At 38.6% G+C, this 288358-nt stretch overlaps 1 protein-coding gene and 1 non-coding gene across 9 annotated transcripts; one reads left to right on the plus strand and one right to left on the minus strand.

The window, feature by feature from the left end:
* Positions 1–31775: 31775 nt before the first annotated feature.
* SPHKAP (SPHK1 interactor, AKAP domain containing) lies at positions 31776–226739 on the minus strand. Of its 8 annotated transcripts, none has more exons than XM_009183245.4 (13): positions 226111–226739; positions 194135–194201; positions 176611–176716; positions 154548–154655; positions 71693–71782; positions 69644–69778; positions 66043–66298; positions 60735–64485; positions 46129–46314; positions 43840–43926; positions 41273–41325; positions 40999–41183; positions 31776–33665 (listed from the first exon to the last, which is right to left on the minus strand). In XM_009183245.4, the coding sequence occupies exons 1-13, from the start codon at positions 226136–226138 to the stop codon at positions 33522–33524; spliced, it is 5196 nt and encodes a 1731-aa protein (XP_009181509.2). In that variant the 5' UTR covers positions 226139–226739; the 3' UTR covers positions 31776–33521. The 8 variants fall into 8 exon arrangements, with proteins under 8 accessions (XP_009181509.2, XP_009181510.2, XP_009181512.2 ...); XM_009183246.4 differs by having other exon boundaries at positions 71723–71782; positions 226111–226735; XM_009183248.4 differs by lacking the exon at positions 43840–43926 and having other exon boundaries at positions 226111–226737.
* LOC116269365 lies at positions 214061–214167 on the plus strand. Its single transcript, XR_004176827.1, has one exon. It is a non-coding gene; the product is annotated as a U6 spliceosomal RNA (small nuclear RNA).
* Positions 226740–288358: the final 61619 nt, after the last annotated feature.

The raw sequence follows: 288358 nt of genomic DNA on the forward strand, positions 1-288358 counted from the left end.
AACTAAATTCTTCCCATGGTTAGCTTGGCCTACACCCTATACACAGGAATGAGTGAGGACAGCCAGCTTGCAAGGGTAGAAGTAAGACAGAGTCAGCCATGCTAACTTTCTCTCATTACAGTCTTTGCAAAGGTGGGTCATACTGACTTTAATTGATTGATGGCCAGGTTAGCCTCCTTGCTAGTCCAGGGCCTTGGACATATCACCCAAGGTCTTTCTGTGAAAGACAATCAAATATTTGTTCAATGATTCCTAATTTTATCCATTACTTATTTGTAGCTTTAAAAATAACGTTTGAATCTTAACTTGTTTCGCCTTGAGTGAAGTTTGTTTCTACACCTCTTCAAAGAAAAGGAAGATTGAGGGCTCTTTAACTCCTCCATTACCTCCTGCAACATGAATTTGATATACTCTCTTTTGCTGTGATTCAGCTTTGTGATTTCTGAAATGGTATCATCTGAAAGCCAGTTAAGCCAAGACCAATGAAATGTTATAGGAAATATATGAACCTAGGACTGACTGTATTTTTTGGCTCTGCTCATGTCTCTTCCAACTCTAAAATTTTATAATTTAATAATTTTGGAAATGTGTCAAAGAGAGACTTAGTGTAATTCAAAATAAATTTCAAATCTGAGGTGTCTTATTTTCCTTTTAGACAATTAGCTTAACAAATATAAAGTTTTGAATATTAAATATAATTTTCATGTTTTGCTCTATCAAAAACACAATGGCAAAATAACCGGTGGAAATGCATTTCTCAAAGGAAACTGCCCTAAATTACTTCAGCAATTCCTTCTGATAAATCTTTAGACACCTGTGTATATTATTAAAAGATCAACCAGCAGGAAAGGTATAATTTTATCTGGGTGAAAGTCTTTAGTTTTAAGGTAATGAAGACAGATGAATAAGAGCATTTTCAGATACAGCCTATTCTGAACAATGAGCTTTGACAGAACCCTGCTAGAAATTTATTCTTTGTGCTTGAGTCTTCTGATGAAAGTTTCCAGCTTGAAGCAACGGATTCAGGTACTATATTATTTATGCTTCTGCCGTAATTCTAAATGGACCCTTTTAAATCAAGAGCTAGCACATCTTCATAGGAAACGTCAAACTTGTATACCCCCCGTACCATCTAATTATAAAATTGAACATGATCAAAGAGAAGAAAAGAAATTAAAAAGAGTTTATTTAGTACTTAACAGATGAGCCATTTGATTGGTCTCTGTGTATTATAGTTTTTGTACAAGAATGCTTTTCGATGGAGCAGGGACCTTGTTTATATTTGGTGTTCCCAGGATGCTTGAGTACAGTGAAACTTAGAAAGAGCTTGTTTAACAAAGTGGCATTCAAGTTAAACCTCAGTCAGGCAGCCAAATTCCCCTTCCAAGCATTAAGCTACACTTACAGTGTACTTAAAGGATATTTTATGTGGAATTATAAAAGTTAACACTTCTAGCCAGGTGCAGTGGTGCATACCTGTAATCCCAGCACTTTGGGAGGCTGAGGTGGCAAATCATTTGAGGTCAGGAGTTTGAGACCACCTGGGTCAACATGGTGAAACCCTGTCTCTACTAAAAATTTAAAAAAAAAAAAGTTAGCTGGGCGTGGTGGCAGGTGCCTGTAATCCCAGCTACTGGGAGGCTGAGGCAGGAGAATCACTTGAACTCAGGAGGTGGAGGTTGCAGTGAGCCGAGATCATGCCACTGTACTCTAGCCTGGGCAACCGAGTGAGGCTCTGTCTCAAAAAAAAAAAAAAAAAAAGTTAACACTTCTAAACTTCTTTTGTCTGGGTCTAACTACCTTTAGAGTTTCTCTCTTCATTCATACTGAGATCTGGATAAGAGGCACATACAAATCACACTTTCCCTTTTATTGCCGGAAAAGAATCTTCAAATGTCAGGCTTCAACTCTAACATGTTTTTCTCCTTCACTGAAACAACTGATGAGAGTTGAAATGACTACTGAGTAAGTACTCTCATAAGGGCCTGTTGTTTTCCATGAAAGAAAATATATTTGCAGACCTGTGAGCACCAAGGGATTGCAATCAGGGGAAGGTTAAAGTTTTCTTCCTTCAGCAATGGATTGCTTAAAGCCCCTTTAGATAAACATAAAAGACTCATAAAATCAGGATGTTTCATTTCAAGAACAGCTTTTTCCTACTAAGCTGCTCCTACTATATGGAAATTCTGGGGATGTCAATATTTGTATGTCCAACTGAGTATCTCTTATAAAATACCCTTTTCCCAAGCCCTCACATTAAAAATTTCTGACATATAAAAAATTAAGAGTTCAGATTTAATTAATTGAGGACATTTAGGAAGGCTAATTTGAAAGTGTGTAATATGGTTAAGCTTTGTGTCCCCAGCCAAATCTCATCTTGAATTGTAATCCTGATAACCCCCACAGTCCCCATGTGTCAAGGGAGAGACCAGGTGGAGGTTATTGAATCATGGGGGTGGTTTCTCCCACGCTGTTCTAATGATAGTGAGTGAGTTCTCACGAGATCTGATGGTTTTATAACAGGCTCTGCCCCCCCTTTGCTTGCCACTTCTCCTTCCTGACACCTTGTGAAGGAGGTGCCTTGCTTCTTCTTTGCCTTCTGTCATGATTGTAAGTTGCCTGAGGCCTCCCCAGCCATGCTTAACTGTAAGTCCATAAACCTTTTTCCTTTATAAATTATCCAGTCTTAGGCAGTTCTTTATATCAGTGTAAAATCAGACTAACACAGTAAATTGGTTCTGAGGTAGTGGGGTGCCACTGTAAGGATACTCCAAAATGTGGAAGCAACTTTGGAACTGGGTAACAGGCAGAGGTTGGAACAGCTTGGAGGGCTAGAAGAAGACAGGAAGATGTGGGAAAGTTTGAAACCTCCTAGAAACACGCTGAATGGCTTTGACCAAAATGCTGATAGTGATATGGACAATGAAATCTATGCCGAGGTGGTCTCAGATGGAGATGAGGGACTTGTTGGGAACTGAAGTAAAGGTCACTCTTGCTATGCTTCAGCAAAGAGACTGGTGGCATTTTGCCCCCACCCTAGAGATCTGTGGAACTTTGAACTTGAGAGAGATGATTTAAGGTATCTGGCAGAAGAAATTTCTGAGCAGCAAAACATTCAAGAAGTGATTTGGATGCTGTTAAGAGCATTCAGCTTTATTTATTCACAAAGATATGGTTTGGAGTTGGAACTCATGTTTAAAAGGGAAGCAGAGCATAAACGTTCAGAAAATTTGCAGCCTGACAATGAAGTACAAAAGAAAAACCCATTTTCTGAGGAGAAATTCAAGCCTGCTGTAGAAATTTGCATAAGTAAGAAGGAGCCAAATGTTAATTGCCAAGGCAATGGGAAAATGTCTCCAGGGTATGTCAGAAATCTTTGTAGTAGCCCCCCCCCCATCACAGGCCTGGAGGGCTAGAAGGAAAAAATGGTTTTATGGGTGGGGCCCAGGGCCCCCCTACTCTGTGCAGCCTGGTGACTTGTCACCCTGTATCCCAGCTACTTTAGTCATGGCTAAAAGGGTCCAAGGTACAGCTCAGGCTGTGGTTTCAGAGGTGTGCTGCAGGGGTGGAGCCCTCATGGAGAACCTCTGCTGGGGCAGTGTGGAAGGGAAATGTGGGGTGTGGGCCCACACACAGAATCCCCACTGGGACACTGCCCAGTGGAGCTGTGAGAAGAAGGCCACCATCCTTCAGACCACAGATGGTAGATCCACTGACAGCTTGCACTGTGCACTTGGAAAAGCCACAGACACTCAGTGCCAGCCTGTGAAAGCTATACCCTGCAAAGCCACAGGGGTGGAGCTGCCCAAGGCTATGGGAGCCCACCTCTTGCATCAGTGTGACCTCGAAGTGAGACGTGGAGTCAAAGGAGATCATTTCAGAGCTTTAACATTTGACTACCCCACTGGATTTCAGACTTGCCTGTAGCCCCTTTGTTTTGGTCAATTTGTCCCATTTGGAACAGCTGTATCTACCCAATGCCTGTAGCCCCATTGTATCTAGGAGGTAACTAACTTGCTTTTGAGTTTACAGACTCATAGGTGGAAGAGACTTGCCTTATCTTAGATGAGACTTTGGACTTGGACTTTTGTGTTAATGCTGGAATGAATTACGACTTTGAGGCCAGGTGTGGTGGGTCATGCCTGTAATCCTAGCACTTTGGGAGGCCAACGCAGGCAGATTACTTGAGGTCAGGAATTGAGACAAGCCTAGCCAAGTTGGTGAAACCCCATCCCTACAAAAATACAAAAAATTAGCTGGGCATGGTGGTGCATGCCTGTAATCCCAGCTGTTTGGGAGGCTGAGGCAGGAAAATCACTTGCAGCTAGGAGGCAGATGTTGCAGTGAGCCAAGATCATGCCACTGCACTCCAGCCTGGGCAACAGAGCAAGATTCCATCTCAAAAAAAAAAAAAAAAAAAAAACCAAAACAAAATAAAAAAACCTTTGGAGGACTCTTGGGAAGGCATGATTGGTTTTGAAATGTGAAAGGGACATGAGATTTGGGAGGGTCCAGGGGCAGGTGGAATTATATGGTTAGGCTTTGTGTCCCCACCCAAATCTCAGGGGAGTGGTTTCCCCCATGCTGTTCTCTGATAGTGAGTTCTTATGAAATCTGATGATTTTCTAATCAGCTCTCCCCCTCTTAGCTCAGCACACCTTCCTGCGGCCTTGTGAAGGTCCCTTGCTTTCTTTTTGCCTTTTGCCATGATTGTACGTTTCCTGGGACCTATCCAGCCATGCTGAACTGTGAGTCAGTTAAACCTCTTGCCTTTATAAATTACCCAGTCTTGGGCAGTTCTTTATTGCAGTATGAAAATGGACCTTTCATTACCTAAAGTGGATTCCAACTTGAAACTTACTATGTTGATGCTGAATACTCATTACCAGTGATGCTAGGTAAGCACCAGCATGTGGTTACTGCTGGGACAAATAAGTGCACTGTAGTTCTAGGAAGATATGCTTTGTGGAGCATATTTTCACAAGTAATTATTAGTAAATATGTCTGAACTTGTCAGGGTGAAAATATAGGAGAGCATTACATTTGCATTTTAGCATTTATGTCTTTTCTAAATAATAACAATTTATCATTTATGCTTAGCACATTTATATTAAAAAAGATTTAGCAGGAGGGAGGTGAGGGTTGAAAAATTACCTATTGGGTACAATGTTCACTACTGGGGTGACAGATACACTGAAAGTCCAGACTCCATCACTACACAATATATGCATGTAAGAAACCTGCACTTGTACCCCCTACATCTACTTTTAAAAAAAGAATCTGAGAATACTCTACTTTGAGAATAGGAGAGAATTATCTTTTTCCTTTTTTCTTAAATTAGAACAAAATTTATTAGTTAATTATCTAGATCTGTTTTGCTACAACTTTGGAATGGTGTGACCAAACAAATCAATGCTCCTGGCTTGTTGCATTGGTTTTCTAAAAATGGAGTGAAGAGAAGTAAGAGGACTTACATTTCTATTGCTTTAATTTCTTATGCAATAGTGATGTTGATTTTTCAGAGCATGTCTCCTCAAAATAGTCCAGATCTTCTGTCATCACAATCCTAACTGGAGAAAACTTAGAATTTAAACATCTTTTTAAGTTTTTGATTCTGAGTGATATGGTTTGTCTGTGTCCCCACCAAAATCTCATCTTGAATTCCCACCTGGTGGGAGGTAACTGAATCATGGGGGCAAGTCCTTCCCATGCTGTTCTCATGATAGTGAATAAGTCTCATGAGATCTGATGGTTTTAAAAAGAGAACTTCTCCTGCACAAGTTTTCTCTCTTTGCCTGCTGCCATCCATGTAAGATGTGACTTGCTCCTCCTTGCCTTCCACCATGATTGAGGCTTCCCCAACCACATGAAACTGTAAGTCCAATTAAACCTCTTTCTTTTGTAAATTGCCCAGTCTTGAGTATGTCTTTATCAGCAGCATGAAAACAGGCTAATACACTGAGGAAAGGGAGAAGTAAAGGTATTTACATTTGCCATTAAATGTCTAATATGTGGCAAGTGGTTTATAAAGGTTATCACTTTTAAACTTTGCAAACTCTCTGGAATTTAAGAACCTAGCTAACCAACACTAAATAACACAACTAGTGATGACAGAGCACAGATTTGAACCCTAAAATGTCGGCTTTAAAATCTTGTATACTTTCCAATATACTGTACTACCTCCACTAGTTAAGAATCACCCCTCATGTTGAAATGTAATATAGATGGCCTTGAGATGCCAAAAATGAGATATCTATATCTATAGCTATGTCTATATCTATAGTTTTTTAGTGTTCAATACCTTTTTTCTTCTTAATGTTACAACTTCTTGAGGATAGAGTCAATGTTTCATGCTCTTTATATCTGCTGCAAACATTGGTTAGACTTGTCAAGAGCACAGTGCCTTGATGGTGTCTGATAGACTAATTGCTTACAGTTCATTGTTAATCCCCAGGCTTCTTCATTTCCTGGGTTCAAATAAGGTCAATATTAATAATAATTGCTCAAATTTCACTGCCTTCTTCACTTGTATTCTGAAGGACCTCAATTTAAAATCTCTCCTAATGATTTCCAGGGACCCCTGGAGATGTTTCATGTCAGTGCAGAGTTTAGTTGTTTAGTTCTAGACTGCCTTGACTATGTCTTTGGACTGAATCTGAGAAATACCACTCACTCTGTGATATGGTTTGGCTCTGTGTCCCTACCCAAATCTCATCCTGAATTGTACTCCCATAATTCCCATGTGTTGTGGGAGGCGCCAAGTGGGAGGTAATTGAGTCATGGGGACTGGTCTTTTCCATGCTATTCTTGTAATAGTGAACAAGTCTCATGAGATCTGATGGTTTTAAAAAGGGGAGTTTCCCTGCACAAGATCTCTCTTCTCTTGTGTGCTGCCATGTGAGACGTGCCTTTCACCTTCTGCCATGATTGTGAAACCTCTCCAGCCACATGGAACTGTAAGTCCATTAACACCTCTTTATCTTCCCAGTCTCAGGTATGTCTTTATCAGCAGTGGGAAAACTGACTAATACACTCTGCAAATCATCCGTTCACCTGGTATTTTTACTTTTTTTTTCCTTTTTGATTCACCACTAAGAGTCATAGCAGCCAGTATTTGCTTGCATGTGTGTTTTTGCTTTTTCTTTTTTTTCCTTTTCTTTTTTTTTTGAGACACAGAGTCTCACTCTGTCACCCAGGCTGGAGTGCAGTGGCATGATCTTGGCTCACTGCAACCTCTGCCTCATGGGTTAAAGCAATTCTCCTGTCTCAGTATCTGGAGTAGCTGGGATTATAGACAAGCATCATCACACCCAGCTAATTTTTTGTATTTTTAGTAGAGATGGGGTTTCACCGTGTTAGCCAGGCTGGTCTCAAACTCCTAACCTCAGGTGATCCACCCGCCTCGGCCTCCCAAAGTGCTGGAATTACAGGCATGAGACACCATGCCCAGCTGCAGCCAGTATTTTTTAATGCTTCCTTAGTATGTGGTACCAGTTACTGGGAATAGGTAAAGGGTAGGTTTTCCAGAGTTTCCAAAGCTGCAAGGCCTGACGATAAGTGGCCTTTTCCTTATACTTCTGTGTCTCATGAAAGATGAACGTAGCTCCTTCAGGTTTTATCTACAACCTGCCCTCTTCAGGGCTTAACTACCTGTTTGTGAGAGTTAGAGTAAGGAGCAAGTATTTTACTATCCTCTATAAATTCCTCGCTCCTTGCAAATCATCTCCACTAAAACCTCACCATTGCATCAGGTGCCCTCAGACATGCTTCAATCTCTAGGTACCTTGGTATCTAGGTTTTAGATATCTAGTATATTAGAACTAGGTATCCAGGTACGTAGATATCTAATGTATTGCAAAGGAAAGGTTTCAACATATTTGATTTGGGGCACCATATTGTTTTACACAATTAAGTTGGCATATGTTTGAATTCCCACAACTCTCATTTAATATTCCTATCCAGCTTTACAATGTATCTGCCTTCTTCCTATTCAAAGTTTAGCATTTCCTTCATCTAGGAGCTTGTTAGAAATACAGAAATCTGGTTATTACTCCAGGCTTACTGAATTGGAATCTGAACTACTGTTGACAATTCCACTAGTTAACATCAAAGTAATTCGTATGCATGCTAAAGTTTAAGAGCTTATGATTCTTATTAGTCTACCATGCCCTGAACTTATTAGGTAATGATGAGCTAGGTAGTTTGAACAAAACCTCCAATGAAACAACTAAAATGAACTGGATAAAATACAAAATGATCTTAAGGAAGTCTCAGACTGAAAGACTTCTCATGTGCCTGGCAGAAGCAAACAAAAATTGCCACAAGGCAATGGTTTCATCATCACAGGACTAAAATTACTTATATAGATAGTTTTTAAAGTAGATATCTAACATGCTGTCAAATATACCAGATGCTCAGAGAACCTAGGGGACATGAATGAGGTCCAGCAAAACAACAGGCCACAGCAATAGACTTTAGATCAACAAATTATTAGATACGAACCAAAAGACAACTGACTATGCTTATTTGAAGAAATATTTAAAATATCTAAACTTGGGTTCAGCCTCCATGACTCACATCTGTAATCTCAGCACTTTGGGAGGCTGAGGCATGCAGATCACTTGAGGTCAGGAGTTCGAGACCAGCCTGCCCAACATGGTGAAACACTGTTTGTACTGAAAATACAAAAATTAGCTGAGTGTGGTGGTGCACACCTGTAGTGTCAGCTATTCAGAGGGTGCAGTGTGCTGAGATCGTGCCACTGCACTCTAGCTTGGGCAACAAAGGGAGACTGTCTCAAAAAACAATCTATACTTGGAAATGTATTTAGTGAATAGGGAGCTATAATAAAAAGTGACATAATAGACTTTTTAAAGAACCAAATAGAGCTTCTACAACTGAAAAACAGTAACTGAAATTTAGACACAATTGATGAGTTTAACAGCAGGCTAAGCTGAAGAGAGAACGTGTGAACTGGTAAATGGTCAGAAGAAATTATCTAGCATGGAGAGATACTAGAAGAGTGGATGAAACACCGTGGAAAAATCTGCCATGCTTAATTGGAGACATGGAAAGAAAGGAGAGAGTGAGAAGGTACAGAAATGGCTGAGAATTTTTCAGAACTATTTAAGAAACTACCCACAGATTCAAAACGTTTATTAAATGCTATGTACAATTTTAAAAAAGCATACCTACACACATAGTAGCTGAAACATATCCAAGAAAAATCTTGCAATCTATGCTTGAAGAGGAATAAAGGCAAATATTACTGTTACTATGTGGCATAAGACACCACTGAAAACATAACGGCACAAAACAACAATCTTATGCTAACAAATTCTGGGTGGGTTAGGAATTTAGATAAGACAGAGCAGGGGTAGTTTATCTCTGCTCAATGGCATGTGCGAGTGGGATGGATGACTTGAAAGCTAGGCTCGCTAGGATTGTCAACAGGAATGACTACTTGGTTTCTCCAACATGGTAGTTTCGGGCTGATCTGTTTTGTTTTTAAACATGGCAGATGGATTCCTTCATGGTGAACACCCAAGAGCAACAGGCAGAAGATGCACTGTGTTTGATGGCCTAGCCTTAGGAGACACATTGCCTCACTTCAACCAAACACTTTTGTGTGAAGAAGTCAGAACCCCACCTAAATTCGAGCTTAGCGGGCATAGACGCTAGTGAATTGGATAAGTGTCAAAAAATCAGCTGCATTAAAAAAAAATCACCTTGAGCTGGGCACAGTGGCTCACACCTGTAATGTCAGCACTTTGGGAGGCTGAGGCATGTGGATCATTTGAGCCCAGGAGTTCAAGATCAGCCTGAGCAACATGGTGAGACTCCCTCTCTAAATAAAATAAAATAAAAATAAAAAATCACCTCATGAAAACTGGAAAAAGCTATATGCACACTAAGGACAAATCTCCTGAGTAGCATGAATTACTGCAATAACTTAACCAAGTTGTCTGATATGATTTTCATGGTGTTTATTGAACACCTATTTTAATAGATTTATGGAGCTACCAGTTACTAGAGAAGAAATCCCTGGCTTATGCAAATTTCATTCTGCAGCAAAATACCAAGACTTCTTGGAGAGACTTTCAATCACTTTAACTGTTGAACTCCAATATTAGTTGAACTATATAAACAGATGGTCAGAATGATCTTCTCAATATTTAGAAAGAAATACATTTTAGTCCCAGGAAACCCTAATTCAATAGAATGATGTGAAATGCCACAAATACTTAGTGAACACGTTAGAAAAATGGAAAATAAAAATAAAGAAAAAAGCCCATTTATCCTGACCAATCAATTTAATTAGACCACAATAGTCAACAAAATCTAGCCCAACCCTCTAGATTTGGTCATATGTTCACCCTTAAATCAACCTCTTGGCCAAAGAAATAGAATGCAGTGACTGGTTTAACCTAGGTACATATCAACCCCTATAGGCTAAAAAGCCATTAGTTTCCCTCTTAAGCAAGCAGATACATAGATGAAAATTAGGAGTCATTGGGATGGGACAAACAGATGCGAGATGAGTCACCTTCAAGTGTCCATAATAGGAGAAGGTGTACGCCAGGCAGAGCAAACAGCTTATGTAAGGTTCTGCAAGACCATCAATCATCTGTGGGAAAATGGCAAGGAACTGTTATGACTGGAGTAAATAATATCTAATATCCTTGGCCACTGAAATCACAGGAACCAGACTATAATTATGTCACACTAAAAGGAGATTACCTAATTATTTCATTAACAACACTTTTTCAAAATAAACCAGAGACCTGTATTCTTATGAAACTGAGATAGGAGAAATCTCACAAATATTCTCTGGAAAAATACAGAGAATGAGAGGGTGCAATGCAAACGTATTATATAAAGGCTTAATTCTTAAAAATCTTATTTATGCTCTCTAAGATCTTAGTAACTCTGCTTCAAGCTAACGTTGACTACCCTCAATTAGAGACTCTATTCGTGGGTCCATGAGCTTGACACTTGAAAGCTTCCCCGGAAAATTACCTGTCAAAAATATGCTTTACCCAAGTGAAAACTAGGTTTATAAATACTTCAGCCTGTTTTTAACTCTGTCTCTGTAGACTAATACGTCATTTTTCTAAGCAGACATCATTTAGGGTGACCTTTTCAGAATAGAGTCAAGGGTTCAGGAATCACATTGGCTCTGCACCTCGCTGCTTACGAAGTGTGTTTGTGAATGTTGTTATATTGTTTACTTACAACAACCCTGTAATTGAGGTATACTGATACCCCCTTTACAGAAGGATAAACTGAGGCTCAGGAAGGTCAATAATTTTCTCAAAGATACACAGATGGTCAGTGACACATGAGAATAAAGGTCACACTTCCTTACCCCAAGTGCAGCCCTCCTTTGGCAGGTGCTCGCTCCTGTCATCAGTAAAGCAGATGTCAGCCAGGTGCGGTTGCTTACACTTGTAGTCCCTAGCACTTGTGGGAGGCTGAGGCAGGTGGACTGCTTGAGAACAGGGCTTTGAGACTAGCCTGGGCAACATGGCAAACCCCATCTCTACAAAAAATAGAAAAATTAGCTGGGTATGGTGGTGCAAGACTGTGGTCCCAGCTACTTGGGAGGCTGAGGCAGGAGGATCACTTGAGCCTAGGACGTAGATGTTGCAGTGAACTGAGATTGTGCCACTGTACTCCAGCCTGGGTGACAGAGTGAGACTCTGTCTCAAAAAATAAATAAAATAAAATAAAGCAGACATCACTAGAGCTTCTCATTTATCAAAGTACAATTTGAATCACAGAACCCACATCATATATTAAGCTACGCTATGTAGCTGGAATTATGGCAATAGTTTGTCTATACCCAGAATACTAGAATAATAAAAAAATACACATTACCTATTTTCATTGTATAACTGACCCTTGAATAATTCAGGGGTCACCAGTGCTGACCCCCAGGACAGTCAAAAATCCGTGTATAATTTATGATTCCCCAAAAACTTTACTAATAACCTACTGTTGACCAGAAGCCTAACAATAACATAGTCTATTAACACCTATTTTGCACAGTATATGTATTATATACTGTATTCTCATAATAAAGTAAGCTAGGGAAAAGAGAATGTTATAAGAAAATCATGAGACTTCCCAGCCTTTAGAACTGTAAGAAATAAATCTCTGTTCTTTAAAAATTAAATAAAAAGAAAATTATAAGGAAGATAAAATACATTTACAGTATTGTTTCATATTTTTTGATACAATACATTTATGCAGTCTGTTTATAAGATGAATTGTCTGTCTGAAATAGTGGGAAACCAGTTGTAAACCTCCATCTACGATACATATCAAGAACTTCAACTTTTTCCTGTAATGTCATGACTTTTCTCTAATTTTTACAGCCACTTCCAGCATCATTAGTGGCACTTTATATCGGTCCCATGCTGTTAGTGAAGGTTTACAGTACTGAATTAAACACAATGAAAAATCTAAGAGAGATCATTTTTTACTGTGATATGCAATTTGCTGGAGAGATGAACTGCTCACACAGAGATGATTGGCATCACATGGCTTTTTAAGAGGCTACATGCAACACTTGAGCTATCTCAATAACAACAGGAGGTGAACACAAAATTGCTATGGTAGCACAATAAATACTACAGTTATTTTTATGCAGTTATGATTCAATACTGCATCTTTATGTTTGTTTACATTTTTCTTGATGGTGAATGACATCATGTACAATCTGTGCATAAGTTTTGATAAATTTTTTAATAGGTTTGTGTATATTTTATGGTAACAAATGACATAACATACTAGTATTTATATATGCTTTACGTATTCATAACATACCTGACTTCTTAATTATGTCAATATTTCTAGGCTATGCAGTTTGTCTGCATGCTTTTTCAGATTGTCACAAAACTCCAAAATAAATATATTTTCCAATTTTTTTTGCATGGGTCCACATATAAGTGTTATTGTGTTATTTGAACCTGTGTTATTTGAGTCAACTGTAATTTTTAATTGAACACTAGTTTCAAAAACAAAAATTATCAAAACACATATACAAAGCAAAGCAAAACAAAAAACCACACAAGTGTGAATAAAACACTGCATTGTATGGATGGATCCTACATTCTTAGTTGTTTGTTCAAGGCCTTCTACATTTTGACTCCAAGCACTTCTGAATCATGAGTCCCTTCATTCTCCCACGCTCTGTGTCCTATATTGTCTCAGCTTTGAGTCCCCTTACTGTGGCCTACAGTCTTTCTTTTGCTAAGAATGATCTTCGCTATACCTCTTCCATTTCTGATTTCCTACATCTGACTTGGGCTTTCAGGCACAGCCTACATAGACTCTAACAGTCATTATTCCCCACTGACCCCTCAAACTATCTCACTGTAACTCTATTTATGTCTAATCTTTGTCTCAGAATGTGTATGTGATGAGAGCAAGGCAGATGGCAGCTTCATGTTTCTCTGGCCTAATTCATAAATTACCTTTTTATTTGTCTTCAAACTCAGGTTTTTGGCTTGGGTTGCGGAAGTAAGTCCGGCACTGCCAACCAGGCCAGATGGTTCTTAATTGGTTAAATGTAACTTTCTATAAGAGTTATAAAGTTATTTGTGTACATATCTTAATAATGCTGCCAAAAATGTCCCCCAAAGCTTTAGCATTTTGCATTTCCATCAGCATTGCATGAGAATACCTGTTTCCCTCCACCTTTGCCAGTACGGAATGTTATCAATGATTTAAATTGTTGCTAATCATGTCTTAGTTTTATTTTCATTTGCATTTTCCTGATGGCTGAGCAAGCACATAATTTTTCCATATGCTTTTTGGTTTTTTTCTTTCACTATTTATTAATTGTCATTATTATCTTCTGTCCACTTACTTTGGAGATTTTTTTAAAATTTATCAATTGTAGGAGCATTAAATAGCATGATTTATTTTTGTACAATATGATATATATTATAAATATAGTGTTTCATTATAGTTTATAACATTTTAACTAAATTTACCTAAATATATAATTTAACTGAATTTATGTATTTAACTGTTAAATTAACAGTTAATTTATATATTTAACTGAAAATATTTACATTTTATTAAATATTTTTCATTTCATTTATTAAATATTTTTCATTCTTTATGGATAACTGTGATTTGGTTATCAATGGCTAGGTAACAAACTGTATTACCCCCAAACTTAGTGACTTTAAATAACACCATTTATTTTTTTCTCGTGATTTGGTGGATCAGGAATTTGAGCAAGGCTCAGCTGATTAGTTCTTCTGCTCCATGTGGCATCAGCTGGGTCACTGTGTTGGCAGCATTCAGCTGACAACTGGGCTGGACTGGCATGGAAGACAGAAGAATGAGTCCCTTCCGTATTTGTCACCTCGATGCTCCTCCCCATGACCTCTTTTTTCACATGCCCAGCTTGGGCTTCCTCATAGTATGGTGGTCTCAGGATAGTGATACTGTTACAGCAGGTAGCCAGACATAAGCAGGGCAGGAGACAGCCCTCCTGCCCCCACCCAACAACTCCAAGGGAAGTCAGGCAACCATCCGGTGATGGTCAGGTGGTCGTTAAACTGCCTCTCTAAAATAATAATTGGGTCACAGCCGGTGCCAGGGAAAGGTAGTCTCCCGATAGATAGAAACACCACAAACTGATGATCAGCAGCTTCCAGATAAGATCTCAGGAGATGGGTGAGTAGGAGCAAGCATATGCACTAAGAGACAAAATGGCGGAGTTTAACTGGTAACTTGACTGGTAAGGGAAAAACGCCTCAAGCGATCTTGTGTGCACTTCAGCAAACACTGTGCACCAGGCCCCTCCCAAGTGCTAGGAGGCCACTGTGCGTGTGGACAGCCCATCCTAAGGGGAGAGCAGGGGAGAAGAGAGGCAACCCCCTAGACACAAGCCAATGTGTAAACTGCAAGTCAAAGTTCCAACCGTGCCCTTGATCTCTCAAGTTGCCTGCTTGGCCCAGTTCCAAGAGTACTTTACTCCCTTTGATTCCTGCTCTAAAGCTTTTTAATACACCTTCACTCCCGCTTTAAAACTTGCCTCGGTCTCTCAGTCTGCCTTATGCCCCTTGGTCAAATTCTTTCTTCTGTGATGGCAAGAATTAAGGTTGCTGCAGACCTGGGCAGATTCACCGCTGTTAACATACGTTGGTGCGGCATGACTCGGATACATTTCCCTAGAGCTAACAATGCTTACATTGCTGTTAGTTTTCCCCAAGAGACTGGCAGGCCTTTTGCAGGCCACAGCCAGCACTGTGTAACATCATTTCCATGAATTCGAAAAGTTACCTCACTGAACTGGTAAGCGAGGGATAAATCAACTTACATTGCTTTGAGGGTCATTTGTTAGAGTAGTTAATGATACTGATATATATATATGTGTGTGTGTGTGTGTGTGTATATATATATATTTCTACTTATAAAACAACAATGAAGACTTTTATGATTTTATATACGTAGACACAGGACAGCTCTGAGCAGGATAAGTTGAGAGGTTTAGACCTGATCCTCTGTAATTTTTCTCAGCGGCACCTTTCCCCAATTTTCAGTCTTGACCACTTCCACATACACAGTCATGCCCAGGGGCAATTGTTTAAAGGCATTTTGTTCTTTCTTGTCTTCCTTGTAGTTTGTAGATGAGCTGATAACTTATATAAAAATGTTATCACAAGTTGCATTTTCTAAATGTAGATATTGTCCTCAAATTGATTTCACTCATTTATAATTGGGTTTATTAAGCAATATGAACTCTGCAGGCTACAAACATAAAAGTATTTAATTGTTGTTCAGTTTCTTTCCAAATCAATTTTAAATACCTGTCTTATTGCCTCCTCTTATCACTCAGGCTTGATTATGGCCTGAAGGAACTATGAGGAGAAGAGGGCATAGTTTTATCTATTCCTTTACTGTTCCGCAGGCTTCATGGGTGAGCAGCCTGTGTAGCCACCTAGGCCCTACACTTTGTAAAATCATGCACTTGGTTTAATGCTCTGCTGTTGTCATCTTGAAATTCTTAATAATTTTAGAAAAAGGGGCCCTACATTTTCATTTTGCACTGGGGCTTGCTGATTATGTAGCTGTGCTGTTTTCTTGGTTTCAAATTTCTCCAATAGGTTAGAGTGAAAGGCAGGCAGGAAAAAAAAGAATAACGTTCTACTTATCTAGCCAATTTTGAAATACTCTGTGTCATGGTTGTCACTGTTTCTCTGACCATTGACAATCTTCTCTGAACATTGATCCTGTCGACCTAAGAAAGAAACTGAGGCAAAATTTATATAATTAGAGGGTTTATTTGGGCCAAATTTGAGGACCACAACACAGGAGAAACAGATTCAAATTGCCCTGAATATATTGTCCAATTAGCAGCAGTTACAAGTGGGTTTCTAAAGCAATAAATAGGGGACAGTTCTCACATTGATTCATTAAAATAACATAAACTATTGATTGGCTATACATTGTTCTTTGTATCACAAATTTCAGGAACATGAAGATAATGGGTGAGGGTCACTTTATGCAACTCTAAGACAATAAACAGCAAAATGCTTTTAAACAATTGACCCTAGGCATACATGTGTATGTGGAGGAGGTCGAGATTCAGATCTCATGCTGTTGCCACTCTGGGCCTGATACATTTTTCATACCTCATTGTAACTCAGACTGCTCTGAGCTAATTTTCTTTTCTTTTTTCTTTATTATACTTTAAGTTCTAGGGTACATGTGCACGACGTGCAGGTTTGTTACATAGATATATATGTGCCATGTTGGTTTGCTGCACCCATTAACTCATCATTTATATTAGGTATATCTCCTAATGCTATCCCTCCCCCTTTCCCCCACCCCATGACAGGCCCCAGTGTGTGATGCTCCCCTTCCGCTGTCCAAGTGTTCTCATTGTTCAATTCCCACCTATGAGTGAGAACATGCAGTGTTTGGTTTTCTGTCCCTGTGATAGTTTGCTGAGAATGATGGTTTCCAGCTGCATTCATGTCCTTGCAAAGAACATGAACTCATCCTTTTTTATGGCTGCATAGTATTCTATGGTGTATATGTGCCACATTTTCCTAATCCAGTCTATCACTGATGGACATTTTGATTGGTTCCAAGTCTTTGCTATTGTGAATAGTGCCACAACAATCATACATGTGCATGTGTCTTTATAATAGCATGATTTGTGATCCTTTGTGTATATACCCAGTAATGGGATCTCTGGGTCAAATGGTGTTCCTAGTTCTAGATCCTTGAGGAATCGCCACACTGTCTTTCACAATGGTTGAACTAGTTTACAGTCCTACCAACAGTGTAAAAGTGTTCCTTTCTCCACATCCTCTCCAGCATCTGTTATTTCCTGACTTTTTAATGATTGCCATTCTGACTGGCATGAGATGGTATTTCATTGTGGTTTTGATTTGCATTTCTCTGATGGCCAGTGATGATGAGCATTTTTTCATGTGTCTGTTGGCTGCATAAATGTCTTCTTTTGAGAAGTGTCTATTCATATCCTTTACTCACTTTTTGATGGGGTTGTTTGTTTCTTTCTTGTAAATTTGTTTGAGTTCTTTGTAGGTTCTGGATATTAGCCCTTTGTCAGATGAGTAGATTGCCAAAATTTTCTCCCATTCTGCAGGTTGCCTGTTCACTCTGATGTAGTTTCTTTTGTTGTGCAGAAGCTCTTTAGTTTAATTAAATCCCATTTGTCAGTTTTGGCTTTTGTCGCCATTGCTTTTGGTGTTTTAGTCATGAAGTCCTTGCCCATGCCTATGTCCCGAATGGTATTGCCTAGATTTTCTTCTAAGGTTTTTATGGTTTTAGGCCTAACATTTAAGTCTTTAATCCATCTTGAATTAATTTTTGTATAAGGTGTAAGTAAGGGATCCAGTTTCGGCTTTCTACATATGGCTAGCCAGTTTTCTCAGCACCATTTATTAAATAGGGGATCCTTTCCCCATTTCTTGTTTTTGTCAGGTTTGTCGAAGATCAGATGGCTGTAGATGGGTGGTGTTATTTCTGAGGCCTCTGTTCTGTTCCATTGGTCTATATCTCTGTTTTGGTACCAGTGTCATGCTGTTTTGGTTACTGTAGTGTGTAGTATAGTTTAAAGTTAGGTAGTGTGATGCCTCCAGCTTTGTTTTTTTGGCTTAGGAGTGTCTTGGCAATGTGGGTTCTTTTTTGGTTCCATATGAACTTTAAAGTAGTTTTTGCCAATTCTGTGAAGAAACTCATTGGTAGCTTGATGGGGATGGCATTGAATCTATAAATTACCTTGGGCAGTATGGCCATTTTCACGATATTAAATCTTCCTATCCATGAGCATGGAATGTTCTTCCATTTATTTGTGTCCTCTTTTATTTAATTGAGCAGTGGTTTGTAGTTCTCCTTAAAGAGGTCCTTCATATCCCTTGTAAGTTGGATTCCTAGGTATTTTATTCTCTTTGTAGCAATTGTGAATGGGAGTTTACTCATGATTTGGCTGTCTGTTTGCCTGTTATTGTTGTGTAGGAATGCTTGTGATTTTTGCACATTGATTTTGTATCCTGAGACTTTGCTGAAGTTGCTTATCAGCTTAAGGAGATTTTGGACTGAGACAATGGGGTTTTCTAAATATACAATCATGTCATCTGCAAACAGGGACAATTCGACTTCTTCTTTTCCTAATTGAATACACTTTATTTCTTTCTCTTGCCTGAATGCCTTGGCCAGAACTTCCAACACTATGTTGAATAGGAGTGGAGAGAGAGGGCATTCTTGTCTTGTGCTGGTTTTCAAAGGGAATACTTCCAGTTTTTTCCCATTCAGTATGATATTGGCTGTGGGTTTGTCATAAATAGTTCTTATTATTTTGACCTACGTTCCATGAATACCTAGTTTATTGAGAGTTTTTAGCATGAAAGGCTGCTGAATTTTGTCAAAGGCCTTTTCTGCATCTATTGAGATAATCATGTGGTTTTTGTCTTTGGTTCTGTTTATGTGGTGGGTTATGTTTACTGATTTGCATATGTTGAACCAGCCTTACATCCCAGAGATGAAGCTGACTTGATTGTGGTGGATAAGCTTTTTGATGTGCTGCTGGATTCGGTTTGCCAGTATTTTATTGAAGATTTTTGCATTGATGTTCGTCAGTGATATTGGTCTAAAATTCCGTTTTTTTTGTTGTGTCTCTGCCAGGCTTTGGTATCAGGGTGATGCTGGCCTCATAAAATGAGTTAGGGAGGATTCTCTCTTTTTCTATTGATTGGAATAGTTTCAGAAGGAATGGTACCAGCTCCTTTTTGTACTTCTGGTAGAATTTGACTGTGAATCCATCTGGTCCTGGACTTTTTTTGGTTGGTAGGCTATTAATTATTGCCTCAATTTCAGAGCCTGTTATTGGTCTATTTAGAGATTCAAATTCTTCCTGGTTTAGTCTTGGAAGGGTGTATGTGTCCAGGAATTTATCCATTTCTTCTAGATTTTCTAGTTTATTTGCGTAGAGCTGTTTATAGTATTCTCTGATGGTAGTTTGTATTTCTGTGGGATTGGTGGTGATATCCCCTTTATCATTTTTTGTTGTGTCTATTTGATTCTTCTCTTTTTCTTCTTTATTAGTCTTGCTAGTGGTCTATCAATTTTGTTGATCTTTAAAAAAAACTAGCACCTGGATTCATTGATTTTTTTGAAGGGTTTTTTGTGTCTCTAGCTCCTTCAGTTCTGCTCTGATCTTAGTTATTTCTTGTCTTCTGCTAGCTTTGAATTTGTTTGCTCTTGCTTCTCTAGTTCTTTTAATTGTGATGTTAGGTTGTTAATTTTAGATCTTTCCTGCTTTCTGTTGTGGGCATTTAGTGCTATAATTTCCCTTTACACACTGCTTTAAATATGTCCCAGAGATTCTGGTATGCTGTTTGTTCTCATTGGTTTCAAAGAACGTCTTTATTTCTGCCTTCATTTCGTTATGTACCCAGTAGTCATTCAGGAGCAGGTTGTTCAATTTCCATGTAGTTGTGTGGTTTTGAGTGAGTTTCTTAATCCTGAGTTCTAATTTGATTAAACTGTGGTCTGAGAGACAGTTTGTTAAGATTTCTGTTCTTTTACATTTGCTGAGGAGTGCTTTACTTCCAACTATGTGGCCAATTTTGGAATAAGTGTGATGTGGTGCTGATAAGAATGTATATTCTGTTGATTTGGGGTGGAGACTTCTGTAAATGTCTATTAGGTCCGCTTGATGCAGAGCTGAGTTCAAGTCCTGGATATCCTTGTTAACTTTTCTGTCTTGTTGATCTGTCTAATGTTGACAGTGGGGTGTTAAAGTCTTCCATCATTATTGTGTGGGAGTATAAGTCTCTTTGTAGGTCTCTAAGGACTTGCTTTATGAATCTGGGTGCTCCTGTATTGGGTGCATATATATTTAGGATAATTAGTTCTTCTTGTTGAATTGATCCCTTTACCATTATGTAATGGCCTTCTTTGTCTCTTTTGATCTTTGATGGTTTAAAGTCTGTTTTATCAGAGAGTAGCATTGTAGCCCCTACTTTTTCTGCTTTTTGTTTGCTTGGTAGATCTTCCTCCATCCCTTTATTTTGAGCCTATGTGGGTCTTTGCATGTGAGATGGGTCTCCTGAACACAGCACACTGATGGGTCTTGACTCTTTATCCAATTTGCCAGTCTCTGTCTTTTAATTGTCTTTTAATCTCTGTCTTTTAGCCCATTTACATTTAAGGTTAATATTGTTATTTGTGAATCTGATCCTGTCATTATGATGTTAGCTGGTTATTTTGCCCATTAGTTGGTGCAGTTTCGTCCTAGCGTCAATAGTCTTTACAATTTGGCATGTTTTTGCAGTGGCTGGTACTGGTTGTTCCTTTCCATGTTTAGTGCTTCCTTCACAAGCTTTTGTAAGGCAGGCCTAGTGGTGATGGAATCAGTCTAAAAAACATCTCAAAAAGCCAATCTTAGATTCTACAATAGTGATGTTATCTACAGGAGCAACTGGGGAAGTTACAAACCATGTGACCGGAGCCACATGACTCCTGGGACTATAGAAACTATGCCTAGAGTTTAGCAGAATTCATGCCCCTTCCATAAAGCTAATCTTATGGTCTTTCACAGTCTTACAAAAGCAATTCAGAACAGGCATGTTGGTTCACACCTGTATTCCCAGCACTTTGGGAGGCCAAGGCAAGAGGGACCACTTGAGCCTTGGAGTTCAAGACCAACCTGGGCAACAGAGTAGGACCCTGTCTCTCCACAAAGAAAAAAAAAGGCCGGCATGGTGGCACACATCTGTAGTCCCAGCTACTTAGGAGGCTAAGGTGGGAGAATTGCTTGAGCCCAGGAGATCAAGGCTGCAGTTCGGTGTGATAACGCCAGTGTACTCTGTCCTGGGTGAGAGATTAGGTCTCTGTCTCAAAAATAAATACATAAAAAATGAAAATAAAGGTGATTTCAGCCCTGGGAAAGGGAGGTAAATTTTTTTTTTTAGGGAGGGACTTTATTATTCCTGCTTCAAAGTTATACTATAAATTCCTCCCAAAGTCAGCTGGGCCTATGACCAGGTATGACCAAGGACAGCTTGGTGGTCAGAAGCAAGATATAGTCAGCTATGTCAGATTTGTGTGTCATAATTTTGCATAGGTGATTTCAAGAAGATGGATATCTTTCCCTTCCTTCACCTTTTTGTTCTGTTCAGGTCCTCAATGGATTGGGTGATGCCTGCCCACATTGGTGAGGTGGATCTTCATTATGCAGTCTGCTGATTACAATGTATATCTTTTCCAGAAACACTGTGGCAGACTCATGAGAAGTAATGTTTTTCCTATCTGTGTATCCCTTAACCCAGTCAAACTGACACATAAAATTAACCATCACACTGTGCTTGGGAAGTTTTGTGGGTATCCTGCCCATGAGGGCTGCCTATTGGGTATTGGGGGGAATGGGAAATGGGGTTGCAGGGTCATCAGCTACAGGGAGAAGGGGTAAAGCTCAAGTTGGAGTTGTGTCTCCCACATCAGAGAAATGGTAAAGAAGTGACCCCACAGGGCCCTCCACACAATTCACACACATATTCATGAGATGGGAGACATTGAGCTTTCTGTCCCAAGGAGAACATTGAGAGCAATTGTATTAACTAGGGAAGCAATCATGGCTATCAGAGAATTGCAGTTACACTTCCAGATAAAGAAAGAAAAATTTGCTCTATTTCCCTGCTGTCTCCCCAGTGCCCACTACTAGTGGAAATATAACTAGAGAAGGCGGAAGAACAAAATCACAGACACTGCCCCTCTTCCTATTTCGAGCTCCTCAGGCCAAAGCCAGCCAGGTGCTTAGGAAAGGCAGACAAGACTGATAAGCTGCGTGCAAAAGCCAGGTCTATAAACTGGATTACACTGGCTGGAGATTTTAGTAATGCAAGTGACTGGAAGATATGGGATCTACCATAGATTCATAATAGAATGGCAGAAAAGAGATTTAACAGAATATGGTTGGCCTCATAGTTCGCAAAATTTAAAAATGCATCATATTTTTGTCTGCCTCACATAATTTGAGTCGTTTAATAAACCATTTACATTTGCAAGCTGACTGCCGAGGAAATGATTCCTTGTTCAATATTCCCAGGGAGTTGGAGCAAGAGGGGAAAGAGAGAAAGAGAGAGAGAAACAAAGAGAAAGACAGAAAGAGTGAAAGAAACAGAGAGAGACAAAGAGAGAGAGAGGGAGAAAGAGCTAGAGCCTTCTGTGTGATTCCTTCCCTTCAGATTGGGACAATTTAGGTCCCATGTCTATTTCTGGGCTAAATGCTCTGGTAAGGGAAGACTCCTCTGGGCTCGGTCCAGCCTGTATCCACCCTGGGAGCTGGGATGTCATCAGCTTCTCTTGTATCACATAGGTTATGTTCAGGAAGGTGGATGCCTACCAAAAACAAAAAAAAAAAAAAAAAAAAGGAAAAAGGAGAGAGAGAAGACATGCTGCTGACTAGGGGACCAAAAGCCTCTACCACATGGTGTCACCGTATGTGATAATCACCTGCTTCCATTTTGGCAATGACCCATGTGGCCCTTGGCAGTGTAACCAATTTTCTTTGGATTGCTTCATGCCAAAGATCCCCTCCATTACTCACAGTCACTATCAATGTCCAGATTGGGACAGGATGGTTATCATTTTCAGTGTGTAATTAGTGACCAATAGTGACCAACAGGTCTGTGTACTGTGGTGATGTTGTTCATACCCTCTTTCCATTGGCCTATCTAAAGGGAAGATTCCTCTAACTCCTAGACGTGTAATGAATTCACGTTGGCATTTGTTACTTTGAAAAATAACCTCCTGTTACTTTTTCTCTTTTCTCGCTGCCTCCTGGAGTCAAGTTCTAAAAAGAGAATTTGAAATTCATCTCCCAGTGTGTTTAGGATTCGTTCATTCTTCCCGTGCTGAGTATTTGGCTCGTGCACGCTTCCTCTGCGATCCACTGAACAATTCTGCTTTTTGGTTTGCTGCTTAATTTTCCATTTTGAACAGATGAATGGCACAGCATTATTCATTGAGTGTTTAATATAATATAGCATTTTAAAGGTTAAATATAACATTTTAAAAATACTTCTAAAAGCATTATGAGGGAAGCTAAATAATTTTTTTTTTGATGCCTTAAGAAGAAACTTTTATTTTAAATTTTAGAAAGTTTTGGATAACATAACCTGGTGTTCTTCCAGATTGAGGGCATCTTCACATGTTGCAGTTAAATGCAGTGTTTGCCTGGAGGCAGCTTATATGAATGGTCTAGAAGTAGAGGCTCCTTCCCTAGGAGTGCTCTCAAACAGTCAACCCAACTGTATAAATAGCCATCAGCTCCACTTTCCCAATTGCTCAATGTCAAGTAAGTAACACAGTTTTATTCACTGTTCTCTCTTCTTATTTTAAAAGAGTCATGGTGGCTGAGAAAATACATAGTACAATCGAGAAAGAATGATGTGTGGGTTGTGACTCTGCTTCTTTTTCTCTCTGCATTGTCCGTCCTCTGACCTCCCTTGCTTCTCATGCCTCCAACTTGTGCCAATTAACAACCTTGCAGCAGAAGTTAAGAGTGCAGCCTCGGAGACTGATCTGCCTGGGATCAATCCTGCTCTGCCTGGTTCTGGCTCTGTGACCTTAAGCAAGCCACTTATTCTCTTTGTGCCCCAAGTTTTTTAATAACGAGGCGATAACCTACTTCAGTTAGCTATGGCGGAGAGTAAATCAGTCAATACATGTACGGCACTTCAAATCGTGTCTGGAACATGGAGCAAGTGCTCATGTACATAAATGCTACTTGTTGCTGTCTCTGCTTCCTTGCTCGAGTCTTCTCAAATCTCTGCATCTTGATTTGCTTACCTATAAAGTTACATTCAATTTCCCCCCCTACATTCAAATAAGTACATGGACCTGAACAAGGAGCGCAGAGGAAGAAATCATTAATAAAACACCGACTAATTAGCGTCGGGGAGCTTCTTGTCAAGGCTGTCCTGCTTTTCCAGAACTATTAGAAGTTGACCCTTCTCGGACTTCTGTGAGATACTCATTAGCAGATGTCGCTATCTTAACTGAAGGGCTGGCCAAAACCTCCAGGCTGAGTCAGGAAACTTCATTTTCTTCCATGAATAAATTTATTTATTTATTACTAGTTTTTTGAGATGCAGTTTTACTCTTGTTGCCCAGGCTGGAGTGCAATGGCATGGACTTGGCTCACTGCAACCTCTGCCTCCCAGGTTCAAGCAATTCTCCTGCCTCAGCCTCCCCAGTAGCTGGGATTATAGGCACCCACCACCATGCCCAGCTAATTTTTGTATTTTTAGTAGAGACAGGGTTTTACCATGTTGGCCAGGCTTGTCTTGAACTCCTGACCTCAGGTGATCCACCTGCCTTGGCCTCCCAAAGTGCTGGGACTACGGATGTGAGCCACTGTGCCTGGCCAAATTTGTTTATTTTAAAATGTTGTTTATTCATCAGTCAGGGGAGTTGCAGCGATGGTGGTGTTGCCCTTGACATTCTGAAGGATGAGACCCCATGACTCAGGCAACCTGCACTTCTGTGTCACCCACCCATGTGGCAGCGCAGGGCAAACAAATGCAGCAGGTGGGGACAGAAAGAGCTGGAGACAGTTAGAAAACGTCAGGAGAGAATGAAGGTGGGAAAAATATATCACCAAAGAGACATGGGGCTGAGAGGAAAAACTGTCCAAAGAATAGAGATGTGTTGTCTCCGTGTGCACTACTGTCCTTTGATATATAGTTTACTCTTTCATCCCTGCTCCCAGCATTGTTCTCACGGTTATAACAAGCAAGCACAGACGCTCTCAGTTGATGAAGTGCAGGCAGTAGCTGGCTTTCTCACCACCTCTTTACTTGGTACCAGCAATCACACGCTGAGATTGACTAGCGTGTCAGTCCTCAGGGGCCATCTCAAGTGACGCTCTTGGACTTCTTCAAGAACTTTCAAATTTACTAAAAGGCCCTTGGAACCACTGAGGGGAGGCATGTCCTAATGAACACTTTTCACTACCCTTTAACCCTTACTCTGCTTTTAAATTAAAGTTTTTTTCCCAGCATTTTTTATTGATGCTATATGCCCAACTAAGTTTTATATATTATTAATATATTTTTGTTACGGCTCATCATTTATATCCTTTACTAGAGTGAAAATTCTCAAATGTCAAAAACACTCTCTGTTCTCCATTGCATTTCTTTGCATCATCTAGAACAGTGCTTAGTGTGCTTGGTGTTGAATAAGTATTGGTGGAACGAGTGGCTAATGAATGGAATGAGTTTTTCTCCACAACTTTGCCAGCATCTATTATTTTCTGACCTCCTATTATTTTCTGTCCTCCTTTTTTTTTTTTTTTTTTTTTGAGATGGAGTCTCTGTCACCCAGTCTAGAGTGTAGTGGCATGATCTCGGCTTACTGCAACCTTTGTCTCCTGAGTTCAAGCAATTCTCTTGCCTCAGCCTCCCAAGTAGCTGGAATTTCAGGCACGCTCCACCACACCCAACTAATTTTTGTATTTTTAGTAGAAACAAGGTTTCACCTTTTTGCCCTGGTTGGTCTTGAATTCCTGACCTCAAGTGATATGCCTGCCCCAGCCTCCCAAAGTGCTGGGATTACAGGTATGAGCCATGATGCCCAGCCCTGACTTTTTAATAATAGCCATTCTGACTGGTGATGTCTCATTGTGGTTTTAATTTGCATTTCTGTAATGATCTTGATGAGAACATGTTCCACACACAAAAAAACCCAAAAACCTTTAAAATAACATTCCTTCTGGTCAGAATCTGACTTTTTTGATCTGTCCTCCTCATGAATGAGGGTGGGGTTTCTTCAAACAAACAAGAATTGAGGATAGGAACCAGAGGTAGGGTCTGGAAGGTGAAAGCAAATGAAGAAGACATGAGCCCTACTATTTAGAAGCTAGAACTGAGTTATGTAGAAGGCTTGAACAGCTCCCTGAAGTTCTACCAATAACCCCTAAATTTTGTATATTTGCAGCTTTTCTCAGGTTTTCAAAAGAGCCTCAATATGGTTTGGCTGTGTCCTCACCCAAATCATCTTGAATTATAGCTCCTATAATCCCCATGTGTTGTAGGAGGGACCTGGTGGGAGGTAATTGAATCATGGGGGCAGTGACTTCCGTGCTGTTCTCATGATAGTGAGTTCTCACGAGATCTGATGGTTTTATAAGGGGCTTGTCCCCACCCCAACTTCGCTCTGCGCTTCTCCTTGCTGCCGCCATATGAAGAAGGATGGTTTGCTTCCCTTTCCACCGTGATTGTAAGTTTCTTGAGGCCTCCCCACCCCTGTGGACCTGAGAGTCAAACTACTTTCCTTTATAAATTACCCAGTCTCAAGTATGTCCTTATAGCAGCATGAGAAAGGACTAATAAAAGCCTATGCCATAAAAATGTTAAGAATTGTAGCTACATTTTTTCTTTGTCTCACTCAACACTCTCAGAGTTTTCCTGACCTCCTTGGGAATAATTATTCAAAATTTGATTTCTCTGCCTCTTGCTCCAGGCATTTAGAAAACAAAGAAACAAACTGTTCCTGGATGTTTAGGAGCAAGCCTCTTCTAACCTTCACGTTGCTTACCACACCCTAGACAATTGTTTTGCTCCGTCCTTGCTATCATCTGTCTGGCAGACAGCAATGTACAAAATGTTCAGTTAGAAATGGTCTCATGTATCAGATTATTCACGCACTTGTTATATTAAAACACAGATTAAAAATGAAGTATCAAAAACATTTGGTATATAGATTGGAGAGCCTAGAACTCTCCAATACTATAACCCTGCAATGAAAATTTAAAATAAGATTCTGCTGTCAAAAATACAGAGGGTAATAACTGATCTAATTCAGTGAGGTGGTTTTTTTTTTTTTTTTGGCATTTCTGTGCATTTCATAAAAGGTCAACATGTGGTCTATTGCCCTGATTACTAAAAATATTGTTAGGTTTAAAATAATTGTGTCCTGTTGCTTGAAATAGTCGGCAAGAGTATCCTTCACAAATGTCACACATGGGCCTGGAGAAGGATCCACGGCACTTAAAGCTAGAGGCTGTCTTGGTTTCATCCACCTTTATGCTGTCTCAACAAAGAGCCTTAATTCTACCTTCCTCTGTAAGAACAGAAACCTTTGTTTCTGCTTTATCTGTCCCGCATGCTGTTGTTTGTGACAAGCCAAGGGAGAGACAGGTTGTGTGCATATAAATATTTGGGCCAGATACTCAGCCCGAGGACATCACAATTTGCCATAAAACAATCTTGGCACCTGGGTTTTGAGTGCTTAGAGCATCATTGTAAAATCAGGAGTCCCTGCCAGGTTCTGGACCAGAAACTGACAGAATGAAGGGTATAGTAATGGGATGGAGTTCAACAAAGTGGTGGGAATCTTCCAAAAAGAAATAAAAACATGTTGATAGTTGTTTAATGGAAGGCCATCTCCAAGGAACAGAAGGCCTTCCCTTCCCTTTTTGCAGAAAGGAGCTGTGAACACTGACAGGAAGAATGGGAAATTAGAGGACTTTCAAGAGGGCATTTTTGAAGGAATTATTCAGGAAAAATGTAGTTGGTGAAAGGATCTCTGCAACAATAAAGATGGATTAACGTTTTGTTTGTTTGTGCACAAACAAGTTTTGCTGGGAGCAAGGCAGGCTCAAAGGATGTTTTTCTTCCTCTGTTCATTTCATTTGAATCTGCCTGCACTCAATTGGCTCCACGTTCTGCTGGCAATGTCCTGAATATCACTGAAATTCATTCTAATACCTCTAAAATATTCTCAGTTTTGTGGTATTAAAATATTTTAGTCAAACATTCTTATACAATTCCAATAACATGCAAATGTTTGTAGAACGCTTCACTTGCCTGAATCCAAAAGTAATTTCATAAGAAATTCTGAGCAGATTTATATGCCAGGTAGCAGTCTCTAATAAGCTAAGAAGAGCATAAAAACAAAACTAGAGTTTTAGAATTAATGGCTGAACTTTATCAGATATAAACCAAGGCCTCAGTTCCCCAAGGCCTATTCGTTTTCCAGGTCTCCATAATATCTGCTATTGTGCTAGAGACTATGGCGGAATTCATAGATGAGTAAAATGTGGTTTCATCCTCCAGGAATTCACAATCAGCAACGGAGACCACCTGTACACAAAGTACCATGCTAGAAGGCAGATGGTGATAAGTGCTTGTGCAGGAAAGGGTTAACTCATGATGCCTGGGTTGTTCCAACCCTGCACATTCCCCAAAGAGGTCTATTTCCAGGACTGACTTTTGGCTGGTTCTTAAGAGCTAAGCACTGAGCCTTGGGAATGTTCTGCCTGGTAAGAGTGTTTTGTGTGCCTGAGGCCTTGGGCCATGCTATACCACTTTGACCACGTAATTTACTCTAATAATAGGATGTATCATAAACATCCATTTCTGGTGTGTAGTGGAGGCTGGAGCATGAGTAGCTGAGGTCAGTCCCGTGGGTGCTGCATGCCTACATGGCTGACCTCCAGCACCAGACCTGGACCCTAAGGCTTCCCCGGTTGGCGACACTTTGCCTGTATTGTCATGTATCATTATTGGAGAGTTAAGTGCGTCCTGCGCAACTCTACTAGGAAGGGACACCCGGAAGCTTGCGTTTATTTCTCCTGGACTTTGCTCTGTGTGCCCTTTCCCCTTGCTGAATTTAATGCATCCATTTTTGCTGTGATAAATCATAACTGTGGAAACATGGCTTCTGAATCCTGTGGATCCTTCCAGCATATCGCTGAGTCTGAGGTCGGTCTTGGAGACCCCTGGTGCAGAGTGCTGTATGAGAAGAACAAGTCATAGAACTGTGAGGGGACCCCTCTACCATGAATATGCCCATGAACAAAGCTGTCTTCCATGGCATTATCTCAAATGAAAGCTAAGACTCAGTGGCCCGCACATGTATTCATTCATATTGTATATAATTCAAAAATTATATACATCCATTCATATTAGATATAATTCAAACATTCATTAATTCATATAATTCACACACATTCATTCATATTATATATAATTTTTCTTACATGTACCTCTAATTTTCCATCGCCTTTGATTAAAAGGATTCATGCTCAAATAATACATTTTGGGACAAATAGAATGGCTTATGCTTGTAGTCTCAGCACTTTGGGAGGCTAAGGCAGGAGGATTGCTTGAGGCCAGGGGTTTAAGACCAGCTTGGGCAACATAGCAAGACCCTGTCTCTATGGTGGGGGGGAAAAAGAAAAATATATTTTGGACTCCTTCGCATAGATGGAAAGCCTCTTAAAATGTGGCTTCGATTTCTATTCCCAGCTTCACACCTGGTGCCTCCCTCAGCTCATAGCTGTGTTACGATTGCATCAAATTTCCAGCTGTGTCTCAGGCTGCATATCCAGACTGCTGCTCATGATCCTTCTGCTCTGAATGCTCCCTCTTCTGCAGTTTGGGGTCTCTTCTCCCTACTTATTAAATGACTCCCTCATACCCCAAAAACTGAGCTCAGATATTCTCTCCACCACGTAGCAATGAATATTCCCCAGGGTTCCCTGCCTTGCCAGTCCGTATAGAGATGCATTATAGCCATTATTATGTTGTTCTGTTAGACTTTGATGTGTACATTTCCCCTATAGTCTGTGAACTCCTAAGTGCCGTGCCGTGTAATTCAGCTCTTCATTCCAACTGTCTAGCATGGTACCCAACGCTCAGTAGTTCCAAGGAAAATATTTATTAAATGAAGGGACATGCACTTACACTGTGAAAGGAAGACATTGGGTCCCAAGAAGATGTCAAGGACAATGGTTTCCTAAGGACTATCTGCTGAGTCTTTGATACGGACAACTGAGATGCTAGTAAACAGCCATGGTTAGGGAAATTCCCCCAACCAGTATGTTCCAGAAATAGCTTAGTGCAAGGAATCATCCTTCTGCAGACGACTTAAGACTCGTGGATTACTCTCTGGTTTACTTCTAACAAGGCCAGACACACATCCTCCAAATTCTTGTTTATTATCTCATAAAGAATTAGCCAAACTCTACCCACTGACCAACTGGAACAAGCACTTGTAACTAAACTTTAGTTAAGCTTCTCTCCTTTCCTTGGTTCCTGAATGTTGGCCCCTTCTCAGTATGATCCAGCATACAGCCCTTCCCGAAGAGGCCCCTTCCTGAGACCAGGCTGATCTCAGGATAAAACATTCTCTAATCTACTGTGTGATCACGCCACCTCACTGGCTCACCCTGTCCATCCCATTCCCCACGCCTGGTTCATTCTAGCCTTATTTACTTCTCTTTCTAACAAAACAAAACAAAACAAACAAAAAACTCCTTTTTGCCTAACCCTTAACACATTTGCAGATCTTGTGGTTGGAGCATTCTTGTTATTGCAATAGTTCCATCCTCCATTGAAAGAGTCCCCCAACCCCACATGCCATAATCGGTTTCAATAAAGCCTCTTTTTGCTAATGTACAGTGTTTGTTTTTATTTAACAATATCCTCTGGCTGACTGCAGAATTCAAAGCATGTTCGTGCCTCCTTATTAGTGAATAAAACAAAGTGCCCATGATTCTCAATGTTCTATTTGCATATATTCTAATAGTTTATTTCCTGAATTCAAAGAGTGCCATTCACTTACCTCTAACCCTGATGAGTTTACTTTGAGTTGAGTTGAGTCTAGATTGGTTTATCCCCAGGTTTCTAGACTACTTGTCTGTCTTGTGCCTCTTTCTCCTATTCCCCAGATTTAAGGCAAAAGCCACACTCTATGGGTCTTGGGTAGGGAAATACCTGGTTTTCAGGCTTCTTATGGGGATGCCCTAGATGGCTGAAGGCACCTCCTCCTTTAAGACCTCATAGAGACTCAGGCCCTGGTCCTTCAATTCATTCTTGACAACAGTGGTCCTCAACCAGTGATGATTTTGGCCTCCAGGGGACATTTGGCAAGGCTGGGAATATTTTTGGTTATCATAACTGTGAGGGAGTGGTTACTAGCATCTAGTGGGTAGAGGCCAGGGATGTTGCTAAACACGTCACAATATTCAGGATAACCCTTTGCAACAAAGAATGATGTGGTCCCAAATGTCAATAGTGCCAAGTTTGAGAAACGGATTTCCATGAATATTACTGATTTTAACAAATGAAGCCAAGAACATTTACGTTTTCCAATAAATGAAAGCAGGACAACAAAACTTTTCTAAGGGATGTATAGGCCTTTATCCAATTGTACCGTGACTGTTTTTCCTATGAGGTGCTTAAAGCTCGTGCAGAAAAAATAATCGACAATCTGACAACAGAGATTTATTGATTAATTTGCAACATGAGGTACAACATAGATAACTTCATCACATGGTTACAATCCAGTATTTGTGCTTTGTAAGATAAGTAAACGTTTATTCAAGCACAACAAAAGTCTACACACAATATTCTGGGATTGTTTAAAAAATAAGTGTATTCTATTCCATTTGATAGCACAAAGAAGCACATTTCAGCATGAATTGATGGATATATTTTAAAACTGGGCATTTGGTTAATGTGTCAAATTAAGCATAATAACCTAAATTTGGACTATTTCAATAATAAATGCCTAATGAGCACTGGGCAACTATCCTAGGATGGGAGTGGGGAAGGAAGGATGGCTTACAAGGGAGCTTTCTTTGCATTTCAAAATGTGGCTGATAGAGCAGGTGAGGCCAGCATTCATGTATGAGAATTTGTTGACATTTAAAATTACTTCGTGATCTTGAAAAATAGAGTAAAAGTATAGTATATCCAGAAATCCTTAATAAACACCTCTTTGATCAAGAAAATAAAAGTCCGTGTAGGTCATTATTTGGAAGGAAAGAAGACTTATTAAGAGACATTAGATACTTTTATTTTTCAAAAGAGTAAATCTCTGTTATTAAAATAACTAAAATGTGACAAAATCTTCTTTTCCCCCAATTCAAGGCTAATATCCACGAGTCAGGGAAAGTCTATCATCCTAACTGATCATGTCAAATACATTACCCTGCTTCTGTCATTAAAAATGTCATTGGAGTGGTGTGTCTGCTGTACAGCTACCAGCACACACGTGATGAAACAAACCATGAGCTCAATGTCAATATGTGACTTTAGACAACAATCTCTTCATAAGTTAGGAAGCTCAAAGCTAACTCAATATATTATTTAAGACAATAATCTCTTTATAATTTACAATAAAGTAGAAGTTTGTATGTCATATTATTCAAGACACAAGCAGATTTTATCTGAAATTTTTTTTTTTTTTTTTTTTTAAATATGAGAGCTTTCTGTTAGGATAAGAATTACGTGATCATGTTACCCAAGTAATACAGGGGTGGAAACAAGACAATCTTTGATTTTCCTCTTCTTCAGTTGAATGCCAATTGACACTAGTTTTCTGCTTAGCTGGGAGCCCAGACACTATTTGGGAGAAGTGGGATATTTATCAGTGGGCTGCAGGGAATAAATGAAGTCATCTCAGTAGGGGATGCTGCTATCCTTTTATCAGTGTCCACTGACATTGGTTTGAAAGTGGAAATCTTTTGTATAAAAGCCTGGGGATTCCTCACTCATATCTTAAGTATTTCCCTGGGCTGGCAGCCCCTTAACATAATCAGAAAAAGTAAAATATAGGTTACAGAATACTTTTAAAAATTATTTTGACCACTGAGTTTGTTAATTAGAGATATTACAAATCATTTTATATGATTAAACATATGTGAGCGTTGTTTTCCTGGAGACTGGATCTCATTATAAGCCTTCTAATTTGGGCCCCATTGAAATTTCTCTTTGTCCAGCCCTTCTAATCCAAGCTCTTTGGAACTCACCCACAAGTTGTATGAATTTGGACAGACCTATATTTTGCTTTTCCTCCGATTTATTCTGTATGCAGTGGATTTGAGTAGCAGATTTTTTTTATAGCTCTATGCTAATGTGATGTGATGTTTTGAGAATGTTTAGAGCATTTAGAACAAACCACTGTAATCTAAGCTGAATAAAGGGAAGGAATGCTCTATAGGGCAGACTGCCTTATCCCAGTTCCAAGAGCCAGTCAAAGAGACTCAGTCTCCCATCCTTCTGCTCCTCATACATTTTGCAGTACTGGACAACTGCATGGAAGATATCGCCCACTTTCCAGGACTTCTGATGAACCAGCCGCACGACATCTAGAAACTAAAATAAAACAGAGAGTTAGGGCTCACAGAGCATAGAGGGTCCTGAAAGCCACCTCATTCAACCACCCTCGCAAAGCCAATGGCTCTCCAGTCCCTATTTAAATGTCTCTAGTGTCAGAGGACTGTTTTCCAGGATAATCTATTTTCTTTTTAAAGATTCCAGATTATTACCAAGCTTCATCAACTGCTTTTTTTTTTTTTTTTTTTCACAGCAGTTTGCCATTCCCTGATTGCAGAGGATTAGATGGAATGAGACTAATTCTTTTTTTTAAGAGCCAGTCTTTTAGATATTTAGTGTTTTCTCGGGTCTGCTTTTTTCTGGGTTAGACTTTCTGTAATAGGACTGTGTATTACAGCTCCCAGTTCCTTCTATTTCTGTCACAAATAAGATCTCATTGGGTGTGTACATTTAGGCCAAATAAATCAAGTGGTAAACTTTGAAGCAGGACCACCTGTTGGTTTCTCATTCCATCCTGAGAAGCAACTCCCTCACCCTCCAGGCTAAGACGAAGGATCAGGAAAGTCTGGCTTTCCACAGCCACAGGATCAGGAAAGATGGAGGAAACACCTTAGATTTGTCACCTGGTTATTGGTACCAGTTCTATCGGCCACAGCCTAGAGAGAAAGTCTGGACTGCAAGGGAAATTGAGGGCTTGAAGGGAGGAAAAATGGGGAAATAATTATAAGTGGTTCTCTTCATGGAACTGATGAAGTCCAGTGTGAAGGACTCTCTAATTTCTTAGGTACTTTCTTGAGGAAAGATGTCATGAAAGCCAGGAACTACAGGAAATATTTTAACACGTGGAATCTCATTCAGTTCCATCACAACTCTATGATGTGAGCATTTGCAATGAAAAAGATGTGGGCTTGGAAGATGAAAAGTTGTCAGTAGGATTATGGTCTTCTAATGCTTCCGTCCAATGCTCTTTCTACCACCGTAACTTTCTGCATTTTGGTGGCAGAAGAACTATGTGCCTGCACATAGTAGGTGCTCCATGCATATTTGCTGAGCAACAGAAGGGATGCAAGACCAAGTGTGAGTCAAATATATTCAAAGATCTCAAGAAGACTGTTTGGAATATGGATAAGTAAATTCTATGTTCTTGATATTTACTTGGAGCACTAGGAGAAAAAATAGGCTGGAAATTTAGCAGTTTTATGAGGAAGAGAGCCTTATTTGCTAAAAAGATGAGGATTGTGGTTCAGTTACTATTTCTTTGATTTTTTTTTTTCTAGGATTTTAAAAAATTAAATTTCTTTTCTTTTCTTTTTTTTTTTTTTTGGTATTTGTTTGCTCAGACTTCAGAGATCAGCCAGGAACTGGAATGCTAATTTCTTTCCAGTTTGAGTATGTTAATTCATTTCAATTACTGAGAAGTTGTCTCATAAAGATCCGCTGTTAAATGATGTTTCTTCTCCCAGCTGTGATGGTACCAACCATTTGCACAGTGACAGTAATCAGTGCTTTATTGTACTCATTTGGCTTGTATTGGCTGAATCAAAATAAAGCAATTTCCTAGGCTGGAAAATGACATCCTTAATTTTTAATACCTGGAAACATAAACATTGTCTTAAAGAGTTTTAGGATGTTGTGAAAAGGGAGACAGATGGAAGGCAGATGGTAACCACAGACAGAGATCTCCCAGCAGAAGGACAACATCTTAGCCATCTTTTCATATCTCATGCCTGCACATAGTAGGTGCTCCATGCATATTTGCTGAATGACAGAAGGGATGCAAGACCAAGCGTGAGTCAAATACATTCAAAGATCTCAAGAAGGCTGTTTGGAATATGGATAAACATTTAGCATCATTGAGGATGAACTTTCACTAAGTATTCAGTCTTGAGTTTTGGGTAATGTATTTTCACATATATAATTTAAATATGCATCTCTTGAGGCTGTTGCTCAATAATTTTCTACTGCAAGAGCGCTCCTCGAAAATGATTGGAGGTTATAGATCTAGGAAAAGGCTGAACAGAGCCTGGAGTGGGAGAGTGGTGGGCATGCGGCAAAATAAAAGCTGGTCATGGGGCATGTTTCTTATCACGTGGTGACTGAGTGGGCATATACGTTGTGGGGGTGAGATGTGGGGCTGCTTCATGCTCATGGTAGCAGCCATGGTGAGCCAGCTCATTCACTCCCATCAGTCTCAGTGTTAGAATTTCAGAGAGACTGGGTGCGGTGGCTCACGCCTGTAATCCCAGCACTTTGGGAGGCTGAGGTGGGTTGATCACGAGTTCAGGAGTTCGAGACTAACCTGACCAATGTGGTGAAAACCCCATCTCTATTAAACAAATACAAAAATTAACCAGGCGTGGTGGCATGCACCAGTAATCACAGCTGCTCAGGGGGCTGAAGTGGGAGAATCGCTTGAACCCGGGAGGCAGAAGTTGCAGTGAGCTGAGATCTCACCACTGCACTTCAGCCTGGGTGACAGAGTGAGACTCCATCCCCAAAAAAAAAAAAAAAAAAAAAAAAAAAAAGGAAAGAAAGAAAGAAAGAAAAAATTTAAAAGAAAGTATTCATTGCCTGGGACCTCTCACCATCCTTCTGAGCTTCTTGTCCATCTGATTCTTGACATTTTAGGAACAGAGTGCAAACCCTTTAGGTTAAGGCTTTGCTAATGATGAAAATACTTTTGGGAAGGGAAACATTTCAAGCAGCTATTAGTGATTTATGGAGATACATAAAAATAATTTTGTGAGCTGTTACTTATTATCTAAGAGTGTATGTAAGATCCAAGCCACGATTTTGATTCAACAAAGGGATGATGACATGTGGCTTTGGAATAGTGGTCTTGAAGGGAATAAAGGGGAGAAAGGCTAAAATGACAGCTTTTGTGTGATTCCACTAAGCAGGCTTTTCCTCACTCTCCAGCTCTTACTGGAAATCTAGAAAGTAGAGCTCCTAGTGCAGAAGGTGGGGACATTGAATTTCTGAGGTCTCACTGGGAGAGGCTCACAGGTTGTTGATTTGTTTCTCGAGATTTCACCAAAGCATCCCCAGTAGTCTTGGTGTCTCCTTTCACTTAGCAAGTCTGAAAAGATTCCATCGATGAAAACATGACATTTGCCTTGGCTCCTTTCTGTAAACCGTGGCTCACGGGACCACCACCTTATCCCCAGCTTTTATCTCTGAGTCACTGTCTGGGTGGGGGAAGAATCAAAGCTTTGGAGCAGATGCCAATATTTTCCCAGAATTCTCCCTGCCTCATACTTTTCCAGAAGCCCTAACAGCAGCTTCTTTCCATCTATTTGGGGCCTGTGAAGGACAATCTCTCCAAACTTGTCAAAATAACCCACCAGCTAGGCCACTCTGCGTATAGTTTGTGGTGTGGTCACAAGCTGGAATCTGTCATGATTTCTAAGTCCAGGCTGATATCCCAAAAAAGTGGCATTTAACAATGGTCTGGCCCCACTACACAGAGCATGCTCTGAGGCTATGATAACTTAATCTTGGATATTGAGACCTGGAAACATCTTTGGGGCTAATAAGCAAGAAGATCTCATGTTTTCTTTTCTTCCATTAAAAAAAGGTAAGAATGAAAAATGGTTGTGAAGAAGTCAGAAAAGGACATTCTAGTTCTTTACTGGGCTGAAATTTTAAAACCACGTCCTACTCAGCAGCAATTCCTAGAGCTCTCGTTGTGTCTGTTCATGCTATTGCCTGGGTATTTTCACAATCAGCTTTAGCATGTCAGGATCTGAGTTTTTCTTTCAATGGTATTGAAAAATAAAAATGAAAATATTTCATTTTCTGCCATTTCACAATCAGTAATAATGAGGTTCCCTTCCCTTAAATCATAGTTGGCATTTCGAATGTTTTGTCTTAGGAAACTAGAAGAATTTACATTCTATCATCTGTAGACTCGTTTGAAGAAAAGAATCACATAGGAGATAGTTTTTATATTCTCAGGTGCATTTAATAAATTAGATTAATTGTTTACAAAATTGTATCATGAAATCTATGGGAGTTGTTGCAAGTTGTATAATTTTTTGGAAACATTCAACTTAGGTTTCTGAAAGCAACTACATCCTTTTGCTCCAAGGCAGAATTAGATTGCATTAAGCATAAGAGAGTTGGTTCTTATATTGCTCCTGCAATTAAGGCCCGTAGAGCTACCAGCCTTAGCCTTGGCTGCACCCTGGAACCCCAGGCACCTTTACAAAACCCTGATGCCTGGGCAGCATTGCCGGAGAAGATTCTGATCTAATTGATTGGAGCACTGGAATTTGTAAAACCTCCCTGCGTTACTCTAACATGCACTAAATCTGACTAAAGAAATCAGTTCAAGGCACTTTATTATGATTACAGATGAAGCGCCTCAGTATTGAATTCTTCCTAATTTTCCCCTTCCTTTGCGATGAGTTTCTTTGAAACTAATAACCTTAACTGTAGTTTTTTTGTCTTCGTATTTGCAAAGTTAAGTCAAAAGTCAATACCATCAAATTGGAGACTATTATTCTAAGTGAAGTAACTCAGGAGTGGAAGACCTAACATTGTATGTTCTCACTCATAAGTGGTAGCTAAGTTATGAGGATGCAAAGGCATAAGAATGATATAATGGACTTTGGAGAGAATCTTAGATGACTCAAAAAAAATTAGAAGATTTTATTCCTAAAATTACATTATTTAGAATTAAAGTTCTTGGGCTGGTGCTAATTGAATGAGTGAAATATCATTTAATATCCTTCTTAATAACATTAGCGGAATGTCTATTTTCTCAGAAAAAGAGTTATATCCAAAAAGAAGTATTCTCTTTGAGAATTGAAAATCAGGTTGGGATAAACAAATACCAAGTCAGGGCATGATTTACGTAACCCAGGTGTTTGTGAGACACCTCTTACCCTTGCACCGACAGGGGGATTTCTGAGACATATATTCATATAACATTGTTTCTTCAAGAAGATACATTGTATAAACATCTATTCCATTAAGGTACCACCTAAAAATCTACCACGTCATACTCTTATTCAGTAAGTGGCAGGCGATAGAGCTGGAACCAGCTCATCTTTCATTTTCCCATGAGCCTGGGAATGTATTCCTGAGAATGCTTTTCTCTCCTCTATGTAGAAGAGGGTCTTTGGGACAGTGTATGGCATGGGCGTAGGCTCACATGTGATTGTGTTTTTTTATTGCACCCTTTGCAGCTGAGTGGTAAGGTTGGAGGAGAATTTATCAAGTAGTGAACCGCTCAACACCTTGTAAATGAAAGTATGACAAGTATAGCAAGGTGCCTAGAATAATTTTGGGTATAACAGCAGGCAGGCATAGGCATGAAAGGATGTATTAATTACCAGTTGGTAAAAGGTTGAAGTGAGAGAGGGTATGAACAGTGAATTAGATCTCCTTTTCAATTTTTCCTATAGTCGATCCCATGGACTCGTGATGCAGAAATAGAGAATCTGCTCTAACTACCGTAAGCAGGGGCAAGAAGGTAAAGAACATTCCATTTCAGACTGCTAGATTTTGGCACAGATAATTAAAATGCAATTACACAGTTAAAAAAAAATCCAGATTGTAAGCCTAAGGTCATTTAACTTGAGAAAGGTCCTTTTAAAATAAAGAACTACTGAGAAGTATTTTATGGAGAAAGCAGGGTGCAGGGACTTGGCCCGGGAAATCGTTCATGTACCTGATTTGCTCCTTAGTCAAAAAGGGACAATAATATCTGTTCTGTTTTTTCACAGGCTTGTTGAGAAGCAAGTAGGATGAGGCACATGGAGGCACCTTGTGACAACAAGACATGAAAATCCTACCCGGTGGCTTGATAGGCAGGATCCTAAAACAGTACTCAAGGTTTTTCACCCTAATCCCTGGGACTATGAATAAGATGAGATATCATACCCTTATTACGCTACCTTACATGGCAAAAAGGATTTATCAGTTACCTTTGAGTTAATCAGAAACCTATCTGGTGATTATAATCTAATAACACATATTCTTTTTTTTTTTTTTTTTTGAGACAAAGTCTCAAGTCTCAGTCTGCCACCAGGATGCCAGGATGGAGTGCAGTGGTGAAATCTTGGCTCACTGCAACCTCCACCTCCTGGGTTCAAGCAATTCTCCTGTCTCAGCCCCCTGAGTAGCTAGGATTACAGGTGCCTGCCATCACACCCGGCTATTTTTTTTTTTTTTTTAAGTAGAGATGTGGTTTCACCATGTTGCAGGCTGGTCTTGAACTCCTGACCTCAGGTGATCTGCCCACCTCAGCCTCCCAAACGGCTGGGATTATAGGCATGAGCCACTGCACCTGGCCTAATCACACAAACTCTTTAAAGACAGAGCTTTTTCTGGCTGGTGGCTGAGGTATCAGAGAGATTGATACCAAAAGGACATAAAGGAGCCACGTGACAGGGAATGTGGGTGGCTGTGGGAGCTGAGAGCGGCCCTCTGCTGACAGCCAGCAGGGAAACAGGACCTCAGTCCTACAACCACCTGAAACTGAGTTAGCACAACAACCTGAACGAGCTTGGACTCCTTCTGTTCCCTGGAACTTCTGGATAAGTGCCTAGTCAGGCTAATGCCTTCATTTCCGCCTTGTAAAACCTAAAGCAAAGATTACAATGGAACTCACCCTAACTTCAGACCTACGGAGCTGAGTGCTGTTTTAAGCTGGTAAATTTGTGGCAGTTTGTTACACAGCAATACAAAACTAATATGTTATTATTAATTTGAAATCTTTTAAAATGAGTCTACTTTTAAACTATGGAAAATGGAGCTTGAAGACATTGGCAGACAGATTCATGCCTTACTCTTAATAGCTAAGATTCTACCACAGTTACAGATATAGAATTAGAGTGATAGTTACTATTAATTTTGATGTTGGCCAAGGATCCCTTGCCTAGCTTTATATTTCTGGTAGGTGGAGAATAATAAATAAAAAGTCTTCCTAATGCAAATCTGTTTGGAAGGGAATTAAAAATGCCTTCTCTTGGCTTGTTTTAGATGTCAATGTGGCTTCACTTTGGTTTCTGTTATATATCAGGTTCTTCTTTCTTTCTTTTATTTAAAGAAGTGCTATGAAGAAGTTTGTCCCAGAGCAAGAAAAGACCAAAAACTAAGAGACTCTAAAAAAGTTCCCAAACCCCCAATTTGCTTTTCTCACAACCACCTACTAGCCAAGACAAAGTAAGGATCAAAGAAATGCTAATTATATTATATTTACACAGGTGGAAGATTTCAATGTTCTAGCTACAATTTTAAGGTCAAGAACAGTCAGCATCAAATAATTCAAATGGAAATAGGGCATTTACTGAGCATTTACTGAGTTTCCAGTGGTGATAAAAACACAAAGCTTCATTGATACCCAAACCTTGGAACATGATACCTTTTCAATTCTGTTTTCCTGAGACTTCTTAAAGTAGATGGTGGGAATCCCAAGTTCAGAGGCAGCTATCCACTGCAGGGTGGCTCGGAGCTCGGCATCCGGACACTCTGGCTCCAGGTCAAAGTTGATCACCAGCAGGCTCCTCTGGGGGCTGGCTGTTCCCATGGGCAGTCCAGATGCAGGCGCTGGGCACAGACACAACCACAGCCTTATCCCTCTTTCCAAAGGGAGAGCCCAGGCAATTGTGTGTCAAAAGTATGGAAAGGTGGCTTACCCTCTATGCTTTCTGACTGTCCTTTAAGAATCTCCTTTTCTTCTAGTAATTCACTTTGGGAGAAAACAACAGTATATGATTGGTAATGTTTAGAAGAATAAGCTGTAAATGAAAGATGAGGCGATGGGTCTTACTGATCTAAAGGCTTCTGAAGTTCATTCTGGATTTATTGTTTTTGTAGAGTGGAGTAATGCTGGGAAAATACCAATGTGGCTATTATGTAGGATCACTGGGTCTGCAATAAATGTCCTCCTCCAACAACAACAGGCCAGATAACTCAAGTTACTTTAGTTAGGATAGCTGGTGTGGGAGACTGAGAGATGCATCCTTCTCTTCTCTTCAACCTCCTTACCATAAACCTTCATAGGTTTAAACAATCAAAGAGAGATTTTGTGGGTAACTGTTCTGATTTGGAGATTTATTCTTCCGCATTTTACTTTCATGTTAATGAATCATATGTTCCCATCTTGTCACTATGTTTTTTTTTCTATACTACAATAGCAACCTAGCTTTTATTTTATTTAAAAAATAATTTTACAGGTATACGGTTCTTTGATCTGAAATAAGAAAAAAGACAACTGGCTGGGTGTGGTGGCTCACGCCTGTAATCCCAGCACTTTGGGAGGCCGAGGCGGGCGGATCACAAGGTCAGGAGATCGAGACCATCCTGACTAACATGGTGAAACCCCGTCTCTACCAAAAATACAAAAAATTAGCCGGGCGTGGTGGCAGGCACCTGTAGTCCCAGCTACTCGGGAGGCTGAGGCAGGAGAATGGCGTGAACTCAGGAGGCGGAGTTTGCAGTGAGCTGAGATCACGCCACTGCACTCCAGCCTGGGCGACAGAGCAAGACTCCATCTCAAAAAAAAAAAAAAGAAAAAAGAAAAAGAAAAAAGACAACCAACAAACTGCAGAACTTACATTTGACAGAAAAATATCTCAATTAAAAATTTTCTTTTTCTTTCTTTTTATTGGGGAAGTGTAGTAGGCTGGGTGGTTTAGAATGAGGGACTCATAACTGAAGTATTTCATTAGATATGGTAGAGTTCAATATCGGAGGTGTTTTCATATGGTGTGTACTTATTACAGAGCCTTGCACGTAGTGGGAGGACTTGGTAAATGTTTCTAAAGTAAGAACATATGGCCAGCAGCTGAAAGGAAGTGGCTATCCTGGGAAGCCTGTGGTTGTCCTATATTTTTGTCGTGTCTAGAAATTGGAGTACAGGAGCCCTTAAAAATGTGTTGTTTGATGTTAGACAATTCTCTCATTCTGTTACTGCTAAGATATGGCTGAAAAATTCCATTGCGTTCCTGATGTTAAGAGAAAGAGTATAGTAATTCTTTCATTCATACATATTTATTTGCAGAAATGTTAATTTTTCAAGGATCTAGATTTTCTTCTAGATCTCTATGCAAGTGACATTGAGGGTATGACAAATGGGAGGCACAGTTTCTGCTGTTTTGGATGCTGACCATGGAGGTGATTTCTTGGCTTTCTTAGAATACAAATTTTCCCTGGGGTCATAGGCTCATAGGCTCATACTGCAGAGAAAGTTGGGAAAAGTAGCTAAATAAATGTTTCCTGAAAGAGAAAAATAAATTTACCCCAAGGTAGTTTTTGTTTGTTTGTTTTGGTTTTTGGTTTCTCCTTAAAACAAAACAAAACAAAACAACAAGATAATGTGTATGTTTATCTCCACTGAATAATGGCTGTGTGGAGCAACAAAAGATGCACCGTCACCCTCAATCACTGAGGAACACACCTGGTTAAATGGTGAAATAAAAGTGCTGTAGTTATAGATAGTGATGGAGAGAATAGGTCAGGGAGCAACTTTAGCCTACACTTACTTATCATTGTTCTGAAATTTCAGAAATCTCCAAATCATAAGCTAAATCAGAATGGTCAAAAATAGATTTCGATCATTTTAATTTTCCAGAATAACCACATATTCTAGAAGTACTCCTGACCTCATGTTGCCCTCTCTTTCTGCGGCATATTTTAAGATGCATGTACTTCCTAGAAGTACTCGTCCTTCTCTAAGTCCTTTTTTCCTTTGGTCTTAAGGAAGTCCCCATATTGTGGAGAGCATAGTCACTGGGTGAGAATGACACATATCCATCATGACAACCATTTAATATTAGACACATTTAGTAGTGATAATCCCAGGTTTCTACATGTAAAGGAAAAGTCATTCACATTTGATTTTACTGAAGTGATGATGTTTCACAGTGAAGACTATTGAGTAGTCTTCTTTAGTTGGCATGGTATAATTTAAATGGATTTTTGCTTCTGTTTCTAGGTAGGCAAAATGACATACACTTCAGATTATATTGATAAGTTTTATCTGAAATAATTATTCCACAGGGGGCAGATCTGAAACCCAGAAAGCAGGTGGTGGCAGGGCAGGGCCTATTCTAGGCTTGAATTCTTGCTCCAGTGACATGGAACCACAGCAGTACAGACACGATGAGGTCAGTGGTTGGGCACACCCTGAATGATCAAAATGGATTGCCAGATGGAATTGGAGTAGTGGTCTCACAATCACTGCATCTCAGTGGCTACTTACTTAATCATGGGAGAAGATGGCATGCTTTCCTGATAAATGTCCAGGTCCATAATGCCAAGACTGCTAGTGGCACTACTGTTGCCATTGCTGACAAAGCAAAAGTTTACATATTAATGCCCATCTCCAGCCCCTAACATGCTGCTGACAGTGATGTTCCATTGTTGTACAAGCTCCTTCCTTTGGTCCCCAGAAGAATATCGCTTTGTGCCTAGGACACCTCAATTAATATTTATTTCTGACCAAATTAAGAGAAATCATAATGAGACATAAGCCTAACAAGCTCAGCAGATACTAATAATACTACTAATAATTTGTGAATAATACTAAGTTGTGATACCACTTTTTGAAGTGGTATCACAGCTGGTAGATCACACCCAGGGGATAACAATCAGTATGCCTCATTTCTTCATTCTAGTTACAGCGAAGGTATTTATCTATTGGCAAGAGATTTCTTGCTGCTGGGGACACCTGCAGAGATGAAGGAACTTCTGAAAACATGGGCTGGCAGAAACCAGTTTTGACAGAAACCAGTGGACTCATGTTCTCCCTTTGCCATTTGGGGGATTTTCTCAGGGACATTCCATAGGATTTCATAGGCTAAGCATCTGGCTTGTTATTTTCCTATGAGACTACAGAACCCCAAGCACAAAGCTGGGCAGTGTCAATGTTTTATTGGTCCTTTATCTTACAATCTTCAAGAAAGAGCAACACCTGGTACCTTTTTTTATTGTAGAGAAGGAGGACCCAGATTGCATCATTTTCATAGGCTGCACAATCAACATATGGTCTAGTTACTAGCCTGGAACTTACTGACTGAAACACAGCAAAGTTGAGCCAATTTTTAGGCTCTGTTTGTGCTTGTGAAATGATATATATCCAATTTTACCAAACCACTCAGTCTCCTCACACCTTCTCTGTTTCCAGTGACGTCTCTTTCAAGCAAGGCTTTCAAAGGGTGAGTGGTGGTGCATCGTGTAGTGGGACAGTTTGCTCCTGAATATACCAAGAGTAGATGGTACTCTAAGAGTAGAAAATATCAACTGGATGCCTTCAATTTTAAATTCTTGTCTTAGCTTTTGAGGGGGACATCAGATATATTCACATATTGAAACCTGATGACTCAAAATTGCACTGGAGGTAATCAACCCTGTAAACCTTACTGTTGAGTCCAAAGATTCGAGTTCTCTTTGCTTTTTGTTTCTATCTTGTAATACTTTCCACTAGTTTTAGAAGTTTTGACAAACCGTTTAACATTGTGAAATGTTAAGTCTAAACAGACTAAACTCCCAGAAATAAAACTTTCCAAGAGTCATACATACACCCAGATGCTGATCCCATTTTCCAGTCGGCCTCTGCAAAGCCTGCGGTCCAGTATCAAATGAGATTTTGGGCAGAAACACAGGGAGTCTTTTTTTTTTTTTTTTTTTTTTTTGAGACGGAGTCTCGCTCTGTCGCCCAGGCTGGAGTGCAGTGGCCGGATCTCGGCTCACTGCAAGCTCTGCCTCCCAGGTTCACGCCATTCTCCTGCCTCAGCCTCCCGGGTAGCTGGGACTACAGGCGCTCGCCACATCACCCAGCTAGTTTTTTGTATTTTTTAGTAGAGACGGGGTTTCACCGGGTTAGCCAGGATGGTCTCGATCTCCTGACCTCGTGATCCACCCGCCTCGGCCTCCCAAAGTGCTGGGATTACAGGCTTGAGCCACCGCGCCCGGCCAGGGAGTCTTTTAGAGGTTCCACCTCAACGGGGAATAGTTTTTAGTTAATGTCTCTGGATTGGCTTGAGCCCTTCCAGATCTGATGTCTCCTAATCTCCTCTCTGGCTTTGTGGGAGGAACCATACAGAGGCAGGGGAGATGGAGGGAGGAACAGTCAGGCCAAACAATAGAACACAGTGTGGAAACACTTGCCTCGTGTAAACCCAGCCTGTGTTGCATCTGAAATACAAACGAACCAGAGGCAGAGCATCAAACACACCAGGTGTAAAAGCAGCTCACCATGGAAAAAAATTTTCAGTTGTTATCACAGAATGTACTAGCTGGGGCTTGCAGGGAAGGGAACGCAGCTCATTCTTAATCACGGCCAATGAAATTTAAGCCATAACTGGATGTTAAGATACCTCTCAGCACACAAATCATGACACGCAGGCACCTTGACATAGTGGGAACTTTCCTTTTTTTGTTCTCTCCTCCTCTCTTTATTAGAGACCCTTTGCAGAGAACCATTAAAGTGCATTTTTTAGAATCTGTGTTGAGACCAATTTCCCTGGGAAGTCAAGGGAAGAGCAGGTACCTCATGGATCGCTCACTGAGCTGCAGAAAGCTACTTGTGTCATCTGGGTTGTCCTCCTCATTGGCAAGCTGGGTCCAGCTGCCTGTGCTCTCCTCACTGCTGCTTGGAGGGTTGGGGGACTCATCGGGGGCTCTGGCTTCTGTGGAGGCTTCAGTCTGTGGTACATCTCTGGCATCAAGGCTATCACTGTAGAGGGCAGGATATTATTACCAAGAGAGGCAGCACACACACACACACACACACACACAGAAACTTCACAGAGCCACTTTGTAGAGTCCCAATAAACAGGATGTCACTGGACACAGGCAGAGTCTCCCTGAGCTGATCCTTCTGCTGGTTCTCCAGGTACCATTTGCCTTTTCAGGATTACTCCCCATCAGCCAGCTTTTCCATCTCTTCTATTAATCTCTGTCTACTGACTCCCTCCAATCATTTGAAAAACAGGTTGAATGTATGTAGCCTGGCCTATACACAAAAGAATTATCGAGGGACAATGGTGTTTAAAAAGAAGATACACAAAGCATTCACCCCAGAGATTATGACTCAGCGTTTCTGGAAGGAGGCTCACAAATCTGCATTTGCATCCATCACTCCTGGTTGATTCTAACGCAAGAGGATCATTAGAAAAATACCTGCCCCGTTTCTGGTGATTTTTACCAAGTCATTTTGCACTGACTTGGTAAAAAGCAAGATGCTTCTATATTTTGATATACATATCCTCTGTATTTTGCACTTGCACTGTATTTTGTGCTGTGTTTTACCCCATCTCATCCCTTTGAAACCCCTGATTTATATCAGCACCACTCTTTTGAGCACTTGAATTTTTAGACCAAGGAGCTTGCCAGAGCATTTAACCCTTGATCTGACAGGCCTTTGTTCTAGAAACTTCTCCTCCCCGGCCTCCTGTGAATTTCTGTCTCTCTGATCCCTTCTTGCCTGGAACCCAGTTCTCTGTTTTCCCTTTAAGTGTAGTTATAGCTGACTTTGATTTCCTGTCCTCCTTTCCACAGTCGGTTCCTAAGCAATCTCATCTACTTGCCTGTCTGTGAAAATAGCTTCCAAGTCTGGATCCCAGTCAGGACCCTTCTAGATTCTGGGGCTCTTTTATCATTGGGTCTTCTGCATAGCTCATTAACATCTCGAAATCAATACATCTAAAATGAAGTCTAATTGCCTTCCCACCCTCTTCCCGGGCTTCTTATTTCCATTGACTTTTCTGAGTGCCTAGGCTTAAAATCTTGCAGGCTTCCAATTTCTTCTCTTTGCCCTTTACATTTAATGAATTTCTATGTTCATTCAGTTCCAACTCTAAAGTATCTTTTACTTACTCACTCATCCCTGTCTCCGTGTACATGAAATTATTAGGTTGGTGCAAAAGTAATTGCGGTTTTTGCAATTACTTTTAATGGCAAAACCCTCAATTACTATTGCACCAACATAATCCTTCAATTTGTCTTTCTAAATTGCTAGAATTCCAGATTCGGAAGGAAGACTTCCTGTAGATGAAGATCCAGAAGCCCAGTGAGATTGGAGGGCTTATCCTGAAACAGGAGTTGGTACTAGGCATTTAGACCTTGAGTTTTGCGATCGGTGGGCATCGCACTACTTGTGCTTGCCAGGACTATATTGCACCAGCCTTCCAACGGTTGTGCCTCAACTAGTCATCCACTTTCAAAACCTTCTTAACCCTGGTGCCAGATTAAAGTTCCTAAAGCATATTGTTGGTTGCTCTCGTGAGGAGCCTTCAGGAACTTCCTGAAGCCAAACTCTATATGTCATGGCCTTCCCCTGCTTACCAAGTTTCATGTGCCTCAACCCTAATCACTACTAAACAAACAAAACTATCTACTGTTTTTCAAAAATGCAGGGATTTCTTGCCTCCCAGCCTTCGCCTAGCTGAGTCCTCTGACCAAATGGTGGAGAAGTGTGTTTGAGCACACTTTCTGCCATCCAACTGCTGTAGATTCCTGTTCCACGACTCGTCACCTGTTCAACTTAGGTAAGTTAATAAATTTCTCCAAGAAAAGTAATAACATCTCATAAAGGTTTTTGGAAGATATAAATTAGAAAAAAATTCATTTAATGCATTTAGCTTAGTGCCTGTATATAAGTATCCAATAAGTATTCCTCCTTATTAATAAATTATATAATTCATTAAGTCTACTAACATGCTTTTTTAAAGAATCATAAGTCTAATAACACGCTTTTTTGATCTTTGCTTCTCACTACTCCTCAAGCCTCAGCCAAGACACTCCCACCTCCCCAAGGCATTTCTCAATCTCCTTAGCTGGAGCTCTCTCCCTTGAATGGTTGAAGTACTCTATTTGTTTTTCTTTCTTTTTGGTGAAATGGAAAGCTTCCTGACTCACATTCTGGTCCATACAGTTATTTGTGTATATATTCATTATTAAGAATTTTTGCACTTTTTTGTATTTTAAGAACAGAGCTGTGAACACATAAACTGTTCTTCGGATGAATATGTTATTGCTAAAAGTATCTAGTTTTATAAGTAGAGCCACACTCTCAGTCTACAGAGCTCCACTTGTTAAGTTGTAAACTGTGGAAGATCTGAGATGTTGCACTACTTGCAAGCTAATAGTTGTTTTTTGTTTGTTTGTTTGTTTGAGACAAAGTCTTGCTCTGTTGCCCAGGCTGAAGTGCAGTAGCGTGATCTCGGCTCGCTGCAACCTACGCCTCCCAGATACAAGCAATTCCCCTGCCTCAGCCTCCCAGGTAGCTGGGATTACAGGCATGTATCACCACGTCTGGCTAATTTTTTTACTTTTAGTAGAGATGGGTTTTGCCATGTTGGCCAGGCTGGTCTCGAACTCAAGTGATCTGCACTCCTGAGCCTCCCAAAATGCTGGGATTACAGGCATGAACCACCGCGCCTGGCCTTTAGGGTTAATATACAATCACCCTTTAATTCAGGTGTCAGTGCCCTTTGCTCAGAAAACTCCGAGTGTACAGAAATGTAAATAAGTTTATGGAAATTTCTCTGCAGACTATTTACAGGGTCATCAAAAACTAACAGTATTTATGTTTTTGGCATTAACAGACATAAATGACTACAAACAAAAAACAACAGCATATTTTGCTATTGACAATGAAAATAGAGTCACTTGATCTAGTAGATGCTGGAATGCTTTACTCCAGGCCATGGTACCCTGACTGTGGAGAACACAGGCTGCTGACTATACACACTGGGAATTACCCTCAGTGAAGGAATTGTCTTGCCAAGGTTAGACCCTTTCCCAGTGAGGATCCTAATGTCTGGCTAATACAGAGATACAAAAGCCCACTCCTTGCTTCCATTTGCATCAAAACTGACAGACCATCCCATCTTCAGGGTTTCCTGCAGGATGTGCCAAGGCCTCAGTTGCAAACACATTTGGGGAGGACCTCTCCTCTTGGCCAATCTTGCCTTTCTCACTTCCTTACATGTGTATGCACGTATTTCTGCAGAGAAGTCCCTGACAAATTATCTGCCTGCAATTCTCCCTCTCAGAGTCTGTGCCCAGGGAATACAACCTAAGACAGGTGGCCTCTTTCATTGAAAATAAAATATTGGCTACAGAAAGGTCTATATAATTTTCCTCAATCTTAGAATTAGTACTGTTATCCCTTCTCTGAGAATGGTTATATTTTAAAAATTTAAAAAAGTTCTCATATAGAGAGCAGAGTTTCAAATGCATAACTTTTTGAATGTGATTAAAAATCTTCTTTTTGGTGTATGAACTTGTCACCCCAGGAATTTTACAAAAGGTTTTGGATGTTTGCTCCTGACAGTCCTTCTCACAGCATTCTGGGTAGGTTTGGCATTAAGGTGTGGTTATTTCTAATATGCTATGCTGCTAACACTTTGTGAAAGAAGGTCCTTGCTTGGTTTTTTCCTTTTGAAATATTGAGATTTTTCCAAATCGTGCAAGGGGGAAGGAGGAGAATGGTGCAGCCAAAGAGGCAGCATGGACTTAAATTCAAATGAAAGAAAAGTTCATTGATGACAAATGGAAGTAATACACATATTCCCAACACAGTGCAAATGAGCCAAGGACCAGATACAAAGGAGAAGGTTCCCAAACCATTCATTTGCCTAGTTAAAAAGTCATTTCCTGGACCAATTTCTTACTAAGTTAGAATCTCCTGTTATTAGAAACATTTATTCCAGGCTATTTCTTACTAAAGAAGTTAAATCTCAGTGATTGACATCCAATACCCTTATTAAAAAATGAGTCTGTTAGTGTATTTTACTTTATCTCAATTTCATGCTCTATTTAAAGTAAATCTTACGTTCCACGTCACATAACTAGGAATTCAGAATGAATAATCGTTATCCACAACACTAGTTTTCATTTTCTTTTGAGAGAAATGTATAGTTCTGCTCATTAGTGAATAATGCACAGAGGTGTTGTGCAGATGCATGCAGATGGCTTCCTTCTTATCTTACATGTCATCCACAGAGATTCAGGAGACTACGTCATATCAAATTCCACCACAGAATCTAATCTCTGAGTTGGCAGAGATTTCAGAGACCATCGAGCCTGTAATTTCCATTAGGGTTCACTCTTTTTTCTTTTTTTGGTGAGATGGAGTCTTGCTCTGCTGCCCAGGCTGGAGTGCAGTGGCGCAATCTCGGCTCACTGCAAGCTCCACCTCCCGGGTTCACACCATTCTCCTGCCTCAGTCTCCTGAGTAGCTGGGACTACAGGTGCCCACCACCACGCCCGGCTAATTTTTTTTTTTTTTCTTAGTAGAGACGGGGTTTCACCCTAGTCTCGATCTCCTGACCTTGTGATCCGCCCACCTCGTTCTCCCAAAGTGCTGGGATTACAGGCATGAGCTACTGCGCCCGGCCAGGGTTCACTCTTGATGTTGCATGTTCTATAGGCTTTAACAAATGTATAACGACTAATATCACACAGCATAAGTTCAGTGCCCTAAAAATCCTCTGTGCTCTACCTATTCATCCTTCCTGCCCTCTAACCTCTGACAACCACTGATCTTTTTATTGTCTCCATAGTTTTGCCTTTTTCAGAATGTCATATAGTTGGAATTATATAGCATGTAGCATCTTACAATTGGCAACATTTGGCCAGGTGTGGTGGCTCACAGCTGTAATTCCAGCACTTTGGGAGGCCAAGGCGGGCAGATCACCTGAGGTCAGGAGTTCGAGACCAGCCTGGCCAACATGGCAAAATCCTGTCTCTACTAAAAGTACAAAAATTATTTGGCTGGGCGTGGTGGTTCACACCTGTAGTCCCAGCACTTTGGGAGGCTGAGGAGGGTGGATCACGAGGTCAGGAGATGGAGACCATCCTGGCTAACATGGTGAAAACCTGTCTTTACTAAATATACAAAAAATTAGCCAGGCATGGTGGTAGGCGCCTGTAGTCCCAGTTACCTGGGAGGCTGAGGTAGGAGAATCACTTGAACCCACAAGGTGGAGGTTGCAGTGAGTCAAGATGGCGCCACTGCACTGCACTCCAGCCTGGGAGACAGAGTGAGACTCCATCTCAAAAAAAAAAAAAAAAAAAAGATTGACAACATTTAATAACATGCATTTAAGCATTTAAGATGCCTCTGTATCTTTTCATGGCTTGATAGTTCTTTTTTGTTAGGGCTGAATAAAATTCTATTGTTTGGATGTACCACAGTTTATCCATTTACCTACTGAAGAATCCCTGGTTGCTTCTAAGTTTTGGCAATTCTAACTAAAGCTACAATAAACATCTGTGTGCAGGTTTTTATATGGGCATAAGTGTTCAACGTATTTGGGTAAATACCAAGGAGCAGGATTGCTGGGTTGTATGCTAAGAGTATCTAGTTTTGTAAAACACTCCCCAAATGTCTTCAAAAGTGGCTGCTTCATTTTGCATTCCAATCAGCAATGAATGAGTTTCTGTTGCTCCACATCTTTGCCAGCATCTGGTTTTGTCAGTATTTTGAATTTTGGGGTTCTAATACATATGTGGTGGTATCTGATTGTTTTGATTTGCAAGTCCCTAATGACAAAATGTTGAGCATCTTTCTATATGCTTATATGCTATCCGTACATGTTCTTTGGTGAAGTGTCTCTTCAGGTCTCTTGATCATTTTTCAAGTTTTGTATTATCTTTAATGGACAAATAATAATTGTATCTATGTATGGGATACAATACAATAATTTGATATATGTATACACTGTGGGATGATTAAATCAGGGTAATAAGAATATCCACCATGCCAAATGTTTATTATTTATTTTTGATGAGAACATTTAAAACCTTCTCTTTTAGCTATTTTGAGATATATATGTTATTATTAACTGTAGTCACCTTTCTGTGCAATAGAGCACCAGAACATGTTCTGTCTAACTGTAGCTTTTTGCCTATTGACAAGAATATTCCTTTCTCTGTCCACCTCCCCCAGTCCCCAGCCTCTGGAAATCATAATTTTACTCTCTCTTTCTATGAGTTTGACTTTTTAAGATTCCATACGTAAGTGAGATCAGACTGTATTTGTCTCTGTGTTTGGCGTGTTTCATTTAACATAAAATCCTCTAGGTTCATTCATGTTGTCACAAATGACAGAATTTCCTGATTTCAAAATATACTACAAAGCAATAATAATTAAAACAGGATGGTAATGGCATAAAAACAGACACACTGACCAATGATATAGGATAGAGAGTCCAGAAATAAGCCGACATATCTATGATCAACTGATTTTTGACAAAGGTGCCAAAAACACACAATGAAGAAAGGATAGTCTCTTCAATAAATGGTGTGGAAAAACTGGATATCCACATACAGAAGACTAAAAAGGGACCCTTTTCTTACCTCTTACATAAAAATCAACTAAAAATGTATTAAATACTTAAATGTAAGGACTAAAACTATAAAACTACTAGAAGAAAACATAGCTGAAAAACTCCATGACATTGCTCATTTTTAAATCAGTTTATGTTGTTGAGTTTTAAGAGTTCTTTGTATATTTTGGGTAATAGTCTTTTATTAGATATGTATTTAGAAATATTTTCTCCCAATCTGTGGCTTGTCTTCTCATTCTCTTGTCAGTGTCTTTCACAGAGCAAAAGTTTTTAATTTTAATAAAGTCTATCTTATCAAGCCTTTCTTTTATAGATTGTGCCTTTGGTGTATCTAAAATGTCATTGCCATACCCATGATCCATCTAGATTTGTCTCCTACATTATCTTCTAGGAGTTTTTTTTTTTTTTCCTGAGACAGAGTCTTGCTTTGTCACCCAGGCTGGAGTGCAGTGGTGTGATCTCGGCTCACTGCAACCTCTACCTCCCAGGTTCAAGAGATTCTCCTGTCTCAGCCTCCTAAGTAGCTGGGATTATAGGCGCATCACCACACCCAACTAATTTTTGTATTTTTAGTAGAGATAGCATTTCACCATGTTGGCTGGACTGTCTCAAACTCCTGACCTCAGGTGATTCACCCGCCTTGGCCTCCTAAAGTGCTGGAATTACAGGCTTGAGCCACTGTACCCGGCCATTCCAGGAGTTATATAGCTTTGTGTTTACATTTAGGTCTGTGATCCATTCGTGTTATTTTTTGCAAAGGGTGTAATGTCTGTGTCTAGATTCATTTTCTTTGGCATGTAAATGTCCAGTTGTTTCTGTACTGTTTGTTGAAAAGACTATCTTTTCTTCAATATATTGTGTTTGTTTCTTTGTCAAAGATCCATTGACTGTATTTGTGAGTGTCTATTATTTGGCTCTCTGTTCTGTTCCATTGATTGATTTATCAATTCTTTTGCCAATACGACACTATCTTGATTACTATAGCTGTAAAGTAAATCATTGTGTCAGGTAGTCTCAATCCTCTGACTTTGTTCTTCCTCTTCAATCTTGTGTTCAAAATTCTTGGTCTTTTGGTCTCCTTATAAACTTTGGAATTAGTTTGTTGATATCTGCAAAATAATTTGCTGGAATTTTGATTGGGATTGCAATGAATTATAGATTCAGTTGGGAAGAACTGACATCTTGACAATATCGAATCTTCCTATTAATGAATAGCCTTTACTGTTGAAGGAATTTTTGCTGGATAAAGTATACTAGGCTGACAGTTTTTTTCTCCTTCAGCGTAGTATAGTTGTCATGCTTTGTCTTTTATCTTACATTGTTTCTGATAAGAAATCTGCAGTTTTTATTTGTGCTCCTTAGTATGTAATTTTTTTTCTCTGGACTGCTTTTAAGATATTTCTTTACGATTTGTTTTTAATAATTTGATTATCATGTGCCTTGATGTGATTTTCTTCTGTTGATCATGCTTAGAGTTCATTATATTTCTTAATCTGTCAGTTTATAACTTCCATCAAATCTTATATTCATGGGTACCTTTAAATCTTTCAGCATATTTATAAGAGATATTTAAAGTCCTTGTCTGCTAATTTCATCTTCTCTGTAATTTCTGGATATGTTTCTTTTGATGATTATACTCCTTATTATGAGTGATATTTTACCTCTTCTTTGTGTAGCATTTTTTTGCTTGGATGTTACATTGCAAGTTTATGTTGTTGAGTACTAGATTTTGTCATCTTTTCTTTAAACAATGTTGAACTTTATTCTAGATTAAATTAGTTTCAGCTCAGCTTGATCTTTTTGATGTTTGCTTTTAAGTTTTGTTAGAATAAGTGTAGATTAGCCTTTATTTTTAGGGCTAGTTTAGCCTTAATTCTATGATGTGATCTTTTTAGGGTCTCTACTAAGTACTGTGTGTATGTAAGATGGATTCTTCACTCTGGCTAGTTGGGACTAAACATCTTCTAGTACTATGTGAGCTTGTGGCATTGTTCAGCTTACAACTCTCTAGCGTCATGGGGCTGTACCTATGCATGCATGCCTCACTGCTCAGCAACAGGTCGAGGGGCTTCCTCTGCAAGTTCCTCTTCTTTCTCTGCATATCTGCCTCTAGTCCATGTCTCCTCACCTCGCTGTGCCCACTGAACTCTGCTCAGGATTTCCCTGTTTGCACTATTGCCTGAAAAGGCAATCCAGATAGAAAGTGAGGGCAATTATAAGGCTAATTATGTTTGTTTTCCTTTGCTCAATGTGCTGTTTGTCATACAATGTATGAAAACAGTTGTTTAATTCTGCCCATTAAAAAAATTATTCATGGATGGGCCAGGCACAGTGGCTCATGCCTGTAATCCCAGCATTTTGGGAGGCAGAGACAGGTGGATCACTTGAGGTCAGGAGTTCAAGACCAGCCTGGCCAACATGGTGAAACCCCATCTCTACTAAAAATACAAAAGATAAATTAACCGGGTGTGGTAGCATGTGCCTGTAATCCCGGCTACATAGGAGGCTGATGCAGGAGAATGGCTTGCAACTGGGAGGCAGATATTGCAGTGAGTTGAGATCATACCACCGCACTCCTGCCTGGGTGCAGGGCGAGACTCCATCTCAAAAAAAAAAAAAAAAAAGAAAAAATTCACGGATGGAGGGCAAGTTGAGTTTCAATAACTTCATTGTGAATAGAAACAGAAGTTCTTTCACATTTATCTTTAAAGCTCTCTCTGCAGGTATGCCATTGTGGTTTTGATTTCAATAATTCATATGTTTTTCTATCTAATGGTTTTTAATTTCAATTATTATACTTTTCATCTTTGTAGTAGTATTTGATTGATTTTTATATCTACCCTATTCTATTCTGATGGTGGTTTGTTTCTTGCTTCTATTTTGTATGTCTCATTTTTTCCAAATATTAAACATAAGTACTTTGCATTCTGTATTTAATAATTCCAGTGTCTGAGAACTTCGATGGGGCTAATTCTGCCTCTTCATGTTTGTGATGAGTCTTTCTTACAGTGCCTTGATTCCTTGTGTGTCTCTCAGTTTAAGACTCTGAGCTCATATTTGATGGGGTTTTATTTGTTGAAATCCTTTAAGACTGGGCTTAACTCTCCAGAGATTTTACTTTTGTCTCTGCCAAGCTCTCACAGGGTTGTTAACCTAAGATTGCTTTAAGGTAACTCACCAGTTTGGGATTTCCTGGACCACAAGTATAATGCAAATTAGAATGGCAAAAACACATTAGGGTAAGCCGTGGTTATAAATTCTCCAGGGGATTGTTTTCTCCTGTACCCAGAGCTGGAAGCTTGAAAGGTACACCTTTTTTTTTTTTTTTAATCAGTTCACTGTTCTGGTGGGTGAACTTTTTCCATAGTTCACACTTTTATTAAGGTTGTAACCCTTGAGGATGCGGAAGTCTGTCTCAGTTCCAAGTCTTCACCACTCCTGGACCCTCATTTCCTGGTTTCCACTAGCCTTTAGAAAATGAATTTTTAGGCTACAGAGATTGGTAGATACCCTCAAGGGCAAGCAGAGTCAGCTTTAATTTACTACCTTTTCAAATTCTTTTTTTTAACCTCTGAAATTTTTATAATTACTACTGTTAAGATTAGCCTTGCAAATAAGGGTAAATAAAATAATTCCTGAGGATATAGAAACGAGGGTAAATCATAAATGGCAGAGAGCATTCTGCTTCCATCTCTCCAGATAAGGGCTCTTGGGGGCTGCTGTTTTAGACGGGGGTGCCAAACATCCAGATCCACGGGGAATATACCACACCTGCTTGTCAATTTTTAAATTGACAGTAATTGTATCAATTATATGCGGTATATACTGTGACGTTTTCATATAGTTTTACCTTGTGGAATGATTAAGTCACACTAATTAATAAATCTAGCACCTCACATACTTACATTTTGTTGTGGTGAAAGCATTTACTATCTAATCTTTTAACAGTTTTGAAATATACAAGCCAGGCACAGTGGCTCACACCTGTAATACCAGCACTTCGGGAGGCTGAGGTGGCAGGATCACTTGAGCCCAGGAGTCTGAGACCAGCCTGGGTAACAGAGTGAGATCTCCATCTCCACAAAAAATTAAAAAATTGGGCAGGCATGGTGGTGCACACCTACAGTCCCAGCTGCTTGAAAGGCTGAGGTGGGAGGATTGCTTGAGCCCGGGAGGTTGGGGCTGCGGTGAGCCATGGTTGTACCACAGCATTCCAGCCTGGGTGACAGAGTGAGACTATCTCAAAAAAAAAAAAAAAAGAAATATACAATGCATTGTTATTTATTACATTCACCATTCTGGGCAATAGATCACTAAAGCTTATTTGCTTGTCTTTCTTTAAAAAAAAAAAAAAAAAGATCAGCTTCACACTTAAAAAGATGTTTATTATACTTAATCCAGCATCTCTAGGTGGGAACATTTTTAGGCTGGCTAGATCACCACAATGCTTAAAATGCAAGTCTCTCACTCTCATTCTTCCCACGGCTGGCATCTTCTCTTCCTGTAGGTCTCATCTCAAATGCCAACATCCTATCTAAGTATCCACTTTCCCTACCAGTTATTTGCTACCACATTACTTTTTATTTTTTCTCTCATCACACTGTACAATTATATTTTTTCAAAAGATTTTCCTATGTTCTCTCCCTGTCTTTCCCACTCGTGTGTAAGAACTATGAGAGTAGATACCAAGTCTTTCTATTTTCTTCTGTGTTTTCAGACCCAAGGCCAATTTGCTGGTCAGAGTAAGCACTCAAATATTTGTTGGATGAATAATTTTTTTTTTCTTGAAGCAAATATAAATGGATACACAACCTAAAATATGTTTCTAAAACATAAGATGATGTTAGTAAGTACAGCATATGAATGTCTGGAATTCTCAGTTTGTTGTTTATACTTTGTGGTCTCAACTTATCAAAAAGTCCAATAAATTCTGAAGTTGTTATTCCTTTATCAGAAATGTAAGAAAGTGATTTTTATTTCAGCATATTGAGCGTAAATAACATTTTTTAAAGTAAGAATCATGAAAACATGCCTAAAGAAAGTAGCCTAAAATTATTTTCAGGACATGACGCCTCCCCATCTCCAAACAAAATTAAGAGTCCATACGCCACTTACCTTGTTTGTGTGTAAGGGAGAAGAACTGCTTCACGGAGAAGCGAGTTTTGTACTTAACTATTTTGAAATCCTATAACATCTCTGAGCTTAGAAAATGTAATAATCTAAATATGGTTAATTTTCCCTCTAGCAAAATCTGGAAATTCTCTTGTTTTAATAAAATCCTCGTAATGTTTATAAGATATTCCTTTTTCTTTTTTTTCCTTTTTTCTTTTTTTTTTTTTTTTGAGACAGAGTCTTGCCCTGTCACCCAGGCTGGAGTGCAGCGGCATGATCTCCGCTCACTGCAACCTCCCCTCCCAGGTTCAAGCAATTCTCTGCCTCAACCTCCCGAGTAGCTGGGATTACAGGTGCTTGCCGCCACACCTGGCTAATTTTTGTATTTTGAGTAGAGACAGGGTTTCATCATCTTGCCAGGCTGGTCTTGAACTCCTGACCTCATGATTCACCTGCCTTGGCCTCCCAAAGTGCTGGGATTACAGGCATGAGCCACTGCACTCGGCCTTGAAGATATTTCTTTTGGAAAAAAAAATTCCTGGAATAAGGGCAATCATGTACCCTAACCCCAAACAGCAATGACAACAACCAAAAAGCAAGCATTTATGACAACAGGCGAGGCCCTGAGTTGAGAGATTTATGTGCATTTCCTTAATAAAACCTTAAAGATCCTCTTAGAAGATAATTATTATTCCCACCTACAGGTGAGTAAACTTTGGTAAACAGAGAAGTTGCTCAAGGTTGCATAGTTACAAGGTTAGTGAAATCCATGTTCTTAATAATTCTTTATATTGTTCCACAAAGAAAAACATTTTCAATATTTAGTCCTTATGTTTTGGAAGCAGATGTAGGTCTTGAATTTCTAGGGTGGATGACTGCACATTCTTTCTTGTTTTATTAGTGGAAAACCAAACCAGAAATCATGATTTGAAAGGGTATATTCTTGGGCCATTCTATGTAATACAAACCTAAGCCATTTGGGGACTTTATTCATACATATTTCCAATATATCCTATTTTAAGGATAATATCAGTGACATTTAATTCACAATTGTATAATGAATTTTATTCAACTTCAGGGACAATTGCTATTTGATCTCAGCCTACAACCATAAATCTCGTAGAACTACTATTTCATGAATGTTCCCTAACTAGTCACTCTTTGGTTAAAAATCTCAGCTGGGTTTAAGATATCTGTGTTAAAGAAGACTCCAAGTCAGGCATCTGGATTCTATAAGAAGGGTTTTCCATTTTCTTGTATTTCAGGTTAAGGTAATTCTAAAGAATTACACATGAGCTAATTTGTTTCTTTAACTCTGATCGCTTTAAAAAATTTGTAATTCTCCGTATCACCTACATAAAATGCTTCGATACATATTGTCTATAGCTGGAGAACTACTGATGTATAAAAAAGCGTCTGGGTTAGCTCTGCCTACGTCATTTGATTTAGCTTTGTGTTCTTTTGCTTTTATGTTTTCATCCTTTCTCCTTATTCTTCCAGGGTTTCATCTGATTGGAAAGTTAAGGTCTTAGTACTGAGTGGCTAAAAAAGAAATATTTAAATCCACCTAGACACTATGTACCAAATACACTCAACCATAACCACACCAGTGATGATGCCCTCTAGTGGGCAGCACTGGTACCTGAGGATGATTCCCTTCTCCTTCCCTGGCGGAAGTGGAAAAGTATCAAAGACTTTCAGAGAGCTGCTGAAATTTGATGAAGGCTGTGTTCCACTTGATTGCCACTAAACATTTAAAAATCACAGGCTTTTTGGTAAATAATAAACAATATAGGCATATGTCTCTGAAAAGACTTCTCCAACTTAGATTTTCCAAGGCCACTAGCTTCCTTTTTTGTTGTCCTGTTTTGTTTAACTACAAACCAAAGCTAAAGAAATGATACAATGGTCTCATATTCAAGGAGCTTATAGATTTTCTACAGAAAATATGAGTTGTAAAAGGAATGGAGAGTTCTTTAAGCAGCCTCAGAGAAATTATTACCTTATGTCAAATTCAAAATGGATTGTCAACGACGTCATAATTTTCTGGAAAGGAGCTGTTTAAATAACAATACTTCAGTGTTGCTTTGCATTTATACTGCTAGAATTATACCAGGCATCTAAAGGGCCAGCCCTTGTGGAACACAGTGTCCTTGCCAAGATCTTTAGAAAAAGACAAAAAACAAAAACAGAAAGCAAAACTTGAAAGGAGAGACTCTATGGAGAAGAAAAAGGAGAGGAGAGAAAAATGATGCCAAAATATTTAATTTCAAATGCCAATACTGATATTTATTTAAATTTACCTGTTTTCAAATGAATAAGTTGCATCATTTATTATTAATATTATTGCATCATATATTATTAAGATTGTTATTTGCTTAAAAATTGCCATGAATGAATTTTAAAAGGTAGGAAACCACAGGAGATTAATTTTAATGGGGGGAATTATATCTTACTTCTTTGGTTATATAGATGAGTTTAATTTGCTTTGGAGATTTTAAGAAGAAATTTACTTTCAACTCTCTACCACAAATGCATATTAACCTAGGAGGTCATTATTTTTGGTTTTGAAAATTTAGTTATTGCACCAATCAAATCCCTTATGTCTAAAATTTAGACTAAACACTGATTAAGATGCAAACTCCATCACATGCACTCTATGTAGCCTAAGAGACGATTCACTCACCTATGGATTTGACAAGCGCTCACGGCTGTGTCTCCACCTCTCACCACATCTGGGATGTTTTTGTCATTGGAATGCTCTTCTGCTTCCTCTGGGGGGCTGCTTTTGGAAAGGAAGGGTTCAGGTTCCCCAGCACAGGCTTCTCTCTGATCTGTTTCAATCTGAATCAAAGGCACTTCCCTCGAGCAAAGTGATCGCCTTTTGTGGTTTATTGCTACAGTGTCGTGGCACGAGGAAGTTTCCTTTTTAGAATCTAAAGGGTTGTGGTTTGTAAGAGAAGCAGTTTTGCTCAAAGATGACACTGGGGGCTGTTTACATTCGGTAACAGAGTCTTTCCTCGGGCAATCGAGAGACTCCTGAACAAGCAGAGTTGGCCCACTGCACATCCTGCTGGCAGCTAATCTATTTGCACACGTCTCTGCTTGCGAGGGAGAGCCACCAGAAACAGGCTCAGCGTCGGCTTCCCCCGCATCATCCACAATGATTTTGTTCTTGCGCATGAGGGCTTCAATGGAGCTCGCCCACGTTTCATGAATTAACATGTTCGTGATGTGGTCAGTCCTACCTCTCCGATACAAGCAAGAGTCAGATTTGCAGAGACCGGATGAGGACGTGCTACTGACTGGCTGCACGCTTAGGAAATCCTGTGGGCAGTTCTGAGCAAAGCCATCTAAAGAGTTGGCTTTGATGGGCACATTCACTGTCAGCCTGGAGCATGGGGATCTGCTGTCTGGCATGGACGACTGTCTGTGGCACACCGGGGATCGCAGAGAAGGAGACAGCAGGCTGGCTGTCCAATCCTGGCTGCTCCGTCTGGAGGAGGTGCCTTCTCTGCTGTCTCTTTCGATGTCCCTCAGCATGTACCTGTAGAACTCCTCAGTGATGCTCTCTGTGCTAGACTGCTTAGAGGGACAGTTTGGCCTCACACTGAGGTGGTCACTTTTCCGGCACGCCTGTTGCATGGCTGAGCTCAGAATGCTGCTGGCGTTCTTGCCAGCATAGTAATCCAGCAGTAACTCAAATCCTCTCCCTTCATTTTCCATCTGGTTCACCATGAACCTGGAAAACTCATCGGTGATGCTCTCACAGCTCGACTGTTTGGAGACAGAGCTGGCCCTGCTGACCGGCTGGCTCAGCGTGCTCATTAAGCCCAGGCTGTTGACATAGGCCCTGGCCTCGGAGTCTTCCTCAGGAATGCTTTCACAGCTAGAGGCCTTCAGCCGGCTCCACCTGTCACCACTCAGTAACCGATTCCGGGGATAGCCCTGCGCCTGCCACATGCCGTCCACCATAGAGAACTCCGATAGGTTCATGATCTTGGCTGCCACTTCATTGGCAAAAAGGTTGACAGAATCTGGGACATCCTCAAGGTTCATGGACTCATCCACAACCCTGTTCATCAGCTTCTCTTTAAGCTCGGGATGCTCATCCGTCTTCCTCTTGATCTCACTGAGCCGGGGCGGCTTGTGTTTCCTCACAGCAGCCCCGCTCCCCTGGCTCTCTTTCTTCCTCTTCAAGGATCGGCAGGGTACATTGGGTGTCATCAGAAACTCACTCCCTCTTTTCCATGCACAAAACCAGGGTTGTTTTCCACTGGAGTTGTCAAGGCAAATCGCTGCAATTTCAGTTGCCATGGAGACGACAGTGTCTGCTAATTCTTCCGCAAAGTCTGTAATGCAGTAGATGTCTGGATGCTTTGTTTGAAGCATGGATTGAGCAGGAAGCAGCAAGTCATCCCCTAACACGGACAGGTTGACTTGAACTTCGTTGATGCAAGATGTGGCAGAGTTGTACTTTTCTTGGGTGTTTGGGTGGATACTGTCCTCAGCCTCCTGGGAACTGCTTCTGGACTGGCCAACCGTCGGGGACCTTTGTGCTTCGGAAGAGACCCTGCATTCATTCTCACTGTGATGAGGGCTTTTTGTATCCTCTCCCGCTGTTCCTTTCAGATATATTTCCTTGGGGGATGTTGTAGCAGTCGAAGAATCGGGCACCCTGTGACCATGTGATAATTCTGACTGCAGCGTGGGGTTCTTGAAGAGGCCTGGCCTCACTCCACCGTTGTTTTGTTTTGAATACATGCCATCCACAAGATTGTTGATGACAAGACTCGTGTTGTGTGAATTGCTAAGTGGAGAGCTGCTGGAGGATTCAGTGGCTTTTGTCCAAGCTAGACTAGCACCCGGATCAGATGGCTGGCAGCCAGGTTCTGTCTCCCTCCTTCCGATGGTCTCCTTAGAAAGGACAGCAGGACATTCACCAAGCCGTACAATATGACTCATCTTCTTGAACGTGAAGCATATCACATCGAAAAGCAGTTGATTTGTACTTTCCATTAAGGTGTCCAGAATTTCAGATGAATGCCTGTTGCCATTGGGGTCGATTATCATATTTTTGTGGTGAACTTCATCAATGGAATGCCTCAGGATAACATTGGACAGGGTATGTGCCAGTTCATTCCTGAGGACATTTTCTGAGCACAGGGTCTGAGACTTTGAAGCAGTTTCCATGATTCTCCTGTTCATGGAGTCCAGGAAGTCTCCAATACTACTGTAGGTATTAGGCCTTGTTAAAACCAGAGCAGCCTCCTTGAGCAATCCCTCAGCAATGGCTTCCTTGCCAAGCTCCATGCTTGCTAAACTACAAAGTGGGGGCATGGCTTCAGAAGCCTCAGCTGCAGGTGAGAGGCCACCGCTTGGAGCCACTGAGCACGTCACCTCTTCTCTTTCACCTAGACCACAGACAGCCACGGCACTGGCCACCTGAGTCATGCCACACAAAGCAGATGGAAAGGAGTACTCACTGATGGAAGGTTCCTTGAGCCCTTGGGGTGCTTGCGTTTGCAGTGCACCACTGCCCCCTAGTGGAAAGTTTGAGTCCACTTGCTCCATTTTGAGTCTTTCTGTGGCCTGTGGACTGGAAATGGTTCCAATCACAGTGGCTGCACAAGCTAACGCCACTTCTAGAGCACTCTGGGGTTGTCTGCTGGGGTTCTCTCCAGAGAGGAGACTTGAGGTTTCAACAGAGGCTTCCATCTCAGGCCATGAGGAGATGCCTGGCTCGGGGGCAGCATCGCTGCCATCTGGACTCTGAACAACGACGATTTTGGGGAGCTCATTCCATGACCGAGAAACCACTGTATCTTTTGTAGAATAGCAACTGGGAAGCAGAGAACTTCCTACAGAAACACTGACTGCAGATTCCTGGGATAATGTGGGCTGAGACTGAGATAATCTAATAAATGCATCCTGCAGCACGGATTCTGCTAAATTTGTAGCATACTTGCCAGTGGTGACTTCTCCATCTTGTACAGGAGGGAGAGCGTTTCTTGTGTCTTCATGATCTCCTGGGTTTCGGTTGCTTCTCTGCTCAGCCAGAGCACATGCAGAAGGTACATCTTTATCCATCATGGAGAAATAAGCATCTTTTGGAATATACAGTGCCTGTGATTTTTCCATTTGACCTTTAAAATCTTCTGAATAATAATAATGGGTGGCTTCTCTCTTATTCCCTACAGCTTCACTTTTCCACTGTGACGGCTTGGCTGAGGGATCTAGACTCTGTAAGGCTGTGTTCTTTGTTAGGTTTTCTGGAGATCGTTCTGGTTTAATCAATGGTGTGGGATATTTGTTGATGTATTTGTCTTCCAAAGCATAACGCCACTTTTCCTTGTTGTAATTCCATTCCTCCTGGGTGGCTCCCTTTAGCTGTTTACTTTCCAAAACATTGGCTGAGACATTTATATTTTCATAACCTAGTGAGGAGAATATGAGAGGCACTATTACTTTTTGGATAGCAGGTTACCATAAGTCTTAAGTAATAATTACTTTCTAAAAGTAAAGCATCAATAAGGACACATGCACACGTATGTTTATTGTGGCACTATTCACAATAGCAAAGACTTGGAACCAACCCAAATGTCCATCGATGACAGACTGGATTAAGAAAATGTGGCACATATATACCATGGAATGCTATGCAGCCATAAAAAGGATGAGTTCATGTCCTTTGTAGGGTCATGGATGAAGCTGGAAACCATCATTCTGAGCAAACTATCACAAGGACAGAAAACCAAACACCGCATGTTCTCACTCATAGGTGGGAATTGAACAATGAGAACACTTGGACGCAGGGTAGGGAATATCACACACCGGGGCCTGTCATGGGGTGGGGGGAAGGGGGAGGGACAGCATTAGGAGATATACCCTAATGTAAATGACGAGTTAATGGGTGCAGCGCACCAACATGGCACATGTATACATATATAACAAACCTGCACATTGTACACATGCACCCTAGAACTTAAAGTATAATAAAAAATAAATAAAAATAAATAAATAAAAATAAAGCATCAACTTTTTCCCCCTTCAAGAATAACATTTTGAAGGTTTTCTTCAAGAAAAATGAATCGGAAAAGGCTTTCAAGTTTCATGATAGAATGCCACCCAAAAAAATGGCTTTCCATGTGGGATATAAATGCAAGTAGGAAGTGTTTGAGGGTTGAGGGTTGAAACCATTCTTCAGGGGAAAGCAAACCAGACAGGTGCATCTTAGAGCTTCCCATTGGGTACAAAGAGAGAAGGGAGGATGCTCACAGCAAGCTCAGTAGTGGGACTTGTTGCAAAGATTTGTTCTAAAGTTTGCACGAGACTTGTCCCAGAGACAGTGGCAATAACATCTGGGGTACCCCTTCCTCTGTGGCTAAAAGTGGGGAGGAGGAACACATTGTTCATTGAGCTCTGTGAGTGGGTCAACAGAGAGAGCTTAAGAAATGAGTGCTAAACACTTTCCTGGATTATCTCTTTCTGTCTTCACAAAAATCATTAGCTACAGGCATGATTGTACTCCCAAATTAGACAAAGAAACTAGGCTCAGAAAGATTAGATAACTGGCGCCAGATCTCACAGCCTCAATGTGGCAGTGCTGGGATTCAAGCCCAGGCTGGTCCAACTTGGATCCAACTAATATACGGCTTTTATGGAAGTCTTAGGGAAGTTAACTTTCCTCCCAGTGATAGCCTCCATCTCTTGGCAGGCAGGAGGATTTACCTTTAAAGTACACAAATTCCCTTCAGCATCCCTAAGGCATCATTTGGGAGTCTGGATCCATCCAACCATTAAGTCTGCTAAGTGTGTTTGTCAGCATCTTCACTAGTGTTCTCATATCCTCCTTCCTTCCTTCCTTAAAATTCAGCAAGTAAAGATTGTGATGTGTCAGCCAAACTGATGCGGCCTGGAACTTTTCTCAAATCCCACCCAGACATTTTTATATGGGGACTAATTTCAGGAGGCACTAATTGGAAAGTTCTCACCGTTCCTAGATTCATCCACCTCGCTTTCCTCCTCCAAGTGCTCAGAAGCAGTGAGAAAGTCTTCCTCGATTGAGGATAAGGAACAGTTCGTGTCATCCTCCAGTTTTAAGATGTTTGTTTCCAGGTGGAGCTGTCGCTCCTGCACCAGTTCCAGACCAATCAGAAATTTGTTGATTTCAAAGATGATGCAATTGGTACTGTTTGGTCTGTTCCCTCTTGCACATTGGACCAAGCAGATATCTGGCAGCCAAGGGCACTAAAAGTGGAGAGAAAAGAAGGCATTTATTCAAAAGGGAAAATAAAAGACTATTGCCTCTGACCTTTCCTTTTCCACTAAGCTCCCCTGTTAATAGGAGTGGGGACCTTTAAAATATGTGAAATGTCTTCTGGGATTATATTAATAAACTGCTTGAAAAAAATTCAAGTGATGTTTGGGAACACAAGGTACCTAGCAGAAAGCCTGACTTGGGGGAAAATAGATCGGCTGTATCACATATTTCAGTTTCCCTTGGTCAAAGCAAAAATTGAACTGGGCAAAGTTAAACAGGCAAAGAAGATTTTTATTCAAGGCTATTAAAATAGGGAAGAGAGGCCAGAATTAAGCTGGACCACACTCCACTGAACAAAAGGCAATAGGGTTTTTAAGGGCTAGAGTGATGGGGCAGATCTTAGGTCATCTGTGTTTGATCATTGGCTTTACCCAAAGAAACAGTAAACTTTCTTGCATCTTTTTGACAGGAGGTAGTTTTACAATCTGGAACAAGACGCCCACTGAAGTTAGGTTCTTACGCTCCTGTAAAGACTGGGGACATTAAGGGAACTATCTTCCTTGATGATTACATTTCAACTAGACAGCTCCCAGGTCCTTGAGAAAGACATTTCTGGGTATAAAGCTGGCAAGAGGCTTTTACAAAAAGATTTACATCTCAAAAAGGCAGAGGAATTTACAGTTATAAATTTTCTAGATTAAATGCTCTAAGAAAAGGGAAGTCAGAGTCTAGAGTCAGGAAGGAGCCTGTCCACATTTTGGTCAAGCTGAAGGGAACGTCAACGCTGTCTTGGTTACCTCTCTTGATTAAATTGAGTCCCAGTTTGTCAGACCAGTATCTTTCTCTGCCTTGAAGATACTCAGTAAAACCTCTACTAGTACTTCAGATGTACAGTAAGTGTTCTATCAACTACAGTTAGATTCTATAATTTGTATTGCTTATCTGAAGAAGCAGTCAACATGAAATTAAATGAAATCCATAGGAAGTGAACTAATTATCTCTAAAAGACCAGCGTGTGGTAAGAACAGTGATAACGAGGCCCAAATTATAGAATCGTGTACTAGTTAGACCTGTTAATTCTTTTAGTTCTGGGGTTATGAACCATATCCTCATTCCCCACTACACATTTTCACTATTCATATTATTTATTGCCATTGGAATAGTAATAAAAGATTCCAATAATTCTAGGAGAGATGATTATAAAATGAAAAATTCAATCCTTCTCCAAGGGGTTCAGAAATCTCCTGGGGGCTCAAAAATTGAATTCCCCTGTATGCATATGTGATTAGGTCTATTTTTCAAAGAAGGTGGTCCATTGCCTGGTTTTTCTAAGTGTGGGTATGGAGCTGCAGCCATGGCATCACCTGGGAGCTTGTTGGATATATTTACTCTCAGGCCTCAACCCGGATCTACTCAATCAGAATCTGTGTTTCCAAGGAATCTGTTGGCGATGGGTACATGCATTAGCATTTGAGACCCACTGGTCTATAGCTTTTATTGAATTCACAAAGTATCTGTGATCCCCCAAATGGAGAGGAACTGCTGTTGTAGAGTAAGTAGAAGTTGGCTTAATTTTCTTTCCACTGAGTTTAGACACACTACACTAAACTGAAACTTACCCGGTATTTTCCGAGTACCTGTTGTATGCAAATTAAGCAAGGAGGTGCAAACATGAATCAGACAATTGCCCTGGGGAGAAGGGCACACTACACTATCAGTCAGTCAACCTCACCAGAGTCCAAGTGATTCACATGGAGTTGATTCACCTTCGGCTCCAGAGGTGATCATGTGACTCAAGCCTGGCCAATCTGAAGGATGCATTCCTTGGGTCATAGTGATTGGTTCAGAGATGGGCATGTGACATTTGAGAGCCAATAGGATGCAATGAGGCTTTTGCTGAAAACCACCTGGAAATGATGTTCCATTCACACTTTCCTGACTTGAACCCAAAGGGATATTGCTTCCTTGTGGGAGGAGCTTGTCTGATAATGGGGTCAATGGAGAGAAAACAGGAAAACAGGCCACAAGAGAAAAATTCATGTCTTGATGACATTGTTTTTAAGTCTCTAATCTACTCCTGGATTTTTCTGGTTACATGAAACCATATGTTCTCTTTTTGTTTAAGCTAATTTTCTGCCATGTTTAATTAAGAATCTAACTGGGATTAATCAGGGTCTAGTAAGTTAAGGTCAAGTCCAATTAATGTCAATACCAATTTTCATAGAGATATTGAAAGAAAGCTGGAATTTCTCAGTAATACTAAACTAGGAAAATTGTTCTATAATGCAGAGGCAGCTTTTAAAAAGTATGTGAATTCTAAAAAGAAAACGGGAATAAAGTTTTCACTCTCAATGACATAATGTACAATTTATTGACAAGCCACAAATTACCTAGGATTCATGTAAAATTTATAGGACACAAACCTTGTTAGTAGCTACAAAGTCAGGGAGATCTGATTACCTGGAAATAAAGCCTTCTCATTTATTAATTGATTTATCACACTGTATTATGTTTCTTGAAATTTGGAGACTTTGGGGCTTTTTGATATTTTGAAGAGTTGAAGGATAAAAGAAGACTTTAAAAATGGACAGCGAAATTAAAACCCAAGGAAGAACAATTTGTGGAAAACAAATGCTCATCATTTTAATCTGGAGCTGTTACATATCACTGTAACATACTTTATGTGCATTTTTCTTGTAAATTAATTAAACAATTTTACTTACATGTCTTTAAATAAATAATGTTATAGTGATTTATATAGTAGGAGTGCACATGAGTGCACTGAATGATAATAGTAGTGTTTTAGTTACTGCTTTATTTTTAATAACATTTGTTTTGGAGGAGGGATATTTTATTCGTTGGGCCCGAGACACTCTCTTTCCATCCTTGAAGCTGCCATTCTGGATTTACTAGCTTGGCTAGTTTGGTACCTCCTAAGGAATACATAACATCTGAAAGATGATACTGTGGGATTCTGAAATAGAATTTTGATACTGCTCCTAAAAGAGAAGACAGGTCTGTTTTCATTTTTCCAGTAGATTTGTGGAAAACCAAGCTAAGTAAACAATGCCTACTCTATCTGTTCTAGTTCAAATACAACTTAGGAATTTGAGAAGACAATAGAAATGAGGAGTTGATGTAATAAAAGCTCTGTCAAACTCTAAGTGGTGGTATTTAAGAGAAATATAAATGCAGACTTCTCTCAAATATAAAGACACTTTGATTCCTATGTTACAGAAGCTTATGTGTAGCGTTTATTTGGGGGTTACACTGATCTGTGCTGAGCTAACTATAGATTTAAGTGAATGGTTTATCAAGAACTTACGTCTTACCTGTGAAACTTCAAATTCTGCCTGGAGATTTCCAGAGGCTAATCCACTTAGGACGACAATTTCATTTTCTTTTGGTTGTTGGACATTCATGGAACTGATAAGTTTTGGAAGATCTGGTGAAACATTGACCAGTTTCTGTAAAGCAAGAATCTTTATTAGTTTAGCCGATTTCTTTTCACCATATACTACTCACAAACTATTTTACCTTCAGAAATAATACTCACAACTGCTCATACTATAGATTGGTCAATCAACTAAGATTCTTACTAGAAGAAATTTTATAAAATGGAAGCATGCAAGTTTAGATTGAAAGAGAAAATATAAACTTTAAAAATTCTTTAGTTCTAAATTTTACGAAACTAAACATTTTACAAAGTAAACATAAAGTAAACATTATGATAGTAATTACTATCCTACCACAGGTATAAACAGTAACTTGGAAAAATTTTCCCTTTAAAGACCTTGAATAAAAGATTTTTTTTTTTAAACGAATAATCTTCTGATATGGCTTGGCTTTGTTACCCCATCCAAAACTCGTCTTGTAAATGCTATAATTCCCACGTGTTGTGGGAGGGACCTGGTGGGAGATGATTGAATCATGGGGGCGAGTCTCTCCCACGCTGTTCTCGTGATAGTGAACAGGTCTCATGAGATCTGATGGTTTTAAAAAGCAGGATTGTTTTCTGCACAAGCTCTCTCTTTGCCTGCTGCCTTCCACATAAGATGTGACTTGCTCCTCCTTGCCTTCCACCGTGATTGTGAGGTCTCCCCAGCCATGTTGAACTGTAAGTTCAATAAACCTCTTTCTTATGAGTCCAATAAACCTCTTATGTAAATTGCCCAGTATCGGGTATGTGTTTATCAGCAGCGTGAAATAGACTAATACATCTCCTGTTCTAATTTTCAATAATAATAATTGTAATAAAATTATGACTAGCATTGATTTTACTCTATGTACTAAGCACTATGCTAGAGCCACTATATATGTTAAATCTGACTACATTTAATCTTCACAACAATCTTATATGGATTAGGTACCATTATTCCTTTCATGTTATACACAAGCAGCCTCAGGCCCAGAGATGAGTAACTAGCTCAGTTCATGTAGCTACATCAGTGCCAAGGTATGCTCTTAGCCATAACAGACGATTATTTCAAATCACACACATAAACTCTTCAAACACGCTACTCTTAGATGCCAACTTGCTTTGGCCCTCCCTGCTGTCTGATGGACTCTGCACCATAATTCTATCAAATAAAATTATGTGTGCAATTTCTTTTGAAAATCCCATAGTACTATACAGATGATGATATTTGGGGCTCGGTGAAAATGTGTAATAAATTAGCGGTGTGGGAAACTGGGTTTGAGAAGCTTGAAGTACAGCATTGTCAATATGGGAATAACTGTCAATAACCGAGTAATTGCAGGTCTACTGTTCAGTGAAAATCAAGTGGCAAATCGTGTGCTGTTACACATTAAACAGTATTATACCAAATGGTAAATTCAAACCATTGTCAGCTTTTGGCATGGAATGGCAACTTTATTATAGCACTAATTATTCCCATTGTATCAGCAGGCTCTAGTTCCAGAGGACTGAATAGATCCTCAAGTCTTTCCATACTGTCAAGCATTTACATCACGGCCCTCACGGCCTTGGATGTGCTTGGGGAATTTAGTTGCAACAGGATGCAAAACATTCAAGCCACGGGTACAGATAGAGCATTTGATGAAAGCAGCAGGAAGACGCAAATCTGAGAGACAGAGGGGAGGGTTGGCTGGTATCAGCAGGTTTTGGAAAAGTCTTGGAAAAGTCATCTACAAATAGCCATTTTAAGACACTGATGGGCAAGAGGTTGTGTGCCTGCTTGGACAGTTCTGCCTACATGGGAAAGCGAGTTTCACAAATGTAAAAAGGGCAAACTGTAGAGGGTACGTGCTAGGGAAAGGATCGGGGAAATGGACTGTAATGAAACTATCTAACCAAAGAGTCTCCTACAAAATGAGCATTATTTACAGATGAAATCAAGTTGAATAGTCCTTGTAATCACCTCCTGGACAGCTTGAGTTTCAAATGTTACCTGTTGCAGGTGCTCTGTGCTGCATTCATCCTTGTTCACATCAAGATTCACAAAGCAGACCTGGGAAAGAGGGCAAACATAGCACATTAAAGTCAAAAACCTGACTGTCTTTTTAGAAGAAAGAAAGCAGGAATCTGCTGGGGCAAATGCTTTGGGAATCTTCCACATCTTAGACAGTTTGGCATAGAAACAGTCATTTCAGGGTGGGTGCTGTGGCTTATGCCTGTAATCCCAGCACTTTAGAAGGTCAAGGCGGGCAGATCACAAGGTCAAGAGATCGAGACTATCCTAGCCAACATGGTGAAAAACTGTCTCTACTAAAAATACAAAAATTAGCCAGGCATGGTGGCACACGCCTGTAGTCCCAGCTATTTGGGAGGCTGAGGCAGGAGAATTGCTTGAACCCGGGAGGTGGAGGTTGCAGTGAACCGAGATCGTGCCCACTCTAGCCTGGTGACAGAGTGAGACTGCATCTCAAAAAAAGAAAAAAAAAAAAAAAAAAGAAAAGAAGAAAAAAGAAAGAAAAAAAGAAATAGTCATTTCACTTTGGAGCCTGTAAATAGCTCTCCAACACCCTACTCAGCTTCCCACTGGTTACAACAAATGCCCTCTTCCTTTTATGGCCCAACATACTGAAAAAGTCTGTTTGTATTAGAGCGAATAGAACAGTTACAACAAAATCTTCAAGTTTACAAGGTGTTATCAATTCTCATGAAATAGGAAAAATAACTTTTCATGCTCTAAGGCTGTTTGTAATTGCAATAAATACTTTTCTCTATTTTCTCCTTTCCACTTCTCATTTTTGCTCCTTTTCTCCACCCACTTTTAATATAGTGCATAATAAGCCAGCACTCCTCTTTGCCACATTGTTTTAGTTCATTTGACTTTATTTTACCTTGTTATACAATTTGCCACTTTGCTAGCCATCTTGGATAAATGTCTCAATGGGTTAGTCTAAAAACAATAGCCATGATATTAAACAATAAATCTGAACAACAATGAAACATTGTTATCAAGTCATATGCTGCATAATGAATAATATTTTGGTCAAGAACTGATCACGTATACAACAGTGGTCCTCTAAGATCATAATACCGTATTTTTTACTGTTTTTACCTTTTCTATGTTTACATATGTTTAGATATACAAATATTTAATGATTGTGTTTCATTTGCCTGTGGTTTTTTGGACAGAAACATGCTGTCCAGGTTTATAGCCTAGGAGTAATAGGTTATACCATATAACCTAGGGGTACAGTAGGCTATGCCATCTAGACTTGTGTAAGTACAGTCTATGATGTTCAAACAGTGAAAAAATCACCTAATGATGCATTTCTCATAACATGTCCCCAAGAGTAAGTGACTCATGCCTGTAATTTAAATCCCAAACATATCACATAGTTAGAGAACTACTATGAGCATTCAGATGGGGTTGGAGAAAAGAAAGTTAAAGTTTTCAAAGAGGTTAGCTATGTGTTTGAAAGATAAAAACACTTTTGTTGGATAGGGAATGGATGGGGACCATCACTGGTGGGTTGGACAGACAGCATGATTAATACTTTGAGGTGAGAAAGTGTAACATGCTGTAAAGCAACAGCGAATGAGAGAATCTGATTGCAGGCAGGCCTAGAGGAAGGGAAGTGTCGGTAATTAGGTCTAGTTAATTTTGTGCTAAATGAGAAGATGCAAATGAAGTTCTTTAATACTTTGCTAAAAATCATCCAAAGGTTTTTATTTCTAACAAGTTGATTTGATGATACAAAACTGAGAACATTAATTACCTGGAATTTAGTTAGACATTTGAACTTTCAGATGCCTGCAAATTTATGGAGATTTCTGATCTTAGTTACTTTTTGGGGTCATGGTTTCTTAGTCCATCTTTTTTCTTTTTGAGGTTAAAAAAATAATGGAAAGGTTTTGAGAAGGATCTTAAACACTGAAACAGAAGTATAAAGATCACGTCTGCTTTAGTCCCAAAGAATAAGAGACTGCTTCAAGTTTCATGGGCTCACGAGATCCTTGAAGTGTAACCCTAGGGTGCACCATCTGCCTGTTAAGAATAACTTGTGTTGCGGGAAGTCAGGGACCCCGAATGTTCCTGATAACTTGATGGGCATTAGGGAGAAGAAAGGGCATAAAAGGACCCACACTCTCATCAGAAGTTCTTTTTACTCTGGGTTAATAAGATGGAAAAACAGGAAGAAATCGGCATGAGTCCCTTTGCAGACAGAGCAAATGGAAGCATAAATAGAAGATGGAGCTCAGAAGCAGTTCATGATCTAGGGAAGTTTGAGAATATTCATATAATAATTCAAACTTTGCCCTTGGAAAACTAGTTCAATATCCATCAGTGCTCGGGGACTTTTAATAACATGCAACTAGGACTGGAGATATTGAATTGATGACAAGATTTTCCATTCACCTTAAAGAAAGGCCCGTTACCTTGCCCCTGGGCATGACAAAGCTTTTATTATCCTGCATCACAGTGGGAGAGGGCAAAGCAGAGACCAGAAAGCAAAGAAAGGCATTTATAGTAACAATTTGTCTGCCTTCCAATATTTTCTTTAGTTCTCTGAGGATGAACTCTCTTTTCACCCATTCTAGGCTACTAAATGAACCTCTGCCTACACCTGAAGGACACTCTCCACATTTGCTAGCTGAACCAAGATAAAAACAAAGCAAGACACAAACCGACTTCTTGCTTATACTTCTTATGCACATCTTTCAATATCTTGGTAGTACGGGATGATCCAGGCTTCTTAGGGCCTGATGTGCATGCAATGTGAGGCCTTCTTTAAGAAATGGAATAACGGTCGATTGTGGTGGCTCGTGCCTGTAATCCCAGCACTTTGGGAGGCCAAGGTGGGTGGATCATGAGGTCAAGAGATCGAGACTATCCTGGTCAACATGGTGAAACCCCATCTCTGCTAATAATATAAAAATTAGCCAGGCTTAGTGGCATGCGCCTGTAATCCCAGCTACTCCGGAGGCTGAGGCAATAGAATCACTTGAAGCTGGGAGGCAGAGGTTGCAGTGAGCCAAGATCATGCCACTGCACTCCAGCCTGGCAACAGAGCAAGACTCCATCTCAAAAAAAAAAAAAAAAAAAAAAAAAAAAAAAAAAGAAAAGGAATATTCTAAATTAGGTGTGAGAGTGAGTATTTACTTATTTAGAAGGAAAAAAGAAATCACAAGAAAGCTAGAACTTAAAAGGGCTGGCGAATACTAAAATATAAAAACTGCCAGAAATACGATATGTAATCAACTGCCCAATGCACCTCCATAATACCTTTTTTTTTTTTTTACATTTTTGACTAAATACTCTTTGGTCACTTCTTCATGTGAAAGCAATATTGAAATATTGTCTTCTCTAGAGAAACTAGAAAAATAAGCTAGGTTTCCTCTAATATGGTTGACTGATTTTTTTAACTTCCAAATTTTTATTGAAAATATGTTTTTCAGCTTATTGTCAAATTCAGTGGGAAACTACTATACAATTTCTTTCATATATGAGTTGTTATAGGCATACTCACTCTTTGTAGTACCTTTACACTTTTGTACTCTAAAGACATAATTTGGATTCTCTTTTGTGTGATTTCCATGAAAAAACAATGCATCATGCATTTCTGATTTTCAATGCTGTGCTATCAAATGAATGCCCACCAAGAGGAAATTGCTGCTTGACTAGGCCTCAACGAGGACCCAGTTTTGCACTTCAGTTTTCCATGTCTGATGACTGGAAGAATTTTACACAGAGTAGCTTCTGGCATGTAAACCTTGTTTTCTCTCACTGCCTACATAGTTTTGGTATTGGAAACTGTAGGACATGCTCACCCTATCCCTGACCTGGCACATTCGTGTTGCAGTGTCTGGCTGGGTTACCACTCTTGATGGTAGAAGCATTCCTGGAAGTCATTGCTATATGTGGATGGCTAGCAATCACTTAACTGTATATGAAAGTGATACCAAGCCACATAAATATATCTCATGTAAACACAACCCCCTCAATTTCCCTTAAGCCAGAGCCCAATAACACCTGTGGTCACTCCAGTGACTCTCAGTATGGGGGGAGGTAAGAGGTAGTAGGAGTCGAAATGGAAAGAGATAATCAAAATTAAAATATCTTACTTTGAATATTTTACAAAAACGCATAGCCATGTGAATACATTGACAGGCCCTGTTCCAAGGGCCTTGAAACTGGGGCCTATGCATATTAACAGCCCTGAAACCTAACTTTTGATAATTTTACAGTCAATCCACTTCTTGATGAGATGGACCATGTGACTGGATTGCTCTTAGCAAGTTTTCAATCTCTACAAACTGGGGCTATTAATTGAGATTTAAGCAACCACTAATGCTGAAGTCCAAGGAGAATATAGAACCAGGCTCTGTCTAGGAGAGCTGGGGAGTGGTGAGCCTGGATTAGGAAGCTTTGATGAGGAGACTGAATGTTTGATGAGGAGATCGAATGTCTCCAAAGTGCGTGGTGTCAATCCTGGGTGCTGAGAAGACAAACAATACAAGGCATTGTTCTTGCTCTTGGGAGTGTTGTTTTGTCTGAAGGCAGGACATGTCCTTAAAGTGACAGAAACATCATGGGCCATGTGTGCTGGAGAAGGGAGTTGGAAGAACTGGGTCAATCATGAACATGTTTACAGTGTTATTACAGGAGGAAACTTTTGGTAGTGGGAAACTGAAATAAAGTTTTTTATTTATGTTGTTTTTTGCAGGAGCAGTTAAGATGAATGTTATGTGTGACTACAATGATAAAGCCTGGAAGATTCTGCATTACAGTTCCATGAGCTGGAGAGAATCCTGTCGGTGCGGAGGCTAGGGTTGCATGCTGGAGCCACCAGCCGATGGAGAATAAGGCATAAGTACTGTGATGCTTTTGCATTATCTGTAAAATGCCTGCATGAGCAAATCCAAATATGCCACATGACCTAGGAAAGGATTTTTTTAAGTATGTATTTTTACATAATTATTCTTTTTTCTTGAACATAGAAGTGGTTGATTTTCCTGCAGCCTTCACAACCTGTTAGTTCATGAGGGCAGGCCCTGTCCATCACTGGATGCCCAGCATGGTGCCAAGCATCTGGCAGATGCTCAATAAATTCTTGTTGGTGAGTGCAGGTGACAGGTGTACAAGAAAGGGACATTTGTAATAATCATTTCCCTTATTTATAGAATGAATTCCAGTGTAGTCAATAAACAATTTTCTTTCCAGAAAGGTATAGGGAATACGTAGAGAAGCTACAGAAGAATTAAATGAGCTAATCACCCAGCTATTGGCTCCTATTTCCAGTACTTAGATTGGCTTCTTTTTCTCACAAAGAAGGATTTGCTAAAAAATAGAAAAAGACAAAATGTTGAGAATCATAAGTGTAATAAAGCCACATAAAAGGTGCTAACGTTTTTCTTGGAATCGCAGCTCCTTCCTCTTCACATAAAATACATTTCTTTTGTGTATTTGTGCACGTGTCCTTACTGAGACCATCTGCAGACATACTTAGCTGAAGCAGATGGAAACACGCATCATCCCAAAAGCATACAAGCAGTTCTTCTCTTGCTTCCTTAACAGAGCTAATCTTGTGGTTGTACTCCATGTTTTACACTCAAATGCTGCTCTTCTATCATTATTATGGTTTTTAAAGAAGACATTGCAGGAATAAATATCACTGAGAAGATGACACCACCTTATGATTTTGACTTTTATATAATCTAATAAAATATTCCTCAAAACTACTTATATGTAATAAAAATTTGAATGTCTATAGGAAATATACTTTATTTTTTAGTATCATGGGTTATTAGCCAAGTGATCTCAGTGATTACTCTTATTTATGACTCTCTTTTCATAAATGAAGCTCCATGTAGGCATTTATAACACTCAAATTTTATTGTGAAATTTTGTTAACTGGTGATATAAAATATATCTTTGTGAAAAACTGATGTGAGGAAGAGGCTGACATGAAAATTTGGTATTCAATACAAAACAAGTAATTTTTAAGTGGATTGTAATTCACAGAAACTTTTTTGAGGCAACTGTATTTCCTAAATAGTTTTATTTGACACAAATAAAGTCAGACGAAATCACTGCTTTTATATCAGATAAAAATGAATTTGACTTTTTGAATTGAAAACACATAGAAACAACTGATGATGACAATTGTCGGGATCAAAACCATATCATAAGTGCAGTTTTATGTTTTCATGTATTAATTTTAGTCAACATTTTAGACTATTCTGATAGTGAAATGCAATCATTAAGAGATGTCATTGTATTCTGCGTCCACTAGGGGCAAATCACTGTGCCAGAGGTCAGATGACACCAAGGTTTTAGGGTAGGAGGTGAGTCCTTTGATTTCCTCTGCTTGAATTTTTTTCATTTTTCCTAAAGTTAGCTAACATCTATTAAGAAAACCTTTTCAGAAAATATTAACCCACAGCATGATGTCGAATTGCCTTAAAATCTAGGTATTTGAATGTTGAATATGACCAAATATATACTTAGTTTTTCTTAGAAGAAAAGCAATTCTTTCTTTTAAGAAGCTTCTAACAATGCAGCCATCTGGCCATGTGGGATATGACAGCATCTCTTAATTTGATGGCATCAAAATGCTGATTCACAAAGCATCCAAAGAAAACATTACCTCCTTTCTTTTTCTAACCAAAAGGCTTCTGCTAGATTCAGGACCCTGGACCAAAATTACCTTCTAAAGAATATGACATTTTTTCTGCCTAGGACTGTAGGCAATTTTCTTCATCAATGGTATTATGCCACCATGCTGTGGCCATTCTGGAATACATTTGACTATTTGGGAAAATACTGCATTTATATCCAGTCATTGCTTTGAAGTGATTGCAACAATTACACGAAATGAAATATAAAGTTTTATTGACATTTAAGACTGTCCAGCTTCTCTCCTTTTTTTATTGTCAACATTAAAAATAATTTTGAATTGCAATTCTGGGGGAAGCTCCTCGAACAGTTTGTGATAAGAGATACAGTAAAAGGAGCACAAATACCTAAAATACTAGAGGTCTTTTAACGAAACATACCTGAAGTCAATCTTATTGATAGCTTAAAAAATAAAATTAAAAAATAAGTATACACTCAAGATAATTAGCTATTTTGCCATAAAAATGTAGTGTTTATTGTCTTAGACCTTTCATTTGAATCAAGAGGATACACTTACATGTAATGTCTGATGTACTTTTACTAGATATGTAACACATTATATTTATTTTAGATTTCCATTTTAAAGATCTGTTACTAGCAAGTGTTTCCTTCTTGAAAGTAGGCCCTGAGTAATTATTTGGACCAGACGAAAACTAAAGAATCAGTAGAAAAATGTGTTTCTACACTTCACCTGCTTGGAAAAATGTGCTCTGGGTTATATAAAAATAAAGTGGTAATAGAAAATTAGCATCTTAAAAATACACAGTACCGTAAGATGTTTTCCTATATGACTTTTTAGAAATAGCTTTCTTGTGTTTTATCAGTCACTGGCAGTTTCTCTAGTGTGGCTATTCTCTGTTTTCCATCAATCAGCAATTTTTTGTGGAATTCCACTACATGCCAACACTACACTCTAAGTTTAAGGCAGATATTCTAGGCACTAATTTCTTTTCTCGGGGATAATCATTTTTATTTCCAAGGGCCCTTAGGAAAGTTAAATCAGGATCCTCCAAGTATTTGTTTAGAAGACAGTTCTGGACTGGGCACAATGGCTCACACCTATAGTCCCAGCACTTTTGGAGGCCAAGGCAGGTGGATCACATGAGTTCGGGAGTTCGAGGCCAGCCTGGCCAACATGGCGAAACCCTGTCTCTACTAAAAATACAAAAATTAGCCGGGCATAGTGGCGCATGCCCGTAGTCCAGCCACTCAGCAGGCTGAGGCAGGAGAATCGCTTGAACCCAGGAGGCGGAGGAGGTTGCAGTGAGCAGAGATAGTGTCACTGCACTCCAGCCTGGGTGACAGAGTGAGACTCTGTCTCAAAAAAAAAGGAAGAAAACAGTTCTACATTCTCTGAAATCTTATGATCACTAGAGGGTATAACCTTGGCTTAGAGTAAGTGTATTACTCTATGTAATACAGTGCAGATTTGCTGAATGAATCTAGGTGGTAATGGGGAGCGGAAGACACTGGCCGTGGGAGGGGATGTGCAGATGCTGGCTCTGCTCTCAGCTCCCATGCTGTTGTGAGGAAGGGAGATGGGAGCCATGTCCTGTGGCTTGTGAATTGTCTGGTGAGTCTTAGAAACAGAGCAGCTAGTCATCTTCTACTAGTTGGCAGTCTTAAGGCTGAACCAGAACTGTGAGGACTACTCTTATTTCCCAGAAAAGGGAGAAGAAAGTGAACGTGGAAATTAAAAGGACCCAAGTAGGAGAGGGCAGAAGAAAAAGAAAAAAACAAACAAAAACAACAACAACAACAAACAAGCAATCGTGCAAACAAACAAACCGCCAGTGGAGCACCACAGGGACTGGCTTACTCCTGGAAGGAGCTGCATTTAGGTCTGAAGACCACCTGGCTCCGGGAGTAAGAACATTTAACCCGCCTGCATGGCCCATCGGAATCATCTGGAAAGAGTTCTTACACCTGCATGTTCCTGGGCTCTGAACCACAACTATTTCATCAAAATCTCTTGGGTTGGGGCCTGGGGATATTTACCCAATTCTTTACCAATTCTTACTATCATTATGTATTTATTTTTTAAAGACAATGGCTTTATTCAGATCTAATTTACATACCATATGACGTATCCATTTAAAGTGTGTGATTCAATAACTTTTAGTATATTCATCGTTTCTAAAAGAAGCTATATCCATTAGCAGTCATTCTCCATTTCCCCCAAATACCCTCTTCCCAGCCCTAGGCAACTATTAATCTACTTTACATTTCTATAGATGTGTTTGTTCTGGAAATTTAATATAAATAGAATAATATAATACGTAGTTTTTTGGTGACTGAGATAGAGTATTTATAAAGAAACAGCCATTTCTGAGAACATAAAACAATTAAAATTTAGCTCCTTGCCTGTAATTATTTTTTTCTGCCACCCAAATTCCATTTACTTGGCATAAGTATTTATTTCTGTTTAATTACATAAACATTATCTACTGACCTAAGACATTAAATTGCCTTTTCTAAACCTTTATTACTTATATATAAGAACAGAATGTTATTTTGTTTTTCAGGGCTATGGAACATTTAATTAAGAAATGACTTCCCTCTTGTTCCCAGAGGCGTTTATGACTTAATGGATATAAATGGATGCCAGCATTATGGGTACTGCCTGCCATCATGTGTTATAATACCACGGAATGATTGCAAGGAATATGCAATAGGTATCCAATGACATACATGAAATTACAAAAAGACTGCAATTTAAAACGGAAATATAGGCAGGTTAAAAATATCAAGCATTCCCTAGTCATTATTACTGATTCAATTTCAAATATGAATAATGCTGAGAGAACTTATAGACCTGCAGACAACAGATCCTTTATTATTAGAGAAAAAGATGTTGGATCAGAATGAGCAAACGCCAGCTTTTATGTGCAGATCAAACACTTGAATCCAAGGCACAATTTCAATTTCTCGACACAATGTATGAAAGGATATATAGGTTAGTTTTATTTTAAACATTTAGAAGAGTTAATTGAGGATGCACTTTTTTGTTTTGTTTTGTTTGAGATGGAGTCTCGCTTTGTCGCCCAGGCTGGAGTGCAGTGGCACGATCTCGGCTCACTGCAACTTCCACCTGCCAGGTTCAAGCAATTGTCGTGCCTCAGCCTCCTGAGTAGCTGGGACTCCAGGCATGTACCACCATGCCTGATTAATTTTTGCAGTTTTAGTAGAGACAAGGTTTCACCACGTTGGTCAGGTTAGTCCTGAACTCCTGACCTCAAGTGATCCACCCATCTTGGCCTCCCAAAGTGCTGGGATTACAGGTGTGAGCCACTGTGCCTGGCCGAGGATGTAGTTTTCATTAATGTTAAAAAGCTAATCAAATAATTGATGAAAGTCTTCCTCAGGTACAATGAGACAACCTAACTTTGACTATGGGGTAAGAAAAAATGCCATAGACATGATAAATTGAATATAAATATTGCATGCTTTACAATTTTGTAGAATTTTGTGTTTTAACTCTTCCACTAAACTTCCATTAAAGACTTTTTCACCTTTAAAGTAATAAAACATAATAACATCTAGTGGTTGCTTTCTCTCTCTTCTGAAAGTCATACACATTTGCGCAGAGAAAATACAAAAAAGAAAAGGTAGAAAGTCATCTTTGTAATCTGAAGGGCTCAATTATTTTAGAATAGATAAAAGACAATTTATATACTTAGAATCATGGAGAATAAGTGATAGTGAACTTAATTTTAAAATGCAAATAGTTTATCTAAACTAAACATCTAACTTTCCTCTCTCATATGTTTGACAACCAAACTACTAAATAACTCCAAACTTTACCTCTCCAAGAAGCCTCAGGTATAACTGAGCAAACACTTGGTGCATCTTTAATAATTAACTAATGCTGCAATCTCATTGGTATAGGTAAAATTTATTAAAAATCCCAACAACTCAAAAGCAATTATTAAAGGCACAACTTGAGTGACTCTACATAGGGAAGCAGAAAAATGTTCAGAGGACTTAGTCCTAAAATATAGCTGCAAATGCAGGAAAGGTACTTCTTTTTTTAACAGAATTATCCGGATTGAATATCTACATTAATAAAAGACATCAAGTGGTTCTTAGTTTCACGGGTACTCTAAGAACCACTCTATTTGGCCCGCTCTAGGTTTGCATACGAAAACTTTAGCCCAAGGCATGTATCTGAATTACTATCCCTATAGATTGGACGCTTTAGAGACTCATTAACTTAAATCTTCTCACAGGCTGCCAAGTGCTGAGAGGTAACTTACTTTTCAAAAAAAATGACCGTTAAATTCAAGCCTTTGAAAAATGGAATTCTGTGAACTATAGTTGACACATAATGAACAAATACATAGAAAAAACAATTAGAGAAAAACAAAGCAAAATACGAGAGGGAACGTCTATTAGAGTGAGTAGGATAACCACTAGTCTTTCATATTTGTTTCCTTTGACAATGATGCTAATTAGTTATTAAAATAGAATCTGGAGGACATTATGCTAGATGAAATAAGCCAGGCATGGAAAGATAAGTATTGTATTATCTCACTTATATGTGAAATCTAAAAAAGCCAAACTCACAGAAGCAAAGAGTAGAATGGTGATTGCATGGGGCTGGGGGATGAGAAAAATGGGGAGAAATTGGTCAAAGGGTATAAACTTTCAGTTTTAAGATGAATCAGTTCTGAAAATCTAATGTACAGTATGGCGACTATACTTAATAGTACTGTATTGTTTACTTGAATTTTGATAAGAGAGCAGATTTTAATTGCCCTCACCACGCACACACACACAGACACGTGCATACACAAACAGATGGTAATTAGGGGTGGTGATGGCTGTGAAAATTAGATTGCAGTAGTCAGTACACAATGTATACACATGTCAAATCAAAATGTTGTATACTCTGAATACATATAATTTTTGTTTATTCATTAAATATTTCAAAATAAACTAAAATAAAAACCCATGTTTCAAAAGACTTTCTGCATGCTGAATACTGCTGTTATTCTCTTTTGTGGTCTCTGTTGGTAAAAATGATGTATATCCTGATTTCTGTATTCTTTGTCTAATGTACTCCCTTGAACTTCACTTGTTTTAGGCAATGACTTTTAGAAAAATGGCCTTTATGATGTAAGCAGTAGCTTAAGTGAGCTCAGGCTGTTAAGTTGTGGCGAATAAATTTTGCACTTAAATTCCAGTTGTTAAACCAAGTATTAAAAATAAATAGGCGATTTGAAAAGCTTGCCAACCCTTCATATTCTTTAATGCTACCAAAAATCACTGACAGCTACAGGATAGGGAGCTGGGTTTTTTATTTGTTTCTTTCATATTTCAATGTTTCTGACTTTATTCCCCGAAGCACCCATTAATCTGGCTTTAGTATATACAGAAACAACAACAACAAAAAGAACAAAGAAGAATTCTTTGTAATATCATTATATTTTCCTGTCTGAGACTTAGAATTCCAGGAGGCAGTTGAAGGGTATTTGAACGATCTCTTCGTAGCCTTCAGAAAAGCCTCAAAAAGACCCCCTCCTTGGGCAAGGAGAGACAATACTATCTGGGCAAGGGCAGCTGAGCGTTGAAGTTTATCCTTTTGTCATTCCCCAACCTCATCATGATTCCGCATCTACATCTAGTTAACATTTTCCCACTTGAAAGCAGAATAAAAGCATAAAAAATATTCTTGAGCTTCAAATAGCTCTTGCCAAATACATTTTTAAATTTCGCTATCAGTACATGAATGAGACAGCAAACAAAAGCGGAATAACTCTCCAAAATATAAGTGAGTATATGTAGGAAAATGTGTTTCTTGTATTTCTATTTCAGTGTAAAATCACAGAATATGAGAGCAAGAAGTGACTTAAAAAATTATCTGGTTTAGGCTGGGCGCAGTGGCTCATGCCTGTAATTTCAGCAATTCGGGAGGCCAAGGTGGGCAGATCACTTGAGGTCAGGAGTTTGAGATCAGCCTGGCCAACATGGTGAAACTCTGTCTCTACTAAAAATACAAAAATTAGCTGGGAATGGTGGCGGGTGCCTGTAATCCCAGCTACTTGGGAGGCTGAGGCACGAGAATCACTTGAACCCGGGAGGCAGAGGTTGCAGGGAGCTGAGATTGTGCCATTGCACTCCAGCCTGGGCAACAAGAGCAAAACTCCGTCTCAAATAAATAAATAGATAAAATAAATAAATAAATAAATAAATAAATAAAATTATCTGGTTCAACTCTCTCATGTTATCTGTAAAGAAACTGAATTACAGATAAGTTAAGCAAAACATGCCAAGTCCCACAGCTACTTCATTCATTAATTTGTGTCCATTCATTCTTTCACTCACTCTACTTACTCACTTATCCCTTTAAAGAACACGTAAGGGCCGGGCGCGGTGGCTCACGCCTGTAATCCCAGCACTTTGGGAGGCCGAGGCGGGCGGATCACGAGGTCAGGAGATCGAGACCATCCTGGCTAACACGGTGAAACCCCGTCTCTACTAAAAATACAAAAAATTAGCCGGGCGCGGTGTCGGGCGCCTGTAGTCCCAGCTACTCGGGAGGCTGAGGCGGGAGAATGGCAGTGAGCCGAGATCGCGCCACTGCACTCCAGCCTGGGAGACAAAGTGAGACTCTGTCTCAAAAAAAAAAAAAAAAAAAAAAAGAACACGTAAGGACAGCCCCTCTACGCTCACAGAGCTAGGTGTGGCATGCAGTGATGAGATGAACGAGATGGTCATGGTTCCTTGCAGTTTGGTGGGCTAAACTAGTCTGATGATCTGAAACTTGAAATCAGACAGCTGTAAATGAAGACAGACTCTAGTGAGTGCTACAACAGAGGTACAAACTAAACTGATACTGAAATCTGGACAAATGAAAACGGGTGGGCTCTAAGATATGGAAATTCAGAAAGACCAGGGGGTTTTTGAATGAGTTAATCTAGGATTCAAAGTGGAAAGGAGAGTACACTGGGAGAGAAAGTTGGTATAGGTGAAGATTCCATTGTCTTGATAAGATTCTGTGCTTTCCGTTTTAAGTACTGGGGAGTGACAGAAGATTTATTTCTAAAGACAGTGAGGAGGACAAAAAAGTTGTATCTTATTTTTGCCTAATTGTCGTTGGGGCTGAAGGGGACTCCATGCTCCTTGAAATCCCTTTTGATTACCTTTAATTCTTCAGCTTGCTGCCACAAAATTGGAGCACCCTCAAAAGATTTCTACAAGGTTAGCTTGCTTGCAGGAAATCAACTCTGAGGTAAAACTCAGTCACTTCTTTGGTTTACACAGAAAAATAAATCGTTCATATCAAGCCTTTGAGTTTAGCAGGGTATCTGAACACCTTTTGGTGAAACAGTGGGGGTGCAGATGGGTGGGGAATATCGACCTATTTATCATCACCCTTTGCTCTTTATTTCTTCACCTCCACCTCATCTCTCACCGACACCCTCCTGGCTAGTCCTTGACCTCTAAATTCTCTTTATCATGTAGAACTGTTTCTTTGCTGAAGTACAGTCATGTACCTCATAATGACATTTCTGTCAACAACAGAACGCATATATGACTGTGTTCCCATAAAATTATACTGTACTTTTACTGTAATTTTTTTTTTTTTAATGTTCAGGTATCTTTAGACTCACAAATACTTACCACTGTGTTACATGCCGACAGTATTCAGAACAGTAACTTGCTGTACAGGTTTGTAGCCTAGGAACAATGGGCTACAGCGTATGGCCTAGGTGTGTAGTAGGCTATGAGGATTAGTAATGTTCATTTCTTCATATGTTTGTGGGCCAATTGTGTGTGTTTTTTGAGAAGTATCTGTTCATATCCTTTGCCCACTTTTTAATGGGGTTGTTTTTCTTGTTGAGGTGTTGCAGTTTCTTATAGATATGTGTAAGCACACTGTTTGCAGGATGACAAAATCACCTAATGACTCAATTCTCAGGATGCATTCCTGTCTTTAAGCGACATGCGATTGCACTGACACCAACCCAGGCCAGGAGAGGGAGTGTGGGACAGTGCTTGAGAACCCAGCTCCATTCCCAGCTCTGCTCCTATTAGTTTTGTAAATTATGCGACCACTAGGAGGCTCCATATCCTTGCCCATAAAATGGGGAAAACAACAGTACCTATCTCATAGGATTTTTGGAAGGGTTTAAACACAAAGTCTAAAACACAGGAAGTGCTCAATAAATATTTTTGTTGTGTTATTGTTACTTCTCCAAACAATTATCAATGTATGTTTAAACATAATTAACTTTAAAAAATCTGTGTTATTTAAAATCTTCTGCCCCACCCCTTCTAAAGTGTGATTCCCTTCCCAAACTAACTTCTCTTTCTTCCAGTATACTGCTGTTTATTGATCACAAATGTTAGACACTGCCGCATTATAAACAATGAGGTTTTCAGCACTTCAAATGATTTACGTATTTATTTATAATAATTTTGGCTTTTATTTCAGATTTAAGGAGTCTATGTGTGCCCGGGCTTCTTACATGGGCTTATTGCATGACGCTGAGGTTTGGGGTATGAATGATTCTATCGTAAGCATAAGACCTAATAGGTAGCTTTTTCAGCCCTTGGACTCCCCGCTCTCTCCCTGCCCTAGCAGTCCCCAGATCTTCCCATTTTTTATGTCCATATGTACCCGATGTTTAGCTCTCACCTGTAAGTGAGAACAAGCGGTATTTGGTTTTATGTTCCTGCCTTAATTCACATAGGATAATGACCTCCAGTTGCACCCATGTTCCTGCAAAAAATATAACTTCATTGTTTTTTATGGCTGCATAGCATTCCATGGTATATATGTACCACATTTTCTTTATCCAGGGTAAACAGACAACCTACAGAATGAGAGAAAATCTTCACAAACTCCAACATCCAACAAAGGTCTGATATTCAATATCTATAAGAAACTGCAACAATTCAACAAGAAAAAAATAACCCCATTAAAAAGTGGGCAAAGGATGTGAACAGACACTTCTCAAAAAAACCACGTACAAGCGGCCCACAAACATTTGAAGAAATGATCAACATTACTAATCTTCAGAGACACGCAAATCAAAACCACAATGAGATGCCACCTCACACCAGTCAGAATAGCTATTATTAAAAGGCCAAAAAAAAAAAAAAAACCCAAAAAAACTGGATGTTAGGGTTTGGAGAAAAGGAACACTTATAAACTGTTGGTGGGAAAATACATTAATTCAGCCACGGTGAAAAGCAGTTTGGAGGTTTCTCAAATAATTTAAAACTACCATTTGACCCAACAATCCCACTGCTGAGCATAAACCCAATGGAAAATAAGTCATTCTGCCACAAAGTCACATGCACTTGTATGTTCACAGCAGCACTATTCACAATATTTCCTTTACCTACAATTTGTTCTTACTGATTTAAGTTTTGCCATATACAGATGGAATCATCAATGGTGGATTTGTTAAAAATTTATTTTTACTGATACATATTAGATGTGCCTGTGTTTAGGGTACATGTGATAATTTGATACATTAATATAATTAAATCAAAGTAACTGAAATATCTATCATCTTCAATATTTATATTTTCTTTAGGCTAGAAACATTTTAATTCTCCTCTAGCTATTTTGAAATGTAGAATTGATTGTTAACTCTAGTCACCATACTGATCTATTGAACACCAGGTCTTATTTCTTCTAAGTGATCTAAGTGTATACTTTTACTTTTTAATCAGACTTTTACATTCCCCCACCCCACTTTTTTTTTTTTTTTTTTTTTTTTAGACAGGGTCTCACTCTGTTGCCCAGACTGGAGTACTGCAGTATAATCTTGGCTTACTGCAGCCTCAACTTCCTGGGCTCAGGTGATCCTCCCACCTTAGCCTCCCTAGTAGCTGGGACTACAGATGCCACCAACACACCAGGCTAACTTTTGTATATTTTGTAGAGACAGGGTTTTGCTATGTTGCCCAGGCTGGTTTTGAACTCCTGGGCCCAAGCAGTCCTCCACCTCGGCCTCCCAAAGTGCTGGGACTATAGGCATGAGCCACTGCACCTGGCCACCCACTCCACTTTCTCTGCCTCCCCTTGGAATTGTTATATCACAATTTTGGGCAAATCAGTATTTAGTGTTTGCCTTGTTGTGATCAGGTAATTATTGTTCACTAGGGACCACATTGTATATTGTAGTGTTTCCTTTACTTAAAACTTGTTTTTATTGATTTAATTTTTGTCTTATGCAGCAGATTGACTTATTGTTCATTCAATATTCATTCTTTTCTCTATCCATAGGAAAAAAAATCCACTTTTCTGCCCCTTAACTTTGAGTTTGGCTGCATGACTTGCTTTGGTGAAGGGGATGTCAGTCAGTGAAATGCAAGCAAGAATTTGAAATGTGCCTGTGTGGTGGACTTGTCCTCTTTGTGCCTATGCCTGCCATTGCCCTGATAAGAACATGGTCGGAGGCCAGACCACTGGATCAAGTGGGGTTGAAAGACACACAGAACACCCAGACCCAGAAATGCTTGCCCAGCCTAGGTAAGCTACTCCCCTGACCCCACTGTAAAACAACCTGAAGACCCAGGTGAAGTGCACTGCTGTCTACTGCTATTATTAAAATTCAATGGTTGATTCTTGTCTTAGTCTGTTGAGGCTGCTATAACACAATACCTTACACTGGGTAATATTTAAATAAAATAAATATATTTCTCAAAGTTCTGAAGGTTGGGAAGTCCAAAATCAGGACACTGGCAGATTTCCTGTCTGGCAAGGGCCTGGTCCTCATAAATGCCTTCTTGCTTTATCCTCACCTACTCACCTAGCAGCTCTCTTAGGCCTCTTTTGTACTGGCACAAATCCTATTCATGAGAGTTCAGCCTTCATGACCTAATCACCCCCCAAACGCCCCACCTTCTATCTCCACAGCCCCGGAGATTATTTTGACATGTGAATCTTGGAGTGACACAAACATTTAAACCATACCAATTCTCACCCAGCAAAAGCGAGCTCCAACAGGTATTTTTCTCTATTTTCTGTTTCAATATAATAAAAGGGGGTGTGGATTTGAAGATTATGAGGCCAAAAATGTAAAATTTAATTGAAGTATTGGAAGATAAAGTCAAGGGGGATTTTCCAGAAAGAACAAAAAAGAAAAAAAAAAAAACACAGATGAGGAAATAGTAAAAAAATCTAAAGACCAATTCAAAAAATCCAACATCTAATCTAATTTCTATTGGCAATGGTAGAGTTAGAACATTGGAAATGGAGGGGACAGAATGATTAAAACATAAGAAAATATTTCAGATCTGAAAAGTTTTGCTTAAAAGAGCTCACAAAATAGGCCAATGCTAATTCTTAGCGTCATGAAATTCTCGAATACCAGGGATAAAGAGATGATTATCATGGTTTCCAGTTTAAACAACAGCCACACAAGCAAACAAAAAGAATCAGAACAATATAACACTGTTCAAAAGCAGTGCTGGAAGCCAAAAGATATCAGAGAAGTATTACTGAATTTTGAGTAAAATAATTTTTGCAACCTGGAGGTCTATACTAGTCAACCTATCAAACCTTACTTTGAGTAACCCTCAAAGGTGAGGGTTAGACTAAGACTCTTTTCAAATAAGCAATACCTAAAGCTGTCTCCCATCCACACTTTTTAAGAATGATAAACATTCTAGATATTTCTTTATTTGTGGAGAGGTTACTTTCTTCCCTAAAACTTTTTCTCTTTCTTTCTTTGGGGTCTTGATATTTTGTTTTATTCCTTTTACGTTAGAGAGTTTAAAAACTCTGTCCTTTGTTATACACTTACATTAAGAATGATAAACAGATTGGAGGCCCCTGAGTGGTGCTTGTTAACTAATGGATTTCTCTCTAGGTTGATTGGGTGGAACCCAGTCATATCCTTAGAAGACTTCTTACTATTAGTTTGTATAGTAAGAGCTAATCTGTTTAGGCTGCCATACAATGCTCATTCTGGGCAACTTGAGCAACAGAAATTTATTTTCTCATTGTTGTGGAGGCTAGACATCCTAGATCAGGGTGCCTGCTGACTTGATTCCTGCTGAGGACTCTCTTTCTGACTCGTAGACAGCTATCTCCTTGCTGTGTTCTCACATGGTGGAAAGAGAGTTCTTATGTCTCTTCCCCCTGGTGTCTCTTCTTCTTTTCATAAGGGTACCCTCCCTACAAAATCAGGACCCCATACTCATAACCTCAATTAACCTTTATCACCTCTCAAAGCCCCTATCTCTGCACTTGGTCTTAGTCAAAAAGCTGAGAAGCAATAGTCCCTATTTCCAAATACAGTCATGTTGAGATTAGGGCTTTAGCATATTAATTTCATTGAAATGCAAGCATTCAGTCTACAATGTATAAGTTGTACTTCCTGCAACCAATCTATTTCTCCAGAGAGGAATTCTTTAATTTATTGCCTGGGCATGGGTGTTAAAATCTGGCTTACAGCATTCTTGGATCTTGGTGGTACACAGGGGCTGCGGGGAGTGTCTTAGTGGATAGATTTTCACTTAAACTCATTTTTCAGGCCTATAATTTCCCCTACCTTTCTCTTTGATGCTGACTAGTGTTACTGTGGAATAAACCTTTAGTTCCTCTGATTTATTGAAAAACTACTGGTTGAGTCCCTGTTATGTGCCTGCTACTTCACTAATTTTAAAACCTATTTTCAAATTATTAGTTATTTCTGGATTTTTAGATGTGAAATGACTTGGCATTTCCCTCTGAAGTCTTGCAATGTATTTAGCATTCTTATCTCTGCTACAATACGTTTGGTTTCCATTTTCTGAAAATTTCATATCTCTCATCTATTGTCCCATTTCCTTTGTCCTTTGTGGTTTTATACATCATTTGTTCTACTTTAAGTGTGGTTTCAGGAGGGAACAGAGATAAATTAATGTATTTAATCATCTATGTTTAATGCATCACCTCAAACATTTCTTTCCATCAAATACAAGATTTCTTCAGAATGGAATTCTGGTGTCAGCTCTTAAGCTAAAACATTTTTCCTCATTTATTGCATTGAAGTGATTGTCTTGGCAGTGATGGGAAAAAAAGAATACAAAGGAAATCACTGGATATAGGCAGTAGACGTGGCCAAGGTAATAGAACAGAAGGAAGTAAGCAGGCCTTTCAGAGACAACCTGGAAAGGATTTGATTATCACGTGGTGGGAGAAAGGGAAGAGTGGTCAAAAAGTTCTATGCATTTTTGAAAATCCTGAATTGTTTAGATAATAATATTTCCCTTTAGATAAAACACATATGAGGATGAGGGTAGGGTATTTTCTCTGGTGGGAGAATGCATATAGATGATAATGGAAAAGCAAAATTTAAGAAAATTGTAGGGTTTGGGCAAGAGACATTGCAATGGGTTGAGGAGTTGCCAGGAGAAAGTGTAGAATAGTATAGAATAGAAGTATAGAATAGCATTTTGAGAAGTTTGTCAATGAATCACTTAATTACAGACTTATAATCAGATAACTTTAGGGAGTAAATAATATAGTTGTCCTCAACTGAGGAAGGGAAGAGAGGAGATTCAGAATTCTCCAGGGAGAATGATAAAATACACACGTTTGGTTCACTAACCTCCACAATCAGAACTTCTAAAAGTGGGACTTGGGCATGAGAGCACCTTGGAAAAGGTCGCAGGTGACTCTGATGTGTATTCGGAGTTAAAAGCTTATCTGCTGATAGAAAAGCGAATGGAGGCCTTGAAATATTAAATGTCTTGCCCAAGATTCATTGAGTGTAGGGAGAGTTGGGACGGTCAATTAGTATACTGACATCTTACCAGTCTATTCTAGACGGAGTGAAAACTTATGATATAAAAAGCAGTTTGCCTGTATTCTCAGCACTTTGGGAGGCTGAGGTGGGCAGACGGCCTGAGGTCAGGAGTTCGAGACCAGTCTGGCTAACACGGTGAAACCCTGTTTCTACTAAAAATACAAAAAAATCAGCCAGGTTTGGTGGTGCATGCCTGTAATCCCAGCTACTCAGGAGGCGGAGGCTGGAGAATCACTTGAACCCAGGAGGCAGAGATTGCAGTGAGCCGAGATCATGCCATCGCACTCCAGCTCGAGCAAAAAGAGCGAAACTGTGCTCAAAAAAATAAACAAAACAAAATGAAAAACAAAACAAAACAAAACAAAAACCAGTGGTTTGTAAGATTGTAGGATCAAGGGACAGCTGGAAGAGGATTGAAGATAAAGCAAATTTAAGCCTATTTGTTTCCTAGAATGACCATGTCAATGAGGAGAGAGAAATGGAGAAGATAAGAGGGGATAAATACATGGTAGAATAATAAGAGTAACAGATAATGAGTATATTAAAACTAAATGGAAAACAAAGCAAAATGATAGTATGAGTATGAAATGCCAAGTAATTAACAGCATCATCACATTTCCCCCGCTCACTGGGGAAGGTTCATTCCCAGGTCCTTGGTTCATGCCATTACTTCTCTTATATCTGTAGAGGAAGCCCTAAGCCATGAAGTGTCTGGTAGGGGAGACTCCAAAAACTAACAGCTGCTTCTGATGGAACCTTGGAGATTCTTGCTCCTCCCTGCACTCACCATGACTATGGAAAGTATTAATAGTGGTGACAACAGACTCTCAAGTGAGAGTTCCAGCTCAGAGGTTAAGGGGAGCTGCGGACCTCTTTCTTAGAGAGTGCTATTGCATACTGATGACAGTTCATGGCATTGGGATTCCCAGTGATGGCAGCTGAGGCTGCCATCTAAAATCTACTACTGGCCGGGCGCGGTGGCTCAAGCCTGTAATTCCAGCACTTTGGGAGGCCGAGACGGGCGGATCATGAAGTCAGGAGATCGAGACCATCCTGGCTAAAACAGTGAAACCCCGTCTCTACTAAAAAATACAAAAAACTAGCCGGGCGCGGTGGCGGGCGCCTGTAGTCCCAGCTACTCGGGAGGCTGAGGCAGGAGAATGGTGTAAACCCGGGAGGCGGAGCTTGCAGTGAGCTGAGATCCGGCCACTGCACTCCAGCCTGGGCGACAGAGCGAGACTCCATCTCAAAAAAAAAAAAAAAAAATCTACTACTGCCATGAAAGCTGTGCTTATTCCAAAAAAGCAAACCTCCTCCTGCGAATTCCAACAGTATTTTTAAGAACTTAAGCATGAATCTTCAGGACACCAGGATTCCAGATTTCTCCTCCAGTTTCATTGGGCATATTGCTGCTACTGTCTCCAGCAATCCAGAGATCCCAGGGGGAGAAATGGCCAATGCCAGTTTGATGAGATAGTTCCAATGCTGCTATCAGGATGGATTTTTACGTTGTGCACAGCAGATCTCACTCCATCTTCAATGATGGGATGAAGCTTAGAAACGTGGTGCATACATTCCTTCTCATCTTTTGGACCTCCTCTGAAGTGCTGTCTCCTCAAAGTAACCTTTCCGAATCACTCTGCTACTATTGTCTCTCACAGCAGCTTGTGCCTCTCCTTCATCACCATTATCACAATTTATATAAATATTGTTTAATTATTTCCTGCTTTTTCTCAACTAGAAGGTGGACTCATGAAGAGAGGGGCCATGGTCTGTCACTATGTGCCCAGCACCTATCAAAGTCACGGTGCCCTGATCAGTAAATAACTGCTAAATGAAGAATGGCCAGGTCACAGAGGAACATGTAGAGAGATTCAAGTGGCCATATCAAATGTCCCATTTTGGCCTATGTCTGTGTGTTTTGGACCATCCCTTCTGGTCCTCTTTGGTTGGGAACTATGTTACAATGAAGTCGTGGCATAACCTGGAGGTATCTGCTTTCTCTAGGCACTGAGCTAGCAATACTCACTCTTTCTGACTTGAGAGGTTCTTAAGTGTTTCTTTTCCAGTTCAAAATCTGAACGAGGGGATAAAGTAAATGAGCAATAAAACAAATGTATCTTTGCTCTCCAGGAAGTATTACATAATGTATGAGCATGAGCCAGAGGAAATCACACTTCCGCAGGGAGTAAATGCAGTCCATAAAAGCTTGTTTGTAGAGTATTGGCCAATGTGCTTTTAAACCAATTATCAGACAACTTTAACGTATGGATAGATAGAATTACCTTTATACTCTTTGCAGCTTGTATTGGGAAGACTCCTTTTCTTTTTTGGATGGTTGCGCATGTATATATTCAGGCATAATTTAAAGTGGGTTGGCCTACCAGTGTTCCTGAGAGTAGCCTGCATGGTCTCCACATTTGGGAAAGGAAGAAAATCATGAATCACCAGTGCTCAAAAAAGGCACATCTGACTTGTTCAATGGACTGAGAACATTGCATTAAATATCTGCATTTGACAACTTAAGCATGCACTCTCAAATGCCACTGCACAATAAGGAAGCGAGGCATGGCCGAAAGCAAAACCTGACTTGACATTATCCCTCACTTCTCTCTTTAAAGTTCTCTTCTATACCATGAATGAAGAAAATGTTGTGATGTCCTCTAGAGGTATTCTATAATATCTTTAAAAAGCATAGTATTAAAATCAGATACTTTAAATCATACTTTAGCTAATGATTGTTAAATAGTTATTTGTATTCATATAACTCTTATCTATTGTGAACTGAAAATACCTTCACATAATATCATTGAACTGATTATATTTTTACTGAGGATAGTAGGCAATAAAATATTCAAATGTGAAGCAAAACTCTGTCCTTTCCTGGAGTTCTCTGTGTCTACATGGTTATCTGCGTCTCAAAACTTATGAGGTGTTTTATTCATCACTTGGGAAAATATCTGAATGCCTATGCTAGCAATAACTTGAGGAATCACAACTGCAAGGGAGAGTCTGTAGCATTTAGAGGGTGTGTGTTCCAAAGAACACTGAACTCAAAAAAGAGGAGAGGGAAGTTTGAGCACAGGTTTGAGGGTCTTGGAGGCAAGGTGGGGGCAAGGGCTGAGAAATGCATAGGAAGCCCATAAGGTGGAGAGAGGATTCCGGGTAAGGAACAAATAGCATTTGCCAAGGCTTTGTGGCAAGAGGGAGCATAGTGCATTTAAGAAATTGAAAGAAAGAGGCCGGGCGCGGTGGCTCAAGCCTGTAATCCCAGCACTTTGGGAGGCCGAGGCGGGTGGATCACGAGGTCAGGAGATCGAGACTATCCTGGCTAACATGGTGAAACCCCGTCTCTACTGAAAATACAAAAAACTAGCCGGGCGTGGTGGCGGGCGCCTGTAGTCTCAGCTACTTGGGAGGCTGAGGCGGGAGAATGGCGTGAACCCGGGAGGCGGAGCTTGCAGTGAGCCGAGATCAGGCCACTGCACTCCAGCCTGGGAGCACAGCGAGACTCCGTCTCAAAAAAAAAAAAAAAAAAAAAAAAAAGAATGGTTGAGTGTAGGGACTGAGCAGAAGGATGGTGGATATTGAAGCCAGTGGGATGAACAGGTTTCATATTTTGCTGGGAAATTTCATGCAAGGAAATTTTGAAGAGCTTGTCTTTATCTTGGAAGCAATAGGAAGCCAATGAGAAGAAAGGCCCCATTGGTTGGAAGCTGTTATTTGGTTCGGAGCTTTGTTATGATGAATAGTGACATGATCTGGTGGTATCTGCTTTCTCTAGGAAGGGTGACATAATTGTGTGGGCAGTTTCTTTTCCCTCCACTCTACTCCTATCGCCATCCCCAACATCCCGTTTTGTACATCTACCGAGTTGCTGAGATAGGACTGCATTTTTTTCTGTTCCTGCTGACTGCTTAATTCAGAACTTCATTCTGTGACCAGAAACAAAAGCCTCCAGAGGACATCCACCACTCCAGCTACTCCATTCTAGCTCATTCTGCATCCTGCATCTCCCAGCCTGTCAAGCTTCCATTTTTTTGGTAATGTCTAGAGAAAACTTAGCAAAGTCACTCTGCACGCTAAATGCTCATACGTACATTGTCTCATTATACACACATTATGTTACAGTTTGTATCTTTTAACCCTCACTTTCATTATGCCATTATACATGCATTATAACCCACATGATGAAATTGAATTCCCATCACTTCCACTCGAGACAGGCATTAGCGTTTTACTGTACTCTGCTTGTCAACCCTGCACCTTAAATTGTAGCCAAACCAGACCAACAGTGTTTCCTGAACATGCCCGGGGTTTTCTTTCCTCTGCACCTCTGATCACGCTGTTAACGTTGCTGGAGGGATCTGTTACCTGTGCCCCACTCCCCGTTCGCTAACCAGAATACACATTAAGATGTTAACCAATGTGCTAACTTCTTTAATACCTACACACACAGATTTCCTAGCATTCTGTGCTCGCCTTAGCATTCTTTTAAAGAGTTCCTATATAGCACTGTGGCAATACATAGAAGAGTCTTTTAAAAGTAGTTCATAAATTCCCAAATAGAAGAATCTGCTTATTCACTTACAATGTCTTATTCCATTTTGAATTTACATGTAGCATAGCTCACCTTTTTGGGCAAACAGTTCTGTGATGTTTTACACTTGTATAAATTCTTGTAACCACCACAGTATACAGAACAATACTAACACTCTCAAGAATTCTCTGATGCTTGCCTTGTATAGGCCGACCCTCTCCCCACTTAACCCCAGCATTCACTATCCTTTCCCTGTTCCTATAGTTTTGTTTTTTCCAGAATGCCATGTAAGTGGGATTGTATGGTAGGTGACTATTTTAATACTGGGTTCTTTCATCCAGAAAAATGCATTTGAGGTGTATTCATGTTGTGTGTATCAGTTGTTCATTCCTCTTTAGTGCTGTGTGGAATTCTACTGTCTGGATGCACCATGGCTTGTTTATCCATTCGCTCATTTCTCTAGCCATTGCACGCAGGTGTTTGCATGAGCATAAATTTTCATTCCACTCGATTAAATACCTAGGAGTGGGATTGCTGGGTTGTATGCTAAGTACATATTCAGCTTCTAAGAAGCTATTGAACCGTTTACCAGAGTGCCTATAACATTTTTCACTCCCTACTTTACTCACTTTTGTAATTTTTTAAATGTACTTGTAAAAAAAGGACTCTCTGTAAACATTTACTATATTGATTTCTACAAGTAGTGAAGCTAAGCTGCAGTCATGGTCTTGCAGAGGATACTGCATGTGTTGGCTGAATATGCCAGCCAGTGACTGCAAAGGCTGCTATACCAGGAGAGAGAGGGGGAAAGAAAGATCATTTTTTCTCTAAAAACCAGAATCTTAAAGTGGACTAGGAAAAATTGGTTTATTTGTCACTTTATCCTCCAATTCTTGTTTTTAGGTAACATGAAACTTAAATACAGCAAAAAGCATTCATTCAGATGCTACTATATGGAAGTGATGGTATATTTTATCTTACCAATAAAGACTAATGTTTACACAGATATAGAAGGCAGTCTGCTAGGTGTTACAGGGAATACAAAGATGTAGAACATAGGATTCTTTCCTTCAGTGAGTTTGGTTGGCTTATCTTAGTGCCATCTCTGTTGATTATTATAGCAATAGCAGTAATAAGCTTCACAATTTATCGCGCTCTGTGCTAAGTGCTTGTACATACCTTGGCTCACTTAATCCTCATAACAACCCAATAAGCTTGACCCTGACCTTGTACTTACATATAGATGAGGACATTGAAGGGCAGAGAAATTAATTGATTTCCCATGGCCACAAAATCAATGAACAGTAGAACTAAAAGTGTGAAGACAATTCTGATGCTATGGTCTGTTCTTTTAACCACTACATCACCATGCCTTTCCTATGAGAAAGAGTCTGAAAAGCAAATGAACAGATTAAATAGGCTAGAAGGGATATGTCTACTGCTTGTTTGTGTGGAATAGACTGAATAAATTCTGTATTCAATACCGAGTTCATGGCTTTTTTTCCTGGAAAAACTGTTTAATGGGAAATTATCAAACATAAAGCAAAGAAAGCAACGTTTCTTTTTCACTCACGCTGGGAATTCACTCTTGCTTTGTGAAATTATGGGGTCAGTGACAAAACTCATATTTAAGTTTAAAAAGAATAATCCCACGGGTCTTTTTTGCATGATTGCAATAATTAAGCAGTGAAAGAACCATTACTTGGAAATGAGAAAACAGATTTTTTCATTTGGTTTAAAGTGGACAAATCAATTTGCTGAGTGAAAGAACCTAGTCTCAAATGGTTGCAGTGTTTTTAATTTGATTAATAATTGGATACTTTTCCAGCGTGTCTTTTTCTGTAGCCAAACAAGGGTGTTTTTCTTTGTAACCATGACTTAGTGATAGGAAAGTGATATTTACTTCAAGGCTCTGATACATTTGTAGTCAAATCCATGATGTTTGTTGAGGAATGTTCATTCCACGAGGCATCTAATGTTGGGTTCAAACGGTGGTTTGGAGAAAGCCACAAAGAGCCTGATGAGGGGCTGACATGGAGAGGCAGAGTTCGGAAAAGGTGTTCCCCAGAGAAAGGGGGAGACGTGAGGTTCTTCTTGGGAAGAAGCAAAGTTCTCAGAAAGCTCTGTGAATATAATGGGTGACTGAGACAGGACCACGGAAATAGGTGATTGAGGAAGAGCAGCCCTTGAAAGGGGAAAGCGATGGCTTCATCTCTAAGAGGAGAACACAGGCCAAAGCTGGTGACAAAGGCTCCATGACTCTCACTGGATTTGGGGCCAAACTTGGAACCTTTGGGATGCTTTGAAATACTCCATTTCCATATGTGTTCTCCAGATGTAATATGTGTGGGTTTTCTTTTCTTAGTGTTAAACCTCCTCCATAGCATAGCATAGGAATTGGGAATAATAACAGCAGGTGTGCTCTGTTGGTTCTAGACAAGTGTACATGATGGATGGCAGGATCAGGAATAAGAACTTAAGTCAATTCACTTTACTATCATTATTATAATTATTTTATTTTATTTATTTTTTATTTTTTTGAGAGGGAGTCTTGCTCTGTTACCCAGGCTGGAGTGTGCAGTGGTGTGATCTCGACTTACTGCAACCTCTGCCTCCCGGGTTCAAGTGACTCTCCTGCCTCAGCCTCCTGAGTAGCTGGAACTACAGGCATGCCACCATGCCCAGCTAATTTTGTATGTATTTTTAGTAGAGATGGGATTTCACTATGCTGGCTGGGCTGGTCTTGAACTCCTGACCTCAAATAATCTGCCTGTCTTGGCCTCCTAAAGTGCTAGGATTACAGGCCTGAGCTACTGCACCTGGCCTTATCATTATTATTGTTGATCATTATTAGTTGAATTCTCCATTTTACCCATTACTGGGTAAATAGACTTTACGATAAGGAATTCGAAAAAGATTTTTGCTTGATAATGGCTATAATATTTGGGCTGGGGTATTTATACTCTGAATATCCAGGAAATATATATATATATAAATATATTATATATACATACATATATTTATATATATTAATATATGTACATACACACATATGTATATATATTTTGAAAATAACCGTAGCTGTGGCCATTAAAAAAACCAACCAAAACAAAATAAAACTCTTTTCATTTAAAGACTAAGAGCTCTTCTAGCAACTGAATCCAGATTCTGGCCTTATTAGCCTGTGAGATAAGGAATATCACCCTCTCCCTTTCAGAGGTTACAAACTGGCACCCTCAGTTTAAAATTAGCTGTTAACCAGCTTGGAAATATGTTTAGTGTGGAATAGGTTATGCTTTAAACGAAATCAAGGTAATATGAAACAATTGGATGATTTCCTATCAAGAAACCTGGATTTTTGGCTGAAGAAAACCCAAAAAACAAAAATGATTCTGGGAACAATGAGCTCGCATTTCTGTAGGGCAACCACTCCCCTGACCTCTTCTTTTTTGTTTGTTTAATCTCGTCTCACTGCAACCTCCTGGGTTCAAATGATTCTCCTGCCTCAGCCTCCCAAGTAGCTGGGACTACAGGGGCATGCCACCACACTTGGCTATTTTTGGGTTTTTAGTAGAGATGGGGTTTCACCATGTCAGCCAGGCTGGTCTTGAACTCCTGATGTCAGGTGATCTACCCACCTCAGTCTCTCAAAGTGCTGGGATTACAGGCATGAGCCATCATGCCCAGCCTCCCCTGACCTCTTTAATGTCGCATGTGCTCCTCTGTTCCCCCAGTCTCCACCATTTCCTATCACATCTTACACACTGAAGTCTTGTGGCAAATGCGCTGTCATTGTTCTTGAACAGTCATTTTCTTAATAATAGAGAAACATGTCTCCATACCATGTCTCTATTAAAAATGGAAAAAAAAAATGTAAAAGCTGTGTATTTTAAGAAAAATGGTAGAGAGCCTATTTCCTTGTGAAAGTAAGTCCTGGATCCACATATTGAATATGCAAAGTATGTCTGTATTTAAAAGAAACAAAACAAAATCATAAAATAATATTAGAAATAATCCATCTTGAAGAACCATATAGGTATAAAGAAAAGAAGCATAATGAATCAACTGGTGATCTTAAAAAAGAACTGAATTTTTTTTTTTTTTTTTTTTTAATGGAGTCTTGCTCTGTAGCCCAGGCTGGAGTCCAGTGGCGCGATCTCCGGCTCACTGCAAGCTCCGCCTGCCGGGTTCAGGCCATTCTCCTTCCTCAGCCTTCCGAGTAGCTGGGACTATAGGCACCTGCCACCATGGCTGGCTAATTTTTTTGTATTTTTAGTAGAGACGGGGTTTCATCGTGTTAGCCAGGATGGTCTCAATCTCCTGACCTCGTCATCTGCCCGCCTCAGCCTCCCAAAGTGCTGGGATTACAGGCGTGAGCCACCGCGCCCGGCCAGAACTGAAATTTTCTAAGCATTTGTTTTGGATGTGAGTAAAATAACTGGTGCTGTTGCAGAATTAGTTATGCATTAGGGAATTAGTTATGCATTAGAGAAAATAACTTGGTTGGTCAATTGCTTTTTACAGACGGTAGGTTTACTAAAGTCTATTGAATACAGCAGAAATTATGTGTTCTGAACAGAAACAAGCTTTACAAATAAAGTTCTAGCTGGGAATACTGTTGCTTCGCATGTTAAGTTAGTACTAAGATTTTACTATTTAATTTACATGGAAAAGTTATTTATGGTATCTGCTGAAAGCATAGATTTATATCTATCTATCTATCTATCTACCTACCTACCTACCTGTCTATCTACCTACCTATCTGCCATTCTAGTACTGCCTAGTTAATTATATTTGTTTTTGGTGTTGGTGTCAACTTTGATTTAACCCAGGAACTTTTGGATGTAACACGTCTGATTATATAATATCATGAAATGACTTATTTTGCATAATGAGATAGGGTGAATAGTTTATGGCAGACTGGTCAAATTAGTAAGACACAGTGTTGTTGCTATGGTTGGTGTTAATCTGATTTACTAAGAAACTATACAGTGGCAACATTTTGCAACAATGTAGAATTCTAGTTCATGTAGCACATTATGAACTAGTTTTTGTTTTTATCTGTTTTGTTAAAAAGTTGTAACTGGACAATATTATGAACATAGTAATGAACTTCGTGAGCTCACTGTGCTTCTATAACTTTCATCAAGATGATATTGCTGAATAAACTGGAAGTGAAGCACTACCCGGAATTTAGGTGGCTTTGTTAAGACAAAGTGTTGTAGAGAGTTTTAGCTGTTGAAAGACACTGACTTATTCATGCATCTGGGGTTGCAAAGATTGCATTAATGATTTGACCACTTTAATTGCCAGTATGACCGGTCTAACTACTGAAGAGTTATAGGAATGCATTATTTCAGTGGTCCGTTCATCCTGAAATTATGTAGTTTGAGACGTCATTTGGGGAGAAATAAATTGGTCAATCTTTAAATGGGTATTAGTTACCCAAATGAAACTGATCTACATTCTCCATACTATGGTTTTGAAGGCTGATCTTTACCAGGATCACCCTGGTCCATGTTAAACTTCAAGTAAAATTAGTTGATATTGCTCAGTTCAATTTCTCTCTTAATATTTAAATTGGGAAGAAAGAACTACCAATAGAGATTACTTAAATTCAGAATCATAAGTAGTAGAATCTAAAAATGATAACATTGGAATATCAGAATTCTATCACTCTCCTAGGCGTAGCTAACCTAAATAAAAAAACATACTCAGGCTTGGCAGTTCTTGTGTTTGGGACCAGCTGTTTCCCTAATGGAAAGTAGTAAAAGTAAACATCACAACCAGGCAGAGGAATCATGCCATAACTTGGTGTTTATTGCACATTGTAAATAGAAATATTAAACCTGCCATTAACATTGGGTATAGAATAAAAAGTTTCAGATCAAGTGTTAGTAACTTACAATGTAACCATTTAATAATGTGATGTTTTTATTTTTTAGAGTCTATAATTTTAAATATTTGATTTGAAAATGTTATTTTCAGTATCACACATGTTTGTATTATGTGAAGTATTTTCACTTCTGTTCAGTAAAAATAACAGCTGAGGATTATATTTCTGGCAGTTCTAGCTTTATTCCTGGGGTGCATCAGTCATTTACATTACCTTTCTTGCCCCTGTCGGTATTGGGTTTATATTTCCTGATATAGATGCTAATTAAAGCATGAAATCTTGATGGGAAAGAGTATTTAAGGAAGAGAGGAGGGGCTAATGCAGGACCCTTTAAATGGTGACATAAAGACAGAGTAAGAGAACTGATAAAGAACATAGGTAGCCACAGAAGTTGCCAAAAAACCAGGAACGTGTGGCACTACAGTAGGTGAAGAAAGACACTGTGGAAAGGGGCAAACTGCCATGAGCCTTGAACATCACTGGATGGCCTTGGGTCTGCCAAAAATTTCACATCTTCACTGCTTATTATCAGGGCCACATCTCAGCATGGTGTTTGCAGCAAGTGACCTTGAAGGATGTGGTATTTTCCCACCTTCCCAAACAAAAAGCATGTTCATTTATGGCTTGCTGTAAATACAGTGAATTCTCCAAGCTCAGGATTTGCTGGCTGTGGTGCCAACTTAACTGTGAGTGTGGCATATACCTGGGAACCAGCTGTCACTACTGTGCTTTTTGGGAGGCAAGGGAAACCGACACAACCAAGCTAACTCTCAGGCTACTGGGTACTGTGAGTAATAGAGTCCTTGGGTCCTTTTTCTCTGACTCAAGAGTCTCATGTCTTTTTCCAACACACATGAAACAGCCGCAGACTAATTTATTAGCTTGAAAGTAGAGCAAAATATCAGATCCTTCGCAGTCCTTGACAGAAAGGAGGTACTAGCATTGCCATGAGGTCAAGTAAGGAAAGGACTGAAAAAAAGTCTGTTGGTTTTTGATAAACTTGGCAAAGAGCAGTATCTATGGACTGCTGAGAGCTGAAGCTTAATTGCAGTGGGTTTAGTTGCTGCAGTGGAGATGGCAAGTCTGAACTATTTCAAAAAGTCTGGCTATAAAAGGGGGCACTGAGAGTAATCTCTAAAAGACGAAATGGGTTCAAATTCTATTTTTGACAGTCATTTTCTAGCCATTTCATTGTGCCTGGTCCCCTTGGGCTTTTGAGTCTGTGATTCCTGATTTAAGGCTACTACTGCTGATGGTTGTGCAAAGTGTGGGCTGTGGAACTCCAGCCGGCACCATTAAGTTTTTAGTCGTGGAAGCATGGTAGGGTCACCAAAATAATTTTCTACAGAGAGAGAGACAGTGCATTGATTTGAGGGAAGGCTGCCTTTTGGGTCTGTGGCAAGGCTGCCTCAGGACACTTTGGATGAATCCTCCACTGAGCAAACCAGCCCCAGGCTATCAAGATGACTACCCTGCCTGCACTCAACAAAATTATCGTGAGTCAACTAGGTGATGGTACTAGGTGATGATGGTGCAGCTGTGCAAAAACTTTCTGTCGGAACAATACGAGTGAGAGAAACTAAGGAGCAGTGGGATGAAGCTTCAAATGGCATCCTTTATTCTGTGGGTAGGGGGGCTGTGGTTTTGCTTTGAAGGACATGGTTCATGGTGGAATTTAATTATGTCTTTAGAGACTAAGAACCAAGCAAAACCCTGTAGAGTTACCAGAAAGAAGAAGAGAGGTTCAGTTATTTTTTTTCCAATAATTATACAATGGAATAAGTGTCAGAGAAGCCCCAGATGGTTCTTTTTCATTTTTTTATGTTTTCCCTGTATTTTGTCTCCAAAAGATTTTCCAGCACAACGTGGTTCATTCTACTGTTGAAATAAGCCTGTGTTCTGAAACTTGAAAGAATTATGATCCCAGTGCCCATGAACATCTGACTTCATCGTCAGCCACAGGTCATATTCTTTTTGTACCTTCCAGCCTTGTGTCTCTCTCCCTTGGGTCTTACCTTGACACAAGGTAATTCATTTTCTAGAAAATAATGGTAATTTGTGCCTATTTGAAGTGTATCCTACTTTAAACAGGTTATTCAATTACCCTCTGTCCCCTTTCACAGTCAAGCTGTTAGAATCTGCAGATGCAAAGTTCCTCTTCACCTTCCAGAGAGAACAGCCAGAGTCCCCTGAGCCCCTGGCTGTGTGGGGGCAGTGGAGCCAGAGCCCAGGGCTGTAATGAGCACGAAGCTTCTTGGTTGCATATTGCTCAACAGTGACAAATCATGCTCATTTCAGTTTCTATGCAAAAGGGAACACTTTTCTCAGCTAGTAGAGCTGTTTGGAGCAAAAGGAATATGCATTCTTCCATGACAAATTTTCATTACAGCACAAACTTATGGGATCTCATAATCTCTTCAAATTTGCCTGTTGTTTTTAGCATTCATTTAAACTAGGCTAGTAAATGGAAGGGTAATACTTCAGAAACTGTAAATGTATTTTTGATGTACTGTTCAGTTTGTTAACCTTCTCTTCATTTCTTTATTCATGCATACTCTTTCATTATGTTTGCTCCTTAGTGTAAAACAGATCCAGAATTGTCTTTCCTCACCTAGTTTGAAAATCCAGCTCCATCGATGTAACTAAAATAGTGCAGACCATAAGAATATATGTTGAAAGACTCAATAACCTTGGTTTTTTGTGTTGTTGTTGCATGGTGACATCAGGGCCGAAGGCCATTCTACTTCTCTGTTTCAGCACAGAAGTAAAAAGAACTGAGAAATGACAGGAACATTTGCATCTTCTGTCTGAACACTGCAGAAGTCCCAATTATTTGAATTCTATTGACTCTCTGATAACTGCTAAAAATATTGATGGGTGCTCTCAATTGCAACATAAATGGATCTATTTTTAAAAAATTATGCAATGAAAAAAAAACTAATAAAAGCTCAATATCAAGCTAACAGTTTACACAACATAAAATTCAATATAGGCTACATATACTGAGGTAGGAATCTGAAAAGGAAGGCACTTCATTTCATATTCTCTATTATGATCATCTTGACTTATAAATTGATAGGGTCTCCGGAGGGCTGAACCAGAAACAGCCAGCCATCAGCAACAAGATCAGAGAGACAGACCTTCATTCAGACATCTGTCATGTAACTAGGGGCCTCCGGTTTAGAGCTGTGAGTGATTTTGATTCCAATCAGGGCTCTCAGCTTTCAAATAAGCACTTATGCATGTCTCTGTTTTCTCTTTTTTATATTGAGCAGGATCAGGTAAGATTTCTTTTAGGAAAGAGTTCTGCTGCTAAAAGAAAAACTGACACTGATCCAGGGCGTAATCAGTTTTATATGAGTTGTTTACAAATATACATGCATAATCACTAAACATAAGTTACTAAATATACAGTTGGTCCTCTGTGTCTGTGGGTCCCTATCACGTATTCAATCAAACATGGATTGAAAATTTTAAAAAAGTCCTAGCCAAAGCAACTAGAAAAGAAAAAGAAATCAAGGGTATCCAAACTAGAAAGGAAAAGTAGTTATTCTTGTTTGCCGATGATGTGATCTGATATTTATAAAAACCTAAAGACTCCACCAAAAACTATTAGAATTGATAAATTCAGTAAAGTTGCAGGATACAAAATCAACACAAAAATCAGTAGCATTTCTATATGCCAACAGTGAACAATCTGAAAAAGAAGTTAAGAAAGGAATCCTATTTATAATAGCTACAAATATAATTAAATACCGAGGAATAAACTTAACCAAAGAAGTGAAAGATCTCAACAATGAAACTATAAAACATTAATGAAAGAAATTATAAAGGACACACCAAAAATAGAAAGCCAGTTCATGTTCTTGAATAGGAGGAATCAATATTGTTAAAATGTCCATACTACCCAAGGCAATCTACAAATCAAAGCAATCCCTGTTGAAATACTGACATTCTTCACAGAAATAGGAAAAGAAACAAAAACAAAAACAAAAACCTTAAAATTTATTTGGAACCACAAAAGATCCAGAAGAACAAAAGCCATCCTGAACCAAAAGAACAAAACTGGAGATATCATATTACCTGACTTCAAATTATACAACAAAGCTATAGTAACCAAAACAGCATGATAGTGGCCTAAAAACAGATACACTGACCATTTGCAATCAACTTGTTTTCAACAAAGACGCCAAGTACGAACACTGGGGAAAGGAGAGTCTCTTCAATAAATGATGCTGAGGAGATTGGATATCCATATGCAGAATAATGAAACTAGACCCTTATCTCTCACTACATACAAAAATAAAATCAAAATGGATTGAAGACTTAAATCTAAGACTGGAAAGTATGAAAATCTTAGAAGAAAACATTGGAGAAACACTCCAGGACATTGATCTGGACAAAGATTTCCTGAGTAAGACCTCGAAAGCACAGGCAACTAAAGCGAAAATGAACAAATGGAATCTCATTAAGCTAAAAAACTTTTGCAGAACAAAAGGAAATAATTAACAAAGTGAAGAGATGCCTCCACAATATGGAGAAAATATTCGCAAACTACCTATCTGATAAGGGATTAATAACGAATAACCAACAGGTATATGAAAAAAATGCTTAACATCACTAATTATTAGAGAAGTAAAAATCAAAACTACAGTGAGATATATCCCCGTTGAAATTGCTTTTATCCAAGGACAAGCAATAACAAAGGCTGGTGAGGATGTGGAGTAGTGGGGGAGTCATCATACACTATTGGTGGGGACGTAAATCAGTATAGCCACTATGGAAAACAGTATAGGAGTTCCTCAAAAAACTAAAAATAGAATGACCATATGATCCAGCAATCCCACTGCTGGGTACACACCCAAAAGAAAAGAAATCAGTATATAGAAGAGATATGTGTGTTTCCATGTTTATAGAAGCACTATTCACAATAGCCAAGGTACAAAATCCACTGAAGTGTCCATCAATAAATGCATAAAGGAAATGTGGCATATATGCACAGTGGAGTATTATTGAGCCATAAAAAGGATGAAATCCTGTCATTTGCATCAACATGGATGGAGTTGTGGGACATCGTGTTAAGTGAAATAAGCCAGGCACAAAAAGACAAATACCATATGTTTTCACTTATATGTGGGAGCTAAAAAATTTAAATTAATGGAGATAGAAAATAGAATAATGGTTACTAGAGAATGGGGAGGGTAGAGCAGAAGGGGTGATAAAGAAGAGATGGTTAATAAGTACAAAAATACAGTTAGAGAAGGAATAAGATCTACTGTTTGGTAGCATGACAGGATGGCTATAGTTAGTAATATATTTCAAAATAACAAAAAGAATGGACTTGGAATGTTCTTCACATCAAGATATGATAATGTTTGAGGTGATGGATAACACAATTACCCTGATTTGACTATTACACATGGTATGCTTGTATAAATGCCACATGTATACCATAAATATGTACAACTAATATGTATCTATAATAATTAAAAATTAAAATCCTTCAAAATATATATTTTTTAAATAATAAAAATATAAATACAACAATCAGCTATGTAAGCTCTGGGTTATCTAGCTTTATTGGATTAAAAACATTTTTTTTCAAATAATATACTCATTGTAATATTAGAAGCAAAACCTAGTAAAACATACATAAAAGCAAAGCTGATCATCTCTGCCCCCTCTGACCTTCTCCTCTGTTCAATACCCGTACCCATGTGATAATTAGTTTTAACAGCTTGGTGTGTATCCTTTCATACCTTTCTCAAAACATCTCTCTCTATATATGTGTCTATGTATCTACATCATCTATCTATCTGTATACGTATATCCACAGATTTAAAATTTTATTAAATTGCTTTGCAATAATATAATTTTATTATATATGGTACAACCTACTTTTTCACATGGACACACATTTTTTCTAATTTTGCATATAAACAGTATAATTTTCAATAAATGGGGTTATACTGTGCTAGGTTTTCCATTTGCAACCTGTAAGAGTGTTTTTTTAGGGGGGATAGGCTGAGAAAAAGTACAGTTTTAATTCTTTTTCTTTTAATTAGTTCCTCCTGTTCCTTTCCCTGTTGTTTCCATGTAAAATCCTTGCTCCTCCCCTACCTCTTTCTTAAGGGAAGAACTTACCATATAATGTATATTCTGTGTGTGTGTGTGTGTGTGTACATATATATGGGAGATTTTGGTATTGTTTGCTTTTTAAAAATGACATTATATGATATACCTTTCTTTACATTTGACTTTCATCATTCAACAATATATTTTGGAAATTCTTCCAAGCATAGTAATATAGGTCTAATGCATTCTTTGTAAGGACTGCATCTTATTCCATGGGCTGAGGTTGCATAATTTATCTAGCCATTGGCTTATTAACGGAATCAATTTGCTTATTCCTGCTTAAATGAAAAGTTTGTATTAATTTTTTGTTGTTAATGTTGCCACTATGAAGAAGGCTACATATATATTCTCATTTTCAGTGATTTTTATGGGTTCAATGCCAAAAGTGGGATATCTCCATTGACAGGCACATCTATTATTTAAATTGTAACAAATATTTGGGTTTTATATCTAAATAGGTTGGAACAATTCAAATATCCACTAGTAATACTCATAGTATCTTTTCCCTTGCATCTTTTTTTCCCATGTCAGTAATACATGGTCATAAGTTTTCAACACTTTTGCTTTTATTGCAAGCAGCTTAAAATTGGATAATACTTTTTTGATGAAGCACATGAATCTCTGAGTTGGTTTCTTTTTCCTAAAAGAATTCAGGCTACATAAGCTTAGTTTTCAATTTCATCTTTCATTAATCTTTTCTATAACTTGGAGAACCATTTCAATCTAGAGACTGAGGTGTCTTTTTTTTTTTTTTTTTAAGTTCAGGTAAACATTTCCTTTTAAATTCTTTAATTACTGTTTTCCCCTTCATTGTTTCCTTTTCTTTTTCTGAAGTTTCTGTCATTCTCATGTTAAATGTCCTGGGTCTATCTTTCAGTTTTTGTGTGCTTTTATTTTCTAAAGTTAGAGGTTTGGAACTATTTCTTTTGTTTTAGCTCTCAGACTACAAAATTGAATCTCCATAGTAAATGCCCTTCATGCAACTCATCTCCTGAAATATTTAGTTTTAAAATAATGGTTTTCAGTTTTAAGGATTCACTTTTGTTTGGTGAGTAAGTTTTTCTAAGTGTTTTCTACTGTCCAAGCCTGGCCAGTCCGGAAGCCCCTGTGTCTCCCTCTCCCAAAAGAGGCAGTTGAGCTGGAGTTAAAACTGGGTAAAGATCCCAGCACTTTGGGAGGCCGAGGCGGGTGGATCACTTGAGGTCAGGAGTTCAAGACCAGCCTGGCTAACATGGCAAAACCCTGTCTCTACTAAAAATACAAAAATTAGCTGAGTGTGGTGGCGGGTGCCTATAATCCCAGCTACTCGGGAGGCTGACGTGGGAGAATCGCTTTAACCTGGGAGGTGGAGGTTGCAGTGAGCTGAGATCACGCCATTGCACTCCAGCTTGGACGACCAGAGCGAAACTCTGTCTCAAAACAATAACAAGAACAACAACAACAACAACAAAACTGGGCAAAGACTTGATGTGGGACTCCCGAAGCCAGTTTCCAGAAATATTCTGATTTCTATTTATCATTAGTTTGTCCGCTCCTTGCATTGTACCTCGTATATAGAAAGTGCCCTATTGACATTTACTAAATTTCTTTTTTTTTCTTTTTCTTTTTTCCTTTTTTTTTTTTTTTGTTTTTTTTTTTTTTTTTGAGATAGGGTCTCACTCTGTTGCTCAGGCTGGTCTTGAACTCCTGGGCTCAAGAGATCTTTCTGCTTCAGCCTCTCAAAATAATGGGACTATATCTTTGTTTAAAAGAAGTTTTGTTTGTTTGTTTTTTAAATTACTAGAACCATCAAGGTTCTTGTTTGTAAACAACTGAAATGAACTCTGGCTAACACTAACAGCAAATAAATTTAATACACGGATGGTGGGTAACATAGAACCAGATGAGGGAAGCCTGAGGAACCAAGCTTGGAAAACAGGAGCCACAAGAAGCTATTATAAATGGCTAGATCGAACGTGGGTTAGGCCATCGGAAGACTCTGATTAGGTCCTACTGCCATTGTCACAGTGGTAGTTGTGACTTGCATTACTGCCATTCAGTGCGTCATGGTGTTGCCAGCACAGAGTAAGTTTTGTGCTGCCCCCACCTCGCTGTGTCGCAGCTGGGATCAGGATCATGTGATTGGGCAAGCTTAGGTCAGATGCCTATGCGCTAGCTGGAAGGGGGACTTATCTGTCCATTTCAACTTCTAAAGGAAGTACAGTTGACCCTTGAACAATGTGGGTTAGGGATGTCAACCCCGCTGCAGTAAAAAATCCACATATAACTTTTGACTCTCCTGAAACTTAACTACTGATAGCTTACTGTTAACCAAAAGCCTTACTGATAACATAAACAGGGGATTGACACATATTTTTATGTTATATATATTATATAATTATTCATATAATAAAATAAGCTAAAGACATAATTGTCATCTTCATGTCGAATAGGCTGAGGAGGAGGAGGAGGAGGAAGTGTTGGTCCTGCTGTCTCAAGGGCATTAAAGGTGGATGAGGTAGAGGAGGCAGAAGGGGAGGCAGGAGGAGCAGGAATAGTTGGTGTAACTTTGTGGAAATGCATAGTAAATTCTGTCTGACTTATTTGCTTTTTCATTTCTGTAAAAATGTTTTGAAATGATACCAATTCTTCTTCCACAGTCTGTCTTAGTCTCAGTGCCTCCATCCTAGAGGGGTCCATGTCATAAAAGAAGTCAAGAGCAGTCTTGAAGAATAGGAACCCTCCTGCCAGATTGTCTAATGTCAATTTGTTTTCTGGCACTGTTTCTTTTATAATACATCTTCTTTCTCATCATCTGGCACTGGTTCAGAAGTACTCATCTCCGTCAAGTCATCTTTGGGCTCGATGGCTTTTACAGCTTTTTCAATTACAAGGATGGCATCTTCAATGGTGCAATCATTCCTGATTTTCATGACGTTCTTTTTATCAGGATTCTCTTCCATAGCATTGACAATCCTTTCCATAGCATCCCATGTGTAATGAACCTCAAAGGTCCTTATGACACCCTGATTTACAAACTGAGTTAGAGACATTATGTTTGGGAGAAAATAGACCACTTTGATTCCTTCGCTATTGAACTCATGGGGTTCTGGGTGGCCCTGGGCATTGTTCAATATCAAAAGAGTTGATATTTTCCATTACTGGCAAGGTACATGATGATTTCAGGATTTCATCAATTAATTATGAAAGATTAATTGATGAAATTAATCCAGAAGAAGGGATCTCATTGTCTACATCTTCTTCTTGTACAAACAAAAGACTAGAAGCTGGTGTCTAATTTTTGTTGTTGTTGTTGTTTTGAGATGGAGTCTTGCTCTGTCGCCCAGGCTGGAGTCCAATGGCATGATCTCGGCTCCCTGCAAGCTCCGCCTCCCGGGTTCACACCATTCTCCTGCCTCAGCCTCCCGAGTAGCTAGGACTACAGCCACCCGCCACAATGCCCGGTGAATTTTGTTTTTTGTATTTTTAGTAAAGATGGGGTTTCACTGTGTTAGCCAGGATGGTCTCGATCTCCTGACTTTGTGATCCGCCCGCCTTGGCCTCCCAAAGTGCTGGGATTACAGGCGTCAGCCACTGCGCCCCACCGCTGGTGTCTCCTTTTTATCCTTCAAGGTTTAGGGGTTAGCAGCTTCTTTGTAGTATGGGTAGTCCTGGTCAGAAACCTGACTGCACTTGCATGAAAGAGTAGTTTGCCTATCCCTTCCTGCCTTAAATCTTGGTGCTTGCTTCTTTTCCTTACTAATAAATACACTTTGTGACATCTTTTCCCCCCAAATAGGGCACTTCCATCTATATTGAAAACCTGTTCATGCAGATATCTTTTGTCAGTGATTTTCTTAACGGCATCTGGGAACTTGTCAGCTGCTTTTCGGTCTGCAGGAACTGCTTCTTCTGTTATCTTGACATTTTTAAACACAAACCTCTGTCCAAAATTCTCAAACCATTTTTGCTGGCATTAAGTTCTCTAGCTTTACACCCTTTGGCTTCCCTTTGCTTTAAGTTGCCATATAATGACTTCACTTTTTCTTGAGTCCTATCAGTCTGTAGTATGCCTTTCTTATAAAAGTTGCATTTTCAATACGAAATAAAGAGATATTTAAAAAAAAGTGCAAGGTGTTTTTTTTTCTTTTTTGGTCTGGTGGCATAGCTGCAGTGATGGCTGGGGTTTCTATATGGGCCAGACTTGGGGTGGACAGACAGACATCTCAGGCTCAGGCAGGGGCAGGGCGTTCCAGACTGGGTGCTGGGGTTTGTTCTCCCAGCTGGATGTTGGTGCAGGTGGGCTGTTGAGGCTAAACAGGGGAGGCATCGCCCAACCTCCTTTTCCCTAAGGAGGCGCAAGGGGAAGGAATCCCTTTTCTAGCCAAAGGGAAACTAGGACACAACACACACTGGAAAAATCCCGGGTAACTCCCACCCTATTCACTGCACTTCAAGGGTCTTATGGAAATGCTTACGAGGAGATTATATCCCACACCTGGCCTGGAGGGTCCCACGCCCACGGAGCCTCCCTCATTGCTAGCACAGCAGTCTGAGATCTAACTGCAAAGCAGCAGCAAGCCTGGGGCAGGGGCGCCCACCATTGCTGAGGCTTAAGTGGTTAAACAAAGCCACCGGGAAGCTGGAATTGGGTGGATCCCACCGCAAGTCAAGGAGGCTGGCCTGCCTCTGTAGACTTCTCTGGGGACAGGGCATAGCTAAACAAAAAGCAGCAGAAACCTCAGCAGAGGTAAATGCCCCTGTCTGATAGCTTTGAAGAGAGCAGTGGATCTCCCAGCACAGAGGTTGAGATGTGAGAATGGACAGACTGCCTGCTCAAGTGGGTCCCTGACCCCTGAGTAGCCTAACTGGGAGACATCCCCCACTAGGTGCAGACCGACACCTCACACCTCACATGGTGGGGTACACCCCTGAGACGAAGCTTCCAGAGCAAGAATCAGACAGCAACACTCGCTGTGCAGCAATATTCTATCCTCTGCAGTCTCCGCTGCTGATACCTCGGCAAACAGGGTCTGGAGTGGACCTCAAGCAAACTCCAACAGACCTGCAGCTGAGGGTCCTGACTGTTAGAAGGAAAACTAACAAACAGAAAGGACACCCACACCAAAACCCCATCAATACGTCACCATCATCAAAGACCAAAGGCAGATAAAACCACAAAGATGGGGGAAAAAGCAGTGCAGAAAAGCTGGAAATTCAAAAAATCAGAGTGCATCTCCCCCTCCAAAGGAACGCAGCTATCGCCAGCAACAGAATAAAGCTGGATGGAGAATGACTTTGACAAGTTGAGAGAAGAAGGCTTCAGTCGATCAAACTTCTCAGAGCTAAAGGAGGAACTACGTAACCAAGGCAAAGAAACTAAAAACCTTGAAAAAAGAATGGATGAATGGATAACTAGAACAATCAATGCAGAGAAGACCTTAAAAGAACTGATAGAGATGAAAACAATAACACAATAAATACATGACAAATGCACAAGCTTCAGTAACCAACTCGATCAACTGGAAGAACGAGTATCAGCGATTGAAGATCAAATGAATGAAATGAAGCAAGAAGAGAAGTGTGGAGAAAAAAGAGTAAAAAGAAATGAACAAAGCCTCCAAGAAGTATGGGATTATGTGAAAACACCAAATCTACGTCTGATTGGTGTGACTGAAAGTGATGGGGAAAATGGAACCAAGTTGGAAAACACTGTGCAGGATATCATCCAGGAGAACTTCCTCAACCTAGTAAGGCAGGCCAACATTCAAATTCAGGAAATACAAAGAATGCCACAAAGATACTCCTCAAGAAGAGCAACTCCAAGACACATAATTGTCAGATTCATCAAAGTTGAAATAAAGGAAAAAATGTTTAAGGGCAGCCAGAGAGAAAAGTCAGGTTACCCACAAAGGGAAGCCCATCAGACTAACAGCAGATCTCTTGGCAGAAACTCTCCAAGCCAGAGGAGAGTGGGGGCCAATATTCAGCATTGTTAAAGAAAAGAATTTTCAACCCAGAATTTCATATCCAGCCAAACTAAGTTTCATAAGTGAAGGAGAAATAAAATCCTTTACAGACAAGCAAATGCTTAGAGATTTTGTCACCACCAGGCCTGTCCTACAAGAGATCCTGAAGGAAGCACTAAACATGGAAAGGAACAACAGGTACCAGCCATTGCAAAAACATGTCAAAATGTAAAGTCCATCGATGCTAGGAAGAAACTGCATCAACTAGCGAGCAAAATAACCAGCTAATAAAGAGCTTCTGCACAGCAAAAGAAACTACCATCAGAGTGAACAGGCAACCTACAGAATGGGAGAAAATTTTTGCAATCTACTCATCTGACAAAGGGCTAATATCCAGAACCTATAAAGAACTCAATCAAATTTACAACAAAAAAAAAACAGCCCCATCAAAAAGTGGGCAAAGGATATGAACAGACACTTCTCAAAAGAAGACATTCATATAGCCAACAGACTCATGAAAAAATGCTCATCATCACTCGCCATCAGAGAAATGCAAATCAAAACCACAATGAAATACCATCTCATGCCACTCAGAATGGCAATCATTAAAAAATCAGGAAACAACAGGTGCTGGAGAGGATGTGGAGAAATAGGAACACTTGTACACTGTTGGTGGGACTGTAAACTAGTTCAACCATTGTGGAAAACAGTGTGGTGATTCCTCAAGAATCTAGAACTAGAAATACCATTTGACCCAGCCATCCCATTACTGGGGATATACCCAAAGGATTATAAGACATGCTGCTATAAAGACACATGCACACGTATGTTTTTTGCAGCACTATTCACAATAGCAAAGACTTGGAATCAACCCAAATGTCCATCAGTGACAGACTGGATTAAGAAAATGTGGCACATATACACCATGAAATACTATGCAGCCATAAAAAGGGATGAGTTCGTGTCCTTTGTAGGGACATGGATGCAGGTGGAAACCATCATTCTCAGCAAACTATCACAAGAACAGAAAACCTAATACCGCATGTTCTCACTCATAGGTGGGAATTGAACAATGAGATCACTTGGACAGCGGAAGGGGAGCATCACACACCAGGTCCTATTGTGGGGAAGGAGTAGGGGGGAGGGATAGCATTAGGAGATATACCTAATATAAATGACGAGTTAATGGGTGCAGCACACCAACAAGGCACATGTATACATATGTAACAAACCTGCACGTTGTGCACATGTACCCTAGAACTTAAATTTAAAAAAAAAAGAAATTTCCTTTTCTTTCTTTTTTACAATGGTCCTTACCCTGGATTTATTTACCTTGGAGTAGTAGGCAACTGCAGCTACAGACCTCTATCTGTGGTACATATCAAGCAATTCAACCTCTTTTACTTAATTTATTTTTATTTTTTGTAATGTCAGGAAGGGGTTTCATATGCCAATTAGCTAAAGAATCCCCAACAGCAGTGTGATGGTTGGTTTTATGTGTCAACTTAACTGGGCCACTGGATGCCCAGATAGCTGGTTAAACGTTATTTCTGGATAACTGCCTTCTACGGAACCTATCTGTGTATGTGAAGTGCTTCTGGAAGAGATTAGCCTTTGAATTAGGGGACTGAGCAGTGCAGATTGGCCTCCTCAATGTGGGTGGGCATTATCTAATTCATTGAGGACCCTAATAGAATAAAAAAGGTGGAGGAAGGTTGAATTTGTTCTCTGACTGAAACTGAAGAGCTGAGACATTGATCTACTTTTTATCACTCCTTGTTCTCATGTCTTCACACTTGAACTGGAATCTGTGTCATCAGCTCTCAGGCCTTTGAATTACACTACTGGCTTTCCTGGGTCTACGGCCTGCAGATCATGAAACTTCTCAGTCTCTAGAATCACATGAGCCAGTTCATTATATAAGCAGTTATCTATAATTGTCTACTATAAGTGTCTACTAATCATGTTTTTATCTAGCATCATAACTTTTTTAAACTAAAAATTCAAGAAGGTGGGAACCATGAAAGATTAGTTTTATTAATGCTAGACCAAACACATTGAGAAGCTATTTCTGCATGATGTCACACTGCATTTTCCAGAGGTGAAGACCCCAGTATACATCACCCCAAATCCATGATTTTCCAATGTTCTATTGACACGTGTCCATCAAGAGGTGTGTTCAGGGTTCCTTCCCCTTTTCTCTGAGTGAGCTGTGTCTATACTGTACATAACCCTAGTGACTTCTGAAGATAGGCCATAAAATGTAACATAGCTTCTAGCTGGCTCTTGGAACATGTACGTTGGGAATCCTGAGCCACCATGTGTGAAGTCTGGCTCCACTGAAGATGCAGTGGCGGAAAGAACACTTGAAGAGGCCACAAAGAGACAGAGAGAGATGCCTGGGAATGTCCAGCTATTTGAAGTCTCAGTTTTCCAGCCCAGGTGTCAGACATGTGAATGAGCAAACTTCCAGTTGGTTCAGCCCTCGGACTTCCAGCCAACACAGCTGATGCCCTGTGGAACCAGGCTTTGAGTCTTCCAGCTGAGTTTCAGACAGTGTGAAGTAGGAACAAGCCACCTGCCCTGTTCCCTGACTGAATTCCTGATCCACAAAATGTGTGAGCATAATGAGAGGTTGTTTTATGCTACTAAATTTTGGGTTAATTTGTTGTTCAGCCATACTAACTGGAACAGATAATCAGAGAATCATAGACTTTCAGAGATGGAAAGAAACTTTGAAAACATCCAGTCAAAGCAGTTTATTTTACAGATGAGGAAATTAGCTGAGAAGGGCAGAATAATTGACCCAAAATCTAACAGCTCATTAGTGGCAGATCAAATGTTCTTTCCCTCCGGATGACGTGAGGAGGGTGCTGGTCTGGCATGGAATGCCACACATGAATTACAGAATTGGGATAAGGGCTTCAAATTGAATGAGTGTTGGTTCGTACAATTCCAGATACTTGATAAATAAAGTCAGGGCCAAAGAACTCTGAGGTCACTAAAAGACACTGCCTGCCTGAAAATACACTAAGCAGACACGGTCTAGAAAAACAGTAATTATATGGATATGTGCAAGTATGTGGGTGTTAGGTAGGGGATAGAAGATGAAGGAATCTTTCCAACTCTGATTCTGCCAGGAGTATTAAGTGAGTAGTCTTGAAAAAAATTCATCCTGAATGTACTGCCTGCCTCTCAGGAAGTGCTAAAAGACTCTGACATAAACAGAACCTGACACTTCAGGAATCTTTGTGTCTGAATGTATTGCTCAAATTTTAAACTGTGCTGCAACCCTTTCCAAATTAAATCAACACATCAATAATCACAGACTTTCAAAGCAGAATGTTCTGGTTAACCCTTAGACCACTGTTACACGGTCACTCCACTTTATCTGCAAACAGACCAACGTGCTGCCCTTAGAACCACATGAACTGACAATTTACAAGCATCAGCCCCTCTGCAGGTGATTTTGATTAACATTACATTTACTTCTATCATCACTTAAAATCTTTTTTTAAAGCATAAAATCAATACTTTTGGATCTGAGCTTAACTGTATTACAGTGTCATGAGGAGGACCAAAGAAAACCTCCCAGTGACCTATCAATAATTAGGAGAGAATCACTGTGTGAAATATTAGAGACAATGTAGAAAACAATAAATTGAAGCAGGTTCAACATTCAGTTTTCAAAAGTCACCATAGAGGTGGATAAGGATAAACTGCTGCAGAGTTAACCTCAAGGTCAAAGTTTCCATAATGTACTCCAAGTAATTGTCTGCATTAAGGCAGATTGTATTTTTGATAATTTAAAAAGAAGTATTTACAGTGCAAAACATTACTGTAAGCATATACTGTGATTAAGAAGTGTGTTCACGTACACAAAATATATAATGGTTGTAAACTGACATAATTCCAGATCCATGATCTGTGCTGTATATTAATGCCCATGTATTAGTCTGTTTTCACACTGCTAATAAAGATATACCACACTGCTAATAAAATTACCCAGTAATTTTATAAAGGAAAGAGATTTAATTGACTCACAGTTCCACATGACTGGGAAGGCCTCACAATTATGGTGGAAGGTGAAGGGGACGCAAGACACGTCCGTCTTACATGGCAGCAGGCAAGAGAGAATGAGTGCCAGCAGGAGAAATGCCAGACACTTATAAAATCAGATCTCATGAGAACCACTCACTATCACGAGAACAGCGTGGAGGAAAACACCCCCACGATTCAATTAACTCCACCTGGCCCCGCCCTTGACAAGTGGGGATTATTACAATTCAAGGTAGGATTTGGGTGGCGACTCACAGTCAAACCATATCAGTCCACAAGAAAATTAATCCTGAATTATTTGAAGTCGTCTGAAGTACACCCTTCATAGTTTGTAACTCTTTTATTTCCTTTGAGTCTGCTTTTCTATTCCCCTTCCCTTCTGCCCTCCTTCCTTTCATCTTCATTCCTTTTTAAATTTCTTCCTTCCTTATCTTCTTTTCTTCCTTCTCTCTCTCTCCTTCTTTCCCCCAATCCTTCTTCCTCACACTCTCATTACTTGACAACATGTATTTCTGCCAATCAGGTCTCAGTACAGCATAAGATACCCAATGTTATTAAAAAAAAAAAAAAAAAAAAAAAAGGAAGAAGAAGAGGAGGAGGAGGAAGAGGGCATTCTATTCCAAGCCAAGAAAATTTTGGTTCTGAGAAGGCAGAGAGTACGTTTATCTTAGTCACCATGGTAGCTCCAGGGAGTAGCACAATGCCTATTAAAGTAGGAAGAACATGATTATGGAAATAAATACAAATTATAGAATATCATCCCCAAAATGGACCTCAAAGATAAGAGGGTTTTTATAATAACTGCATTATTTCTGTTGTGCCACGAATGTAGTAACATTTGAGCACATTGTTTTTTGGTATACACAGATGTGTCTGTTTCTCAAAATGAATAACACCTTAGTTAGGCTCAGGTGTATGTGTACCTGCCCCTGTTAACTCATATCCTGAAATCTGAGGCCCAGATATATATACTCTGCTTACCCCCTCTTTGAGTTATCAAGGGCATGCTTTTTTTCTTTTCCAAAGGCTGATCAGTGTTTGGTCCTTTCTCAGAATTGCAAACCATGCATCAAATCTTTCGAGTAGCTTTTGAAATTTCTAGTAGGTTGTAACTAACAGCCTACAGTAAAATCGGATGGCAAATTAGGGCTTATAGGACTAAAAATACTGTTAGTAATTACAGCTTAGAGAAAAAAAAAAAAGCTAGATTTATGCAGGAACCAGTATCATTCTTGAAAATGATGCCAAATTACTCTTCAGAAGAAAAAGAAAAAGCAATATTTCCGTCTCATTCTCAGATGTAAGTCATGTGGAAATACTGCAAAACATGTAATTTCTTAGGACACTTTGAGTAGTTAAATTAGAAGAAGCTAATAGAGGAAAGAAAGCCTTTACTAAAATCAAACTACAATAGGAGGATATTCACAAAATTGTTATGAAAAGGTTGTTTTGATAAAAATTTAAAAACAAATCATACATTTAAGTAATGGGAAGCAGAGATGATACGGTTTGGCTGTGTCCTCACCCAAATCTCATCTTGAATTGTAACTCCCACAATTCCCTCGTGTTGTGGGAGGAACACAGTGGGAGGTGATTGAATTATGGGGCCAGGTCTTTCCTGCATGTTCTCGTGATAGTGAATGAGTCTCACGAGGTCTGATAATTCTAAAAATGGGAATTTCCCTGCACAAGCCCTCTTTGCCTGCTGCCATCCACATAAGATGTGACTTGCTTCTCCTTGCCTTCTTCCATGATTGTGAGGCCTCCCCTACCACTGGAACTTAAGTTCAATAAACCCTTTTTCCTGTATAAATTACCCAGTCTTGGGTATGTCTTTATCAGCAGTGTGAATACGGACTAATACAGTAAATTGGTACCAGTAGAGTGAAGTGCTGCTGAAAAGATATCTGAGAATGTGGAAGCGACTTTGGAAGTGGGTAACAGGCAGAGGTTGGAAAAGTTTAGAAGGCTCAGAAAAAGACAGGAAAATGTGGGAAAGTTTGGAACTCCCTAGAGACTTGTTGAATGGCTTTAACCAAAATGCTGAAAATGATACAGACAATGAAATCCAGGCTGAGGTGGTTTCAGATGGAGATGAGGAACTTGTTTGGAATTGGAGCAAAGGTGACTCTTGTTTTATTTTAGCAAAGAGACTGGAGTTCCTGCCCTAGAGATCTGTGGAACTTTGAACTTGAGGGAGATGATTTAGGGTATCTGGTGGAAGAAATTTCTAAGCAGTGAAGCATTGAAGAGGTGACTTGGGTATTGTTAAAGGCATTCAGTCTCAAAAGAGAAACAGAGCATAAAAGTTTGGAAAATTCCCAGCCTGACAATGAGATAGAAAAGAAAATCCCATTTTCTGAGAAGAAATCCAGCTGGCTGCAGAAATTTGCATAAGTAACAAGGAGCCAAATGTTAATCATCAAGACAATGGGGAAAATGTCTCCGGGGCATGTTGGAGACCTATTCAGCAGCCCCTCCTATCAGAGACCCTGAGGCTAAAAGGAAAAAGTGGTTTTGTGGGACTGGCCCAGGGTTTCAATGCTATGTGTAGTCTAGTGACTTGGTGCCCTGCATCCCAGCTGCTCTAGCTGTGGCTGAAAGGGGCCAATGTAGAGCTCAGGTCATTGCTTCAGAGGGTGCAAGCCTCAAGCCTTGGCAGTTTCCACATGGTGTTGAGTCTGCAGAGTGCACAGAAGTCAAGAATTGAGGTTTGGGAACCTCCGCTTAGATTTCAGAGGTATGTTTGCTGTAGGGGTGAGGTCCTTATGGAGAACCTCTGCAAGGGCAGTGTAGAAGAGAAATGTGGGGTCAGAGACCCCCCCCACCCACATACACAGAGTCCCTACTGGGACATCACCTAGTGGAGCTGTGAGAAGAGGGCCACCATCTTTCAGACCCCACCGTCCACAGACAGCTTGCACTGTGCACCTGGAAAAGCTGCAGACACTCAATGCCAGTCCGTGAAAGCAGCCAGGAGGGAGGCTGTACACTGCAAAGTCACAGGGGAAGAGCTGCCCAAGACCATAGGAACCCACCTCTTGTATCAGTGTGACCCGGATGTGAGACATGGAGTCAAAGGAGACCATATTGGAACGTGAAGATTTGACTGTCCTGCTGGATTTCAGACTTGCATGGGGCCTGTAGCCCCTTTGTTTTGGCCAATATCTCCTGTTTGGAATGGCTGTATTTACCCAATGGCTGTACCCTCATTGTATCTAGGTAGTAACTAACTTGCTTTTGATTTTACAGGCTCATAGGTGGAGGGGATTTGTCCTGTCTCAGATGAGACTTTGGACTGTGGACTTTTGAGTTAGTGCTGAAACGAGTTAAGGTTTTGGGGGACTGTTGGGAAGGCATGATTGGTTTTGAAATGTGAAGTCGTGAGATTTGGGAGGGACCAGGGGCAGAATGATATAGTTTGGCTGTGTCCCCACCCAAATCTCATCTTGAATTGTAACTCCTACAATTCCCACGTGTTGTGGGAGGAACCCAGTGGGAGGTGATTGAATTATGGGGGCGGGTCTTTCCTGCACTGTTCTTATGACAGTGAATCAGTCTCACAAGATCTGATGGTTTTAAAAATGGGAGTTTCCCTGAACAAGGCCTCTTTGCCTGCTGCCATCCACATAAGATGTGACTTGCTCTTCCTTGCCTTCTGCCATGATTATGAGGCCTCCCCAGCCACTGGTACTGTAAGTCCAATAAACCCTTTTTCCTGCATAAATTATCCAGTCTCAGGTATGTCTGTATCAGCAGCATGAAAATGGACTAATAAAAGAGACCAGCCAATTAAAGTCTCTATGATTGTGAGTGAAGTACTTCAAACACTTGATGTAAAAAGGACCTGAGAGATTGCTCAGGTATAGCAGGAACAGTCTTGGGCTTGTCCAAACCAAACCATCAACACAGAGAAGTAGTATTTATCTTTCAAAGTGTTGGCTATTTGCTCTAGAATACATGTTGGAGATGTTGGAAGACTTTTTTCTGTAAGGGGCCATGTAGTAAGTATGTTAAACATGTATACCGTAAGGTTTCTGGTGCATTTACTCAACTCTTCTGTGGTGGTGGTGTAGGAGTCATAGACAATAAGTAAATGAGTGGTGTGAATGTGTCTCAATAAAACTTTATTAACAAACAGATGCCAACAAGATGGTGGAATAGGACTCTTTAGCACTCCTACACCTACAGAAACATCCAGTCAAACAACTTTCCACACACAAAGATACCTTCACAAGAACTATGGAGACCAGGTGAGAGATTACAGCATCCCCGTGTAGCAGAGAAATAAGAAAAGACACATGGAACAGTGTAGGAAGGACAGTGTGACATTACTCACATCACCCAACTCCAGGCAGCATAGAGTAGGCAGAGATACCCACTGAGTAGGAGAATGAGAGGGAAGTGAGCACCAGCCTTTGCCTCAGACCTCAAAACCAGGCCCCTCCAAGTAAAACCCCCATAGCCCCAGACTCTAGGCTAGTAGCCATGAACGGAGCCTCCAGGCACCCTCCAGAACCCGGCAGGATCCCCTAGCCCCCCAGGCTTTAGGCCTATGTCACAGACTCAGTGTTTGGGCCTCTGCACTGCCAGACTGACCCTAATGGCCACAGCAGTGATCCCCAACCTTTTTGGCACCAGGGACTGGTTTTGTGAAAAATAATTTTTTCATGGAAGGTCAAGGGGAGGTGGGGCTTAGGGGTGGGGTGGGCAATGGTTTCAGGATGAAACTGTTCTACCTCAAATCATCAGGCATTAGATTCTCATAAAGAGTGCACAATCTAGATCCCTCGCATATGCAGTTCATGATAGGGTTTGTGCTCCTCTAAGAATTGAATGCTGCTGCCGATCTGACAGGAAGCGGAGCTCAGGTGGTAATGCTTGCTCATCTGCCACTCACCTCCTGTTGTATGGCCTGGTTCCTAATAGGCCACCAACTGATATGGGTCCATGGCTCTGGGGTTGGGGATCCCTGGCCCACAGCACTAGGCTGGCCCCTGTGAACCCAGGTTTCAGGTTTGCTCCAGTAGACCCTAGCAGCAGGCTGGACCCTGTGGACTGAAGTTCCAAGACCACTCCTGCAAGATCCAGGCTCCAGGCCTAGACCTATCCCCAGGGACTCAAGCTCCAGGCCTTTCGCATCACTGGGCCAGCCTTTGTGCACTCAAGCTCTAGGCCTACCCCAGTGGATGCATGTGTCAGGGCCATTCTAGTGCCTGACCAGCCCCTGCAGACTCAGGCTCAAGGCCCACCAGCTCCGGGTCAGCCCCTGTGGACTTAGGGTTCAGCAAGTCCCCTTGAATATAGGCTGCAGGCCCATCTTCGTGCACCCAGGCTCCAAACCTATCTGCACAAACCTAATCATCAGGTTCACCCCAGTGGATCCTGGCCTCTGGTCCATCCCTATGGACCCAGGCTCAAGGCCTACCTGCCAGGTGATTCAGGCACAGGCCAGCCAGCCCCTGAACGCTAGCAGCAAGGCCTCCCTCAAACTGCAACATGCGCATATCCACAGGCAGAAGAATGAAATTAGACCCTTATTTCATACCGTAGACAAAACTAAACTCAAAATGGATTAAAGATTAAAATGTAAGGCCTAAAACTGTAAAACTACTTGAAGTAAATAAAATCATTGTTACTTCAAGTATGAACCCAAGAGCATAGGTAACAAAAGCAAAAATAGACAAATAGAATTACATCAAACTGAAAAGCTTCTGCACATAAAAGGAAACAATCAACAGAGTGAAGAGACAACATATGGAATGGGAGAACATATCTGCTAACCATGCGTCTAATGGGGTTAATACCCAAAACATATAAAGAACTCAACTCAATAGTAAGAAAACAAATAACCCAATAAAAATTGGCAAATAATATAAATAGACATTTGTCAAAATAAGACATACAAATGGCCAACAGGTATATAAACAAAAAATGCTTAATGTTCCTAATAATCAGAGAAATGTATTAAAACCACAACGATGGCCAGGCGCGGTGGCTCACGCCTGTAGTCCCAGCACTTTGGGAGGCCGAGGTGGGTGGATCAGCTGAGGTCGAGAGTTCGAGACCAGCCTGGCCAACGTGGCGAGACCCCATCTCTACTAACAATACAAAAAATTAGCTGGTCATGTTGGTGTATCTGTACCTGTAATCCCAGCTACTCAGGAGGCTAAGGCAGGAGAATCACTTGAGGGAGGTAGAGGTTGCAGTGAGACATGAGCACGCCATTGCACTCTAGCCTGGTCAACAAGAGTGAAACTCCGTCTCAAAATAAAATAAAATAAAATAATAAAATAAAACCCCAATGATATATCATCTCACACCAGTTAGAATGGCTATTATCAAAAAGACAAAAGATAGTAAGTGTTAGAGAGGATGTGGAGAAATTAGAACCCTTGTACATAGTTGTTGGAAATGTACAGCTATTATGGAAACAGTACGGAGGTTCCTCGAAAAATTAAAAATAGAATTACCATATCATCCAAAAATCTTACTACTGGGTATGTATCCTCAGAAAGGAAAATAAAAACTCAGGACCCTATTTCACTCTGCCAAAAGGAAAAAAAATATTAAGCTGAAAGCTGAGTCACGCAAGAAGTTGCCTTTCCTTTTGTTCCTAAGCCGACAGCTACCGAGAAAAGGTTATGTATCTCCACAGATAGCTACTCTGTGTTCACCTCATCTTATGTAAGGTGCTGAGTGCAAGAAATACACAATTGACTATTCCCCCACCTGCTCCTTTTCTCCTGCAACATGTGGATTACTGTACCCTCTCTCTTTCCCCTCCAGCCTGCTTTTCCCCTTTAAATATTGAAGCCCTCAAAATCATCTTTGGAGAAAGGCACAGACCACAGACTGTTTCTTTGATTCCATATTCTTTTCTTCTAGGCATGTTCTTAACCTTGTCAAAATAAATTTGTAAACTGATGGAGATCTGTTTCGTATACTTTTTGTTTACAATTCAAAGGATATGAAATAAGTACGTCGAAGAGATAACTGCAATTCTGTGTTTATTACAGTATTACTCATGATAGCCAAGAAATGGAATTACCCTACATGTCTATCAATGAATGAATGGATAAAGAAAATGTGGTGTATATATTCAATGGAATACTACTCATCCTTAAAGAAAGAATGAAATCTTCTCGTTTGGGGCAACATGGATGGACCTGGTGGATATTAAGTATAAATAAGCCAGGCATAGAAAGACAAACACCACTTAATTTCACTGATGTGTAGAGTTTTAAAAAGTTAAATTTATGTAAGTAGGGATTAGAATGGTGGTTACCAGGGGCTGAGGATGAGGGTGGGGTTGAGAAGATGTTGGTCAAAGGACACAAAATTTCAGTTACAAAGAAGGAATAAGTTCAAGAAATCTACTGTAGAAGACGATGACTGTAGTTAATAACAATGTGTCGTATTCTTGAAAATTGCTAAGAGAGTAAATTTCAAGTGTCCTCACTGCCAAAAAAAAAAAAAAAAAAAAACAGCAATGTGAGGTAACGTGTATATTAATAGCCTAATTTAGCCTTTCCACAATGTAGACATATATCAAAACAGCATGTTGTATATGATGAATAAGTACAACTTTTATTTACCAATTAAAAAAAATAAATATTTACAAAACAGGCAGTGGCCCGGGTTTGGTTCAAGGACTATGTTTTGCCAGCTGCTTTTCTAAAAAATTAAGGATGTGAAATCATAAGATTTCATTTTCCCAATTAGTCCATTAGTTGGCAGGTGACATGGCCGGTAGGAGATTGCTTGGCATTTGTAACTGGAAGACCTGAGTTCAGGCTCAGATTCCATTGCTTTATAATCCTGGACAAGCATTTAACCTTTCAACAACCATGCACATTTCTTCACTTACAATATGTATTCCAGCTACTTCATGGGGTTTCTGTAGAAACTCAGGGAGAAATGTTAGTCAAAGTACTTTGTAAACGAAAGCATTACGTAAGTGGATATAGCTGTTGTTATTAACAGGTGATAAGTGGGCAGAAAAATTCTCAGGAAGGCTATCTCTAAAATGGTAGCAATAAAAAGCATGTATATTTGTGAAATCGCTAAACAGTCACTTATATAATTAAGGGATTCTCTGTCTTTGTATAAAAAGGAATAAGCATATTGTTCAGTCACCATGAAGTCATAGGGCTAGAAATGGGTATAAATAGTGTGAAGACAGTGTAGGAAAGGCTGGGAGACTGGACTCCTAGGTGGATTACTCTTGGCTCCACTATTTACTAGCTGTGTGACTCAGTTGTAGCATTCAAGGTAGCCTTCCCAGGAGAAAATAATACTCCTTACCCCTCAGAGATGCTGTCGGAATGAATGAATCCATCTAATGTGCTTAGGAGAGATTCTGGCAGACCAGAAGTATTAAGTAAATATCAACTTTTTTTTATTGAAATGATTCATGAAGTCATACAACTTAGGAGTGGAAGATCCCACAGAAGTCCTTTACTGCACCACCCTCCGCTAGATGTGGGAATCACCTCCGTGACATCCTGGCTCTGTGTTCACTCTGCGTCTGTTTGAACACTTTCTTTACTAGGAAGCTCATTACCTCACACAGAACTTCTCAGTACAGATAATCTATTCACTATTTCACTTGTTAATACAGGAAAGTTATTTCCTCATAGAAAAAATAAACCTTTCAACCCAAGAAAGCTTACTGAAAAACAAAATAAGGAAGAAAAAAAGCAAGCAATGGATGGGGTATATTACCTCCTTTCACTCTTCCTACACATTTCTAAGCCTGAGTAAAACAATAGGCAGTGTCTTGCCACTTTAAGAAATGATGCCAGAATGGTTGAACTAATTTATATTCCCACTAACAGTGTAAAAGTGTTCCTATTTCTCCATAGCCTCGCCAGCATCTATGTTTCCTGGCTTTTTAATAATCGCCATTCTGCCTGGCGTGAGACGGTATCTCCTTGTGATTTTGATTTGCATTTCTCTAATGACCGGTGTTGATGAGCTTTTTTTTCATATTTTTTTTGGCCGCATAAATGTCTTCTTTTGACAAGTATCTGTTCATATCCTTTGCCCACTTTTTGATGGTCATCTAGGATCTAGAACCAGAAACACCATTTGACCCAGCAATTCCATTACTGAATATATAGCCAAAGGATTATAATCATTCTACCATAAAGACACAAGGACACGTATGTTTATTGCAGCACTATTTACAATAGCAAAGACTAGGAACCCACCCAAATGCCCATCAGTGATAGACTGGATAAAGAAAATGTGGCACATACACACCATGGAATACTATGCAGCCATGAAAAAATAAATGAGATCATGTCCTTTGCAGGGACATAGATGAAGCTGGAAGCCATCATTCTCAGCAAACTAACACAGGAACAGAAAACCAAACACCACACGTTCTCACTCATAAGTGGGAGTTGAACAATGAGAACACATGGACATGGGGAGGGGAACAACACGCACTGGGTTCTGTCGGGAGGTGCAGGGCAAGGGGAGGGAGAGTATTAGGACAAATAGCTACTGGATGCAGGGTTTAAAACCCAGATGATGGGTTGATGGGTGCAGCAAGCCGCCATGGCACACGTATACCTATGTAACAAACCTGCGCGTTCTGCACATGTACTGCCCAGAACTTAAAGTAAAAAGAAAAGAAAAGAAAAAAAAAAAAGAAAGAAATGATGCCTACTAGAGGAGTCTTATAGAATGCAATGGCGTTTAAAAAACCTTCTGCTGTCTGCCTCTCAAAGGAATGACTGGCAAATCCAAGCCCATTTCATCTTTCATAGGCAGTGCATGTTCATAATGGCCTCCTGACATTAATAACTAGTATTAAAAATGTTATATTCCAAATATTACTATAGTTAATAATGGTTATATCAACAGTAGAGCATGACTACAAACCGAAAGGTAGTCTCTGCACAACTGAAAACTGCTAAGTCTAAAGGCTGCATAAATGTTTCCTATAATTATTAACAAGCTAAGAAAATAGATCCATTCGCTTCATGTTTTTATACATTTATATCTAAATATTGTTTATTATAAATTGGTATAAGTTTTGTTTTGTTTTCAAACAAATGATGTGATATAAATTTTCATGCACCACAGGAATCCATTAATTTTGTATCATCTTAAATGTCCTGTGGAGCTTTGTTTTAGGCCATCTCTGAAATGTTCACCATTGATTAATTTTGAGAAGTGCTTTCATATGCTAAAAACCCAAGTGAACTTTCCCTAAGCAAATTAATTTCCCCTTTTGTTTTCGGGCACGTGAACAAGGCTTGGGTCCAGTTTTTTTGCCTTTCCTTGTTCTTTAGATCAAAGGGATCTCTGCTTAGGTGAAGAATGAGAAACGGCTGGATTGAACAGAGAAAAAATGCATCTTTGCAGGCGAACTTACTAAAGGAAGAAAAATAGTCAATAAAATTGAGTTGTCATAAGAGTGGTTTGAAGCCTGTGGCATTGATTGATGAATTTCCTTTGCTGTTACTGAGATAAACCAAAAATACACCTCTAGTTCTTTTGTCTCTTAGGTAATTCAACAGAATATGTTTTCACAGACTAAGTGCCAGAACAGCAGAGATCTGCTGAGTTATCAGAATACCACACTGAAGGTCAGTGTAAAATGTATATATGTAAAGGCAGAAAAATCATGCTCTTCTCGTTAATTAAGCAAAATATCCCTTTATTCCAATACTGTACTGTTGAGAACAATGAATAAGCATTTGGAAAGGGTCTTAAAATTTTGAGCTCACATAGTAAAGTCACTTGGGAATTTGTGGTAATAAATATCACTCTTAACTTTAATATCATGTTATTTTTGTTTGCCTGTACCTACCTCACATGACTTATCATTGTTATTAGACTAAATTGCAGTAAATTTTACTTGATACGGATATATTTATCCATGGATTTCTGGTTGAAAATAGGTAAATGTTCTGATGACTTCAAGGATATAGGACTAAGCTCTCTTATAGGCCAATAACATGATTACGTTGGAAAAAATAAATGGCATCAATAGACAATTTGGTCTTCTGTCCAGTTGGTACTACAGACAATGACTCAATTTTAGTTGTGCAACATTTACCACCCTTTGACAATTCTCCTTTAATGTCTAAGTAGCTTTTAGCTGACAATTGTATTACAAGTCAACACATGTCATATTAAGGGCAACATTTTACAAACAATTTATTTCATGGGCTTATCTTGAAACTGCATTTTTAAAGTTAAACAATCAATGCTGTTGAAAAAGGCTTTTAATGGCTGCTCTGGACATTAAGTGACCTCCGTTACAGGTTTTCAGAATAAGACTAACAAAAACATCTTTTGAAGTTGGACTCCATGTATTATAAGGAACCCTGATTTTTTTGTGTGTGAGAAAAATCTTGCCTCTTTTCACAAATATTCAGTTGTCAACTTTATGCAAAAATGAGATGCTCTTCCTCATTGACATTAGGTGCCTTAACTTTCATGAGAGAGGCCAGCCATACCCTCAAGGAGGCTAAATGCTAAAGGATATTACACTACCTCTCACAGAAGACATGAAACTGCTTACTCTATATTTACAAACCCTGCCTCAGTTGTAAACTCAAACATCTCCAAAGGCCAGGCATGTAATATACAGTGAAAAGAACTGGAAATGGAGAAAGTAGTGAGTTTCAGGTCTGCAGTGACAGTGTGAAGAGCTCTAAGGACCAGCTTCCCAGTGAAACAAAAAAATTGGCAAAACATTATGAAAACAAATATAATATCTAGAAATTTCACTAAGGGCATATAGAAAATGAAGAAATATTTGTTCAAGAAAATCAACCAAATCTCTGCTAGAAGAGAGAGTCTGTGAAAGTTAAACCACAACCCACTCCCTTCTTTCCCTTGCCTCCTCTCTTTCCAGCACAACTTGACAGAAGCTCCATCTGGGCATCTAAGAAGATGGTGCGTTCTCTCCCCTCAAATCCCAACCAAGAATTACTCTATCTTGCTGGGAAGCAGAGGCTACTCACATTTCTCATCCCTTTTAACTCCAAATTGAAGACACTAAATCCTTAGTGAGTGAAGCCAAGAAGCTGGGGACTCCTTTTTTTCATCTAGGTCCTACCCATAAGATTGAGGTACCACCCCAGATAAGTCGGGGTAAGGATGCCATGACCACCCTCACTCAAATTTGCTCAAGGGAAGAGGTTCCACACTAAGAGAGTCAAACTGGACACCAGAGGATACCAGTCTACCTCGAGCCAAGAGTAGTGGTTCAGGGAGTTTGCCCAGGAGGAAAGATAGTCTGTGAAAGAGATCTCTGAAGCTCTCCTCAAGGAACTAAGTGTATTTGAAACTGAGTCTGGGAAAGTTCAAGCCTAAGGGTTCTCTCAAAAACAATAGCCCCAGTTAATTAAGAGCAGCAAACTAAATCATTGGCCAGCTAGTGCCCTAGAGAGAACCAGGGAATGAGACAGCTTAAGAAAAGCCCTCGGGGTCAGAACAAAACTCAAAGGCTAGCTCCAAAAGTAACCCCTGCTGAAATTTAATTGGATCAGATTGCTGAGCATTTGTACTCCAGGGCATTGTTGAAAACAATGATAGCACAATCACCTGGCAAATAGTGAGGTCAAGCATTCAGTGTTGTAATACCAAATGAACTAGACAGGCAAAAAGAAAGATCGAGAAAAGACACAGTCAAAGAGACCCATGCTAAGACCAGTGCCATCCTAGGTGGCTGGACAAAGTTTCAAGGCTATGTTCTCTGAGGAATCACACCAAAGGCTTCACACTGCATGGGGGAAATAGACCTCACTAAAATAACCTAGCCAAATTACAAAGCAAATGAAAAATTAAGGAACAACAAAACAAGTCCTAAAGAGAAGGGAATGGAGTCAGTATCAAGAGTTGTTGGATAAAGACAATATGTTATCTAAAATGTCCAATTTTCAACCAAAAAAAAAATTATGAGACATGCAAAGAAACAGGAACATGTGGCCCATACACAAGAAAAAATAGCAGGCCACAGAAGCTGACTGTGAGATGTCAGCTTTAACAGACAAGGACTTCAAAATAGTTGCTACAAATATGTTCAAAGAACTAAAGGAAATAGTGCTTAAAGAAACAAAGGTAAGTACGAGGGCAATGTTTCATCAGATTAAGAATATATAAATAAAAAGAGAGAAATTATTTAAAAGCGCCATATGAAAATTCTGGAATTGAAAAGTATAATAAAATGAAAAATTTAATAGGAGAGCTCAACAGTAGATTTGAACTGGAAGAAGAAATAATCAGTGAACTCAAAAGAGAGATTGATAGGGATATGCAACCTGTAAAACAGAGAGAAAATAGAATGAACAGAGACTTTGAGAAATATGGCACACTTTAAGTTCACCAACTACATACAATGGGAATATCAGAGAGAGAGGAGAGAGAGGAACAGCAAATATTTGAAAGGAACAATATCTAAAAACTACAAACTTGCTGAAAAATGAATAGTTGTTCTTTTCTCAGCTGATTCAAAAAGCAATTTCTTAAAAAGAATATGCATAAGTTGTATTCTTAGACTTATAACATATAGAAATGTAATACATTTGACAAACACATCGCAAAGAAAGGGGATAGAACTGAGTTGTATTGCAGTGAAGAAAATGAGACCAGGTAAAATAAAATCACAAGAAAAATGAAAGAGACCTGCAAATTGTAAATATAAAAAAATTTATAAATGTATGCTTCCTCTCTATTCTTTTCTTGGATTCTTTAATAGGCATAAAATTATAATAATGTACTGTTGAATTAGGAATATATATAGATGTAGTATTAATAACATTAAAAACACATAAACTAGAAGTAACATTTCTATCTTTCTACAATTAAGTTGGTATACATCTAAAGTGTTATGTATACCATGTATTCTGGGGTGTTGAATTGTAAATGGTAAGTATTACAGCAACCACTAAGAAAATATTTTAAAAATACAGTAAAAATTGCTCTGAAAACTAAAATGTTACACTAGAAAATATTCACTTCATGCAAAAGAAAGAAGTTAAGCAGGAGTAGAGGAACAAACAGAATAAAAGACATATAAAAAACAAAAAGTGCTAAGACAATACAGTTTGGATGTTTATCCTCTCCAAATCTCACGGTGAAACGTAATTTCCAAAGTTGGAGATGGAGCCTTGTGGGAGGTGTTTGGGTCATGGAGGTGGATCCCTCATGAATGGCTTAGCACCATCTGCTTAGTGATGAGTGAGTTCTCAGTTAGTTTATATAAGATCTGGTTGTTTAAAAGAGTATGACACCTTCCTCTTCTCTCTTGCCGTGTGATGCACTGGCTCCCTTTTACCTTCTGCCATGATTGTAAGCTTCTTAAGGCTTCACCAGAAGCTGAACATATACCAGGGCCATGCTTCCTGTACAGCCTACAGAAATATGATCCAATTGAAACCTCTCTTCTTTATAAATTACCCAGTCTCAAGTATTCTTTCATGGCAACACAAATGGACTGACACAGAAAATTGGCACTGTGGAGTGGGGCATTGCTATAAAGATACTTGAAAATGTGGAAGCATTTTTGGAACTGGGTAATGGGGACAGGTGGGAAAAGTTGAGAGGGCTCAGAAGAGGACAGGAAAATGAGTTTGGAAAGTTTGAAAGTTCTTAGAGAATTGTTGAGTGGTTGTGACCAAAATACTGACAGAAATATGGACAGAGAAGCCCAGGCTGAGGAGGCCTCAGATGCAAATAAGAAAGTTATTGGGAAATGGAGCAAAGGTCACCCTTGTTATGCCCTAGCAAAGAACTTGGCTGCATTGTGTCCGTGCTCTAGGGATTTGTGAAAGTATGAACTTAAGAGTGATGATGTAGGGTATCTGACAGAAGAAATTTCTAAGGAGCAAAGTGTTCAAGTTGCAGCATGATTGCTTCTAACCGCCTACAGTTAGATGCAGGGGCAAGGGAATGACTTAAAGTTGAAACTCATATTTAAAAGGGAAGCAGAGCAGAAAAGTTTGGAAAATTTGCAGCCTGGCCCAGTGGTACAGAAAGAATCCAAGCAGGCTGTGGAGGAACCACGTGCTAAAGAGATTAGCATGACAAAAAGGAAGTTAAATGCTAATATTCAAGGAAAAAATGCCTTGAAGCCAATTTAGAAATCTTTGAGGAAGCCCCTCCCATCAGAGGCCCAGAGGCCTAAGAGGAAAGAAAGCTTTCAGGGGCCAGGTACAGGGCACCACTGCCCTGCTCAGCCTTAGGACACTGCTCCCTACATCCCTGCCTCTTTGCTGCAGCCACAGATCAAAGGGCCCCAGGTACATCTCTGGTTGCTGCTTCGGAGAATGTAAGCTGCTGTAAGCCTTGGCAGCTTCCATATTGTGTTAAGCCTGCAGGTGCACAGAATGCAACAGTGAAGGAGGGTTGCCAACTTCCACCAAAATTCCAGAGGATGTTTGGGAAAGCCTGGGTGCCTAGAGGTAGAAGGCCTTAACAGAAGCCACCAGAGAAACTCTACTTGGGAAGTGCTGAAGGGAAATATGGGATTGAAGGCACTGTACAGAGTCCCCACCAAGGAACTGCCTAATGGAACTGTGGGAAGGGGGTTGCTGTCCTCCAGACCCAAGAATGGCAGAGTCACCAGCATCTTGCAACCTCAGCATGGAAAAGCTGCAGGCACTCAACTATAACCTGTGAGATTAGCCATGGGGACTGCACCCTGCAAAGCCACAGGAGTGGAGCTGCCAAAGGTCATAAGAGCCCACCCCTTGCAGCAGGATGCAGGACATAAAATCAAGGATTATGTTGGAACCTTAAGACTTAATGCCTGCCCTGCTGGGATTCAGACTTACATGGGGCCTATTACTCCTTTTTTGGCCAATTTCTCCTTTTTGACATAGGAATGTTTACCCAACGCCTCTACCTCCATTGTATCTTGGAAGTAGATAACTTGTTTTTGATTTTACAGGCTAATAGCTGGAAACAACTTGGCCTTGAGTCTCAAAAGAGACTTTGGACACTGGACTTCGAGTTGATACTGAAATGAGTTGAGACTTTTGGGGACTATTGGGAAGTGATGATTGCATTTTTCAATGTGAGAAGGATATGAGATTTTGGGGGCTAGGGGCAGAATGATATAGTTTGGATGTTTATCCTTTCCAAATCTTATGTTGAAATGTAATTCCCAATGTTGGAGGTCGGGTGTTGTGAGAGGTGTTTTGGTTTGGGGAAGATTCTTCATCAATGACTTGGCACCAACTCCTTGATGATGAGTGAGTTCTCACTCAGTTCATATGAGATCTTTTTTTTTTTTAAAGGGTGATCACCACCCCCCACCCCAACCTTGTTCTCTCTCTTATCATGTGGTGTGCTGGCTCCCTCTTTGCCTTCTGCCATGATTGTAAGCTACCTGAGGCCTCACCTGAAGCTGGGCAGATGCCAGCACCATGCTTCCTATCTAGCCTGCAGAACTGTGAGCCAATTAAATCTCTCTTCTTGATAAATTTTCCAGTCTCAGGTATTCCTTTATAATGACAGAAGGGCAAACTAAAACATATGGCAGCTGTAATTCATCTATATTAAAAATAGTGGTAACATGCAGCTAGATTAAACAGTCCAGTCAAAAGTCAGAGTTTGTAATACTGGATAAAAATCAATATCCTATTATGTGGTGTGAATAAAAGACACAGTAGAGTTTGAAGGAAATAAATAGGTTGAAAGCAAATACAGATTAAAAATAAAAAACATGCAAAAAGCAACAATTAGAAAGCTAGAGTGACTACACTAATATCAAACAAAATAAACTTTAAAATAAAAAATGGAGATCAAAATAGTAGTATGATCCAGCAATTCTACTTCTGGGTTTATATCAAAGAATGATAAAAGTATATCTCCACACAAAACTTGTAGGCAAATGTTTATAACAGTATTATTCGTAACAGTCAAAAAGTAGAAACAATGCAAACCTTCCTCAACTTATGAATAAATAAAACCCACACAATGCAATACTACTTAGCAATAAAAAGAAATACAATATGGATACATAATATGACATGAATCACCTTGAAAACATGCTAAGTGAAAGAATCCAGACACAACAGGCCACATATTGTATGATGCAATTTTTATGAGTAAACAAATTTATGGAAAGAGAAAACAGCCAGGTGTGGTGGCTCACGCCTGTAATCCCAGCACTTTGCGAGGCTGAGGCAGGTGGACCACTATGTCAGGATTTTGAGACCAGCCTGGCCAACATGGTGAAACCCTGTCTCTACTAAAAATACAAAAATTAGCTGAGAGTGGTGGCGGGTGCCTGTAATGCCAGCTACTTAAGAGGCTGAGTCAGGAGAATCGTTTGAACCCAGGAGGTGGAGGTTGCAGTGAGTCAAGATAACACCATCGCACTCCAGCCTGGGCGACAGGGTGAGACTCTGTATCAAAAAAAAAAAAAGAAAGAAAAGAAAAAAGAAAAATAGACAAATCTATTGGGACATGAAGTAGATTAGCAGTTGCCTGGGCCTAAGGTAGATGGTATGCTTAGGAAGTGATGACGTGATGACTAAGCAAAGTGGAGTTTCTTTTGAGGTAATAAATATGTTCTAAAATTGATACAAGCGTGTGACAATCTTGAGTGTATTGAGAATAACCAAAAATCTAAATATCTAGGTACTTTTGTATAATACTAATTTTCGGTTTTCAGCATGGATTAATAATGCAAATATCTTAAGCCTCAAATATACATGATAATCCTATAATGAATCAATTGTACCTTATGAAACATTTTCTTAAAATTATAATATTTGGAGCGGAGAACGAACCGGAATATTTTAAAAGTGATGTATTCACCGCTAAGAGCTAGTGGATTTAAGCTTCAGGCCTGGCTTTACTACTAATTTACTCTGTGGCCTTGAGAAATCTCTTTTCTTCATTGCTGTTTTGTTTTCTCACCTGAAGAATGAGTAGAATGGGCAATATATCTTCTCAGGTTTATCACAGCTCTTGGGTTGTGCGATTTCACAAATGGAAGCTTAGTCATTTAGTTTGGCAGAATAGAAAAACACTTGTACATTCTATTTGTTTAGCATATGGTGCAAATACATTCACCAGTCGATATTTTATTTTGGTCCTATCACTGGATATGACAGATGATTATTGTAAGAGTGTTTCCAATATCAAAATGTGCCAATGTCAAAGTGTTTTTCATTGGCCTGGCATTTTGCATGCCATTTAAAAAATTAGGATGAAGATGATGAATCAGCTCCTTTGGAATTAATATCCAGTTCAATTAAAAAGTAAGAGCCATGGTCTTGAATTAGATACTGGATTGACTCAGCAGCCCCTGGAGGAATTATGTGATGCTGAGGGTGGCAGTTGGGAACTAGGAATGCAGTTATTCATACCATGGTAACGTTAAAATACATCTCGGAATTAGGTGCTGCAGAGGATTTTGGGAGAAAAAGATACCAGTGACTTTTCAAGGCTGCTGGGGTCTTTTTGCTTTTTTTCTGTGTTCACTTTTGATTTTTGCATTTTAAATATTGAGAAGAAATATGTGGGGCTTTCAGCAACAAAATAGCGATGCTGGGGCTGAAAAGACAGAGCCAGAATTGCAAAACCAAAACAGCTTTGATAATGAATTTACAATGAAGGGTGAGGGAGAAGGTGTGTTTCTCAGGATTATAGATAGGAAAAACGTGTAGATTCCAAAACTGTCAATAGAAATGGGAAATCTGAAAGACAGAACATATTTTTGGACATTTACCTTTAGCCATGTTGAAGTAGGACATTTTGGCCATGTGCAGATGGGAGTACCTAACAGGCACCTGGGCATCAAGTCTACAGTCCAGAGATGGTGGTTATGAATAAATAGCCGTGGCTGAAACCAGGGATATGGAACGAGGGCAGTGAGCGAGAAGCAACCAGGCTTTTGGGAAGATCTTTGGGAAACATCACATTAAAGTGCCTGGTGGGGAAAGCGGAAGTTCAGCATGGAGATGAAAAAGTAATGATCCCAAAGGTAGAAGAAGAATTAAAGAGAGACTAGTGCTTTTAAAGCCATGGAGAAAATAGCTAATTTTCAGAAGCTGTGTAGGGGTGTGGGTTCAGTTCTACCAAGAGCTAAGTAATATAAGCAGTGAAAACATGTCAGTAGATTTGGTGACACTAATAAGAGAAATTTCAGCAAAATGATAAGAAACATAAGCTAGAGAGCAGAGGTAGTATACTTTTTATTATTATTTTAATTTGGTAGTAAAAGAAGAAGGGACATAGTGGCAGTTTGACAGGGAGTGAAGCTAAAGAAAAATATTCTTTGTTTTGTTATTTGCTTTTAAAAGGGCAGTTGGAGAAACGTAAGTATTTATAGGATGGAGAACTATATGCAAGAATATAAGAGTGCAGTGGTGAATAGCACTTTCATTAACAATGATGACCATTTGTTCTCTTTTATGACAGAGCAATTTTGAAGGAGCATGATATTAAAGTAATTGAGAAACCAGCTGTCAGTTCCCAATAAAGTAAGTGCAGGAAATTACAGTAAGTTTCCAGGAATTAATCTGAATTTAAAAATTTAGTATGTTTCTCACTGAATTGTCCTGAAGAAGAAATGCTTTAAAGTGTTAAGTAATGTTTAAAAATTTTGCATGAACGTGGGTGGACTGAAAACATCAGCAAGAACTTATGGGGCAGCCAGTGGGTACCAGGGGACTTCAGACTAGTAAAACATGAGCAAAGGAACATAGATGTTTGAAGAGTGGCAAGCATTCTAACGAAGAGCAGTGATCGGGAGTGAGGGCTAATCAGGAGGCAAAGTGTGGAGAGGACAGATATAGAGGACTTTGAATTGGATACTTGGGTGCAAATACACCTACTGGATTAATTTTTATCTTTTGGATCACTCTCTTTGTTGAGTTTTCATGAGGTAAACTGCTTGCTTATCAGAATCACAGTTTCAGCAGAAATATATGCAAGTCCCTCAGTGTACGTTGGAGATCGGTTCCAGAACAAAACCATCACTCCCGCAAATCCCCTCTCCCCACCCTTGAGCACGCCAGTATCTCCTGCATATTCAAGTCCCACATTTGGCCCGGGAGGAGCTTGCCCATATGAAAACTGCATCCCGTGAATACTTTATTTTCCATCTGAGTTTGGTTGAAAGAAATCCGCTCCTAAGTGGATCTGTTCAATTCAAACCCATGTTGTTCAGGGGTCAACTATGTATATGTGTGTGTGTGTGTGTGTGTGTGTGTGTGTGTGTCCAGCAACATTACAGATGCTGTAGTGCTGCTGGGTGCTGTCTGGAATATAAAATGAAAGCTGTCTCTGGTCTATAAAGAAGTGCAATATGTAAGTTTGCAAAGACAGAAATTTTGCTTCTGCTTTTAGTACTTTCTCATTTCCTAACAAACCTCTAGAGTGAGCTTGTCTTATTTTTACAAAAGAAAGAAATAATACTCTGGAGTCTCTAAACTAAAAAAACATACATCCTGGGGGTGTCACTAGTCAGATCCATCTTTAATTACTTCTATTTAAAAAATTTACCCTGAGAATCTAAGTGTTTTTCTTTTTTAAGCTATCCCTTCTAACTAGTTTTTCTAAGATTTTGGAAGAACTGATTAAGACAGACATGTTAATCCAAACAAATAATTTTACTGAAGAGAAATAGAAAATTATGTAGTCAGTATCCTTGAAGTTTAAAGGTATTTTAATGAGAAACATTGTTTATTATTGTTTTTCTTGATTGACAGGTTTTCCCTGCAGAGGATAATTGCTGTCATCGCAGGAATTGCATAAAATTTGAAACTTGAAGCTATTCTGAGCTATTTTAATAATGTACTCTTTTGTCAAAATGAATTTAAAAATAGTTGAGAAATGATATAAAAACCCAAGTTTTAAAAACACACTTCGATTTATTCATCTAATTGTATTTTTATCAGCAAAAATGTCCAGATATATAAAACATTTCATTATATATTTGAAATAAGGCTTACATACTAAAATAATCATGTCTTGCTATTTTGGGGACCCTGGGACATGCAGATTATTGCCTGAGCACTTTCTTTTTATTTTGGTGAAATGCATCATTTGTTTTTTTTCCCCAACTTTTATTTTAGGCTTAGTGGGTACATGTGAAGGTTTGTTACACGGGTAAATTGTGTGTCATTGAGATTTGGTGTGAGAATAATCCCACGACCCAGGTATTGAGCATAGTACCTGATAGGTAGTTTTCCAAGTGTTACCCCTTCCCACACTCCATCTCTAGCAGTCTCCAGTGTCTGTTGTTCCCATCTTTGTGTCCATGTGTACCCAATGTTTAGCTCCCACTTCTAAGTGAGAACATGTGGTAGTTAGCTCAGGACAAAAGCCTCCAGTTATATCTATGTCTGCAAAGAATATGATTTTATTCCTTTTATAGCTGTGTAGTATTCCGTGGTGTATATACACCACATTTTCTTTACCCAGTCCACCATTGATGGGTATCTGGTTTGATTCCAGATCTTTGATATTGTGAATAGTGCTGTGATGAAGAGATGAGTACATGTGTCTTTTCAATAGAATGATTTATATTACTTTGTGTATATACCCAATTACTTTGTATATATGGTGAAATATAGGGGTCTGGTTTCTTTCTTCTACATATGGCTACTCAGTTATCCTGCACCATTTATTGAATACAAAGTCCTTTACTCATTGCTTGTTGTTTTTGACTTTGTTGAAGACCAGAGGTGGTAGATGTACAGCTTTATTTCTGGGTTCTCTATTGTGTTCCATTGGTCTATGTGTCTGTTTTTCTACCAGTATCATCCTGTTTTGATTACTGTGGCCTTGTAATAGAGTTTGGAGTTGGGTAATATAATGCCTCCAGCTTTGTTGTTTTTGCTTAGAATTGCTTTGGCTATGCAGGCTCTTTTTTGGTTCCATATGAATTTTATAATAGTTTTTTCTAATTGTGTGAAAAATGACATTGATAATTTGATAGTAGCATTAAATCTATAGACTGCTTTGGGCAGTATGGCCATTTTAATGATATTGATTCTTTCAATCCATGAACACAGGATGATTTTCACATTTGTTTGTGTCATCTATGATTTCTTTCAGCAGTAATATGTAGTTCTTCTTGTAGAGATCTTTCACCTCCTCGGTTATATGTACTCCTAAGATGGATGTGTGTGTGTGTGTGTGTGTGTGTGTGTGTGTTGTGTTCTTTATTTGGTTCTCACCTTGAGTGTTATTGGTGTATAGAAACGCTACTGATTTTTATACATTGATTTTATATCCTAAAACTTTATTAAAGTTGTTTATCAGCTCTAGGAGACTTTTTGTGGAGTCTTTAGAATTTTCTAGGTATAGAATCATATCATCAGTGAAGAAAAATAGTTTGACTTCTTTTTTTTTTACTATCTGGAGGCCTTTTCTTTCTTTCTCTTGCCCGATTGCTTTGGTTAGGTCCAGTACCAGAGAAGTAGTGAGAGTGGGCATCCTTGTCTTGTTCCAGTTCTTAAGGGGAATGCTTCCAGCTTTTGTTCTTTAAGTATAATGTTGACTGTGGCTTTGTCAGAGATGGCCCTTGTTATTTTGAGGTATGTTCCTTTGATGACTAGTTTGTTGAAAGTTTTTATCAGGAAGTGATGTTGGATTTTATGGAAAACTTTGTCTGCATCTATGTGATGATAGTATGATTTTTGTTTTTAATTCTGTTTATGCGGTGAATCACATTAGTTGATTTGTATATGTTCAACCAGCCCTGCATCTTAAAATTAAAGCCTACTTGATAGCAGTGAATCAACTTTTTGATGTGCTGTTGGATTCAGTTTGCTAATATTTTGTTGGGTTTTTTTTGCATGTATGTTCATCAGCAATATCGGCATGTAATTTGTTGTTGTTGTGTGTTTGCCAGATTTTGGTATCAGAGTATTGCTGGCTACACAGAAAGAGTTAGGGGAGAGTCCCTTCTCCTTTATTTTTTGGAGTAGTTTCAGCAGGATTGGCACCAGCGCTTCATTGTACCTCTGAGAGAATGGCCAAGCACTTTTAATGAGAGTGGCCCAGAATTCAGCACAAGCTGCTTTCTCTGTCTACACACTCTCCCGTGTTAGCTGATCTTTACTTTCTGATGGTCACTCTGAAGACCCTCAAATGTCTATCTCTTGCCCTGATATTGCCAATAACTCCAACTTAACACTCAACTATTTTCTTGACTTCTCCATTTGAATGACTAAAGGACATCCAGCATCATCACCACTTCCTAGCTCCAGCCCATTGTTCCCCTCCTTAGTCTTCCCATTCCATACACTAGGAGCTTCCATACACCCAGGAACTCAAGCCAAAATCATTGCAGTTATTCCTGATTTCTTTCTTTTCTTCATGTAATTCATTAACGTATGCTGTTTAACATACATGTACAATTTTGTAGCCTACTTTTTATATACAGTTACATTGTTGGCCTTAATTTCCATATGTTTAATTATTTCTTGAAAATCTGGTTTATGAAGGATGCATGAGTCTTCATGATGTAGATGTCCAAAGTTTATTTCATCATTCCTATACTGCTGGGGCTGTAAATTCTCTCTTAAGTCTTGCCATCACCTGTTGTTAAGTATATTGAATACTTATCTGATGCTCACTGTGTGTAGGCACTGTTCTAGCATTTTAAAAGTGATAACACCCTTCATCCTTGAATCTATGAGGTAAATACAATTATTATCTCTATTTTGCAGATAAGGAACCTGAGGCAGAGAAAGACTAAACTCACTCAAAACTACATAGCTGGAAAGGGGAGGCTATGGGGTTCAAACCAGTGGTCTGACTCCAGACCCAGGTTCTAAATTGAACTAGTCTGTTTGCTTAGATATACCATTTTGTACCACAACCATATTTTATACCAGTCTGCATGCAACTCTGGTCATTTCTTTAAAATATATCCTTAGAAGTGGATCAATAGTCATACATTTTAAATGCTTTGAGTAGAACACATTACGAAATTATCCTCCAGAAAGATTGTACAACTTTATCAATTTATACTACCCCTGTCAGTTGCTGAGTGTCCTCTGTACTGTGGTTACACTAATATTGGGTGTAATAATTTCAAAGCTCTTGAGCAATTTACTCGGAATAAATGGTCTAATAGTTATAGTTGCATCTCTTTGATTACCAGAGAAGCTTATTTTTCTCATGTGTATGCTAACAGTTGTACCTTTACATATGGCTTTTGCAAACTTTGCTACTGGAATTTTCATTTTTTCATATCATGTTACAGAAACTCATTACTTATTGAGATTAATACTTGAGTTTGTCAAATACGTTGCTTGCCTTTTTAAAAACACAATTGTCATTTGGTTTTTAAATTATGTTTATGTTATTTACTGAAGTATAGACATTTTAAAATTGGTTTCTGCAGTTGCATGATATTAAATAGTCATATAAACAATCACCTATATTTCACTATAAATTACTTTTCATAGTATTAATTATTGGAAGTCTCACTCTGCTTACCTAATTCTTACATATTGTAATTATTTGAGCAAGTAAAATAAAGTCAATGATCTTAATTTTTACTCTGTAGAATTCTACTTACAACATAAGTTCTAATTTGGAGTACATTTAAATACAAGTAAATTTGTAAAAACTTTTTCTTTAATACTTTCAGGATCCAAGATGTTGATAAATGTATGGAGTAAGTCTAAAGCCTGCACTCCATACGGTATTTACTGAATATACTCTAAATTAATGCTGCATTATTTGGCAATTCACTTCAAGTTTAGCCTTCAAGTTGTTTACTAAAAGTTCCTCATTTTTTTGTGTGTGTTTGTTTTGAAACAGGGTCTCATCTGTTACCCCGGCTGGAGTGCAAGGGTGCGATCATAGCTCACTGCTGCCTCGAACTCCTGGGCTACAGTGATCTCCTACCCCAACCTCACAAATAGCTGGGACTGCAGGTGCTTGCCACCACATCCAAAGTAATTTTTTAAATATTTTGTAGAGATGGGGGACTCGTTTCTTTTGCCCAGGCTGGCCTCAAACTCCTGGGCTCAAGTGATTCTTCTACCTCGACCTCCCAAAGTGCTACAAGTACAGGTGTGAGCCACTGCACTTCAGTTTCATGTTTCACTTTTCTTGGTTTCTGTTTCTTCCACACAACCTTCATGGATGTTGAGTCACCTGGCTGCTGTGATGAGTGACTCTTTTCTCAACCGACATTCTGTGTCATGCTTTTCCCCCAATCCACCAAAGAAACCTAATTCATTGTCTTCAAGAGGTTTGATAAAGTTTAGTAGAAATTTCATTTGACTGAAAGTAAAAAAGTTTACTCTGGGTCTGCTGGATTTCCTAAGGTGCCCCAGGAACTGCTGCACAGGAGAGGCTACCCAGATAGGCTTGGGGCTTCCCGCTCTGCTTCACTCAGTTGCCTTGCTTTGTCTGTTTTCTTTAGATCTGGATTAAGAAGCAAGCCTCCCCAGGAGGTCCCTTCTGCACTCACCTAAGGGGGATGGGCACGAAAATCCCTGAAAATATGTTAAAATGGAAGAAACAGAACTTATCCAAGGGTCTCTCTCACAGTGTGTTACTGGCTGACATTGGCAGGAAGAAGCCCTGAATGGCGGTGGCTGAGAGCTGCCTCTCACTGCCCTCCACAGCCTGCTGCTTGCTCAGGTAACTCTTGACGCTGAAACTGCTTCCTAAAGTGAGTGGGTCCAGAGGAATATAGGACCTTTATTTTGCTCAGAGGCTGGATGATTTCTGCCATTAGCAGAAGTCATCTATCTTTTCTGTAGATAGCATTCAGCTCCTCCTTAAATATTGTTAAATAAATATTCAAATAATTAATTCAGTACCCACTGTACAATGGGTACAGTGGGTACTCAACTAAGAGCCTGAACTAAGATTCCTGCGGGTCTGGGTTCAATCCTGGTTTTATGTATTCAGGTTCCACACTGAAGTGTGTAGAAATAAAGGGACATTGTTCATTTCTTTTTACTCTTTTTTGCTCTACACTTCTCCAAGAAATGTGGGATTATGTGAAAAGACCAAATCTATGTCTGATTGGTGTGCCTGAAAGTGATGGGGAAAATGGAACCAAGTTGGAAAACACTCTGCAGGATATCATCCAGGAGAAATTTCCCAACCCAGTAAGGCAGGCCAACATTCAAATTCAGGAAATACAGAGAATGCCACAAAGATACTCATTGAGAAGAGCAACTCCAAGACATATAATTGTCAGATTCACCAAAGTTGAAATGAAGGAAAAAATGTTAAGAGCAGCTAGAAGGAAAGGTTGGGTTACTCACAAAGGGAAGCCCATCAGACTAACAGCAGATCTCTTGGCAGAAACTCTCCAAGCTAGAGGAGAGTGGGGCCAATATTCAACATTCTTAAAGAAAAGAATTTTCAATGCAGAATTTCATATCCAGCCAAACTAAGTTTCATAAGTGAAGGAGAAATAAAATCCTTTACAGACAAGCAAATGCTTAGAGATTTTGTCACCACCAGGCCTGCCGTACAAGAGATCCTGAAGGAAGCACTAAACATGGAAAGGAACAACAGGTACCAGCCATTGCAAAAACATGTCAGAATGTAAAGTCCATCGATGCTAGGAAGAAACTGCATCAACTAACGAGCAAAATAACCAGCTAATATCATAATGACATGATCAAGTTCAAACAGAACAATATTAACCTTAAATGTAAATGGACTAAATGGTCCAATTAAAAGATACAGACTGGCAAATTGTGTAAAGAGTCAAGACCCATCAGTTTGCTGTATTCAGGAGACCTATCTCACATGCAGAGACACACAGAGGCTCAAAATAAAGGGATAGAGGAAGATCTACCAAGCAAATGGAAAACAAAAAAACGCAGGGGTTGCAATCCTAGTCTCTGATAAAACAGATTTTAAACCATCAAAGATCAAGAGAGACAAAGAAGGCCATTACATAATGGTAAAGGGATCAATTCATCAGGAAGAGATAACTATCCTAAATATATATACACCCAATACAGGAGCACCCAGAGTCATAAAACAAGTCCTTAGAGACTTACAAAGACACTTAGACTCCCATACAATAATGGGAGACTTTAACACCCCACTATCAACATTAGACAGATCAATGAGATAGAAAGTTAACAAGGATAACCAGGAATTGAACTCAACTCTGCACCAAGCGGACCTAATTGACATCTACAGAACTCTCCACCCCAAATCGACGGAGTGTACATTCTTCTCAGCACCACATCGCACTTATTCCAAAACTGACCACATAGTTGAAAGTAAAGCACTCCTCAGCAAATGTACAAGAACAGAAATTATAACAAACTGTCTCTCAGACCACAGTGCAATCAAACTAGAACTCAGGACTAAAAAACTCAATCAAAACCGCTCAACTACATGGAAACTGAACAACCTGCTCCTGAATGACTACGGGCTACATAACGAAATGAAGGCAGAAATAAAGATGTTCTTTGAAACCAATGAGAACAAAGATACAACACACCAGAATCTCTAGGACACACTTAAAGCAGTGTGTAGAGGGAAATTTATAGCACTAAATGTCCACAAGAGAAAGCAGGAAAGATCTAAAATTGACACTCTAACATCACAATTAAAAGAACTAGAGAAGCAAGAGCAAACACATTCAAAAGCGAGCAGAAGGCAAGAAATAACTAAGATCAGAGCAGAACTGAAGGAGATAGAGACACAAAAAACCCTCCAAAAAATAAATGAATCCAGAAGCTGGTTTTTTGAAAAGATCAACAAAATTGATAGCCCTCTAGCAAGACTAACAACGAAGAAAAGAGAGAAGAATCAAATAGATGCAATAAAAAATGATAATGGGGATATCACCACCAACCCCACAGAAATACAAACTACCATCAGAGAATACTATAAACACCTCTATGGAAATAAACTAGAAAACCTGGAAGAAATGGATAATTTCCTGGACACTTACACTCTCCCAAGACTAAATCAGGAAGAAATTGAATCTCTGAATAGACCAATAGCAGGCTCTGAAATCGAGGCAATAATTAATAGCCTACCAACCAAAAAAAGTCCAGGACCAGATGGATTCACAGCCGAATTCTACCAGAGGTACAAGGAGGAGTTGGTACCATTCCTTCTGAAACTATTCCAATCAATAGAAAAAGAGAGAATCCTCCCTAACTCATTTTACAAGGCCAACGTCATCCTGATACCAAAGCCTGACAGAGATACAACAAAAAAAAGAGAATTTCAGACCAATATCCCTGATGAACATCAATGCAAAAATCCTCAATAAAATACAGGTAAACTGAATCCAGCAGCACATCAAAAAGCTTATCCACCATGATCAAGTGGGCTTCATCCCTGGGATGCAAGGCTGGTTCAACATACGCAAATCAATAAACATAATCCAGCATACAAACAGAACCAAAGACAAAAACCACATGATTATCTCAATAGATGCAGAAAAGGCCTTTGACAAAATTCAACAGCTCTTCATGCTAAAAACTCTCAATAAATTCGGTATTGATGGAATGAATCCCAAAATAATAAGAGCTATTTATGACAAACCCACAGCCAATATCATACTGAATGGGCAAAACTGGAAGCATTCCCTTTGAAAACTGGCACAAAACAGGTATGCCCTCTTTCACCACTCCTATTCAACATAGTGTTGGAAGTTCTGGGTGGGGCAATCAGGCAAGAGAAAGAAATAAAGGGTATTCAGTTAGGAAAAGAAGAAGTCAAATTGTCCCCGTTTGCAGATGACATGGTTGTATATTTAGAAAACCCCATCATCTCAGCCCAAAATCTCCTTAAGCTGATAAGCAACTTCAGCAGTCTCAGGATACAAAATCAATGTGCAAAAATCACAAGCATTCTTATACACCGGTAACAGGCAAACAGAGAGCCAAATTATGAATGAACTCCCATTCACAATAGCTTCAAAGAGAATAAAATACCTAGGAATCCAACTTACAAGGGATGTAAAGGACCTCTTCAAGGAGAACTACAAACCACTGCTCAGTGAAATAAAAGAGGACACAAACAAATGGAAGAACATACCATGCTCATGGATAGGAAGAATTAATATTTTGAAAATGGCCATACTGCCCATGGTAATTTATAGATTCAATGCCATCCCCATTAAGCTACCAAAGACTTTCTTCACAGAATTGGAAAAAACTGCTTTAAAGTTCATATGGAACCAAAAAAGACCCCACATTGCCTAGACAATCCTAAGCCAAAAGAACAAAGCTGGAGGCATCACATTACCTGACTTCAAACTATACTACACACTACAGTAACCAAGACAGCATGGTACTGGCACCAAAACAGAGATATAGACCAATGGAACAGAACAGAGTCCTCAGAAATAATACCACACATCTACAGCCATCTGATCTTTGACTAATCTGACAAAAACAAGAAATGGGGAAAGGATTCCCTATTTAATAAATGGTGCTGGGAAAATTGGCTAGCCATAAATAGAAAGCTGAAACTGGATCTTTCCTTACTCCTTATAGGAAAACTAATTCAAGATGGATTAGAGACTTAAATGTTAGACCTAAAACTAAAAACCCTAGAAGAAAACCTAGATAATAACATTCAGGACATAGGCATGGGCAAGGACTTCATGTCTAAAACACCAAAAGCAACAGCAACAAAAGCCAAAATTGACAAATGGGATCTAATTAAACTAAAGAGCTTCTGCACAGCAAAAGAAACTATCATCAGAGTGAACAGGCAACCTACAGAGTGGGAGAACATTTTTGCAATCTACTCATCTGACAAAGTGCTAATATCCAGAACCTATAAAGAACTCAATCAAATTTACAAGAAAAAAACAAACAACCCCATCAGAAAGTGGGCAAAGGATATGAACAGACACTTCTCAAAAGAAGACATTCATATAGCCAACAGACTCATGAAAAAATGCTCATCATCACTCACCATCAGAGAAATGCAAATCAAAACCACAATGAGATACCATCTCACACCAGTTAGAATGGCAATCATTAAAAAAATCAGGAAACAACAGGTGCTGGAGAGGATGTGGAGAAATAGGAACACTTGTACACTGTTGGTGGGACTGTAAACTAGTTCAACCATTGTGGAAAACAGTGTGGCGATTCCTCAAGGATCTAGAACTAGAAATACCATTTGACCCAGCCATCCCATTACTGGGGATATACCCAAAGGATTATAAGACATGCTGCTATAAAGACACACGCACACGTATGTTTATTGCAGCACTATTCACAATAGCAAAGACTTGGAATCAACCCCAATGTCCATCAGTGACAGACTGGATTAAGAAAATGTGGCACATATACACCATGGAATACTATGCAGCCATAAAAAAGGATGAGTTCATGTCCTTTGTAGGGACGTGGATGCAGCTGGAAATAATCATTCTCAGCAAACTATCACAAGGACAGAAAACCAAATACTGCATGTTCTCACTCATAGGTGGGAACTGAACAATGAGATCACTTGGACACAGGAAGGGGAACATCACACACCGGGTCCTGTTGTGGGGAGGGAGTAGTGGGGAGGGATAGCATTAGGAGATATACCTGATGTAAATGATGAGTTAATGGGTGCAGCACACCAACATGGCACAGGTATACATATGTAACAAACCTGCACGATGTGCACATGTACCCTAGAACTTAAAGTATTAAAAAAAAAAAAGAAATAAAGGGACATCGTGTCTGCAATTCATTCTCAAGATTTTCCATAAAAAATTTATATACGTACATTTACACAGATGCATATATATGCAGAGAAAAGGATAAAGCAAATGTGGAAAAATGTAAAAATTTGAGGAGTCTGTCCAGGTGCGGTGGCTCACGCCTGTAATCCTAGCACTTTGGGAGGCCAAGTGGGTGGGTAACGAGTTCGAGACCAGCCTGGCCAACATAGTGAAACCCCTTCTCTACTAAAAATACAAAAAAATTAGCTGGGTGTGGTGGAGTGTGCCTGTAGTCCCAGCTGCTTGGGAGTCTGAGGCAGGAGAATTGCTTGAACCTGGGAGGCCGAGGTTGCTGTGAGCCAAAATCGCACCACTGTACTCCAGCCTGGGTGACAGAACAAGACTCTGTCTCAAAAAAAAAAAAAAAAAATTAAAGAGTCTGGGGATCCTTTGCACTCTTCTTGCAATTTTTCAGTAAGTCTAAATTTAAAGAAGTAATAATTTTGAAACTTGATTTTTAAAGAAGAAAACACTACAGGCTCCTTGAAAACTTGGTAACTACTTGCACTAGATAATTTAAAATGTCCTTTCAAAGTTCTATAATTATTATGTTATATAGTATGTAGAATTATTATATTATATATGATTATTCTAATAAAATATATATTACATCATTATAATTAGGATATAATATATAATTATTATAATTATAATATATTATAATATTAATATGTTTTTTGATCATGTGAGTCTAGATTCTTCCATAGAACAACTTACCAACTGTGGTGTGTGTCAAATAGGGCTCAGGTATATTTGAAAAAATCATATAAAATACGAATTGTCTGAGATATCATTTTGTCATTATTCCCACTGGATTGCGTTAGCATAGAAGACTCACAGAGCAGCTATAAAACATCTCAGTTTTGCAATATCATATGAGGAATGCTGAAGGCTGCTTGAGGGCTTTATGTGCTTATTTACAAATTTAAGGCAAATACGACACATTTTTAAATAGTGTCATTCATCAATTAAAGTGCATGCTAGAAATAAAGGTATAATTTGTTTGGGGGATGATAGCTGGCAGTCTTCAAATAATCAATACAAAAAGATCCTGACAGTAACTCTGAATAGAATAAATATGAATGGTCAAGGTAATGTTAATGAAGTATGAAACCAAAAGATGTTTTCTGAAAAGTCAAAAATTAAATTCTAGTAAATGGAGAAAAGCAGTAGAAGGTTTTTGTAGAACTAATTTAGCTTTTTTTTTTTTTTTTTTGAAACAGAGTCACACTCTGTTACCCCAACCGGATTGCAGTTGTGGGATCATAGCTAATTTCAGCCTTAAACTCCTGAGCTCAAGTAATCCTTCTGCCTCAGCCTCTTGAGGAGCTGGGACTACAGACATGCACCACCATGCTCAGCTAATTTTTAAATTTTTTGTAGAGATGGGATCTCACTATGTCGCCTAGGCTGCTCTTGAACTCCTGGCCTTAAGAAATTCTCCTCCCTCAGCCTCTCAAAGTGCTGTGATTATTGGCATGAGCCACAATGCCTGGCCTAATTTAACCTTTAATTAAAAAAAAAAAAGGTCGGGAACTGACAAGTCCAATTCCTACCACTTATGTGAAGGACCTCTATCAAGATAATGTCTCAGCTCTTGGGTTTTGGAGATTGGCTTCCAATTCCACTATCCTACTCCTCATTTCCTTTCTTTTAAATAATGAGGTTTAAAAAATGCCGTGAAGGTTAGTATATGAGAATATTTTTTCAGAATAGCAAATTAGAAAAAGAAATAAAATTATATTGTTTGGTAGGAGACTTTAATTAGAAACACATAAGCACAGTTTTTATATTTGATACTGATATGGTTCGTCTCTGTCCCCACCCAAATCTCATCTTGAATTGCAGCTCCCATAATTCCCATGTGTTGTGGGAGGGACCCAATGGGAGATAATTGAATCATGGCGGTGGTTTCCCCCATAATCTTCCTGTGGTGGTGGAGAAGCCTCACGAGAGCTGATGTATTTATAAGGGATTTCCCCTTTTGCTTGGCTCTCATTTTCTCTTGCCTGCCACCATATAAGTTGTGCCTTTTGCTTTCCACCATGATTGTGAGGCCTCCCCAGCCACATGGAACTGTGAGTTCATTAAACCTCTTTTTCTTTATAAATTACCAAGTCTTGGGTATTTCTTTATCAGCAGCATGTAAACAGACTAATACAGATACCTTTTGAAATACTATTGAAGATGCCTTCAGGGGACTTCTGAGCCAGACTTCCTGGATAGTGGTTCCTTTTCCACATGCCTATCATATTTCTAGCTGCTCCAAACTGCTCTTACACTAAGACTTCTTACATTAACTGTGAAATAAGTGCAGTTTCCCACTGCAGAAATGACTATAACTCATCATTTGATGCTTGAGAACAAACAGGGGTACTGAAATATGCATACAACACCCTGAATATTTTCCAAGTCTGAGACTGTCCCTCAATAAAAATATTATGTGGACATTTTGAATTCAGGAAACTTTGCTACCACTGACATACTGAGATCAAAGAAACCACACGTCTAAACACTAGAAGTTCATTACAGTGAATACCAAACCAATCACAACTGGATATGAAAATGTTGGCTACTAATTTTGGTCAGGATGAAATAAGTTAAAGAAGTAAGAATAACCTGGAGTTGGGTCCCTCCAGAGTTATGAACAGGTTACAGGTTACAAAGCAATAATAACTGAATTGCTACAAGTTCCTCAGATTCTCTTGTGATTATATGTAAAGACATTTAAGTTTGGGATGATTTTATAAAACTATTCTTAAAATTAAACTTTAATGAGAATATTATATTAAAATATAATCTATTTTCCCTCTTTAAATTATACTTTCATTTGCATGCTGATGTGGAGAACTGGTTTTGAAAAGGAATTAAGTCCTTATTCCTTGATGATTTTGGTCACTGCTTCTGCGTAGCTATTTTGCTCATGAATTCCTTGTCGTAGTCCATCACCTCTATGCTTTACTTCTATTTCTTCTGTAAGTAATAATTTCCCTTCAGGAATGTGCAACTCTGGACATACAAGTTTCTTCTACCCATCCTAGAAATACGTGCCAGGCCAGAAAGACAGGGGATTTGGAAATTAAGAAAAGTAACTATAGGTCACTTGTGAGAGATTAGGGTTAGTTTTTCACAGTGACCCTGAGATCTCCTTTAGGTTTAGAGTCCTGGATACTTTTCAAAAATGTTTTATTTTAAGTTTGAAATTGACAAATAAAATTGAATATACTTATTGTATACAACAAGCTATTTTGAAATATATAGTATATACAGTCTGGAATGGCTAAATTGAACTAATGAACATATGCATTAACTCACATAGTTATCATTTTTTTTTGGTTGAGAACACTTAAAATCCATTCTTTTGGCATTTTTCAAGAATACAACGTATTGCTACCAGCTATAGTCACCATGTTCTGCCATAGACCTCTTAAACTTATCCCTTCCATCTAAATGAAATTTTGTATCATTTGACTAATATCTTCTCAACCTTCCCGAATCCATTATCTCAGTCCCTGGCAACCACCATTCTATTCTCGACTTTTATGAGTTCAACTTTTTAAATTCAAGTTTTCATTTTTGTGGAAATTTCAATTATTACAAACTATTGGGAGCAAATGAATCTTCCAATGCACCTCTTACTTGTGTATAGGTTTTTCCCATTTTGGAAGGAATAGGGTGAATCATAAAGGCGTGATGAATCAGCTTAACCACACTGATACCATCTGACACTATAAAGGGACTACAAATTTAAAGTTAGCATTCTAATTGTAGCTCTGAAATCCAGACTCCCAACATATACTCTTTGCCTTTCACTACACAAGTTTTAGTGCCTCAACTTTAGTGAGTTCTCCTGAGAGACTTTTTATTAGGGGCTGTTCAAATGACAGCTTTGACCAAAGTGCGTCTGCTGATAGCTCTTCCTCTCCATTTTACAATTTATAGCTGTGTAACTAGAGATCTGTGTCCGCAAATGCCTGAATTTTCCAACTCATCTCAGAACTGAATTTGCAAAGACGATATCACTTAAAATTTTGCCACTTAATTCTTTGTGTTTTCCCCAAAGAATCCTAGCCAGCAACTAATTTTCTGCACAAGGTATCAAAAGCACTAAAAGTGGCAGAATCATAAACCTTTGCCTAAACAAAGGGATTGACTTAAATCTATTGAATGGACTCTGCATTTCTTGTGCAGTGTGAAAATGTTTAACATCCTCTGTCTGCCAGTTCTGGTTCTTTAGTTCTGCTCATTATATATAAAAAGCCTCCCTATCCCATATTCAGCTTCCTTTTTTGTTTCTTTTAACAGAAATGCTGGCATGCAACTTACCTCCAGGAATAGCTCAGAGCTGATGCTCTCAATTTAGTCATGCGAATTACATTTTTCTCCTCTTTGGAAACACTCTCCCCCAATCTCTGTAATCATGACCCCATTAGAGCTAGGTGATTTCAATCAAAACGAAACATACAGCTTTCGCTAACCTATGGGAAGGAACACATTCTACAATAGTGTCTAATGACATTCCAAGCTAAAAGAAGTATATTGTTTATCTGGAAGAATATCTTTTCCTTTGGAAAAGAAAGTTTCGTATGTAAGGCTCAGCTTCGATATATTAAATTGTACGCCTGTTTATTTTTTAGGTTGAAAAGTTTTTATGAAGGTTTTCCAATAATGACTGTAACATATAAGAATGATGGAACATTTATAGACACTTTTCATATTAGAAAATATCTACTAGCAGGTGATGTAAAATATACTGAAAAGAATACAAGAGAGTTGTTGAATGGCTTTTTACTTCTCATCATACAATTCTATTTCTGAATCTTTTTCTTAGTCATTTTTGAAAATATAAACATTTTTTCTATTAGATAACTTTACCTGTTAAAATGAGCAAAATGGGGGTAGAAACATTAGCTCTGCATGCTATTTTGTTAACAGTCCATATAAAACAGTTACATATTTTCAAAGGAATATTTTCTCTACTTGGTATTAAATGAATTATGAAACTTTTGGTCCTAAACATGGGTACCTGTGCCCGTTTCCCTGCTTTATCACACAACATCCCAAGAATTCTGTATACTTACAGAAGCACAGTTATCACACAACATCCCAAGAATTCTGTATACTTACAGAAGCACAGTTTTCAGACTTGTCTTCTATAAAACCAATTTGGCAAGGCATCCTCTGATTCTGCAACCAGTAGTCTGTTGACTCCAGTAGGCTGTTGCTGCGAAGAACCTGGGGGAACCCAGAAAAACTCAGTGCTTATTCGGCAATGCTTTCTATCTAAGCTCTTTTTTTTTTCTTATAAAAAAAAACCTGTAGGTGTTTTCTTTTCCTCAGAGCTTCTGGGTGTTAGAAAAAAAAAAACTTGCAGGATGATAGCACCTCTAAAATGGATAAAATATCCAACCTAGAATTAGCTGGAGAGAAATACATGAATGTTAACATGGATGTTCTCTCATCAAATTCAACACCTGGGAATGTCAATTGTGTAGCTTTTGCATAATTTGCAATCAAATGATTGTTTTTGGGGGTATGGTTCTATGGGTGATAGGGGTCAAATTTCGTTTAGTGCTAATGTTCTTTCACACTCCATAAATATTTTCAATTAACAAAATGTGGGTTTTTTTCCCTTTGATGTAATATTGATTCTTCACTTATTTAGTTCTGCTAACATCGCTTTGACTAGTGTACAATTTTTCTAGAACGCCTAAGGTACTATGTTAAGTTTAAAAGTTGTTAGAGATAACTAAGAAACAAATTGCTATTTTGAAATAGGATGGTATGGCAAAAATAATTGGAACACATGAATTAACAAAACCAAATATGACTTACAAATATCTTAATTCTGGGCTTGGATTCTTAAAGCAAGGAAGAACAAGCATATTTTGGAGCTGAGATATTTTGAAGATGAAATATTATAAATAACTGCTAATGTCTTTAAATTATCCAATTATTGGCGGGGCACGGTGTCTCACACCTGTAATCCCAGCGCTTTGGGAGGCCAAGGCGGGTGGATCACCTGAGGTCAGGAGTTCAAGACCAGCCTGGCTAACATGGTGAGACCTCATTTCTACTAACCATACAAAAAGTTAGCCAGGTGTGGTGGCGTGCCCCTGTAATCCCAGCTACTGGAGAGACTGAGGCAGGAGAATCACTTGAACCCGGTAAGTGGAGGTTGCAGCGAGCTGAGATCGCACCATTGCACTCCAGCCTGGGCAACAAGAGTGAAACTCTGTCTCAGAAAAAAAAAAAAAAAAAAAAAAAAAAAGCCAAATATTGTATAACATTTTCTTTATCTTTTTAAAGATTCCCAGTGCTCTTCTGGTACCCTCTACCCTCTATTTTATTAGGGGATATGTCTGGTAATACTTGACTACTGCTTTCACTTGAGCAATGTAACAGATTTAAACACTAAAATAGGTTGGTACTTCAATTACATTTCATTCGTACAACAAAAGATTGTCTTCTCTTTTTCTGTGAAGATAGAAATACATTACTTTTGGTCTCTGAATACAGTTAAGTAAATCTAATTCTGACACATTTTACATGAGTAATATTATTTATCTAAAATAATGAAAATGTATTAATGATAAATGTTATTATAATTTATAATAATATACAATTATATATTAAAATAATATCATTTATCATACTAATGATGAATTTTCATTAATAAATTTTCATCATTCTTTCCCAAAACAGTACAAAGAGACCCTTTGTGGATGAGCAAGTAGTTAAATGATAAACTTGGATTATTACTGCAGACCGACATTGGCTAGGGAGCTTCTCAGTTCTCTTAAATATTTTACCTAAACTGGTTCTTAAAGGGTGGGCTGGGACCTCTCAGGGTCTCTGAAATCTTTCAGAGAGTGCAGCAGTCAGACTACTTCGATAATAATACTAAGATGTTATTTGTTCTTTTTGCTCTCGTTGTCTTGTATATATTCCGTGGAGTTTTCCAGAGGCTACATGATGTGTGATAGCACAACAGACTGCATGCAGAGGCAGCTAGGACAGCTCAACTGTCTTGTATCAAGTCAGACATTAAGGAGATTTGCAAACATGTGAGTTGAAATTACTCTTTTCGCTAAAGGGTTTTGTTTGGTTTTGGAAAACAAATATTTTTCATAAAAGTATGCTATATAAGATAGTGTGTTTATTATTATTTTGAAATTATTTTGTCAAATAATAAATTCTTATTTAATTTAAATTCTGTTTTATTATTAGAAAATAAAACAAAAACTTTTCTTAGCTTTAATTTGTAACATGGAAATTAGCAATAAGTATAATCTATATAAACAAGAGTTTCTTGAGGCCCCTAGTATTTTTCTTAGAGTGCAAAAGAATTTTGAGTTAAAAAAAACATTGAGAACCATTGACCCAGATGAACTTTATTTAAAGCAGAAAAAGGCTCTAACTCCACATTCCCTTTCTGCCATTCAAATGCCTTTCCCTTTTATTTCCAGCATGGAATAGAGTTTAAGAGCAGCGACATTAGTAGTCTAACTGGGTTGCAATACTAAGCTGGTCGTTAGTAGAAGGATGACCTCAAAGAGATGACTTAAACCCTGAGTTTCAGTTTCCATAGCTGTGAATATGGATACTACTCATCTGGTGGGATCACTGAGGGTATTCAGTGAGATGATATATGTGAAACACTGTGCCATGGAAATGGTAAGTTATTCTCTCAGAACTTGGTTTTTACTGTTACTATTTGAAGGTGGCTGAAAAGGATAATAGAACTTTGGATGCCTTCTGTCTGAAATGAGAGGACTGAAAATATTTCAGATCTGTGATGGCAGATTTTCTTTAGCAAGTATTCTGGTCTAAGGTGTAATTTTAGCTATGCATTTTGTAGTATTAATAGTTACAGCTACTATTTTTGTATGCTTAGAATATGTTGAAGTTGTGCTAAAATTTTCACGTATATATATATATTTTTAGTTTTTCACTTAATCTTTTTTTGTAATGCTATGAGGTAGGAATTATTTGAAGGATACAAATCTTTACAGAAATTTTCAGGTTGAAAATCAAGACCTTGAGTCTCAGAGAGATTTGAATTTCTGCCCCACGTTGTTCAGAGCCTGACTTTGGATGTGAAATTACTGAACAGGGCTGTCTTATATACCCATACAAATGGGTATGATTTGGGGTATGTTTCCAAAAACTTATCTGCATCTATTTTTTTGTAAATAAAACTACATTTTCTTATGGACTTCCATTTTAAAGTTAGTTTTCTATGAATGAAATTCTGAGGTGACAATTTTCTTGAAAGACAGGAACCTTTTTGTGATGTAAATTACATAATGTAGTTAATCTACTTGGCAAGTATTATCAGTATTTTAATGTTTCAAAGGAAAGCATGCTTTTACACCTAATTGAGTTATCTTTAAGCCAACCGATGTTATCATGCTTCTGCTCCTTGCCTTCCTGTGATCCCTAGATCTTGGAACACCCAACTATAAAGCACTCGTTAACTCTGTGCATAAGAATATTAAAGATTTAAAATACAGGCATCATCACTTCTCGGCCTTTTGGCTAAGATCAAGTGTAAAACACAGGCATCCAATGAGCATACCAGTTCATAATGCCTTACAATGCAGTTTAACAAATACTCTGACTAAGAATCACTTCTCAGTCATTCTCGAGCTCACTACTCAGAATTATATCCTGCACCTTGTCTACATTCTGATATATTTAGGACACATAATACCATGGTTACAACAAAGTATGTAACAGAGTAAAGCAACTGTCACTTATCAGTATCGGCCTTAGGAAGGGGACAGAGTTCAAACACAATTCACTGGGTGGTTTCAGCAAATTGGTGGGCTGGATGGGTACATTTTCCTGGTGAAACACAGACAGGCAGAGGGGGACTTGCCAAAAGTCATCAGTCTGAAACCGTACGCTGCAAAGACTCCAGAGCTATGAAAGGGGCTGTCTGAAGATGAGGCTGGTTGGGAGAAGAGCTGGCTACCTGTGGGATTTCACCTGCATTTAACTTCTCTAACAGAGAAATGTGCACAGACAGATTAATCTGCCAAGTCCTCGGCAGATAGTTCAAAGGTATTAATTCTTTTGAACCTATTTGAAAAATAAATAACTAAAAATATACAAAAACCTTCTCTGTCCTATCCTAGAAGTGAGGAAAATGTCAAGTGCTTTAGGGATCTGCTCATTCAATGAAAAACTTTAGAAAGATTTCTCATTTGACTCTTCCATTTCCCTGGGATACTGTGGATCTTTCCTAAAGCACATCTTTGCTTTAGAAGAAACAGAAATAGCAAAATAAGGAACTGGAATTTAAAATAAAACCTAAATCTTGCCGTGCTTAAGAAGAAATGTTTGGAGGAGAGCTTCTTTGTTTGGTGAGAATATTCATTCGCCACATAAATGTAACTTTAAAATTTTAATTTTATCATCATTAAAAATTAGTTCATCTAATTATATCAATAATTAAATATTTTTCCATAAATTTCATTAACATTTAGATGATTCATTATTAAATATTTATATTTTTAATTATTGACCCAATAATTGTACATTTATTGAGAACTGTCTGGGCTAATGCCCTAACCCACACTATTATCTGAATTAAATCTGTAGGCTTGTGAGGTAAATTCTCAAGGCTAACATAGATAAGGTTCTTAAAACAGTGCCTGGTGCATCCTAAGTGCCTGATAAGCATTAGCTATCATAACAGTTACTATTTCCTTTGCCCAGGCTTAGAGGGATCAAGAATTTATCTAGTTTTTGCAGAACTTGAATTTCAGTCAGGTTCCCAGACATTAGAGCGTCCACTAAGGCAGTGTTCCATTGAAATTATATAGTTTCTCATTTTCAGGTTCTACCAAATCCCAGTCTATACATTTATCCATATCTCGCTTTCTGTGTCTGAGCTCAGGTGTGTTCAGGAGGTTCGAATTCCAGTCCTGATTCCTTGTTAACTGTGTAGTTAAGTCCACTAGCTCCTGGCCTCCCTGTGCCTTTGGTAAACAATTAAAACAAATGATCTGAAGGCCACTTCTATACCAACCATCATGTCGTTCTCCTCCTCCCTTCTGCTTTTGCTCCTCCTCCTTCTCCCTTTCTCAAATAGTATACATTGAGAGCCAAATAAGCAAGAGAGAATAAAAATGTGGACTTCAGTAAACCACTTAGCAGCATATGTTAAGCAATTTCAGCCTGTGAAAAGCTTTTAGTTTCATGGCTTGGACAAATCATAAGGAAAAGAAGAATGCTTGAAGGAAGAATATGTGCTTGAGAATTCAATGATTTTGAAGCTTTATGAATATAGTCTCCCTGCTGAGAAAGTTGCTTTCTGAGAAGGAAAAGAGAAAAACTCACCAGGCTCTCAACGGCTCATTTATTTATCTGCTGTTTTTTGTTACGGACTTACTTATTTTAGATGAAGAGCTAATAATGAATGTTTTGTGTGTTCACGAATTTGAAATAATAATGGCACATTTTCTTTTACAATTTCATGAGTGCAGTAAATAAGGTTAGGAAGATCCTTTTGTTCTACATTACAGTTACGTTTCTTTTTATATAGAGAACCAAGTTGAAGAAATGTAGTATTGATTAGACAGAGAGGGAGAAATAGACTCTTAGTAACCTGGACACAGTCCCAAACATCACTGAGCAATGTCTTAATAATTTTTAAGTAATTTAAATTGGAGAAGACAGTGACTGGTGGTTAGTCACAGAGGTTTGGGGGCAGAACTGATATTAAATCCCATTTCATCTTATTGAATGAGCTTGGGCAAGTCGTTTAACTTCTGTGGGACTTAGTGTTTACATCTATTACATGAAGATAATTAAAGACATTTCAGAAGTTTATTCTAAGGATCAAATGAGAAAATGCTTGTAAAGGGCTAGCCTCGACAGAGTATGCAATTGATACATGGTTGCTATTAGTATCAGAAATGCAGGAAAATTTAGACAATATCTGTTTCATCGAACATTTTCTCGGCCTCTTCACAACATTTGACAATTCCTCTTCTTTTATTTATTATTCATGATGTGCCATTGTCATTTTTCTCCTCCTGCTTCTCTACTCTTCTTCAGTCAGTATTAGTCAGCCAATGCTCATTGAGCTCTTTTGATGTTGGCACTGAGAATATTAAGAGGGATAACTCTACCAGAGGAAGAACAAACACTCTGACTGTGATAAAGGAAATCTGGTGCTTTGATCAATGACAATCCAGGTCAGCTATCACCAAGGATGGACTGGTCAGCTCTCCCTGGGGGAAGGGATGGCAAAGGGCTTTGCCCTTGACCCGAGCGTTGAAAGGTGGATCTGTGTTGTCTGGATGTATCAGGGCAGGTGAAGAAGACATGTGTCTCTTTTCAGCTAGTTTTTCCTCCCCAGGTGTGGTAAATATAAGTATTCCTTATAGTTTGGTTGTCAGTGTGTTGGTCTTTCTACTCTCATCAATCATTTTCCTTATCTCCTTAGCATTCACGGAGTCTCAGGGAATTAATTACAACCTGGAGGGATGACTCGCTGATCCGTAGCTCCAGGTTTAACCTTTCTGTAGAACTTGACTTTTTGCACTCCTGTTAGTTATTACTTTTGGATTTCTTGCTGTCACCTTGGACTATTCATGACTACACACAAACTCCCTCCTTCCCCACTTTCAGTGCCTAAGAGAAACCTGATTTCCTGACTTCCCTATTTGCAGTTGATGTCAGGACAATTCTCCCAATTACCCTTGCTTGAAAATTCGGTGCTATCTGAAACATCTCTTTATCTATTTCCTGTCTTATAGTCTGCTCTCCAAAGTTTAATTTGGAGAGCAAATTACTTAACAATTAGCAGTTACTTAAGTTCTTTCAATTACTTAAAAAATAGCAATTTTTTAGTGCACATCATGGATTACTCTCCAGGTAATCCAACAGTGAGTAATATGTAACTGGTCTCCATATTTATGGAACTTAAAATCTGGCTTGGGAGTCAAACAGAAAACAAAGGAGCATTGAAGTACACACTTAATTATACACTGTGGTGGCTATCATGAAGAAATAAACATAGTACAGTGATAGGGAATAAAAGGGATGGGGATTGTTACAGTTTGAATGAATGTGTCCTCCCCTCTCCCCACCCCATCAACTCAGAGGTTAAAATCAAATCCCCAATGTGTTGGCATTAAGAGGTAAGGCCTTTGGGAGGTAATTAGGTTAAAAGGGCTCTGCCCTCATGCATGAAATTAATGCCCTTATTAAAAAAAGGCTTGAAAGCTTTTTGCCCTTCTCCCATGTGAGGACATGGCAAAAAGGCACCATCTATGGAGAATGAGTCTTCATCAAACACTGAATTTGCTCTCACCTTGATCTTGGACTTTCCAGCCTCTAGAACTGTGAGCCATAAATTCCTGTTGTTTGTAAATTACACAGTTTAGCATATTTTGTGATAGCAGCTCTAACAAACTAAAACAGAGATGATACTTGAGACGGGAAGTTAGGGAAGGCTGGACACACACAAAGGTCCTATGTATTCATATTGTAATTCTCTCATCTCTCTATCTTCCTTATCTCTGAAATCCGTCTAGCTCACTAAAACCAAAATAAAGAATAAAAATGTAAGCTTTGAGGACAAATCTGGTTTCAAATTGCAGTTTTTCCATTAATGACCTGTTCAACCTAAGACAAGTCACTTAACTTCTGAGTCTCAGTTTTCCCACCTACAAAATGAGGGTGGTATTTCTACTCACAATGAGGAATCTTTTGCAGACACTAGAAATAATGAATGCACATACTATCTGATTACTTCAAGTGCTCACGAAGAGTAGCTATTGTTATTATTAATATTATTACTAATGTTATATAATTCTCTCATAAGACTTTGACCGCAATTGACTAACTGATCCAATAAATACGACTGAGGACCTTCTAATCCTGTCAGAAACTAAGCTGGGTTTTGCAAAACAAGACAGAAGGACAATATTTGCTGCGGGTGAGCCCAAATTTTTATGGGCTTTTTGCCAAACAATAGGCTAGCATTCAAGACAGAACAGATTCTAATTCAGTTCTCTCCTGTTAATCTTTTGATAAACAGTGACTAAACTCCAATGTTTAAGATACTGCATTTTGCCCAACTTAGACGTTTCCTAGGCTTTGTCTCAGATTATCTCCCTCCATAAATGCTCTGCTATAATCCACAAGTTTAATAAACAGCTCTACCACACAGCCTTTATGATGCACACATTTTTTTCCGCATCATTCCATCTGCTCCCTGAAGTTTTCATCAATGTTCTTCCCCAACCCTCAAGATAGAACTGAAACTGAGCCTGCCCCTATATAAATATTTCCCTGTTCTTGTGAAGTTTTTGTAATACAAACAAAATTTCTTCCTCAGAATATTGGAAGGTGCATGCTTCCCAGTATATATATTACATAAATATATACGTATTCAATTTGTGTCCAACACTTTTCTCCCTACATACCATTGGTACAGAACAGCTGCTTGCTGTTTGACAGCAAAATCTCTTATCAACATCTCTTAAATGCATTTGTTAGACTCTATACTTGATGATAACTTTGGACAGTGTGATGCTAACTTTCAAATGAGACACAAAGTATTAATAAATGTGTGCTGGAGATGTGGAGAGAAAAAGCAAGAGGAGCAGTAAAATAAAGGGAGCCAGAGAAGTCCATTGGAAGAGGCATGGGCATCACTCAGAGGAGACTCTCCAGGCTCCTGTTGCAGTTCGAGACTCTTTCTAGGGCACTCAGTTACATTTTCTTACACAAGAAGACTGCAACGTGAGTGGTTCATTGGATTTGAATGGTGAATGGTAAAGACAGAGAAGAGATGATTGGAATGAAGGCAAGTACTAAGACACTTAGATCTATTTGCTTGGCAAAACGATGACATCTTTACTCGAGGTAACATTTTCTTGATAGAGATACTGCCTTCCTATAGAATTCACTTTTTATGTGTAAAGTTCTATGAGTTTTGAAAAATGCACATGGTTGTGTAACCAGCAACCGAATCAAGATACAGAAGAGTTTCATCACCTTCCTCCAATCCCTCCTTCTCCTTGTAATTAAATGTATCCTAAGTCTCAGCCCCTGGCAACAACTGATATGATTTCTTTCCTTTCCTTTTTTTTTTTTTTTTTCTGTAGAAGGTGAATAAAGAAAATTGCAAAATTTTATTGGTGCATTGAAAAGAGGGCATGAGTAAGTAAAAAATTGTGACATATGAAGGGAAAAAATTGTGACATATTAAGAGATAAAAAGACAATAGTTTAGCTTTATTCCAATTTTTTTATCTGATTTATATCCCTAGACAATATTACAGCTTCATTCTAATTTATTCATTTGATTTGTATCCCTAAAATGTTGCCTTTTCTAAAATGTTATGCAGATGGAGTTGTATAATATGTAACCTTTTATGACCTGTTTCTTTCTCTTAGCATAATGAGTTTGAGATTCATCTATATTATCGTGTGCACGAGTAGTGTTTGCTTTCTTTTGTTGCTGAGCAGCATTCCATTCTATGGAGATACACAGAGTTATTTTTAAAGCCATTCACTAGCTGAAGGAAATTTGGGTTGTTTCAGTTTGGGGCAAATATAAATAAAGTTGCTATAAACATTTGCCTACAGGTTTATGTTTAAATTTAAGGTTTTGCTTTTCTCGGGTAAGTACCCAAGAATGAAATTACTAAGTCATATGGTAACTTTATAAGAAACTGAAAAAATGTCCTTTAAAGTGGGTTTACCATTTTCCATTTCCACCAGCAAGGTATGAGAGTCCAACTTGTCCCGTATCCTTGGCAGTACTCAGTGTTGTCAATTTTTGCTTTTAAATTGATTTTAGTAATTCTAACAGGTGCATAGTGGTATTTCTTTGTGGTTTGTTTTCCTTTCCATTTTAAGATATCTTTTTTCTTTTCAAGATACTTTTAAAATAAAAATTAAGCCTGGATTCCATATTGGCTCATATCATATTCAAAAGTATTAATTAGACTCTATATTTAATGTAAGCTTTGGAATGCTATTATGAAACAAGGATAATGCCATCCCTATTAAGTTTTCATTCATCTTTCAATCAACTACTTGTTGAGCACCTGCTCTCTGTACTAGCCACTGTTTAATTGGAGCATTCGTGAACAAAGCAAGAATGACAACAACAACAAAAAACCATTTTCCTTTTCATTCTGTTGTAGGAGGACACATCATAATCACATAAAGTATAAATAAGCATATATGTCAGATAATGAAAACTACTATGAAAGTAAATAAAGCCAGACAAAGGGATAAGGAAATAAGGGATGCTATTTGGAAAGTATGTCGTGGCAGGCCTTTCTAAGGATGACATAGAGTAGAGATCTGAATGAAGTGAGAAGCCAGCCACACTCCCATCTGAGGGCAGAGCAGCCTCCCAGGCAGAGATTACCGGGGACAGCAAAGGTTCATAGAAGGAGTATGCATGGTGTGTTTGAAGGATGGTAAATGTCTGGTGCAGAATGAGTGGTGGAGGAAGTGATGGGAAATGAAGGTTCTCAGTAGTGGGAAAGAATCTTTCATCCTTCAATGAAAAGAAATTCCTTGCTGAGCTGGGCCAGATGCTCTCTAATGCCTTGAAGCACTGTAAAAGTCTGCAAAACTTTTTTAGTATAATTTTGCAAAGTTTAGTCACTGGCTTAATTCATGCTTAATTGCTGACTTAAATATTTTATAATAGTTAAAAAGCCTAGTACACACACACACTCTCTCTCTCTCTCTCTCTCTCTCTCTCTCATGCTGGACCTGGAAGTCAGGAGGTTTCATTTAATTTTATACATTTAACTTTATGCTGATCTAGCTTACGCCATAGCAAACTTTCTGAGACTTCTATAGTCTTTTGTTTTCTACTCTGGAATAGAAATACTTTCCCATTATTTCACGGGGCAACTGTGTAATGCCTATTTAAAGCACACTGAACTACTAAGAAGAAACAATAAAAGAAAATTGAAATAAAATTATTGCATGGAAGAAAAAAATTGGCATCAGAAACTCAGTGAGTTAGTCTCCATTTCTCAGAAGGTTTAATTAAATATTAGGATAACATTTTTCTCTAACGATGATTTTACTGGATGACTGCCTGAGTCCTTGTGCATTAGCCTCCTTTGACAAAAAGGAGAAATGGTTTACAAAGTACGAATATTCTTGTTTTATTATTCATACAACATATTCTGTAATTCTATTTGGTTGGATGTAAAGTATTCATGCATTCTACCATTGACACCTAATAAAATTTAGAAATTTTGTAACTGGTTATTTTTAAAGTGTCATAAAATAATGGCGTTCTTTTAGCTCTTGGAACAAAATGATTCTCCGTTATCAAGGAGAATTTACCAGATCAAAGGTATGATTGATTGGAAGGGTTGGGAAGGAAATGGTTATTAGTGAGCCTACCATTCATTCTCTCCCTTTACTGTAAAGGCAGGTAGGAGGGAAGACTACCAGAGAAGAGAAAAGGTAAAATTGTCATCTCATGATAAACATACAAATGAATGACCTTCAGATAAACTAATTGTGTTTTTCTAGTAGGAGAGTCCTTATCTATGAAATACTTTTTGCAATACATACCTGGTCTAAGTTTGTTTCTGTTAAATAAATATGGATTACACTATTTTATGGAGCATTTATCTCTGACAAATATCACATAAGGATGTAATTTGAGCACAAAATGGAGATGCTTTATGAACAAAAGCCCCCCTTTTCTTTGAAATTTATGTCCCTATATATGTAACTTAGAGACTTCGTATGTTATCCTGGGCCAGGATGCATCCTAAGATGGCAAGAAATGACCTGCATGCCTTCTGTACAGTCTCAGATATCTCTCTATTTTTCTTGTGCCACTCAATTACTGGTATTCTGGGTGCTACACTGTATCTTAATGTTGTCAAAAGAATAAGAGTACAGAGGAGGAGTTAGAGCTTGGGAACTGATGAGGACTGAAAAAGAAGTATCAAGCCACACTACCTCTGTCATATCACACAGATGTCAGCTGGCTGAAGAAGGCTTTGAAAGTTGATCAGAGCTTTATCCACATGAATGCAGTAACTGAGTTTGAGTCTCAAGTATAAAATGCAAGAGTTACAAAAACAGATACACTCAGGAAATGCAAATATAGTATAATTTATGAATGATCAGCAATGGTTTAAGCAGAATCAAGTTAGACACATAAATAGAGGACAGCTGATTAATTGTTATTTAGAGTCAGCATAATGCTATAATATTTATACTATCAGTGAAGGGAATGTGATTTTAATGCTAAGAGAAGGAAAATATAGGAAGAAATACACATGTAGGAAAATATATGAAATGCATGAAAGCCTTCCATCGACTTTGGATTATTTTGTGTTGGTATGCAAAGTATAGGTAGTGCAGAATTTGCCACTAGACAAAGGGACAATGAATTTGATGGCCACGTGTCTCTTGAGTATTGGTGCATGCCTTTGGACTGTGGCAATTAAAATGTAAGTGACATGGCCTGCTGCAGTGACTCCTGTCTGTAATCTCAGCACTTTGAGAGGCTGAGGCAGGAGGATGACTTAAGGCCAGGAGTTCCAGACCAACCTGGGCAATATTGTGAAACCCTATCTCTACAAAATAATAAAAACAAAAAATTAGCCAGGCATGGTGCCTTGCACCTACAGTCTGAGCTACTCAGGAGGCTGAGGTGGGAGGATCACTTGAGCCCAGGAGTTCGAGGCCATAGTAAGCCATGATCACAGTACTGCACTCCAGGCTGGGTGACAAAGCAAGACAAAATAAAGTAATAAAATAAAGTAAAAAAGAGATAGTTCTCTTTTCTCTGACACTTCTTTTCTTGGGAAAAAGCTACAGGAAACAACTGCATGCAGATGGGCTCATAATCTGTGAAGGGATACAAATGTTTCTTGGATGCTTTCCATCCTGGAGAGTATGAGCCCTGATATGAGACTTTTAGAGTGAGTTCCCTTCCCAAGAGGCAGAGATGTGCCTAGTGAATGTAAGGGTGTAAAGGAGAGGGCTCACTGTAAAGGATCATGAGCCACAAGGTCCCTTGTAGAGACGTGTTCCAATTTATCTGAGCCATGTTATTCCTTCCCACGTTGACACTGGCAGGACTGAAAACTGGCACTTTAATCAGAAGGATGAGTCTGGCATGATATGAGAAAGATGGATGCTATGAGGACACGTGGGGAATGTAGTGTGTACTCCAGCCTACTATGCTGGGAACGTTTCTTATAGGAGGGACTGAAAGAAAACAGGGGAGGCCTTGAGGCCAGTGATAGGGAGCAGGCTGGCTAGTCTTTTTTTAAGTATCCAAAGATAGAAAGGAGAATTTTTAATGCTGGATTAGATATATTCAATGTAAACCCGTTGTATTTCTAGAGAGATATTTAATACATAAAATACAGAAGGCTTGGGGTAATGACCACAGGAATTCAGAAAAACAGATCAGTTGCCTAGTTCCAGCAGTACAGCATCAGCCTCAACTCCACAAAATGTTCTAAGCTATTTTAAGTTTTCAGAGTCCTCCTTTCTGATCTTCTTTTTTTTTTTTTTAATGAAAAAAGTAAAAGCATGCAGGTTCCTTCCAGGGGCTCTTCACACACAGTGAAAAGGATGCTCAAGGAACTGAGCTGTAGAGAACAGAACAAGGCTGGCATGTTAGATTGTCCCCACTGTATAGAAAAAATTGCTGGAGGCAACGAGAAGTGGGCAGAGTTCAGAGTCCAGAAGAGAAGTCCTCAACAGACTGACTTCAGAATAAGAAGCTGAATTGTATTCAAACTGCAAAACAAGCCATAACTGATGGCTTAAAATTTTCCCATCTAGGGTCACCACATTGATATTTTCCAGAGGATGAGCTCTCCATGCAACACAGGCAGCCCCACCTCTTGGTTTCTGTGTGGACCTGGTTGCCTTTAAGGTGAGAGAAGTCGTTCTTGACCTGCTTTTGCGAAGGAAGAGAAAACGAGCACTTAATCAAAGCTTTTATTACTTGCATTCTGTCCTCAGTACAACCCTGATGTTGGTGTGGCTCGAGGCATACAGAAGTTTCCTTAGGTGGTGAATGAAATTGCCTCCAGAGGAAATGTTGTGGCTGGCTCTTTCGATGCAACTGGGCTGAACCAAAACTCATAGCTTCTTCTCCTCTCTGTCTCCCAGTGCCCCCTTCCCAGTGGTCTTGGATGTACCACCACTCATAAATATCTTAGCCTAAGTAGTCATTCTCCTGTTCAGCCTTTATGGTCAAAGAGTCCTTCCGATCTTGACTGTCAAATGTATCTCACCCAGGTTTCTTTTTCTCTCCATCCACTACCCCATACACTGGTTTCACCTCCCCTCCCCTCCGCTATCCCCATCCCCACCCAGTATTCCCCTCCTGGCAGCCCAGACTGCAAGCTATCTTTGTTTTGAGGAATTCTCTTGAAAACGATCACATTAGCTTTCTTTAAAGGCTGCTTTTAGTAGGATAATTCTCTATTTCTTGTCTTAAAAATATCCCTGTTTCTTCAATGCTTCTGATTACTCTTGCAGAATAGTGATAAAACAGGACATGTAACTTTTTCGCAAAAATTGCCTAGGCCATTCTCTGGTGTTAGAAACCAGCCTGAAGACCACTGACAGGCTGCTAGATCAGAAGAGTGTTTGAGACTTTAGAGTGGTTTATACTCCACGGGGAAATTCTTGTGTCTTCCTTCTATAGGGATGTGAATAAGCTCAAGAATGCTGATTTTTCTTTAATTTTATTTACTGATTCGTAAGGTCCTTGCTTATTTGAGAGAAACAGCTTCTACAAATACAGAATGTTATATCTATTTTCCATCATGTGACTATCTAGCTTTGAAACACAGTGAGAGTACTTCGTAGCTTCTCAGAAGTATTATTGGGGCTCTTGTCCAAGAGCAATCAAATTCTGACTAATAAAAAGGTCTCCAGAGATATGGCTCAGACTGTGAAAAAGCCGATCTGTATGCCTTTGCCTGAACACATTAATTAAATTGCTTTCGTTAATTACATCTTATCAAAAAGATATGAGCTTAGATGAAAGTGTATTTTGCAGAATAAAATGAAACATCCAGGGACACCCATTCTGTCATTCTTCAGATATATCTTTGCCACTGTTGACAGCAAATTTAAGTCAGTTTAAAGGTGGGGGGGGGGGGGCGGACCATGGCCAAGAATGCTCTTGAAACTTCAAAAAGCTGTTCAGATATCATATTAAGATCAAACTCTGCCTCTGGGAACCTGAAGTGTTTTCAGTCTGTCACCTTTGATAAGTCCAAGTTTGAGGCGGATTTAATTAACATGCCATGAAAAGAGAAGGATATTCCAGGTGTTGATTTTTCTCCGACAAGTTTTTCCTCGCAAGAATCCTATTCAGAGACTTGGTTTCACTATATCCCAAATAGCAAACCTTCAGTCTAAGTAAAGCACAGATTGAAAATGCCAGCTGTTGTGGAAATATGACATTGAATATAATGCTTTCGGAGGAAAGGAAAATCTAACAGATACTCAATACAGTGGAGGCACATTGCATGCTACATTTACATCTGTTTTAAAATTTCATTTAAATAAAGATTTCCCTTATCTAAAAGATTATTTATTTAGAATGAACTAATATTCATTGAGCATCAACTATGTGCCAAGGGGGTACACAAACCTTTTTGTATGTAAGTATCACACTAATCTTAGAGAATCTGAGTCAGACAGGTTACATCACCGGCCTAAGCACATACAGTAAGAAGAGAAACCCGGGATCTAATTCAGGTCTCTCAATTCCAAGTCCAGGTTTGATACACAACATCCCACTGCTGCCCTGGGGATAACAGTTTTTTATTTATTATAAAGAGACTAGGAAGAATTTTCACCTAGTTTTAAACAAATATAAAAGAATGACACTTATAATCATTTAGCTTGTTTAGTGTAAAATCCCTAAGATTCGGTTTAGCAATGGTGGTTGTATTTGTCTTATAAGGAGGAGTGGTTGGGCTGAGCATGGTGGCTCATGCCTGTAATCCCAGCACTTTGGGAGGCTGAGGCGGGAGGCTTGTTTGAGGTCAGGAGTTCGAGACCAGCCTGGCCAACATGGTGAAACCACATCTCTACTAAAAATACAAAAAGAATTAGCTGGGTGTCATGGCGTACACCTGTAATCCCAGTTGCTTGGGAGGCTGAGGCAGGAGACATGCTTGAACCCAGGAAGCGGAGGTTGCAGTGAGCTGAGATCACGCCACGGCACACCAGCCTGGTGTTGATATGCCTCAACAACAACAACAACAACAACAACAAAGAAGGAGTGGTTGTATGAGATGGGGGCATCAGGCAATGCTTATGTTAAATATAATTCAAGGGATTCAAGGGGGAGAACTTTAGGGCTTCCTACCCAGCAGCTCTTTTCCATTTTTTCTTGTGGTATTTTGTAATTATATCATTTTAAATGCATGATTTTGGGAAATCATGTTGCATAGGTTAAAACGGCCCTGTGTCTCCGTGCACATTAATTAGGATGACATAGAGGTTAGCTCACTTTCCAACTTGGATGGATTGAAAGTGTTTGTTTAGAGCTTTGTAATAAGTAGAATTCTGAGGTCATGTCCAGGTTCAATAGGCTCAATTATCAATGCCAGTTAAGGGAGAGGGTAATAGTAGTAGCAAACATAATTTATTTGTCACCACTCCATTAAGCAATCACTAAAACCTCAGTGTGAATTTATCTAACTTGCCTAGCTCTTAAAAAAGGGAGAGGGAGAGAAAAGATAATTCTGAAGCCAGAGTTGGGATGACCATATAAGTTATTTTGCATACCAAAACACTTATGAGAGCAAATGGGGGTCTATTAACAAAATACGAGGACAATATATGAAAATTGTCACTGTATGGTGTGATCATCTTAGCTCTGGGGAAAGGCCATCTCTCACTACCGAAAACATATATTGAAGAGTTCCTCCTTCGAATAAGCACACCAAAGTGTCATTCCTGATGCTATGGCTTTTTCAGAGCTGCAGCTTCCAGGGATCATATTTCTCTAATACTACAGAGGAAATTTGAGGAACACAAGCAATTGTGTCTGGGTAGGATTCCTGAAACCCTTAGAGATTCATTATGAAACATATGAAAAAAATTCAGTCAATTTGCAATTTTTTCGGAGGCTGATTGTCCAACGAATGCATTATCTTGTGGACCCTTGTTTTATTTCTTCCACCAGTTAATTTAGCAATATGTCAGTTCTGATAAAAAGATTTGATGAGGAAAAAGATGACACAATTATATGAAATGAGTTTGGGGAATTACCAATAGATTTCAATTATCCATGGTACTCTCAGTGAAGGTTGATTGACTGTGAAGAGTGGCGATTTATCAGGACAGCCTTGCTGCTTCTCAGATGTAACTGTCCTTGTTCTTTTTGCCTTTTTTGTACAGAACATACATCGCATGGGCATTTAACACATGGACCTTCACTTTCTCTGTTCTGTAATCTGTGATTAACAAGATTTTAAAGAACTAGCTTGCAGTATTATTTAATAATAAAATAATTAATAACGGCATAAAACCATTCAATATTAAATGACTTTTTATTGGGTGCTTTTGTTCTGGATACAAAGAAGAAGAAAACATTGGTGAACTACTCTTTTGAAGAGAAGGTAAGCAATGAGAGCCCCACAGTGTTTGACATGTGGCATATACAGTTACTAAATTGTCTTTTAAATGCAATTTTTATGTAAGCTTGACAGAATATTTGAAATGAAAGAAATGTGCTATAAATATTAAAAAATATATTACCAGGAAAGGTACTGACTTCTTCACTAATTTGTAGCAGCCCTTTCCAAGTTTGGGTGTATATTCTCTTTCTCAATTCAAGTCTTGATCATCCTTCTGAGTACTTTCTGCTGAACTTGCTGATGTCTATTGCAAATCTAAGGATGATCTTGGCTCTTAGCTTTTAATGAAAACAAAACCTGTTTTCTGCTGATTTACATAGGCACATCTCAGAGATATTGTGGATTCAGTCGCAGATCCCCACAACAGAGCAAACGTCACAATAAAGGGACTCACAAAACTTTTGGTTTCCCAATGCATATAAAAGTTAAGTCTATATTATACTATAGTCTATTAAGTGTGAAATAGCATTATAACCAAAAAAGTATGTAGCTTAATTAAAAATACTTTGTAGCTAAAAAAATGCTAGCAATCATCTGAGCCTTCAGCGAGCTGTAATCCTTTTGCTGGTGAAAGATCTTGTCTCCTCCAGGTTGATGGCTACTAATTGATCAAGGTGGTGGACACTGAAAGTTACCTTACAGTAGCTGTTGCAATTTCTTAAAATAAGACAACAATGAATGTTGCCACATTGATGAACTCTGTTTTCACCAAAGACTTCTCTGGAGCGTGCAATGCTTGCTATTCAATAGCATTTTACCCACAGGAGAACTTTCAAAATTGGAGTTAGTCCTCTCAAAAATCTGCTGCTGTGTTATCAATTAAGTTTATGTAATATTCTGAATCCTTCGTTGTTGTTTCAAAAACTTTCACAGCATCTTCTCCAGGAGTAGAGTCCATCTCAAGAAACTACTTTCTTTCCATAAGAAGTAATTCCTCATTCCTTCAAGATTTATCAGGAGATTGCAGCAATTCAGTCATTCTTCAGGCTCTACTTCCAATTCTAGTTTTCTTGTTATTTCAACTACGTGTATTGAACCCTTCAGTCACTCGTGAGAGTTGGGATCAACTTTCAAACTCATGTTTATGTTAATATTTTGACATTCTCCCATGAATCATAAATGTTCTTAATAGCATCTAGAATGGTAAATCCTTTCTAGAAGATTTTCTATCTACTTTGCCCAGATCCATCAAAGGAATTATTATCTATGACAGTTATAGCCTTATTAAATGCAGTTCTTAAACATTAACACTTGAAAATCAAAATTACTCCTTGATTCATGGGCTGCAGAATGGGTTGTGTTAGCAGGCATGAAAACATTATTAATTTCCATGTATATCTCCACCAGAGATCTCAAGTGACCAGATTCATTGTCAATGAGCAGTAATATATTTTGATAGGAATCTTTTTTTTTTTTTTTTCCTGAGCAGAAGGCTTTAACAGGGGGCTTAAAATATTCAATAAACCATGCTGTAAACAGATGTGCTGTAATCTAGGCTTTGTTGTTCCATTTATAGAACCCAGGTAGTAGATAATACGTACGGGCCCTAGGATTTTTGGAACAGTAAATGAGCATTGGCCGTCACTTGAGGTTACCAACTTCATTAGCCTCTAACAAGATGGCTTTTCCTTGGAGCTGTCGGAGCGCACGCATTTGCTGATTAAGTTCATCATCTTATTTGGGTGCAGTTCATGGCTTCCAAAACAATTACCATAGTAACGTCGAAGACCGCTGGTAACAGATCACCACAACAGATATAATAATGAAAAGTTTGAAATACTGAGAGAATTACCAAAATGTGACACAGCGTCACTAAGGGAGCATGTTCTGTTGGAAAAGTGGCACCAATGGACTTGCTGGATGCAAGATTGACACAAACCTTCATTTTGTAAAAGATGCAGTACCTGCTGAGTCCAATAATGTGAAGTAGAGTAAAACAAGGCATGTCTGTTGTTATCTTGCATAATAGTTTAACTTATGAATTATTACTTGACTTTTTACAAGAGAAACCAGTATTATATCCCAAACCATGCTGTGAATTCATTAAGGGTGAGGGTCATTTATGACCTATCTTTGTATTTCTCCCCAAGATCTAACAGAGTTTTGAATGTATTTAGGTTGGGCCATACAAAATTGCCTATATTTGATCATTTGTGATCTGTAAAAAAGACAATTTAATATGTTCAATTTCCCAATAGTTATTCTAGAAATAATTGTGAAATGAGTCAGATTATGTTAAAATTTTACATTCTTATTTGTAAACGTATGCATTGATGTATACATTACACATTTATACATATGTATACACATGCAAATATATATGCTAATGAAGTCATTTAGAATTAAAGATTAGCTTTATTTTTATTTTTTTATTTTTTGAGACAAAGTGTTGCTCTGCTGCCCAGGCTGGAGTGCAGTGGCATGATCTTGGCTCACTACAACCTCTGCCTCCCGGGTTCAAGCAATTCTCTTCTCAGCCTCCCGAGTAGCTGGGACTACAGGCACCTGCCACCACACCCAGCTAACTTTTGTATTTTAGTAGAGTTGGGGTTTCACCATATTGGTGAGGCTGGTCTCGAATTCCTGACCTCAGGTGATCCATCCGCCTCCGACTCCCAAAGTGCTGGGATTATAGGCGTGAGCCACCACGCCCAGCACCAGTTTTAATTTTTTGAGTAGACATCCAGGTCCAAACAGCCCTTTCAGTTCAGTAGCTTCTAGATGGGATTTTTTTTTTTTAAAGAAATAAATGTGACCACCTTTTTTCCAGGGAAATAACTGTAGCTGAGATAACAGATCATAAATCCCGAACTCTCTAGGAATGGTAATACCTACACGGAATTCTTTTCCGTGACTGTATGCTTGCTGACAATATTCTTCTGTAGAGTAATATTAGTGATAGAGATCTTTATTTTGAGTGCATGAAGTGTGCCAGGCACTGCTGTAAACATTTCACATCAATTAATTCATTGAGTCCTCGCTTCAGTCTTGTAAAATAGATAATACTATTTTCTTCATTTTTCACATGAGGAAATTGAGACATGAAGTAAAGTCATTTGCTCAAGATCACACAAGTAATGATAGAACTGGCTGTTAAATTCAGGCAGCCTGGATTCAATTCTTCTTTTAAATACCACACAACCTTGTATCAATAAACATATATGTATTTTAAAAAATTAGAATAAGCTAAAAGTTATTTAGCCCTGTAAAAGGTACAGATTATGATGAAGCATTTACAATTTGGAGTTACAGAGTTCGACAGAGTATACCTAAGGCTTGGAGACCTGTTTTATAAATCGATTTATAAACTATTAGCTCTTTTATGAATAACTTGAAATCATTTTGAATTATAGTGCATTAGTTTCCTTCATCAAAAAGGGGAATTTATAGCACCAGTTCCTTTGCAGGAATTTATAAGAGGAGAAAGAATAATAGATCATACAACATGTGCTAATAAGAATCCTTAATTAATTAGAAAGTTTTTTCAGATTCTGTTATGAATGAATGTATGGAAATACTTTTGTAAAATTATGTTTAATGTTACCTTTCTGTAATAAGTATATTTTTAGTACAGATATTTGTTCATTTCTCTAATACTTGAAAACTAAAAACTTATACAAAAGTCACACAAGCAGAGAATTATTAAGGCTGCTTAACTGGGTGTGTATATATATATACAGACATACATATATGTGTATATATATGCATATATATAATGTATATCACATATATACACAATACATACACATAAACAATATGCTTAGTAACAGAATTTGTGTTAATTTACATCTATAAGTTTTTATAATTTAATGTTTTTGCGATAAATGAAATAACTCAGTGTGACTGCTTCTGAATTGGGATGAGAAGAAACATATACTACCCTGGAATTCAGCATCAAATAGTGACAAAAGCATTAGATGGGGAACCAGGATCGTGGGCATTTTACTTCAAGCTTTGGGGCCTTAGTGCTGATTGGCTGGAAAAATGAGGTAGTCAGGTTCTATGATTTTATGTTGTTCAAGGGTTCTTGCAACTATCTTAGAGCATAATTTTTTTTATCAGCTCTTAAGTCTATGTTCTAGAAAATACAATTCTGTTTTTCTTAGTAAAATAATCCCAGCATACCTTTTGTTTTATGGAAATATCAAAAGCAAAACAGCCCTAAAATTTTCTTAGATACAGACTTAGTAACTTAATATAATATGTTGACTCATTCAAAACCCATGAACATTTTTCTGAAAGGAGATGCAAGAAACTGTTACTCATGGCTAAGTTTAAGAAGAAGTACCGGCGAAAAGTCTTGGGTTGATGTAGTATGGCAGTGGAGGCTTGTAATTTTCTGTGCTTGAATTTTCTCATCATTTCCATAAGTTAAAATTTTAATGTTATCAAGGCTTACTTGGGAAAGCTAACCATGGATCATTTTGTTGTTTGTTTTTATTGTTGTTCCTACTTTAGGAAGAGAGCTTAAAATTTCCAGTTAAATGAGTGTTCAAGTTCAACAGTCAAGAAGAAAGTGGTGTAAGCCAAGGTTACCTTCTTGCAGGCAGTGATGGAGTTCCCCGGGCCGCCTCCTGAGCTGCCACAGCCTCTGCCCTGCTGCGGTCCCAAAACGTCATACATCCGTGATGACTCCAAGTTGCTGTTTGTGACCCAAAACACAAAAACACATTCCAGTGAGTCATCTCTATATTTAGAAATAAAGAATAAATCACAACGTGGTGTATCAAAAATCATCCTTGCAGATTGCATTAAACACTGCAAATCCCATTGCTGAAATGGATATTTCTTTGTTGCATACACTTTTATAATTGGTGGAACCACTATAGATGATCCTATTGTGACCATAAAACTGCAACCCAATGCCTTCCACAGTGCTTTGAGGGACATAATTGCATCTGTCTGACTACTAGCCTTGTTAGCATCTTTTTTTAAGCAAGCAGTTATAAAACCCAAATACATTTTTCTCAATTGTCACATTAATCCAGCTCTGAAAACACCAACACATAACAAATACTCATTTTATTTTTTAAAGTGGAGGTAAAATATAATTTTAATTTGGACTCAGTATAATGCCATTAAAAAAAAAGTGTGAACTTTAGAAAATGCAAGTCATCTCTTTATCATCTCTGTGGCTGGAGAGAGCTCCTCAAATTCTCTATCTCCAAAAGTATAGACTTACACCCCCTGCCCCCTTGCCAGCTCTGTCAAATCTTGATGGGCTTGACTACACACAGAGTTGTATTAATATTTTTAAAATATTTAAAATTGACCGAGCACAGTGGCTCACGCCTGTAAACCCAGCACTTTGGGAAGCTGAGGCAGGCGGATCATTTGAGATCAGGAGTTTGAGACCTGCCTGGCCAATACAGTGAAACCCTGTTGCTACTAAAAATACAAAAAAATTAGCCAGGTGTGGTGGCATGTGCCTGTAATCCCAGCTACTCAGGAGGCTGAGGTATGAGAATCATTTGAACCTGGGTGGCGGAGGTCTCTGTGAGCTGAGATCATGCTACTGCACTCCAGCCTGAGTGACAGAGTGAGACCCTGTCTCAAAACAATGCTGGGTGTGGTGGCTCACACCTGTAATCCCGGAACTTTGGGAGGCTGAGGTGGGTGGATTGACTGAGCTCAGGAGTTTGAGACCAGCCTGGGCGACACAGTGAAACCCCATCTCTCTTAAAATACAAAAAATTAGCCGGGCTTGGTGGTGCACACCTGTAGTCCCAGCTACTTGGGAGGCTGAGGCAGGAGAAGAGCTTGAACCCAAGAGGTGGAGGTTGTAGTGAGCCAAGATGGTGCCATTGTACTCCAGCCTGGGCAAGAGAGTGAGACTCTGTCTCAAAAAACAAAAAACAAAAAACAAACAAAATAAATAAATAAAAAATAAAAAAATAAAAAATTGCTTCTATGTTTTCAAGATGTGATAAAAATGAAAATTATCAAATTTTTAAAATAATATGACTAGAAACTCAAAATTGAACCTCATTTAAATATAAAAACTCTCTAAATGTTATATGTATTTCTAAATATTTTTCTTCTGAAAATATAATAATTTGGACTTTTAAAATGTACTGATAGCTTAAGTCTATATGTTTAATTTTTGTTGTTGTTGTCCACACAGAACAATGCACAATTCATTAACATATACTTTTGGAATACGATCTGATAGTTCTATATAAAATTTTCAGTGCAAAAGGTAGATGTTTTCTCTTAAAACAAGTGCCAAATAAAAGATCAGTTAAACAAACAATTTATTTCTAACTAACCTATAACTCTCATGTTTCAAGCACTAAATTAATCAATTTTCAATTAGCCATAAGTCAAACAGGGCATTAGTGTAGTCTTTTGGCATTTCCATTATTATGGAATGACATTTAAAAAATGACTACTGACTGTGCTGTGTAACAAATCATAGATTCAGGCAAAATCTGCACAGAGTAATTAAAATAAAATCTGTTTTCTTAGAATTTTTAATATATTACTTTTTGAGCAATTGTCACTTGAGGGCTAGAGTGAACCTAATGTACGTGAAAGGATAACATCCATATTACCTTTGCTTAGCTGAGGAAAGATAAAGAAAGGAAGGAAAGAAAGAAGGAAGGGAGGAAGGAAGGAAAGAAAAAGAGAAAGAGAGAAAGAAGAAAAAAGGAAGGAAGGAAGAAACAGAGAGAAAGAAAGAGAGAGAGGGAGAGAGGGAGAAGAGGAAGGAAGAGAAAGGAAGGAAGGAGGGAGGGAGAAAGATGGAAGGAGGGAGGGAGAGAGAAAAAAAAGGAAGAAAGGAAGGAAGGAAGGGAAGGAAGGAGGGAGGGAGGAAGGAAGTGAGAAAGGGAGGAAGGAAGGAAGGAAAGAAAGAAAGAAGGAAAGAAAGAGAGGAAGAAAACAAGAAAAAGAAATTAGCTGCATTTCCTGGCTGCCAATCCTGATCTATTCTGCCACGTAGCCTTTCTGAGTCTTAGTCTCATCATTTATAAATGACATGTTTGGACTAAAGTCTGTGGTTCCCTCACAGCTCTGGAAGTCACCTGGCAAAATATCAGAGATGACCGAGTTTTCAGCCCCTGTCTTTACATGTTTCCTACAATGTGGGCCTATAACTTTTTAGGCTGCCATTTACTTCAAACCCAAGGGACATCTCTCTGAATGCTTTCTTGTCCACAGGACAGTTTGGCTTTTACCAAAAGGCCAAACGGCTATTACTGTTAGGTTCCAAATAGTTTACATGTGGAAGAGAAGGCCATGCACCAAGCTAATTTTGATCTATAAAAACTTGACTTCTAAGTCAAGTTATATGACTCCTTCTAGGAGCCAGCCAAGGCCCTGTGTGCAGTTCAGGGAGACAGGATATAGGGTCCCACAGCTCTGTGTCCTGTTGCTACTGTGTCCTCCAGGCAGCTTTGATGGGCTAGTAGATCCATTCCATGCAGGCCATCCCTGGACTTACTCCCAGTGCTAAGACATCTGCTATGATTTTTAGAGGCTAGAGACGGCAGAAGTAGGAAATGGGCAAAGGGAGAAGTAAGGCTGACACAGACCTCAGGCTGCTCCTTTCAGATATGAAACATTGTAGAAATATCACTTTGAGTCCGGGCGCAGTGGCTCACACCTGTAATTCCAGCACTTTGGGAGGCCGAGGCGGGCAGATCACCTGAGATCGGGAATTCAAGACCAGCCTGACCAACATGGAGAAACCCGTCTCTACTAAAAATGCAAAATTAGCTGGGCGTGGTGGTGTATGCCTGTAACCCAGCTACTCAGGAGGCTGAGGCAGGAGAATCGCTTCAATCTGGGAGGCAGAGGTTGTGGTGGGCCGAGATCGCGCCATTGCTCTCCAGCCTGGGCAACAAGAGCAAAACTCCGTCTCAAAAACAAAAAACAAAACAAAACAAAACAAACAAACAAACAAAAAGCAAAAAAGCACTTCAACAACCTCTGGTCACTCTGGAAGGAAATCACATCTAACTTGCGCAGAGATGGTTAGGTCCAAATTTGGGGTAATGTAAAAATAGAGAAAACTAAAAGGTCAGCCTTGAAAATTACATATTTGCCCATAAAGCACTTTTATTTATAGCCTTAGATAGACAACCTGCTACAGTACTTTTTATGCACTCAAAAGTTTAAGAACTGCTGAGCTCATCTAATAGGAGGAAGTAATGACAAGTCTACCCACAGATATCTTGGTATGAAAGTTTTTCTGCCTCTAAGATGACTGTAAAATCCTAGTTGAAAACGAAGGTATGGAAGGGAATTAGAAAGTTTTTTTGCTTGCCTGCAAGGCTGATGCCATTTGTTCTAATGCTAAGCCCGTATAGCATTAACAAATAAATTTAACTATATATATGCACATATATATTTGTTCATTGTTGTGAGTATTAAATGAGGAAGTTGAGTCACATGGTGGGGCAAAAATTAATGCATTACTAGATGACAAGTGTAATGCAACTCCACTGTACCCACATTTAAAGCAAATGCATCTTCTGAAACACATTGTATATCAGTTTAATGATGCCTAATATCAAAGAAAATGTAGGTAGGCAGGCTTATGTTTTAAAGCACCTGATGTGGGTGTGCATTTCCAGTAGGTGACTTTACAACATGGCCCAGTCTGTTCCCATACCTTTTGGATGGAGAGAGAATTTTTAGAGTATTTACAATGATGCTGTCCTTGCTCTTTAGAGAAGGAGAACGTTTGCTGTTACAGGACGAGGCGGAGATGGCAGCGATATGAAACTCATGCCTGTATTAAAATGAGCTGAAATCGACATTAAACGAATTGCTGTCAAGAGACAGGACAGCTTTATAACTTGCTCCTAATGGGTAAGGCGGCAAATTCTTCCCTGGGACATTTTCCTTTGATTTTGACAAGTGTTGACAATATTTATTAAGCGTGACCTTTCAAACTGGTTTCATGCTGAAACTGTTAAGTGTGTTTCAATGAGGATGTAGATAAAGATGGGAAAGAAGGTATGAAGCTGAATTTGAACTAGCGATGTTAAACCAGATTTCTATAGAGCAGCTTTCTTTATAGAACAATCTCATATATTAATAAATGAGATGCTATGTTGCCACTGTATTGCTACCACTGCAGTGACTCATGCAATATGAATAAGTAGGTCACATCAATAGTGAAAACAGCCTAGGGAATATCCAGTTATTTCCCTAGAGAGAGTCGTATCCAGTTACTGGAAACTGAGTTGTCCATACATTGCGTTGCAGTTTGGTCCATGGACCAGCAGTTTTGGTGTCACTTGGGAGCTTGTTGGACACCCAGAAACTCAGAGCTACTGAATCAGAATCTGCATATTGACATTAAACTCAGGTAATTTATACATCCATTAGAGTCTGAGAAATGCTTATATAACATATTAAATTGAATTCACATTCCATTTGCTTGTGGGACATCATTGTGATACTGAGAAAAATAGATCAGAGTAAAAGAGATTGGGCAAACACAGATAAAGAGGCCCGGGTGTAATATCCTCATGATATTACTTTGGTTAGGAATATTCTGCCTAGTCCTCACCTTCCCTTCTTGGTAAATCCTACTCTATCCTTTGGGTTTTGGCTTATAAATTACCTCTGGCACCTCCCTTCTCCCTTCCCCTTGCCAAGGAGGCCACTTCTCCTCTCCCACGTACCGCCAGTGCCCCACGCACACACAAACACACTTACACTCCTGCCTCGTTCCCACCCACATATTCCCACCCCACTCCAACTCAGGATGTGAGAGAGACACTCCTCTTGTGTATTCCAACAGCACTCTGAGCCGTATCTTGCTTTAGCACTTGTCCAAAAGGCATATAATTTTGTAATATTTGTCTCTTTCCACTTTAGGCTGTATGTTCTAAAAGGGCAGGGGATCACTTAGGACACAGGACAGTGCCAGTCAGTGGGAGATGCCTAACAAGCTCTTACTGAGGTTGTTTGTTCTTATCTTTCTGGGCATCCTGATCAACCTCAAAAGATTAGGCACAAACAAGCGTTTGAATTTAATGCTAAATTTTCTGCAGTACTGACAGATGGTGAGATAAGCCACATCTGAGAAGATAATTTAAAGAATTTCCCAGGATAGTTCTAATGAAAAGAGATTCTCCTGTTATGCTTGCTAAAATGTCAAGTAAACACAGGGTAAAGTTAAACCATTTTAACAGATTTCTGAAAGATAAGATTGGCTCTCGTCTTCTCCCCCCTTAAAGAATCCTCTTGGTAAAATGTAGTAATTATAATTCATTTGATTGTCTCAACCCTATTAGGAATATCTACTCTTGAGCTTTATATGAAATCCTTTAATCCCAACACCAGAAAAAAAGTAAAACTCAGAGCTACCAGAAGAGATCTTGAGCAAGGAATTGAGTTGTTGTCATTAAAATCAATTTAATAACATATGACAACCAAAAATTGAGAGGATTTTAAAATATTCAAACAGATTTTAAACAGTTCAAAATGAAAATTCTCTCAAGTGAATGTTCTTATTTTACCCTCATCCAAAGTAATTTACCTGTTACATGAAGCCCAGAGGTTTAGGTCAATTTTTCAAAAACTGACTTGTTTAAAACATCACGTGAGGGGTTAGTGTCTTCTATATTCCTCTTCTATCCAATCTTGACAAAGACTCTTCTCTTAACCAAACTTTACTCAAGCTGCTTTGAGACATCTTTTCAGCTAGGCCTGGATCTTGGCCTCTGAGTCAGTTGTAGAGAAGAATCCTGCTATGACTTAGACTTGGATGTTTAGAAAGAATTCTCACATCCAAATATCTGATCAACGTCCTCATCTGCTCACTTTTGAGAACAAAGTCCTTGGCCTGTCTACTAAGCAGCCTGTTAGGACAGTTTAGCAAAAATCCCCCACTGTGTGGTTTTTTTTTTTTTTTTTTTTTGGAGACAGAGTCTCACTCTGTCGCCCAGGCTGGAGTTCAGTGGCGTGATCTCTGCTCACTGCAATCTCCGCCTCTTAGGTTCAAGTGATTCTCCTGTCCTACAGGCACACACCACTATGTCCGGCTAATTTTTTTTTTTTTGTATTTTTAGTAGAGACAGGGTTTCTCCATGTTGGTCAGGCTGGTCTCGAACTCCTGACCTTGTGATCCAACCACCTCGGCCTCCCAAAGTGCTGGGATTACAAGCGTGAGCCACAGCTCCTGGCCAGAATCCCCTACTGTTGACATCCCCTCTTAGTAATTTTCTGTCTACTCACCCCTTCACTCTGCCTGTGGGGTGTAAATACCCACTAATCCCTGCTGTGTTAGGAGTTAACCTCGGTTCTGCACTGACAGCTCTCTCTCCTACTCCAATAGCTTGCATAAAATCTGTTTTACCAATTTAAATATGCATCCAGTGCAAAATTTTTCATTTACTGCTGTGCACATGTTTCTGGTTTCATCTCCTAGATAAGAAGTTTATGTTTTTTCCTTTCTTTCCTAGGTGGGACATATCATGTCATTCATTCAAATTAAATATGTCACCAACTCTTTGGTAGCTGAAAGACCTACAAAATCATCATTTATTCTGTAGGATTTTAGAAAATGTGTCATAGGAAACCATTATCAAACCTTGAAAATATTTAGAAGCTATCATTGTATGTCCTGTTTCAATACTTAAAGGTGGCTCCATAGCTGGAAAACAAATCCCAGACTTCTTAATCTCCTAGACCAGTAAAATAAAAATAACCAAGGCAGTAATGATGTTATAAAGGGCCCAGCCTTTTATTTTCCCAAATAAATTTCAAGAAAACCCTTTATATTTCTGTTTTAACCATGATTCTTCAAATAAAGGGCTTTGTAACAGTGTAGCAAGAAACTGTGATATATTATCCAGGAATGATTATCCAGGATTTCTTTTCAAGAAAAGATGGGTGAGAAAATTTTATTACAGTTTTTGTCTTCAGATTGGTGAAAATGTTGTTGCAGACCTGAGCGTGGGTTTCACTTTTTGAGGTATTGGTAAGTGGCAATAAACAAAATATAAACAGGTCATTCATGACTAATCATAAAACAAGTGTCCCATTCTTAGAAGAAAGAATGGCTTCAAATTTAACTATCCTCTAGTTCAGTCTTGATTATTAAAAGAAGATGAAAAACAAAGACAGTATTTAGTATTGTTATTTCATTTGCAATGTAATTTGTAAAAACCAACAGCAGATAAATTCCCTATTTTCAGTTCTGAAATCTTTTCTCAACAATAGCCAGTATAATGTTTTCTCTAAAACATTATGTTGAATATTGTTCAATTAATACTTTTTAAATTTAGGCAACGCTGTCTATCAGATATATGCAGTAAAATGTGAAATCTCTTCTTAAACAGCTACTATATAAAATATCTGGATTATAGCAGAAAAGGCAATCAAATGGTAAACTTCCTAATGGAAGAAAACAGCTGTACTTCCAAACAGAATGTTATTGGAGATCATATAACAATACAAATAACACCTACTGAACAATCTGTGCTTTGTAAATTGATATATTATCTCTCATTAAGGAGACAATAACAAGTTATTTCCTATGGTTTGATCACTACTGTACAGATTTACTAGTTTTATATCTTTAAAAGCTGTTCCGCAATCTCAGGCATTCCCAAGACCCCAACTATAATCCCTCATTCTGAAAAAGGATCAATCAAGTGAGCATGATGACTTAGCCTTTTTCTCTTTTCTCTTTCATTTTTTAATGAAGGCTATGGGGGAATTTTTTCAAAATGTGTGTCCTACAAATAATGTGTATAAAAACATTATTTTAATGTAAGATAGAAAGTACACATTCCTGCTGCTAAGTTAATTTTGCATGAATATGTGCATATTTATACATGAATACCACTAGATGGTTACTATAGAAATATTTATCCCTAGAGTTCTTTATTTCCTTCCTTCTTTCCTTCCTTCTTTCCTTCCTTCCTTCCTCCCCCCTTCCCTTCCCTGCCCTCCCCTCCCCTCTCGTCCCCTCCCCTCCCCTCCCCTTCCCTTCCCTTCCCTTCCCTTCCCTTCTTTCTTTCTTTTGAGACAGAGTCTCACTCTTTTGCCTAGGCTGGAGTGCAGTGGCGTGACCTCAGCTCACTACAACCTCCACCTCCTGGGTTCAAGCGATTCTCCTGACTCAGCCTACCAAGTAGCTGAAATCATAGGCACCCACCACCATGGCCGGCTAATTTTCGGATTTTGTATTGAAACATGGGTTTTCACCATGTTGGCCAGGCTAGTCTCAATCCCCTGACCTCAGGTGATGCGCCCGCCTCGGCCTCTCAAAGTGTTGGGATTATAGGCATGAGCCACTGCACCCAGCCTAGGGTTATTTATTTCTTAAAAAAAAAAAAAAAGGTATCTATTTTTCAGATAGTCAAAGCACACTATGTGTATCACTGCATTCTGCTAAATCTAGACTGTAGTTCAGGTACATTCAGAATGTATGTTACCATACTTGCTTCATATTCCTGTGTTCTTCCATCAAACCACTTGGGCAAGTGCCTCACTCTGATATATAATCTTCTTTATACTACTTCTAACAGAATTTACTCTCATTTAATGCATAGCAGGTACTGAGCACTCTAGAGTGTGCTTTACATACTAATTTTATTATATCCATTTTATAGAGGAGAAACGGAGGATTGATGAGGTTAACATGTAATCCAAGTGATATAGTTTTGATGTGTGTCCCCTCCCAAATCTCATGTTGAATTATAATCCCCAGTATTGGAAGTGAGGCATGGTGGGAAGTGATTGGATCATGGGGGTGGATTTCTCATGAATGGCTTAGCACCATTTCCTTGGTGCCGTCCTTGCAATAGTGAGTGACTTCTCCTGAGACCTGGCTGTTTAAAAGTGGGTGGCACCTCCCTCTCGCTCTCTTCTGCTTTTGCCATGTGACATGCCCACTCCCTCTTTGTCTCCCATCATGATCGTAAGCTTCCAGAGGCCTTCCCAGAAGCAGATGCCAGTGTAATGCTTCTTGTACAGCCTGCAGAACCATGAGCCAATTAAACCTCTCTTCTGATAAATTTCCCAGTCTCAGGTATTTCTTTATAGCAAAAGAACAGCCTAATACGACAAGATTATATTGCTGCCAAATAACAGATCTAAGATTTCAGTTGCTGCTGTCAACACCATGTTATTTTCCACTGTGATCTCTAACACTCCTTTTAATTCTTTGCTTCTGTGACCATGTCATCTAAATGAGTCTAAATAAAGCCAGTTCCTAGTGTATTGGCATTCAAGAATCTAAGGGCAAGTTCTATTTCTACTAGTTACTTGAGAGATGGAGTTGGCTCTGTCACTCAACCCGCTCTAAACCTTAGTTTTCTCACCTGTAAAATGCAGATGATAACAGAAGCTTTGTCATGAGACTGTTATGGTGGTTTATGGTGTTATTTCCTGTAAAGGAGTCACGTAGCACCTAGCACAGGTAAGCACTTAATACGAAACTGAGAAATAATACCACATTAAGCCCTGTAAATCTATTTACTCTTAAGAGTCTCCTTGATAGGTTTTCAGCACATTTTGGTATTCAACATTAATATATGCACATTTTTGAATGGATTGCATATTTATTATAGTGACACTTTTCTTAGAACTAGGATTCCAAAATATATACAATGAGAAATTTCTATTCTTCTGCTGACTCTTAACTATTATCGTTATATTATAAAATGAAGAATAACAAAGGCTTTTTTTTAAAAATCCAAGACAACACAGCATTTAATCAATTATTCTAACACTATACAAATATGCAACCTGTTCATGCGAAGTTGTATATCAATTATCATGGGAAAATATTGAGATCATTAAAGCAAAGCTCTAAAGCTTACAGAAGACGAATCTGATATTAGTGAAAAACATGAATTGAAAGTGTTTCTAGAGAAAAGTAGTTGTATTGCTAACATGTTAGTTTTATTGGCAAAAAATTAATGATTACATTAAAAATACATAATAACTATTTGTATTTCATGTATTTTTTTCTTTTGCTGTTTGCCTTCTTAATTTGATTGGCAAATTCTTCCTTCTACGGATTCCAGGAGTTACAGCTCCGTGGAGGCTCTGCTTCCCTTATCACAAACACCGCCAAATGGAACTGAATTAAGGAAATGTTACTGAAGGTTGGACATGGAACGGGACTCTGGCTTGAGACGTTCACGTCGATCATTTACATTTAAAGGTAGTCATATGAAAATGGTATGATGGGCTGGGCGCAGTGGCTCACGCCTGTAATCCCAGCACTTTGGGAGGCAGAGGCGGGCGGATCATGAGGTCAGGAGATTGAAACCATCCTGGCTAATACAGTGAAACCCCGTCTCTACTAAAATATACAAAAAAAAAAAAAAAAAAAAATAGCCAGGCGTGGTGGTGGGTGCCTGTAGTCCCAGCTACTCGGGAGGCTGAAGCAGGAGAATGGCATGAACCCCGGAGGCAGAGTTTGCAGTGAGCCGAGATCGCCGCACTGCACTCCAGCCTGGCAACAGAGCAATACTCTGTCTCAAACAAAACAAAACAAAACAAAAAACAAAAAACAAAAATAGTATAATGAAGTGAAGGGGAGTAAAAGAGGAGCGAGAAGAAACGTAGTTGCATGTGGAGAGCATGCGTGTACACCATTCTGATGTGCAGGGACTGCTTTGCAGAGCGTACATTTTAAGAAATCTTTGTTGATAAATAAGTGAAGGAATGAATTTTGTTGCTCTCTGAAATTAAGAAAACATATAGTATTCTGTTAATCAAAACAACGTTACTGGAATATTACGCAGCCATAAAAAAGAATAAGATCATGTTTTTTGTGGGAACATGGATGGAGCTGGAGGCTATTAACCTTAGCAAACTAACGCAGGAACAGAAAACCAAATACTGCATCTTAGCACTTGTAAGTGGGAGCTAAATGACAAGAACATATGGACACCTAGATGAGGACAACACACACTGGGGCATTTTGGAGGGTGGAGGGTGGGAGGAGGGAGAGGACAAGGAAAGATAGCCACTGAGTACTGCGCTTAATATCTGAGTGATGAAATAATCTGTACAACAAGCCTCTGAGTTTATCTACATAACAAACCTAACTTAATTTTAGGTTAGGTGCCCCCTAATCTAAAATAAAAGTTAAAAAAAGAGTGTTGCTTTGCATTTTGCTTCTGGGAGTGCACATTCATATGACATTTTTTAAAACAACCTGTCCATACTTTCCACAACTCTTATCCATGCATGCCTGTTCGTCAGCAATGCTTTCCATGAGGAATCTATTTTAGATGATAGACACCAAACGAAAGACTTACACACTGAGATATTCAATTCATTATTCTAAATAGAAAAAAACCTAAAAATTAGAAATACATTCCCCAATAAGTACATTGATAAGGTTAGTATGCAGACATGAAGATGATGCCTCTTTGCCCTAAAAAATGTCATGGGAAAATGTTCCCATGTTAAATGAACACAGTTGAGTGCAAAATATTACACTGTGTAGCTATTGACATGGGTGTATTATTTTAAAATAAAAGACTGGGCCAGGTGCCGTGGTTCATGCCTATAATCTCAGTGCTTTGGGAGGCCAAGGCAGGAGGATAGCTTGAGGCCAGGAGTTCAAGACCAGCCTGGGCAACATAATGAGGCCCTGCCTCCATGAATAAAAATATATACATATTAAATATATGTACATATTAAATATGTACACACACACATACACACACACACACACACACATATATATACACACACACAAACACATACACACAAAAGCTGGGCCTCATGGCGTGGTCCCAGCTACTCTGAGGCAGAGGCGTGAGGATTACATGAGCCCAGTAGTTTGAGGCTGCAGTGAGCCATGATTGTACTACTGCACCCCAACCTGGGCAACAGGACTGGACCCAGTCTCTAAAATGATAATAATGATGATAAAAATATAAGTCCATTCAGGTCATTTCTATTTTTTTTCAAAAACTTTTTTTTAATTTTTAATTTTTTTATTATTTTTATTTTTGAGATGGAGTGTCACTCTGTCACCCAGGCTGGAGTGCAGTGGCACGATCTCGGTTCACTGCAACCTCTACCTCCCAGGTTCAAGCAATTCTCCTGTGTCAGCCTCCCGAGTAGCTGGGATTACAGGTGCCCACCACCACGCCTGGCTAATTTTTTTTTTTTTTTTTTTTGTGGAGACAGGGATTTCACCATGTTGGCCAGGCTAATCTCGAACTCCTGACCTCAGGTGATCTGCCCAACTCAGCCTCGCAAAGTGCTGGGATTACAGGCGTGAGCCACCATGCCCGGCCAATTAGGTCATTTCTGTTCTTAAGAACTTGCAGAAGTCTGCATTTCACTTCAAGTAAAATTGTAAGTCCTTGCCATGGACTACCAAGTCCCGCATGCATGAACCCTCTGTTACCTCTGTGACTTTGTCTTTTTGCCTTCTCCCTCTATCAAATCACTCTGGCCACTCTGGCCTTTTCGCTGTTCCTAAAACAGGCCAGGCACAGCTGCTGTCTTAGGGCCTTCCCTAACAGTTGCCTCGGCTGGAAATGCTCTGTGCCTTCAGATCTGCACATCTCACTTCATTATTTCTTTCAGGTCTTCCTCAACTGTCACCTTCTCAGTGAGACTTCCTCTGACTTCCTGAACTAGAATTGCCACGCAGTCCTCTTTGTCTCTGTTTGCCCGGTCTCTCCTACCCTGATCTATTTTTCTCAGTATCAGTATGATGTTCCAATGTTCTATAGAATGTATTGGTTTACTGTGTTTATTATTTATTTTATGTGTCTCTCTTTGTCTGCTCCCACCCCTGTGCCCTACAGATTATAAATTTCATGAATAAATTTATCTTTTTTGGTTTTCCACGTTGTAGTTCCAGTCCAAGAATAATGCCTGGCATATCGTAGATGCTCAGGGATTGTTTGTTGAATCAATGAGTTCATTGAAACAAATACATACGTAGTTTCATATACATAGAAATATGAAAATATTAATGGCAGCTATCTTTGGATAATGTAGCTATCTGTGATTTTTTTTTTGTCCCTTTCTATATTTTTTATATTTTTAATATATATTATTTTGTGACTGGGAAAGCTTCTTTATTTTAAAATGGGTGATATAAAGATATTTCAAAATCTAGTGCCTATAAACAAATAGGCATGTGAAATGAAGAAACAGGAAATGTGAAATTCTATTACACTTAAGAGTTCCGAGGAAATTTTCTGATTATTAAATAATGTTTTCCTTTCAAATCAAATGAAATTTTCAATCTTAATACATAGGTTACGGCTTTGACGATGACTTGTCATGGGCCCCACCAAAGATAACAGATAATTTAGCTGCCACAGTAAAGGGGACTGATGTAATTGGAAAAAGAACCAGTAAAGCCAGCACACACTGCCTTAAAGCCAAAGATAACTTCCCATGGCAAAAGCTTTAGTCCTGCCTGAGAAGGATCCTTTATCACAGATAATTGTTTATGAGTCTATATCTTGCTTCCCCCATGTCTCTGGGGGATGAGGCTGTCAAATGATTTCTAGTTGTATATGCAGATAGGTGGTGAAATGAAATCAAACTTGGACAATCCTAAGGAGCACTTCACTGATTCTGGATAATGAGACTTAAACCAAGAGAAAAACCTCTTGGAGTCGGCTGGATAGAGTTTCTGACACAGTTTAAAACAACAACATCATCACACCACAAAAACGAATGCTCTTAAAAGCAGTATCTTCTAATCTCCTGAAGTGTAAGAATGGCCAATGCTACTGGCTTCATTTTTCTTTAACTATCTTAGTGGACTTCAGGGTTTATTGAACCCTTTATTGGATTTATTATCTCTTTCTATATTTTCTATACATTTAGTATATATTATTGGGAGTATTTAAAAAATATCCAAACCCTGTAGAAAAATTTTTAAAGAAGAACCGAACACTCAGTACATTGAAATGGGATTAAAGAATATTCCTTAAGAAAGGGCTGAGAGGATAAACTTACCCAGACGATTTTGGCTCTCATTTTGGCAGGCATATTAGGATTCAACGAATGGCTCTTCAGAATGTACCTTGAGTTTCTATTAGTACAATTGTAGATTATTTCCACTTAATTTAGGTAACTTAATTCCCATCATGAATGCATTTTCCTTTTAGGACTTTAAAAAGTACAGCTTGTTAGATATTAAAAAATTATAAATAAAAATACAGTAAACTTAAAATAGAGGTAGTTTTATATCAAAAACATTTAGCAATGAGAGTATAAACAGAACTGAGAAGGGGGAGCCACGTTGGCCTGCACAGTATTAAATATTTTAAATTAGCTGCCAACAATTGAAAACCGAAAGAATGTACCTACAAAAGACTGAGTTTCTGTCTTCTCTGGAAAATGTGGTAAATGGGGCTACACTGGGCAGTAACTGTGGAACTTGGGACCCCTCTAAAGTGTGGCTTGTGAGCCTACTCCTTTTCATTACAATCATTGGCCTGGAGAATATTCAATTACATGATCCTGGAGAATATTCAAATACATGTTTGTTACATGGATAACAAACATCCCAGACATATTTTTCATCTTAGGTTTTCTTCCCTCAGATTTTTTTGCTTTTGTTTTTGCCTTTTGCATTAGTGAAATTGTTTGGTTTTCTTTTTTTTTTTTTCCACAACTATGTTTAGAGCAGTTTTAGGTTCACAGCAAATTTAACAGGAAGGTCCAGAGAGAGTTCCCATGTACCCTCTGCTCCTGCACACACAACCTTCCCCATTGTCAATATCCACAACCATAGTGGTACATTTGTTACAATGGATGAATCCCTATTGACACATTGTAATCACCCAATGCCCACGGTTCACATTAGTGCTCACTTTTGGCCTTGTATAGTCTATAGATTTGGAAAAGTGACACATATATCTGTCACTATAGCATTAAACAGAGTGAGAGTATTTTCACTGTCCTAAAAATCCTCTAGCAAGCTACTTATGAATATTATTTTAACTTTTATTTTAGGTTTGGGGGTACATGTGAAGGTTGTTACATAGGTAAACTTGTGTCGTGGGAGTTTGTGTACAGATTATTTCATCACCCAGGAATTAAGCCCAGTACCCAATAGTTATTTTTTCTGCTCCTCTTCCTCCTCCACCCTCAAATTAACACCATTGGCTGTTGTTTCCGTCTTTGTGTCTATGTGTTCTCATCTTTGATAAGTGAGAACATGCAGTATTTCATTTTCTGTTCCTGTATTAGTTTGCTAAGGATAATAGCCTCCAGTTCCACCCATGTTCCCGCAAAAGACACGACCTTGTTCTTTGTTAATGACTGCATAATATTCAATGGTGTATATGTACCACATTTTCTTTAACCAATCTTTGATGGGCATTTAGGTTGATTCCATGTCTTTGCTATTGTGAATAGTGCCAGCAAGCTACTTATACATCTGACAAAGAATTGGATTTTTGCTTCCTCTTGGAGACAATATCTATAAAAATAAAATTCAGTAAATATCTCTTCACCCCTCAATGTTAATATGTACCAATCTCCATCTTAAGGCACATTTGCATTTTAGATTGAAGGAAGGGGGATTTTCCAATTTAAGTGGAGTTGAAATTGACATATTTTATTTCTAAATTTGTTATTTAGTTCTTGAGATGAAAAGAATATCTGATTCACTATTGAACTCCACAATATACTTAGTGCAATGCCTGACAATTATTCAGTGCTCCATAAATGTGGTAGGGTCAATAATGGTACCCCTTAAAAAATCATGTGATTTATCTTTAAGTAAGTTAATAAAGATGATCTTTTAATTATAACTCTGTGCTTTTGTCTGTGAGAGTCTATAGTCCTGAGATACCAGTGTTAGTAAATCTATCAGGTAAGTAGAAATCATACATATAAACCATGAGTGGAAATCTCGTATTTTCTGTTTTTTAAAAATCAACACAAGATGCATGTGGTTTATAATTGCAATATTTAAAACCAGTAGAATTAATGAGGCAATGTCTAACAGTATCTACACATTAAATATATATGCCACCTGAGGAGACTGGCAGTTGATATAAATATGTCAAAGTTTGAAAATTTCTTATTCCATAAGGTGTGGTGAAGATACTATGCAGAAGTCAGAATACTGGCACTTGGGTCCCAACTGTCACTTTTATGAGTTTGACCTTGGGAAAATTCCTTAATCTCCCTGAGCTTCAGGTGCCTCATCTGTTAAATGGGACTCATACGATTCACTTTACAAGATTGTTGTTACCGAAGGGAGATAACTTCAGTCAATGGTAATAAACATACTTTTTAGAGCACCTATTTTGCCCTAGTCATTGTGACAGGATTTTTATATTTGCCACTTTAAAGCCTCACAGCACCACAGCAGGGAAGGTGCTATTCCCCTATTATATTTCTAAGGAGACTGAGACTCAAGCTTGGCATTTACTCAGTTGCACAGTTAATCAAGAGGCTTAATTTGGAATCCAAACCTAGACAAAACTGACTCCAGCCTGTGCTCTTTCCTGGATGCCCTGTTGTCCTCACAGAATACAACAGGCTTTGGTCCCATGCTAACTGTCTTTAGAACTGTTTTTCTTTGGGGTGCTCTGGTTTCATTGATACTGGAGCCCAGAGAAGAGCAAGGCAGACACGAGTGAGGCTTTGCACAAGAAGCTGCCTCGCTGACTGCATCAGGTTGTATGGCTACTCTTGTTGGGAGAAGAGGGATACTTGGGTCATTGAGGGTTATCCCCAAACACACTGCCAGTCCCGGGTTTCCATGCAAGTAGAAAACCATCCTCCTTTTGACATTCAAGGAATGAGGAATGCTCTGCCTAACTAAAATTGTCTGCCACCTGTCTAGTCTTGTGCTGAAATCCTTAATTCCTTACAGTCATCTAAGCTAGAAGAAGGTAGCAGGATAGGGAATCGGGCACAGAATGGGTAACATTTGATGGTAAAGAAGAGGTAAGGTGTGTAGCATAGCTTGCTGTCTGGCTGAAGTACCCTAAACAAGGAGGCTTGCAAGGGCAGGGTCAAAACCTGAGACCTGAGATCCCAGAGGGCTCATGGGATGCTGGAATGGAAGAGGAGGCCCTGATCATGAGTTGGCTTTATAATCCCCTGGACCCCACACCCCTCAACCAACCTGGATTCCTGGGAGTGTCTCCTGGTGGGCAAGGCAGCAGAGAGGCAGGTAGGTGAGTTTTGTTCAACTACCCACATGGTTGACGGAGAGGACCACAACCACAATAAGGGAGTTACAAACACCAGCAGATTTGGAGAGGAAGCAAGAGAGGAGAGGGTAGGGGGAAAAAAAGAAACAGAAGTTTTAGTGTGATTTAAGAGGAAAGATGCAGATCTCAGCAGGCTGTTTTACAAAGAACACAAGTAGCTAGACGGTGAGGATGTAATAATTTTGTTAAAACTCAGGAAAGAGTTGAAAGTTTGCAGGTATATTTCCAGATAACATCTGTCTTGGGTAATATGCTGGATTTGTGTCTGTGATTGAGCTTTATATAATTGATGCATTAAAAAGGTAATTTACATGATTTGGATAAAACTTTCAGGGCTTTCCAATTTGTTTTATGAATATCTGGGTAAGAAACACACTTTGTGTTTCTCAGGCTTAATATTCTAATAGAGAGAATTGTAGGGCCACATAGTTTATGAATATTGATTTCAGCTTTTTTGTATGACTTGTTTACTTTAACTAAGTCTCTACACAATGCTTACCTGTAAGGCATGCTTTAGTTCTTTTTTTGCAATGCAAATCATGCATATCAATAGGATATTACTTCAAATCTCAAAAGCTAGAAAGTCATTATAATTATGAAAAAAATCAATAATATCAATGTATGTAGAAGCAAGAAGTGAATAAGATGTAGTCAGCAAAATTATCTTTGCATCTCATTGCCTGATAGTCATTGGTACATCTTTAGAATTCAATATAATTTTACTGTGTGAATGAGAATGCCAGAGAATAACTAAGGTAGTAAAATATCAGAGACATAAAGGCAGGATACCTGCCTTGTGTGGAGGGATTGGGGAAGAGACCATTAGGGATGAAGGAGCAACCATCTGTACAGTCACAGAAGAGGATCTCCAGTCTAAGCCATTTATAATTCTCTCTGGAAAGGTCTTGCATGCTTGTTTTAGGTTTACTCCTAGAAATTTCATATTTATTGATAGCATTATAAATGGTTTCCTTTTTTAACATTTTCCCTTTTTGTTTGTGACTCATATGAAAAAATATTATTTATGTAAATTTTCTGATTTATATTCAGCAAACATCCTAAATTTATTTATTCAGTCTAATAATGGATAATTTATCTGCAGATTATTTTTGATTTTCTGTGTATACAATCAAATAAACTGGAAATGCTCAGAGTTTTGGTTCCTTCCTTTCTAAATATTTTACTGTTTGTTTCTCATTTTTGCTTTACTGCATGGGCTAGGACCTTCAGGAAATGTTGAACAGAGTAATGCAAAAATCCTTAAAATTACACCACCATATATTATGTTTGCTATAGGTTTCTGTGGATACTGTTTAAGTTAAGGAAGTTCTTGTCTATTTGTGGTTTTCTACTGCTTTAATTTTATTTGTTAATTTGATTGACTATAATAGTTGATTTTCTAAAGTTAAACCAGGCTTGAATTCCTGAGATAAACTCAGTTTTATAACAATATTATCTTTTTCATATGTCGTGGAATCCGACTTTCTGATATTTTGGTTGCGCATCTATTCCTCTGATCATGAATGAGACTTGCTATATTTCCTTTGTTCCCCTGTCAAGTTAATTCAGGATATTTCTCTTTTTCTACTTGCTAGGATAATTTGTATACTATTGGAATTACCTATTTATCAAATATTTGGCAGAATTCTCCTGCAAAGCTATCTGGGAGTAGAAATTTTCTGTTGGAAGGTTTTTGATCACAGAATCAAATTAATGTCTATAGACTATTTGTGGTTTCCATTTCTTCTTGAGTTAGTTTAGTAAGTTATATTTGTACTCAAAATTGCCTGTTTTATCTAAATCTTATTTTTACATATCAACATAACATTTTAATAATGTTATATTATTAATAATACTTTTGTCTGTAATATCTATAATGATGTTTACTTTTTTTTTCATTTTTGTCATTGTTTTATGGGCTTCTACCCCACTTTTAAAATTAAGGATACCAGGCATTTGTCAATTTGATTTGCATTTTCAAAGAAGTAATTTTTGATTCATTTATTCTCCATAGTCTACATTTCTTTTTTTGGAGACAGGGTCTCATTCTGTCGCCCAGGCTGGAGTGCAGTGGTGCCATTATGGCTTATCACAGCCTCAATCTCCTTGGCTCAAGCAATCCTCATACCTCAGCCTCCCAGTAGCTGACACTACAGGTAAGCACCACCATGCTTAGGTAGTTAAAAAAATTTTTTTTTGTAGCGATGGGATCTCACTCTGTTACAAGGTTGGTTATTTTTTCTTGTATTAATTTCAGGTCTTATTATCTTGTCCTTTCTTTACTTTCTTTGGAGTTATTTTGTTGTTGTTTTTAAAATTTCAGAGGATAGATGCATGTTATATTTAGTATTATATTTAGCCTTTCTTTTTTTAAAAAAGTACACTTTTAAGGCTATATGTTTTCTCTTAAAATGGCTTTATCTTCATTCTACGAGTTTTGAAATGTGGAAATTTTAGTATCCTTAAATTCAAATTACTTTCTACTTTTCATTACAGTTTTGTAGCTCTGTATGCTAGTGAAAGGGTATTTTAAATATTTTATTCATTTAGAAATTTTCAATTTGTCTTTATTTCTAGCTGAATTGTATTGTACTCAGATAACATATTTCACACGACACTAATCTTTGGTATTTGTTGAGAATTGCTTTACTCTCCACTATGCATGTCCAGTTTCTATAAATGTTACATACTTTCTGAAGGCTTTGGTTGTAGTACTCCATATAGGTGTATTAAGTTAAGCTGGTTGTGATATACAGATATTCAAAGTTCTTAATAAATTTTTGAATAATTTCTTCTTGTAATTCTGTTTGATTTGCTGTTTTATTTTTGAGGCAATTTTATTAGGCGAATAGAAACTTAAAATAACATATCTTGCTGGCAATGTAGGTCTTTACCATTATACTTTATCTCTAGCAATGTCTTTCTGTTTTAAAGTTTCTTTTGCCCAGCTGCATGTTTTCTTTGGTTAGCCATTGGATGGCCATACTTATTAGTATTTCATGTTTTAAATATGTCTTACTTTGTTTAGTTTTTTAAAAAAATCCAGTTGATAATGTTTGCATTTTCTTTGCAGTGTTTAGTTCATTTATTGTTAATGTAACTGCTGATATATTTGGGTCCATTTAACATCTGCTTTCATACAATCCCATCTCTTCTTTATATTCTTTCTTCATTTGCATTAGTCAAGTTTTATTAATTTTTGGCCTGGTGTGGAAGTTATACCTTCTTTTTTTTTTTCTTTTAGTAGTTATCCTAAAAATATAACATGTATACTTATCTTATCATGTTCTAAATCTAATTAACATTTTTATCCTCCTCCTGGTAAATACAAGGATCTTAGAACACTTTAACTCCCCTGATATGGTTTGGCTGTGTCCCCACCCAAATCTTATCTTGAATTGTAGCTCCCATAATTCCCATGTCTCTGGGAGGGACCTAGTGGAAGATAATTGAATCATGGAGGGAGTTCCCCCTATAACTGTTCTCGTGGTAGTAAGTCTCACGAGATCTGATGGTTTTATAAGGGGTTTCCCCTTTCATTTGGCTCTCATTCTCTCTTGTCTGCTGCCATGTAAGATGTGCCTTTTACCTTCCACCATGATTGTGAGGCCTCCCCAGCCACGTGGAACTTTGAGTCAATTAAACGTCTTTTTCTTTATAAATTACCCAGTCTCAGGTATGTCTTTATCAGCAGTGTGAAAATGGACTAATGCACTCTCCTAACTTATATTATTGCCTACATTTTTATTATTTTTGACCCCATAAGTTAGTATTAATATTGTTTTATATAATCATTATTTGTTTAGATTTACTGAATATTTAAAACTTTCTTCATTCTTTATTTCTTTTTGTATTTCAGACATCATATCTGAGATTGTCTTTCTTTGGCTTGAAGTAAATCCTGTGTAATATTCTTCAGTGAGAAGTAACTTTCTCAGTTTTTGTCTATATAAAAATATCTTTAGTTATTCTTGCAAGATCTCTTCACTGATATGGAATCCTAAACTGTGATTATTTTCCTTCAGCATCTTGAAAGTATCACTTTATTATCTTTGGAATTCCATGGTTGTTTTTGTGAAGTCAAGTATCAGTCTAATTATTTTTTTAAAAGGTAATGTATCTTTTATTCTGGCTGATATTTAAGATTTTCTGTTTATCTTTCGTGGTCTGATGATATTTAGCCAGTAATTCCTTATTTTCTTATCAACTTTTCAATACTTTTTAAATGTTAATTTTTTTTTTTTTTTGCAATTTTAGTCATTTTCAGCAAGAGGACTGATGAATAATTTTGTCACATTTCTGGAACAGAAATTCACAGGCATTTAACATTTATCTGACAGTGTTGGGAAAAACACAGAGAAGGATAGCACCAGCGGGCTTAAAGAAAAATGTGGATAGCATAAGAAAGACTTAATAATATTTGTGAGCAGAAAAGACTAAATTAGAAAGAAGTGGCCTATTGCCTGAAAAGCTTCCCAGAAAGCGTCAGAAGTAGTTGGATACAGAGGGATGGCAAATAGGATGTCAATCTTTGATGACTCCTCACTCTCGCTCAGTTAAAAAAGCAACTTAAAAATGATCAGGTTTTAGAATGAGATGCAAAAATGAAAAATAGAATCAACCATCTACTTTCCCTTTTCTCACATAAATTCACTCAACCAAAAATAAATAAATAGTTAACAAAACGACAGACAATATGCAAGTCTTCATGTAAGTCCGAAGCTGTAATGTTTAAAGACATTGTGCTTACAAGTGGAAAATATACCTGCATTTTCCATTTCGTGAAAAAAAGTATGTGAGTCATATCAACACTTAAAACATTTCTAACTTGTAAAGAATATTAGGGAGATTTTATAGGATTATCCTTAGTTTTTATATTTGAAGAAAAAAATGTAGTTAAAAATGGTACTTTTAATTTGGGCAGCATTTTAGAAATTAGAATAATCAATATTACTTATTAAATTATATTTTTGTATAATTTGGAAATAAGCTATTGTAAGCCCATTACCCATTCACAAGGGTTATTATTTAACTCACCTAAGAAAACCATTTTTAAAACATGGGATAGCAACATTCCTCCTTTTTCTGTAAGTTGTATTTCTAATTACAATGCATTTCCCAAGTACCATTAGACATTAGCGAGGTGTTTAATTATACTTTTTCATCCAAGTTAATCTCAATTATTGTGGTTTCACTGAAAGTTTTCTTATTTAGTTCTTAGCGCTACCTTTGCCCAATTCATTTTCTTTCAGAAGATGAAATCAAGACCTGAGATGGTACCAGTATGTCTGTTTGATGAATAACAATGATTACCCTTTTTATTCATTCAGCAGTTACCGTTGTTCATTTTTTTTTTTTTTTTTTGGGTGAGACAACAGTTCATGGAGTAAGAATTATTTGCTTTCTAAAGGTAGATCATTAATAAAGTAATTAAGTAATAAAATAATTGAAATGGAGACAATTAAATAGCATAACCTATATGCAACTATTATTAATGGCAACCTTAAGCATTATGCCCCCATATAAATCATAAACAAGAAAAAGTTTACTCACTAAAAAGACTGTAAACCAAATAAGATATAAGTATGTGTTTCAGGTTTTATAAACTCCGTATATTTCCAAATAGTCAAGGTTCAAGAAACCTTGTTGACTTGTTCCTGGAAACCACATTTCATCTTTTCTGGAGGAAGCAGAGCATGAAATTTTCTTGAGGCTGAGCAGATGAGGTGTTTCGTCATTATTAGGACAATATAGCCATTGGCATAGCAGGTTTATTCTGTTGCCTCATTAGATGCCACTGAGAAAAGTGAACTAAGAGCAAAAAGTGAACAAGTACAACTACGGTGATTACGTAAAGAGACTTCCAGACGTCTTACTACTTTAAAACAATGATTCTCTTATTACTAAAATGTCCCAAAGTGCTACACATATATCTCTGAGAGAAATCCTATAAATGTAATATTTGTTGCAAATTATAGCTGCAAACAGGCAAGAGAGCTTCTATGTGATGCAGGCAAAGAGGACAAAGCAAAACCTCAAAATTTAGGAGCTGTCGTTTGTTGTAGCTCAGGGAGAAAGCTCAGCAGGTCATCCAGTTTATTAGCCAGCTTCTAGGCAGAGTGGAACTGAATGTGTCCTATATAGAAGAGCGTTGTGGTTAGAAATGTCTTCCCTTGTGAAAGATTTAAGCTAAGATGTGCCAACTAAGAGAACACGACTCTTTTATTTTTCCCTTAAAACCTAGTTTGTAATAAGATCTTTTATATATACTTTTAGTGTTTACATTATAACTGCCCCCCAAATCCGACATATATGTTTCACCTGCAGTTACATTCCAATTGTGATAGAATAGCCACAGGAACTGAGAGGATGCTTTATTTTTATTAGTGTTCCTAATGCACTGGCCCAATTCTTCTCCATTGTAGATGGAATGAAGTTTATTGCTTTAAGCAAAATTACCAGTGCAGCAATAAATCGTCATGGTTATACGTCCAGGGCCTTCTTGTCACTGATTCAAATTTACTTCTGAGCTCCTCATTTTCTAAGGCGAAGTCTTCTATAAATACACAAGCATTTCATTTCTCCTGAAACAATCAAAATGGGATGACTTTCTGATGGCTTGTTAACAGTTCCATAAGCAACTTAAAAGTACAACAATCAGAAAGAACATAATCCTTTCTAAGCAATTATAAAACCAAGTAGAAATCTGTGTGCATGTTCACTCTTTTATTCTTTCAACAACTAGCTGCTGATATGGCTTGGCTGTGTCCCCACCCAAATCTCATCTTGATTTGTAACTCCCATAATCCCCATGTGTTGTGGGAGGGACCCCATGAGAGGTAATTGAATCATGAGAGTGGGTCTTTTCTGTACTGTTCTCATGATAGCAACTAAGTCTCACGAGGTCTGATGGCTTTATACAGAGGAGGTCCCTTGCACATGCCTGTCACCATGTAAGACGTGGCTTTGCTCCTCTTTGCCTTCTGCCATGATTGTGAGGCCTCCCCAGCCATGTGGAACTGTGAGTCAATTAAACCTCTTTCCTTTATAAATTACCCAGTCTTAGGTATGTCTTTATTAGCAGCTTGAGAACAGATTAATAAAGCTACTGGGCAGCAAGCACTGTGCAAGGAGCTCAAGATACAGCAGTAAATAAAGCAGACAAACATCCCTACCTTTACGGAGTTTATGTTGTACTGGAGAAGAGAGACAGAAAAGCAGTAAAATAAATAAAAGTAAAATATGCAAGATATTAAGGAAAATGACATTTGAATATTACTCTTATAAAGTAAATATTTTCACATAAGCTGATAGTTTTCTTTGTACACAAATAATAAGAATCAGATCAGGAAACATTAATATACACATTCAGGGTAGTCAACTAATTTTGCCAAAGTCACACAGTAGGTCACAGAATATGATCTTAAAACCCAGGTCTTTCGATTTCACGCCTTGGGATTTTCCCATTACAAAATACTGCCTACACAGCACCAAAAGGAAATTACATGTTTCCAGAGAGCTGTATATTGAATATCATGGAAATAAAAATTCAAATAATTGGAAAGATTGAATGTATATCTGAATATTTTAAGGTTTTCTACTCTCAGCCTCCAAAAAGAAAGGGGCAGGATCCAATTAATAATAATGGAATGGAGCGCTGGATAATGAGCAATAGAACATCTGTTACTTCTCCTTTTTAGTTGTTTTTTTAATAGACTTTTCTTTCAGAGGGATTCTGAGTCTATTTGTCTCATTGCAGGCACTTCTACTACCTTGGTTTATGAGTACGGGGGTAAAGGATGTGTCGTTTTGCGGGGAAGCTTATGGAAGAAAGCTAAGGGGTAGTACATGAGTCTGTTTCACAATTGCAGGCAATGCCTTCATTGGAGAGTTTTAGAAGTAAAACACAGAGGCCAAAATATTTTCAGACTGTTTAGGTGGCCACAGAGGTGTAGTAGTTGTTTTGTTTACGTTGGATAATTGTAAGTCTTAAAAGAAAAAAATAAATGTCACCAAGAAAACAAGGCACTGAGTTTTCGATAGTTGTACTTTTTATTAAGCCATGGTTATTAGCCTGCTGCAGAATGCATGATACTAATGTGGAAATGCCAGGGGCACAACAGCATGTCAAGCTTAATGAAGCTCACTGTGACCGACACAATTGGAAAAGGTCAAGAAGTATGCAGCAGAATGGACAACACACAGATTCATTTCTTCCATGACTGTGCACTCAAGCAAAGCAGCACAGAGAACTGAGCCATTATTCAGTGAAATTCATCGGCATTCTGTTCAATGTTGACCATACATTCAAACAGATCCAATTTATTGCCCAAATTGTCCACTATCTGCATTCTTTACCCACTTTGCTCTTTTTAAGACCAGAGAGGCTGTGTGAAAATAAAATACACATATATAAGATAATCGTAATTGTAATTTGCTTATTTCTTTTTTTAGCATAGTCGATGTGATTTTTACCCCTTACAGTAGTGCCAAGAGAGCAGTTACATCCCAGCTCCAGTCTGAAAGTGGTTAAAGTAGCCAGGAGTGGGAAGAACCAGAGACAAGTTGAAGTTATGTCCTTGGGAGTATGAAAGGCCAAAGTCTGAGACACCGAATTCTCTGGCCAATTCTATGTGTGAACTTGGGGCCCACTGGGAAAAAAAGAAAAATAGAAAAAGATTCAAAATTCAGGAAGAATAGAATTGGGAATGAAAAAGTGAGAGCTATTCTTAACCAATTCACCCAAGTGATCGCATCCCTCTAAGATTTTCAGTCTACGTTTATATTCTCACTGCAGATCTTTCCCCTGAGCTTCAGATTTGAATACCCAATGGCCTGTTGGATGTCCACATCTATATATTTCACATCTATTTCAAATACAACTTATTTCAGCCTGCTCTGCCTTTCCCTAGGACTTTGCTGCTCAGTTTTTGGCATTACAATGAGCCCAAATTATCTAAACTAAAGAAAAATTGAATTTACCCTGGAATCTCTTTTCCCTCACCCCAGTCAAGTACCAAGTACTTCCAATTTTGCTGTCCAAATATGTCTTGCATTCCACCCCCTTCTTTCTGTTCTTAATATCACTGAATGGATTCAGTCCCTCCTTATGTGGCAGAGATGAAGAAACCAAGACTGAGGGATGAAGTCATTTACCAATAGGCAGTGGTGGAGTCAGGGTTCCGGTCTGGACTGTAGGGTCCATCCTCTTCCCAGTCTGAGCTCTCCCCTGCTGTCCCACCCTGCCTCTCCTAACTCAGACACAGTACAGGTTCCTAAATATGGTGTGAAGGCAAAAATTCCACCAAAGTTAAATAGATAAGAAAGACTTTATTCGAGGCTATTGCAATGGAGGAGAACTCCATTTCTTAAATGGGAAACAGAACTCATTTCTACTTAAACAAAGATCAGGGGAGTTTTTAAGAGCAGGGTTGGGGGTGGGAGTGAAAACCATAGGCCACCTGCATTTACTAACTGGCCTTATCTAAAGGAAGAGTAAACTTTCTCATATCTTCATGAGAGGAGGGGCTTGTAAAACTACAACTGGAAACAATGCACCCACAGAAGTTAGGCTCCTACTCTCCCGCAGAAACTGGGAGATGGGGTGCCATCTCCCTGCATGTTTGCATTTCAAGGAGTTGGCTCCCGGATCCTTAAAGAAAGACATTCCTGGGTTATAAAATTGAAAAGAGGCTTTTAAAAGGATTTATGTCACAAAAGGTTAAAGAAATAACTTACAATTACACATTTTCTAGAGAAACTGTTGTAAGAAAATGGAGGTCTGTGCCTAGAGTCAGGAAGCTATGTGAAGTTTGGCCAAACTGAGGGACATATTAAGATCATCTTCTATAGACTACAGGGGGCTTCATTCATAAAGCCCTTCCCTTCCTCTGTGCTTTAGTTTCTCACCACAGAAACTATGTATCTGACCTTTGTGTCATCAGCACTATGTCTGTGGAACTAATTTTTATGTAAGGGTGTCTTTGCAATGTCCCTCCAGACCAATCTGTGGTTTGTTGACTGCTACTAGGAATCTGGTCTGGGGCTAGGAGTCTGGAGCCTCTTGCTCATTTGGAGAGGAAGTCAAGGGAACCTGACATTCCCTACCCTCAGCTGCCAAACAAGGTCTTTAACAGAAAAACCTCTATCACTTTGAAGAAGACAGAAACCAGCCAAAATACAAATTAGAGTGGAGGAAATTCAGCTTAATTTGGTGTTTCTAATGAACCTGAGAATTGATGCTGTCAGTGGAATCCGGCATGGAAACAAGGGAGGTGGAATATTGTACCAATCATGTCTCATGTCCATCTTCCCCATGATTATAAAGTTTAAATGTTCTTTAGTTAGGTCTATGAGTATCTTATAATATCTTAAATATATATCTTAAATATCTTAAATAGCATATTTATTTGGTTAGGGGTAAACTTTTATATACCAACTGTATTAGTCTGTTCTCACAGTGCTATAAAGAACTGCCTGAGACTGGGTAATTTATAAAGGAAAGAGGTTTAATTGACTCACAGTTCCAAATTACTGAAGAAGTCCTCAGGAAACTTACAATCATGGCAGAAGGGGGAGGAAACATGACCTTCTTCACATGATGGCAGGATGGAGAAGTGCCGAGCAAAGAAAGAAAAGCCCCTTATAAAACCATCAGACCTTGTGAGAACTCACTCACTATCACGAGAACAGCAGCAGGGGGGTAACCGCCCCCATGATTTAATTACCTCCCACCAGATCCTGCCCATGACATGTGGGGATTATGGGAACTACAATTCAAGATGAGATTTGGGAGGGGACACAGCTAAATTATATCACCAATCAAAGATACTTGATGGGACAATGACTGCTTTTAGGTGTACTTTTTCAATATATTTTAAACCTCTGCATATTTGTGAGTTAATAAATGCTTATTTTCAGTGCTCTGGACTCAGTGCCCCTTTCCTTATACTGACTTTCTTGGCCTTCCAAATAAGATATTGGCATCTAAGTTCTCTGTGCTCACAGGTAAACTTGGCCCAGATAACATTTATGTTTCATTTATTTGTCTAACAAACATTTGTCAGATCTGACGTTGTGTCAGATGCGATGAGACACTGTAGATACGAGTGACAAAACTTAGATGAATCTTGCTTTCAACAAGCTCACAGTGAGTGGATAAGGCAGGTGTTAAACAAATAATCACACAAACAAGTACAAATGTATGACTTCCACGAACTATGAGGCACTGATACTTAGCAGGGATTTGACTTAGTAAAGGAAGTCCAGGGAAAGCTTCACTGGGAATCTGGCTTATAAAGGATGAATAGGAATTATCTAGATGAAGAGATCCAGTAGGCAGGAATGACTAAATGTAAGTCAGTCTAGCTACTGCGTAGACAGTGAGAGAATGTGAAAGTCAGGAAAAGTCTGGATAGGAAGACAGGGTGAGCTCATATGAGACTTTTGAGGTGTCCAGAGTAGATGTAGTGGGAGGTTACTGAGTTGGCCCAATCTAGAAACAATGATATTTTACTCAGAATGTTATGGCTGAATTTTCATTTGCTACATGAGTTGCAGCCATCAGTGAAGAAAAAAGGTTCATAAGATATTTGCTCAGGAAACAGAAAACCAAACACTGCATAACCTCGCTTAAAAGTGGGAGTTTAACAATGAGAACACGTGGACACAGGAGGGGAAAAACACACACTGTCAGAGGGCTGTGGGGAGGGAGAGCATCAGGAAAAATAGCTAATGCATGCTGGGCTTAATACCTAGGTGGTGGGTTGATAGGTGTGGCAAACTACCATGATGCACGTTTACCTATATAACAAACCTGAACATGCTGCACATGCATTTTGGAACTTAAAATAAAACAAAATAAAATAAAATAAAATAGATGTCTGCTTAGAAGTACAAATCCACATTACATCTAATCCACTCTTACAAATTGCCCTTGATTGAAATGTTTGGTTTGCTTTTGCCACCTTGGACTCCAAGCTTGTACGTCCTATTAAGTATGCAGTAATCAGTTGAAATACCTTGGTTACAGGATTTCCAGTACCATATTCAGAAATATTCCTAAGCTTTCTATCTATTGTGTTATTGAATCAGAGCATGGTTCAAGTTCATATTCCTTCAGAAGTACGATTTATTAACAAAAAAGTCATGGCCCAGAGGAAGGAGTCAATAGAAAATAGAAGGTATTTCCCAATTACCAGGAATTTGCTTTGTTTTTATTTTTGATATATGTTGGTTGTAAGCTATACATGTTCTTTGCTAAGAAATAACCCTTGAGCCGTGTAGAGTCAGGAGTTGGGCCCCTTCAGAGGCTGAGGTTTGCTGCTTCTGTGTGCTTTCCTTCCAAATAAGAGAGGTTGGAGAAACAGGTTGATCTCCAGAATTAGAAACTCTTCAGATGCTTCCTGCCTTTTTACATCTGCATTTTAGAATCAAAAGAGCTAAATTATGGAATTTATTAATAGTTAAATTTCAGGTATCAATTCTGATATAAGTAATATTTTGTGGAAATGTCTCTTATGTTTGAAGTATTCTAATTGGTCAAATCAAGTGGATCCTTCCCCTTAATTACTGATTGGTAAGCTTTATCTTAGTTAAGCTTGAACAAGACCAGTGGTTTGGCCATTTTTACTAAATTATATTCATGCAGCTATTCAAGTTGTCAATATACAATGAAAAGAGTTCAGTGAAATTCATTGTTAATACTGACAACAGGGATTATGTAGCACACACGCATTATATATTGCTATGTTAACATGACTTTGAGAGGTAACAGGATGGGAGGGACACGGAGGTTGGCAGAATACATAAGGAGAGGAAACAAAGCCCTTCCTTTTTTTTTAGACAGAGTTTCACTCTTGTTACCTGGGCTGGAGTGCAATGGCACGATCTTAGCTCACTGCAACCTTCGCCTCCCGGGTTCAAGTGATTCTCCTGCCTCAGCCTCCCAAGTAGCTGGGATTACGGGCATGCGCCACCACACCTGGCTAATTTTTGTATTTTTAGTAGAGATGGGGTTTCACCATGTTGATCAGGCTGGTCTCAAACTCCTGACCTTAGGTGATCCACCCGCCTCGGCCTCCCAAAGTGCTGTGATTACAGGTGTGTCACGTGCCCAGCCACAAAGCCCTTTTTAAAGCCAGTGCCATGAGTAGGTAGCAAAACTGGGAGGAACGGCTTTGTTATAGCCACGGAAACGGAATCATGAAGCACTGGGGCTCTCAGACAAAATCTTGCTGTCCCACTTTTAAAGCGAGCAGAAAGCGATTGCATGTCAATGAGCAACTGGATATCAGCAGCAACAATGACAGGCTGGAGATTACCAGTACCACCCAATGTTTTTCTGGTAGGTTTTAGATTTTTGCACTGCCCCAGTGAATGACTGCAATTATTAAGCCAACTGAGTAGCATGGGGATCCAAGGAGACAGAGAGATGAGAGAGAGAGAGAGAGAGAGAGAGAGAGAGAGAGAGAGATCTAATTATAATAAAGAAATTTATCTTATTTATTTATGTATTATTTATTGTCACATATCAAATGTTAAGGAGAAAAAATTTTTGACTGAATTCCAACAGCTTTTAGGCTCATTATGCAAGATGCAGACTAAGGTACTAAGTGACCTACTACTGGCTCCTCCTCCTCATCCCATCTACATATTCTCTCTCTTTTACTCCTTATTTTATCCCTCTTCCTCCTTTCCTCCATAATACTGAAGAGGATCTATTGTACCTATTTATAATGTACACAGGGCAACATGGGTGTTTGTAGGTGTAGGCAGTATTTCCACCTCCCTTGCTATGTGCAGTTGAGAACATGGTAATATAGCAACGAGTATTATGAAGAAGACCTTTGGGATACTCTGGGTTGCCTTCTTATTTGCATGACATATGACCAACCTGATGGGTGACTGCTTCCAGATGTCCTTGAAACTCAATAAGATGCCTTTAAAATGCCATCTTAACGACAGTTGCCACTTCAGAATAACCCTGTTCTGGTGATCTTGTAATCTTAGCTCTCCCCAGGAATGCCCCTGTGATGGTTAATACTAGCTGTCAACTTGATTGGATTGAAAGATGCCTGGATGGCCGGTAGAGTATTGTTCTTGGGTGTACCTGTGAGGGTGTTGCCAGAAGGGATTGACATTTGGGTCAGTGGACTGGGAGAGGAAGACCCACTCCCAGTGTGGGTGGACACCATCCATTTGGCTTGCCAGCACAGCAAAAACAAAGCAGGCAGAAGATGGGATAACTTTGCTTGCTGAGTCTTCTAGTTTCCTTCTTTCTCCCAGGCTGGATGCTTCGTTTTGCCCTTGGACATCAGACCGCAGGTTCTTCAGCCTTTGGACTCTTGGACTTACACCAGTGGTTTGCCAGGGTGTCTTGGGCCTTCAACCACAGGTTGAAGGCTGCACTGTTGGCTTCCCTGGTCTGTAGACTTTCAGACTTTGGCTGAGTCACTACTGGCGTCTTTTTTCCTCAGCTTGCAGATGGCCTATCGTAGGGCTTCGCCTTGTGATGGTGTGAGTCAGTTCTCCCTAATAAACTCCCTTTCACGTATACATATGTCCTATTAATGCTGTCCTTCTGGAAAGCCCTGACTAATACAGCACCCAAAGATTGTGGTATTGAAATTATAGTTTCAACAGTGATTATTACAATAGTAACAGTTTCTGTTTATGAAGCATTTACAATATGCCACACACTGGGCTACAACTTTTACATGAATTAGGGCTTCCAGCCACCTCTACGCTGAAAACCATCAATGACATCCCATTGTTTTTAGGAGGAATACCCATTGATCCCCAAAGCTTAACCTATTCTGGCCCCTGCCTTTCAGGTCTCATTGTCACTCGTCTCTTCCTCATTTCCTGTACTTCAGGCACACACCTAGAGCTCTTTAAATGCTCAATTGCTCTCCTGCCTCTGGACTCTTCCAACTGCTGGTCTCGCTGCCAGAGCGCTCTTCCTCATGAGAATCTGCCTTGCTCTCCTGCTTAAGTCTTGTTCCTTGTCATATGTTCTTAAAGACCATGTTCTTTTTCCTTGGTGCACACATGTCAATTTGCTATATGTCCACTGATGTCATTGTCTTTCTCTCCATTGGTACCAAAGCTCCATGAGAAGGGGGCGGATTCTACTTGTGTTCATTATTGCATATCAGCTGATTTTATCTGATGTACAATAAAGGATCAACATGAGTACTGAATAAATAAAAGAATGAATGGATTCTGTTTTGCCAAGGCTTATATCTATTTTACGTTAGACCTTAACTCTCTGTAAAGAGACTTGTTTCTGTGGCAGCACTTTTTTACCCACTTCACAGGCATTTGGAACCCACTATAGGGGTCAATAAGTGACTCAGTAACTCTGAGAGACTAGATATGTATCCATCTCCCCAAAGTCCTGGCCACTTCAAACACTCTTAGAAGTCCCACTACACAGTTCTAATCCAATTGATCTATGTGCTGTCTTTTAGACTTTGAATAACACTGTGGTCTTATCCAAAGGGAAGAGAAGGGTATTGATATTTATCAAGGGCCTACTTTCTTCCTGGAACACCATTTGGTGCCTTTCATACATTCAGTTGAAATAACTACCAGTGCATTAAAAATAGAATAATAATTGTAAGGTATTTTGGAAACATAAAGACCTCTGTAATATTAACTACATTAGAACATTTCTTAGAGGATTGAGTTTTTGAAATATTCAATTGCACCTGCATTGCTTAGTGAGCTAACTCACTCTTCTACAGATAACCTTTGTGAAAATAAAAATGATTTTTGGCAATGTCATTCCATGGAGAAAATCTGATAAACTTAAAGTGATTGCAAATTGTCCCCCAAAAGATCAGGTGTCCTTGTTATTGTTAAGCCAGTTTCTGCAATTACAAGATTGTGTAAGAAAGCAAAAGTTGTATTAGCTAATGTACTGAACATTTAACAATTAGTTTCCAGTAAAGTTCTCACCCCACGTACCTTGAATGTCTCTCTGTCCATTGCATCAACATATTTGGTGGTTGTTGCCTGTTGATACTTTAAGAGGTTGTGACTTTTATTTAAGTAAAATGCTAATCAACTGGAATGGCAAACTTTGAGGAAGGTGAAGGATTTCCAAAAAAAGAAGAAAGTGACATTAGAGAACTCTTTAATCACATGTCAAACTACCACCAAATGAGTCTGGCAGAGTTAGAACAGTTAATGTCAGAAGAAGAGAAAATCCATGAGGGCTATGACATGATAGGTGCCTCAAAGAGACAGATCTGAGAATCAAAGAATTAAAGGAAGTGCTGGCAAAATTGATAAGGCTGTTTATGAGGCTCTTGTGATCTTGTGACACAAAGGGCCATGTTTACATACAATTTTGAAGGGAAAATTACGATCTATTAATCAACACATAACTCATTATTGGTTTACTACATAATTCATATTTACTTAAAAAGTATTGACAAAATGAACTAATTTCCCTTATATTATTTTGAAAGAGAAATGCCCAAACATATTAACTTTGTTCATCATTTAGTATGACACCTAGACCTCTGTGTAGTAAACTTACTTTACATGTCTTTTTCCAGGTTTTATGTACCCTCACATAGTGAAGACTACATTCAAGTCACTAGGTTTTATCTCTTCCTTTCAAATAAGTTAAGTAAGCTATTCCCCTGATTTTTTGCCCAGTCTCAATCATCCATACCGGTCCTATATAATTAATTTTCAAGGTTAAAACTTGGATCATATCTTCACTTTTCCTGCCACATTCTTTGTATATGTTCATATTCATCCTGTGGAAAATACCTTTGACACAATAGAAATACTGAGGAAAAAGTTATCATTAATATTTTCACACATTTCTTCTGCATGATGAATGACTGTGATCTGTAAGAGCTGAGTGTTATTATCGTTATCGTATCATTCTTGCATTGCTATGAAGAAATACCTGAGACTGGGTGACTTATAAACAAAGCAGGTTTAATTGGCTCACAGTTCTGTGGGGTGTACAGGAAGCATAGAGCTGGCATGTGCTTCTAGGGAGGTTTCTGGAAGCTTACAGTCATGGCAGAAAGCAACGCGGGAGCTTGCACATCACATGGTGAGAGCGGGATCCACAGAGAGAGGGGAAGGTGCCATACACTTTCGCACAACCAGATTTTACAAGAACTCACTATCATGAGGACAGCACCAAGAGGATGGTGCTAAACCATTCATGAAAACCCAGCCCCATGATCCAATCACTTCCCACCAGGAGGTTTGGGTGGGGACATACATCCAAACTATATCAGTTGTGATAACAACTTCTCTAGTTAGGATGTTCTCTGAATACTGAATCTCTTTCTTGGATACTTTTATAATGATCCCTGTGATGAAACTGCAGTTAATTTTCTATATTACCTGATTCTCTTGAAGTCACCACATAATTTTCACCTTTGCAAAGACAGAAATACTAACAGTGTAACAGAATACCAGGTCAGATCGCCGATCGACTGATAATTAACACAAGTGAAGTCAATGTACCTTTTTAATCACTATTTTGAAGCACTGTTGATTCATTTATTTAAAAAGTTGAAGTACAAATTAAAAATATTCAGGATATATTAAATCCATGAGTAGGCAATGAACACATTATATGGGGCCAAGATTTTGCTTAGAGAAAAATGACTTCCACGAGTCCTTAATTTATTTTTATCTGAGTTTTATTTTTGGTTTGAATTACCCAGATAAATTCTTTAATTTATTTGTCTATGTAAATTAAGTGGAAGAATTATGTACTCAAGTGAAAATAAATGGGTAAGTCTATTCCTATATGCAGTCTACCGAAAGTAATTTACTGAATTCTTTTTATGTTCTTAGTTCAAAATTATAGGCTTGTAGGACAAAAAGAAATAAGGTATGTTATGTAACTTACATTAACACTGAAGTATAAAGAAAGGAAATAATCAATTCTCTTAGATCTTTGGAAGCAGTATTAAATATTTTAAAGTTCCTATTATATTATTTAATTCATTTTAATATCTGAGAAAAATACACTAAAGTATAAAATGTACAAACTGAAAAAGACATTCTCATACATTAATACCTTCAGTATACACTGGTATCTTACATACACACATATTTAAAATGTGTATGTAATATTATGCTTAATAAATAATTTAGGAAAATATCCAACAAAACTTTAGCATTCTATCTTATTACATATTTATTTTAAAACAGCTTATTTTACTTTAATGCACTAATCATTTCAAAGAAACTACTTACAACTTTTTATATACAGTTTATCATTAAAGTCAAATTAAATATGAATAGACCATAATTTTTATGAGCTTCCACTTGCCACAAGAAAATCACTTTTTTCTGTTGTTTTAAAGAAAATGATTGATTGATAGAGTGATTGATTTAATAATGGATATAGACAGACCTAATTTACTGCACTTTACTGTGCTCTGCAGATACTGTGTTGTAAATTGAAGGTTTGTGGAAATTGTGCATCCAGTAATCTTACTGGCACCATTTTTCCAAACAGCACGTGTTCCCTTAATGTCTCTGTGTCACATTTTGAAAATTCTTGCAATATTTTAAAATTTGTCATTACTAGTATTGCAGCTATTATGGTGATCTGTTCAGTGATCTTCGATGTTACTATTGTAATTATTTTGAGGCAACATGCACCATGGCAATACAAGAAGGCGAACTTAATCGACAAATGGTGGTCTGACTGCTCCAGTGACTGGAAGTTACCCCTTCTCTCTTCCTCTCCTTGGGTCTCTCTATTCCTTAAGACAAAATAATATTGATATCAGGCCAATTAATGACTCTAAAATGGCCTGTAGGTCTTCACATGAAAGGAAAATCACACATATCTCACCTTACATCTAAAACTGGGTATGATGAAGTGAGGAAGAGATATTGAAAGCTGAGACAGGCCAAAAGCTAGGCCTCCTGCATCAAGCAATTAGCCACATTGTGAATGCGAAGGGAAAAGTACTTGAGGGAAATTAAGTGTTAATCCAGGGAATACACAAATGATAAGAAAAAGAAACAGCCTAATTGCTGATATGGAGAAAGTCTGAGTGTTCTGAACACACAATCAAGCCAACCACAACATTCTCTTTAGGTAAAGCCTAATGCAGAGCAAGGCCCTCACTCTCTTCAATTCTATGAAGGTTGGAAGAGGTGAGGAAGCTGCAGAAGAAATGTTTGAAGCTAGAAGAGGTTGGTTCATGGGGTTTAAGATAAGAAACTGTCTCCATATATAACAGTGCAAAGTGAAGCAGCAAATGCTGAAGGAGAAGCTGCAGAAAATTATCCAGAATATTTAGCTAAGATTATTGATGAAGGTGGCTTCACTAAACAACAGATTTTCCATGTAAATGAAAAATCCTTACATTAGAACAAGATGCCATCTAGGACTTTCATAGCTAGAGAGGAGAAGTCAATGCCTGGCTTCAAAACTTCAGAAGACAAGCTGACTTACTATTTAAGTGCTAATGCAGCTGGTGACTTTAAATGGAAGTTAATACTCATTTACTATTCCAAAAATCCTAGGGCCCTTGAGGTTTATGATACATCTACTCTGCCTATGCTCTGTAAGTGAAACAAAACCTGGATGATAGCACGTCTGTTTACAGCATGGTTTGCTGTTTATTTTAAGCCCACTGAGACCTGTTGCTTAGAAAAATATTTCTTGCAAAATGTTGCTGCTCATTGACAATGGACCTGGTCACCCAAGAGCTCTGATGAAGTTGTACAAGAAAATTAATGTTGTTTTTATTCCTGCTTATGTAATATTCTGTAGCCCAAAGATCAAGGAGTAATGATTTTCAAGTCTTATGATTTAAAAAGTACATTTTGTGCTTGCTTACACAGCACATTTACTAAAATTAGAATGATACAGAGAAGATTAGCATGGACCCAGCACAAGGATGACATGAATATTCTTGAAGCATTCCATGTTTTTGAAAATTAAAAAAAAATTACAAGGGTATAGTTGCCATACATAGTGATTCCTATGATGGATCTGGGCAAAGTAAATTTAAAAATCTTCTGGAAATAATTCAGCATTCTAGATGCTATTATGAACATTCATGATTCATGAGGAGGCTGAAATATCAACATTAATGAGAGTCTGGAAGAAGTTGATTTCAACTTTCATGGATGACATTGAGGGGTTCAAGGCTTCAGTGGCTAAAGTAATTGCAAATTTGATAGAAATAGAACTAAAATTAAAAATGGAGTCTGAAGATATAACTAAATTGCTGCAATCTCATTATAAAACTTGAATGAACGAGGAATTGCTTCTTATGGATGAACAAATAAATTGTTTTTTTCAGATGGAACCTACCCCTGGTGAAGATGCTGTGAATATTGTTGAAATGACCACAAACAGTTTAGAATACTTAATTGATAAAGTATCCTAAATGCATAAACTTAACTGATAAAGCAGTGACAGAGATTGTGAGGATTGATTCTAATTTTGAAAGTTCTACTATGGGCAAAATGCTATCAAACAGCAGAGTATGCTACAGAGGAGTCTTTCATGAAAAGTAGAGCCAATCCATGGAACAAGCATTTTTGTTTCCTTATTTTAAGAAATTTGCACAACCACCCCAATCTTCAGCAACAATCACCCTGATTAGTTAGCAACTACCAATGTCAAGGCAAAACCCGCCACCAGCAAAAAGTTCAGAACTCTCTGAAGGTTCAGATGATTATTACCACTTTTTTAATATAGTTTTTAAAAATTAAGATATCTACATTGTGGTTTTAAACATAATACTATCACACACTTTATATACGATGCTATAGAGTACACATAACTTTTGTATCCCCTGGAAAACAAAAAAAATTGTGTGCCTTACTTCATTATGATATTTACTTTATTGTATTGTTCTAGAACCAAGGTTACCATATTGCTGGGGTATATTTCCTTTCCATCTTGTTTCTCTAGGAATTTGTGATAGTTAACGGAAAAGATACATGCAATAAAGTGGAAAAACATAAGTTAAAACTCAGGGTTAAGAATACTAGAAATTATAATAAGAGGTCAATATGGTTAAAAGGAACACAGATATTCAGGTCATAAATTTCTACACTGTTGTTATAATTGAGCTTTGAATTTGTTTCTAGGACTTCTGGCAGCTGAAGTGAAATAAGGAGGTGAGAAATTACATAGACATTATTTTTTCTTTTTCTTTTTTTCTTTTTGTTTTTTTGAGACGGAGTCTCGCTCTGTCGCCCAGACTGGAGTGCAGTGGCCGGATCTCAGCTCACTGCAAGTTCTGTCTCCCGGGTTTACGCCATTCTCCTGCCTCAGCCTCCCGAGTAGCTGGGACCACAGGCGCCCGCCACCTCGCCCGGCTAATTTTTTTGTATTTTTTAGTAGAGACGGGGTTTCACCGTGCTAGCCAGGATGGTCTCGATCTCCTGACCTTGTGATCCGCCCGTCTCGGCCTCCCAAAGTGCTGGGATTACAGGCTTGAGCCACCGCGCCCGGCCAGACATTATTTTTTCTTATGGAAAAGTAAAGAAGGTATTTAGACATGGTTGATAGACACGTTTTTCCATACCAGAAAATTTCAAGTGCTTCCAGTTTTGTTTTGGAGATTTATTATTATTTTAAGTAAATCCAATGCAGTCTTAAGTACAATCTGTTGCATATCATTTTATTCTTGGCTTAAATTCTAAATATTTGTGTGATTTGAGTAATTCATTTAAGTTTTCTTGACTTTGGTTTCTTCATCTGTAAAGGAAGGGGACAGGGCAAGATGACCTGCACTCAAGTCCTTCGTAATTCTAATATCCCATATCCAGTGGGTTCCCATTTTCCCAGCATAGAGAATAGCACTTATTATTTAAAAAGCCAAGTTTGCCTTTTTATAAATTTGCCTTTTGATAAATAGTCGCTTCTTAGGAAGAAATATTTTTAAGTTAGGGGTCACCTGTCAATTATGTCGAATGCTCCGAAGAGTTAAATAAGAGAAGGACTGATCCGTTCGGTTCGTTTGCGAGAGATTGCTCAAGAAATGAAAAGTTAATTTCAGAGTGGAATGAGTGTCAACTTCCTGGTGTACTGGGTATCCACTTCCTTGCATGCCTCTTTACATCCTTTGATTTGTGGCCCCAGCTGTACCCACTGTGCAATTGGACCCACACACTGTTAATGTAAGGAAGGCAGGAACTGGGTCTTTCTTACTCCATTGAGAGTCTTGAAGGTGTCAGGAGAGAGTGTCTGCTCAATAAATGTTGCCTGACAATTGACTTTTGAATCTTGTTCTTACTTACTTCTGTTGACATGCTACCAAAATCAGTGTTTTGTCAACCCTGTGTAGCACAGATGCATCTAACGTGAGGTTTAGCATCTAATGTCATTGTTTATCTTGAAAATTTTTGGAGTTAAAATAACCTTTGAAAATCTCTTAAGAGGCTTAGAAATTATGGTATGTTGGATTTTGTGAAAAAATCTTATAAAGTTGTGTGTGTATACATCCTATATAAGAATGTATAATATATAATAAATGTGTAAGTTAAATACAAGTCTACTATATTTTTAATCATATGAGGATGAAAGAGAAATGAAAGAATAAAAAAAGGAAAATGATCATGTCTCACTGTATTTGCAACAGTTAAAACCATATAAGATACAACATCATTCCATCCCTAAATAGCAGAAGCCTGTGTACTGTGAAATGGGTAATGTGTGAATTGATAACAAGATAAGTATGATTCCCAGTTCACACTCCATGTCCCCAGGAGGAGAAGCCTGCAGGCCATGGTATTTATTGTGATTATCTGGAGCTGGTCCACAGGACATACCTCCTGACTACTTGCACAGCTGCTCAGGGTGAGACTCATTTCTCCCTTTTTCCAACTTCATTCTCGTATCAATACGTCCAGTTATATGTTACTAGGTAGTGATAAGGGTCTTTGGAGGTCTAGAGCAAAAACAGAGTTCTGTGAGATCCTCTGGAAATCTTCACAAGCCAATGCAAAGTTGATCACCTACCATTTCAACCCTGAGGGTAACCGGATCAGGCAGGATGGGCTAGGTTATACTGCAATATCACACAATTCCAGAACCCCAGGGGGTTAAGACCACAAAGGCTTATTCATATTTCTTACTCATGCTACATGTCCATCATGGACTAGTTTGGGGCTCTGCTCCAATTCAACCTCATTCTGAAACTCAGGCTGTTGGAACAGCCACAATCTGAAATCTGTTAGTCACCGTGGCAGAAAGTAAGCGAAATACAGCACGCCACACATGAGATCTTTAACACTTACACTGGAAGAGACACGTACCCCTTCTGTGCACTTTGCATTGGTCAAATCATATTATGTCACTATGTTTTATACCAAGGAGAAGAGCCAGTACAATCCTGCCCTATGCTTAAGAGTACAATTGGAAAACTTGCTGAATAATATTAATGACCACTGCAATAAACATGTGCCAAACAGTGAATTTGGTAGGGTTTCCAGGTCCATCCTGATCTGTCTGGTTTTATGTTCTCAAATAACTTTTAGTTCTTTCAGCTCAGGCACACTGAATGACTCACATATCTCAGAGGAGGAACAAATAGTCTTGTCCCTCTTCCCTTTTATTTAATAAAGAAAGAAGGACACAAGGAGAAAGAAATAAGATGGAAATTAATCCTCGTAGAATTTCATGTGTCATTTGATGGCCAGGATGATCAGTTTTTAGTTCAATTAGTGTCTGTGGTAGACTGAATAATGAACTCCTTCAACGATGTCCATATCTTAATTTCTGAAACTTGTAGTATATGTGACATTGTATGACAAAGAAAAATCAAGGTTCAAGATGGAATTAAGTTTAATAGCCAGCCGATCTTAATATAGAAAGATTATGCTGGATTATCTAGGTGACCCAAAGTAATCACAAGGTTTATTAAAAGTGAAGGAGGGAGGCAGAAGAGGAGGCCAGAAGTCAGATGGTGTGATTGGAGAAAAGGACTGAACTATCGGAGAAAAGGACTGAACTATCTATTGCTAGCTTTGTAGATGGAGAAAGCTGGTTATGAGGCAAGCCATATAAGCAGCCTCCAGAAGCTGGAAAAGGCAATGAGACCATTTCTCCTGCGAAACCTCCAGAAAGAAATGCAGCCCTGGCCACACCTTGACTTTATTCCAGTGAGATCCATGTCAGACTTCTGACCTACAGAACTGTGAGATGATAAATGTATTGTTTTAAGCCACTCATTTTCTGACAATTTTTAAAAGCAGCTATTGAAAAGCAATACGATACCTTTATGTTTTTTGAACTAACTTGTACTTCTAAAACTATGGCTACTCTAACACATTCAGACACTATTTCAATAATTTGGCTCCGTAATATGTAGTTAAAAGGAATAAAAGGAAGCACATTGGTCTGCATGTTATTGTTATTGTTTTTGGAGAAAAACTCTGTTAAACCATGTGGCAGAATATGTCACCTCTTCTATCTCAAGCAGAAATGTGGCTTGGCGTGCAGGTAGAGGCTTTAGTATCTGAATTCTTAGCTATATTGGGAACAGATACAAACCTTCTAATTCACATGCTAAACTTTGTTGGCTGTGACTCCCTATGTTTCCATTGCTTCCTGTGGCGTGTCAAAGCCTCTTATAGCATCCACCCATCTTTGTAACTGCTTTTGATTCAGAGACCATATTTTGAGAAAGACTGAATCAAAAGACATTCAGAAAGAAAGTGATATCTTGAGATTACATAGTAAAATCATCACCGGCATCTCATATGCTTCAATGACATTCTTAGAATATGGGGTGAAAAATGTCTGAAATAAACAAAACTATGTGGCATGAGAAGGTCTTGCAGGACTCCAGCGTGGAAATGGACTGGCATTAGAAAACTGAGAGGGACGGTGATGGAGTTAACATTACACTTTGAGTTTGAAATCCTAGAGATCAAGTTCTGGCTCTGCCACTCACTACATGAGTAACCTTCGACAAGTCATTTAACTTTTCTCAGTCTTGATTCCTCATCTTTAACATGGGAATATAACGCTCACTTCCAGTTTCCATTTGGAGATACTATTATTTTACACAAGATTTTTGGTTTTTAACAAAAAATCACAAGCCCTATTGAAAAGCAAGGAAAAAAGAAAAATACTTCCAAGGGATGAAGCAACGAACAGAACCAGACCTAGGTATGGCACAGATGTTGGAACTATTTGGCAGAGAATTACAAATCATGATTTTAATTGAAATGGTTCTGATGGAAAAGGCAGACAGCATGCAAGTTCACATGAGTAGTTACAGCAGAGAGATGAACACTATAAGGTAAAACTAAATGCTAAATGGAAATGCTAAAAATGTAAAACATGGTAACCAGATGAAGAATGCCTTTGATAAATTTATCAGTAGAATGAACTCAGCCAAGGAAAGAATCAATGAACTTAAAGATAGGTCAATAAAAATTACCCATCTAAAAAAAAAAAAAAAAGAAAAAGAAAAGGAAACAAAAACACAATTAGAAGAGAACATCCAAGAGCTATATTCTAATATATGTGCAATTAAAATTCTAGAAGGAAAAGAAAAATACAGAACAGGATAGGAAAAACATTTTAAGAAATTATGGCTGAATTTTTTTTTCAGAATTAATAACAGGCATGAAGTCACAGATCCAAGAAGCTCTTTGGACAGAAGAGATGTCAATACCAGGCAGAAACTTGGATGTATGCAAATAAAATGTCAGAAATGGAATAAATGAAGAGTTTTTTCATATTTCTAATTGTTCTAAAAATATCTGGTGATTTAAAGCAAAATATATAGTGTGTTTATGACATTTGCAAAAATAAAATATATGATGACATTAGCGCAAAGGATCAGAGGAGATAATTCAGAATGTACCCTTGTAAAAACCTCACAGTGGATGTGAACTGGTATGTTAAAATGTAAAGGTAGATTCTGCTGAATAAAAAGCATCTTCTAAATCCTGGAGCAACCACACACTTTTTAACAGAAGATAAATAATAAATCAATAAAGAAAGTAAAACAGAATCACAAAACAATTCTCATTTAACCCAAAGCAGAGCAGACATTTTTAAAAAGAATAAAAAACATATGACACAAATAGAAAATAGCTAGCTAATTTATCCCTATCTACAATCTTGACAAATGTGAATGGTCTTAACACATCAATTTAAAAAACAGATTTTTAGATGAGATAAAAAGGTAAGATACAATACCCTATCTATAAGAAACAACTTACATTTGAAGAGATAGATATTTTTAAAAAGATAGGAAAAAAAAAAAAAAAAAAAAGGAAGAAAGGGTATCTATGCTAGTATCAGATAAAGTCAACTTTATCTCTGAGTTATGTGAGCTATTCACCAGTACCAACTTTAAAAATCTATCATGAAACAATCATGTTTAGAAGAATTCATTCAGTATGATGGGAAGCAATGGCTAAAGACTATTCTTGTACTTCATAATACTGTCTGAAGCCTCACATCCTTTTCAAATGGTTGAAGTAGTTTTCACATTTCTCAGATGATGAAAATAAATCACAGAGTAGGTCAGCATTTTACCCCAGAGTGGGTAACCAATCACTAATATGTGACAGAACCGGATCTTAATTACTGTGCTGTCTTCTTTACAAAAAGAGTTTCTGTAAGTATAACGCTTCTTCCCACCTCTGGGGGAACATTAAAAACAGTAAAGCCCAATTCTCCAAGACAAGCTTTCTTTCGGATGGGTGGTGTTGCTTCAGTTCTTTTAAATTCCTTGATTTCACCCGCCTCTTTCAAGAGAGTAAGACATTTATCCATATCATACCCAAGAGAGAGTCCCTGCTACAATACAGGTTGTGGCATTACAGAAGACTAAAGTAAGAGGGACATAGAAGATAAATATATCCAAGATACAGGTCAGCACATCCGGGAGGAGGCAGAGAAGCAACAGGTCAGGTAACTTGACCAGACATTCTCAGCCATTAATTTCAGAACAGGACTAAGCACCAGATCTCCAAATATCAAATACAGGGCTGGGTGCGTAGCTCACGCTTGTAATCCCAGCGCTTCGGGAGGCTGGGGCGGGGCAGATCACCTGAGATCAGCTGGAGACTAGCCTGATCAACGTGGTGAAACCCGGTCTCTACTAAAAATACAAAATTAGCCGGGCATGGTGGCGCATGCCTGTAATCCCAGCTACTTGGGAGGCTGAGGCTGGAGAATCGCTTGAATCCCGGAGGGAGGTGGAGGTTGCAGTGAGCGGAGATGCCGCCATTGCACTCCAGCCTGGGCAACATGAGTGAAACTCCGTCTTAAAAACAAAAACAAAAGCACAAAACAAAACAACAACAACAACAAATCAACAAACAAATATAATTCATCACTGTTTCCTCTTCCCCTCCTTACCGTTATTTGTAGCTGTAACTCTGTAACACCAAGAAAAAATTCAAATGAGTAGCACCAGCCAAAGGAGGCCACTTGTAAAACACAATATATCTTAATCATTAATTTATGAGATGATTGTAAAGGGCCCATCAAACTTGCCAGTATCTAAAGTGTAGTTTTAATGTTGGTCTTTTAAGCCTTCTTTTTTTCTTTTTTTTTCTATTGGGAATTGCCTTCAGAATTCCAGTCTCTTAACCAAGTATCCACAACCCAGCAACAAAGTGGACTCTCAGAATTTGAGGCACCAGGACTTTCTAATTCCCAGTTCCTTTCTCTATAGGAAATTGTACCTCTTGGGCAGTGTTACCCTGAGAAGGGAGTGAGACTTGGGGAAGGTGCCCACAGCTCAGTGCTGGCCTTGAGGACAGTGTGCATTCCAAAACAGAGAATGAAGTGAAGTGTACTCTTAAGGCAGCATTTCATATTTGTCCCTGTTCCTCAACTTAAGAGCAATTGATTAATCTTTTCTGAAAGTTTTTCATAAATAAGACAAAGAAATTTAAATGTACTCTTAAATTTCTCCTTTTGTGTAAATCTAAAATCAGTTAACCTTTCTATAAAAACTTGGTGATGGAAGATCATGGTCTAGTATACAGTGTTGGGTTGTTTGCTCCATTTTAAAAAATCAATTTTATTTTTCCTGGAACTAACATACTGAGAGGTAAGATCTTGAGATTCTGATGAGTTTTAGTGAAATGTGTCCACGTTAAACTTTGGATTGGTTAAAACAAAATGACAGGAAGCCTATACACATTATTACACATGGAGAAAATCAATACAAATTATTGTTTCAAAAGTTTACATTTGATGAGTTTTGATGTTATCATTTGAAGTGCCATATAAACATTTTATTATTAAAATAGAATCCGGTAAACCAAGCAAAAAGAACAAAACAATACAGTATAACAATGCAAATGTTTAGAAAGCAAGGAACTCTCTTAACACTCAAATTCAAGCTTAGATATGGTCAAGGTGACAAACTATTTCTGTTTGCTAAGAAAGATTATTTTTTAGCACTTCTTGGCTTTAAAAGATGGTCTCCTTGCTTTTAGGCTGCCTCCCTGTGTTCTGATGATATCCGTGTTTGTCCAAATTGTGTACCAGAATTTATTTTTCCCTCCATTTAAAATAAAGTATGGATTTTCCATCAGTACATGAAAGAAAACTGGACTTGAAGGCAGAAGAATTTTGTGGATGACCTAGCTCTGCTACATACAATTTATATGGATTTTTAATACAATTATTTGCTTTATTTAATTTCCTTTCGCTTCAGAGTTTTCAGCTAGGAAATGGAGATGATAATATCCATCATAATTGACTCACAAGGATGTGATGATCAAATAATTTAATATATTAGATAACACTGGATAACACCTTACTATACACACACTAGTTACCAATATAAAAGTGACATTGACTTTTTTTTGTAAGTGGAAACTTCTGCATTGTATTACAGTGTACTATAGAACAGATTGGATGGAAGTCTTTTGATTCTTTTTTTGTTTTTCTAATATCTAATTTTGTGACTTAGCGAATCAAATCAATTTTCCATAAAATAGATGACTAAAGAACCTCTATCAAAGCTTTTAGATTTAAAAAAATCCCCCTTAAATTTTTTTTTTTTTTCTTGAATTGGACTACTAGTCAGAAAACACTTGGATTCCAGGTCTATAATGCAGCTGACATGGAAACATTTAATCTCTGCACAGCTTGGTTTCCTTACGGAAGGTATCTTCGAGCTTTGATAACCAGTGATTTTAAGAAATCTGTGATGTAATCCACATAACTTGCTGCACATTTAAAAATGAAAATATTCCTAGTAAAAATGAATTGGAGTTTTCACGGAAGGAAGGGAATACAGTTTAATAACTCAAAGAACCCAAAACATTTCCTTTAAAACCAAAACAAAACATGTTTTACAGTTTCTGAAGTATATGAGTCACATTCAGTTTTAATATCAATCTTCACAGAATATCGCTTGATTGAAATTTCAGTAATTTATATTTGTGTTTAATTGAAAATTCTAAGAAAATGGAAAAGTCAACATAAAAACATATTCTCTAACTCACTCAATATGTTATTAAATCATTTTGTTTTCTCTAATTATTAAGTAGAATGTCTTAAATTGTTTTCTAATTCTTAAGAGAAACAAAGATTTATAACCACCAACTTAATTTTATTGGATACCAAAAATGTTTTCAGATTTGGACATCACAAGCCTTGACCAGTAACAATTTGATATTTGCTAATCATTGTTGTTTTCTTCGAAAAGCTTACGTAGAATATTCAATAATCAGTTCTTTAAAATGCAATGTTTTGTGAACAAGTAGCATGACTAATACATGATTTGTCTACACCATTGAAAATTTTAATTTACTTTTTGCATGCCAATCCCTATGGCTTTCAATTAAGTCTTATAGAAAAGAAATGATGTTTCTTGTATACAAGGAAATAGAGGATTGAATCAACTCATGTGTAGGAGTTAATTTACACGACTAAGAATGCTAATAAAATACCCGAAATCGCTACGCTGATTTGTGGAAATAGGTGAATAAAGAGTCATGTTCAAAAAGCTTAGTTTGCTGCAGCTGATATTAAACCTATATTAACATTTTAATAGGCTACTACAAGACACAGAGCAATATCATTGGAGTTGCTTTGCTCTTTATAAGGTTATTTTATAGTACTGAGACAGAAATAATATTAATAAATTACTGGCACAATGTGTTTCTAGTCATTTAGAAAATGTTCCAGTATTTGAATAGAAATATAGTCAGGGTTCAGGCACAGCTATATTGGTCTGTAAAACCGGATTAAAGAAATGAATCTGTTATCAAAAATCTCTATTGGAAGATTATTAGGCCCACCCAATTCACCATTTCAATTCTAACGACCATTTGCCCTAGACAGTAGAATAGACAGGTGGAGAAAGCGAGCTTCCAGTTTACATGACTTTCCAAACACCTTAATGCCTTTGCTTAAATATCACTGGCAATTTTTTTTTTTTAAGTTAAGAAAAATCGGCAAAATGGGAAGACTTAGCGGTGGTCGTTTGACCCTGTTGGGCTGGGGCAGGGATCGGGAGGGTGGGGACTGAGACTTCAACTTAAGAGCTACTTAGGGGGGTGCACAGAAACCACCGCGGGCCTTTTCTGAAGCATTTGCTACCCCCGCGGCGAAGGGACGCTTAAGGAGGAAGCGCCTGTGGAACTGAGAAAGCGTTATTTCATCGCGGAATACAAAAAATTCAAGTCTCTAGATGGCAGCCTTCAATACCTTTGGAAAGCAGTCTGTCTCCTCCTCCGCCACCCCCACCTCCCCTCCCACCGCATCTCGGCTCCTTGGCAATGTAGTATCACTACATGCGTGCCCTGGCCAGTGGATATTGGGTTTTGCTGCTCTCCAAGAATCCGAACTTAACGTGTTTATTCTAGGGCCTGGTGCTCTCCTCTGGAAGCTACCTAGCTCTTTGCTTGGGGAAAAGAGGGAGTAGGGATGGCTCCAAGAGCCACGCTAAGCCGCTGCCGAGGGGAGGTGGGGCTGCGCCGCAGCCGGGGCACCCTCTACCTGGGAGCAACAGCATCCTCCGCTCCCGGCGCGAAAGCTCCGCGCCCAGCGAGTGCAAAGAGCGCAAAGGCCACCTGCCCAACTGGTGGAGCAGGAGCAGCACCACCGCCCCGATTCACCCAGACGTTTATGGGGAAGACATAAAAATCTCGGGTTCTTAAATTCGCAAAAGACTGAGTTAGAAGGAGTGCGGAACAGGGGCAAATAAGAAACAGGAGAAAGAAACACGCCCCGAAAAACACGTTACTTGCACCCGGCAGCCCCTGTGGGGGCGTCCCTGACCTACGCCGGTGTGGGGACGAGAAAAGCCAAAGGTGTTAAAGAAGGAACTCGCAGACTGGCAGGGAGTGTGGGGGCGGCGGAGGACGGTGGGACTGCAGGAGACCCAGGTCTTTTCTGTCCAACCTTAAGATCTCGCTTTGGGGGTAGTCTAGGTGTCGGTCGGGAGTGAGGGACGATCTTCCCCACCCCAGCAGCCCCAGACACCCGCCCAGGTTAAGGTGGACGGAAAGCGGGAGTACTTTGCCCTAGCCCGGTCCCCTCCTGTTTTAGACCTTGGAATCTGGCTCCTCACAAGGTGTGAAACCTCTCCAAGCTGTGTCCGCGGAAAGTCCGGCTCCTGGCTCCACCCAGGGCAGAGCAGACCTCCGTCCCTGGGCCTTAGAGGCGGGCACGGGGCTGACCCCCAACCCGTGCCACTCCAGTGCACAGGCCCCACTCAGCATCGCGCGCTGTGGGGCAGTTGACAGGGACCCCTGTAGCTCCAGCGAGGCTGGACAGGACTTATTTACAAGTGCAGTGACCCCTGCCTCCTCGCTGGGAGCCCCGTGCAAACCGAAGCACTCTGGGGCAAGTTGGTGAGCGACTCACAACGCGGAACGGAGTTTGATCCACATGATATTGGGCATAGAAAGAAGAGGGTCTTACCTTGGTACAGAGAGCAGGGAGTTGCCATCCATTGTTGATGGGCGCCTAGAGAAGAAAGACGGAAAGTGCAGGCGAAGGATAAGTCTGTGGTGCTAGGACCCAGCTCCCAGAGTGGCAGACTGGCGCGCGCCAGGAGAGAGGCGCGCAGGCTGGGGCGGCGGCGGCGCCCACGGAGACTCGCTCCTCCCTGGCCAGCAAGCTCTGTGCGCTGCGACCGCCCGCTGTCCCCTCCCGCCGTCCTCTCTGATCTTGCAGGAGCGCTTGGCCAACGCTCCCACTTTTCTGCCTGGCTCCTGCCTCCTGCAGGGCGGGCCCCAGTCTCCGTTGTTCGAGGATCTTGCTCTACCGCTCATTCGTACCTAGAAACATAGGTGACTCCGACCAAATGTCTCTTTCCCCACCCGCCGTCGGTCTCCCCTCCCTTTCTCTCTGGCGTACAGTAGGTCTGAGCCCTGAAGTTGTTCACCCACTTTCCCACATTCACGCCCTCACTCCTGGCAGTGCCCACAGTCCCCACTGGTCGCGCGCCGCTCCTCTGGCTTCCTGTCTGGATTTCATTTTCGTTTGTGGTCTACCATGTTATGGTCGATCACTCAGAACCATGCTCTCTTTGACGCCCCCAAGTCTTTTCCCTTTATTTGGACTTTCTCTCTTGGTTTTGGTTTTCACTTTTCTTTAACTCATTTTGCTTAACTGTGACTTAGTCTTCTCTCTCTTCTGTTAGAACCGTGTGCGCACACAGAAATCTCAAAACCTATGAGAGCGGCCATCCTTCCGAGGACAGCACTCGGAACCCGGGAGGAAGAGCTGTCACAAACTTCCCCAGTTGCCGGCTGGGTATCTCCCTGAGCAAAAATGAGAGTTGTCTTAAGAAGAAAGACACTGACAGTAGCAAGTATCTGCTAAGATGAGGGCGCTGTGGAATCTGCTTCTTTTCCCAATTAAAAAACAAATTAAAAATAAAATTTGGGACTTCCACAAATGGGAAGGTTGAGCCCATGTACTTTTAGCTGATCCTCCTAGTAAGTACAACTAAATCCCCCGGAGGTTATCTATAAAACAGGCATGAGAAAAAGGTGGACGGAAGAATGCAGACCCCTAGAGATCCTGGGACTCAAAGCATGGCATAATGATGAGTTCCTGAGGTTCTCCCAGACTTTGGCTGAAGAAGATGACAGCCCAGAAATGTCAAGGGGCAGAGACAGGAAAAGCCTTGACAAAGGACTCCTCTTTCTAGCCACAGGATCAGGAAAGAGGCAGCCTAGCAAGACAGAAAATTTACACACAATAATAGCTCCCCTGTGGCCAAACACCATGAGAAAAAAACCTGTGGCCCTTTTTCAACTACACCATCAAAGGCCAAATAGGGAGGCTACATTTCACCATCTGTAGGCTCTAAGGATGTAAGTCAGTACCCTGGGCCAGGTGATGTCAAAGAAAACTAAGTAGGGACCAGGACTTTCATCCCCTCCAAACACTGGCCGCACTCTCTTCTTCATGTCTCCTTTCCCCCATCATGGTGCCAAAAAGAGCTTGACCTTCCACAACCACACAGAAATAATGAAGTCCCCTTCCCATTCCACACATGCAGGTGGCATCATGGTAAAGTAGGGAGCCAAGACTTTTTAAAAAATATTTTTTATTTCCATAGATTTTTGGGGAGCAGGTGGTGTTTGGTTACTTAAGTTATTTAGTGGTGATCTGTGAGATTTTGGTGCATCCATCACCTGAGCAGTATACACTGAACCCAATTTGCACTCTTTTATCCCTCACCTCCCTCCCACACTGTCCCCTGAGTCCCCGAAGTCTATTGTATCATTCTTATGCTTTTGTGTCTTCACAGCTTAGCTCCCACTTATAAGTGAGAACATATGTTCGATTTTCCATTCCTGAGTTACTTCACACAGAATAATAGTCTCCTGTTTCATCCAAATTGCTGCAAATACCATTAATTCATTCCTTTTTTATGACTGAGTAGTATTCCATTATATATAGAGAGAGCACAATTTCTTTATCCACTCATTGATTGATGGACATTTGGGCTGGTTCCATGGGATCCAGGACTTTCAATCCGAACAAGGAGTAGCAGCACCGCTTCTTCACCTTGGTATCAATAGAGCTTGTACTTTCATCTCCACAGAGCAGTAATGAGCACTCCCCCACTTCCACTCTACACTGAGGCGGTGTCAGGGGAGTTGTTGTGGAGAGTCAAAAACCATAGTTCAGAAGTAATAAGGCCCTATGTGTATCCCCTGCCCCCCCGCTCCCAATCACAGAAGGCCACATGGGAAGCAGGAACCAGGTACTCCTACCACTCTTATCAGTGGAGGCCTAGTGAGTCGCCTAAACTCCCACCCACCCTTGCTTCACAGTAATGAATACCACTCCCTGTTTTTCAAGTGTCAACAAAAGCCAAGTGAGGAGCCCAGATTTCTACCCCCACTGTGCTGCCCTTATTTTCCTTGCCTTACAGGAGAAGTGTCAAGAGAATCCATCTAAAATAGATCTTTAAATAAAATTCAGAATGTTCTGACATAATGCCCCAATTAGGCAGGCTTTAATAGAAAATTATTTGTCATATTAAAAACCAGATCTGAATGCAAATCCACACACAAAAAACAATCAATCGATACTATTAATAACATGGAAATGACAGAGATGTTAAATGTATCTGTCAAAGATTTTAAAGCAGCCATGATAAAAATAATTTAATGAGCAATATAAACAAATAAAAAAAAAAAAAAGAAAGTCAGCCCCTAAAAAATCTAAGCAGATGTAAGTAGAAGATGTAAAGAAAAACTAAAGGGAGGTTTAGAAGTGAAAATAGAGTAACCACAATAAAACACAAATTGTTTTATTGGTTGGACAGAAGCATCACTTTACCCATAAAAGAAATATAGTTCAAAAACAGTGAATTTCCCACTGGAAGCCATGGAGTACTGAAGTAATTGACAACATTTTTCAAGTGCGGAGGAAGAGAACTATGAACACAGAATCTTATGTCTAATAAAAATATGCATTAGAAATGAAAATGAAAATAGTATAGGATTCCAGCAGACCTCTTCTAAAAGAATGACTAAAGGAAATTGTCTAGATACCAATGAAACTGTCTTTACAGTTTCAGGCATCTTAGAATATCAGGAAAGAAGAAAGCAGTAGGAAAAATTTGAAAGATACAACAGAATTTTCTTCTCCTTTTGAGTTTCCTAAACTATATTTGAAAATCAAAGGAAAGATTATGACTTTGATATGGTTCTAAATGTAGATAGAGAAAACATTTAAGACAACTATATTAAAGGGAGAAGGGTAAAAGCTGTAAGACAAGTAAAGTTTACATATTTTACTCAAACTGGTAAATTGACCAACAACAATAAACTACAAATTTATATATATGCATACATACACATACATATATATACATACATGCATATGTATACACATATATAGCATGTATAGAAATTACAAAGCTATGCACATATATATGCTCAAAAATAATGTAGGTTAAGTCAATAAAATTGGTTTTATTGATTTTAATTATTTTAATCATTTTAAATGATTTTTATCATTTAAAAATTTTTAAAAATGTTTAATTAACCCATAGTAAAGGAGGAAAAAGGAAACAAAAACAAAGAAGGGAGAAAACAAATGGAAACAACAAAATAAAACCCTGTCAATTTTGAGCTTAATGTACCAATGATTACATTAAATGTAAAGGGTCTAAGTAGAACAATTTAAAGACAGAGATTGGCAGTGTGGATTAAAGATATGACCCAATTATGTGCTCTCTGTAACAAACATTTCAAATATAGCCCTATAGGAAGATTAAAAGTAGAAGTTTAATAAAAGATATATTAGGCAAACATTATTTAAAAGAAAGCATATGTGGCTATATTTATATAACATACAATAGACCCCAGAGCAAGGAAAATTACCAGAGACAGAGAGGGAGATTATTTAATAATAAGAGGGTCAATCTACCAAGTAGACATAGCAACTTTAAATGTATACACAGAAACAGCAGAACTGCAAAACATACAAAACAACAGAATAATAGAACTAAAAAAAGAAACGGATGAATCCAAAATTATATCTGAAGACTTTAACCACTTTTTCTCAACAGTTGATAAAACGACTAGTCAGAAAATTATTGAGAATATTGAAAGACTCAGCAACACTATCATCCAAAAGGATCAAATTGACATTTATAGAATATGCCACCTAAAAAATAGAATACACTTTTTTTTTTTCAAGTGTCCATTGAACATACACCAAGATAAACTATATTTGGGGGCAATAAGGAAATATCAGTAAATTATAAATAATTGAAATCATATATGCAGTGTGTCCTCCAAGTACAATGGGAACAAAAATGAAATCAAGAACAGAAAGATAAGAGGAATATATTCAAATACTTGGAAACTAAACATCACCCATCTAAATAATCCATAGGTTAAAGAGGGAGTCTCAAAGAAAATTTAAAAAATACATCTAATTCAATGAAGATGAAAATACAATATATCAAAATTTCTGGGACATTATTATGCTACACACTAAGAAGAAACTTCTGGAAATTAAATACTTGACAAAAGACTAGCATCTAGAATATATTTTAAAAGCCTCTTGAAACTCAACTGTAAAAAAAAAAACACACACACACAAAATCCAACTAGAACATGAGCTAAAGATATAAACAGTCATTTCACTGAAGAGGTTTTACAGATGACAAATAAGCACAGGAAAAGATGACCAATATTACTATTAGGTAAGTTTTAATTTTGTGTTGTTTCTTGTTAGAATGACAATGATATTTCATTTTACACCTTTCAAAATGGCAAAAATTAAAAATATTTCCACAACCCAATGTTGAAAAAGCTGTGGGAAAAACAGAGTCACTCATCCATTACTGGTGAGAATATAAAATATTAAAATCACTCCAAAGTAGTTTATCAATTTCATAAAAAAACTGAACATGCTAGAAGAATACAACCCCACAGTTGCACTCCTGAGCATTTATCTCAGAGAAATTAAGCCTTCTGTCCATGAAATATTCTTACTCCAATGTTTATAGCCGTTTTACTTGTAATAATCAAAACCTAGAAACAACAAAGACATCCCTCATTGGCAAATCGTTAAACAAATTGGTATAGCCATACCTTGGAATACTACTCAGCAATGAAAAACAACAACAAAATATCAATACATGAAATAACATGGATGAATCTCCAGAAAATTATGCTGAGTGAAAACAGTAATCCAGGTGGTTATATTATTGTAAATATATAATAATATATAATACATATATACATATGCTATGCAAATATATAATAATATATAATAAATGTATATATATTATATATATGACATTTGTAGAAAACAAAATTTTAGAAATGGAGAACAGATTAATGATTGATGGAAACTAAGGAGGGGTGGGGACGAAGGGAAATGGATGTGGATATAAAATGGCAACATGACTGATAGATCTTTGCGGTTATGGAAATATTGTATATCCTAACTGTATTAATGTCAATATCCTAGGTGTAATATTATACTATAGCTTTTGCAACATGTTACCATTGGAGTAAACTGAGTAAAGGGTATATAAGCTTGCTTTTTTTATTTCTTACAATTGCATGTGAAACAACAGTAATTTCAGGTAAAAATTGAATTAAAAAACAGAAAGAAAATATTGCTTTTATATGGTCAACTAGAATATTACCTAAAGTAAGTGCACGGCCTATACAAAAATTTAAAGATTTTTCTCTAGATTATGCTGTCTTCACTAAAGAAAGAACATGATTGCCTTCCAAGTACCCATAATCAATGGGAATTTAGAGATAAGTAGAAGGGGAACACACACACACACACACACACACACACACACAGGCTGATGCAAAGCCCTCTTAGCCACAGTGGAATAAAGAGATGTTGCAGCATAACTGCTGCTAAAGAAACAATCATCAATATTTTAAAATGCTTTCAGTGCTTTAAAATCAATCCTGAATAGAATAATAGAATAAAATCGATCCTGACTATAATAATAATAGAACTGCTCCATCTTGTTGGAATTCTCTGAAAGATTAACACCATTGTAAGTTGAACTCGAAACGATCCAGGTCTGTTTCTTTCTTTCTTTCTTTCTTTTTTTTTTTTCCTAAGAGAAATCTTGGCAGCAGAGGGGTAGAGTGAGGTGAGATGCTAAGTATACACACTGCACCATATGGGAACACTGGTTTTACTTACATTTCATTCTACTGTATTTTTCTGATCTAAGGCTTTTGTGATCAGTGTATTCATTTTCTATTATGGTTATAAAAAATTACCACAAATTGGCCAGGTGCGGTGGCTCAAGCCTGTAATCCCAGCACTTTGGGAGACCGAGACGGGCGGATCACGAGGTCAGGAGATCGAGACCATCCTGGCTAACACAGTGAAACCCCGTCTCTACTAAAAAATACAAAAAACTAGCCGGGCGAGGTGGCGGGCACCTGTAGTCCCAGCCACTTGGGAGGCTGAGGCAGGAGAATGGTGTAAACCCGGGAGGCGGAGCTTGCAGTGAGCTGAGATCCGGCCACTGCACTCCAGCCTGGGCAACAGAGTGAGACTCTGTCTCAAAAAAAAAAAAAAAAAAAGAAAAATTACCACAAATTTAGTGGCTTAAAATAACAAAATTTATAATCTTACATTTCTAGAGGTCAGTTAATTATAGTTCTCATCAGACTATTACAAATTATCACAAATGTAGTGGATTAAAACAAAATAAAATTTATAATCCTACAGTTCTGGAGGTCAGTTCATTATTGTTCTCATCATACTAAAATCAAGGTATCAACAGGTTATGTTGTTTTGGAGGCTCTAGGGAAGAATCCATTTCCTGGTCATTCAGGTGATTGGCAGAGCTCAGCTCCTTGTGGCTGTAGGACCGAGGTCCTTATTTTCTTGCTGGCTGTAAACTTGGGGCCACTTCCTGCCTCTAAAGTCAGCCCCATTGCTTGGCTCCTAGCCCTCTCTCTTTCTCCAGTTTCATAGACAGCAATAGTGGGTGAAGTCTTCCATACACACTATTATCTCTGGCCCACTTTTCTGCTTTACTCTTCCACTTTTAATGGGTCACATGATTAGATTGGGCCACTTGGATAATCCTGGGTAACCTCATCTCAAAATCCTTAACCTAATCACATCACCAAAGCCCCTTTGCTCACATAAGTAACATATTCACAGGTTTTGGGGACTGAGGCATGACTGTCTGTCTTTTGGGTTCTGTTATTCTGCCTACCAAGATCAGCCATTTTGGTGGGCTGGCATGGTGGGTAGGGAAGGAAGGCTGTATGTCTCAATTGCACATCCATGCCAGGATTCTTGTTTCTTAGATGTTCCCTGCTTTGCAATGATTCCCAGATTGTCTCTGGGCCCACATCCCTCTGCTTTGGAGATTCTACAGGATTGTACTTGTTGATTTCCTTCATTCCTTTCCTTGGTCTATTCATGTTTTCGCTATTCAACAATGAATACTCACTGTCTTACTCCATTTGGGTGGCTGCAACAAAATACCATAGACCGGGTGGTTTACAAATGACAGACATTTGTTTCTCACAGTTCTAGCGGTTCAGAAGTCCAAGATCAAGGTGCTGGCAGATACAGTGTCTCGTGGGGGCCTGCTTTCCATTTACAATGATACCTTCTCTCTGCATCCTCACATTGATGGAAGGGACAAAGCGTCTCTCTGGGACCTCTTTTATAAGGGCACTAATTCTATTCACGAGGAATGACTTTATTGCCTCCCTAGGTCCCACTTTCTAATACTAATTATATTGGTGATTGGGTTTCGGCATATGAATTGTGTGTAGGGGTGAGGAGGGGGACAAATATTCAGACCAGAGTACTCACTGAGTGTGTTCCATGGTTGAGGTACTATTTCAGCTGAGTGCATACTGAGGGGCATTAATAACAGGAGTGGCCAGGTCCTTGCCTATGCCCACAAAGCTTAGCTCCCTTCCCTTCCTTTCCCTTCCCTTCCCTTCCATTCCCTTCCCTTCTTTTCTTTTCTTTTTCTTTTTCTTTTTTATGGAGTTTTGCTCTCATTGCCCAGGCTGGAGTGCAGTGGCACGATCTCAGCTCACTGCAACCTCTGCCTCCTGGGTTTAGGTGATTCTCCTGCCTCAGTCTCCCCAGTAGCTGGGATTACAGGCACCCGCCACCATGCCTGGCTAAATTTTTGGATTTCTAGTAGAGACAGGGTTTCACCATATTGACCAGGCTGATCTCGAACTCCTGACCTCGGATGATCTGCCCACTTCACCCTCCCAAAGTTCTCAGCCACTGTGCACAGCCAGAGCTTAGTTTCTGATGGAGAGGGCAGAGTAAATGGGAGACTTTTAGATAGTAATGTACAGTATAAATTACAGACAGCGGGGTAACTTTGGATTGGCTGGTGGGGAACATATTTCTCAAAAGGGAACATTTACACTCATTCCAGACAGAAAAAGCAAGATATGCAAAGAAGAATGTGGCCAATAGGCGGGGGAACAAATGGTTATTGGAATAGTTTCTGAATCAGCCCTAAGTTAAGGAGGAACTCGATGGTTTGGAAGGTACAAAGAAGGCTGGTGCACATTGTCTTTTTTTGTGATGGTTTCCCTCTTCCACATGTAGGATTTGGCCAGCTAAAACTTGCACTTCACAATCCATTCTGAGGTTGAGCACAAATCTGAGAAGTGAGCATCATAGTATTCTTCTCACTCTCTCCCCACCATTCTCTGTAAGTCTTATAGCGTCCTCATGACTCTCTCAAATAATAGTATGGATCGCTGACTGACACTGAGGTTTTTCTCCCAAGATATCTGACAGGTATAGTATATACTTCTTCATTTAAAAATAAAGAAAAGAGAAAGGAAAAAATTATCAGGAGATAAATTACAGTTGTAGGGAAGTGGTTCAGTCTGTAATTTACATGTCACACATTATAGTCCTTACCAAGAGACAAGGAAAATGTCTATGTACACGCCAAGTCCTAAAAAAATTTTTGATTACTGAGACTCAGAGCCTTACTTTACAAAACAAAATAGAACATTCTTGTGTTTCACAATTGCAGTGATCACTGCGCCTGCCAAAACAACTAAGCAATGAGGTTCAAACAAATTAATGGGAGATAGTTGCAATTTTTTGTGCTACATGTTAAAATAAACAGTTGGAATTTCTTTTTATTATTTAAAAAAAAGCAAGTGGAGAATAGGGCATTATGGAACTCTTCAAATCATTAGTTTGACTGAAATTTTCTTTCCAGTTTCTCAGCTTTGCAAAGTTCTCAGATAGTCCCTGTGGCACTGCTCTCCAATATGTTAGCTTCTACCAGTTCTGAGAGCAGGAAGGGGTGGTGCAATTAGCCCGAGCATAGTGGTTGGCAGCTGTCAGAATTTGAGCTTCTCAAGGTTTCGGAGGGCAGCAGGTGCTGTTCTCTTAATGTGGTCTCAAAACAGAGTCAGAAGTCAGTAGATTTCATTCTGATTTCTGGAAGAGGTGTGAGGAGCTAGAATGTAAGAATTCTGAAGTTTCATATCAAAGATTCAATGATAGTCATAGAACTTGAAGGGATTACTGTACAGGGCCTGAACAGTTTCTAAGAGTAGGTGAAAATGACTAAGATTTACCTGTGTGGGCATAAGGAAATGCCCTACTTAGCTTTAAGGATATAGGCATAGAGAAGAAACAAGTGAGATGTGATATTTATTTAGCAGCTTAAGGAGCCAGTATGCTCAGAGGTAGCAGTGAAATGGGAAGAAGCCCTTACATAGTCTAGTTATGGCTACTCTCCTAATATCCCTCCCCAGGATCTGCAGCATTGATGACACCTATCAAGTCAACAGAACACATCTGAATATGACCAACTTAGTGATCAACATTTAGCTTTAACAGTAAGCACCTGAATACGTTAACGTACACTTTTGGAAGATGGCTTTTGAACATGGCTGAACCATGTTCTTTGGGTCAGTGGGTCTCAACCCCGTCAACAGATCCATACTTAAGCCCTGCAAAGACTGACTGAGTTAGAGTTGTTAGAGATAGTGCGCAGGCATCTGTATTTTATAAAGGTTTCTAAGGTAGATCTAATGTGCAAAGTCTATATGAATCTTTACTAAGTCTACAGAAGAACTTGAAATGATTTTTTTTCCAAATATTTTATTTTATAGAACAGATCACAGGCCTAGGGAAAAGACAACTTGTTTAAAATACTATGCAGCGCTGGGCCTAGAATAGAAATATTCTAAATCTTGCCATTTAGAAGAGGCCATGGCTGTTTAAGTGAAAGCGCCAGGTCATATAGGGCAAATATAATTTTGCTTGTACAAGTCTTTAAGGGATTACTTTATACATCCTTATAGTTCCTAGCGAACTTTATAGGTTTTCACAATGTTCAATTATTAATCAGCCCACACATACTTATAGAGCTCCTTTTCAATGGCAGATCTTTTTTTTTTAGGTACTTGGATTCCATTAGTGAATAAAAAACATTCATAGACCCTTGCCCTCCTGTTTATTTTATATGTTCTCCTAGGAGAAGGTAGACAATCAACAAAACACATAGAAGTACATGAATTGGTTTAATGGAAGGCAATATGTACTTTTAAGAAGGAAAAGTTGAGCAGAGGAGTTGAGAGTACTGGGTACTTTTAGCATTAAATAGAGTGGTGGGGTTTGGCCCTATTGAGATAGTGATCACTGAGGAAAGGGTGGTGGGAGTGACTATCTGGGGAAGATATTTCCAGGCAGAGGGAATAAAGAGAATGGTTCCGAGGGAAAGTTGCAGGATAGGAAGGAGGGTGGGGTAGAGCAAATCATAAAAGATCTTGTAGACCATTTAAGGACTCTGATTTTATTCTAAATGAAATGGGGAGCCTTTGGAGGGTTTTGAGCAGAGAAGTGAAATGTGATTGATGTTGTCAAAAGATTAGTTTGACTGTGATGTGGGAATAGAGTCCACAGAAGCAAGAGTGAAGACAAGTGCTCCATCTACGGGGGCATCAGGGCAGGGGTAAGAACTAGGAACATTCTCATGATATTTTGTTGTTTGTTTAAAGGTATATTTTAAAATTTGTTTAAAAACATTTACACACAGTAGAATTCACTTTGAGTGTGTAGAGTTCTGGGTGTTTTCACAAACTTATCAAGTCCGGTAACCACCACCTAATCAGAATCAAGATGATTCCCTCTTCTCCCCCAAACTTCCCCTATACTATACCTTTGTAGTCCTTCAACCATCTTCAACCACCCCTCACCTCTGGCAACCACTGATTTATTCTCCATTCCAAAATTTCTTGTTGTTGGTTTTATTCCTCAGAATGTCACATACATGTAAGTATGCAGTATGAAATCATTTGTGTGGTTTCTTTTTCTTAGCATAATGCACTTGAAATTTATCCAGATTGTTGCATGCCGTGGTTTGAATGTATGCGTACTCTCTCTCTAAAATTTTTATGTTGGAATTTAAACCTCGAGGTGATGGCATTAAGAGGTGGGCTTTTTTTTTTTTTTTTAAAGGAAGTGATTAAATCATAAGAGCTTTGTCCTCATGATAGATTTGTGCTTTCATAAAAGAATTTGAATGGAGTGCTCTGGTGCCTTTTGTCCCTGCCATGTGAGAACGCAATACGCTTTCCTTTGTGCCCTCTTCTGTCATGTGAGGACATAGCAAGAAGGCACAATGTTGGAAGTAGTGAGCAGTACCCACCAGACATCAAATCTGCTGATGTCTTGATCTTGGAATTCCCACCTTCCAGAACAGTGAGAAATAAATTTCTATTGTTTGTAAATTACCTAGTTTAAGGTATTTTGCTATAGCAACAGAAGCAGACTAAGACATTGTGTCTAACAATAATTCACGTTTTTTAAATTGCAGAATCGTATTTTGTTGTATGAATGTACATCAGTTTATCCATTTACTCACTGAAGAACATTTGGTATATTTCCAGTTTTCTGACAAGAATTTGCTGTTATACAACCAAGGGGGAAGTTTTCATGTGAATACACAATTTCATTTCTCTAAAGTAAATACATAGGAGTGCAATTTCTGGGTCATATGGTAAGTTTATGGTTTAACTTTATAGGAAACTGCCAAACTATTTTCCAGAGTGACTGTACCATTTTGAATTCTTAGCAGCAACTTAAGAGAGTTCTATTGCTCCACATTTCCATCAATATCGGATAGTATCAATTTTATTTTAATTTAATCATTCTAATGAGTGTGTAATGGTGTGCCAATGTAGTTTCGATTTGCATTTAACTAATGATTATTGATGTTTAACGTCTTTTCTGTGCTTCTTTTCCATCTACACATCTTCCTTATTTGTCTGTTCAAATTTTTACTCATTTTTCCTTTTTTAAAAAACTGAAACTGTTGAGTTTTGAGATTTTACACACATTCCCACACACATTCCAAATATAATACCAAATTTGCCAGATATATAATTAACGGATATTTTATATCCAGGTTGTAGGTTATATTTCTATTCTCTTAACAGGACTTTTCATAGTGACAAAGTTTTTCATTTTGTTGAAGTCTAATTTATCAATTTTTCTTTGATGAAGCATGATTTTGGTGTCATTTTCAAGAACTCTTTCCTTAGCCTAATTTTCTTGTTTTTCTATTTTTCTAAAGGTTTTATTATTTTTCCTTTTACATTTAAGTTTATAATCCATCTTGTATTAATTTTTGTATAAAGAAGAAGATATTGGTTGATGTTATTTTTTTCATGTCAATGTTTCATTGTTGCAAAACTGTTAGAGTATCCTTTCTCCATTAAATTGTCTTTCTAACTTTGCCAACAGTCAGTTGATCATATTTGTGTATGTCTATTTCTAGACTTTCTATTCTGCTATGTTCATTTCTGTGTTTATCCATTTGTTGGTACTATGACAGTCTTCGTTACTGTAACTTTACAGTAAGCCTTAAAATCAGTTAGTGTGAGTCCTCCAATTTTGTTCTTCATTGTCAAAGTTCTTTTGGCTATTCTAGTTCTTTCCTTTCAACAAAAAATTTTAGAGATAGCTGATTGATATTGTATTAGTCTGCTCGGGCAGCCACAGCCAAAATACCATAGACTAGGTGGCTTAAGCAACAGAAATGTATTTCTCACAGTTCTGAGAGAGTCTAAGATTAAGGTGCCATCTGATTTGGGTTTTGGTGAGGGCTCCCTTCCTGGCTCACAGAAAGCAAAGCCCCTTCTCACTGTGACCTCACACGGTAGAGAGAGAGAGAGAGTTAGCTCTGTGGTGTCTCTTCTACTAAGGACAGCAATTCTACTGGATCGGGGCCTCATCCTTACAATCTCCTTTAACATTAGGTATCCCCATAAAGCCCATATCTCCAAATATAGTCGGATTGGTAACTGGGGCTTTAACACATGCATTTTGGAGGTATTTAACACATGAACTTTGAAGAAACACAAATATTCTGTTCTTAACAGATATCAATGGGAAATCCTGCTGGTATGATTAGGATTGCACTGAATTTAGATATTAATTAGGAATTGTGGTTTTGAATTATTCATTCTCATAAGAAAGATATTGTTTCCTTCACATTTGGAATATTACATTGTCTTATGAGATTAAATGCACTTTGAGTGTTTAATTCTGTCAACTTCTAATTATTAGAAACACATATACATGTGCAATAGCTAAGGATATATCTGGTAGTGGAGAAAAAAGCCCTCCTATGTGTGAAGTAATTTCCATAAAGTATTGTAGATTCAGTAGGAAAAATTGTGTAGGTGTGATATTGATATATACAGAAAAGATAGTGAAAATGTTTATATATTTATGTAATTGTTATTATTTCTTATTTATGCAGAATAATTAAAACAGATGTATTGAAAGTTCGCTGATGAACAATTGATGCCATTTGTTTTCTCTTTCTTTGCTGGCTTTAATTTACTATTTTATAGATGTTTCATATGTCGTGAAAAACGGCTTTTGTTGATTTTTAAAATCCTCTTTAAAAGATTATTTGAAATAAAATGATGCATTCTATTTATATCATACACAACACCAACTCAAAGTGGATTAAAGACTTAAATTTAAGTCTTGAAATTGTAAAACTTCTAAAAGAAAGTGAGAAAATCTTCATGACATTGGTCTTGACAGTGATTTCATGGCTATGATGCCAAAAGCACCAACAACAGAAACAAAAATAAACCAGTGAGATAGTATCAAACTAAAAAGCTTCTGTACAATAAAGGAACCAATAGAATAAAAAGGCAACCTGTGTAATAGGAGAAAATATTTACACATCACATATCCAATAAGGGGCTAATGTCTTCATTATGTAAGGAACTCCTATAGTTCAATAGCAAAAAATGAATAACTCAGTTAAAAAATGGAGAGATGATTTGAATAGACATTTCTCTAAAGAAGACATGCAAACGGCCAAGAGGTATATGAAACAATGTTCAATGTTACTTGTCATCAGGGAAATTAAAGTCAAAATCACTGTGAAATATCCTCTCACACCTGTCAGGACGGCTCCTAAAAAAATTAATAAATACATAAAAGACAACAAGTGTTGGCAAGAATGTGGAGAAACTGGGACGCTTGCACACTGTTGGTGGGAATATAAAATGGTGCAACTATTATGGAAAATAGTACAGAGGTTTTTCAAAAATATGAAGATAAAACCACCACATGATGTAGCAATTCCTCTTCTGAGTATTTACCCAAAAGAATTAAAATCAGGATACTGAGGAGATGTTAGCACTTCCATGCTCATTACAGCACTATCTGCAATAGAAGAGATGTGGGGACAACCTAAATGTCCATTGACAGATAAATGGATAAAGAAAATGTGTAATACACATGCAATGGAATACAATTCAGCCTGTAAAAGATGGAGATTCTGGCCGCGTGCAGTGGCTCACACTTGTAATTCCAGCACTTTGGGAGGCTGAAGCGAGTGGATCACCTGAGGTGAGGAGTTCTAGACCAGCCTGACCAACATTGTGAAACCCCCATCTCTACTAAAAATACAAAAAAAATTAGCCAGGCATGGTGGCGGGTGCCTGTAATCCCAGCTGCTTGGGAGGCTGAGGCAGGAGAATAGCTTGAATCTGGGTGGCAGAAGTTGCAGTGAGCCAAGATCACGCCATTGCGCTACAGCCTGGGTGACAAGAGCGAAACTCCATTTCAAAAAAAAAAAAAAAAAAGATGGAGATTCTGAAATATGGAAATATGCAATAACATGAATGAAACTTGAAGACATTATGCTAAGTAAAATAAACTAGTCATGGAAAGAAAAATACTGCAAGATTCCACTTCTGTAGGATATCTAAGATAGTTGTATTCATATAATCAGCATAGGATGGCGGCTGGGTGGAGGGAGAAAAAAGGAATTCCTAATCAACAGGCAGTAAGTTTCAGGTAAGCAGGATGAATAAGGTCCAAAGAGCTGCTGTACAACAATGTACTTGTAATCAACAATAATGTACGTTTACAATCTGTTACGAGGTGAATGTCATGTTAAGTGTTCTTACCACAGTAAAATAGCATTAAAAGAAAAATAAAATAGATGAGGTGAATTACGGAAGAGTAAACGACGTAGGAAAAGCACAAAAGCAGGAGCCAAGAGATTAGAAGCTGGGAGACTTTTCCTCTCCATGTATGGTGTGCTGAGTAACACTATGCAAGTCCACCTCCCACACGGACACGCCCATAACACTTGTGGGACTTTACTATATAGGAAAGTTACAGTAATCAAGACTTTTATGTACTAACAAATAGACAAACACGCAGATGAGTACAGCAGAATAGAAAGTCCAGAAATAGACATACACAAATATGGTCAACTGACTGTTGGCAAAGTTACAAAGACAATTTAATGGAGAAAGGATATTCTTTCCAACTGTTCTGGAACAAAGAAATATTCATATGAAAAAAATAACCTCAGCCAATATCTTATTCCTTATACGAAAATTAACACAAAATGGATTATAAACTTAAATGTAAAATGCAAAATTATAAAACCTTTAGAAAAATAAGAATATTAGGCTAAGGAAAGAGTTCTTGAATATGACACCAAAATCACGCTTCATCAAAGAAAAACAAACATCAACAGTGTAACAATAGAAACCCACAGGCCTTCTGTCCCAATGGCAAGCTACTTAGGGAGCTGTTAAATAGAGCACGTTTGTTTGTTGTTGTTGTTTGCTTGTTTTTTTTTGTGTTTTGTTTGTTTGTTTTGTTTTTGAGGCGGAGTCTCGCTCTGTCACCAGGCTAGAGTGCAGTGGTGTGATCTCGGCCCACTGCAGCCTCCATCTCCCGGGTTCAAGCCATTCTCCTGCCTCAGCCTCCGGAGTAGCTGGGATTACAGACCCGCACCACCACACCCAGCTAGTTTTTGTATTTTTAGTAGAGACGGGGTTTCACCATGTTGGCCAGGATGGTCTCTATCCCTTGACCTCGTGATCCGCCAGGCTGGGCCTCCCAAAGTGCTGCCATTACAGGCATGAGTCACAGTGCCCGGCCAATAAAGCATGTTTTATCTCCTTATTTGATTAACATACTTTCATAAGGTCAGGGAGGCCAGATTCTTGTCTTCCTACAAGGTTCATGAGCGACCTTGGCAGGCGAAGGGAGGGTTGGCACTGTCCCGTAGACTCTGGCCCCTTTCTCAGCCCACTCTCCTTGCTGGAGAGCCCACAGTTTTCAAAATCCCATAGTGCTGCCTTGTGTGTACTGTGCGGGCTGATTTGTCAGAGGGCTTTACTCAGTGCCTTTCCACCTTCGCTTTTCCTTCTTCCCTTGGTGCTGTGCTTCTCACTGGATGTCTCTGTGCTCTTACAGCTATCCTAGTGCCATTCCACTGCTACTTTATACTCTACACGTTGTTATTTTGGTGGTGCAAGACAGGCAAGGAGGACGTTATCTTAATTCTGATTAAGTCTCAGTCTCGGGCAAGTCCTGTACTCCTGGGTAAGACTTTCTCGTTGCTCCCTCCCCCAGCTGTAGTCCTGATCCCATCACGGCATTCCTGCGCCCTCTCCAGGGGAAAACATTTGTTCTGCTGACTTTCCCAGCTGGGATGGGTTTTACCCAGTGCCCTGAGGATGACAGTGGTGCCCTCCCCCAGCTGCAATATTAAGGCTTTTATTTCTTACAGTAGACAGGGAGAAGTGTGTAGGTGGGTTTTGTGCACCTGCTGTTCTTCTCCTCAAGACCTGCATATAAGGGAAACTTTTTCAGCACTCTCACCAAACATTTTTCAGGGATCCACGATAAAAGCGTGCAAGAGGGTGAGAATTTTCTATATATTTGTGTTTCCAGAGAGTGTACACTCATTCTCTTGCCAGACCAATGCCACAACTTAGCCTCCACCAATGCCACAACTATCTAGTTGAACTTTTCCTGTCCAGCAGCTTCTGGTCCAGGTCAGCAAATACTCTATCCCTGTCTCCCTCTCAGGCAATTGTCTCTGGGATTTCAGACCAGTTGATGATCCACTGCTCTCAGATCTCTGAGGGGTTCAAAGAAAGCCATAAACATACTGTTTGTCTGCTTTGTTGTTTTTTGATAGAGTGGATATGAGGCTCTTTTCAGCTTGCTGCATCCTAAGTGAAAAAAATATTTGCAAATCATATATCTGATAAGGGGTTAATCTCACAAATATGTAAGTAACTCCTATAATTCAATAGCAACAAAATTAAAGAACTCAATTAAAAAATGAACAAATGACCTGAATAGACATTTCTATAAAGAAGACATACAAATGGCCAGCAGGTATGCTGCTATTAGTCTCTAAAGAAAAAAAAAAGTCTAAAATCAACACTGATTTATATAAAAATGTTATATAACAATAAAAATGTTACATCACTTCAGTTATTCCCTGGTAATAGGATTATAGGGAACCTATTTCTTTTTGTTTATCTGTACATTATGATTTTTTTCTTATAAAAATTTTCTTAATCAGAAAAGGCTTATTAATATTATTTTCATGCAAAAATAAAGAAAAAATGTGGATTTGTTTTATAGGATGAGTCAAATTTCTGCTCCCCAGACATACTGGCTAAGAAACCATACGGTTTACTTCTGAAACTGAACACTTGTCTGATCCCTAGTGCAAGGCTAGTGTTTGCCACACGTTGGAAGCATGGGTTGTTCCCAGGCTGGGGTCAGCAATCTCCTTCTCAGTGAGGTGTGTGAAGCTGTGAAGGCCAACTGGGAAACAGCAACCTGGGGAGATATTGATCGACAAGCACAGCGAACCAAGATCACACAAAATAAAGAGTGGCTGGTAATTTCTTCTCCCACCTTCATACCCCTATCCCCTCCTCCACCTGATTTTGTCATGTCTCACTGCTGTCTCAGATGCAATGTCCCAGGAATGCCTTCTCCATACTCCCATAAATGAGCAAGTTGCTCCTCTTGTGTCCTCTGCTGTCCTCGTCTACTAGGGCTAGTGTGGCACTCATCACTTTATCGTATTCTAATGTAGACCTCTTTGTCTACCTATAAGGCAATAAGTTTCATGGGAACCAAAGCAAAACCCTTTCATTTTAGCACACCCTCAGTTGCTGGCATGATAAATATTAGTTGATTGAATTCAATAGAACATTTATTTATTTATTTATTTATTTATTTAAGACAGAGTCTCTCTCTGTCACGTAGGTTGGTGTAAAGTGGTGTGATCTCTGCTCACTACGGCCTCAACCTCCCGGACTTAAGCTATTCTCCCACCTCAGCCTCCTAAGTAGCTAGGACCACAGGACTGCACTAGCATGCCTGGCTAATTTTTCTGTTTTGTAGAGACGGGGGTCTCCCTACGTTGCCCAGGCTGGTCTCGAGCTCGTGGGCTCAAGCAATCAGCCTTTCAAAATGCTGGGATTACAGACATGGGCCACTGCGCCCAGCCTAAAAATTCTTTTTTTTTTTTTTAAGTTTACTTTGGTGATCCTTTTAATCTGATTCAACCCAAATATGTTGTTTGCCTGCCTCATGTGTATGCTCATGACAATTGTCAATATATGGATAGATGGACACATCCTTATCTCCTTCACTATATATTCAGCACAAGTAACAACTGGGAAAAAATTTTAAAACAAATTATATGTAAGTGTTTAGAATGGTCATTATTTTTAAAAACACTTTCCCAGTCCCAAAAATGCTTAATTAAATATAAGTAATCAATTAGATTTTTCTGCCCTTCAGCTCTAAAACCTGAAGTAATTGTAGAGTATTCTTTTGTAGATACAATTTATTCCTCTAATGCAGTTATAATTTCAAGAGCATACTGGAAAAGAATTCGGTGGAGGAATTACATAACCCACATATTTAAATTTAAATTCTAAATATTCATTTTTATTCCATAGTTATACAATTAAATTTTACAATAATAAATTTTCCTCGATCTTAAAGTGTTTTTTGTTTTGCATTTTTTAATATTTCAATTACAAAACTGCCAGCTATGCGACTGTATACTTTGTGTTCCCAAAGCATCTTGTAGCTCCTCTAGGATAGCTTGACAGTTACTGCTGATATTTTAATATTATTGCTTATGTGATGTCTGTCATCATTGTTACATTGTAAGCCCCGCGTGAAAGCAGCATAGGAAGCTGTAATACCTTGTTCACTGGGATACTCCCAGTGCTTAGCCAGGCTTCAGAATGCAGTAACTATTAATGAATATTCAGTGAATAAATTAATATGAATGGGACTTAATTTAAAATATTTTTATTTCCATTTATTTCTTAAACTATTAAATCTATATTTGGATTTTAAGAGAAACTCCTTTAAAATAATTGCTGTGTTTATTAGGTTCTTACTCTGGCTTTGGTGCTATTTTTGGCAACAGCAAAGTAATAGCTGATTGATTTATGGGGGAGATAATGGCCATCATTGGTGATTTTCTGTAAAATATCTTCTGAAGTGTCACTCAACAGAAGAGGTTGCAAGGGCAGTAAATAACTCTATTATCTAAGATTTTAGTCACAGGATCGATTACATCTTATGTCTCTCATACAAATATTATCTTTGATGCAGTAAATAGCCCACAAAGTAGCCCAGACATTGTCAATGGTGCTATTTCAACTTCGAAAACCTGTGAGACAAGGTTGTCAGTCTTCGTGTGTAAAGTGCAATCCCTGCTGTGGATTTTTGTAAGAGACATAGATCCATTGTCTTCCTGGGAAACAAATGTTTGTAATTAACCACAAAAAAAATGGTGTTTGATGTAAAGTGATTTGTCACAGAATCTGTGACAATGTTGGTGAAATATGCAGGTTTTAGGTTTGGAAGCATACACTGGCATAATTATATTGATTTGGTTTGTTTTACTTCAAAGTTATTCTCGATGATCTAATTCGCTTAGATTTAGTTCTTTAACTGATTTTCTGTGTTTGACATTTGGCATCAAACCTCAACCTAGATCACAGAAGGAATAAGAAAAATAATCAGAGGCAGCTTCTTTAGGCCATAAACCTTAACCTAAACATTTGGCAAACTACTGCCTTCACTATGACTCCAAGCTAGATTTGTGCTAGCTACATACTTTTACCTTCACTGGAGGGAGTAGGATGGATGTGGCATGTTGGTGAAAAGGCACATACACCCCCTTAATAGATACATTTAATATGTTATTAATTTATTATTAATTAGTAAACTACTACAATTAACATATATAATTAATATGTATCATAATTTGAATAGCAACTTTTATATACTAATTTGCAATAAAATAAGTATCAGGAATAAAACATTCCCTTAAAAAAGTTATTCCATGGTTTCTTTTTTTTGTTTCTAGGTCAAGTTTGTTTATAAAGAAAAAAGCTGCGTAGTGCGAAAATACGGTACCAGTTTTTAACCTTCCTCATGTATTGAAGCTTGTTTAGTATTTTTTATTCAACTTTATATGTTGCTAGTAAATTAGTAAATTGAGTTCCATAAGCACAAACTCACTTGGGGACACAGTCACCAAGAATCTCTCAACCCATAAGAAGCTCTTGATTAAATGCATTCAGATTAAAATCATATATACATCATTTCTTCCTACACTTTTTGTACAAATTGTGTAATTGATAGAAATGAGAGGTTAAAGTTTGAAACCAAGGCAGGAGTCATAAAAAATGATTTATCACCAATACAATGGCTAGTGGAAGCTCACCCTCTACCAGTGAACCCTTGTTTTTATTCTTGTCGATTTTTTCCGTCCATTTATTAATGGAGGAGATAAGTATGTGTGGGATATTGACCTGGAGAAAACAGTGTTTGTTTCCAGGCATAAACACAACTTCATTCCTTACTCTATTACTTTCTAACTGGGTCACCTTGGAAAAACTCATCATGTTTTTGAGCTTGTTTCTTCACCTCAGTAATAGGAAATACAACCCTGGCAACAATACTGTGAGCTTTAAAAAGTGGGGGTTGCTTGTTACATAACTTACTGCATGCTTTCAAGGAGTAATTCTGAACATATTCTATGAAGTGTTTGGAAGCCCCTGCAATGTGTAAAATAATTTATATGCTGATAAATATACAACGGCTGCAACTCGTGAAGGAGTCAATTGTTTTTTTTTTTTTAACTTTTGGCTATTTGCAACAATAAAACACTATTGCTATAGATGAAAAGTTATTAGCTGTTAACTAATGGTTGTATTTTTTTTTTTTTCAGGTTTTCACAGAGGCCTTTGTGGAGAAGTATCTTCTAGATTAGGATTCTAGGAGTCCAGACTAGGAGTCTAGAAAATACTTCTTTCTCTTTACAAAGGAAAAGAGAAACATCATTTATGGGAGGGTTAAATACATGTTTAATATATTTAAAAATATATGTTTTTACATTTTGAAACCCTTGCTGTGTTTCAAGTGGAACAGGAGCTTAGATCTCTAATTTTCCAAGGGAAAAAGACAGAGACAGATGACTTTAAAAAGTTCCCGCAGCTCGACAGTGTCAGGATATGGCTAAAATACTAGTGAATGCTCTTATGAACTTTGGAAGGCAGAATAATGACCCCCTAAAGGCGTCTATGTTCTAATCCCTGGAAACTGAATATGTTACTGTATTAGTCTGTTCTCACACTGCTAGCAAAGACAAACTCAAGACTGGGTATTTTATAAAGGAAAGAGATTTAATTGACTCACAGTTCAGCATGGCTGGGGAGGCATCACAATCATGGTGGAAGGTGAAGGAGGAGCAAAGGCCTGTCTTACATGGCAGCAGGCAAGAGAGAGGGTGCAGGGGGACTGGCCTTTATAAAGCCATCAGATCTCGTGAGACTTATTCACTATCACGAGAACAGCACGGGGAAAACCCGCCCCCATGATTCACTTACCTCCCACTGGGGTCCCTCCCATGACACGTGGGGATTATGGGAGCTACAATTCAAGATGAGATTTGGGCACGGACACAGCCAAACCGTATCAGTTATCTTACAGGGCACAGGGAAATTAAGGTTGTTGGTGAGATTAAAGCTGCTAATCAGCTGACCCTGAGCTGGCAAGATTATCCTGGACTATCTCCGAGATCTAATGGAATCACATAGATTTTTATCAGTATAAGAACCAGGCGAGAGAGAGAGAGTCAGACGGACATCTGAAGACACTAAGATTCTGCCTTTGAGGTTGGAGAAAGGGGTCGTGAGCCAAGGAATTCAGATTCCCTGTAGAAGGCAAGGAAGTGGACTCTTAAGTCTACAGAAGGACTGCAACGCTGCCGACAACTTCATTTTAGCCCAGTGAGACCCATGTTGGATTTCTCATCCCCAGAACCGTATGATACATTTTTGTTGTTCTTAGCCGCTAAGTTTGTGGTGATTTGTTGCAGCAGCAAAAGAAATCAAATCTACCAATATATCAAATTATTTCCTGGAACATTTCAGTTCAGGATCTTGAGTCTTTAAGAGTTAATATGGTCTGGCAAGCTGGATGCACTTCCCTTTTAGACATAACCACCAAGATAGGCTTGTTGTTCCAGTCAAATTTTAACTGCCATCCCGAGGATGTGTATAATGCAATTATAGAAGATGTAAGTACTGTTAAAAAGGAAAAGGAAATTGAACAAAGTAAAAAGTTAAAGGCAGACTGAGTGATGAAAGATATATTTGGAAGACATTCTTAGGAAAACAGTACCAAGAAGGAGCTAAAAAATTACTTTCTTAGCATCATAGAGTAAGGATTAGAAGACAAGGCAAAGAGAGAAAATTTGAAATACTCCTAGGAAAGTTTCACTGTTGGGACACTGTCACTGCTGTGAAGCAAGCTTTTACTGTTAGAGAGTTATCGACTGAATAAACCCACAGCCCAGCTCAGGATGGCTACATGGTTCACAGATTATCAAGAAGTAGAAACAAGTGACACAAAATCTCAGAAAGTGGGCTGATGGAGCCAAGAGAGAGGGCAATTTTGCATCAAGGGTGAAAAGGGAATGAACAAGAGTCTGCAAATTGGCCGGGTGTGGTGCCTCATGTGTGTAATCCCAGCACTTTGGGAGTCCGAGGTGGGCCGATCACTTGAGGCCAGGAGTTTGAGACCAGGCTGACCAATATGGCGAAACCACACCTCTACTAAAAATACAAAAAAAATTAACCGGGCCTGGTGATACATGCCTGTAGTCCCAGCTACTCAGGAGGCTGAGGCAGTAGAATTGTTTGAACCCGGGAGGCAGAGGTTGCAGTGAGCAAGATCACACCACTGCACTCCAGCCTGGGTGACAGAGCAAGACTCTGTCTTAAAAAAAAAAAAAAAAAAGAAAGAAAGAGTCTGCAAGTTATATTAGAAGTGTATTAGTTGCCTATTGCTATTATAACAAATTACCACAAACTTAGTGATTTAATACAACACAACTTTATTCCTTTACAATTTTGAAGGTCAGAAGTCTTTTATTAATCTCTTGAGGCTAAAATCAAGGTGTTAGCAGGACTTGTCCTTTCCAGGGGCTTTAGGGGAGACTCTGAATCGATTCCTTGCCTGTTGTAGGTATCAGAGATGACTGGCATTCTTTGGCTGTGGTCACATGACTCTAGTCACCAGTTCTGTTGTCACATCGCTTTTTCCTTCCTTTGACCTTTCACCTCTCTTTCTTAAGAACCCTGTGTTTACACATTAAGCTCAACCAGATAATCTAGGATAATCTTTCCATCTCAACTCAACATCCTTTACTTAATTACATCAGCAAAGCCCCTTTTGCCACACAAGATAACATATTCACAAATCCTAGGGACTAGGATCAGAACATCTTCTGGGAGGCATTATTCAAAAGCCCACCACAGAAAAGTAGTCACATAGAATTTCCTGTAATTTAGACATATAACTAAACTTGGGTTAAGAGGTTTCATTTTTTCATGTTTCAGGTACTTTTTGAAGTCCTGGAAAAGGGGAATGTGGAACCTGGAAACAGTCCATGCATTGTCTGGAAGAATTCAGAATCTATTACGTGAATTTACCATGAGGGTTGGATTTCCTCTAGACGTAGGTACTTCACATAGCAACATAGAAGCATTGCTGCAGATGCTATCAGCATCTAGAGCAAAACCCTCAAGCTCACTAGTGAGGTTGCTATGTAAAGTACCTGTGTCTACAGGAAATGCAGCCCTTGCAATTCAACATATATGAGCAAAAGATACTGCCACTGGCTGGGTCGGTGGCTCACGCTTATAATCCCAGCACTTTGGGAGGCCGAGGTGGGTGGATCATGAGGTCAGGAGATTGAGACCATCCTGGCTAACACAGTGAAATCCCGTCTTTACTAAAAATACAAAAAAATTAGCCGGGTGTGGTGTCATGGACCTGTCGTCTCAGCTACTCGGGAGGCTGAGGCAGGAGAATCGCTTGAACCTGGGAGGCGGAGGTTGCAGTGAGCCAAAATCATGCTACTGCACTCCAGCCTGGGCGACAGAGTGAGACTCAGTCTCAAAAAAAAAAAAAAAAAAAAAGATGCTCCACCATCAAAGTTCTCGCCATTTGCTGTCCTGTTGTTCTCTATATCTTCAGTCACTGCTCACTATACATTCTGAGAGATGAAAACTGAAGCCACGTGAGTGAAGTAGGAGTTTAAATTGCTCTAGCCATTAAGCAATTTATCAGCCTTACTGTTCATTTGCATGTAAGCCCATGTATATCTGTGCATGTGTAAAGGAAACTACAGAAAATAATGATAACTTTGTCATCTAGAATGAACTTCTTAAATTTGAATGTTAATTTCAGTGATGACAGTTTACTGACAATTGTTATTTAAAAAGATCCATAACCCAACTCATTTTTGATAAATATTTCATATTTATTATAAAATTTGATAGCTGAAGTTATTTTATTTTTTTCTTTCAACATAAGTTTGTCAATGTCTAGTATGTGCAAATATTCATTTACTCATTGATTGCAATTGCATTGCATTTGGTACTGTGGATACATCAGTGAACAAAGAAGTTATAATTCATTTTCCTATGGAACTTTTGTCCTAGTTTGGAAGGCAGACAAACAAGTCAAAATAAGCCGGTCAAATAAATGTCTGTATATACAAATAAATACATTGAAAAAAGTCATAGTATTAAAACTCTTTTCCCATATACTCTCAGATAAAGCAAATTTTAAGTTTCTATGATTATTGGAGGCATTAAAATTCAGCATGCAATTCTTGTTTTTATTCAATAAGTATGAAAGTAAATCTTGTTGTAAATGTCCATTCTTGGAAAATACCTGTCTTAACTTTTCCCTCAATTTTTGGTGTTTCTGTTTTTAAAAGAAGGCTGTTGGCACTAAGAGATTTCCATACCCCAAGCAGCTACGTCTCCAGTCTTCCACCTCTTAGAAAATGTTACCATAGTTACCCAATACTTCCAGCAAATAACCTGATTATTATCCTTGCTCTCTCCCATTTTTATCCTCTATGAACAGAGATAGAGGGTGGTCAGTGAGCAAGGAGGCTCCAGATTTGGCGGAGATAAAGAAGAATTGATCATTCCAATGCTATTTTCATAATTCCTTACATCTTTGGTATGAATGTGCTTGGAATCTTTAAGATGATTATGAGGGCTGTGAAGGTAGAAACGTTCTATGTGTTTTTTATTCTGAGCAATTGCAATAGATGAGTAAGCAGGAAATTGAACCAGGATCAAAGACTTCAAAGAGCCAAACCAATGCAGGTGTCTTGAAAGGCTTAAAGGCATTGATGGAAGGAGGTGTCAGCTAGAGGCAAATGGGGCTGGAAAGACTGAATGCAGTATCAGTGGATACGATGGGGTAATTAACAGAGGCATCAAAGCAGAGTGGCTAAAGAAACACAGACTTTGAAGTAAAGAGGTACTGCATTCAAATATTAAGTTTTCCACTTAAGATTTGCCTCTTGTAGTCCCATTTTCCTCATGATAACATGTAGATTATAATACTGTTTTTCTTAAAGATTTGTTGTTTCGGTATTAAATGAAGTTTTAGATAAGATAATGGATGCAGGGCACGTAGTATGTTGCTGGCATCCAGTTGTCACCAGAGGTGGAGTCACTGTAATGCTAGCAAAATCGGAAGCTTCAGCGTCCCTCCCATCAGTGGTCTGTTCCACATCTGTGCAGAAGTCCCAGTAATGTGCTCACGTGGTCATCTTTCGGACAACATTTGTGAAAGTAAAATATTTTGACTTCAATTTATTAAGTGTGTTATCTCTTTTCACTGTGACTGCTTTTCTGTTATATTACCCCTTTGTTTCAGAGGGAGAAAGAGGGACCCATGTGACTGCAGAAAAGAACTTTAAAAATAAATAAAAGAATGTAAACTATTTCAGGAATACAAGACTCAAAAAATAGATTACATAGAAAGTTTAAGAGCATACAAAGACTCAAAAAATAGATAACATGGAAAATGTAATAAGATACATGGAAGGAAAATAGAACAATAGCCAGGAGAATGAAAATTAGAAAAAAGAAAAAGTAATATGGGTGAGAGTAAAAGTGGTTCAAATGGAAGCCAGAAAATGATGTTTCAACATACATGAAATTGGGGTCTTTGAAGAAGAAAAACATCAAACTATTTAAAAAAAACAGATAATTAAAATAACTAAAAGAGTATAATTGGATCATTTAAAACACAAAGGATAAAAGCTTGAGGTGATGGATACCCTATGTACCCTGATGTGATTATTATGCTTTGAATTCATGTATCAAAATATCTCATATAACCCATAAATATATACACTTGTTATGTACCCACAAAAATTAAAAAAAAAAATAGAGAACTAATATTGAAAACTAAAATACAAAAAAATCTTTTTGGAAATTAAAAAAATGAAACTTCTAAAATTCTTATTAAAAGAGGTCATCTCAAAAAATTGATTTGACAGTAAACTGAAATCTTTCTTAGTAAAGTTGTTAGTCTTTAAGGACAAAGAAAGAGATCTGCAGGGCCTTCAGGCGAAGAGATCAAAGTACCTTATAAAGGTAATAAAATTCGGCTGGTTTTGACTCTTCGGGAACTGAATGTAAAGCCAGTGTGCTATAGAACAGCATTTTCAAAGAGCACAAAGATAGATGACCCAAGAAAATAATTTCCAGCCAAGCTGTCCTTGAAATATCAACACTATAGAAAAAAACAGTTTTAAATATGTAACTACAAAGGAAATCCTAAATACATCAACCACTCCCCAAAATTCAAGTGTATGGTGAGTTTCATTCACCCAGGAGACAACTGGAGAAATTTCAGCCAGAAGACTGGTGGTGAACATTTAACATATTTAGTTGTAAAATTATGACCAAACTGAGAATGGTGACACTGATGGGAGAAAGCCAAGTAAACATTATACGTTCTGAAAAGGTGGAAGGAATACAATTTTTAAAATAGGAAGAAAAGGGAGAGTGAATGGGGAATGTTGCATAAGATCATTGAGTTTTATCATTAGTAAGTGAAAATCAAAGGAACCAGCCAAAACAGACAAACCAGATGGTAAAAGATTAAGTAAGACAAAAGAAGATTAACAACAGTATAAAAGGTTTGAATACAAAGATTTCTACTCAAATGAAAATAGAAATCTTCCTAAACACTAAAAGACATTTTGAAACATAACAAAGATGATACACCATTTAGAGAGAGACTTAGTAAATATTACACAATACACATAGTGACTGAATCTTAATATGATAGGAGGATAGCTTCCGGTTCAGATGAAGAATATTGCAATAGAATGTTGCTATCAGTGAAAGAATCAAAACAAGTTGGATGATGTATTAGTCTGTTCTCACATTGCTATGAAGAACTACTGGAGATTGGATAATTTATAAAGAAAAAAGGTTTACTTGGTTCACGGTTGAACAGGCTGTACAGGAAGCATGGCTGGGGAGCCCTCAGGAAGCATACAGTTGTGACAGAAGGCAAAGGGGAAACAAGCATGTCCTACAAGACTGGAGCAGGAGGAAGAGAGTGCAGGGGAAAATGCTACACATTTTCAAACAACCAGATCTTGTAAGAACTCACTCATTATCATGAGAACAGCAAGAGGGAAATTCACCCCCATGATTCAATCACCTCCCATCAGGTCCCTCTTCCAACACTGGAGATTACAATTCAACATGACATTTGGGCAGGGACAGAAATCTAAACCATATTAGATAAGCTATATAATCATGTTTTTCAAACTCCCAAAAGAATTGAGGACACAAGAAGATATAAATGAACTTAACTTTAGAAACTAACATGATCTTAACAAAAGAGAAGACAAAATAGTTATCTTATGACTGAAGGAGTGTGAAAAAGGAAAATGCACCATTAGAAGGATGAGAAAACCAGCCCAATCCTTAACACACTTTTAACAGTTGCATTGGAGCTGACATGACAGTTTGACATTTCATTACAGGTCTAAGAATGGCCACTGCAATATCTCTTAGAGAATATGATGGCTAATTTTATGTGTCAACTTGACTGGGCTGAGGGATGCCTAGGTAGCTAATGAGGTATATTTTTGTTTGTGTATTCCAGTGAGGAAATTTCTGGAAGAGGTTGACATTTAAATCAGTAGGTTGAATAAAGAATATCTGCCCTCATCAATGTAAGTGGGTGCTATCCAATCTGTTGAGGGCTCAAATTGAGCAAAAAGGTAAAAGAAGGATAAATTCTCTCTTCTTGTGCTGAGACATCCATCTTCTCCTGCCCTCAGACATTGGAGCTCCAGGTTTGGACTTGGGCTAAATTACTAAATTACCTCAACCTCCATAATGTGAGCCAATTGTCATAATGTAATATAATAGAAAATAACTATCTAGGTATCTATCTATCTGTCTATCTGCCTATCTATCTATCTATCTATCTATCTATCTATCTATCTATCTATCTATCCATCCATCCATCCATCCATCCATCCATCCATCCATCCATTTATCAATTGTCTTTCCTATTGGTTCTGTTTCACTGAAGAACCCTAACTAATACAGAGAGCAACAAACTTCTATGAAGTACTTCTTCCTTGTGGCTGGATAACTGCCATTGTTAGTTAATCTTTTAATTGTTCAGTAGAAAATGGGGTGATCTTGCTTCATCATAATGTGCATGTAATACTTTTTTCAAATCAGCTGGTTTTATTGCTTTAATGACACAAAGCTTATTCTCTTTCCTATTTTTTCTAGTCATAGTTTCCCATTGCCAGCCTCTTGACACAAGTTTTACTTTCCCTGTGGCTGTTTCATAGGAGTGCTGTAAAGATGAAGTGAGATAATGCATGAAAAGAGTTTCCCACAGTTTTTGACATATAGCAAGTGATAACTACAGCAATAATTATTATTAGAGATAACCTTTTTTTTCTAAGTAGGAGCAGAGAGGAACATTCTTTAAGCTCATTCACCTCCTCTTCAAAACCTACATTTTAAGTTCATGTAATTGGAACTTCCCTGAGGGAAGAAGCTTTCTGACTGCTGGAGAGAAAAACTGTCACTAGCAATTCACTAATTTCCCTTAAACCCCACAAAGCAAGGGCCTATTTGCTGGATCTCAACTCAGTGTGGGGAAAGTACTTGGGTCTAACTAAAAACAATTGATTTAATTAGGACTGGAACATTTTATATCAATAAATGACAACAGGAAGATCAGGATCACTTAAGAGGAATGAGTTATGGGTATTTTGTTTGGTTTGCTAAAAAATGTTTGGATGATTTAACTTCTTTATAAAGATATATAGCCTAAATCATATTATTGCAGTAAAGACTTTCATATCAGCCCAGTGGAAATTGTGAAGAGACCATGTTTGGTGTTCCCATTTCTTGTCTCTCACTCTTACTCTTCATACCATATCTCTAGCTATTCTGAATTCAATTTTATAAGCCTCTACCCTTAGCTGTCACTATTGTTTGAGTGTTCCTGCCGAAAGTCTTAATTCCCAATGTGGCAACATTGAGAGGTGGAATCTTTGAGAGGTGGGGCCTAATGGAAGGTGTTTGGGTCATGGAGTGTCTGCTTAGGTAGTTTGGTGCTGCTCTTCTGAGATTAGATTAGTTCTTTCAGGAATGGACTAGTTTCAGTGACAGTGGGTTGCTATAAAGTGAGGTTGCCTCTCATGTTTGTCCCTACTGGCATGCACCCACTTCCCATTTCTGCTTCTCCACCATGTTGTGGCGAAGAGATGGGCATTGTCATGGACTGAATGTTGCCCCTCCTCCAGCAAATTCATATGTTGAAGTCTTAGCCCCCCAGTGTCTCAGAATATAATTTTATTTGGAGATAGGGCATTTAAATAGGTAATTAAAATGAGGTCATTAGGGTGTGCCCCAATGCAATTGACTGGTGTCCTTATAAGAAGAAGAGATTGGGACACAGAGAGGGATACCAGGGGTTTGTACACATGAGAGAATGACCACATGAAGAAGCAGCAAGAAGGTGACCATCTATCATCCAAGTAGAGAGACTGCAGAGGAAATCAACCCTACAGACACCTTGGAATTCCAGCCTCTAGAACATTGAGAAAATAAATTTCTGTCATTAAAGTCACCTGGCTCATGGTGTTTTGTTATGACCACAGCCCTAAGAAACTAATATAGACATGAAGTAGCCTGTCAGGTCTCAGAGCTCTCAGAAGTAATCGCCTCAGCTGATACCTCGATTTCAGACTTCTGGCCTCTGGAACTGGGAGAGAATAAAGTTCTGTTGTTAAGGCTGGCATGAAACCATCCTCTCGCCATTTTTATCATCCTCTTCTTGACCCACATCTGTTGTCAGTCCATTCCGTAATTTATTTGACAAGTATTTACTGACCTCACATATACTAGTATTAACTGTGCTTTATTTGGTGACCACTGTGTCTGTCTTTAGCAGGATATTTGAGACTGGATGAATAATGATTAGTAAGATTCTGCTTGTATTAGCGATCTATTTTTCCAAAGTCCTGTATAATAACCTCAAAATTCATGTCTTAAAACAAGAAGCATTTATTATTATTTTTTGAAACGGTTAGTGAGTGCGCTTGATAATGAAAGAAGATAAAGTACCATTGGAAGGATTTGAGTTTGCTTGCACTAGCATGAAGGTTGCCTTAGTAAGAATATTCCTTCTGCTATGAATAGCTGAAGGAGCCTAACGTGATAGCATGAAAGGATTGGATGTTTAAAATTTATATCTGTTGTAAAAACAAATTGATTTTATAAAGCTTGGTCATTTCTGCAATTCAATTCCAATTCCTTAAAATACAGGAAATGGTGACAGAATATAAAATTCTAAGGCTTTCTCTAGAAGAATTCAAACTTAAAAGAGTATAAAACAAAACAAAAAAACAGTAGTATAAATATCAAATACTTGAATGGTGTTTTTTTTCTCTCTTTTTTTTTTTTTTTGAATTTGAGACTGAGTCTCACTTTGTTGCCCATGCTGGAGTGCAGTGACTCAATCTCGTCTCACTGCAACCTCTACCTCCCAGGCTTAAGTGATCCTCCTGTCTCAGGCTCCCAAGTAGCTGAGGCTATAGGTTTGCACCATTATGTTCAGCTAAGTTTTGCATTTTTTTTGTAGAGATGGGTTTTTCTATGTTGCCCCAGGCCAGTCTCAAAGTCCTGGACTCAAGTGATCTGCCCGCCTAGGCCTCCCAGAGTGCTGGGATTATAGGCATGGCCACCACGCCCTGCTTGAATGGTGCTTTTCAACTGTGAATGAGAATTTTCAAGAATGGCTTCAGAGTCCAAATGTGCTTTTTTTATAAAGACACAGCAAATTGAGACGAAAGGGAGAATGATAATTAGAAACTTTTTTTTTCTGGTACATTTGTATCAAGAGTTGTTTCTAAAGTCCATAAAGTAAATAAAAGATTTCAGAATGATGGGATCACTCTATATTCTTGAGGTGTTAGGAAAAACCACATGTGTTTACAAAGGCAGAGATGGTGAAATAGTTTTAACACAGAAGTCCAAATAAGTGTGAAATATATCTTCACTGTTGATATGCTTATAGATACAAAGAAGAATATATTATAGAAAAAGTAAGCTCAAGTCCCATCTCTAAGGGTTTGTAATAAAAATAATAGTAGGTTTATATTTCCTGATCCTGTATCTCAAAATTGAAAAACTGGGGCTTTAGGATTTCCTGCCAAAGCTTCCATTAGATGGATACCTTGGTAACAGGATTTGTGTAATTTTTTATCTCCTAGAAACCTTGCATTTGGAATTTACTCTCTATATAAAATATTTGATAAAATAAATGGAAAGAAAAGAGAGCAATGGTTTAACACATCAAAGCAGGCAATCTTAGTCTTTCTCTTTCATGGGGAAAATACATGGGGTCCTGTCTTATTGTTAGTGACATTAAATCAGCAATGGTGTGTTTGGTATGAAGCATTTGACAGCACACAATTTGCCCACTGACACCAAACATAGCAGAGGAAGAAGAACCCACCAGAACCTTCAGTTCTGCTCTGTATGAGGGCATGTCAGATACCCTGGCACTTTTAGTGATCTATTTGTGTCTGACAAAGATAAAATTGAATTTAAAATCAATTATTACTCATTGTAAGGTATAGATGAAGACAAGATAATTTTTTTTCTGTCCATTTTCTATGAATATCTTCAGAAAGGAATGTGGAATTCTTGGAATTCCCTAAAATGTAGATGTGGCCACTCTGAGATTTGGAAAGTGCTGTTAAATACAGAAGTCACTGACCGGGACCGATAGCAGGAGCTGGATTGTGGGCTGTACTATTCAGAAGCCTTTCATTTTGGGGTTAGTGATAAAATGCACCATGATAACTTTTGAGTCAAATCATCTCTGTGCTAATAAATAAAACATTACTCCTTATTACTTTCCCATTTCCTTCTCTTGCCCATGAGCATTTTGAAACACTTGGATTCTTCCAACATATTAAACTAGAAATTTGCTTTCATTGAAATGTATTAGCCATTTAGTTCACATAAATATTATCTAAAATGAAAATATATTGCTCAATAATGCAGACAGGAGATTTAGATAATGAATATATATATGTATGTGTATATATATATAAAATTATTTTTCAAGACTCCTGATTGAAAATTGATTTTATACTTATTACTGCTTTTTAACTATGCTTTTGCAAGGACTTTCTCTATTTACCCTGATCCTTAAAATATTGTAGAACATATAAAACATGCTATAAAGGAAGCACACAACAATAAAATAGAAATGATTTATAATCTCAACAACTGCAATTAGTAGTAAAAGTGTAAATCCTGTCCTGGACTAAAAGTGAAAAATCAGCTTGGATTGAGAAAGAAAACAGCAGTGCATGAATCAGGATAGACATAAAGCCCATTGCAATGTTAAAAGGAAACATGGTTCCTCCCTGGTCAAGCGGCAGCTATGAAATGCCAAAATAATTCCTTCTTTCAGTTTTTTTTGAGTGGCTAGTACTTTCTTACCATTGACACCCCTCACCTCCCTTGCTTTCTCATCATTATACGATACCATTGCTACCCTTATCTCATGTGGGCACCCACTTATGGCTATGGTCTGAATGTTTGTGTTTTCTGAAAATGTATATTTTGAAATCTTAACACTTAAGGTGATAATATTAGGATTTGGGGCTTTGGAAAGGAGGGGGTTAGATGAGGACGGCATAGCACTTGTGAATGGGAAAGTGCCTTTATACAGGAAGCCAGAGAGAAGCCTTTCATCCCTTCTGCCATGTAAGGTTACAGTGAAAAGGTGGCTGTGTATTAATCAGAAAGTAAGTCTTCGCCAGAGCCCGAATTTGCCTGTGCCTGGATATTGGGCTTCCCAGCTTCCAGAACTATGAAAAACAAATTTCTATTGTTTACAAGCCACCCAGTTTATGGCATTTTGTTACAGCAGCCTGAGTGGACAAAGGCACTAATTAACCCCTACTTCTAATCCTGCTTCAGTAACAGCAGCCACTGCAAAGTGGATTCTATTCCTTAGACCCACTGCTGAATGTTTGAGTGGGGACCTTGATGTGGTTTGGCTGTGTCCCCACCCAAATGTATCTCAAATTATAATCCGAATTGTATCCCCACGTGTTGAGGGAGGGACCTGGTGAGAGGTAATTTGGTCATGGGAGTGGTTTCCTCAGTGCAATTTTCGTAATAGTGAGTAAGTTCTCACAAGATCTGATGGTTTTATAAGAGGCCTTCCCCACTTTGTTCTCTCTCTCTCCTGCCGCCTTGTGAAGAATTGGCCTGCTTTCTGTTCACCTTGCACCATGATTATAAGTTTCCTGAGGCTTCCCCAGCCATGTGGGGACTGTGAGTCAATTAAACCTCCTTTCTTTACAAATTACCCAGTCTCAGAGGAGTTTTTACAGCAATGTGAAAACGGGCTCATACAAACTCATACCTGACAAAAATCACCTTCTTCTCCCTCTTCTATAGTGGCATTTGCAGTTACCGTGGAGCTCCCCTTCTCCCTGCATTAAGGCAGAACAATCTGCTTTTGCATTCTTCTCTTCTTCCGCATAATGGATTCCGGGCTGATCTTCTATGACAAGATATAAATGACATAAATGACTGAAAGTTTATTGGGAATGTAAGGTAGATGCTTGACTTCAGCATTAGGATGGTTTCCAGATAAAAAGAAATCATACTTGATATTTAAATAATGCAGCAAGCGGTAAGACCTCATTAAAATATCAAGAAATAGTGCAACATATGAGAGAGGCATATTTCTCTCAATGACAAATATATGGTTGATCTTGTTATAAGCAAAGCAGTTAACAGGAGGGAATAATAAGAAGTAGTATTACAGAGTGAGGGTAAAGTCTATAGGATTGTTCAAGCCCGGGTGTGAATCACAAATAGGCAACTTATTAACTGTGTGATTTTGGGTTCAGATTCCCTTTAGGTAATATCTGCTTCTCAGGATGGACTGTGAAGTAGAGACTATAATGCCAGTTATAACCATTAGGGAATTGATGAATGGTAGATGCTATTGTTTCTTTCATTGTAACCACCAGGTTAGCAATCATTTGTGCACAATTACACACATCCCTATGTGCATTCACATATATACATCCTCAGACATTTGTTCTCGATGACATCCTTAACTCAGCACACACACCCATGTTCATATCTTCTGTCCGACATTTGAGGATATCATTCTCATTTTTATAAAAGTTAACCTTTTTGAGAACCCAGTTATGTTAAAAAGCAGAGAGATGTGAAATAGAATGCTCTGTTATATAGATTTCTGGGCTTCACCTACGTAATGATGTAAACTATGTGCAATAAGACAAAAATCCCAGATGCTGCTGGGATCTCTATTTTTGGACTTGTTTTAGCACCTGGAAACCTATGCTACTTGCATAATTATTTCCCTTTAACTAAGAACTCTCAATAACAGTAGTATTGTCAATAAATATTTTTAACTAGATATGATCATATATTAATTATACATCAATTAGCACGTAGTCTTCACATTTCATATCCTGTTGACAATCTTTTAGTTTCTGTGAACAAACGTCTCAAAGTAAGTCTGTCTTTAGTCATACATGAATAGATACAACTCTCAGGGTGTGTGGGGAAGCATCTGTCTACCTCTCAGCATTGAAAATTCTATTGCTCACTCCATATACCTGGTGCCTACAAAAGTTTTGCTCATTTCCTTTAGAGTGTTGGGCCCTTTTAAAATGGGAATGTTTGTGGGAAGATGACTCTATAATATGCTGGAAATTCGTACTCTTAATTTGATATTAGAGAAATACATATTTCTCTAATATGTATTTAGATATAATATTGTATCTAAATGTTATTTATATCTAAACATATTATATCTAAATACATATCTCTAATATTATATCTAAATACATAGATATTATGTATTATCTAAATACATATCTCTAATATTATATCTAAATACATAGATATTATATCTAAATACATATCTCTAATATGTATTTAGATATAATATGACTCTATAATATGCTGGAAATACGTACTCTTAATTCGATATTAGAGAGTAAGCTTTAATTGGAGAAAAGGAGAATTAATGTGTGAACATACTGGATATCAGAGAAAGGTGAACTAGTTCTCCGAATAGTAAAAGAAAAATTTTACCAAATCAGTATAGTGGTAACCCTGGAGTATAATCCTGACTATGTCATAATTTACTGGTGGAATACTGCTTCTACCCAATCAACACAGGCTTTGGATTTGCCTGTATAGCATACTTAGGTATTGCCTAATACAAGTGAATAGTAGTTGTCTGTGTGCAATGCTACAATTGGTCCTCAGACATCAGCCTACGTTGATTTTCATTGTTTAAAACGTCTACCAACATCATCATACTTACAGACAATATTTATTCAGTGTTTACTATGTTACAGCCATTATAATCACCATGATGTATATCTTTTCTCAATTAAACTACTTCCCAACAGTTCAATGAGGAAGGTGTATGTTGTTATTTTATAGATGTAGAACCAAATATAGAACATTTATATAGCTTGCCATTATTATTAGGGTTACTAAGTGGCGGAACTAACCCAGTTGTCTTTGAAGCCAAAGCTTATGCTTTTTACCACTGCTTTCCCTGCTCAGATGACTTCCTTCAATTTGATCTCAGCTGTTTTAACCTAAAGGTGTTTCTCAGAGTCTGTGCATGGGAGTTGGGGTCTGGAAGTCTATTGTTACCATGCAATCATGCTATAAAGATATAATGACATAATATAATGACATAATACTCTCAGACTTACAGTGTACTCATTTGCATAAATGTTTTGCTTTCTAAGTGAACAGTGGCAGAGACTGAGTGTTGCTCAAATGTGTCTTTCTTCTAGCAAGAAGACTTGAATATAGAAGGTGCTATAGAAATTCATTTATACTTATTCATACATAATCATGTAAACTCCAGTGAAAAATGGATCTAGGTAAGCCTGAAATTTTACCTAGACTGGGGACGCTATAAACATACAAAACCTCAAGCTAAATAAGTAGCTTGATTACACTCATCTTCCTTCAGGGAAAGTCCCCTAATAGGACGAATGGGACTTGCATATTAGTAGACACAAAACAGTAAATTATTTTAAGGTCCTTTTGGAGGGTAAGCCCAGAAACCGACAGTGAATTACTTTCAACTGAACTAACCAGACTTTTATAGAATGTGTTAACATTTCATTCCAGTAAAACTCAGAATAATCAGTTGTTCTTAAGTGATTGCTAGAAAATTAAAGAACAAAGTATGTAACGATTTTGCCAAGAACAATCTGTTAAAATAGTCTTCGAACAAAACATAGTTTATGAGTGATATATCAGTGTAAAGAGTGTCATGAATATATTAGTTTGGCTTACAATTTGTCAAAAATTCTAAAACAAAATGATACAGGAGTTTTCTCTTTATATATTCACATGTCTTTACATATGTAATAATTTTATAGATAATAGATGAAAGCAATTTTAATTAAAGAACTGGAAAAAAACAATTACTGTGATCTCTTAATTTTCAGGTGGGAAAGTTAAGTCTTTAGATTTCAAAGACTGGACCAAGGTCATATAACTACTTATGGACAGAATTAGTATGACAAATCACAATTTCTGATCTCAAATTCCTTGTGCTTTTGGCCATAGCAAATCAAAGAGAAAATGTTACGAAAGAAATGTTTTTACTTGTAGTTTTACTTTACTTTGCTGTAATACATTTTAACTGTATATGCCATTAGAGTACTAATTTTATTTGTGGGTAATTACTAAGTTTTCCCTTCATTTTGAATATTTCTTGAAAATGCGCTATTTACCTCTGGGTTTTAAAGTCTGGCTTTTTCTTCGTGAACTCACTAAAACATTTTTTGTAATAACTAATTATAATTTTTGCATTTTAATAATGCTTTTAGCCTTATAAAAATGCTTGTGCATAATATAACACTTGAGCAAGCAGCAGTCCTGTTGGGGAGGTTATGTCTTTTGATAAAGACCAACCTTGATTTTGTTACCTTCCCGTTTAAAATGATTTAGATACTGTTCCAGCCCCAGTATCAGATTATGTGAAGAAGCCAGGGACTGACCAAGCTTCCCCCTGACCCATCTCTCCATCTCTCTCTTTCTTTATTCCCATGGATTTTCCATATGACCGGCTCTGGGTTTCCTTATAAATGGTAGCTTCAGGGTAGTTGGATTTCTTACAAGGTGGACTCAGGATTCCACAAACAGATGCTCCAAGAGACAGAAACTGAAAGCCACCAGACTTTTGAAGCCTGTGCTTTTGATCTAGCACCACATGTATTGTATTCTGTTGGTCACGTGGCCGCAAAGCCTACCCAGTTTCGAGGGAAGGGAAATCAACCCACTCTGCAGTGGAGGGAAGAGTTGAACTTATGGGGAGGTAAAAAAATCATTGATGGTCACCTTGGCTGAAACAATTTGAGTCACCATTTTATCATTAGTGTCTAGCACCCTACCTGACCTGGAGTAAATACTCAATGAATATCTGCTTACCAAATTAATGAACAAATGAATAAATGAGAAAACTGAATATTAGAGCAGTTATGTGAACTGCACACCTGGCAAATGGTAGGGACAGGAAAACCTGCCTTTTTCCTTTAAGTCTAGTGCTATTTCCATGACAACAAATTGTACAGCAAAGGAGTCAAAGACATTAAGATAATTCAAAATAATTTTTAAGCATTTCTGGGAGATAAAAGCTGAAACTAGGATTACCTTAGACTGCCCAGCACAGGAACAATAGACTAGAAAGAGGCCTGGAGAAAACTCGAGTTTCAGAGGATGCTCAGCATAGTAGTAATTCCTTAACTTTCCCCCTCTTCCACTGACATTAGTATGATAGTCACTACTCTCAAATTCCTCTAGATGATTTCCTATCCAAAGGAAATTAGTGAGATGTTATCTATAAAGCAGTTCAAGTCTTCACACTGGAACGCGGAGTGAAGACATTACTCTCTGTCACTCTAAGTAGAAGGATGTGTTATCCACTCTCAAATTCATATAGTGAGCTGTAAGCACACTTGGATTCCAGAGGGAAGGAAAGAGTATAATATACTGTTCTTATATATGATGCATGAACTTAAGAGCTGCCTTTGTAGATTTTCCCAATTCCTTCAAATCTGGAAGTGTAAGAAACCTCTCCAAATATCCTGTCACTGAAAGGTTTCCAGCCTAATTTGTGAAAAGCACTTCATTTTGTGAAGTTTTCAACTTCATGAACATTTAACCAAATCGATTTTCTCCCAGGAGATTATCTTGTGGCCAATACGAGTTCATTTTTCTCATTATGTCTTTTGTTGGGTTCAGGGGAGGTGTGGATAGTAGACCTTAAGTGAACAGTGCTTGTAAATCACCACACTTGACACTTTGAAACATCCTCTGAATAATCATCCCAGAATTATTTACAAGATGCAAAAGTTAGTCTCTGTGAGCAGCAGAGTTGCATGACAACAGAGGTCTGGAGAAGTTGCTCTAATCGCTCAAGCAGAAACTCTTGTTAGTGTAAGCATTGACTGGGGAGCATTTTAACTAAGGCTTTTATGTTTACTGAAGACCCACCCATGGGAGATCACAAAGCCCAGTGTTTCTGCTTGGGACTCCAAAGACCATTGTTAGCGCTAGCATCTTTGTAAACTACTTTCTTTCTTCAATTAACAACCCAGTTTTGCTTCAGAGAACAACCAGTTAAATCCTGGATTTAGATTCTCTCCTGGCAAAGAAATAAACACCAGGCCATCAAACTATCTTTAGTGGCTAAAGAATAAGAAGAAGGCACAGGAGGGTGATTTCCATGGAGCAGGTGGATCTTAGAATAAAGGACACTTCCTCACCTTGCTTGCAGTTTCTGATTTTCAATAGCTGTCTGAGATATTTCTAATATTTGTAGTGACATGAATAGGTTGTATCGGGAACACCCTGCTGAGCAATGTACATAGCTTTCTGCACAGATGGTGGTCTATTGGGCCAACAGTGGTAAAGCTTTTCACCTTGCAGTCCGTTGTTAGGAGACCAGCATGCAAACATTTATGCTCCCCATAGGCAGTCTTGTTCCTGTCAGAGCTAGGCATGGGCATGCCTTCAAGATTGTGTCTTGATAGGAATATGTTTTAGTTTACATAGAAAAAAAGGAGAGGAAATGAATGAATGTTTTCACTGGTTTATAGAAACAGCGTTTGATCAATATGATGCAAACTTTAATGTACAATTTTACACATTTTTTAAAGGCAGATGTAACTAATCATATTCTGTGGCGAAGAGGTGGGGGAAAGAGAGGTTGGCTTTGCAAATGTTGAAAAGACACAGTAACTTCATAAAATGGTTTTGAAAATAAGTGCAGCACTGGAACACCCACTGGGCATGAATAGCCAGGTCTGGTAATTGGCTGCACCAAATAATAGAGCATGAGTGGTTGGCCTGGATGCTGTATTTAAAGTGATTGTGATACTTTTGCAAGTCTGTGAAAGGTTTGTGTAAAATCACTAAATACAGTAGCTTATGGACCCCTGGAATTTTGTTACTGTGAGTGAGAGCCCTCTTCAGTGGCTTCAAGACTCAGGCACACCCCTTGTCAGAAACCCAACTGGCAGCATCAAGGAAGCCATTCTCCAAATTCAATGTCCCGGTTGCACTGGACTTTGAAAGCAGCAGTGGCTTCAGTTATGAAGTGACAATGCTCAGCTGTCACTCCTTAGTCAGAATCCTCAACATTTGGACAACTTTAATAAGTAAGAGGTTCTTCTTACTTCTTTTCTAGGAAAGGAGGTACACATTTGTTTCCTAATGGAAATGAAAAATAACTTCTAGCGGTGTTATTTGTAAAAACACACAAACAAAAACTTACTGACAGTATTCATTTGAGATTTGAAGCGACCCTGAGGTATCATAAAGTTTTTAAGGCAATGATTTACTAATACTTTTCCAGATAACTTTTCCCTTCACTGCTCATGTTCCTCAGCATTACTTAGAAATACACAGAAAATAAGCTTCTCTGTGTGTATTTGTGTGCATTTGTGGCGCGGACAAGAGAAAGAGATATTTCTGTTTCTGACTAGTGTTGAATGAATGGCCCCTTCTGGTCTTTATAATCAAGTTTCATTTTGGACAACTGAATCCTCACTGCTCTCTTTTCTTGCCCTTTTTCTCTGAAGATGAAAAAGATTGGCCAAGGAAAGTCCAATTATTTTTCCCCATGCTAATCCTTTTCCTTCTCCAAGTGCATCTCTTTCAGGGACAGATCACCTTGTTAAGTCTACATGCGTGTGTTATCTGCTCAAGTAGAATCTTGATTTGATTGATGTGCATATTTGCTCTGTGCCTACCTTATTCCTTGGCAATAGTTGGTACTCAGTTTATACCTCTTTAACTTATTTAGTCAACAAACATTTATTGAACACTTAGTATATGCTGACTCTGTTATGATAGTTGCTGGAGGCTACAATGTGAAAAAGAAAGAGCTTCAGACAAGACTGGGTTTATAGACTAATTGGACCGCTAAATGTGTTATATATTTAAAGTTGAACACTGATGAGGTACTTTGTAAAGTTGTTTCATGTATATTATTTCTTGTGATATTCACAACTGCCTTGTAATGTTAGTAAAGTAGACAAAATTCTCATTTTATGGATGAGGAAAGAGTCAGAGATTAACTTCACTTGTGATGTCAGAACTGGAATAAAGATTTAGTTTTTCTTTTTGTTTAAAAATTTTCTTTACAAGCTTTTTAATTTTTTTCTTTCTTTTTTTTCTTTTCTGACGGAGTCTCGCACTGTTTCCGGGGCTGGAGTGCAGTGGCATAATCTTGGCTCACTGAAACCTCCACCTCCTGGGTTTAAGCGATTCTCTTGCCTCAGCCTCCCAAGTAGCTGGGATTACAGGCACCTGCTACCACATCCGGCTAATTTTTTGTGTGTTTCTAGTAGAGATGGGGTTTCATCATGTTGCCCAGGCTGGTCTCGAACTCCTGATCTCAAGTGATCTGACCACCTCAGTCTCCCACAGTGCTGGGATTATAGGCATGAGCCACTGTGGCCAGCTCCCATCTTAATCCCCTCGCTTCCAGGCCTCTAATAACTTTCATTCTATTCTCTATCTCCATGAGTTCAATTTTTTTTTTTTTTTAGCTCCCAAATATAGATGAGAACATATTTGTTTTTCTGTGTTTGGTTAATTTCACTTGATATCTTCTAGTTCCATCTATGTTGTTGCAAATGACAGGATTTGATTCTTTCTACGGCTGAATGATATTCCATTGTATATATGTACCACTTTTTCTGAATCCATTTATTTGTTGATGGACATAGGTTGATTCTGAGTCTTTCGTATTGTGAACAGAGCTGCAATAAGCATGGGAGTGCAGATATATCTTCTATATATTGAATTTACTTCTTTTGGGTATATACCTAGCAGTGGGATTGCCGGATCCTATGGAAGTTCTATGGTTAGTTTTCTGAGGAACCTCTGTACTGTTTTCCATAGTGGTTGTATTAATTTACATTCACACAGTGTATAAGAATTTTCCTTTCTTCACACCCTTGCCCTCACACCCTTTTAATCTTTGAGTCCTTTCTGTAATAGCCAATCTAACTGGGATGAGATGATATCTCACTGTAGTTTTGATTTGCATTTGTCTGGTGATTAATGATGTTGAAGAATTTTTCACATACCTGTTGCCCTCTTCTGTATTGAGAAATGATTGAGAAATGTCCACTCAGATCTTTTGCCTATTTTAAAATCAGGTTATTTGTTTTTTACCTACCGAGTTGTTTGAGCTCCTTGTATATTCTGGTTATTAATCCCTTGTGAGATAGTTAGTTTGCACATATTTTCTCTTGTTCTGTGGGGTTTCTCTTCACCTTGTTGATATTAGTTATTTTAATTACCAGAAAAGATAATGATATTACCTATAGAGGTTATATAGAGAATATACATTTTTTCCGACATAGTTATTTTAAAAACTTCTATTTTAAAAGTAAACTAATATAATAATAAAAATTTATAAAATAACATTGTATCACAAGCATATTCCTTAATATTTGTCATCTTTATGGCTAAAAGTTTTTAAATTATTTTTTGAAATTACCTTCATTAAGGTCTAATACACAAATAATAAAACTCACTCCTTTAAAGGATACAAATTCCATGAGCCTTAACAAATGTGTACACCCATCTAACCATATCTCAAACCAATGTATAAAACATTGGAAACAGATTTTAATCTTTGAGTTTTTTCACTATACTCACTTAGATTTGAACTCAATCCTTGAATGTAGGATTATGGGGACCCTATGGAACCGGGGAGTGGGAAGTGGTGGTTGACTCCATGCATCCAGGCTGACCTAATTTCACTCTGGCACTTCCCTTTCAAACTGCCCGTAGGCCAAGCCACCCTACCCCAAAGCTCATTGGATAGATGTGACAAGGCAATCTAGCAGAGGGGCAGGATGCCATTTTTATCCTCAATGCTTCCAGGCAAGCAATGCCTTCATTAATCTTTTCTTGGTGCATACTACGTCTCTTATTTCCTTCTTCCTTAGTTTCTCACTCTTTCACATACTATCAATCAGGCAAAGCATCTCTTTTATCTGAATAAACTGCTGGTTATTTATTGCTTAAAGGAAGGTGAGCTTTCTTGTTTTTATCTTTTACTGTTTGAAGATACATATAATTTTAGAAGGGGAAACCACAGGTAATTGGGATGATATTTCTGCCAAATATAAAAGAAAGTATACCTGTAGGCAGGAGGTTTAGAATATAAATGCTGACCTACCACTAGGAAACTGTTCAGCAAATTATTCCTCTGTGAAAATGGGAATTATAGCCCTTTACAAAAGATGTCAAACAAAAGTAATGTACAATTCAGATTAGATGACTCATAAAGAAAAATTTTCTGTGAACCAAAGGAAGTTAACCAGGAACAAATAGCATTTCTGTAATAGTAGTATTTGTCACTTAAGGAAGCAATGTGAAAGTTTTCTGTGCCCTTCCCTCTGTGTGAAAGTAAGATATTTCTGTTTTTGAAAATATCCAGAGCTGGAGGTTGATCATTGAATGTCATGAACATTCACAACACAGCAGAGAAAGTGATTATTTATTCTGAAACTGGGCATGGAAAATTCACACATGAAGCATGAAAATAAAAGGTCTTTCTGCTCTTTTATAAAACATACTAAGCCCTCCAAGGAATCATTTCCAAAGATATGTCAAGCTGTGGACTGAGCAATTGGAAAGAGAATTAGGAGACTAAAAATAACAGAAGCAATGTGCTATATTTAAAGAGAAATCATGATGTTTTCTGTAAATACCTCTGAGGCAGTAGGGAGAAAGGTCTATTTGAAAATTGATCATTGCTACTTGAGAAAAACAGAATTTTTCATTTCAATTATCTACCCGAGATATATTTAACTTATTGTTTTGAAGCTAAGTGATAGGCTCTATTGAAAGCTTTAATTTTTATTTATTTATGTATTTACATTAACAAATACAATTGCACATGTTTACCATATGTGACACATTGTTCTGAAGTATATACACATTGTAGAGGGACTGAATCTAGTTAATTAACATATGCATTGCTTTCTATAATTATTTTTGTGGTAAGAACACCTTACATTGACTCTTAGCATTTTTTAAAAGTACAATACATTATTGGTTATGGTCACCATGTTGTACAATAGATCTCTTGAATTTATTCCTCCTACCTAAAATTTTGTATTCTTTCAGCAACATCTTCACAAACCTCCCTTTCAACCAACCAAACTACCACAGCTCCTAGTAACCCCCATGCTTCCCTCTACCTCCACGAGATCAACTGTTTAAGATTCCATATATAAGTGAGATCATGCAATATGTCTTTCTCTACCAGGCTTCCTTCATTTAACATAATATCCTCCAGATTTATCCATGTTGTCTCAAATGACAAGGTTTCCTCCTGTTTTTGAAAGGCTGTATAGTATTCTATTGTGTATACAAAACACATTTTCTTTATTCATTTATTTACTGATGGTCACTTAGCTTGATTCTGTGTCTTGGCTGTGGCAAATAATGCAGCAATATACATGGCAGTGCAGATCTCTCTTTTCATACTTATTTCATTTAGTTTGGATACATATCCCATAGGAGGATTGGTAAATCATGGTAGAACTGCTTGTAAAAAAATTTTATTTTTTTGAGACAGAGGCTTGCTCTGCCACCAAGACCGGGGTGCAGTGTGTAATCTCAGTTCACTACAACCTCTGCCTCCCTGCTTTAAACAATTCTCCCACTTCAGCCTCCTGAGTAGCTGGGATTACAGGCACCCACCACCACATCCAGCCAATTTTTGTATTTTTAGTAGAGATGAGGTTTCACAATATTGGCCGTGCTGGTCTCAAACTTCTGACCTCAGGTGATCAGCTTGCCTCAGCCCCCCAAAGTGCTGGGATTACAGGCATGAGCCACCATGCCTGGCCTGCTTGTAATTTTTTGAGAAACCTCTGTACTGTTGTTCATATGGTATTGCAGGATCTGGCCAGCAGCCCACAATGCAACAGGGTTCTCTCTTTGTTCCCAGGTGGATCAGCAGGTTGAGAAGTAATAGACACATACAAGATAGTGAAAGCTGCATCCAGGGGGGTCACCACCTTCTGGTCCCACGGTGCCAACAATGCACTGAATATACCAGCATTTATTATTAAGTTTAGTGAGGGTGGGGGTAGGTTAGTGAGGGATTTAGGGTCATTTGATTATGAGGTGAGATGGTCACATGGAGATGAAGTAATTCTTTAACATAACATCTGTATGCAGAAGTACAGTATACAGAGGGAAGAATTTACAGTACAGTGTGTGCATCAGTAATTTCTAACAGAGCCTTAAAACAGAAACACAGTCTTTCCATAACCTATGATTAGCAAGATATTAATTAGCAGTAACAGTTGCAGCAAAAGCTGGTTACAAAAAATCCATAGAAACAGGATGTGAAGATAGACAACCGGTTAGATCAGAAATTCTCAGAAGGGAGTATGCCTTAACCGTAAAGAGGCCTAGAAGAACTGTGGCAAGATGAGGGTGTTTATAGCCCTGTCTTATCCATATGGACAGGTGGCCCCCCGACCCATGCATCCGTTTATAGGCTCTCCACAAGGGTCACATTCCATTCCCAGAGCTATGAACATCTGTTTTTCTGGGATAGCAATCTTGGTGATGTGAAACCTCCCTGATTGCACGTCCATTCATAGGCTCTCTGCAGGGGGAGCACATCACATGCCATTGGCTCATTCTGGCAGTCCAACCTGGCATTGTCTTTACACAATCCTGCATGCAATTTTGTATTTACAATAATCAGGAGCATTTCATCTTTTATTCTGTAGCAATAGTTTCAGGGGGTCTCCCTACATCTTCCCGTTTTTTCTGATTTAAATGAACCATAGCAATAATAGCTTGGCACTGATTATGATTGGATTGAATAATATTTTTTCCAATTTTACACATGAACAATAAACCAATAGCACAAATTAAAATAACGATAGTGGATCCTCCCAAAGATTTTACCCATTGAATGGGGTTGAGATTAGATAACTCCTTAGAGATACCGTCTAAAACTTCAGCACCGGGTAAAGCAGTTAAGTGTGCTTGAGAGGCCTCAAAAATCTGTTCTTTTAGCTTGCTTATGTCTAAACTTAAATTATCTTCACTCCCTCGTAAATGGCGTTTTACTGATTCCCAATAGTGAACAGACTCATTATATTGAAATGGAGTTATACAAAAATCAGAATTATTCCAATCACATTGCATTAATCTATGTTCTAAACTCATAATTCTATCTCCCATCCATGTAACAGTTTGTATTAGATCGTTAATTTGATTGGCCAATTTTTGATCAATACCTGACTGAGAATTCCACATCCGAGTAGAATTTTTTTTTTTTTTTTTGCCATTTATCCACAAAATGAACAGTTTGAATAGATTGATGTCATGCAACTCCAGCAGTTGCAGCCGTCGCAGTAACAACAATCAAGCCCATTATTGCTGCAGTTAATGTAAAAATAAATCATTTACTTCTTTTAAGAATTTTCTGTAGAATATTATTAATAACATGGACAGAAGGGGAAGATTCCCAAGGCCTATGTAAGGCTACGGGGAGCCAAACACCTTCTCTGGCTCTGACTATTAAAATACTATGATATTGATTAAAGAATGAGTCAATACAAGTATACAAGTAACAATTAACACAGGTAGTTATGTTGGTTTTTAAACTAATATGTATCTTTCCTACTAATAACATACATGGTGGTTTAACACAACTTTTAAGTGGTATCGTTTTGTTGGACTCCATATAGATAGTATATGTATATTTTGGGATGGTATTCTTTTTTGTGAATGTGGGGTGGGGGGAATAGGTTGTATGAGAGGTGGTGGGGGGACCTTAGCAATGGGGGGAGTCCTCATAATCTGTACTGTCTCATCTTTGAATTGACCTTTTGACAACTGCCATAGTGATATATTTGGCTGTGTGGAAATAGTAGTGTAAATCAATCTGTTGTCTTAGTTTTTGAGGTGACAAGGTGGATTTACTTATAACACTTTCTCCAGCCCCAACTCTCATATCAGTCATAGCTATGATTAATCTCCATAATTCTGAATGTTCAGGTCCTAAGTGGGGAACAATGAGCCTTGGCTTTGGAGGGGCAACTCCTGCCCCTTTCCACTTAAAAGGAAAAAAGAAGTTAAATCTATGATGTAATAGGAGAGGGTTGTCAGTACTTTTTTGATAAGTAATATCATAGAGAAAATGTTGACAATCTCTGTGACCTTGAGAGCAATCACTAGTAATATGACCTTTAGGAGCCCAATCAACAACGGTGTAGCGAGAAGAATTAAATAACACAGTTCCCTCTGGACTAACACCATCCTTCCATATTAATTTGTCAGCATTTGAAGACAAGTTGAGAGGACATGCAGGTCCTAAAGGCTTATATTGGGATGTGTGAATATAATCAGTGATTCTTGTTTTGATCTGCCTTAGAGGTTTTAATGAGAGCCCTGATATCAAGTGTCCTAAAGGAGGGACAGAGTGACTAGATGGTATTGTGACTGCCCGAGTTTGAATATCTAATGAGAGACATCCATTAGTGGGTCCCAGGCACAAAGGTGGATACCTAAAACCTAAAGCGATATTGAAAGGGGTTCCTTCTTCTGAAGGTTGGGCAGGACAATGATCATCTACAGAACCAGGCATCCAAATACTATCATTAACATAGACCTCAATAGGAGTGTCCATCCATGTCATGGCTCAAATAAGAGGAGGAAAAGAAATATAGGCCCAATATGTATAGTTTTTAACAGTCTGTGGAGTGACAGAGGGTAGAAGGATTAGTGTCATCAAGAGGTAGCAGAAGTTGAGCCTGACCTCGATCGCTGGAGACAAATTGTTCAGGATGACTGACTGGATTGTCTGTTGTAAAGGAGTTAGCATGGTCATTTTCTTCTTTTTGACAATTGGATGTGTTAGTTGTTTACTGCTGTGGCGATTTTTCAGCAAATTTCGCTGTCTCGTTGTTGCATGCATCTTCAGGACACAATTTCAGGTGTCTAGCAGGCATCCAAACAAGAGATTGATGTTCACCTGGGGAAACACAAGCATAACCTCTTCCCCATGTTAAAATAGAAACTTTTGACCATATATTAGATTGAACAACTTTCCACCATACTTCCCTTCCTTGGTTTACTGTGGAACAGTTACCAGAGAAATGTTTTTCGGCAGCAGTAACAGAACTAGATTTAGCAATTTTAAGAAAATTTAACGTGAGCAATTCCAAGTTTAGTTGTATGTGAGGGGTAGACAATTCCTTATCCCCCTCTTTTTGTTTAAGTAATTGTAACTTTAAAATTCTGTTACTTCTTTCTACAATAGCTTGGCCTTGTGGGTTATAAGGAATACCAGTAATATGTTTAATATGCCACTGATTAAGAAAATTTTTAAAAGATTTACTGCAATAGGCTGGACCATTGTCTGTTTTGAGCTCACTAGGAATTCCCATAACTGCAAAACATGAAAACATATGTTTTTTAACATGAGAAATGGTGTCTCCAGTTTGACAGGTAGCCCAGATGAAATTGGAAAACGTATCAACTGTGACATGCACATAAGCTAATTTTCCAAAAGAAGGAAAATGAGTAACATCCATTTGCCAGATAGCATTAGGAGAAAGGCCTCGGGGATTAACTCCAGGAGATTGTGTGGGTAAGACAAGAACCTGACACTGAGAACAGTGTTGTACAATTTGTTTAGCTTGTTTCCAACTGAGAAAATATTTATGTTTAAGACCTGAGGCATTAGTATGAGTGAGTTGATGAAATTGTTCTGCATCTGTAATGGCTAGAGAAACTAGAGTATCAAGTTTATGATTACCACTGGATAAAGTTCCAGGCAAGTTAGTATGAGAACAAGTGTGAGTGATGAAAAAAGGGTGGTTTCAGTTTCTGACTGTTTTTTGGAACAAAGAGAACAAGGAAAACAGATTAGTGTCAGCAATATTTTTGATGGTAGCTGTTTCTATTGCCTTGGCAGCATGGACTACATAAGCTGAGTCAGAGACAATATTAAGAGGCTGACCAAAATCCTGTAATGGCCGGGCGCGGTGGCTCACACCTGTAATCCCAGTGCTTTGGGAGGCTGAGGTGGGTGGATCACGAGGTCAGGGGTTCAAGACCAGCCTGGCCAAGATGGTGAAACCCCGTCTCTACTAAAAATACAAAAAAATTAGCTGGACATGGTGGCAGGTGCCTGTAATCCCAGCTACTCCGGAGGTTGAGGCAGAGAATTGCTTAAACCTGGTGGAGGTTGCAGTGAGCCGAGATCACGCCACTGCACTCCAGTCTGGGTGACAGAGCGAGACTCTGTCTCAATAAATAAATAAATAAATAAATCCTGTAATGCAGAGATAACAGCAAACAACTTGGCTTTTTGAGTAGAAGTGTATGGAGTAGAAATGACTTTATCTTTTGGTCCTACATACCCTGTCTTTCCATTACTGGATCCATCAGTAAAAATGGTAATGGCTGTCTCTAGTGGTGATGAACAAGTAAGTTTTGGTAGAATCCAGGAAGTATTTTGTAGAAATTGAAAGAATTTTGACTTAGGCAAATGAGTATCAATAGTGCCAATGAAGTCAGCCAGATTAGTTTGCCAGCACAAAGATGCAGAAAAGGCATTTTTAACTTCGTTTTTTGACAAAGGGACTGCAGTAATGTTTGGATCAAAGCCAGAAATTTTAGTGATACGTTGACATCCTAACCCAATCAAAGTGGCTATTTGATCAAGATATGTTGAAAGAGTTCTAGAGGTTGAAGTAGGAAGAAATACCCATTCAACTAGAGAATCACTTTGTACTATAAGTCCCGTAGGAGAGTGGATGGAAGGAAAAACTAAAAATTGTAAAGTTAAATTTGGGTCAATATGAGAGACCTGTGAGAGCTCACTCATTGTTCTACAAAAGACAACTCTTGTTTTGCTGGTTCAGATAGAGAGCGAGGACTGTTTAAATCTGTATCTCCTGATAAAGTGGCAAATAGATGAGATAATGCATAAGTAGGAATGCTTTGGGTTGGTCTGAGATAATTGATGTCACCTGGTAATTTTTGAAAATCATTTAAGGTGTTTAAATTGTCAGTACGAAGTTGGACTTTTGGGGCTTAATGGAGCGAGTTTCTAGCTGCATTTCTAAGTACAGAAAAGGAGTGGCTTGTTGAATTTTATCAGGAGCAATGTGGAGTCCTGCATTGGCAACAGCTAATTTTAAAGAGGTAAAACATTGAATTAATTCATCTTTTGTGGGAGCAGCAATCAGTATATCATCCATATAATGAAGAACATAATTATTTTTAAAAGTCTGCCAGATAGGTTGTAACACAGTACTGACAAACAACTGACAAGTAATAGGACTGTTAATCATTCCTTGAGGTAAAACTTTCCATTGATATCTAGCTGCGGGAGCTGAATTGTTAATGGATGGTATAGTGAAAGCAAAATTTTCACAGTCTGACTTGTATAAAGGAATATGAAAAAAGTAGTCCTTAAGGTCAATTATAATTAAAAGCGATTCCCTAGGAATCATGGAGGGGGAGGCCATACTGGGTCGTAATGCCCCCATAGGTTTAATAAGTGCATTAACAGCTCTTAAGTCTGTTACCATCCTCCATTTTCCCGATTTTTTTTGTACAACAAACACAGGCGAGTTCCATGGAGACAAGGAGGGCTCAATAGTGTTTGCTTGTAGTAAATCATTAACAATATGAATTAAAGCCTCCAACTTGTGTTTGGAAAGCACCCACTGCTCTACCCAAACAGGTGACTCACACATCCATTGTGCAAGAACAGAAGAAGAGAAGGAGAGTGAGGGCCCCAGGATGCAGACTGGGGGGAAGCAGGATTCCAAGCCTCTGAAAGAAGGGGTCCCAGAGCGTCAAAAGAAACAGTAGGCTTAGAAGAGGGGAGAGGTCCAAAAGGATGAGAGGAAGGAGAAACAGGTCATTCAGAGGAATGCCGCATGTCCTCCTCTGGCAGAGGGGGCAACAGCTTAGTAGAAGAAGAGTTAACATATACAGGTTCCAAGATAGGAGGTGGAGAGAGGGGATCATCACCAGGTTCCTCCTCTTGGGGAGAAAACAAGGAGAGATTGAATTCTTCCTCATCATCAGAAGGAGGGCTAGTAGGGGGGTCAGCTACCCGAGGTAAAGGGAGCGGCTCACCATCCACATTAACTTGTGGCAGTTGAAGAGGATCACTAGACTGAAAAGGAAGTAAAGCAACATGAATAAGAGCCCAGTCAGTCCAAACAGAAATAGGAAGTAAAACACCATCTCTCATGAGTTGGCGGAGAGTGGCACCAACTCTATCCCAGTCTAACAGGTCCATAGAACCTTTGTCAGGGAACCAAGGACAATGTTTTTCAATAGTCTGAAATAAGAGAATAAGGTTATTGGAATCAGCCTTGATTCCACCCTGTTTAAGAAGAAGTTTAATAAAAGACAGATAAGCCTGGTGTTTAGACTGCGATTGTCCCATAATAACCCTGGAATATTATTGGTCGACAAACCTAAAAAGAAGGGAGAGTTGGAAAAAGTGTACATGGAGACCTTACCATCGAGACTGAAGACTAGTCATGACGAACCCACACTCGGAGTGCACTGAGCCAAGGAACAAAAAGACCATGTTGGGCGCCAGATATTGCGAGATCTGGCCAGCAGTCTGCAAAGCAACGGGGCTCTCTCTTTGTTCCCAGGTGGATTGGCAGGTCAAGAAATAAGAGACGCACACAAGATAGTGAAAGCTGCATCCAGAGGGGTCACCACCATCTGGTCCTGTGGTGCCAACAATTCGCTGAATATACCAGCATTTATTATTAAGTTTAGTGAGGGCAGGGGTAGGTTAGTGAGGGATTTAGGGTCATTTGATTATGAGGTGAGATGGTCACATGGGGATGAAGTAATTCTTTAACATCTGTATGCAGAAGTACAGTATACAGAGGGAAGAATTTACAGTATAGTGTGTGCATCAGTAATTTCTAACAGAGCCTTAAAACAGAAACACAGTCTTTCCATAACCTATGATTAGCAAGATATTAATCAGCAGTAACAGTTGCAGCAAAAGCTGGTTACAAAAAATCCATAGAAACAGGATGTGAAGATAGACAACTGGTTAGACCAGAAATTCTCAGAAGGGAGTATGCCTTAACCGTAAAGAGGCCTAGAAGATCTATGGCAAGATGAGGGTGTTTATAGCCCTATCTTATCCATATGGACAGGCGCCCCCCAACCCATGCATCCGTTTATAGGCTCCCCACAAGGATTGCATTCCATTCCCAGAGCGATGAACATCTGCTTTTCTGGGATAGCAATCTTGGTGATGTGAAACCTCCCTGACTGCACGTCCGTTCATAGGCTGTCTGCAGGGGGAGCACATCACGTGCTGCTGGCTCATTCTGGCAGTCCAACCTGGCATTGTCTTTACACAATCCTGCATGCAATTTTGTATTTACAATAATCAGGAGCACTTCATCTTTTACTCTGTAGCAATAGTTTCAGGGGGTCTCCCTACAGTATGGCTGTACTGATTTACATCCCCCTCCACAATGTGCCAGGCTTCCCTTTCCTCCACATCCTCTGCAGCACTTGTTATCTTTTGCCTTTTTGATAATAGCCATTCTAACAGGGTGAACTGATATCTCATTATGGTTTTAATCTGCATTTTTTCATATATCTATTGGCCATTTGTATGTCATCTTTTGAGAAATGTACTTCACCCATTTTAAAAATTGAGTTATTTGTTTTCTTGCTGTTGAGTTGTTTGTATTCCTTACATATTTTGGATATTAACCCCTTATCAGATGTAGAGCTTGTATATATTTTCTCCCATTCTGTAGGTTTTCTTTTCACTCTGTTGATTCCTTTGCTGTGAAGAAGCATTTTAGTTTGATGTAATTCCATTTGTCTATTTTTGCTTTTGTTACCTGTGCTTTTGGAGTCATATCCAAAAAAAATTCATTGCGCAGACCAATGTCAGAGTGATAGCTTCAACTTTTAAATGCAGTATAGGAAAGTCATAGATATATATACATATATATTTATAGATGTGTATATATGTACACACACAAACACATAAGTATATGTATACATACACATGTGTAAAAGTGTGTAAACATGTGTACATATACACACATATAAATATATAAATATATATTATATATAGAGAAAGACAAAAAGAGGTCTAAGAAGCCATTATTGAAAAAATAGGACACTTGTGTTGTTGAAAATGAGCACTATATCTTCCTTTCATTATTCTTAGTATCTCCTTTTCCATCTTTCTAATTTCAAAAACATAGTGTCAGTGAGGTGTGATGGCTCCTGTAATCCCAGCACTTTGGGAGGCCGAGGCAGGTGGATCACTTGAGGCCAGGAGTTCAAGACCAGCCTGGCAAACATGGTGAAACCTTGTCTCTACTAAAAATACAAAAATTAGCGGGGTGTGCTGGCGTGTGCCTGTAACCCCAGCTATTTGGGAGCTGAGGTAGGAGAATCACTTGAACCCGGGAGACAGAGGTTGCAGTGAGCCGAGAATACACCACTGCACTCTAGCCTAGGTGACAGAGTGAGACTCTGTCTCAAAAAAAAAAAAGTGTCTGTGGATAATTTTGTTTAACAATCTAAAGAATCCCATGTATCTAAACACACACGTAGCCCATCTAAGGTTATATTATTGGGCAATCAAGGTTGATCTTTGTTGGCCCTCCAGCCTGTGCTCTCTCCCATGTTTTGGTACTATTTTGCACACGGAGAGTAGGGGCTCAAAAATGTTTATAATTTGATGTGTTCTTCCATATTAACTTGCTTTCCCAGTCTTTATAGATCTTTACAAAAACTTTTTTCAATATTTCTCCACTGTCTTTAAACATACTACTTCTTCCCATTTCTTTTTGTAGAGATAGACAATCTCATTTTTCATTTCACAGAGAAAACAGAAATCACAAACCTGGAGCTCCCTCTATTCTTGCCGAAAAATTATAAAAGCTTTCCTGAATCCTGCCTGACAGTTACCCCCACTCCCATTCCATTGAGTGAGGCCTCCCTCTCCTCTCTACTGAGATCTGATGTACCCAAACTAAATACAGGCAGGTGAGAAATTCTGTTTCATGCTAAAATTAGCATATAAGAGCTTACTTCACAGCATAGTAAGACTTAATCAAAGTAATTCCGAGACCTTCACCACCCAACTGGCGTAACCAGTAGAGCTAACTACTAGAGAACACACGGCCTAGTGAGTGAACTTCAAGGAAACCACAGAGGAAGACTGAGATTGTGAGCAAGCATGGGAAAGTGGCATTATATACTACTACTGGCTAGAAACGTGTGCTGCAGAAAATCAACCCATTTGGGGCTGCCATGGGCAGAGTGTTGTGTGTGTGGAATTTTGGGAGGGCCTCATAGGTACATCCTGGAGTTGGGACGTGCATAAAGATCAAGACAGGTGCCTGTTGCTCTGGAGCATTCCATAAGCAGGACAAGAAGAACAGGTAACATGTAGGCAGCCCTTGATCCTGATGTTTGGGATGGCTAGGATTCATGGGTTTCCCTTGGGCCCGGTGGACACAATAAAACACAGCTGGTTCCTTCCCCAAGAGGATGGTCTGCCAGCATAAGGAGAACTCAGCATGGAAGGCCATGGGGTGTACTTCCAAATAACATCAACTCAGATGGGGGAATGACAGGATAGTGTAAAACAATCACATCAGTCACGTCAAGGAATTGTACAGGGGAGAGTGTCTAAAGGGCTTCCCAAGGAAATGCAATCCTGGAGCCCCTGAAAAACCAACCCTTTGAACACCTTTCCCAAAGGAAATCGAGCATCCAGCATAGACTCTAACATCTGGACATGTAAGAAGAAAAGGAACTCCTCTTTTTTATCCTTTGGAGGAGATAGAAGTAGAAGAACTAAAGAATAAAGACGGAGACGCAATTCTTCACAACAGTACATATACCTGTCTGTGATATAAGTAGCATACGGACACCTGAACCAGATCACTGTTTAACACCATCTTCTACATGAAAAGACATTTTTGGCAATAATCTTGAAAAAAAATTATCATAGCAAGAAAATGAATGCAGACTATGAAAATTTTCTTTTATTGAACTTCATATGTAAAATCATGCCAACAAAAACAAAAACAAAACATACTATTTATAGGGTTCTATGCTCAATACCAGGGTGATGAGATTCATACCCTAAACCTCAGCATTGTGCAATATTCCCATATAACAAATCTGCACATGTACCCCTGTATCTAAAATAAAAGTTGAAATTTTATAAAATTAAATAAATTTTAAATTAATATTAAAGTACAAAAAGAAAAATAATGAATTATTTTAATTACATTGCTATATTAAAAAAACCCTATACTAATATAGTAGTCTATCAGAGTACTGAATAATATTACAATTTCTAGTTGATTCAAATTTGTTAATAATTGTTAAAATTGTTCATTACATATCTATGCTTATATCTGGTTGATGCACACATTTTAATCATTTTAATTATGAAATGTTTCTTTCACATGAAGTGACAGATCTAAAAATAGTTAACAAAAGTCTTAATTATCAGGGTAAGTTTGGCAGAAATTCATAAAAATGTCATTCCAGAAATAGCAATACTATTTAGGTCTTTTTTCTTTAGAGTTGACTCTAGAGGCAATCAAATATCTCTGCAGTTAAAACATTTCCACTAAAATATCTTCACTAGAAAATTCATTACGCACTTCTTATTTGAAAAAAACTTCTAAATTTTCTTTCTTCTGCAGAAATCAGATAAAATGGCTGAATGATTGGTAACATTGAGTTTATTGATTCATTGACTTAGAACATGTCCAGTTCTTTGTGAAAATGACCAAAGCATTCAAATGTTGACTTTTTGATATCTCTGGCAAGGCAAGACCATCATCTTTTGTCTTTTCTCCTGTCAGTCTTTTTTAAGTTAGATTTTTTTCTCTATATAAATTTCATTTCTTTACATTTTTTGTTGCCTAATCAATGGCATTCTTCACAAGGAACAATTTTAAAGACTAGCATATCACTGCATATTGTTCACATTTGATTCTGGCTGTTTGCAAATTTGTGTCTGATTAGTCTCTCTAAAACTTCGCATTAAAAAGAAAACTCAGAAAAGAAAAATTGCAAACAGCTATCCCTATTTATTCTGAATCTCCTATTTTTACCCAGGAATATGTGCAGATTGACAACAGTGCCTAAATGAGCTCCAGCTTTACTAACTTTACTAACACCTTCTTGAGTGAATGTGTATAACAGGCTGTGTATGGCAGGGTAGACTCTATAACTGAAAGTTCCCCAAATTAACTTCCATGTGGAATACAAGTTTATTAAAGGGCAAGTAAGAAAACTGCGCTTATGTGGAGCTCACGGGTAGATTACTAAAACTCAACAACAACCCTAGTGGTTGTTTAAAAGATGGAGCGACAGAAGGTTTTTCAGAGGCAGGAGTGTTTCCTGGATGACATTGTTTAAAATTTCCCATGTATGGTGATAATAAAAAAATACCCCGAACTTTCCTCAGATTTATTATTACCTGCATCCAGAGCGGACAGTTCCCACCTCCACGGTCAATACGTCCCACTTCTTCTGCCATGACTGGTCCCTATGCCAGGTCAGCCTCCAGTTGTGAGCGGACAGAAGCTTCAAACTAGATGTGCCAAGGAAACCTTGAATTTATAGATGCACTTTTTGTACCTGAGAGTTGGCATTATCATAAACATGAGACCACTATTCGGGTGATCAGAAAGCTACAGGATCTGCCTGAAATGTCATCCAGGAATGAAGAAGAAAGATACAACAGAGAAGGGCTATGCTCAGTGAACAGAAAAACATAAGGACTTTTGCTGTAAATTATCACCATTCAATACAATGGTTACAAACACTATGCTATTTTCTAGAGATGCAAAATATTTTCTAATCTGATATCAATTATTCTTCATTCACAAAGTATAAAATAATGTCAAAAATTAAAATACATGCGCTGAGCCAAAGGTTAGTCTCCTCATTTTAATTCCATGCTATTAGATCATGATATTGCTTTTTATTAAGAAGATAAAAAGCTTTACAGTTCTTTAGGGTCAGAATTAAAAATAAAAGGGAAAAGTAGGTTCTGTGTCTGTCATTGACTGAGTGTGTATTTTTAACTAATGGATCATATGATTTGTGCATGTGCCTGACAGACAGAAAAGAGAGAAGAAGCAAGCTCAGTTGACCAATTGATTGATTTATAGGTAAATATTATACATTTTTATAATAGTTACCAAATAAAAAATCCCTAACCATGGCCAGTTAAAAGATGGCTGTGCTGTTTACTGTCCATTTTCTGTCCCTTGTTCCCAAGATTCCAATCCTGCTCAATGTCCCAAGAGGACTGACCCCTAAGAACCACCTTATCAAGATCCCTGCTCCCTGCTTCATATTGCGGGCAGCAAATGGAAGATGCTGGTAGGAGATTGAAGTGCAGGAGTAGGAGAGTTTGGGGGGCGCCATCTGCCTTCTTCGGTGGCGGTGTCTCTCTCTGACTGTTGCAACACCTGTCAGGCAGCTTACTCTTTGTTAGAGTTTTCTCCCCTACCTCCTCCTCAGGCCTATAGGTGGTAAGGGCTTCCTGCCCTTGCCAGTGCTGAAGAAGCTCAGCATCCCTTGTAGCTTTTCTTGTCTTTGCACACAACTCTGTCAATATTCTTTTCATTAAGTTTGAGTCACAATCTCAGCTGAAAGTGTCTTCTGTCTCCTGTTGGAGCTCAGAAATGAATGCAATACCTTTGTCACCCTTTTGGAGACTCCTCTGGGAAGCTCCTGATCTACATGGTTACGGGTCTCCCAGTCACAGCTATTCTGTCTGCCCCTCAATCAGCTACATTTTGTCTGGGTCCTTGGACATGATAAACTCTGAATAAGTTGCCTAGAGGAGCATGGAGAGCCTTGGGGGATGTGCGTCACTGGACATGTTCCCCTGCAGACTTTCCTGCACCAAACCCTGTGGGCTCTGCATAGGCTGGAGTCGTGCCTGTACCACTCCTCTAAGTAGGTCTCCTGACAATTTTCCATGGAAGTTGTGGGATCTCCTTCTGCCAGGATTCCAGAGGTCCATAGCAATAGTGGGTCACTCCTCATCTACTTAAAAGGGTAAGTTTGGTCACTTTACATAATCTCATATTTCTCAAAGACTTTGTTCATGTTTTAAATTCTTTTGTCTTTATTTTTGTCTGACAGGGTCAGTTCGAAAGACCAGTCATCAAGCTCTGAAATTCTTTCTTCTGCTTAGTTTGGTCTATTTATAAAGCTTTCAACTGGTGAAATTCTTTGAGTGAGTTTTTCAATTCCAGAAGCTCTAATTGATTTCTCCTATGTTTATTTCTTCTTTCATTTTGTGGATTGATTTAGAAGTTACTTTGTGTTGATTTTGAATCTTGTCTTGGATTTCCTTGAGTTTCCTTGCTTTGAATTATTTATCTGTCATTTCTGAGTTTCCATTATGTTTAGGAATCATTGCTGGAGAGCTACTGTGATTCTTTGGTGGTGTCACTAAATTCAGATTTGTCATGGTGCCAGAATTCTTGCACTGATTTCTTCTCATCTGGAGACTCTGGCATTTTAATTAATTATTTTCATGTGGGTAGAGTTTTTTCTTTTGCTTTTCTTTCACTATATTATTATTATTATTTTCCCATCCCCTGCCAGGTGTCCTTATGGTAGAGGATGCTGGATAGTGACTTTTGGCTTTACTTCTTTCAGCAGGTTTTATATTGGGCTGTGTGGTTTGATCTACAAGGCAGTAGATGGCCCTTATGCATAACAGCTGGATGTGGCCAATGTGGCTGTGTATATATTTGATCCTTGTTTCCCGGGAGAAGCTCTCTGTTGCCTCAGGCAATGGGCTAATCCATAGAGTTCACAGTGGTCTGAGCTCCCTGCCAAATGCCCGTGAGATGGAAGGCAAGATGGTTGGGGCCAGACCAGACAGGCCCACCTACAGGCTTTCCAGTGGCAGGCACACATACACCAGCACCAAGACAAAACTGAGTCAGCAGCCAGCAAGCAACCAGAGGCACGGAGCTGGGAAACTTCCTTGGCCCCAAGTTCTCTGCTCAGTAGGAGTGATGGCCTAAACTAATCTGTAAGAGTGGATGCTCCAGATGTCTAGTGATCTGCCTGGGTGTGTAGAGTGTAGAGGGCCCTGCTATATCACATCTGGGTAGAAGAATGGTGGGGCAACTCAGGCTGGTAATTCAGCAAATAGTCTGACTGCCTGGAGATACGCCTGGGTATGGAACAGAGAGGACCCTACTTCACTGCAATCTTTGAACAGGAGAGCGGGGTGGTTTGGGCTGCTGATCCAGGTTAGTTGGTGCTCCTACTGCCTGGAGATCTGCCTTGATGTGGAGTAGAGAACAGAGAAGGCTCTGCTGCATCACATTCTGTGTATAAGAACAGTGGGGCACCTTAGGTTACTGATCCAGGCAAACCGGTGCTCCCAATACATGGAGCTATGCCTGGTCATGGAGCAGAGAGGGCCCTGCTGCATCATGGTCTCTCTGCAAGAAGGGTGGGGCAGGCCAGGTTGCTAATTTGGATCACCTGGTTGGCAAGTGCTCCAAATACCTGGACAGCTGCCTGGGCATTGAATGCAGAGGGTCCCCCTGCACCAGGACCTCTGAATAGGAGAGGTGAGATGACTCAGACTGCTGAACCAGGCAAGCAGTTGCTCTGAATGCCTGGAGATCTGCCTGGAATTGAAGCAAGGAAGACCCTTGCACCAAGATCTCTGCCCAAGAAAGGGTTGGGAAGCTCAGGCTGCTGGCCCAGGTAAGCCTATGCTTTGAATGCTTGCAGTCGTGCCTGGGGGTGGAGTGGAGAGAGTCCCACTGCACCACGATCTCAGGAGAGGCTGGCCAGTGCTAGGTTGCCAAGCTGGCCCTGGCTGCAAGTCTCATTGTCCAACAGAAACTGCAGCTGTAGCAGTTCCTCCTCCTGCCTCAGGCCTGTAACAGAGGGGAGCACAATTCCAGTACTTACCACTGTGGTGCTTTCCACAATTCTAACTGTGGAGGCCCTTAACCTGCTCCAGAGCGAGTGCTCCAATCTCTGACCTGAGACAGCAATGCCTGCATGGGTGCACTGTCCAATTGCCAAAGAATGGCTAACTTTGTATGTGCCTGGATTAAAAATGGCACCCTACTCTTGATTCTGGGTCTGGAAAAATGTCTGCAGCTTTTCTCAGTAGGTTCCCCTTTCAGGACCTCGAATCTTCTCCCCAAGTTAGCTCCAGGACTTGGGAGAAACAAAGTGCTCTCTCTTGGCTTGGTTTGCTTGGATCCCCTGTGGAAAGGACTCCCCTGAGTCAGAGAGGGAGGCTCCGTGCCCAATGCACATACTGGGACTTCACTCACTTTTTTATCAGCCCGGTGCTGTCATGGAGGCTATTTGCCCAGGTTCTCCTCTCCTGGATCTGGGGTGTCCTTCCCAATTCCAGTGGATTCCCACTTTCTTCTTAAATTAAAGCCCACAGCATTGATCTTTACATATTATCTTGCTATTGACAGGTGGTGGAGGCATGCTAAAAGCATGAATATCCCTCTTCCTGTTCTTGAATGATGATAAGCATTTGTCCAAATATTTTTAAAAAGTAAGATTTTGAAGATTAGTTGAAATATAGTCATACGCTTCTGGATTTTCCTACGAAATAGGTATTATGCATTTTATTCCCAACAACCTAATGTTAGACTGACCTCAATTCAGCTCCTCTTTCACTCAGCGAATGCTGATTGACTGCCAATTCTGTGTCATCACAGTTTCATTAAATGTCCACTTAACCTTGTCTCGTAGTTAATTAAAATAATACACCCGTGTTTGGAATAATCTTTTATTGTATGAAAAAAGAAATATCTTTTATTTTATACATTTTCAAAAGTAAAGTACGAAAAGGGTTTCTTTATGCTGAAGCCAAACACATTTGAACATATTTTTGGGGAATCAGAAGATGATTATCTGTCTTTCACTCTGTTTTCCTCACCACTTGTCCCCTTCCCTTCCTTTTTAGTTTACAGCTTTCTGGAACCTATTTCAGATGCTTTTTATAGTTGTAAGTTTGACATACACAAAAACATGCTCTAATATAATTGCCTCAATATTTTTTCATCTTGCTGAAGGTGATTATTTTAAACAGCTGTGAGATATGATGAATCAACAATTATATTACATACACAAATATATGCAGAACATTTGCTTAGGAAACTTGATTTCTAAGACAAAGCATTCTTTATCATGAGAATTCACTAGATCCAGGGACTGTGCTGAATTCTGAGATAGTTTTGAAATATTAGAAATAAATTACTAAA

The sequence above is a fragment of the Papio anubis genome, chromosome 10, assembly GCF_008728515.1.
Source record: "Papio anubis isolate 15944 chromosome 10, Panubis1.0, whole genome shotgun sequence".
Taxonomy (NCBI): Eukaryota; Metazoa; Chordata; class Mammalia; order Primates; family Cercopithecidae; genus Papio; species Papio anubis.

Coding starts and splice junctions, on each gene's coding strand:
- SPHKAP (XM_009183245.4), bottom strand. CDS start 226,138: ATGGCAACTCCCTGCTCTCTGTACCAAG. Junction 64,486..66,042: donor GGTGGATGAATCTAGGAACG/GTGAGAACTTTC, acceptor TCTCCTCACTAG/GTTATGAAAATATAAATGTC. Junction 41,184..41,272: donor ACAGTCAGAAAGCATAGAGG/GTAAGCCACCTT, acceptor GTCTGTGCCCAG/CGCCTGCATCTGGACTGCCC.